General features: G+C 38.1%; 1 protein-coding gene and 1 pseudogene across 6 annotated transcripts; one reads left to right on the top strand and one right to left on the bottom strand.

The window, feature by feature from the left end:
* Positions 1 to 6,150: 6,150 nt before the first annotated feature.
* CFAP20DC (CFAP20 domain containing) lies at positions 6,151 to 213,741 on the bottom strand. Of its 5 annotated transcripts, XM_084903143.1 has the most exons (17): positions 213,425 to 213,741; positions 210,778 to 210,867; positions 209,134 to 209,227; positions 199,376 to 199,448; positions 136,621 to 136,735; positions 122,951 to 123,107; positions 112,438 to 112,602; positions 96,781 to 96,917; positions 95,953 to 96,115; positions 94,243 to 94,359; positions 92,940 to 93,059; positions 90,233 to 90,552; positions 76,226 to 76,603; positions 59,140 to 59,343; positions 49,658 to 49,719; positions 18,637 to 18,731; positions 6,572 to 7,173 (listed from the first exon to the last, which is right to left on the bottom strand). In XM_084903143.1, exons 1-17 carry the CDS (start codon positions 213,443 to 213,445, stop codon positions 7,061 to 7,063), a joined length of 2,424 nt encoding a protein of 807 aa, XP_084759269.1. In that variant the 5' UTR covers positions 213,446 to 213,741; the 3' UTR covers positions 6,572 to 7,060. The 5 variants fall into 5 exon arrangements, with proteins under 5 accessions (XP_084759272.1, XP_084759273.1, XP_084759271.1 ...); XM_084903147.1 differs by lacking the exon at positions 76,226 to 76,603 and having other exon boundaries at positions 6,547 to 7,173; XM_084903145.1 differs by lacking the exon at positions 59,140 to 59,343 and having other exon boundaries at positions 6,549 to 7,173.
* A 1,388-nt stretch (positions 213,742 to 215,129) lies between these two features.
* Positions 215,130 to 222,060, top strand: LOC311632135 (FUN14 domain-containing protein 2-like; annotated as a pseudogene). The gene is made up of 2 exons: positions 215,130 to 215,195; positions 221,584 to 222,060. The product of its transcript is annotated as an FUN14 domain-containing protein 2-like (transcript).
* Positions 222,061 to 243,793: the final 21,733 nt, after the last annotated feature.

The raw sequence follows: 243,793 nt of genomic DNA, 5'->3' as shown, positions 1-243,793 counted from the left end.
AGGACCCTGCCACCCTGTGCACTCGGGAATCTGGCCCCACAGGAGGGAAGAGCAGTGGTGACACAGAAAGTGAGAATGGCTGGGGGCCGAGGTCTCAGCCTTGGCTGCTCTTAAACGTTGTGAAGCCCTGAGGAGGTAGAAATCCTCAGGGCAGGACCCCGTCAGCAGCATTATCGAGTCCCCAGATGATGCAATCTGCTGGCAAGATTGAGTTCTCAGATTAGACTGAAAGTAACAATTGGCGAAACATAGGAAGGGTCTCAAAAATTCTGAGAGAGAGATGCAAACAGTGATATCCCTTACGAGTGAAGGTTACAGACATGACCAGGCTGGGGCTAATGCATGTTCTGATTATAGAGAATTAGGACAGAAATCTCTGGAATTAATTTCTTTTCTGTTTGTCTGGACTCCGAAGCACCTCATAGATTCGTATGTTTAGCTAAATGGAGCCATCACTTTTTGATAACGGCAGGTATTCTTGTGAAGTACCTGACCTAAGAGGATCACAACCTTCTGAAATAAGTGAACTTGGAGATATAAGTATATTGTCCAGATCTAGACACCTAGATGAATTTTAGATACATTTAACTATCAAAAGTAAAAGAAAACACAAGTATTAGGGGGAAAAAAGGGACTCTGATATTAGAATTAGTCCACAATAGGAGGATATCAATTTCTTAAAAGGTTTTATTTTTATTTATTTATTTATTTATTTATTTATTTATTTATTTATTATTTGTTTCAGAAAGGAAGAAAGAGGGAAAAAGATAGAAACATCAATGATGAGAGAGAATCATTGATCGGCTGCTTCCAGCATGCCCCCTACTGGGAATCGAGTCTGTAACACCCGCATGTGGCCTTGACTGGAATCATACCTGGGACCCTTCAGTCCACAGGCCGATGTTCTATCCACTGAGTCAAACAAGCCAGGCTCAGGCAAAAGGTTTTAAAAGAATTGAGGTGGCTAAAAGGTTTGTATGTTTTGAGGGTTTGAAATGTCTAAATCACGTTTGCATATAAAAGGAAAAATGAAGGGTGAAATCTAGATTTTCTTTAATTAGGATAATTTTGAGTTTAGGAAGCCATAAAGCAAAAGCGGGGCTTGTTTTAATCTCATCTCATGATTTAATTACAGATTATTGCAAATTCTTCATTAGTAGAAATTATATTCAAAATGGCCTATTATCAGAAATTAAGAGTAATTTCCCCTCCTGGACTTCTGGAGCCAAACACGCTTAGGTGGTTGCACTTATCCCAGTTATTTAGCTCCAGGCACACCTGCCTGCTCCCTGCCTGTGGTAGTACCCTTTGCAGAAAATCAGAGGTACAACAACCCACCTTACCTGCAGTTTCACTTCCTTTCACACTTCTGGTTACCTGTGGCCAACGAAGTCCAACAATATTAAGTGGAAAATTCCAGAAGAAAACAATCCAATAAACAATTCATAAGTTTTAAATTGTGGACTGTTCTTAGTATTGCAGTGAAATCTGGCACCGTCCTGCCCGGAATTCGAACCATCCCTGCGTCCAGCGTCTCTGCACTGTGGATGCTCATTGTGGGTTAGTCACTTTGTGTCATCTCGGGTATCAAAGCAGCCACCATGGAATCACAGTGCTTGTGTTCAAAGAATCCCCATTTTACTTAACATTCTCCTTTTATTTATTTATTTATTAATATATTTTATTGATTTTTTTTTTTTTTTACAGAGAAGAAGAGAGAGGGACAGAGAGCAGCTGATCGATGCTTCTCTCTCATTGATGTTTCTAACTCTATCTCTCTCCCTTCCTCTTTGTAAGAAATAAAAAAAAATCGATGAGAGAGAAACATCGATCAGCTGCCTCCTGCACACCCCCCACTGGGGATGTGCCTGCAACCAAGGTACATGGCCTTGACCGGTATCGAACCCGGAACCTTTCAGTCTGCAAGCTGATGCTCTATACACTGAGCCAAACCAGTTTTGGCCACATTCTCCTTTTATTACAGTATATTGTTATAGCTGTTCTATTTTACTGTTATTGTCGTTAATCCCTCACTGTGCCTACTGTACAAATTAAACTTTATCATAGGTACGTATGTTGAAAGAAACATAGGACAAACAGGGTTCGGTATTATCTTTGGTTCTAGGTATCTACTGGGGGTCTGGGCACATGTCTCCCTTGGACAAGGGGAACGGTAATAATTCCTCCTGGTCCACAGGTTAAAAGATTGGCAGTACTCATTACTATTAGCAGCAAGTTTATGTGCTTAAATCTTGCCAGGTTCAGCATAAACACTGACAATGATAAGTTGAACTGATGAAAACCAATCAATACCATTTCCCACACTTCACTTCGGTAATGTTTCGCAGGATTACAGGAGATTAACTGCAGAAGAATATGTCAGCAGTGAAAATTAGTGTTATATGTGGGCCATGTTTATTGGTTATTTAATTCTTATAAGTCAAATTAGTTTGACTTAATGTGATTTTAAATTATATTAAAACCACCCAACCCAAAGCAAAATATTCATTAAGATGTAAAGCTCCAATATTCATGAGAAATGAACTTGAACTTAGATTTATCCTTTGTCGTAAGTTAACTGTATTGCCTACAGTTATAAGTTTGTATAATTTAAAACAGGAGAAAGGACATTCTTCATCTTAGGTTACCAAGGCCTCTGACTTAAGAAGTGTTCAGCTCCAGCATACCTTGTTTTAGAGAAAAGAGGCTGAAGGGGCCTGTGAAATAACTGAGCAAAACCAAAACCAAAAAGCCATCCACCACCATCAAACAGCAAAGGCATACACAGACACACTGGTACTTACACACACACACACACACCACAGCACACACACGACCAGCCTGGGAGACACGTTTTGGGAGTTCTTGTGGAGTCAGGGTTCACTGGACCCACTGCAGCATTTCTGAGAGAGAGAGTTCTGTGGGTGGATAAGCCCCTGAGACCTCTCCCTAGAAAGGGCTCTGAGGACGAAGGGATTGGACAAGTGCTGCATCCGCCACCTCTCTTCGGAGCTCCCCTGCATATTGGTCTATTAAAGCCACGAGAACTTCTCCAGGAAAGACAAAGACAGTATTTTCCAACATGTTTGATTATGGGCTTCTTGCCCGCTCCCATTAAATGGGTTGACCTCGAATGGAATTTCTGTTTCTTGGAACACACTTTGGGAAATGCTGATCCTTGATGTGAAAAGCTGACAACGAAGGGAAGAAAGGATCTGCGCAGAGCAAAAGAGAGGGAATGCTGGGAAATTCCGGCACGGTGTTTGGTGCCCACAATGCCTGTGATGTCGCCGTGAGTTGACATGAGGAATCATAGATTCCACTCTCGCCTTTGCAACCGAGTGCTGGTAGACAATTCATGTCTCCATCTAAATCCCACTTCTCTTAATTGTAAAATCAGAGTTAAAGAAATGATCTTGATTGGCCTTTCTAGGCCCAATTAGATGATTCTATCTCTGCTATCATAATGGAAGAAAATAGAATTTGCTTGTCAAGAATTCTCTTTATAACTAACTTTCTTAGAATGCAAAATAAATGGTGTTTGAAGCAGAAATCCTATGATACAACCACATGTGGATAGGTGATTCTTAATGCTCATTATTTTGGTCATTTTGATTGAAAACTCGGTCACAGGGTGCAGCCTGGAATACTCCTTAGTGTTGGCGCTTGCTCTCATTAAACACTTAAAACAACAGCCCAGAAATGTTCAGCAGCTAGCTCTTTGATTAAAATCAAGGGCCAACTTTAAAATTAGTTCTTTTAATTACTTGTCCTTCAGATTGTACAATCTGTGACTACACTATTCTTGGTTATTAATCACAGTTTGCACTTCAAAAAAATCAAGATGTGGTTGAAATAACTGACTTAATGAAGTTAATATAAAATATGGAGAAATACAAGAGTGCAAATTATTTTGCAAAAGTGTCTATACTTTGCAAATGTCATTGTTTTCCTTTAACAGACAATTAGAGAGAGGAGGTATAATTGCTAGGGAAGTCATTCATTGATCTGATGTCACCTATGAGCTGACAGTTTCTCCCATACCTTTCATTACCTGGGCTCTGTAATTAAATACGTTAGAGATTGAAGACTTCAAGTCACATGCAAGTTGCATCCCAGATTATTTGAAACAGGAAACTAGATCAGTCCCCAAATGAACTTAAGATGTATTTCCATATTGAACCAAACTACTTTTTCAGGATCCATTCGTAATAGTCACTTTCAGCCACACAGTTGATTAGGAAAGTAGAAGTTGAAGTCTTGACAATGGAAACGGAGGGCATTACAGACTCCTCCCCACGGATACCTGTACCATCATGCACCTCTCCTGCCCTCATCATGTTGGATCTGATCCAACCCGTGTTCTCAACTGGGGCTGCACAGTAGATTCACCAGGAGAGGTTTTTATTTATTTGATTATTGTTATTATTTTAAAATATATTTTTATTGATTTCAGAGAGGAAGGGAGAGGGAGAGAGAAATGATGAGAATCATTGATTGGCTGCTTCCTGCATGCCCTCTACTGCGGATCGAGACCACAACCTGGGCATGTGCCCTGACCGGGAATCAAACCGTGACCTCGTGGTTCATACGTTGATGCTTAACCACTGACCCACATGGGCGGGGACAGGGGAGGTTTTTAAATTTTCCATTACTCAGGTTGCAACTGAGATTTATCAAATCACTCTCTAGGGTGGAACCTAGGCATCAGTATACTTATAAATTTTCCAGAAGATTCTAATATGCAGCAAAATGTGATAATCAGTGAAGCAGAATAGGCCCAGTCAATAAATTTTCAAGTAAGCTTGATGTATCATTTGGTTTGAAATCGGCAGTGTGAAGCACACCTGCTTCTTTTCAACCCTTCTGTAGAAATCTCAACAGCGATGAACAGTCGAAGGTTCTCGTGGACATCGAACCAGATTGGGCCACTTGGAATCTGTCTGGATTTTTGAATAGAAAATGAGAGCTAATGTTTCTGTATGATGGGAGGTGTGGGCTATGGAATGGCTGAGTGTTCTGGCAAGTGGAATGAGGAGCTGAGAAAGTTTCAGGGGGGAGGGGAGAGAGACAAAGAGAGCGAGAAATGGTTAAGAAAGAGAAGAGAGAAGAGGTGGGCAAGATGAATCAGAGTTAATGTGTCTAGATCCCCAGGCAGACAGCCGTCATTTCTACCTGCTTGGCACCCCTCTCCACTTTGTTAACAGTGCCTTTTTTTCAGTCAGGGACCATACCACTCCCATTCCAAACAGGTTGACAATACCAGACAAATGAAGGAAGCCCTCGAGCCACTTGCTCCCTGAGCTGAGGCTCCAGGCAGAAAGAGGTGGTACTGTCATTTTGGTGACTATCATCAGGAGAAAATATGGTTCCCACTGCAGGATCCCCGGACCTGCCCTGATTCCTGTACCTCCTGCATCTGATCATTCAACAGATCCTTGAATGCTGGGATCAAGGGTGTATGTTGCTTATAATTCAGTTTCCTATAGTTTTCTTGTTCTAGCTCTAGTCCCTTTGGAGGCTTTGTAGCATTCTGTTTTGGGGTTCATGAGAGAGACTTGTACCCTTAAGATTTTTTTTTTTAGCCTAGATGTTTTTTTATATTTGTAACTGCACATCTTAACTAGTACAGAGTTGACTTCCCCATGTATGTGGATGTTTTGAGACTGACTAAAGCAGGAACAAGGCCTTCTAAGCCCCACTCCAGCCTTCAAGGTAATAACCAGGATAACCCAACTAGATCATAATTCTGCATGCTTTCTGAAGTCCCAGTGATGGATTTGCATTTTGTAAGTATAAAAACCTTGGAGAGAAATTCATAACAAAGCTATACTTTGTGAACAATAAGATTAAAAGCTTATCATACACAAACATGGTCCTACATAATGTATGATCCTTTGCATAGGAGCCCAAATCTACTCCTGACAAAGGAGCTCTTATTTCCTCTATCAAACAACATTAAATAAAATTACAGCACTGCCATCAAACCCAACTGTACACCCGTACTTCTTCATCCCCAATGGTACTCTTCTCTATTAAAAAAATCTTTATTAAATAACAACATGTGCCAGTTAATAGAAGTACTTCCTTGAGCTCAACATCAATATGCTTGGCACGCACTTCAAGGCCATCCACTCAAGATCAGGAAGCACACAAGTTCCCTCTGCTGCATCGCAAGGTTACAGTGACATGACCTTGAAGACCAAAGAAAGCCTCCCCGATTTCTCTGGGCTCAATCATAGACGCGGTGAGGCGTATGGCATGTACGCCTGACTTCTTGTAAAATCTGGATCCATGGAGCTAGGTTTGGGTCATATTGTTAAAATTCAGAGGTAATTGGTAAAACAACAACAAAAAAAGCAGCAAAGCAAAGCACAGTGCTAAGCAGCTTAAGTGATTAACAATGTTGTGATCTCCGCAAACTCTGGATGAACTATAATGAAATGGAAATAGTGGGGCCAGTGCCAATAAAATGTGATCATTAAGTCTGACCAGCGCACGTTTCCTTTCTTAAGCGTCTAAGAAAAGGTAAACAGTACTTAGGAATATCCTGGTTAAGAAAGTGGGATACATAAAAAGGAGCAGTTTAAAAGGTCATCTTCTAATCATCATATTTTATTTTTAATACAAATAGGTAATAAAATAAAAGGTACCCAGGTATCGTTTAAAGAAGAATACATTTTCTATACATCCAGCCATCATTTACAGATTAACACTGCAAAGTATTTGAATTAATAACTCTTAATTTTTACATAAAATTATATGAAAAAAAACACACACAAAATTATATGTAAGATGAGAACCAAAAAATAAGAACCAATTCAAAACCCTAAAATCTTGCCTGTGTATTAATTCCTTCACAGTTCCAAAAAGGCACACACGTCTACAAAAAGGATGTAGTTATTCTTAACATCGAACATTATTTACAAAAGAAATTCACTTCTCTCAGTTACTTCTGATTCTGCGGGCCTGCCTGACACGCACACTGTGGTGCTCACAGAGTCAGAACTGCTGTCCTGCATGGCCTGGGGGTGGCCATTCTTTGCCCTGGAAGGAGGGCTTACACCAACTCATAGTATTTCCCAGTCTGGGGATCAAAGTAACAGTTCAGACATGGGTCATACAGAAGAGTCAGCACTTCCTCGTCCTCTTCCGCACTCAGGTCTTCTTCACCTGCGGGAAGGGGAACCACAGACATGTTAGCTACTGGCCTCGCCCCAAATTCCTAAACGGCAACATCGAAAGAGCGAGGAAACGGGAACCGCCATCTCTCCCTGGGGACTTTCTTTCCGTGGGTAGATGTTGGTTCTGATGGAGGAGCGCTGCAGACGTGATGAGACAATGCAGTGCAAGGCAGGGAAGAGTCAGCAATCACAGGCCCGCTTTGGTGGGAAGGAGAAGGAAAACCGAGTATGGAGAACTGGCGGGGAGGGGGAAGGACTGAGGGTTATGTGAATCAGGGTTAGGGAAACCAGTAGGATTCAAAGCAGCCTTCACGGTTTTATGCTTCTTCAGGGGCCAGAGCAGTGCAAATGCAAAAGTGTGAATTGAATGACATGATAAAAAACTCAATCCCCATTCATACAACCTAAAAAGACTACCAAATAAGCACGAATTAGGATAAAATGTTTAGAACACACAATATATAAGATGAAGTATTGTAGAATTGTTAATCTGAAACACAGATAATTTTATTAACTAATAGATTAAATTAAAACAATTAAAAATATTTAGAAAGATAAATAGGATATATAAAGCACAGAAGCCATACGGAAAAGACAATGCCAGGTGACCTGTCATTTTATTAGTTGTGGGAAGAATGTGAACTTTGCTGGGAATAGTGAACATGGCTGGAGGTGTTTTGTTGTTGCTGTTGTGACAGCCATTTGGATGGTTTGCAGGAAAAGAATTGCTGCTGCCCAAGTTATTAGCAAAGTTTGCTTGATTTCCTAAAAATGACATGGAATGAGAAAGCTGTTTTACTAGATGAATCCCTGCACCTTTTCTGTGCCCAATGTGTGCTATGTACTTGGGTACCTGACACCATCACCAGCGAGTGCCTTCTGGGTACTTCGGAAAATCCACGTAACAGAAATTTAGAGGCTGGGAGGCAAGATCTCCCTGAGCTGGAGAAAACCAGAGCAGGCTCAGGTGGGAAGGGAGACTAAGACAACACTCCTCTGTCTTCCTTGCATAGGCTACCAAGAACCGAACTTTTGGGCTTACAAGGGGCAGTTTGGGAAGGCGGTGGGCATAGGCAGGGCTGGCATGCAATACGGGCTCAGTAAATACTGAATGTTCTTTGAAAGGGTAAATAAATGATTGTGAAACAAAGCCCGTGAGCTTAAGTGTCATTGCCCAGAGTAAGGGAAGGTGGTGGTATTGGTGGGGCTTCATTTTACCCCCAACCCCCAAAATCAGATCCAGCTGGTGCGCGGACCCTGTTGGGACAGTGACGGGATGGACTTAAGTCCCAGGAAGTGGAGCCAAGATGGTGAAGAGCAGGCCTGGAATGACACCACAGCCATTCCTCTGCTCATCCTCCTGCTAACCACCCCAAACACTCAAGGTCATTTCCCCCTGCACCAGGCTCCGAGGCAGGTGTTGGGGACACCGTGATAGGAGAACCAGGCAATCAGGAGTGTGAAGTGACCTGGAACACAATCAGCAGACCCAGTAGGCCCTAGAGTAGGGGTGTCGAACTCAATCAGAGAAGGGGCCAAAATCTAAAATCCAGCCTAAATTGCGGGCCGAATGGTTTACTGAACAGTCATAAACTGACAATGTCACAAACTGACAGCGGAGTGCAGTGATGACAGCGCGGTGCGGGCCACATTGCAAGGCCTGGCGGGCTGGATTTGGCCCGCGGGCCTTGTGTTTGACACATGTGCCCTAGAGTCTAGGGCATGTAGTCTGGCAGTCCTTAGAGTGAAGTCTACCAGAGGAATGATTGTGTCTGCCCTGCTCACTAACCTCTGGCAGAACCCTCACTGGCATGAAAAGCAACTTCTCATGCAGGAGCTCATTTGGCCCTCACTCTTCTGTGAAATAGACAGGAATTTTTGTACCCAATTTACAGATGAGGAACCAGGGTCCGAAAAGGTAAATAGCTCATCTGTGGTTACGTGGTTGCTTAGAGGCAGATTCAGGGATGAACCTGGGTTTCCAGACTCTCAGGTATTCTTTCGACCATACTAGCTTACTGTTTTATTAAGAAGGTGGTGTAACTCAACTCAGTTGGGAGCTATCGTATTTTATTACAGGAATTTAAACAAGAAAAAGAGTAAAACTGTGAAGGTGTCCTACATTTTAAAAAATCAGGTTTGGAAACAAAGGAAATTTGATTTGCCATATTTCAAACACCACTGACAAAGGTGAGTGCGTCCACGTGGGAGAGCGGAGGTGAACAGCTCAGTGAGCCTGAGGGAACGTGACTCACTACATCCAGAAAAGACACAGCTCAACGGAGGCGACAGCGGCCTCTGACTTCAAGTATACAAAGATGGCCAATGAGCAAAAAAGGAAGATTCTGTGTGGTTCCAGGAGAAAGCAATAGGGCGGCCAGGTGAAAGTTACAAAGGGACAGATTTTGGCTCAACAGGAGGAAGAATTTTGGGGCAGGTGAAGCAGGGGCTGGGCAACCGTTTGGGCGCAATTTCATAGCTGAACCTTCCCTATGCCAGGGGACAGGCTCCAATGATCCCCAAGGTGCCTCTGATGAGTGTCTGTGACTCTCGGCTGCAGTGGCTTATGTCCGAGCACTGTGACCGGCTTTAGTGAACAGCCACCTCACAGTGGCAGCCGACCTGAGCGCCCTGCAGTTTCTTACTGAGAACAGGAGCGCAGAGAAGCAGGCTACCTGTCCTTCACTTTCTGTTGTCACCTTAAGAGTGGAGCCCAGGGCCTCCACCCGCTTCCTCTACGTGTCAGAGGTTGGGAATGCTTCCCAAGAGGCTGTTTTATATGGAAAAGGACCCCGTGAGGTCACTTCTGTACATCAGAGGGGTGTGTGCACTTCGTTTACTTTCACATATTCAACCCATCACTTCTTCCATATTGGGGCGAATGCAGAGAACAGAACCAAGCCAGTTTATCAATAGGACCTACTGTGTGCCTGCCATGTGGCTGAGCAGTCCAGTAGTGGATGTGACACACACACACACACACACACACACACACACACACACACAAAACAAAAGCAGCCACTCCAGGTAGACAAGGAGATGGACAGGGAGGCACAATGGCAGAGAGGTGAAGAGCACCACGGGGCTGCAGGAGCCACCAAACCTGGGAGGGATGGGAGCCCACTGCTTCGGGCCCACATCACCTTAGGCTGCTTCGGTCATTTCACCTCACAAGCCCTTTGCTTGCTCATTTATGAAGCGGGAATAACGGTGCCTCTCTCACAGGGCGTGGTGGCAGACACTGGACACTGGGTGCCAGGCATCGCACAGTGCACTCTGTTTAGCTGTTCAATGACGGTCATTACCACCACTATTAAGGATAATAACAATAAAATAAGTCATGAACTATAGGCTGTGACTTTTTAGTAATTCAAAACAGGGGCACTGACAAAGCTTCAAGGGTGAGAAAAGGGCTCATGGACACAGGCAGTGTGACATTGAGCCATGGGAGTGGGACAGACCTGGTACAAATCCCATTTCTACCACTTCCCGGCTGTGGGACTTTGGGAAGGTCACTGCTCTGAGCCTCACATGTATGGTAAGGATAGTAACAGTGCCTGTGACAGTACATGTGAGAACTACATAAGGTAACACTCATCACACTCAGTAAGCATTCAATAAGTACTGTTATAGTAGTCACCATGGGAAACTTAAGATATTGGAGTTAGACACGAGTGGAATATGTTCATTAATACCTTATTCCCCACCCCAACTTTATCTTTTGGATTTTTCAAAAGAAAAGAAAAGAAAACAAAACAAAACAAAAAACCCAGTTGATTTGAATGAACAATGAAGACCACAGCTAGAAAATAAAAATGGTTCTTACACTATCACATATTTTTCCAAAAGTAAAATAACTTTTCCATCGGGTGTAATGTTAAAACCACATATCTTGGACTATGAGTAAAACCAGCTCACAGAGCTACACTGGACGTCTTTTCTTGTGTCACCAACACATCGGGGAGATTCTGACATCGGGCACAAAGGAGTTACAGGCTACTTAGTGATTTAGTGCGTTTGTGCCTGCACTTTCCCAAAAGATAAAGTTTTAAGCTGATGCTATTTTACTTAGAAAACAAGTCTTTTTATAACCAGCCAGGAGTTTTTCAAGATGTCAGTAAGGGTTGTAATGAGCCCTGGGCCCATTGCCAAGGGGTGGAGTGGGCCCAGCCCTCAGGAGGGGCCCTCCTCCGTCACGCAGACAGACGGGAGCAGTAACTGCTGCAGACACGTGCTCGTCCCATACTCATCTCTACAGAACTGGGACCTCATGAGTGATAATCATGAGCTTAAGGCAGGTTTTGTTCGGTTTAGTACTAAAGCCTTAATGGATGAATTTTAAATTCTACCAACACTGGCATTCATACAAAAATTGGGTGACTTTATGTATAATTTTACATGGAAATAAGTGCTTTAAACTACATAAAGGGTTTTGTTTTCATTACAACTTAATTTTCAAAGCCTCCAACTTACAACCTTTTGCCACTGTAATCCCTACGTAATGAAATTATAATATCATTAAGCAATTGCCTCTATGATATCCAGCAATGGGAAGCGTTTTGAAAGGTAATTATTGTGCTTGGGCATGGGGTAATTTTCAATTATATTCTTGGGTAGTGCAGAGTTTGTTTTTCCCCCAAATGTGAAATTGCTCTATTTAAAGACTGGCTGCAGAAGCTCTAAAAGGACAAATTAACAAATAAAGCCATTCTCTCCTACCAGACTAAGAGCATCTGGTCAGGGATCCAAATTACGTTTTTTACACTTCTGCACACAATAAAGCCATTTCTAGTGAAATAAAATTGCCTTTCAGATAATAATCTATTTATAAACTTTCAGCTTCATCCACGTTGAAATTGGTTAACAGCAATAACTGGAGAAAGACCAATGGAGCCGGACTAACGCAGCATCCTTACCCGCCCTCCCCTCACAGGCCCTCCACTCAGAGCTGAACGGGCGAGCGATCCCTCCAGGCGACCCTTTGAAAGTCAATTAATACAAGTGCTTAATTACCTATATTTAATGCATTGTAACTGAAATAATAGAAAACCTATACGCACAAGCTAAGTCTTCAAGCTTAAAAACAAATGATGTGGCACCACTTTATCAGATTTAAAATCTCTGAATCAAGACACTGTACTTGATTTTCAATTTTCTGATGCTGCCATCTAGAATTAAAAAAAAAAGTTAATGCATTTTCTCTCCTATAGATCTTGAGAACAGATTGACTGTATTTCCATGTGCATACTAATACACTATTATTTAAACAATTCAACAGGGAGGGATCACCGCAGGGAGCAGTCAGCCTGAGGAGCAATAAAGATGACATTTTAGATAAGATTTTCCGGAGAAGCAGGTGCTTGCAAACTCTACCACCAGCGTATCTCACAGGAGGGCAAAATTCACTTGCTCTAGAGCCTGAGGAAGTCCACTGAGAACTGCTGAAGTTTGGTTTTCAGCAGATACGTACTCTCAACGGGGAAGATTAATGATCAACAATGGAATGAGAAGAGTGAAAAGATACTTCTTCTTTTAGAAAGCTATATTGTTCTTTGGAAGGCAAATAACATGCTATGATTACAGTTCGGGTTCCATTTGGGAAATGAGTGCTTCGCCCCTTTTGTAAACACCGTGGCAGTATTTTACTTGTAAAGTGCCATTTAAAGTGACACGTTGAGGATTTAGATGATTAATTAGGAGTTAACTGCAATTTCATTCTTTCTGGGTAGTTCCCACTTGTAAATGCGCACAGTATATCAAATCATCATGTTGCGCACCTTAAACTTACACAATGTCATGTGTCCATTATGTCTCCACAAAGCTGGAAAAGCCCCACAAAACAATCGTGCGGCTTTCGACTCTGAATGCCTTTTGGTCTCACCGGAAGGAAGGTCCCTGCCTGACTACTGGGCTGGGAAGCCTCAGAGCCCATCCCCTCTCAGGGCTCTGGTTTCAGGAAGGTGCTGCACTACAGCTGGTGGAAAGGCACCCAGTCCCAGCAAGGGGCGCGGGACCACTTCCTGGGCCTCACCCTCTGGGTGCAGGTGAGGGGTAAGTGGTGGGGTGTGGTTCTGGAGTAAGGGAGAGCACCCCAGACACCAGCAATGTGTTCACCCCTCTGCTGGAGGGTCCCCGCCCGTGCTGGGGCTGGGGGAAGGCATCTCTTTACCTTAATGATAATGTTGATCCCCCACCTCCCAATCCCTTCTGTGCAGAGGACACCCTGGGGCCCTGCGTAGCCGCACAAGAGAAAACATCTTCGAGCTCCAACGTCAGTCAGGGAACAAAGGGCGACACTGACCTCACAGGGGAGGGAAGGGATTCTGGATTCAAGAATGTCATAAATACTAATGAACAGTCACAAGCTGAGTTCAGGCAGGGGCTCTATGGATAAGGAGAATACTAAAGAAAATATATATTTTTTAAACCCAGAAAGCTTCAAGAAAAAGAACTTCCTAAATTAAAAGACATTGCAGGAGACATTTCCGCTGTCCAGTTCTCAATAACCCGTAAGTGGGAACTCTGTGGTCCTGTCACAGCACAGGGGCTCAGGGTGTGGAGCGGCCTGGTCAGCGTCTTCTCCACATTCAGTGGGTCGGTTGACCCAGGCTGTGACCTTAACCTCACCTGTAAGGTGGGGACACGACAGAGCCCCATCACTGGGAGTGCTGGGACTAGTGGTTGTGAGGAAATATATGGGAAAACTCCACCCAGTGCCAGCACATGGTGGGTACTTTATTAAGACTGACTTCTATTATTATTTTTTAAAAATAAATATACTTTTATTGATTTCAGAGAGGGAGAGGGAAAGAGAGAAGCATCAATGATGAGAGAGAATCATTGATTGATTGCCTCCTGTATGCCCCTACTGGGGATCCAGCCTGCAACCCGGACATGTGCTCTTACCAGGAATCGAACTGTGACCTCCTGGTTCAAAAGTCAATGCTCAACCACTGTGCCATGCTGGTTGAGCTGTTATTACTATTAATCATCAGTACTGATTTTTCTGGGAGAAGGGCTCCTTTACATCTTAAACAAATCTTCAAGATATAGGATGATCCAGAGTAGACCAAATCCTCCTCCTGTTTCTAGAGAAGAAGACTCACTGGTCCACTCATTAAGTATCTGTGGGGTGTTTACTGTATCCTAGGTGCCACTGAGGGTGCACAGTTGTTTGATGAAACAGAATGTCTGGTGTGGTAACGAACACAGCGATTTTAGGAGACTGCTGTAGAGCCAGTGCTAGGTAAGTGTGAGGTAATCGTGTGGCACAATATGGGCCTCAGTACCAGGAAAGTGTGAAGGTAGTGAGTGGGGCCAGATTCCCCTCTCGGCTGGCTGCGAGGAGCCATGGGATATCCCTAAGTTCCTTACTAGGAACTTAGATACCACATCTGTAAAATAAGCATCTGTTGCCTGTTTATGTCTCATGTGAAATTAATAAACATTCATAAAGGAATATCCTATGTGGTTTTGCTAAGCAAAGGGTACAAAGGTGTTATTTTAATGAGACTGGTAACTCCAAGAGTCCTTCTGAATGCCTTTCTTGGTCCAGATCTGTGTCAACTGCAAGAGGCTGCAAGCCTGAAGACAAAGGTCATTTTTGTTCTACTTTGGAGCTGGTAAGTGTGAATAATTTAAGGGTCACATCTGTAAAGAAACAAATGTCAAATACAAAAGGACAACTATATTTCACTTTCAAAAGATCAGTTTGGTAGTTTTCTTGAGAGAGTTCTGAAATCTTACCTTCCCATTGCTACATTTCAGAGGAGCTTCAGGAAAAGACTTTTTTAGTAAGTGTCAGGGCTCTGTGTCTATGGCAACTGGTTCACAAGCACACTGTGGCCCAGGGGGTTCTGGGAAGAGCCGTCCATGCCTCCATCCAAATGGCCCGAGCGCAGGCTGCTGGCTCGGCTGGAAGCTGGGCTTTGATACATTGAGACATTCTGGTCCAGAGCGACTGTGTCTTGACAAAAATGCAGTAGAGACTCAAAGGCCAGGTAAGGGGTGCCCTCACTGTTGTGGAGCCTGGGGCAAGTTTTCCAGAGTTCTGTCTTGATCATGCCAATGTCCCCTGCTGTTAAATGCAGTTATGCCTCCTGCTGCACAGTGCATCTCAGCCTCTTCATCTGACGCCCTCCTTGCTCTAAGTCCCAGTATCCGCGTGAATGGGCCAATAATAGTATGTACCTACACCTCGTAGGCTATCCTGCGGATTAAGGTGCACACGTGTCCTGAGTCACAGGCAGATGAAATAAACCTTAGTTATTAGTGTTGTTACCCTAGAAGTCAGAAGAGGGGAGACCCCTGTTCCCTGTGAACCAGTCTTGGCAACGACTTCACTTCCCAGTGCTATGGTTCTGCTGAAAGGCACTGATGTGGAGGAAGCCTGGGTCCTAATCCTCCTTGTGTTCTAACATTTGACCTTAGGCAGGGTCAAATTAAGGGAATGGGCTACATCAGTGTTTTGTTTTTTAAAAATATATATATATATATATATATATATATATATATATATATATATATATATATAAAATTGATTTAAGAGAGGAAGGAAGAGGGAGAGACAGAAACATTAATGATGAGAGAGAATCATTGACTGGCTGCCTTCTGCATGTCCCCTACTGGGGATTGAGCCCGCAACCCGGGCACGTGCCCTTGACTGGAATCAAACCTGGGACCCTACAGTCCACTGGCTGACGCTCTATCCACTGAGCCAAAAGGGGCTAGAGCTACATCAGTGTTTTTAACTGGTTCATCAGAGCCCTAGGGCAGGTTTCTGAGACCCTAACTTCCCCTTTAGCCAAAGCAGTTCTGCTTTTATCTCTTATATATTGGGATTGAAAGAACGGGTTTTCACTGCTTATAAATAAAGTTTAAGAGCCATTACATAATATAGCCTATAACTGCTTTAATGGCTCTAAATTTAATGCTCTCATTAGTGAATTTTAGAAATATACCTAATATACTGAAAAATTAGAATTAGGGAGAAAATGGAAAGTCACATTTCAATGAATTAGCCTACTTGGTTTTTCAAGCCTATGATAAGAAATGACCAGTTGAACATTTCTTTCCCTCTTTTCCTCCCCTTTTCCCTTCCTGTATTCCTTCCAGTGAAAATTCAGAATATCTGATATACACCAGAAAGAGCATACGGTACTCGGATCCAGGAGCGAGCAAAACTGACAAAGTCTCTGTTCTTGGAAATTCAGAGGCTACTTAGGGAAAAAAGACAACAGTTAACAAGTTACAAGTTGTAAGAAGGCTGTGAAGAAAGTGTACACAGCAAAGTGAGAGCGAAGGATTGCCTCAGATAAGATGGTCCAGAAAGGCCCGTAGGAAGGTGGGCTGCCAGCAAACACCAGGCCTGGCGGTCCAAGTCCAGTGTCTTGTCCTCCATTCACCCCCTCAGTCCCTTGTCCTTGCCCTAGAAATGGTCAGCAGTCACCTCACCCCTCAGCCACTCCTATGGAGGCATTTCTGACAAGCCTGGGAGGGGAGGGGAGGCAGGTCCAGGGCTGAAACAGGTGACCAGAAGTCTGTTGTTTTTTTCCTTAAAGGACTAAGCTACTGAGCCCTTGAGATATTTTAATTTGCTTTTCTATTGATTAGGAATTCTCAATAGAAGAACAATCTTTCACTTCCGGGTTTTGTGCATATTTTACAGTAAGTAATCTATTTACTTGATTCAAAACTAAAAAAAAAAAAAAAAAAGAGAAAAAAAAAAAAGAAAGAAAGAAAAAGAAAAGAATAAAAACAATGATTGGGCTCTGGGACCAAGCTGCTTGGATTCACATCCCAACTCCGCTAACGACTGTGACCTGGGGCAGGTTAATCAGAAACTGCTCGGTGTCCTTAGCTATGAAAAACAACTACACACACACACACACACACACACACACACACACACAGCCTTCCTCATGGTGTTGCTGTGAGGGCTAAATGTAACAACTTAGCATGTGTCTGGCACATAGTAAGTGCTAAAGTAATGGTATCATGGAACCGAAACGCAGAACGAGTCCCAGGCTGCCCACAGCCGTTCCTCCCTTCTCCTTCTGATGATGTAAACTGAATAACTGACCCCATTATTTTTCCTTGAGAAGCACATTCTTTATAAGATCAGATAAAAATACTATTTCGATATATTGGTAAATATGAATTGTTCTATGTTTTTAAAAATAAGCCAATAGCATGTAAAGATAAACCAAATAGGAGACACTGGTTTTTGATGGTTTTAATTAAGACAAACCACCCGAACATATCAGAAAAGGAGAAAGGGACCGCTGACAAAAATCTAGGCTGATACGCAGAAGGGGTGTCAGATCTGGTTAACTTTAACCAGAACATTTTTATAATCCTCTGAGTTTAATTTGTTGGTTTGTCCTGAATGAAAGTTTTGTTTACCTTCAACGTAATTGAGCTCCTGCTGTCAAAACCCCCCTTTGCAACGGGGACTGGCAACATCCTTTCACCTCATAACACTCCTCGTGGGTGCCTTTGCTCAAGGACCGTGGTCTCCATTCCTGCGTCTTATTTAGGACACTTAACAGAACACGTTATTTGTTTCCTCACAGCAAGGTCTCCTCTGACAGCCAAGATTCTAGTTCTCTGTCATAAGTAATTATAAATGTACGCCTCTAAAAAGATTCCCAATTTGAGGGGCATAATCTATTTCAGATAGTAAATCACAGAGACATCTCTATCCCTGGGGCGACCCAAATGTACAACTCAGATGTATGAGCTTTCACTCCAAATTATCCATATCTGAAGAAAAATGGATGTTCCACTTTCTCCCTGGGGCAACTAAGAATCCCGCTCCCCCTCCTCCCAAACTGGTGTCTTCGTTGGAGCAATTTATATTGGTTAAAAATTGTTTTAACCTCAGATACAGAGCTTCAGTCGTCAAAACCCAACTCAGAAAACCGTCTCAGGGAGTCCTGCTCTGAGGTTGTCACTCCAGTTACGAACTTGAGATCTCCCCCAGCCCCCCACCTCAAGCCCTCTGTTTCCACCAAACGTGCTTTTGTGTTTCTTCTCTCTACTCACCTGACAACCATGTTCCCTACTCACAACCAGAAACTAATGGTTTGTCTTATTAGGCTGAATTTACAAAGGCAGTAACCAAAATCATGAAGGTCACAGCAGAAATTGGTAGAGCTGGAATTCAAATGAGGGTCAGTTTGACACCAAAGTCATGTTCTTCCTCCTTAAATCATATTTTGTCCTGGAGTAACCTTTAGAAGAAGGAGGAAAATTTCTCTCTTTGTTCTTTTTAGTTGTAAAGAACCATCGTTGTATGAAACGAGGCACAGGTAACTGATTTTGGGTGTGGGAGTCTAGGCATTCAGGATTTAATAAAAAAAAAAAAAGTGGCATCTCAAAGTGACCAGTTTTCTCTATTTATAGTTAATTATTTTTATTTTTTTATGCATAGCACTTTTCATATTCCCACCTTGAGCAGTCAAACTTCCAGAAGAATCCTGATGCTGCTCTGCTGGCTGCCGACTGGGGGGAACGATGGGTGGGCTCAGCATGTTTAGCCAGTCCCTAAAGAGAAACGAAGAGCCAATGAACACACACGCCTGTGATTCCATAGGCAGCTTTTACCTTTCCCTGGATCTTCCGCATTTATATTTCAGAAAGATAAGATGTTCAAAAGTTAATATTTATTTTATAAACTGGTTAATGTAGAGTCAACCACTTAACTAACTACAGAGCTCCTTGACTTACCATGGAGTTACCTCCTGATAAACCATCATGAGGTAAAAATACTGTAAGTTGAAAATGCATTTGATACACCTAACCTACCGCATATCATAGCTTAGCCCAGCCTACCTTAAACATGCTCAGAACACTTACATTAACCTTCACTAGGGCAAAATTACAGTTTTACAGTAAAGTGTTGAGTAAATTATTATGCTATTGCTTTCATATCACTGTAAAGCTGGAAAATTAAATCGAACCATCATGAATTAGGTATTGTCTGCAGTTGTTCAATAAATACATCAACTACATAAAGGGGGCATTCTTCTCAAAAGTTTGTTATTAAACTGTAGCACAGTTTCTCTCACATAAGAACATTATTTTAGTAACTCAGAAAAAATGCAGCAGAAACAAAGCTCCTATAACCTCAGGGTAAGAAAGCCTGACAAAGACACATGTCACATGCCGTGAATGACAGCACTCTCCATGGTGACTAAAAGCAGAAGTTACTGTTGGAGTGATCGTGCACCAGCCATGGTGGTGGGAGTCAGTCTGCATTAATATGGGCTCTACAGCAGCAGGGGGTGAAGGAAGGCAGAGTGAGGGAGCCGGGCCCTTGAGTGACTCACTACGTCAGCTCTCCCATTAGGCCTGGGGACAAAACCACTCCAGAGCACCTCCTACATCCCCTCTCCCTCTGCCTCCAGCCTCCTTTCCCCAATGGCTTGACTTTCCTTCCCCTGTCATTCTTTTCCAGTCCCTGCTCCCCCTAGTAGACACCTGGGAGGGTGTGATGTGAGGAGTGACATGCAGAAGATGCGAGTCCCTGTGTACTCTACTTCACCCCTTCTTAGCTCGAAACTTGCTCCTGTGCTTCTTTAGAGAAGGGAGCAAGCAGGAGAATGTGAAGGATTTTACAACATGAATTCTATTTCTTGCGTTGATATAGTACCCTGTGGTTTACCTTATTCTTCTCAACAGGAGCATGTCATCCTGACTAAACAATTTTTTCCCTGTACTTCCTTTAGCCTTTATCTATAATGGGAGATAGTCCCAACCATAACTAAGAGTAGTGGTTTTCCAGGCCAATCCTGGCTCCACCTTTCCTAATGTGAGAACTTGGCCAGATCACTTAACATCGTAAGCCTCATCTATAAAAAGGAGATAACAATACCTCAGCGTTTTGTTGTTAGAATAAAAATATGGATGAGAAACATGTGGCATGGCTCTGGGTACAGAGTTGCACTTTATAAATTTTAGCTATTATCACCACCATCTTCATTATCAAGGAAGATCATAGTGTGACTATCTACAATGATAAACCAAGGTAAGAACTGGATTCTGTTGACATTAAACCAATAAAGGACGGTAGAATGATTACAAGTCTATACAGTAGAGATTTCCCTTGCAAGCCATTTACTCTTTTTGTATAAAAAGTACCTTAATGTAAAAATTATCCATTTCCTATTTGGAATATTTTAAGCTACTTTAAGTAACTGCACACCTCCGCTATTACTAGATTATGGCTAGTGAAATAAGCAGGGTGAGCACGCTGTGTAACTGAATTTCATAGTAACACATTAAGGACATCAAAAAGGATTTGTCACAGACTTCCAAGCTTATGGGGCACTTTCTGATAAGCACTTTTTATTTACTAGTAGTCCATTTAATTATAGTAGACCAAAAATTCCTACATTATAGAAAATTACAAGGTCACACACAAATTATCAGCTCACTGACCTCATTACTCAGTAAGAATGATGGAGAGCAAGGATGGGTGAACAGGAGAAAAATAATGTTGTCCTATGATGATACCCCCAGAGACAAATTAGAAACTCCACCGAATGGCAGCAGAAGCACCTCAGCATGGTCCATGGACATGGGAAAAAATGTCGGTGTGGTTGTTGTGTGACTGTTATGAAAAGCAAGGCATTCACTCCTTAGGCGAATGATTTGATTAATGTTTTCCCTTCTTAGCAGTAGCCATGAAAAGTATAGGGATCTTTAAAAAAATATTTTCAAAATTATCAAAAAGTTGTAAGAGTAGAATTCCTTAGTCCTTCACGCAGGTTCCCCACTAAACATCACACTTGCTTGTGATCTACCTGTCTATCTACCTAATTATCACCTACCTGTCTATCTACATAATCATCACCTACCTACTTGTCTATCTACCTAATTTTCGATATCACCTACCACTACTTCTTCGTCTAGATGGGCTGGTACAGGATGGCCTTTGGGCAAAGCCTGTCTAGTTGACTTCCTGGTCTGTCCAATCTGAAAACCAAGAATGGCTTCTACAGTTTTACATTTTATTTTATATTAATTCTTCATTGTTGAAAGGTTATATATGTCTCCTTCCCCCCCCACTGACCTCTCCCAGTCTGCTCCTGCCTCCCAGCACAGGCCCTCACCCCCGTTGTGTCCACGGGTTATGCTTATATGTATGCATACAAGTTTTTTTGGTTGATCTCTAACCCTACTTCCCTCCCCTCCTTTCCCTCTGTGGTCTGATGGTCTGTTCTGTGCTACTGTGTCTCTGGATCTATTTTTGTTCATCAGTTTATGTTGTTCAGACTTTTTTACATTTTTAAATGGTTGAAAAATTTTAAAATAATAATGCTTCATGACACATGATAATTACATAAAATTAAAATGTCAGTGCCCATAAATAACTTTTATTGGAATGCAAAAATGTTCACTTGCTTATGTACCATCTACAGCTGCTTCTGTGCTACAGGGACAGAGGGAAGTATTCACCAAGGTCCCTGACCTGCCACATGGCTCATGCTGATTTCTCCAATTCTAATGCAACCACAGGTCTGTCTCCTCTTTCCTCCTTCCTTATTTGTAACTCCCCTCTGCTGTGGAGACCTGGCTCCCATTATCTGCACCATTTTTACTATTTTCTGAACTACAGAACATGCCAAAAGTCACTGCAGAATTGCTAAGCAAACAAAACAAATTAAACAACCAATAGAAAACCTCTAACCTACTCCCTAGGGTTCTGTTTATGGTTCTTCTTATTCTTTAGTCAAAATACTAGGTCCGAATTTACTTGGGCTAGTTATTCTCTCTGCCCCCTTCAGTGTGGTTACACAGACGGTCCCTGATTTACAACGGTGTGATTTACAATTTTGACCTTACAATGGTGTGAAAGCAAGGAGCATTCAGGAGAAATTGCACTCTGAATTTTGGTTTTTTCTCGGGCCAGCAATATGCAGTATTATTTTCTGTTGTGATGCTGGGCAGTGGCAGTGAGCCACAGCTCCCAGTCAGCCATGCGATCACTACTGATACTCTACAGTGTGTTCATGTGTGAGATGATTTTGCCCAACTGTAGGCTAGCATAAGTGTTTTGGGCACGTTTAAGGTAGGCTGGGCTAAGCTATGATGTTGGGTAGATTAGGTGTATGAAATGCATTTTTGATTTAGGATCTTTTCAACTTCAGATATAACCCCATCGTAAGTTGAGGAGCATTTGCATTATTCATTTGAAATATAGAGTCATCAGCTTTTGTTTGTATCACATTTTAGGTTTTTTTCTCCATACTGAATGATTTTTATTACCTGTGTTATTGTTGAGAATGTTACACATTAACAGTTCAAAAGTCAAAACTACACAGGAAGACATATTCAGGTAAGACTTACATTTCACCCATCCTCCCAGTCTGTTCCCACCCCTCATCGCTTCTATGTCATCACACCCATCGCTCCATAGGTAATTTCATTAGTTAAAAATTTCCTTTCTATTTTTCTTTTTGCAAAAAATAGCAGATACATGTCTGTTTTTTATTCATTATCCTTCCTAAATAAAAGGTGGCATACTATAATTAATTTCTTGCATTTTTATAACTTAAAACATATCCTGGAAATTACACTAGTTCATAGCTTCCTCATTCTTATGGCTGCATAGTACTACACTCTGTGGGTGTGCTATCACTTATGTCACCACTCTCTTATGTTTGGGCATGTTTTCAATATTTTACATTATTACAAATTAACTGAAAGAATTTTGCAATTAGTGCTGCAACGAATAACCATGGGCATATCTATTTTTGTATATATACCCTGAGTGGCCAGATTATTATGATCTCTGAACACATAATAATCTGGCCATTCAGTGTATATCTTATATAATAAAAGGCTAATATGCAAATTGTTCCCTCAACCAGGAGTTCGACCAGCAGGTAGGCCTGCCAACTGCCCATGCACGAATTCATGCACTGGGCCTCTAACACACACACACACACACACACACACATACATCAGAGATCATAATAATCTGGACACTCAGTGTATATCTGGAGATATATCTTTAAGGTAAATTTCTAGAAGTGGGATTCCTGGAAAAAAGGTAAACATTTACTTGGTTTTGTTAGACAAATTCACTCCACCAGGATTGTTCAAATCTGTGTTCCCACCAGTCATGCATGGAAGTGCTGGTTTCTTGACAGCCATGTCACAAGAACATGTCACAAGTTTTTAATGCTTTCTATTGAATAATATGAGAGATGAGAGTTGATATCTTAAAGCAGTTTTAATTTGCACTTGTTTTTATTATGAGCATCATGAGTGGAGGTGACTGTACTTTATATTACTATTTATATATATGCATGTGGAATATTTTATATCTCTGTCTATATAAATATTGTCAGTTCATATCTTTTCCCCCTTTTATCATTTTTATCTCTTTCTTTTACCTTGTAATTTGTGTTCATTTTCTTTGTTTTTGTCATGCAAAAGTTAATCTCTCCCCACTACCGTGCCACCCCCCCCCCCTCCGCCCTCCCCGTGATCCCCCTAGTCAGATGTATAAATCTTGTGTTTTATTGCCTCAGTATTTTGAGTCATACTCTATGGTATGTGCTTCTTCTGGTGTAAGGTGCCTCTGATTTTATCTTGTAAAAATGATTGCATAATGCTCTTGATAAGTGATATTTTAACTTAATATTTAGAAGATTTTATACCACTCAAAAATTTTGATCAAAGCAACTCATTTGTTTGGCTTTTTAACTAAGAAAGCACTTACAAAGTATATTTTGAAGAAAAAAAGGTTTCCATGTTAGTTATAAAATATGAAACCTATCAGCTAAACAAAGTCAACCAGAACTTTTTCTTCAGGACTTTGAGTCTTTAAGACACTGACTCTACGTGTGTGCATCTGGAACTGTTACATCTCTTGGTATCAGGAGTCCACAGACCACACTTTGAAAGATGCTGCATCAGGTTAGAGTCTAAAATATAAAAACAATGTCACCAGGAGAAAATGGTCTAACATTAGACCATTTTCTCCTGGTGACATTGTTTTTATTTTATTTTATGTATGTTTAATAATTTTTCTTTTTCAAGAGCATCCCTTTTTGGTGACTTATTAAAAAGCAGAATTGTATAGCCTAGTACCTGTATCTTACATGTTTATATTTTAATGTGATAGTTAATGCTGATCCATTGCCTTGACTCCCAATTGGCTCCTTCAAACCTCCATGCCTTCCCCACAGCAAGCAGCGGACATCTAATGTGGGGGGAACATCTAGTAACACTGGCCTTCTCTCAATTCCCCATTTTGGGCTCCCTCAGGCATGCTGGTCTTGACTGTAGTTCTGAGCCATTTCCTGGACCTGTTTCTTACCCTGACTACCCATGTCCAGAATCTGTTCTAGATCTTTGTCCCACCATTTCCATACTTGCCTTGTCTTTGTACTTGATACTAGCACTCTATTTAGTTTGCTTTCCTCAATCCCAACTAAAATCTCTTACTCTGAAAGAAGTTTGGGTTTTAAACATCTGTGGCCAGGAAACAGACAGGGGAGAATTCACAGATACTATTAAAAAGCTGGTAAAACCTTTTCCCAGAAACATGTACATAGACCCAAATTTTACTTCCAACTCAGGAGGTCAGAGTTCATCTGAAGCCCATTCATGGTCTTCTGGATGCCTGAATTAGGACTTCTGCACCTTGGAATAGCATGGAGGCAGTGTTTCTAGCAGAGTAAAATCCCTGCTTGGCAAAGTACTTCCGTAAAGAGCCAGGCAGTAAACACATATGTTAGCCTTTCCAAGCCATAAGGTCTCTGTTGCAGTCATTCAACTCTGCTGTTGTAGTGTGAAAGCAACATAAAAAATGAGTAAGTAAATGAGCATGGCGGTGTTACAATACAATCTTACTTACAAACCATGTCCTGCAAAGGGTAGGATTTGGCCCCCGGCTGCAGCTGAGTGACCTCTGCCTCAGAGGAAGGAGCTGAAGTGGAAACTTCTTGGCTGCTAGGAAACTTCCTGTCCATGTTCCTCTCAGTGCCTTTTGAATCCACCCTTTTCACCATCTCCACTTCCACTTCCAAAGTCCAAGCAACTATCTTGCCTCATGTTATCTGTAGAAAAAGCTCTTAATTGATCCCTTTATAATCATTCACTCTGGCTTCACTTCTGTTCTCCATACTGTAGCCAAAATTCTAATCTAATTCAAGTCAATCCTATGTTTACAACCCTCCCATGTCATTGGGAAGCAATTGCACTCAGGAGAAAGACCAGAATCTGCCTTGGAGGCTTTGCATAGAATAATCTCTATGTATTTTTCCAGCCACATCTTGCATTATTCTCCCTCTGACTCACTAGGCTCTAGTAACATTGGCCTTCTCTCATTGCCGGGATATGGCCTACTCCCTACCATCATAGGGCTGTTTGTCCAGGCTGTGCTCCCCTGTGAGACCTTGGTCTCCTCCCCTCTCCTCCCCTCCCATGGCCTGGTGAAACCATACCCAACCTTCAGATTTTGGCTCAAGCATCTCTCTTGGGAAGTCCTCCCTGAGGCTCCCTTGCCATTCTAGCCAAGTTCCTTTATTACTCCTTTTAATAGAGCAACTGTGATCTTCTCATTAGAGCTCTTGTCTCAGCTCACAGTTAATCCTCATTTGTTTGATCATCTGATGAATGCAGTCTTCCCCACTTGACTCGAACCTGCACCTAGCAGAGTGTCTGACACAAAGAAGACACTCCCTCATATTTACCAAATGCTTCTCTGTCGGCCCTGAATACTGAGTGCCACTCAGTGTTCCAAGTTTCCATAACAGTCACCACACAGCTGCTGTGACCTCCTCTGTATTTGCCCTCCACCTCGCTCTTCCTCCACCTGCAGGAGCATGGGATTGTCTCCTCTCGTGTGTGGTACATTCACACTTTGGGGAGAACCTGGGATACACACCTTGTTTCCTTATAGCAAGACTGAAAAACTTAAGTTTCTGTCTCAGAAAATGAAATGCTTGTTTAAAAATATATTTACTAGTATTACAAAGCTAAGACAATTCATGTTTCTTTTTTTTTTTTTTAAAAAAAAACTTATACATACAAAAAAGAGCTCTTAGTAGTTTTCTTTATAGGACTCATCCTCCATTTGAAGTAGGAAGCGCAAACCATAAGTTAGAAACACAAGCTATCAGCTGGGAACTCTTTTGCATATTTCTGAAGGACTAGAATGGGTATTAAGATACTGTTCTTTAATTGTAGTTTGTTTTCCACCGGTTGTCTCTCAGTGATGGAAGAATGATCCCCCATCAAAGTGTTCGGGGCTGCTTTCTCCATATTCTCACCACATGGTTATCTAATCTATAGTTAATTACCATTAGTAACTGTACTTACTACCTCAAAAGACCACATTTCATCTTCAAACAGCTCTTACTGTTAAAAGGCTTTTTCCTCATGTTGAGGCAAAATCTGTTTTCTTTTCATCTCCACCTGTTTGTCCTACTTTTACGTAACCTTGGCCCTCTCAAGAAATAATTCTAATCTCTCTTCAAGCCACAGTAGGAGAGCGAAAGGACTGTCTCTCCACAACTCCTTTCTCCCCTTGTTCTTGGAACAGCTTCCTCAAACCACATGACTTCCTGGGAGTTACCATGTTCCTACATAAGCCCACAGTGTCAGTTGATGGGTCCAGAGGTGGTCATATGACCTAACCCAGCCTATCACTGTGCTTCCCTAAAACTTCTGAAACTGGATCTGAAAATCAGACAGTCCCCAATAAAGATGGAAGCCAACAGAAGTGAAACTAGATGCCACTGGTTACCGTATTTCCTATCACATTGAGGAAGCTAATCTGGAGAAAGAACGAGAAAGTTTAACATCTAGATTCTGGGAATGAAACATTGTTGGTACCTCTGAATGAACTGGGAAATCAGGGAGAAGAAACCAGTTTGGGGTGATATAGGAATTTAGTTTAGTACATAAGGAATATGCGGTCTTGGTAGTTTCTCTAAGGAAAGGTATGCTGGAAACATTTAGGGATCTATTACTGGGTCCCAGCCTTAGTTTTTGAATATGCTGTCATAGCTCCATACCCATCGCCACCATCCTAGCCTGTACTTCCAGAATCTCTCCCTTGTTTATCCTGCAGCCAAATGCCTTCCTCTAATCCAATCCAGAGTGAGCTTTTAGGGCAAAATCCAAAAATCACTGCATTGGTTTAAAGCTTTGCAGACTCTGGTCCTTACTATCTCTACAGAATATTTTTGTGCCTTTCCTTCACTATTTCTACCATACCACCCCCAGCTACAGAGGCAGAACAGCCACATCTTTAATCCTGTTTTAAAAAAATCTCCATGTTAATACTTTATTATTATTGCACAATAGATTTGAAGACATATGTATATACATACATATATGCCCACGAATAAAAACAATTTAACTGTTTAATTATGAAAAATTTCAAACATATGTCAAACTCTGAAATTTACACTACTCAGATTTAACAATGTTAACATTTTCCTCAAGATTCTTTTCTTGGTGCTAACTTTTTTATTCTTTCTTTCTTTTTATTTTTAAAAATTTGTTTTACAGCCACAGTTTAGATTTAACACTACAAGTCCTCTGCTTTAACAGCTGAGCTATAAAATTCGTTCTTTTTGTCATAACGGCCTAGTACTATAGATTTAATGTTAGTATCCTCCTCAGATTCGTATGTTGAAACCTACTCCCCGCTGTGGTAGTGTTGGGAGGTGGGGCCTTTGGGAGGTGCTAAGGACATAAGGGTGAAGCCCTCATATATGGATTAGTGCCCTTATAAAAGAGTCCCTAAAGAGCGCTCTTGCCCCTTCTGCCATGTGAGGTTATGGTGAGAATGCAGCTATCTAACTATGAACAAGAAAGAGGAGCTCTGGCCAGACTATAAGCTTCATAAGACAAGACAATCATGCCTGTCTTCTTCACCTTGGGCTGGACGCATATTAGATGCTCAATAAATGCTTGTTGAATGATGAGTGAATTCCTGTATGAAGCCAAGGCTAGAAAAGAAGGACCTAGAGGTAAGAGTGAAAAGATTGGGAAGTGGAGTTCTCTGAGAAAGACCTGGCAGAGAGGACGGTAGGAGAAAATACTCTGAGTGCAGTGGGAGGGATAGTAGGAGCCAAAAAGGCATCTAGTGGAGAACTATATAAGAATTATTCTTCCCAGGCATTTCTTTTCTCCTCCTAAAAATGCTCCCAGAGGATGTTTGCTTTCTGGTAACATCTGGAATAGGATCACATCTCTTCCACACAAATGTTGGGAAATCTATTGCATCAACAAGTGCAATATTTTCATCTCTCATCAATCCCTGTGTATTTGAAGACACAAAAAAATACTCATACAAAAAGGAAATTATGCTCTTTCTCCTTCTGGCCTCTACAAAATCACCTCTCCTGCCCATGTCTTTGTCAGAAAATCTTTAAAAGAGAGGACCCAAGTCTCCCCAAGTGCTCAATGCTCCAAGAAATCACAGAAATGATTAACTTCCCTTACTCTAGTAAACATATTTTATATGTTCTCTGCAGAACTGAATATCTTTCCTGCTTGGCAGTATTTTCCCTCAGGTTAAGAAAATATTAATGACATAGCATCCTGGGACCATTTTACACACACCGACTCATTAGACATGGTAGATAATTCAACTCTGGAGGCACAAATCCAGGTATCAGCCATCAAATTCAACTACAACATGTGAACAGTAATATCCTATCTACTTGAGACAATCTGGAAAAAGTCCAGTCCCTTCTGTGCCTTCTCAGTGGTGATATCAGCATTGCTGCTCTACAATTTCATGTTGAATCAATGTTTCTCGAGCCCATGCTGTATCACAGACTTTGTGCTGGATACTGAGGAGTAAGATGTGGCTCTGCTCTGAGGAATTTAGTCTTCTGGAGGCAGACTACTAGACCAGCACTTAGAAGATACTGAAGTGTGTTAGATAGAGGTAAGCCCAGAGAACCCTCACAGTTAGGAAAAGGGTTCACAGAAGGCTTTCTAGCAAAAGTTGAAAAGGTTGTTCCTGAAAGGTGAGGATGAGGCAGCCAAATAGAGAATAAAATGGGAGGATATCCTAGAAGGAAGAGCATGTATCACAGTAGAAAGGGGTGGAGGTTTGGGGGTACCCATTGTGAATTGATGGGCACTGTGAGTACTGTGTGTTGGATGATGCAACTATGGTCAATTGCTGAAGAAGGCAGGGCTCTATCATCGCAAACAAAGGAGTTCCTCCTTTATTCTGAAGGCCCTAAGGGGTCTATTAATGGATTTTGAGCTAGAGGAATCTTTGATTTGCATGTTAGAAAGATCACAGAGGCAGCTGTGGGGGGAATAGATTGGTGGGGAGCAGGGCTAGAATGATCAATTAGGAAGTTGTATAATCTAGGCAAGGAATAATGTTATTTTGGAAAGTTAATACACATGCATATGAAAATACAGATAAGGAACACAGAGCTTTCCCTTTGACAAACTTCATTCCCCATTGTATCAAAATAAGGTTGTGATGTACAGAAATCCCCAGAGGTCACATCTTGTTTTTACCATGCTGTGACAGTGAAGGTCTTTAGCGATGGCAGTTTGCCTTTAGAGCCTTTCAGTGTGGTCCATATACTATCTCAGTCAAATTCAAACAGTTATTGAGGGTACAAGTGCCCAACACTGAGTTGGATATATAAGAATACTGAATAAATACAAGATATGGTCCCAATCCCAAATAAGTGGGCAAAGATATGAGCAGGCAGGTGAGAAAAAAAAGACATGTAAATGCCTCCCCATTCCCTTCATGGAAAGATGTTAGACTATATATATATATATATATATATATATATATATATATATATATATATATGTATATGTATATGTATATGTATATGTATATATATATATAAAGGCAAATCAAAATAATGAGTTACACTGACATACAATAGCTCGGCAAAAGTTCTAAAGTGTCATGAAGCTCAGCGTGAGCTGCTAAGAATGTAAAGTGGTGAACAATTAGGTAATATCCAACAAAATTACCAAGTAATTTCACTGCTAGACATTTACTCTAAACACATACTTGCCAAGGTCACAGAGATGCCCATGAGGATGCTTATCAGAGCACTGTTTACAATAATGAAAAGCTGGAAACCACCTAAATGTCCATCAGCAGATCACTGGCTGAGTAAATTACAGTAACATCCAGCAATTAATGAAGAATGTGTTCAATTATATATGCAAATTCAGAAAGATGTCCAAAATTTATTCTGTAAAAATCTAAAAAGCAAGTTGTATAACAGTATAGAGACTCATCTTATTGAGTTGAAAAAAAATATATATCAATACAACACTTTCTTGTATATTCACATAAAGTTTCTGAAGGATGCCCACGAAACTTAACTGTCATCATACCTGGGAGTAAAAATGTGGAGTGGGGGTGGGGTGGGGTTGGAAGAGTAAGGCCTATTTTTCACTTTCTATTTTTCTACTCTAGTCGAATTTTATTTTAGTACTTTCTTTTTAAATGTGGATTTTCTCTCTTCAGGAGCTTACAATTTTTAAAAATATATATATTTTATTGATTTTCCACAGAGAGGAAGAGAGAGGGATAGAGAGCTAGAAACATCGATCAGCTGCCTCCCGCACACCCCCCACTGGGGATGCGCCCACAACCAAGGTACATGCTCTTGGCTGGAATCGAACCCAGGACCTTTCAGTCTGCAGGCTGACGCTCTATTCACTGAGCCAAACAGGTTTCGGCAGGAGCTTACAATTTGATGGCATCTATAAGAGGACTCTTCTGAAACACAGCTTCAAAACATCTTTTAAAAAGTGTTTTAGGTGACAGCACTTACTGGAAACAGCAGTCCCACTGGTCCCTCAACCAATGGAGGAGAGAGGAAAAAGGGGAGCCTTCCTCAGGCCAACCCATCTGACTGATCCTGGCAGCCTTCCCCATTGGAAATATGAACTTCAATGATAAAAGCAGGACGTTTTGGGTCTTTATAAATAAATGTTGGTAATGTTCCTGAAATTGTCAAGTTTCTTTGCATAAACAGCCACTTTATCTAATGCGATAGATATGACTTAAAAAACAGATGGTGGCTTATTATTTGTTTTTTACACATCATTCATGAGCCTAATTATTAAAGCAAACAGTTCCTGGGCTGACCTCTGCAACGTCAGGTCTGACAAGTCAATGACACAACCTGACAAAGAGGATTACAACGGGAGAGCTGGAAGATGCCCCAAGAAAGCAAACATACTGACTTTTTTCATTCTAGGAGATGCATTCATGAGAGCATGTGAAAAGAAGCTTAATATGTTGTGATCTGCTGTTCAAAGGGTTTCTTTTTTTAGTTGCTGGGAGATAAAAGGTCTGAGTGTCATGGAAAACTAAGCAGTGACTCACTTATCCTTTACCTTTTACTGGAGGGGACTCATTTCGGGGTGAAAATTCTCAAGGAAGTCAGTTTATCTCCTCAAAACAGAAAAAACTAATCAAGCATTGTCTGATTAATTAGAGACACTTGAAAAAACTGCTATCAAGGCCCTACAGCTGTAATCAATTTAATCAACATGCACAGAGCGAATCTGGTTTTCTTGATTAACAAAGCTGAATGTTAAACAGAGGAGTTTGACATTGTAGTGCCATTAGCTAAAGCTGCAAATTGAACACTTTCCCTAAATATTCAAAGTCAGGTCAGGACAAGTGAAAACTCTTTTATGAGGACCACGGGCATGAACATTCTAGTTCTTCCCTTGATATTTCCAAGCAGAAGAATAGTTTAATCCAAGTAGCAGAAACTTCAGGATGTTTCAATGAAGACAAAAAAGTGATGTGAGATTTCTCTCAGCTTATTGTCATCCAAGCTGGTTACGGAATTCATGAGGAATAGACATGCCAGACACAAAGAGATGGCATTTTCTTATTACATTTTTTAAGATGAGAATGTGAAATGCCCCTATATAGTTTCTGATGAGTAAATTGAAAAGTTCAGTTTGGCTTATTTTATTTGCCTGAAGTTAATTTAAATGTCAAGATGTTTAATGTAATACTGGTTTAGTAACAGTTTGTTTCTGGCTCTTAAAAAGCACATTTACAATTATAAAGTTGTAATACCATTCCCATGTATTCTTGAAATGAAGGGGAAAGAGTGAACATGGCATATTGTAGTCATTCAATAAATACTCATGGAGTGAACCATTGCAGAGTTAAAACTTACCCACTGGTAATATATTATGGTAGCTATGATTTTGGCCAGCCAATTCCTTTTTTCTGAGAAACGAACTCTTCTCTTCTATGGGTAACCCACTTCACATTGTTTTGGATGCTAAGCTTTTCCTCACTCCCAATATGGGGGCAGGCATTAGACCCAAAGCTAGGCCAGAGGACTTTTGCTGGGTATATAAGAAAGCTTCTGATTCATGTCCACCACAGAGTGCACATGTAAATGATATCTATTGAGTATATTCTCCCAACAGAAAGAAAAGGATGAGAAAAGCTATATGAAGCTGTGATATTTTTCCAAGAGGTCCTTTAGAATCTCTACATTCTTATGGGAGACTTAAATATTATTCCTTTATCCAGTGGAAGGATGCACATAGGATGAAAATTTACATTCCAAATAAATACAGCATTACTGAAGATGCAGGGGAAACAACTACCCCTACAAATATCTGGGGTAACAACACAGCACATAATTTAAGTTGCACAGTTTTTGATATGAGCTTGCAACCTTTGGGTTAAACTCTATGCTTCTGTTTCTTCACCTGGAATAGAGGGCAGACAGAATTTACCACACTGGGTTGTAGCAGGGCTTAAATGAAATAATATTGCATATGGAAACTCTCCCTATCAATGCTTGCTACAGAGATGGAACCAATAAATAATAGATGCAGTAAAAGTTAGTAGTTATTATTATTTGAAATTACAGAACAAGATTCACTCTTAAGCAACCTTTATAATACAATACCCTTTACAGAGTTATAGGACAGGTATGTGTTAAGTGATTTGTAACTAAGTTATTATCAAATCAAGAGCAGAAAACTTTGCAGCCCTTTCTAACTTTAACTAGAGAATAATTGCCTTAAAATTAGAATACAAAATAAAATCTTCTTAACTGTTCTGCAGAATGATGGGATTTAATAGTGCAGAAAGAGTAGGTGGCCTAACTTAATGCTCTAATTCAGTTCTCTGTCTTTTGTAAAGAATAACTGTGGGCATCATTTTCATCATTAAGTCAGATTACCAGATGCCGCACTTATGTACTGATTTCCATTTTCCTTTCAAAGTTTGGTTATTCCTTTATTATGTTCAGTAGTCAAGTGAAACAATGATATGCTAAAAAGGCTGCTCTGTGAGGTGAATGACAATTTAATTTTCCCCCAGCGTTGGCTGGCTGCACAAGAAAATAAAGAACTGGAGAAAGTTGACAGGATCCTTAGCTGTCTAGATTTATTTCATATCAGTTGCAGGGTGTGTTAATTGTAACATTTCAGTTAATGAAAAATATTGTGATAGAACACTGATGTGGGTGATAAACGGACTTCTGAACAGATATGAGGGTGAAATGCTATTTTTAAAACATTGGGAGGAAGTAATCAGAATTCTTTTGTTGTGTGCACCATTCTAGTGAGTAAATTGGGCCTGCCAGGGAGGGCGATAATTCTTTCCCTTGCCAAACCACCATCATCATCATAATTATTTATGGTGTTACTGCAGCTGCTATTCAAACTAAATATGGACCTTGTTCTATAGAAAGCTGACATACTAAATTGTAAACAAGGCAAAAAGATAGAGACATAAAATACTAGAAAGAGCAAACTGACTATAATAGACTAAGAATTACACTATTGATGGATTCTTTTATTCAAGTGTAGCATACATAGAAATGCACACTAATAAATGTATCAGTTCAATTAAAAATCTCAAAGTGACCATAACCACCACCTGGGCCAAGAACAGAACCTCACTAACTCCTCCTACTAGTATCACATTCTGGGTTAACAACATCATATAAGTTTCAGGTGTACCACAGCAGATGGTGACTTCTAACACTACCAATCAGTTGGCCTGCTTCTGAACTTGGTATGAGCGGAATGATACAATATGTATTCCTTAGTTGTTTACCTTCTTTCCACAAATACTACATTTGTAAAATTCCTCCATGTTTTTGAGTGCATATTGCATAAATATATCACAATTTACTTTTGCTTTCTACTATTGAAGGAGGGCAGGTTATTTCCAATTTGGGGCTGTCATGGCTGTGTTTATATTGGAAAGCAAAATTTTTTCTTTTTTCTTTTGGGTCTGGTGGTTAGACGCCTAAAAATTAACTGACAATAGCCAGATTAGTAGGAGAAAAGACAATTTATTTACATGTGTACCTGGGAGTTGTAATCAATAAATAGCCAGAAATAAAAGGTTTATATGACAACTTAACAAAGGGGGTGAGTTTAGGTCTTCAGAGAAAAAGTATGGAAGGTTCTATTGATTTTTTTTATGCTAATGGGAATGGACAGTCTATTTTCAAGAGGTCTTGCTTCAGTCAGATAATGGAAGTACAGATAATATTTCTTTCTGCATCTTTTACAGCTCAAATATTTTCACTGTAAAATTATATTTATATCAATTCTTGGGTCTGAGTGAGTCCTCACAATTTATATATGCTTTTGGGTGAACATACATACATTCTAATGATCCTATATCTAGGAGGGTTACTGTTGGGTAAAAAGATATGGTATGTTCAGCTTATGTAGATGCTACCCGAACAGTTTTGCAAAGTAGTTGTGTTAATTTATACTCTCATCAGCAATGTGTGAGAGTTCTAGTTTTTCCATATTCTCAACAAACTTATTGATATTTTATGTATCAGCTATTGTAACAGGGCATAGTGGAATCACAGTGTGCTTCATCTTCCATCCTGGGGCATGCTTTTTTACCTTCTTAAGTAATGTTCTTTAGTAAATTTCTAATTTTAATACAATCCAATTTATCAATATGTTCCTTTATGAATTTTGAGACTTGTTTAGGAAATCTTTTTCTACTTCAAGTCCATAAAGCTGTTCTTTAAAGTTTCTTTCTAGAATTGTGTTGTTCAACATGGTAGCCACCAACCATCAGTAGCTACTTAGCACATAAAATGGAATTAGTCTGAGTCAAGTTATGAATATCAACACACTGCATTTCAAGGACTTAATACCAAAAACTGTAAAAACTGTAAAGTATTTCATTCATACAATATTTTTATTTATTTATTGATTTTATATATACAGAGGAAGATATAGAGATATAAAGAGAGATATTATATTAGATATAATATCTAATATCTTAACTTATTAAGAGTGAGTGAGTATGTAAGAGAAACTTAGATTATGCATTCATTGGTTGATTCTTGTAAGTGCCCTGACTGGGGATTGAACCCGCAATCTCATATTTTCTCTGGCTTTTCTGATTGCCCTCAGAGGGAAGTTCAGAGTGAAACAAGTATGCCATTGCCAGAGGCAGAATTTAAATTAATTTAAAAATACAAAATATATTATGCTTATCATCTAATGCTGTAGGATTTTAATTATGGTTTATGCGGGGAACTGAGTCAGGGCTATGGAGAAGGAGCAGTCCCAATCTCACTTTAGTCATGAAAGGTTTTACAGAAGAGGGGGTAACTTTTAGAGTAGACAGTATTAGCAAGGTGATAATTCCCAGGTTCAGGGAATGTTATGTAGGTCAGGAATAGAGTCCTTTCGCTAACCTAGCTGATTAAATAAATAGAAATTCTAGCTCAAAGAAATTATAAATCACAAGCTAATTCCAATTGGTAGCATTGCCTGGAGAGCCTTCTTGAGAAAGATTTTAAGTTTACAGTGATGCTCAAAGGGCAAGAAGACTGTGAACCACCAGCAACATCTGCATTGGACAAAGGATGGGGCATATCTGTACGTGTGTGTGAGTCATAACATTCCAGAAATCATATGCAATGATTGAATTATCATGCATCAAGAGTGTGTTAGAATTGGACTGTTTGTAAATTAAAATAATTTAGAAACACCATGTAAGAGTACCAAACATGCCATCACCAATTTATGCTGCTTTGACCTATTATTTTTGACTGAAGATACTTCAGAAACAGTAGACACAGGGAGGGTTCTCTGACCTCCCCCTTTCTACCTAAAAGCAAGACATGAAATTTCCCATGAGGAAGGTGCCCTTTATGGTACTGGGCACAACTCAATCACCAAACGTTCTAATTAGCCCAGAGACAGCACCGAGAGGAATCTAATAAAAAAAGTTTTACTGAAACAACCCTTATCTTACATTAGTTTCCTCCATATATGTATCCTCCCACAGTCTGCCACCTCTAAAAGCCTAAACCCAATTTGTTGTCACTTCTCTATAAATTTATTGTTATGTGTTAAGATGCTATATAAGCTCCAAATTCTAACTGAGTTACTCATCACTGATTTTCTCCCATATATATGAGCACTGCACACATAAATAACTTCTGTATGCATTTCTTTTGATAATGTGTCTTTTGTCAGTTAAACTTTCAGCTGCAGAACCTAGGAGGATAGAGAAAAAAAAAGTTTTTCTTTTCTCCCCTACAACCACATCACTTCAATTTGGCTATTGATCAATATTAACATGGTGGGAGACCTTTAATGGAGGCCCAAAGGACTTTCTACTCAGCTATGGTCCATAAAGGTTGTAATAAATGTCCAGCAGAGACAGTGACTGTGCTTTTCCAATTTATGGAAGCACTGGGCTGAGAGAGAGAACAGGTTGGATGACAGAACTGAGATTCAGAATGTACTTGATAGTCAAAAGAATTGGTTCAGACACCAATATTTATTCCACTAGCATTTACCAAGTTCAACTTTGTGTCAGATCCTGGCACAAAATCCAATGACGAGCAAAAATAGATTTCCTGCCCTCTTTGAACTTACAGTGTGGAGGGTGAGACCAACATTAATCAGATAATCACACACAAATGTGTGAGTGCTGTAGAGTTAAATAATATTATGAAAACACATGGTCAGGAGCTTGAGGGTTCTCTACAGGGAGTGATGCTTGAGAAGAAATCTAATAAAGCCTATAAGTATTAACCAGGCAAGATGGAAGATAAGGAAAAGGGAAAACATTCTAGGAAGAGTGAATAATGGGCAAAGCCCTGAGGGAAGTCATTTTGACAAGGCTCTGAGGGAGGAAGTTTTGAAAGTGTAGCTAAAGCAAAAATCTGGAGAGGAAAAATGGCACAAAATAAAGCTGATTCAGTGGGCATGCGCCAAACCACTCAAGTCTTGCAGGCCATTGAACGATTTTGTCCTTATCCTATAAGCAATGGGAAGCCATTGGTCTTGGTATGGGGTATCACAGTCAGATCTGTGTTTAGAAAAGGTTACTCTGGCTGCTCTGTGGGGATTGGTTGTGGTGAAAAGGCACACGTGGATGCAGGAGACCACAGGAGGCTATTGCAATGGTCTTGGAGAAAGACGGTGACAGTTTCAGGTGACCAAAAGCCCAAGATAAGCCATTAGTAGGATATGGATACTAAAAAAAAAAAAAAAAAATGTGATTTAACCCACAGGCAATAAACAAGGAGACACCTGATTGGTGGTGTTGCTCTTATATCAATCAGGGAGGGGCAAAGCAGATGTTCAGTCCTTAGTTCATCTTAGCTTGATGCCTGTGTTGGTGGCCAGAGCTGTTTCATGCCTGAGGCACATAAAAAAAATAAAATGAAAAACAAAACAAATGTGATTTAAGCTACACTAACAGACATAGTGTCCTGGTCAATGGTTTAATTGTAGTCTGAACTCTGAGATCATCTTATTCAATTTAGATAACATCAATTTGATAAACTCAAAAGTGTCCAAAGGAAGGCAAGTAGGACTATATCGGAACCTGGAATGGTAAAGTGGACTTAATGCCGGAGAAATGAGACTGAAGGAGAAAATGGAACAACCTAAAAGCTATATTCAAAAGTTTCAAGGGGGATTGTGCGAAAGAGTGATGACTCAAATTACTGTTCTGGAAAGACAGCTAGGAACAAAGGGAGGGGGCATAAGGAAACCTACGAAGACTCAGTATAAGTAAGGAATGCTTAGTAAATGGACTGCCTGTCTCGTGCCACACTCAGCTTACCTCCCTGGCCAAGGTGTGTACAGGAGACTTTTGAACAGATGCTGGGTTAAATAATTTCTATGATCTCTTTAAACTCTCTAAGATTTTCTGATTTGCTCAAAGTGTGATCTTTTTTGGGAGGAATTTTATTTCTCACATTTCTATTAATATCCTACCATACTACCATCACTTTCTCCCATTTAATAAAAATATATACATCAGGCCCTGTGAAAACTCTTTACATTCATTTCCTCATGTGATCCTTATAATAGCACTGTAAAGTAGATAACTGAATATAACCCCTATTTTTTAGATAACTTAATTAGGCTTAGAGAACTAATTTCACAAGGATCTGAATGTGGCATTTTGATTCCAGAGACTGTGCTTTTAATCAATGCATTATGTAACTTCTTACACCCACTTATTCTACTACATGTCAATGAATGGCATTCTAAGCTTAACAATTTTAACCGATTTCTAAACCTTATATATTAAAGTATATAAAATGTCTTATTTTCAGTGACAAAATATAGTCAGTCTCATAGCTGCTAACTATGTAAGTCAGAATAAGGCTAGCTTATGCTGGGTAACAAACAGCCCTCAAGTCAGTGTCTTAAAAACAACAAAAGTTTATTTCTTGCTCATGATAAATGCATATATCAGACGAGCAGGGAACTCTGTTTATCATAGTCATTTAGAGACCAGGCTTATGAAACCACCACCACTTTGAATGCTCATGGTTGGTGGCAGAGGAAAAGAGAACTCTGATAGAGTTTACACCTGCAATTTAATGCTCCAGCCAAGTAACAATGTAGGTGATTTTGCTCATAGTTCATTGATTAGAACTAGTTGGACTAGTTGGCTCCACCCAAACCAGGTGGACTTAGAAAAGCAGTCCAACAATGTGCTTGAAATTGAGAGAGTTTAGAATATTTGGCAAATCATGTTAATAACTACTGCAGACAATAAATATGCAAGGAAGCCAGAAAACACAACATTTACTATACACATTTCAGAATTTCTACCAAAAGAATATGACTACTTCTTTACATTAGCTTGTTTACTTACCCCAAGTTGAGAGTGTTAATACATTAGGAGAGGGAAAAATGTACAAAATGTGCTGAAGTCTGAAGTCCTCACTGTATACATAAAACACAATTTGAACCATAATCATGTCTGTGATTCAAGCCCTGGGCATGCCATATTAGTGTACTTATTTGCACTTGGGTTACATGCAAGTGTTTAGACAGAAAATGTACTATTTTACTCCAAGTTTCATTGTACCTAATTATGTAAAGCCATCATTGGTGAGCTAAAGAGAAGATAATGTAAAACAGCTCAAGGCATATATCAGGTTTTGAATATTAACATATAGAAAAAAAACCATTTACATACATTATGTAAATTTTATTCTGAAAATTTTTGGCAATGCCACTCCATCATTGTGAAATTAACTAAAACTATGTTATTCAAATCCCAATTTTATTTATATAAAAATGTAAACCTCTTAACACTTTTGCCTTCTAATAATGTTGGTAACAACAAAATAAAACAAATAATTCACCTTATTTCTTGCTATGAGTCAGAGTACTCAATTCAGATTTGAACTATGTTTATCCACTATCTGTGGGAAAATATAGCTGTTATTCATTAAGTACTCCATGATCTCAACTACAAAACTAAAAACCTACAATGAAAATATGAAGACAAATCAATACTATCTATGAAGCATTTCCCTGGAAATGGTTGTTAAAAGATAATGACTTCTTCTTGTAAGTGATTTAAATGCCCAAAGAACAAGTAAATGTGGTATTAGTGTGCTTAAAACACAGTTAACGTTTGTATTACATATGCTATTTTAGGAAAAAAAACTGATTTTAAAAGCCAATGATATTTCCTATAAGATCATTGCTGTGATATCTTAGATGGTACAATACTTCTCTCCCCCCCCACCCCCCCAATTTTAAAGCCACATATTTTAATAGAGAATGGTCCAAAATGTTTTTAAGGTCAAACTGAAAATATGTTGATGATTTAAAAATGCAAGCAAAGTGCTTTATTATATTATACTACCAGAATGTTATTGTGGTTTAAAAATATCATTAAATCAGCACAAACCCACACTTATCATTTCCTGCACATTTTTCACACCAAGCTGCCTCCTGACTATGAGTAATCTGTTAATCTGCTCTTCGTCTCACAATTCGTCAAAATGACAGATTCATTCCTTCTCTAATACATAATATCTTCATTTACTGTACGCCTTGCTGCATCTTTCTTTTTTGCTGGCACTGAAATTTAGAAAATCACAAGTAAATTTAGAGAATGCCACGTGGGTGGCTGTTCCTGCATGTTTCCCATTTCTTCCAGTATCCCAGCAGGAGAAACTAAAAGTTCTCTGGACTCAATGTGAGTTAATAGTATTTCTGACATGAAGGCAATTTCGGGCTTCAGTAAAAGTGCTGTTAAAGAGGTTGGGAGAGGGAAAATGGTAAAATATAAAGTAATTGTACCCTTAACCAAGTCAAAGCACTGACTATAACAGACTTTTTCTTCTAATGCAGTAAATAGATTGTCACCCGCCACCTCTAACCACTAGGTGGAAAGAAAAAGATATCATTTTAAAAGAGGAAGAAAGAAAGAAGAAAGAAGGAAAAAGACAGCATCCAGTAGTTTAGGGATGATTTTACCCATGCAAAAGACAGGGCTGCATTAGCATAAACCACCGCTTAAGGGAAGTCACATTGTGGTTTTATTTAAGCTGAGACCTTCGTTTTTATCATGATGCTGACTGTCCTCAGGTCAGGCCAGACCTCAGCCTTCTTATTCTTCGCTATTTTGATAATACAAATGATTTTGCTGTTTAAAAATAGTTTGCCATCAATTTAACAGATGGTAATTTACTCTCCCCTCATTTCTTGCTTTGATCCTGTTGCTTGTTAGTCTATAAACTCCACAAATAAAGAGAATAAAGAACTGAAAAATATGAGAATATGTATAATTCTAGATAGCATTCTTTTATTTTAAGTAAGAGATAAAGCACATCATCTACAAATCACCATGTGGCTTCACTTGTTACTGATCCAGAAGTTCACACATCATAAAACCAAAGTCACAATTGTTAAGCTCAAAGGTCAAAAGCAAAGACATTGTTTACAGCAAAATGAGAAGCTGCTTTCTAACCAGTCTTGTTTCAGCACACACACACATGTATTTCCCATGCACACACCCAACACCCAACAGCAATTTCTTGTCCCAAGCACCAAATTTCATCTGATTTGTCTTAATCAAAAGCAAGGGAGTGGAAAGCTTTTAAGAATCAATGGACAAGAAAGAGTCAATAGAACAATAATGTTGGTGTTAATTCAATCAAATCAGCTAGAGGTTGTTTGCCTTTTCTCCTTCAAGTCATTTGAAACAGGCTGGATGTTTGACTTGTACGGTATTTATTATACTGAGTGGGTTTTTATGCGGTAATGAACAACGAAATGCGGAGTTGTAAACATAATATATTGCTTGAGTGAAAAATTATGTTTTAACTTAATACATTTCAAAAGTACTGTTTTTCATTAATAAGAGAAACAAAAGAATTATGTATGAGGAAGAAGTAAAACTAGCTGCTAACAAAAGCAGAGGGTGTGAGGGGCAGAGGTCTGGAAAGGCTGCCCTGGGACCCCCAGCACCTTTCCTGAGACATTCACACTCTCACTGCCTTGATGACACACAGGGAGGACTGGTCTGCAACAGGAGGCTGAGAGCTCCCTGAAGGCACACTAAAGCCATCTCTCCACGATGCTCTGCACATAGTAGGTGCTTAAAAAACACTGAATGTTGCTGAAGATGTGAACCGAAACACTTTGAATCACTTTGTGCTGTAGAGGTTCCTTGTTTAAACAGGGAAGCTATTCTGCATTTACCAAATGAGGGATGAGGTGGCGAGTCCACGGATATGACTGGCTGTGGCCATGTAACCCTCAAGATGGTCCTCTTCTCCTCAGGCTCATGTCATGCCTGCAGTCCTCCATTGCATCCCCCTCAGGTAGAATGGAGGTGAATGTTATAAACTGAACCTAGTACTTCAACTTTGTAAAGGTGGTTGTTACTCCAGAAGGGGAAGCTGAATCTTTTAATTAAAAGCTGAAACTGTAAAATGTTGGAATGGTCAATAATGGCTTTGGTAATTACTCTTTCACCAGACCCCATGCCAGAGGTAATCTGAGTTCATTATCTGGATGGACAGCAGGGACTGGGGAGGCGGGAAAATGCGGGAGTGGAGCACTCGTCAGAAATGCTAGGACTCTTCAGGAGCCATCATTTCAGACATAGAAGCCGTGGGGGGTGGGGGAGGATGCACTCTGTTGTTCTGGATCTCTCCTAGGAATGAGTTCCATGAGTTTGTAATTCTGGAATACGTGATAATAACTACAATATTGATGAGTATTTCCTCAGTCCTAATGGCTTAAGTCTCTCATGGAGCACATCTGAAGGGGGCTCAGAGTGAGGTCCGAGAGACCTGGTCTGAAAGCAGGCAGACATCTCACCGAGACACTGAGAGCTGATGCCCAGGCAGCAGGGCCAGAATGAACAAGCCGAGAGAGAGCAAAGAAAAAGGATACTGGTCAGGTTGACAGGGGTGGCACATAGCCCTCCAGGGTGATGGCTCCTTGGGGTTTGGGTCAGGGTGATTGGGATAGGTATGCGATCTGAGCTAACTGGCTCTGTAGAATAAATGTCCAGATTCAGGACAGAATCAGGCAGGCCAAGTGCCAAGAGCAGAGGCAGAGGAAGGGATGGGGCAGAGCACCACCAGCTACTCAACTCAACTCTGTTGGTGAACCATTGGGTCCCAGGGAACCGCTGGGTCCTGGGGAACCCAATGGGAATGGCACCCTTAAGTAGTGCAGGGCATGGTCCTAGGTTCAGAGTGTTCAAGGTGAGAAACAGGGAAATTCTTGGTGGATTTGGTTTGATGCCAGGGTACCTTTAGCTTGGGTTTTCTCTGGGACAGGGCTAGAGAAGCCGTCTGAGCCTGGCATTGGCTGTAAACTGGGGAAGAAAGGGGCCCAGCTGGGTCTCTTTGTAACTGGTGTTTATAGAGCCTGTTGAAAAGGCTGGACCAATGGACTGCAGACCTCTGGGAGCAGGAGGGGCATAGAAACACTTGAGTTTAAGAGGCACCAGCTCCACTGGCTCAGATTATCTAAAAATCTATCTATCTATCTATCTATCTATCTATCTATCTATCTATCTATCTATCTGCTATCTATTATATATCTATCCACATCTACCTACCTATCCTGTTTCCCCAAAAATAAGACAGTGTCTTATATTAATTTTTGCTCCCAAAGATGCACTAGGTCTTATTTTCAGGGGATGTCTTATTTTTCCATGAAGAAGAATACGGTACACATCTATTGTTAAATGAAAATAAAGGAAATTTATTACCTGTATACCGTATGGTAGTACGGTAGTTGTCAACACAAACCAGACAAACTGTGAATCCTACAGTATCAAGAATTTACTCATTTATTCAATGACAATCATGTCATCATCTTCTGGAACATCATGATAACAATCCAATTCCTGAATTTCCTGGTGAATTTCTTGTGACTCCATTTCTTTCAGAATCAGTGGACCAAATCTCTCATGTTTAGCCTGGGGGGGCCTTATTTTCGGAGGATGCCTTATATTTCACTCAGAAGGAAACCTGTCTTATTTTCGGAGGATGTCTTATTTTCGGGGAAACACAGTACAGTGGTGCCTCACACAATGAACTTAATTCGTTCCAGGAGCAAGTTTGTTATGCGAAAAGTTCGTTATGTGAAACGCGTTTTCCCAGAACAATACATGTTAAAAAAAATAATTCGTTCTGTAGCATAAAATATGCTAAGATGACATAAAAAAGATAAATTTTTTGTTATTATTTTTATTTAGATACATCTAAAAACATAATTTTTTTTTAAAAAAAACACACATTTTTTTAATTTTAAGACAGACTAAGTAGAGTCTACAAAATCTTGCACATCTTCATCCATTTTCTGCTTTTTGGCCGATGGTTTCATGAAAAACCTGTCCAAAGTCGTTTGTTTTTCTCTTTTCTCCAACATCTGCCGGAAATAACAGACAAGAGTATCGGAGTAAAGATCGTTGATCCTGTTTGCTTCAGCTGAATCCGGATAGTGGGCATTGGTAAACTCCTGGACTGCTTTCCATTTGACCAGGATGTTCTTGATGTCAGCAGTTGGGATTGGTTGATTGTTTGATTGTTGCTCCTCGTTATCAGATGACGCTTCCCTTTGAGCATTGTCCTGTTGCTGGACCAGAAGTGCTTGGAGCTCTTCAGTTGTCAGCTCTTCTTCGTGTTCCTCAATAAGCTCCTCTACATCCTCTTCCTCTACCTCTAATTCCAACCTTTGGGCCACTGTGATGATGTCCTTCACCACTTCTGTGTCATCAACTACTGCTTCTTCCTGGGTCCACGAAGGCACAAGCATCTTCCAAGCGGTCGTGGAAGCTGGGGGGACTTCGTTGTGTGAAACGAAGTTCGTTGTATGAATCATGAAATGAAGTTCGTTGTGTGCAGCGTTCGCTGTGCGAGGCGTTCTTTATGCGAGGCACCACTGTACCTATCTATATCCATCTATCTACATTCTACATCTATCTATATCTATCTACTTACATCTATCTATCTATCTATCTATCTATCTATCTATCTATCTATCTATCTATCTATCTATCTATCACAATTAACCAGGAAATTATAGCTTGTGCTTTCATCCGAAGGAGAAATATTTGTTAAAATTTTAAAAATATGATCGAAATGTAATCATTTGAAGAGAAGCAGGACATGCAATTTCTGTATTTCATTTCATTTATTTACACCTCTCTCTCATTTGTACTGGCGGGACAGAAACGTAAGCTGTAGAGGAGAAGCCCATCAGGCTGCGTCCCGACAACTGGTGAGAAAAGAAAGATGAAATCACTGTGATCAGCCCAGAGCAGGCTGGTAGGTTACCACAACAGGCCAGCTCGCCTCCATCGGGCTGGCTGAGCCAGTGGGAATTGAGGTCAGTGGCTATTAATCATTTGTCAAAGTCTGCAGGGCTTTATCAGATAATTATAGTTATAAGCATGTTTATATCACAAAACATTCAAGCCCTAACACAATCTGCACTGATATTTAAAAATACAGAAGATGATAAATCATAAAGCAAGCACTTGAGAAAACATGCCCTTCATTACTGGGCATTCCAGAATTATCTTCTATATTGTTTATTTCCATAAACATTTAGAGCTTTACGAAGCCTTAGACTACCTTCCCCCTTCCCCTTAATTTTCCACTGAGTTGTAAAAATAGCAAGTATAATCATCATTTGAAAGATTAGTTATCAACTCCATCCATATAAACAGACTACTAGAAAGTAATCACAGCTTATTTTATAAAACCCATCTCTGAGTAAAAATATCTTGAGCCATTCTGAAGAATCTACAGAAACACATTCATAGATGTGCGTAAGGGACAGCTCTAAACCCCACAAACCAAGAGAAGGCATTTGAAAATAAAAGACTTAAGGCTGCAAACAGCATCCATTTTCTTCCATTTGGCAGCAAGTTTACATGCTAGAAAACACTTCTCAACACGAGTGAACTGTGAAATTGTTTCCTTCTACCCAACACTCCCCTAAATTGTATTAGATTGTTAGCCACTTCTGCACCTTGTCATTGAGGCTGTCAGTGCCCCAAGAGGCAATGCAAGTGGACTGGAGGCCAGGGCCCCAGCATTTGAGGTGCTGCCTAATGTTAGTCAGTCTGTTAGGAAAATACAGCCGGAAATATCATGCCCATTCCTAACACTGCAAGGGGCTTTGTTGGAAATCTAGACAAGCAAGATATTATGGTCAGGTGAACCATGAGTATTTTAATTCCTAGATCGAAAACATTCAGGAAACGATTACCTTTATGTCTTGCCCAATGAGTGCAAGTGAATTCTTTTACTCAGAGGAAAACAATATATGAATATATGCAGTGTTTTAGCTATTTTCATCCTAGTCAACACTTCAAAACCAAAATTTACCTACTTTGTGGATTGTATACTACCTTTAACTTTTTAATAACTTTATTAATAAACTTTAATAATAATAAACACAAAAAACTACAAAGGTAATTATGGTGCAGAAGTAAAAACCTTTTCAGAATAAAATGTAAAGGAAAGACTTTGGCGTATTGCTTGTTCTGTTACATTAATGAAACTAATTGAGAGTTGACTCTGTATGTATGTGGGAGAGAGTGATATAAACTCTCAGGTCTCTGGTAGTGCAGATATTTCACTGAAGCTGGTGTGGCATTTCACCTCCGAAGGGCTCCGCCTGCTCTCCTCGCCGTGGACCTGCCTGTGCACACGCCCCAGCACCGTCACCTTTGCATTCTGTGATCACAGCCACATGGAGCCCAGGAGCTCAGGCAGCCCTTGCTTTTCATCCTTATTCAAAGCCTCTGGAGGCTCACCTTTCAGATTAGGTGAGGTCAGGTGCTTGCTTATCCTAGAGGGTAGACTTACAGACTTCTCTTTTCATTTTAAAATAGTTTTTTCTTATTTATTATCAGCATCTTTTAACTTTAACATTTTGCATTTTAGAGTCTAAGACATGAGATACTATTTGTAAGAAATATAATAAATACAAATCTTAAGAACCATAACTTTTAATTTTGTTAAATTATGTGTATTACATGATTCAATTGATTCCATTTTATATGATGATCTATGCTATCCCTCATAATTTTATCATCTTTCTTATTTATGGCCCAATAATGCCTTTCTGCCAGTTCTCCAAGCTGCTGAATGTATGAGCCAAGAGCCACACCATATAATCTTCAGGTTTCCTGCTGCAGAAAACTGGTGGATAACTTGTTGGCAAATGGGATTAATGACATTTTATTTTTTTCCTTTAGAATTTGGTTTTTAATTTTATTATGTTAAAATCTAAATTAATTTTTCCTAGACGAATGGACATTTAATTGGTTAAATAAACATACTATCTGTTTAATTAGTGAATTTTCTTATATTCTATCTTCGAGAAATGAATTTTAAATGTGGTATTTAAAGTCACATACTACCACATCTCAACATTAATTAATTCATCTGATATTATGAAGAATATTTTCTATATAGGGTTCTCTTCAACAGTAGGTCTGGTTTTCCTATGTAAGATCTATGAGTCTCATCAAAGTCCCAGAATCTCAAGCTGGAAAAGACTCTCGAGAGCATGTAACTCAAATCCTTTCTAGGACACATTAGGGTGCTCATGTAATTAGGTGAGGTTTGCATAGATTGAGAGGCTTGTCTAAGATTATTTATTGCGTTAGTGGCAGAATGAGGATGAGAATTAGGGTCTGTTTCCCCTTTTATTGAAACAAAAGTTTCCACTTAAAATATATATATATATATATATATATATATATATATATATATATATATATATATATATATATAATTTTTACAGAGAGGAAGGGAGAGGGATAAAGAGTTAGAGACATCAATGAGAGAGGAACATCGATAATCTGCCTCCTGCACACCTGCTACTGGGGATGTGCCGGCAACCAATGTACATGTGCTTGACCAGAATCAAACCTGGGACCCTTCAGCCTGCAGTCCTATGCTCTATCCACTGAGCCAAACCAGTTAGGGCAAGTTTCCACTTTTAACATGTCTTATTAACACTATCATTTGTTCAGACTACAAATTCTGACTTTGTCACAATTTGGACCAAACCTTCAAAGTTTACTCATATATAGAAAAAGAGTTTGTTAGTCAAATCTAGATGAACTACATGATTACAAGGAACATATTCACATATCAAGAGATAACCGATTCTAACGATGTTAAAACACCTTTTATATATACTAAAACTACAATATCACTTTTGAAACTACTATTATATTTATTTATGATAGTGACAGGTCAATTTAGAAGATGTCACCAATAAAGAACATTTACTCTGCCCATGTCATGGATATTCTGGTCCCCATTAAAAGTGCTGTGAACTGCATAGGTGGTCTCCTGGCTTTTACATGGCTTTGATTTGCTGTTCATTGCTGATTAGACCAGAAGTGGTTACTTGGCCCAAGCATAGTCAATCATGTTCTCCTCCCTGAAGTAGGAATTGGATTCAGGCATAGCTTGCCAGACTCAGCATGTATGTGTAATATGTAAACTCCAGAGCCATCAGCCAGCCATGTGGCTGGAAGCAGAGAGAGCTGGTGCGCAGAGAGAATGAAGCGGACCCTGGGAGCGAGTTTCAGGCTCTCCTAAGGCCTGGTTGCCCTTGCTCCCAGGATATAGTCTATATTCTTATTTAACAAATCCATTCTATCTATCTGTCTGTCTCTCTCTTTTAATATTAGCTAAGTTGTTTTTGATACATGTAACCGATGAGTCTAGTTCAGACACTCTGTAACACAGGTCACACTCCGGAGCCAGAGCAATGATGCTGTCACTGGTGTGTGGCTCCTTCAAAGGGAAGAACCACAGTACAGGTGAAAGAGCTTGATAATGAGGTGCATGAGGATAATGAGATGCATTATAATAACTAAGACCTTGTGTGTGCAGCTCGAGATAGACTGATTTTTAATAAATTCCTAGTATACAATAAATAGTAATAAAGCAATACTGGTTTATACAGATAAACTACCTTATTTACTAGTAGCTATTTATTAGAAAGCCGTATGATACTACATATATTTCAAAACTGAAATTCAGATTTCCTTGTCCCTAATGAGCCTGAAATAATGAGATTTCTTTATATTGACAAATGACTCATATGCCAATGCCATTTTTAAAAAATGAAGTAATTTTGAGATTATGAAACTTTGAAATAAGAGAGAATAACTATTTATTCTTGTATAAGCTATTTTGATAAATTTAAAGGTACCAAAACCATAAAAAAGATTTATGCTTAAAATGTACTAAATATCAAATACCTATTAAATAGAAGTATCTAAGCAAGTAGAATAATAATGACTAAATTAATACTTAAAAGAGTTTGCCAGGAACTGTGCTAGTAACTTTTCACGTATTAATTCATTTGATCCTCCCCCAAAACACTATGAGATTATGATGCCTGAATTTGAGTTTAATGACCTGCTCAGTGTCCCACAGCTAGGGACACTGTGCTACAATATTTAAATAGCCAGAGTGCTATTGAAAACTAGGTAGGTTGTTAGCCAATACACCATAGTCTAGATAACAAAAGTAGACTGAATGAAGACTTAAAAAACAAACAAAAAACCTTGGAAAGTTCTTTGGCAGTTTTGAAAAACAATTTCATGAAACCAATAAAAATGCAGAATATAACTAATCTTTAAACAAGGAATTTATATTAGTGATGATTCTTACCGGGGGTTAGAAGGAGAAGGTGGATTCATTTCTTTCTGATAGTGCCGACCCTGGTTGACAGGCTGTAAGAGACAAACCATTTGTGAGTAAAAACTAATCAGTATCATACTCCTGACATGTACTTTCACGGACACTCTCATTACTGTAATTTTCCTCCCAGAAACAATCTGCAAGAAGGGGCTGGCTTATTTTAAAGAAGAGTTGCAGGCTGTTTTGGAGATCAAGGTGATGCATACGAGGAAACCGGTCATTTTAATGGCCAGTGTGCTAGATAGCATCTATGGTGCAATCAAAGGTCATCGTGGATCCTCCTCCTTTCAGAATTTTGTGCTATTAACACTGGTTGAAATTTCCAGATACAGCGAAACCAAACAAGGTATCTTGTTGTATTAATGCTGCATCCCAAGTACAGGCAAGAGCCTGGGGCATATAGATTATATATATTTCTATCTCATTATTAGTAAGTTTGCAAGGAGAACATCCGTTTTCATTAATGGAATTACACATGTAGATCTTGGGTTAAGGATCTCATTTCCCCCAAGTGTATAATAAAACCTCAGGCATTAATCAGAGAGCTGAAAAATGTGGTGCCAATACCCAACAAAAATGTGAACTCTCAAGTTTTCCCTCCACAAGAGACCTTTAAGTTACTATTTCAAAACACAGATAAACCACCATATCCCATGAAAGCCTTAACTTGCCTCCATTAGAACTTGTTCTATAAAAGGAGAAAATTCTATTAGACCTGACACAAATTCCGTTTTTCAACATTAGCTCCAAATATTTTCCTATGTGACCATCATGTAATTATAATATGAAAATCATTTTTAATGTTTTCATTTCATGATGAGTTGAAATTTGGTATACATTCTTGAATTGCTCTCAGAGGGCTTCAGTTAGTTCCTTACCCAATGGGGCTGTTTAAGGTTTTCTCCCCCATAATGTGACCCCACAGTGCTGACACCAACCAAGAAAAAGTGTGGCCAGGGTGCCTGAACATGGAGAGTACATATTGCTTATTTTAATAGACAATAAAATATTAATGACATGCATGATGGGAATCCTTTGGAGTAAACTGTCTTCCTCTATAAATAATGTCTTGGAAGTGTTCCTTTAATTTAAATCGAACACCCTGTATGATGATCACACTCACTTAGCCTGCCTCTCCGTGATGTGCCATGAATGTAAATGTACTCAGATACTTTGGTAATTGAACCAATATCAATGCATCACCGTTTCAGTGATAAGAAACAACAGCTGGGAGACCAGTGGAAGGAAAAACATAAGACGTATTTGATCTCACTAGAGAAATAAGACTTTTAGCAATTTGCAAGTGAAATTTAGTTCTAATGATTTAGGCTTTATTATTTCACAGCAGAAAAGGATTAGCACACCAAGTGCCAAACAGGTTCTCTACACCAACTCACACTGGTGCCAAAATACTCGAAATAAAGTCTTCATTGGTATTCTAGTACTTCAGCGGTATTAGGCCTCCTGTGAATGGAACTCTGCTATGACTTTAAGAAGAATTTCTATAACTCTCTAGGCATCACAGACCTGATTCAGCCAAATTTCTATTTACTTAATTTCATACTATTGATTCTCATTGATTCTATTTACACTTGTCCCTATCCCTGTATTTCAATTCCTTCTCCCACCTCTGGGGAATAGAAATGGCTGCAGAATCTACTTTGTGACTCAGCTACATCTTAGCCCACATAGACTTGCCTGCCCATGTTTGCTCATGTTTATATCAAACAGATCCAATGATACAAGGAATAAAAGGGAAAACAATTAATAAAAGGTTCACATTTACAATGATTTTTAAGTGTCAGAAAATAAAACAAAATAATAACCACTGGAAACTTTTCAAAGTAATAAGGATTATAGATATGAATAGATAGAAAGGTAAATAAAAATGTTCACTTAAAATAATTGTAGGCATTGTAATTTGTCTGAATACTGGATTCTTTAACTTAATTTGTACTTTTGAAACCTAATGACCAAGTTGTTACTCAAAAAATTTTATCCAAAAAGGAACTTAAATTTAATAATAGCATTTAGACTTACGCATGTAGCTGCTATAAAGGGACTTAAAAACCTCCCTGCTAATGACTCAGTGGGGGAAGGATGCAAGTGCCCTACAAAATGGGTGGCCCACTTCCCTTTCTCTGCACATCTTCTAATTTTGTAATCCAACTCAGGGACAGAAAGGGATTATGGGAATGATGCAGATAAGGAGCTCCTTCAAGGTATTGCTGTTCCCATGACTTTTGCTTTGGTACTTTGAAAGGGCAGAGCTTTCACTTGGGTGAAGTCTTTTGTCTTCTAGGCCCAAATCAGAATGCATGAGCATGTGCCAGTGGTTTCTAAAGCTCTCTGACCATGGGTGGGGGGAGTGGGAGAATATAGTGGGTTGTATGAGCCAGATATTCCTATCCACAGGTGGAAATAGACATGTTTCTATACATATGCAGCAGTAAACCTATTTCTACTATTTCTAGGTAGGTAACGTCATTTGAAAGCACCAGTTAGAAAACTAAAATTGATTTTTTGATTTTGGAATTCAGCCATATTTAGAGAATACTATAAGAAGAAGCCAAGGAATACCAACCCATACCTACCAATAACTGTGACAATAATGCTAATGGTGGTAACTGATATTTATTGTTCACTTACTGTGTTCAATCCTTGACAGATATTATCTCATTGGATTCGCACAGTGATTCTATGAAATGGATAGGACAAACAATTCTATCTAACAGAAGAGGAAATCCAGGCTCTGGATGTTAACCAAGGTCATGCCGGCTAGGACATAGTGGAACCATAACTGGAAACCAGGCCATCTACAATAGTTTCAGTTTACCCTCTAACCGCTAGAGTATGTACTTAATCCAGCTGGGATCACCTGGTGTGGTGAATACCTATGTTTTTAAATAACAAATGTGACAAACTCAGTTCAGTTTACGTCAGGAAAAAAAGGGGTACATTTATTTGAAATGTATAAGACTACCTCTTTACCATAAATTCATTTGATTTTATTACTCTATATTTAACATTAAAAAACTAAGTGTTGCTACATTGCTAAATTTGGGACAAATGCAAGATGTAATAGACAATACTTTGAGAATGAGGAAGGCTAATTTCATGCAGCTCAGTACTGTACTGACTCTAACACCAGTTATATCACCCTATAGTGCCATGATGTCCGCTCCTCTGAGTTATCTACAGCTTAGCTCAATCAACTATTTACCTTTTTAGTTCAGGATTAAAAGAAAACTCATTACACTTAAAGACGGCGGAGAAATTAATGAATCTGCAGGTCAGAACAAATTAAGACCTATTAGAGCTGAAATGCCAATATATTAAGTATTATATATTGGACACAGAGCAGCCAGCAATCATCAGGTAAAAACTGATATGCTGATGAGCAAAGAAATGGAACAGATTCTAGAAACTCAGGACCTCGTCCTTTTGGTGGCGCTGTTGCTATGCACTAGTGTCAGAAAACCACTGTCACAGAAAACTAACTACCACTAAGCACAAAAGAAGCTCTGCTTTTCCATGATCAAGCTGCTAGAAATTTGGGGGTGAGGGAGAAAAGTAAAGGCTAATTAAAAGAACAGGAGATAAGATAATTGTCATGTTAAAAGGTAAAGACAATATTTTCATGTTGTATGTAAAGTCTTATGAAAATGGCAATCAAGTTGCAAGGTTAATCAAGACCATAAATAACTTGCCACCATATGCTTGTAATTTTATTAAGTGCGTTTTGCCTCGTGTTCCTCCAAATATGCTCTGCAATATGCCATTTGATGGACGCACGTGTTGAGTTTCCCTCTCTCTCTCTCTCTCTCTCTCTCTCTCTCTCTCTCTCTCTCTCTCTCTCTCTCTCTCTCTCTCTTTTTAAATGAGCTGAGGGCTAATGTACTTGGTTACAGGAATTCCTCTTAACTTGAAGGAATGGTGGCTTTGAGAGCCTTGCTTGCTTACAGGCTTGCATGCCTATGAGGCATGCTTTTCCAGAATATAGGTTATAGATGGGAGAGAGAAATAATGAAATAATGAAAGAATTGATTTGTAAAGTTCTGAGGGGGTCGGTCTGGATTCTAATGATCAAGGTCATATTACAAGAACAACAGAACCTCTGCCCACCCTTACAGCCCTCAGTGGTCATAAAAAAGGGAAACGTCCTAGAAATCTTTTATGATCGCCCAAGTGGCCCTTGGTGAAGCGCAGCTCTGGGGAGCAGCAGTTATAGTTAGCCTGAGTGTCCTCTGTTAGGCACAGGACACATGCACCCCATGCTCTCATTCAATTTTCATCATGCCGAAACGAGGAAGGCTCTTTATTATTCCCATTTTATAGGCAACTGTACCAGTAAATGAGCCAAGGTTGTCTGATGCAATCTATATTTTGGTCATCACATGAACCTGTCTCCATTAATAACTCATTTTTTAAAAAAAGAAACACACACAGACACACAGACACACACACACACACACACACACACTCGATATGGTTTTATGCATTGTCAATCAAAATCCCTCACCAAAATAAAAAGCACTTAGAACTCCATTGTAACCAACTCCTAGTGCCCCTCCCAAGCTTGCCCAGGCCCAGCTTATGGCTAAATCTCATGAGGGCTACTCCTGACAGAAACCCTCCAAAATTGATGAGCTGTAGCTTGGTTTCCACAGAAGTTGTAGAGTATTGTTTTAATTGAATTTAGTTCTAAGTTAGAAACTTTGAAAAATTTGTCTGTCAAAGGCCAGGGGATTCTCAGCAGGCTTGATTTATTTAGCACGAGAAGCCAACAAAAGCCAATCTGCTATGAGAAATATGGTTACATTAAAGTACTCTTTAAAATGACTAATTTATAACATCTAAACACCATTTAAACAGCACATATTACTCTGAACTGTACAGATGCTGGGGGAAGCTGAGGAATCAAAGCTTGTAGTAAACACAATAGACTTTGCTAAAGACCTCATTCTGGTTCCAGACTGCAATGTGTGTGAAGTCCTGAGATAAAAATGCTAAACTGAATGTGACCTGCCTAAATCTCCTTTTAAAATTATTGGTCATTAAGCCCTGTCCAGAGGGAGATTTCTCCTTTATGTGTATATATATAATACCCATTCATCAAATCTGGGATGTAAACTATTACCTGCCTCTTTAAGAATTTATTTAAGCAAAGAAAAGCTAATTTATTTTAAGATTTGGATAAAAACTACTATTTTAGAGTAAAGAATATTTTAATATTATTGATTGATTGATTATTCAGCCAATGAGTAACAACCAGCCCAGACTGAGTGTGACCTCATGCCAGGCTCTCTGCTCAGCATAGTCCTGCCTTCAGGGAGCTTACAACCAGGTGTGGGGGATGCTGGCCACAAGCGTACCTGATGTGGTCAGTGCTATCGTTGAGCCTGAAGGCAATGGGAACCCAGAGAAGAGATAGTTCTGTGCATGGTGGCTGAGGGTCAGAAGAGTTCCATGCGGCAGTGACACTTGAATTGGGCCACAAAGAGTGTTTAGGAGAAGAGGGATGGATGGTCCCCAGGCAGAAGGAAGAGGCATGAGCAATGGCATGATTGACATGACCTGGATGAAAGGCATAGCAGGCTGCACAGTGTAGCTAGAGCGTGGAGTAGTTAGTTCCGTGTATGTGGGGTGGGAAGTGGGTGGTGATGTTGAGACAAGGTAATGAAGAAACAAAGGTACAGCCATGAAGTTATCTTGTTAAAGGAGAGACTCCACCCTCAGTTCCACAGATTTTACTGCTGATCCTTTTCGAACTTGGAATTCCTTTCTCTTTCTTTCTACATGGTGAGTTTGCATGCATTCCTTTTAAAAACATTTAATTAATTAATTAATTAATTAAATTTTGTTAATTCTCACCTGAGGATATTTTTTTCACTGATTTTTAGAGTAGAAAGGAGGGAGAGAGAGAGAGAGAGAGCAACATCGATGTGTGAGAGACAAATTGATTGGCTGTCTCCCGCCTGTGCCCTAAATGGGGCCAGGGATCGAACCTACAATCCAGGTACATGCCCTGGATTGGGAATTGAACCCAAGAACCTTCAGTACATGGGTCCACACACTAACCAGTGAACACACCAACCAGAGCTGCACTGGTTCTTGAACTCTGGTTAAACGACACTTTTTTAAATGTGAAGCATCCCTGAAACCAACACATAGAATGAATGTTCCCAGAACTTTATTCTGTCATCACTTGTTCCCAAAACTCTATTCTATCATCACTCACTACCCTGACTGACAGGACTCTGCTTCCCTGCAGTTTGGTGAACATCTCAAGGCAGGTAAAGCTTTATTTGTATCCCCAGCATAGTTCACAGCATGTGGTACCACTCAAACAAAATGTGAAATGAATTGATGTGACACAGACAAGCTAGGCTGAAATGAGAGTCACCATGGAGATATTCCTGGCTGAATATGGAGAAAGGAAGTTATGTCTCTCATGAGGCCTATAGAAGGGCTGCAGAAGACTCTGGAGCTAAGTCTTGTGGGATAAACAGGTATAAGGTACAAGGATATGTGCAGAGTGCATTTCCGGACTCACAACTGGGACTAAAGCTGGGAGTGAAAGGTGGGGAGCAGTGAGAGATGAGACGAGAGGGGGGAAGGTGTTAGATCATCGGGGACCCTGCAGGCCAAACTAGAGGCAATGGGGGGTTATGAAAAGGCTTGATGCAGGGAAGAGATAAAACAGATCTGGGCTTTAGAAAGATCACCAATGTGAATAATAATAATAAAAATTACCACTAACGTTAATTTATTAAGTGCTTATTATGCCTCAGATACAGTGCCAAGTGCTTTTCCAAGGTCATAGCTTGGATGTGAACCTTGGCAATACGTTTTCAGAGCAGATGCTCCTATCCATCAGGCTATGCTGCTTGGACTGGAGATACAGAGATATTGGGAGACTGTTGAAGGAATTTGCATAAAAAATAAAGTGCCAAGGTTATGGTATAAGTAGGGAGGATCAGGAGGTAACGGGAAGAGGTGAGACTCAGGATTTGGAGACCAAGTGGATGTGGACCCCAAAGTAGGGGGAGGGGTCCTCCAAGTTTCTGGTCTGAGTGCCAGCCTGGATGGCAGCCATCACTGAGCTACAATAGAAGCAGGATATTACTGAGATAAATAAAGTTATGAGTTCTTTTGTTCTTTTTCACGGTCCCTGTACAACTTCTAAAGGGAAAGGTATGAGCTCTCAGAAAGACCACAATAGTTCTTGTAAATTGCTATTTAAACTCTCTATGAGCAACAAGATGCAGTTCATTAAGAAATGTAATTTTCCATTTGGTGATAGTTCTGATATTGAACTTGATGCAGTAATAAACACATCTTATGAATACCAAAGGTAGGCTTTTCAATTATTTTCTCTATCTAAAATATTTCTATTTTTCATTTGGTCAAATAGAGGGGTTATTAAGTTCATTATCAATGATGTTGTTTTTGGCCAAATACTTTTAGAGAGGAGTAGTTGTCATGCATGAGGATTTCAGTCCTTGCCAGACAGGACAGTGATGATGAGAACAGTGTATCCAGGGCAACCGAGAGCTCAGCCTTTTCAGTCCATAAATAAGCATTCCTCAGCTTGCCCTTTGTAATGCTGGCCTCCAAGCTGCTTCATGACGGAAGGAGCTTGTTCAGGAGGCCACTGTTCCCTTTCTTTCTTTTGATTTAAATAAAGCTGATGAATGTTTTATAAGAAAGTCAATGTTTCAATGCCATTGTAAATAGCATTAGCAAAAATCTACAACTTAAACTGATGCTTTTAGCGCTGGCTGCAAGGGTACTGTGAGTACCAACCAGCACACAGGGTATTTTTGCTGCATGGGTACTCTTTGGTACTAAGGCTGCTCCAGCCATTATGCATGCTTGGACATTCAATTAATGAAAGCACAATTAAGGCAAGAGAAACCTGGAGGGTGGGCAAGGTGAGGAAAAAGAACACTAATGAAAATTGAGCACCATCTCAGGCTACACCATCCCCGCCCCTCACCCCCACACCTCCTTAGAGTCAATTTGAATTCCTCCTCCATGAAGACTTTTAAGTCCCTCCAGAGCAAGAATTTCACCTTCTGCTGGATATTGGTAGCACTCATTAGACAAGTGAGCCACATGGAGAAGTCACTGGCTCACGGCGGTCAGGAGCTCAGACTCAGGAGTCATGCCACACTAGTTCTGAGTCTCTTTACTCAGGACCTCCATTTTCCCACCTGGAAATGGCCTTCCCAGCGCTCACCACAGGAGACAGCAGTGAGGAGGAAGTTAGGTAACACCTGTCAGGCCTAGTGCCAGGGCCTCTGAGATTTCTAAGATCTACAAAGATGTTGGAAACTTGGAAAAAAGTTGGCTTTAAAATTCAAAAAGAAAATTGTAAAATTAATAAATATTTAATGAAATACTTAATACAGACGTTATCAATTGCCAACTACACTAGAACTCAATCTTTATATATTTTAATACATTATATAAATATGAATCCAAGTTACACAATTTTATATTTCCTTTCAAAAGTTGTTGTTGGATAAAACGTTTACTGTTGGATTAAAGTGTATTTTAATACGTTTGATCCGATGTTGAATGTGGCCTTATATGTAAATGTCCCTTGGACCTAGCTAGGTCTTAAAATGTCTCTAGGTGCTTAATAATTATGACTTTTATAGAAAATGATTTATTATTCTGCTTCACAATAGTTCTTGTGCTGTGCACACTGTTGAAGCTTCAGCTTTGTAATTCCGATTAAGCCAGAAGGTCCCGTAGGACAGTATTGTGGGGAATGGACCTAGTCAGAACACTGGGCTCTGCTCTGGGGTCCAATGCTGACCGGGGTGGAAGGTGGGCCTATTGTAGTTCTTTCACCTGAAAACCAGGAAGACTTTGAGCTGCTCCGAGACCTCTGCCGTCCTAGTGTGGATGCTGGGCCGTATTAAAGTGCTCCACCTGTGTGAGCAGATGGGCAACCAGGAGCCCCTGAAGCAATCCGCAGGCCGATCGTGCCCTCCAGCGCAGGGAAGAGTCAGTAAACATCTGTGGTTTCTACAGAAGGTTCTTTTCTGACCTTGCAACCAAGCAGTCCTTAGAATATTTATAGTCTCTTTCTATTTGTTCATTCATTGAACAAATATCAACCCTCCTGTGTGCCAGGGCTTGTACAAGGAGCTGGGAATGCAATGGGATATCTAGAATCTACAGCTAAATCATTCTTGTTTCTTTCAGTGTGTGGTTTTATATATTAACACACAATGAGAATGCATTATTTGAGGCTAACTAAGACAATTTAGAAAAGTCATTGCCCCCACACCTGCCAGACACTTTCTGAATGGGCTCTGAGTGTTGCTCATAGAGAGGGTACTTGTTGGGCCCTGGTTTTCCCAGGCAAGGCGGCTTTGTAAGGAAGGAGCTTGCTCCTTGTTAGGGCAATCAACAGACCAAAGCCCGGGACTTACAGGCGGCAGGCAGGAGTTCCAGGTGGTGGTGTCGTCACTGCTGGTACTGATGCTGACATTACAGTTGTCCACCTGGGAGGCACTCAGGCCATGCGCAGCCCCCGGGTCCTCCAGATCATCATTCTGCTGCTGCCGTAGGCTTGCCAGCATTTGCAACTCAGATTCACTCATCTGGCTGGGCTGGTAGTTTCTCCAGTCGTATTCCTGACCAAGAAGGGAAAAAGGTGACAGAGCAAAGGGTCATTTGGCCTTTCTTAATTTTATAGGCTATCATCAAGCCTTACCGCTGCTATGGCTCCCCAGTGACAGAGGTCATGCCTTTATTGATGCCTACCTGCCTGACCTTGTCTTTTTGCTCCTGACATGTCAGCCACACTGTGCTTCACTAAGATTCTCTAAAACACCAATGTCTGCATTACTGCCTGTTCCCATGCCAGTCGCTGGGCCCCATCTGCTGTCTAACTCCAAGGTGTTTTTTAGTCCCAAATTATGTTACTACCTTGAGGAGGCCTTTTCTGACAACCACAAACTGGGTCAGCTCCTCCACGTTGTGGGCTCACACAGAAGCTTAAAGTGCTCATTTTTAGCATCTATCATAATTGCAGTTAGTAATTGGTCTTGGCATTCACAGGTGGTCTATGAGCTCCACAAAGACTGTCTTACTCCCACTATACTGCCCATGTCTGATGCTCAACCACTCTTTGAGGACTGACTAAATAAACAAAAATTCAAAGCAGTTAAAAAAAGAAAAAGAAAAATCACTTCCCATAAAAATGCCCACTTTATAAGACATTGATGAATTTCATCCTTGTTATCATGACCAAATACATTCAATTTACAGTAAGACTGAGCATGACTAATGCTGTCAAAAGTCATCAAATAAAATATGAACTTAAGATGGGAACATGTAAGTCTGAAAGCCAGAAAGACCTCACAGCTATAATAAACACTTTTACTGATATGGACTTTACTATATTAGTGCATGAAATCTGTCAGGCACAATGCCCCCCACCCCCTCTAGAATAGTGCTACAAATATTTAGAGGCTAATGTAAATATTCTTTTACTGTACAGGGAAGAAACTGGCATATGGAATTTTTAAAACCTTTCCTTTCTCTCTGGCCTAAACCAGATTTGATAAAAAATGTTAATTTCAACATTGCTGCCGAAGCCGGTTTGGCTCAGTGGTAGAGCGTGGGTCTGTGGACTGTAAGGTCCCAGGTTCGATTCCAGGCAAGGGCATGTACATTGTTGCGGGCACATCCCCGGTAGGGGGTGTGCAAGAGGCAGCTGGTCAAGGTTTCTCTCTCATCGACGTTTCTAGCTCTCTATCTCTCTCCCTTCCTCTCTGTAAAAAATCAATAAAAACCAACCAACCAACCAAACAAACAAACATTGCTAAGTGTTAGCATCATATATGAATGAGCATTGTGATGTACACCCAGGCCATGAAATCTCTAACAGGAGAGTTCATGAGCACTTGATAGCTTTGAGATTTTTGGGACAAAATAGACATAATGAAAAGATGAACAAAATTTATATTCCAATGAAAAGCACTAAAAAGAAAAAATAGGGAACTATAAATAGTTTAAATAAAAAAAATTGGGGAGAAATAAATACAAGAAGAGATGCTCAACATCACTGTCATTATTGAAATACAAATCAGCACCACAATGGATACCATTCAGATCCACTAGGATTGTTATAATACAAAAGACAGTGTTGGCGAGGACACAAAAAAACTGGGATCCTCATACACTGCCGGTGGCAATGTAAGATCGTGCAGCCACATTGGAAAACAGTTTGGTGGTTCCTCAAAATATTAAACCTGGGCCCATGGCCCAGCAATTCACTCCTAGCTATATATCCAAGAGAACTGAAAACATGTATTCATATAAAAACTTGTAAATGAATGTTCATAGCAGCATTATTCATGGTAGCCACAAAGTGAAAACCCCACCATGTCATCAACTGATGAAGGGATGTTTGTTTAGCCATACAATGGAATATAATTTAGATATAAAAAATAATGACGTACTGATAAACCTTGAAAACATTATACTAAGTTAAAAGGTCCTAGAGTATATAAGTCCATTTACATGAAATGTCCAGACTGAGGAAATCCATAGAGACAGAAAGCAGATTTGTGGCTTGGGGGAGGAGAGGGAATGGAGGGTGACAGCTAATGGGTATGGGGTTTCTTTTTGGGGTGATGCTAATGTTCTGAAATTATGTTGTGGTGATGGTTCCAGAATTTTATGAATATACTAAAAATTCCTGAATTGTATGCTTTAAAAGGGTGAAATTTATGGCATATAAGTTATATTTCAGTAAAAGAGCAGTCTGTAATCACATGTGAATACAAGACCAGTCACTTGACTTTGGGCTCAACAGTGATCAAGTGAGTTGCTGTTCTTCTTCTGAAAGAAATGGAACTAAATGTTCTCATCTGTCAAACAGGTATTAATATGTGGTATAATTAACCCATCATTTAATTTATTTATTGACTCCACAACCTATACTGTGCCCGAGGTATACCCCACATGCTAGACTGGAAAAACAAGAGAGAATGGGGCAGTGGATAAGCCAGCCAGCTCCATTCTGGGCCCTAGTTTCACCATTTACCAGTTGTACATGATGGGGCAAATTACCTAACTTGTGCCTAGTTTCTTCACCTGCAAAATGGAACCATAGTATATACCTCATGGAGTTTTTGGTTCACAAAATGAAATACTGTATATCAAATGCTTAGCACAGTATCTGACAAACTAAGGGTCTTCAAACTTATGATTTGTACTTTTATCAGAAAGTGTTTGAATATGTACTTTCCAATATGTAGGTATATATAAATTAAATACATGTACAACTATATTAAAATAGCATGTATAGTATAAAACATACATAAAATTGAAATGAAAATGGTTAGGCTTAAAAAAAGAAATGGAAATAGTTAAAACATTTTCTTCCTGAAGCCCAATGGATTGTTTCTGGCACATCTTCTAGCGTGAGCACAGTTCTCTTAGGAGACCACTGAGTTGGCAATCAATACATATGCTCCTATTATTATTAATCTTTCCTCCCATTTTCTCTGTCCCCCTTCGTCCAGTCATTCATCCATCCTGTGCTATGCTGGGACCTGGAGTATAAAAAAAAGTAAGACACACACCTGTCCTCATGAAGCTCAAGTCTAGAAAGGAAATGTACTCTGATCAACACTACAACAGCGACATGTCTAAGAAGCAGCACAGCCGGACTAAGTGCTCAGGAGATTCAGAGTCTCCCAGAAGTCAACAGTAGCATTTGAGAGTAATTCAATTTATTGACAAACGGAATGGGCAGCCTTCATAGGGAGTGAACTCTCTGTACCACCCACAGAGATGAAGCAGGGGCTGGGGAAATAATAGCTGGCTGCAATACTGCAGTAATCTGGCATGGTGAAAATGGCTTGACATGTTAATCCATTAATTTATTCCATAAATGCTTACTGAGACCCTGTTATGTGCCGGGAACTGTTGGTGCTAAGTTTGCTTAGAACTCTGTATTTCTATGACTTTATGTCATACAGTAATAATGTATTCTGACAACACCTTGGAAGGGGCAGCCAAAATTGAGCTGAGCCAAAGAAGTGACTTTCTCCAGGTTCATGAGTAGAGCAACTGGTGGCAGAGACAGGTAATTAACTTAGTCCCCTGATACATTCTTGATTTGCAATCTCTTAAACCATATCTAAATCACCAGAAAGGCTAAATTATTCACTTTTTAAAGAAAGAAGCGCAATAAAGTCTTCGCATTAAAGTGTACTTCAGCCACAAGATGTCATCTAACTAAATTATGCAACTGCTGAGAGGCAAAGTGCTTTATGAAATTCTATCTCTGAAAGTCTCAAAATGCTATGTATAATACAATTTCATCTCAAAATATCCTTGTAAGAAAGAGGGGAGACTTTATCAATCAGATGTTTTAGGAACAAGGTAATAGGCACGGGGCTATATAAATCAGCTGTGTTCAGATCCCACGCAAGCCCTTCCATCATGAAGCCATTCAAGTCTTTTGTTTCTAAAGACATTAGTAGGAGCCTAAGACAGTGAAGATGCAAACACAAGGAAGATGTGGCCCCTGTTCTCACAGGCCTTCCAATCTACTAGGACAAAGCTATCAAGAAATGTGCATAAAATAAGGACATATATCTGAAGTATAGTATTAATAATCAAACAGAACCCCGATAATGGTTAAAAGGAAAATAACTCCAGCAAAATCATAAAATACAACAAACAAAAATAACCTTTCAACTAGAGGCCCTTCAATCTCTCGACTAGCTTAATCAATCAAACATCTACCCACAGAGTTTTGTGAGCCTCAGATAGGAACTGTGGGAGACAGAAGGCTAAGTTTCCAATGGTGGCATAGAGCCGAAATGAGACATAGCCATGGTTAATACAATAGATCAGATGAAGAACCTCATTCTATCCCACAAGGATGGGAGTGTAATAGAATTGGGAGAAAACTGGGTCGCTATTCTCATTCTGGAACCTGTAAAATCTCATTCTCTCCTTCTAAATCAGGTTTGCACCGTGACAGTGCCTGACACTCACGCATAGGGAACATCATGTAACAACTCTTAGTAAAAGGTCTATAAGCAATCGCTGACTATGTGAATTCTTTTAAGTTACAGCAAGACTCTAAGGGATGGTGGGTGTTAGCGTAGAATACAAAAGGCAATGTGAGAAAAGGGAAATAGTCAGAGTCTGCCATTCAGAAAAGAGAGTTCACTTATAAAATCAGTGAAGGCTTCATGAAAGAGACTTAATCAAAATCTTATCAGACCAAATGGCTTCCACTTTGTGCCCAAGTCTTATGAAGAATCTAAGATACCAGTTTCCAAATGGAAATTGCAAATGTTACAAATAGTAGAATGGATGGTGTGAGAATCCGCACAGTAAAACACTATAAGCAATAAAATGAGTGATATACTGAGTCTCACAAACAAGATGCCAAGTGAGAGAAACCAGACACAAGAGAGTATACATTGTGAAACTAGTCTTGGGAGTCAGGGGCAGGCTGTGAGGGGACAGTGACAGAAGGGGGTGAAGACAGGGAGGGAGCTCAATTAGGCTTCTGGGGTGCTGGTATTGTTCTCTTTCCTGATCTGGGGGATGGTCACTAGGACTTGTTCAATTTGTGAAACTTCTTCAAAGTATGTGTTTTCTTCTTCAGGACCAACGAGAGCAGGAAAGTCTAAGACTTTCCTGAAAAGTGATTAGTTGTTTATCATTGGCACTTACTCGGGGCTGTCTCAGTGAGAAAACATGTGGCTGGGGTGTCAGTACCATTGGTAGTTCAAATTTGCATTTATTATTAATAAATATGATGCTGTAATTAGAAAATTTTGGAAGTTTTTTGAACTCCCAAATGACAGCAAGAAAAGTAGAAGTCCATTTTCCAAAGCGAATTTTAAACTTTAATTTGCCTTTAATTTGAAGATTAATGTCCTCTCTATTGCTATTTACTGACAGTGTTTAATTGCTATGCTGATATTTTAAGTAATGGCTGATAGTAAATTAGTGATCCAGGGCATCTCTTTGCCAGCTAGCGCTCCATGAAGACTTGTCCTAATTCCTGAGGTATACACCCCACACAGCGTTTGATATGATTCATTGGGGACGCAGCCCACTGACAACAGAAGCCACAACATGAGCTGTAAGTGACACATACTTGAGGACATTGCTCATGCACAATGTATGGCAGCTTGCAGCATGTGTTTTAACAGGCAGAGCGATAAATCAAAACTCAAAGACCAAGCCAAGGCACAACTTGGAAAACTTTGCTAAACTTAAGGGATGGAATTTACACAGACTAAATCAGGAGTCAGACTGTTAGAAAGAACCAACTTTATGTCAATGGCATACACAGGGCAGGCTTACCCAACTTCACTGCTACCTCTGAAATGTGTTTCACAAACGTTTCAGCTTGAGACCTGGAGACACTTCACAATCCCTGACTCAGCCTGTACTTCACTATCACACACTACTCTCTTAAGAATGTCTCAGGTAGAGAATTCTTGGGTAATTAAACCCAACAGTGGCAAAATTCCTTGCAAAGAGAGTCCTTTTTATCTCATATATGTGGATCTCTCTTCTTTTTTGGGGAGCGGGGAGAGAAGAATTTTTTTAAAAAGATCTTTATATTGATTTATTATACTTATACAGACTATCCTTTTAATCTGTGACCTAAAAATGAATAAATATACTTCCATACAGTTTGCCTTGGTAGTCAGAAAGCTAATTTCAGGAGGGATTCTCTGACAAATAAAGCTGGACTCTTATTAACCTAAAAGAGTTGATAAACAATTAGTAATTTCTCAGCACCTATTTTCTGAGTTCAAGGTACCCCATGATTTTCACAATAAGCTAGAGTGGAAGGAAGCTAGTAAAATAAAAGGGAACCGGTTTTATATTACATCCAAGGATATCCCTTCTACAAGGCGACTGTAGCCTTGTGCATAGACAAGCATAGTAGCCATTCAATAAATGATAGATTAAACTATTATTTAAAGAACCTGGAGGAAAACAATTTCTGAGACTTCTCAGAGAAATGAAAATAGCAGAGGTAAGCCAACTGACACTCTTAAGTGGAAAGGTGATAACATTGGGTTTGAACTATTTGTGAATGTAAAAGCCTGCTTGCGATACAGTGATGACAGACCAACACCTGTGCATGGCTTCTGCACACTGAAATACTGCAGAGCTGCACATGGCAAGAGAGGTGATGTTGTCACAGGAACACAGAATTTAATTCGGGGTTGGATGACACTCTTCAGTCACTTTCTAGATGTGAACAAGCTAAGGCCTCTCTGCTTCCCTATCTGTTAGAAAGGAATAAGTAAGGCTCACGTGCGGAGGGAGATAGAGACTGCAGACAAAGTGAGGGGCACTTTGTAGAGGGCCTAGCATATGGCAAGTACCCCAGATCCTTAACCACCACCAAGATTCTTAACCAAAGACTTTGATCTCAATGTGTTTAGGAAATAGTCTAGTGTCTGTTACTTAAAATGGGAAAACTATAAGTCTGACTTGCTGCTATTTAAAATTAGGAAAAGCAAGACACCAAAGACAATGGATTTCTTCAATAAACACTTGATTAGTAGGATGCATCAGAACACTGGAGAACAGACGGTGAAATGTTAACAGTGTGTTGGCTAAATAACCAATGCATTTTCATTGATCCGTACTTCTGATAGTCACTTAAATTTTGTCAATTCTCTCTATCTATAATTCCTGAAACTTTTGAGAACTTGAAATTGCTTGCATACCTAGCTGCTCAGAAATGAAGACATCAAAATGTTCGGATGACATCTGTAATTCTCTATCAGTGCCCAAATTTTGGACCATAATTCCACCTTAAATTATTTTTACATACTTCTACTCTAGATCATTTTGCCTTGGTCAACAACTAAATTAGACATTAGGTACAAAGAAAGTGAAAGGAAAAAACAAACACTAGCATCAGTAGGAGTTCGGATTGAAAATATTTAAAAAGAAGGCAGAAAGCTAGGAACAAGTTCCACCTGAGAAATTTCTATGCTTTATGCCAATTCTTAATTAGTAGCACAATTGTTATTTGATTACCAAATTCTATAGCTTCAGCAATATGCCCAGCAGTACACTGACAGATGAAACTGAGATAATTACCTTGTTTTTCAGAGAAAAGGAGTGCAGTCTTGAGAAAATTTCAAATATAAGACTCTTTTCCAAAGGCTATTAATTGGTAGGAGTGTCCAACTTAATAAACAAAACATTCCTACCATGGTTAATATGGTTTATGAAATGCTACTAGTCCTGCCCTAATTCAATTCACTCTATCAATCCCAAAGCTACCCATCTACAGTTGAGCTCTGGGAACATGGTTGGCACACTGAGGGTGGTCTCTGTGGAATGACAGAAGAGACATCATATCCAGCTTCTGAATACTTTTCTCTCTTCAGGGTACCTCTGAGAAAATACCAATGTGTAATCGGCAGAAGTGACCCATTAATTCACTCTGATGTTAGCATTCAATTAATTTATAAATAGAGGAAGCACATATAGTTATCACTTACTGAACAGTGCCCAAAACTAGTTCATGGAATTTTACTAAATTTGAAAAGGTTTCTTCTATGTCAGCACACCAGGTAAATTGACTATACTTCTAACTACTCAAATAGAAGAAAATATCCTTTTGGATTATGGGCTAAGTGTTCTACATGTACTATGCCATTTAATACAACAATCCTACAGAATAAGTATCATTTTCTTCAAGTCTATAGATAAGGTAACTGAGGCTCAAAGAGGTTAAGAAATATGTGCAAGGTCACGTAAGTACAAAAAAGCAAACCACGACTCTAATCCAGGTCTGTCTGATATGAGCTGCTTCTCTAAACGAGGAAGTCCACTGCTCTTGACTGCTTGGTTTTAAAGAATGAAAATGTAGATACGCTTGATATAGAATCCTATTTGGGGAAGGCCCTGAGGGGAAAGCTGCACACCAGGTGGCCCAGAGCAGCATGAGGCCAGTGAGCACTTGGGGTGGAAGCTGCTGAAGGAGGGACAGTCACCCCTAAGTAAACATGCACCGTTGGGCCAGGGCAATGAGCAGGTGAGTAATACACAGGGCAACTGGACCCAAAGCAGGTATTTTTGCAACAATGCAGTATTGTAGCTAAAGCAAGCCAGGGGTCAGAAAGACATTTATGAATTCTTCAAACAATGGAGTATTGTTGGAATGACAGCTGCAAAGGCATACTTGAGTGGCAAATTCAAAGGAAGACAGATGGCTTTCCTTTGAACAGAGTATTATATGCCCTAGAAAACACAGAACTTTATATACTAAATGGAACAATGCTTTAAAAATTCTGAAATAACTTACAAATTCACTTTTCTCAAACTTTGTAGAACACCAATTGCATAGAGGAGTAAACTTTAATTACTTTTTAAAAATATGATGATAAATATGTCCTGCTCCACTACTGGGCTCAAGTTCCTCAAGACGGCAATGAAACTCTTCCTTCTTCATTATCCAAAGTAAATTGCTAGACCTGGAGAGTATTATGCTAAGCGAAATAAGCCAGTCAGAGAAAGATAAGTATCACATGATCTCACTCCTATGTGGAATCTGATGAACAAAATACATCCAGAGACAGAGAAGCATGGGACAGACTGTCCAATCTCAGATGGAAGGCAGGTGTGGGTGGGGAGAGAGGAACCAGGGAACTTGGATGCATATAGTGTGTTGGAAGCCTGGGTGCGGGGTGGAGGGGGCCAATGGGCAAAAACACCAACAACACTGGGAACATCTGTAATACTTTAAACAACCAAGATAAATTAACAAACAAACCACAAAGTGAAGTGCTTGATGATTAAGGGGAAAACATTATTCCATGGCCTAAGGTATCTTTAAAAGTGTCCTCCTATAGTTCAGTTTTGATTTTCAAACATGGAAATGTGAACATTAAACTCAAAAGTTATATATGAATCATTTTATAATTTTTTACCTATAAAAAGTCAGATTTTTATTTTTTCCCCTACAGAGAATAGCTGGATTTGTAATTGGTAGCTTATTTTTTCAATATGAAAATAACCATTTTTCTATAAGCTCAAACTTTTCTGGAGCCATAAAGCCTGTATATACATCTGTTTGTTTGTTTGTTTAAAGATGCACATAATGACATTTGTAGGTTTAAAATTATTCACTCAACGCCAAAACCGGTTTGGCTCAGTGGATAGAATGTCAGTCTGCGGACTGAAAGGTCCCAGGTTAGATTCCGGTCAAGGGCATGTACATTGGTTGTGGGCACATTCCCGGTAGGGGGTGTGCAGGAGGCAGCTGGTCGATGTATCTCTCTCATCGATGTTTCTAGCTCTCTATCTCTCTCCCTTCCTCTCTGTGAAAAATCAATAAAATATATTTTAAAAAATTATTCACTCAAAATTGTTTGAATGCAATTATTTATGTGGAAAATTTGAATTACCAGCTATCTACATTGTTGCAATATTACCAAGATAGCTGCACTTCTTTCTTATTAAAAATATATGAACTTGCCCTAACCGATTTGGCTTAGTGGATAGAGCTTCGGCCTTCGTACTGAAGGGTCCCAGGTTCAATTCTGGTCAAGGGCATGTACCTTGGTTGAGGGCACATCCCCAGTAGGGGGTGTGCAGGAGGCATCTGATCGATAATTCTCTCTCATTGATGTTTCTAACTCTCTATCCCTCTCCCTTCCTTCTGTAAAAAAAAAAAATCAATAAAATATATTAAAAATATATCTGAACTCTATTAAACTATGAAAGAAACATTTTAAGGAAGAATTTACCAAGTAGTTAGCAAATCAATGTCAGTAAGCATTCTTTAAGAATTATTAGTACCCTCCATATCAGGGGATTAGAAAGAAAGTTGTCCTGTACCTTCTACTTCTCCTTTCTTTCTTTCTTTCTTTCTTTCTTTCTTTCTTTCTTTCTTTCTTTCTTTCTTTCTTTCTTTCCTTCCTTCCTTCCTTCCTTCCTTCCTTCCTTCCTTCCTTCCTTCCTTCCTTCCTTCCTTCTTTCTTTTTTTCTTTTTTTTTTCTTTTTTTTTTTTTTTTTTTTGTATTTTCCTTTATCATAAAGTTGCTTCATGCTGGCACTTTGCGAGCTCAGGGATGTCCACTTATAGTTACTAATTGCAGCACTTTAATGGCTAAGTGGATGCTCAGATCTGCCTGCAGTGATCCTTGCTCAAGTTCCAAACCTAATGTCATCTTTGATTCTTCTGTTTCCTCTTCCTTAAATCCTGTCAGTCCTACCTCTCAAATATGCCAGTAATCTGCCACTTCTCTTCATCTCTACTCTGAACTATCAGAGTGATGCCTCAACTGCTCTCCTTGCTTTTGTTCCTGCTCTGCGGAGACTTTTTGAGTTGAAATGCCATTGCCTGCTTAAAACCTCCCAAAGACTCGGAATAAAGGCCACCCTCCTCACTTTATGTGCTCTGGGCTCTGTTTACCTCTGACCTCATCCTCTTGTTCTTTCTCCATGCCCATATATCCCAGTTACCATGGACCTTCTTTATTACTCAAAAATGCCATTTCAGGAGTTTTCTACCTACTGTTCCTGATGTCTAAAGCACTGTTCCCAGGTTCTTTACAGAATTGGCTTCTTAAATTACAACTCAAACCCAAATGTTACCTGAGACCTAAAGTACCACTATTCTGCCCAACTCTGCCACTCTATTACATCATCCTGGTTTTCCCCCCACACCTTTACCTATTGATAGTTTACAATCATTTTATGTATTTGGTTGTTACTGTCTGTAACTCCCAACAGGGATAAGTCCCCTGAGGAGATGGGCCTTATTGTCTTGGTCAGAATATCTATAGCACCTGGGAGAATGTCTGCCTGATAGGTGTGAATGGAAGAGGAGATGTTCTTACTTATACCAGGAGTGGAACCAGAATAGCTGTAACCCACCACCTGGAGATCCTTTATTTTGCAGGCCCAGCTTAGGTGGCAGAAACTGCCATGAACCAGTCAGCGCTCTACATAAAGGGACTACCGCTAGTCAGCCAAGATAACTTCACACCTGCATTAATATTAATATTAGATGGACTTCTAGTCCCAGGATAACTCTCAAAATTTTCATTCTGCATTAGTACATTACCTATGAGTCATACCAGTAGAATTCTTGTAGCCTGTCTGAGCTGATCATGTCTGTGCTAGAATTCAATTCTGGAGCCACACTAGTCAAAAAGTATTAAGTCTTAAATATCTTGAAAGAAAGAAAAGTTTTCCATTCAAATTAAATCCATTTGTGGAGGCAATTAGGTAAAAGAAAAAAGATCCAGATGGGAAAGAAAGTAGAACTATATTTGCAACAACATCATTTTATATATAGAAACTCTTAAGGAATTCGCAAAAACATGGAGAGAACTAATGTTCAGCAAGGAAGCAAGATAGAAAATCAATAGAAAAAACAATTGTATTACAACACGCTAGCAATGAACAAGTCAAAAATAAAATTAAGAAAACAATCCCATTTACAACAGCATCAAAAAGAATAAAATACTTAAGAATAAATTTAACAAAAGAAGTGTAAGACTTGTATACTGAAAACTACTAAAAATTGCTGAAAGAAATTTAAGACCCCAGTAAATAAAAAAAATAGCATACTATTAAGATGGCAATATTCCTCAAATTCCAGCTGCCTTTTTTAAAAACAGAAATTGACAAGTTGATCCTCAAGTTCATATGGAATCTGTGGAAGCAAGGGACTCAGCCAAACAAAATCAGGAAGAATAAGGTTGGAGGAGTTATACTTCCTGATTTCAAAGCCTGCTGCAAAAAACTGTAGTAATTAAGGCAGTGTGGTACTGCCTGAGGATAGTCATATCTATACATACCATATTTTTCGGACCATAAGACGCACCGGACCATAAGACGCACCAGTTTTTAGAGAAGGGAAATGAAGAAAAAAAGATTCTGAAACAAATAGTGTCCTAAAATATTTTATGTGCATTAAAACCCAACATCACAGTCATAAACACATGTAATCAACCCTGTAAAGTAAACAGCAGCATTTAGAACCATTATTAACAAATACAGTCAGCAAAAGACAAAATGTACTGTAAAACACAATAACGAGAGACTTCAGTAATAAATTAGAATACAGTTGAAGATTTATGGTAAAGGTTCTGCTGAGATCTACAGTACGCCTACCCAGTAGTCAAGCACGGCAACAGAGGGCGGAGAGGAATGATTGGGGGAATAGACGCGGCATTCTTCCGGGCACGGAGTACGGGCCAGCAAGGGGTACAGGCGATGATTCCAGTTTGGATTACGCAGTTACCGTACACCGCACCTGGGCTGACATGGAGATATGGCTGCAGTGAGGGCATGGAGGCTGACTACCATACATGGGAACTCCTCTACCACTCGGGGTTTACAGAGCGGGACAGACACTCTGGGCACGGAGGAATGGACAGTGGCTGCAGCAAGCACACAGAGCCGGGCAAGCACACAGAGACCACACAGAGCCGGGCAAGTAAGAAAACTTTTTTTTTTTAAAGTATATGTGTAGGCTATATTTGGACCATAAGACGCAGGGACCTTTCCCCCCCCACTTCTGGGGGAAAAAAAGTGCGTCTTATGGTCCGAAAAATACGGTATATAGAAGCCTAAGTGACTGTTTGACCAGTAGCTGTGATGTGCACTGACCACCAGGGGACAGATGCTCAATGCACAGGCAGGGAAACATGGTACAGACCGATGAATCTCAGAGGGAAGGGAAGAGTGGGGAAAGCAGGAAGAGATTAACCAAAGATCTTATATGCATACTAGAGGCTCAGTGCATGGATTCATGCACTGGTGGGGTCCCTCAGTCTGGCCTGTGGGGATGGGGCTGAAACCAGCAGTCCAATATCTCTCAAAGGGTACCAGATTGTGAAAGGTGCTGGCCAGGCCAAGGGGCCCCAATGGGGCACGATTCCGTGCACCAGATCTCTAGAAGAACAAAAAAAGAGAACTGAGAGGTCAGAAGTAACTTTGGCATGTATAGTAAACTGATTTTCAAAAAGGGTGACAATTCAATAGAAAAAAAAAAAAGTCTTTCAACCAATGATGCTGGCACAAATGAATACTTACATGCAAAACAATGAGGTTGAAGTTTCAAAATAATTAACTAATAAAAATTAACTCAAAATGGATCATAGGACTAAATTTAAGATGTAAAATTATAAAACTCTTAGACAATAACAGGAGAAAATGTTCATGACCTTGGATTAGGCAAGGATTTTTTTACATATAACACTAAAAGCACAAACAACTGAAGGGGAAAAAATAGATAAACTGAACTTCAACAAAATTAAAAACTGTTGTGTTTCAAAGGACACCATCAAGAAATGAAAAGACAACTTACACAATAGAAAATTTATCATATATCTGACAAGGAACTTGTATCCAAACTCTTACAACTGAACAATAAAAAGACAATAATCCAGTTTAAAAATAGGCAAAGGATCTGAATAGGCATTTCTCCAAAGGAGATATATAAATGGCTAATAGGCACATGAAAGATGTTCAACATCTTTAGCCATCAGGGAAATGCAAGCCCCAAACACAGTGATACCACACCACAGGAAGGCTTAAATAAAAAGACAGACAGTAAGAAGTATTGTCCAGGATATGGAGAAATTGGATCCCTCCCTGTTCCATTGTTGATGGGAATATAACATGGCACAACCATTTTGGAAAACAGTTTGGCAGTTTCTCAAAAGTTAAAAGTAAAGTGCCTATAGACCAGCAATTTTACCCTTTGGTATATACCAAGAGCACTAAACCATATGCCTACACAAGAAGTTGCACATGAATGTTCACAGCAGCAGAATTCATAATATAGTTCCAAAATGGAAATAATCAATATATTCCAACTAATAAATGAATAAGCTAATATGGCATATCCATATAGTGAATTATTATTCAGGCATAAAAAAGAAAACCTGACACCACATGGATGAACTTGAAAAACTTAAGCTAAGTGAAAGAAGTCAGACACAAAGGCCATGCTTCCACTTACATGAAATGTCCAGAATAGGCAAATTCACAGATACAAAAAGTAGACTGGCAGTTTCCAGGAGTTTAGGGGACTATTAATAAGTATGAAGTTTCTTTTGGGGTGATGACATGATTTAAATTTAGATAGTGGTGATGGTGGCACAACTGTGTAAATATACTAAGAAAAGACTAAATTCTATATTGTGAGAATTAAATCTTAGTAAAGCAGTCCATAAAAACATGGGTTTCTGGGACCTGGGGGAAATCCCTCTGTGGAGCTAGTACACACATGACGCTCTTTACAGGACTCTTGTTTCCACAGATTCTCACCTGCAAACATCAAGTGGAGAGAATGTCACTCATTAGAACCCCTTCACTATGACCTCGAATTTCCTTTTAATGGTATCTCTGGAAGAGCACTCCACTTTCATTGTAAACTCCCTCTGAAATGGGGCAGACCGCCTAGGCCTTCAATACTTCTATATCCTATTAAACTGAAATGATCACATTCACAAATTGAGCCATAGATTGTAGTGATTTTGTGGGTTGTCAGAGATCAAATTTTATTAGTCTGAGTGTTGACACTGAGGTCAAAGCTCTCTGCACAAACGGGAAGCAATGCCTTTGTGCCTCTGTCCCCTCATTAGGGACAAAGCTCCTCTCCCTCTCCTTCTCTAAAGCCACTGCCCTCAGGGTTTGTGGCTGGAAAATGGACTAGTACCAACCCTGAGGGCTCCTGAGCAGAGCAGACACGGGTCAGGCTTGTGCTGTGAAGTCTGCAGTGCGTGGCTGTAAGAAGGCTCTCCTCAAATAATGCAAATGACTTCTGGAAACTGTCTTATCCCAAAAGCTTCTCAAACGAAGAGAATGGGAGGGCAAGTTCCTGCTCTCCAAACGTTAGCCCCTTTGCCCCCTCCCTCATTCCCTGGTATTATCAGAAAGCACTATTTTTCAGGCAGTGGACTTGCTGAGTGTCCAGGTACTTAAAGTCCATTTGTGCCGAAGTCCCCAAGCTGATTGTGGTGCTCTGATTTTTATCTCTACAGGAAGATTTAAAAAATGGAAACAAGCAACCTTTGGGATATATAGGATGACAGATTCTACCTAATGGAAGGTGGAGGCAAAGAAATTAAGGAGAAAACGGAGTGGAATGCTTCTCCAGGACTTGCTCTGGTTCTGTTTCTGGCAGCCCAGCACTGTAGAATAAATCTCTAAGGTTAGTTTATTGGCTGCATTCCAATCATTAGCACAGCCAAAGAAAGAATGACAGAGAGAACAAGAACATTTGTTTTAGAACTATTTTCAAAAATAAAACATGCAAAAATAATGTATTATAGACTACTTTCATCTGAAATCACCATAAAACAAATCCATTTTTATTAGGCTAAAGTGATTTATTATTTTTTTTTTACACGCACACATGCAACCATGCACACAAGCATGAGAAATAAAAAGGGGAAAGTTCATTTGTTTATTTTTGGATGTTTCTTAAAGAGAGATCATTGTTTTTATGACTTAGCACATGTTTTTGCAGAATAGGATGGTGGCCACAGCCGGTAGTCCTAGACACAGAAAATTTAGCTTCAAGTTGTGACTCTCAAACCAACTGTTGTCCTTGAAAAAGCTGTGTAACTATTTCAAACTGCAGCTTCCTCATCTGAAAAAAGGGGATGATAACAGTCTCTCCCTCTCAGGATCATCCTGAGGATTAAATGGAATGCTTCATGGAAAAGGCTTGTTTAAGAAATAGCAGCTATTTCCATTTTGTTGTTGATGATGAATATGTGTTTTACCTGTGCTAGGTAATAATTGATCCACTCTAAATTGCTTAAAATATAATTGAACCCAAGCTTTACATTTTAACACATTTGGAATACTTAGGACGTTACAAATAGAAACAGTCTCTAATGTTTAGAAAATGGAATATAAGTGTCTGCTGTCCTGCAGAGTCTCTGGTGTCTAAGTGCAGCTACGGGGGAACTGAAGGAAGGAAAGGACAACACGGGAAGACAAAAATCAATGTGATGGACATGAAGATAGCCACCAAACCAGCCTAGGGATTTATTCAATGACATTGCTTTACTGTTAACCTTCACTCATGCCATTTATTATTTGGGGAACTGCTGCAAAGTGAATAGAATAATGATGTTTTTATGGCTCCTAATGTAGATTGTTATTGAAAATCTGTCAACTTTACTGGCAAGCCTTTGGCTCAAAAATAAGATCTTCATTTGTAATTTGCAAGCAGTGATGACTAAAATAATGAGAAGTAACTGGGAAATAAAAAAATAACTATTATGATAATTATCTTTCTCATTAAAAACATGAGGCATTCTATTATCATTGGGATGTGCAATACTCTTTAACAGCTGCTGTTACTGAGCTAAAACACATCTGAATAGGAAAGCAACTACATTACTGATCACCCAAATGATGAAAAATAGATACTGCTGAGAATGTGTGCAGAGTGGAACGGAACAGAACACAGCAGGGTGGGCGCCCGCATATGCAAACCAGGGTGGAACCACTTACTGCTACTCCAGGAATCGGTCTCAGCTTCTCCTCTGAGATTTCCTTCAGAGAGGCTTTGTTTACTGAAGCTGGCACTTGATGGGCCACTGGGTCCTTTGCTTTGATAATAGGATCTGGAGCATTCTGAGAGGGTTCACTGCTTCTTCCAGGGGGAGAAAGCGATGGCACAGGCACCAAACTCGGTTGAAGGTTGTTTCTATCTATCTGCTGCACCAAGAAATTCTGGCTTTCTGATGCTTCTGCTTCTGTGTAGGCACTTTTTAGATATTCTTTACTTGTCCACCTTGCAGTCTTTCCCAGCATGCTCTCTAATGTTAATTGAGTTAACCCTGAAGGACTAGTTGTTGAACTAGGAGAATCCTGGACACTGTAGTTACCCTATACAGGGGGAACAAAATGAAAATCATTGTGAGCTGAAACATGTGGTGAATAAATTATTGAGTACAATTTCTTAAGAAGTTAATATATTCTATGAATAAACCAAATATATACATACTAGAGGCCTGGTGCATGAAATTAGTGCACGGGGTGTGTTTGTGTGGTTGTGTGTGTGTATCCCTTAGCCCAGCCTGCAACCTCTCCATTCTGGGACATCCCTCTCACAATCCAGGACTGCTGGCTCCCAACTGCTCACCTGCCTGCCTTCCTGATTGCTCCTAACCACTACTGCCTGCCAGCCTGATCACCCTCTAACCACTCCCCTGCTAGCCTGATTGATGCCTAACTGCTCCCCTGCCAGCCTGATTGCCCCTAACTGCCCTCCCCTGCAGGCCTGGTCACCCCAACTGCTCTCCCCTGCAGGCCTGGGTCCCTCCCAACTGTCCTTCCCTGCAGGCCTGGTTGCCCCCAATTTCCCTCCTCTGCCAGCCTGGTTATCCCTAAGTGCCCTCCCCTGCAGGCTTGATCACCACCAACTGCCTTCCCTTGCAGACCTGGTCCCTCCCAACTGCCCTCCCCTGCTAGCCATCTTGTGGCAGCCATCTTGTGGCAGCCATCTTGTGTCCACATGGGGGCAGGATCTTTGACCACATAGGGGCAGCCATCTTGTGTGTTGGAGTGATGAGCTACATATTACTCTTTTATTAGATAGGATAGAGGCCTGGTGCGTGGGTGGGGGCTGGCTGGTTTGCCATAAAGGGTATTCCAGATCAGGGTGGGGGGTTCCCTTGGGACATGGGGTGGCCTGGGCAAGGGGCCTGTAGTGGTTTTCAGGCTGGCCAACCCCCCCCCCCCCCACCCCGGTGACCCAAGAGGAGGCCCTGGGATCTGGGATTTATTTATCTTCTATAATTGAAACTTTGTAGCCTTCAGCAGAGCACAGAGCCAGCCAGGGCAGGCCAGGAAGTTTGACTTCCTCCAAGCCTCCTGCTCGCTCTGTGGCCAGCCACCATCTTGGTTGGGTTAATTTGCATACTTACACCTGATTGGCTGGTGGGTGTGGCTAGTGGAGTGATTGTTAATTTGCATGTTTCTCTTTTATTAGTGTAGATATTTTATTTATTTATTTATTTTTTTAAAGATTTTTAAATTTTTCTTAATTTTTTTATTGATTTTTCACAGAGAGGAAGAGAGAGGGATAGAGAGTTAGAAACATTAATGAGAATCATCGATCAGCTGCCTCTTGCACACCCCCTACTGGGGATGCGCCCGCAACCAAGGTACATGCCCTTGACCAGAATCGAACCCGGGACCTTTCAGTCCGCAGGCCGATGCTCTATCCACTGAGCCAAACCAGTCCCGGCTAGATATTTTATTTTATTCTACAATAAAAAAAATATGATTTCCCAGACCAGAAAAAGCTAAAGGAGTTCATCACTACCAAACCACTACTGCAGAAAATACCAAAGATTCCTCTTTGAGAAGAAGAAAAAAGATGAATAGAATGTCAATAACTACATATCAACAGTTATTTTAGATGTAAGTTGATTAAATGATCCAGTCAGAAGACATAGGGTGGCTGAACAACAAAACAAGACCCTTGCATATGCTGCTTATAAGAGACTCACTTCAAATCAAAAGACACACAGAGACTGGAATTAAAAAGGATGGAAAAAGACATTTCATAAAAATGGGAAAGGAGCAGGAGGGAAGAAAGCTGGGGTAGCAATACTTATACCAGACAAAATAGACTTTAAAACAAAGGCTATAACAAGAGACAAAGAAGGATCCAGCAACTCTACTTCTGTGTATTTATTTGAATAAACCCAAAACACTAATTCAAGAAGACACATGCATTCATATGTTCACTGCAACATTATTTACAATAGCCAAGATGTGGAAGCAAAGTAAGTGTCCATCAATAGATGAAAGGAAAAGGAAGAAGTGGTGCATACATACAATGGAATATTACTCAGCCACAAGGAAGAATGAAATCTTGCTATCTGCCTTGACATGAATGGTCCTAGGAGATAATATGCTAAGGGAATTAAGTCAGACAGAGAAAGACAAATACCACATGATTTCACTCACATGTAAATCTAAAAAGTAACAAAAACAAACAAACAAAATGGAAACGAACTCATATACACAGAGAACATTTTGATGGTTTCCAGATGGGAGAGGGGTTGGAGCAATGGTAAAAAAGGGAAGAGATTAAGAAGTACAAATTGATAGTTGTAAAATAGTCATAGGGATGTAAAGTACGGCATAGGAATATAATCAATAATATTGTAATTACTATGTACAATGTCAGATCGGTACTAGATTTATCAGAGTGATCACTTTGTAAAGTTATAGAAATGTCTAATCACTGGGTCATACACCTGAAAATAACATAATATTGTATGTCAAATATAATTGAAAAAAAATAAAAGTAAATAAAAATAGGTCTTTCTGGGGGGAAAAAAAAAGAGTAATTAAAAACAGCAATGTAAAAAGATACAAATCATTTGCTAAGATGCCCTGCTATATCTATGATACCTCAGATCTGAGTAAGGCACATTTTTTTTAAACGACCGAGTAACAAGAGAACATTTAAAAAATAGTTATTAAGTATATTAATTCATTCCAAAGAATGTCTAAATAGAAAATTCATAGGAAGTTATCTAAAATATCTAAGAATTTTATATTTGATTTCCTAACAAACTAACACCATGGGAAGAGAAAGAACTAGGACTTATGGCAATTAGCATATTTAAGCAGGAAAATGCTACTCTAAAAACAAGTGGGCCTACTGAAGTATTTTTGCCTTGTATTATTGTAGGACAGTTTTATTGTTCAAAAGCAGCAGATAATAGAACATGTTTGGTGAAACAGTTTTCTTACATGAAAATTTCAATTACAAAAAGTGTTTTCCCTCTACAAAATATAAACCTCAATAAAATAATTCTTGGGAAAAATGAAAGTGAAAGCTAGGATTTTACAAATATATAGTTCTGGGATTACCCATAGAAAAGCAAAATTTTTAATTTTTAAAATTTTAGAAAGGAGGGATTAAACATAAAATCAATATCCATAAGGTAAATATTGGAAACAAGAAAATAGTACTATTTTTTAAAAATATATATTTTATAGATTTTTTTACAGAGAGGAAGGGAGAGAGATAGTTAGAAACATCGATGAGAGAGAGTCATTGATCAGCTGCCTCTTGCATGCCCCCCACTGGGGATGTGCCTGCAACCAAGGTACATGCTCTTGACCGGAATCGAACCCGGACCCGCTCTATCCATTGAGCCAAACCGGTTTCGGCAATAATACTATTTTTGTTGGTAGAATTTTTTTTTTTTTTTTGCTATAAAGTAAATTTAAAGAAGAAACTAAAGTAATCATTGTTGATACTTGTCATGGTAGATTTTTTCAATTTGTATTATCTACTTAAATATATAATACATAAATGGATGTTAAAATGATAAACTTAGAACAAAAAGTATCAGTAAAAACAGAGTACCGTATTTTCCGGCGTATAAGACGACCCCCTAATTTTACAGTTAAAACATAGGTTTAGGCCTATATTCACTGTATAAGACTACCCCCCACTTCCGAGGCAACACCAGTTCTTTTTTTAATAGACCGCCTCTCTGACTCTGGCCAATCTGAGCAGGCTTTTTACTAGAACACAGTGTAGCTTCGGGTACAGAACATGTATAATTTGCATGCATAAAAAGCCTGCGGTCCGAGCAGCCTTGCAGTAATTGGTGCGGGATCGAGTTGGAAAATTTGTTTAGCAGCATATCGAGACGTTTTTCGGGATACACTCGGCGTATAAGACGACCCCCTATTTTCGGTTGACTTTTTTTCATTTCAAAAGTCGTCTTATATGCCGAAAAATATGGTACATTTTAAAGATATTACTTGCTATTTGAGAATGTGTATCTTCTTCAGTAACAGTCACAAAGAATCAAACACCCAGTAATTTCCAATGTTTGGCATTTGTAAACAAAATATTTGAGTGACTAATTAAATTGTTCAGTTTCTTCCTGAATGTTTCGCCACCATACATGCTCAACACACAGGTCACTATCTAAGGTGACATTTCCCTTTTGGTAGAAGTGAAGTATGTATGTGTAAAGAAAGATGAGAGCCTGCTAAAGGTTGGGCACAGGACAGGAGAGAAATTTATCAAACCTTTCCATTGGAAGTGATCTACCTATCTGTGTATCTATTTATCATTGTTCTGCCTCTCTTCCTTTCTTCCTCATCATGGGCTAAGATGTTGCTCCAGGCACTGCAGACACTGAGAATATAATGGTAGACCACAACTTAATCACAGCCATCCAAGGACTTTTTCCTGAAGAAAACCAAGAGTCACAGAATGATTTGAGGCAGAGGAACACCACAGTGGCACAAAATAGAAGGCAAGGGTATGAGTTTGTGTGAATATTTTTTGTGGGATGTCTAAAATATCCTATGGAGATAGTAGAAAGAGAGAACAATTAGGAGATGATTCAATTGTTATAACCAGAATCAATGAGGTGGCTGTTAAGGAATGGTGGTGACAATGGGGAGGTTGGCCGACTTGAGGGTTCCATAGAAGATAGAATGTTATTCTTTGTGACTCTGGAAAGCTTACACAGAGTCTGAGATCCCTAATCATGCCATGTTATAATTCTTTCTTATAGGAAGTAGGTGAGATTAGCAGACAACAGGGCTTTTAAGAAAGGTACACTCAGCTCTTAGAACCTTCCATAAGAAATAGCTTGCCTCTCTATAGTAAGGAATGAAAATTGTGGCATGTCTAAGGATCTTTTATGAATATTTATTTTTCTTTTAAAATATGTTTTATTGATTTTTTTACAGAGAGGAAGAGAGAGGGATAAAGAGTTAGAACCATCAATAAGAGAAACATCCATCAGCTGCCTCCTGCGGACACCCTAGTGGGTATGTGCTCGCAAGTAAGGTACATGCTCTTGACGGGAATCGAACCTGGGACCCTTGAGTCCACAGGCCAATGCTTTATCCACTTTGCCAAACTGGTTAGGGCGTGGATATTTCTTCTTGGTATTCATTCTGGGCCTACATTTTCCTTCTCTATGCTGGCTTAATCTTCTGATACATATATGTATTTCTTCATAAATGATAGAGAAACAAATTTTCCAGAATCCCAGAGAGAGAGTAAAGAAAAGATGGTGGGTGGGTGTCCCTCCATGGGCTTTTTCACTTACGAAGGGAAGACTATTTCTGCACTTACAACAGTCCTGCAGGCGGTGGTCAACCCTCTCTGCTGTCACTGGGTGAGCTATCCTTTACCATCAATCACTCTGCTAACTGAGGATATTCACAGGGTGGAAGAACCCTGCCTTCAGGCAAAATCAAACAAAAAACCAAACCAAACAAACACAGAGAGTGCCAGAAACCTAAACAATGCCTGTTGCCCCAAATTACTAGGGAATCCAGTGGTGACTCTTACAATTTTTGTTTCATATGGATAAAAAAGAATAAAATTGTTATAATCAGAAACAATAATTCACAAATAATTACTCTTATTTGGAGAAGGTAAACAAAGAATATCAATATCCCTGAGTCTTTGTTCTGAGAAAGTATGGGTGGAACTCAGATTTGTTTTTGTTTTGTTTTGTTAAATTCAGTCTGCCTACTAAATAGTGCTCTGTCTCCTCCAACTTTTTAAAATTCTAATTTCCTGTAATTATTACAAACAATTGGCAGTGAAATTTCTGTGACCAAAAGACCTTCTACATATTCATTTTCATCATATTAAAAAAATTAAAAGCATATACTGTGGATTTAAAACATACTGGATCTAAAAAATAGGCTGGTAAGTGAAGAAGGTATAATGATGACTCTTTGGGCTCAAACCTTTGGGTCATCCTGGGATTCCATTGTGTATATGACCTAGGCAGAAATTAAGAGCTTTTGCAATAAACATCAGTTCAATAAATATTTATTTAGACTCCTGCTCTGTGTAAGGCATTTTCTAAGTACTATGTAAGAGACACAGGTTGAAGAACATGGACTCTGTCCTCAAGAGAAATAAAGCCTATAGAGAGATAGATACCTACAAAGGTATTGATTTCATAAGGAAGAAGTAGAAAATATAATTTTAAAAGCTTCAGATGTACTATGATGAGAATTTAGCGGGATGCATGAAAAACCAGATGTTTGCCACATCATTTAAAAAACACTTAAAAAGTCAATCCATTTGACAGGAAGCCTGGTTCTTCCATCTGTGGTAGGTCAGAGTACAGCCTCTCTTCCTTTCAGTAGTTTACTCAGTTGTAAAATACTTCTTTTTGCTTGGCGTGAGCACTGATTATATACAGACATATTCATGAGCATGTACATGGACATTCATCTCACATTTTGCCTAATGTGATGGGCCAAGAAGTGGAGATGTGCCAGGAAATGGACAGATTTAGCTGTGTTCCCTGGTGATCAGTATCTTGGTTGTATTGCATTTCCACAGTAATATGTTTCCATGCTGTTTTAAATATATGGACAAGACAAATAACTGGAGAATCTGGACATGATACAAAAGGCTAGCTTATATTGGCTGCCTCAGAACCACTAAATCTGGTTTATCCCAGATTCTGAAAGGAGAATTAAGATAAATGAGAAAGGCAAGATGATATATGAGACTGATATTTTGATTTAAGTTGGGTCAGTTTCTTCTTTAGAGAGGAAATAAATGGAGAATAAAAAATAGTGCAGTATGTACTAAAAGCAGTGCACTGGTAAATCCTATTTCTTTCTTTAGTAACTAGAGGCCTGATGCAAGAAATTCGTGCAGGGAAAGGTAGTCCTACAGCCTGGCCTGCTGTACCCTCTCTAATCTGGGACCCCTCAGGGGATGTCCAGGTTAGGCCTGATCCCAGGACAGACATCTCTCTGGCAATCCAGAACCTCTGGCTCCTAACTGCTTGCCTGCCTGCCTGCCTGCCTGCCTGCCTGCCTAATTACCCCTAACTCCTCTGCCTGCCTGATAGCCCCTAATTGCCTCTGCCTGCCTGCCAGCATGATTGCCTCTAACTGGCCCCCTGCTGGCCTGATCACCCCTACCTTGCCCCCCTGCCAGCCTGATAACCCTTACCTTGCCCTCCTTGACAGTCTGATGGCCCCTGCCTTGCCCCCATCCTGGCCTGATCACCCCAAACCGCCCCAGCCTTGGCCCCTAGCCAAAGCCACAGTCTGGCCTCCCTCTGCCAGAGACAACCTAGCTGATAAGAGGAAGGTGCTGTCCCAACACATTACTGCTGCTGCCACTACTGAGCCTCGGGCCGGCCCTGGGTGGCTTGCCTGAGCCTCAGGCAGCTGCTGTGGCTTTGTCTGGAAGGATGCCCGGATGGTTGTTGGGAAGACATTTGTCCTAATTAGCATATTACCCTTTTATTAGTATAGATGCTTTTGCTGCCTTACTAAAACAGATGATATAGGTATAGCTGATGTTTATTGATCTCACATATGTAACTCATTTGGGCTCAACCATGCTTTTGGATTAATTTTTTTATATAACATACATTTGTTATATGCAAAAGAAGTCAGCTTACTATGATCTGATTGAAAAACAACCACTTTTTTTCCCTTTGGTTTATGATTTAGCTACTGAAACCTGTACAGCAATTGCATATAATTTGTCAGAGTAGTAAAGAAATTGTCAAGCCATTTTCACATTCCAATCATCTGTTCATTTGTTTTTCAGAAGAACAAATACAAAATGCTTTTGATTTAACTTGATATATTTTTTTAAGTCCCAAATCTCTTGAACTGTTTGTCTTCTGGGCTAAGAAGCATTTGCTTGTTAAATATTCAATCCCGCCCCAGTGCCAGGGACATCAATGGAGTTTGCCTGATTAACTGTAGCACAGCATATGCAGGCTGAGGAGAGAATGATTTCCCCAAGGAGCCAGCACTTCCTCTGTTGAACTACTTTCTTAAAAGGACATGCAGATGGGCATTTGGATAAGTTCTGGATGCACAAAACCGATTGCTCTTGCTGAGCTGCAATTTCAAAAAGATAATTTTAATGACTCTTGAGGGTCATCTACTTGGAGCAGATGGGACCCAGCCTCTTTGTATCACAACTCTAATGTTGAGTGAGTCAGGGTGGAACTCTGTTTTAGGCTTTGTAAAAATGAATGACTGTATTTATTTATATTTCAATTGATGTTTTAATTCAGTCCACCATGAATAATGTCTCATATAATGTTCTTGAAAGTTCTGTAAAAAATACATCTGCAATATTCCAAACACACTTTGATGGCAGCTTTGAATGTGTAATTGAGATCGAGACTGCAGGGGTTTTCACTTTTGTCCAATATTTTTGACTAAATGTGTGAACTGACAGCACCTTTTAATTGGACTAGCAGACAATAGAGATGATATAGGTATATATTTCCACTGTCAATCAAAGAACACAGTTATTTGCATAAATATAGCTGAAGTATTAGTTATAACAGAACAAAAAAATAATATCTTCTTTGATAATAGCAAGATTAACTATTCAAATGTATCTTAAATGTCCTTAACTAAAAATCATCCCTAAGAAGTATTTCTACTTCAACCTCTTGATTTTATAGCAACTATTAAAAAAAAAATCTTTAAAGCAACAATACCAGTAAAGCTGAGAGAAAGGACTAAAAGAGTTTCCTCAAAAAATTAAAAATGAAATTGCTGTGACATAGCAATCTCACTTCTGGGAATATATCCTAAGAAGTCAGAAACACCAGTCAGAAAGAATGTATGCACCCCTATGTTCATAGCAGCATTATTTACAAACCTAAGATCTGGAAACAGCCTAAGTATATCAATACATGAGTAAATAAAACAAAACTGTGGTACATTTCCAAAATGGAATCCTATGCAGCTATAAAAAAGAAGGATTTCTTACTCTTTGCAATATCATGGAGAGACCTGGAAATTATTATGCTAAATGAAATAAGCCAGACAGAGAAAAACATCACATGATATCACTTATTTGTGGAATATAATGAACAACATAAACCCATGAACAAAATAGGTCCATGGAGGCATGGAACAGATTGACAGACCTCAGAGGGAAAGGAGTGGAAGAGAAGAGATAATATTAACCAAAGAACATATATGCACATATGCATAATTCATGGACACAGACTATGGTGTGGTAAAGACCTGGGGAAGGGAAGGGACTGGATGAAAGGGAGAAAAGGGAGAGAAAATGGAGGGCATCTGTAATACTGTCAACAGTAAAAAGAAAATGATCCTTTTACTTTGATGTTTGTAGTTTTGTCCTTTAGGCCTCCAAAAGTCAGATCAAGAGAAGATCTAAAAGCTAATCTGAACACTTCCTAGCTAATCTGAACACTATAAGTAGTCAGGACACATAATTCATGTCCAAATATGGGTAATTTTTGGCTCAAATGTTCCAATTTGGACTGTTATACAAGACAAATTACTTGTCCTTGCAAATATCTGCTTCAGTATGTGATACACAACCAGAGTTTGGAAAATGACAGCATTTCTAAGTCAAAAATTAAATTAGGGGAGCAATAAAATACTACTATAAAGCTAACTATTTCAAGTTGCAAACCAGATGCATATACTTAGAAGCCATATTGAGAATAATGGTAAGATACAAAACAGAGACAATAGCAGAAACACGCTTCTTTCTTTTGGAAGCTGCAATAGTGTGCAAGGCACTCTGTTTTGCTAGCTATCCTGAGATAATTCATTTTACATGGCAGTCTTGATTTTACAGCTCTCCACAAACTATATTTCCATACTTTGCTTTTTCAGTAAGATGTACAACTTCAAAATTAATTGAGTACCAGAGATATCTGTATATATGACTGTGTAAAGAATAAGAGCACATACAAAAAAAAATCATACTTTTGTGGCTCACACAGTAATGAAGATCCAAAATGTGAATTAATTATTTTAGAAACTTAAATTACAAAGACAATGTATCACTTAAAGCTTATTTTAATTAGCCTTTACTATCAAATATGCTTTTCCTCTATCATAATAACATGATTTAATTTTGCCTAATTTATATGCTACCGAATCCATCTACTTTCCCTTTAAAAATACTCAATTGTCTAACAGAAAATAAATTCTTTTAACTACAAGTTATAAACAAGTTATAATAAGTGATATAATTATTACTTATTCATCTATTATTGTAACATTAGAGGCCTGGTATACAAAATTAATGCACGGTGGCGGGGGAGGGGGGTGTCCCTCAGCCAGCCTGCACCCTCTCCAATCCAGGACTGCTGGCTCCCAACTGCTCACCTGCCTGCCTTCCTGATTGCCCCTAATTGCTTCTGCCTAACCACTCCCCTGCCAGCCTGATTGATGCCTAACTGTTCCTTGCCAGCCTGTTTGCCCCTAACTGTCCCTGCCCCTGCAGGCCTGAGTTTCTTCCCCCGCAACTGCCCTTCCCTGCAGGCCTGGTTGCCCCCAACTTCCCTCCTCTGCTGGCTTGGTCACCCCTAACTGCCTTTCCTTGCTAGTCTGATCCCCCACAACTGCCCTCTCTTACAGACCTGGTAGCTCCCAACTGCCCTTTCCTGCTGGCCTGATGGCCCACAACTGCCCTCCCTTGCAGACCTGGTCCCTCCCATCTTGTGGTGGCCATCTTGTGTCCACCTGGGGGCAGGATCTTTGACCACATGGGGGCAGCCATCTTATGTGTTGGAGTGATGGTCAATCTGCATATTATTCTTTTATTAGATAGGATAGAGGCCTGGTGCATGGGTAGGGGCCAGCTGGTTTGCCCTGAAGGGTGTCCCAGATCAGGGTGGGGTTCCCTTTGGGCATGGAGGGGCGGTCTGGGCAAGGGGCCTGTGGTGGTTTGCAAGCCAGCCATGCCCCCCAGCAACCCAAGTGGAGGTTCTGGTACCTGGGATTTATTTATCTTCTACAATTGAAACTTTGTAGCCTTAAATGGAGGCCTGAACCGGCCAGGGTGTGCGGAAAGCTTGGTTTCCTCCATTGCCAGGGGCAAACCCTAGGCTCCTACTCTCTCCAGCTCCATGGCTAACACCATTTTTGTTGGAATTTATTTATCTTCTATCACTGAAACTTTGTGGCATTGAGTGGAGGCCTAGGCCAGCAAGGTCAGGTGGATTGCTTGGCTTCTTTCATTGCTGGGGAAACCAAAGCCTCCCTCCTGCTCTCTCTGGCTGCAGCCATTTTGGTTGGGTTTATTTACATATTTGCTTCTGATTGGCTTGTGGGCATGGCTTGTATGTGTAGAGGAGGTACGGTCAATTTGCATATCACTCTTTTATTAGATAGGATATGCTTTTCTTAAGTATAATTATGTTACTCTAAGGATACAACATTCTAAAATAATGCAACTAATGGTAAGAGAGCCTAAAGCAACTAAACTGATTTTTCTTCAAAGACTGTATGTAAATAAACATTTTAAATTTGAAATATAATTTCTCATTGACTTTATAATTAATAAATGGGAAAAGTAATCTTACAGAAAAAGAATTTACAAAAAGAAAAACCTCAAGTGAACCAATCTGACAAAGAAGAGATCATTGCACATTCTAGAACGTGTTTAAGTATCTCCTGGCATTTTTGTTATTCATATTTTTTCGTATTTTAGTTTTTACTTTGTTATTTCCTCTAACAGCAAACTTCAAAGCTTGCATAATATGGTGAGGATTCTGTCTCTCTTTCTGGCTGTCCTACTTAACAGGCTCCAACTAAAAGTAGGCCAGGGCAGGTGTTAGCAATGACATGGCCCTACCACAGACTTGAGCCATCTGCTCCTTGTCAGGGCACAGGGGTACCACATAGCTATGCCAGTCAGAGCTTAGGTAATGCATGATCAATTTCTCTTCAATTTCATGTAGTTGGTAATAAGTACATGCGTGCATAATAGATGTTGAAGGATGCCAAGAGTACAGTAGCTTATAGCAAAAAAAAAGTCATAAAGTAGTAACATTAAAATATCCAGAATATTTATTTTCCCATGAAGTTCTATTGCTTCTTCCCAAGGCTTATCCTTATGTGGTGTTATTTAAAGGTCAGTTTCCCCATAAAAATATCTCAGAGTTTGCCAGAGAGCTACCCTTTCCTATCTGCCATCATAGTGACTCTTTTGGGTTAGGTAAGAAAGATGGTGCTGTGGATATAGGAAGAAAATGGGTCTATCCGATAATTAATGAAATGGTATGAATTAATTTATCAGATTAGCCAATTAATACTGTAGAAGAATTGACTGCTGCAATGAGGGCAATACTAGATGCTGAAGACAAATGTTCATTTTACAAAGTTTTATAAGCACACACAAGTTTTCTAATTATTTCTATAATTTCTGCATAGAAATGATTTGTATGATTTTACTAAACTATAATTTTACTATAATCTGCTTTTTAAATACTATTTTTTCTAGAAAATATTGTCTATTATTTAAGCTTAAAGTTATTCATGGTGAAAGGAACAATGATGTTCATAGCAACATTTAAAGTGTTGGCATCAAATTCACTATTTTATGCATAAAAGAGTTTGTAGTAGGTTAATGTTTGATATGACTGATAGTTTCATCACACTCAGAAGCAAGGGTATTATTAAAAAATGATCTCCCCATGCACTTTGCTACAGAAACTCATTAAAAGTTGCAAAAAACCATAATTACTGATTGAACAATCTCACCATATTCTCAACTGGCTCTGAAGATAGGAGCTATGGATTTAATCTACATCCCACTGTCCAAAGGGGGATTTGTGATCAGTTATAATTATTACAACGAAGTTTTATAAGCATACACAAGTTTTCTAATTATTTCTATAATTTCTGCATAAAAATGATTTGTATGATTTTACTAAACCATAATTTGACTATAATCTGCTTTTTAAATACTATTTTTTTCTAGAAAATGTTTTCTATTATTTAAGGATAAAAATAAAGAAATTTCACAAATAAATTCATTTTATATAGGGAAGAAGGAGTTATAATGTTTACTTATAAATGTTTCAGAACTATATTCAGTTTGTTTTTTTAATACATTTAAGAAACATTTTTATGAATTTTCTAATTTATAAGATATATTTATATTCTAAGTGATTGCAAACAAAAACCTCCTGTAAGGCAAGTTCCAGAACTAATCCATGATTCATTATCTAAATTTTAATTGGCACAACTTCTGAAATTCTAGGACCATATGGAAAATAATGAGTCCTAATAGGTCTAAGGTGATAGGATGGCAGGGGAGCAAGGCAGCCAGAAAACCATCAATTCAGAATGCCTAACAACTGCAACACCATTTCCCCAGAGATCCAGAACAATGTGTTCTCAATGTTTTACTGGTTTTGCTATCATAAAACTAACCTGCATATTACTTCTCATTCTGTGTGAGACAACGATGAAAATGAAAAGACAAAAACAAACCAAAAACTGGTTTCTATAATTAAAAATGAAATTGGCTGACTGTTAATAAAAAAGGCAGCAATTTAGAGTTACCATAACAACTTGAGGCAACTGTTGACTGACATTGCAATCTGCTGCATTTTTATAAATAGCAGTTGATTTCCCCTCTTTTATTTTAACTAGTTTGAGTGCTTATTGGAGGTGATGGGACAACTGTGCTTTAACATGATTTCACTCATCAAGCAAGTGTACCTCTTCGCTGCTGTCTTCATTATAAAATTCATCCTCCATTTGGGTCACACCGGTATCCTCTGTTAGATCCAGAATAAATGGGCACCCCTCTGGGGACATGTTCTGAGTCTTTCCGTGAGGTGCGGATCGCGGTCTTGATGAAAAGGTAAACACGTCCTTGGGGACAATCCAGGTCTCCTCTGCCTGCTGGTCCTGCTCACTCTCCTTGCTGGTTTCCAGCCACAAGTGTGAGGTGTGGCAGGAGTCATCACCCAGAAGAGACTGTCTGCTGGATTCCAAATGGGGAATGTGATCATCACTGTTGGGAAATATCCATTCATCTGACGTTTGGAAGAGATGACAAAAATTAGTGTTCCATGAATGTTATTTTAGGCAACTAGGTTAAAATTTCCTGTTATTGAAACAGATTTATTAAATAAAACAAAAGCCAAGGATGGCAATTTATCCACCATCATGTAATCTGCCAAACATTTAACCCATAGATCAGTGCCTACAGCTCTGGGCAACTCACATATACTTCCTTACCATCTGAGTTGAAACACTGGCCAAGACATTTATAAGTTTGAAATAATTATCACCTGTCTTGAAGCAAGTTCTTTACAGCACAGCTTCATTAATTTGACATTCCAGAAGGGGGAAATCTTCCAGAATTAAAGGGGCTGACTTACTAATGTCTTCTTTTAACTGTAGGGCAAGGTGCTAACAAGCCTCTTTAAACAAGTGTGTGGGCACTGTCTGGATTATATAATATAAATCATGGAGGAGAGGAAACCATGAAAAAGATAACAGCCTTTCCTCTCCATTCTACCGAATGAAACAGGAAACTTCACAGACTAAGCTGAGTAGACTTTTCAAGTGATAGTAAATCCACAGAAATATTTGCTAATGTGACTGGTAGATTCTGCTGGTGAAAAGACCTTTATATTTAATTTTAGGAGAGAATGTTTTGATATAAATTTTTTTTTTTGCACAGCATTATTTGTTTTCTTTAAAAATACAATATACTACCACTGAGATACATTTTTAAAAAATCAAAACTTTAAAAAATTATAATCTTTTCTCAACACTGAGGTAGATTTTATAATTACGATCCAGGCAAGCTGGAAATGACAACTCTATATAAAGACATAATTAAAAGCATGCCTTTGTTTAGAAAGACAGCAGAAGAGTTGAGCATTTTTTCTAACTTAGTTTATTTTTCATGAAACTTACTTTTTGCTGCATTACGTCAATGGTGACAATCTTACTAAAATCTTTATTCTGCAGAACCACAATGTGGACATGTTTATTTTACCCCCGATTCTTGAATCCAATTATATTTACCATCACAATAAAAATATTGTAGAGATAGCTAAGATTTGCTAACTTAGTTTCAGTGCTTGAAATGTTGAAGCTTTTACTACAAAAGCACGAGCAACAAACAAAAAGACTTTTAAAAAATAACATTAGGGACACAAATTAAATTGTATTTATCACAATTGTATTAATTGGTTTCTTAATCTAAGACTATCATTGTATAACAGAACTTGCCTATAAAAAGGGTGGTAAATGCACATTTCTTAGAGAAACTCTATTAGGGACAGGCTTTCACATTTTCAGGGATGAAGTCCAGGGAAATGGCTAAAGGCAGGCTGTATGTAGTTCACCGGAGCACCTCCATGGGGAGTCAGTGTAGCTGTGGGCAGGTGGAATGAATAGATTCACTGGGCTGTCCTCTTTTGGACAGCAAACCCCTTTGCATGGTGCTAAGCACATAGCAGGTGCTTTGTAAACAAAGTTGGTGCTTTACTAAAGGTTGAGAGAAAAACACACACACACCAATGTGTTGCATTATGTTCATGGATATGTAAAAAATAATGGAGGAAAAGATACAGGGATCTTCATTATGCAATTAAACAACTTGTATGACCTATTGCCAAACATATTACTAACTGTCAAAAAGTCAAGGTAAAAGGAGTGTTTACACCAAACGAACTCTAATTATCTCACTACCACATGCTTTTTTGGAATTTGTAGTTTTACCTCAAATATTTCCATATCAATGTAATGAATAATTTGGTGTGTTTTCTTAGGAAAGTATGTAAATGACTGTGTAATCACAATATTGCAGCAAACAAGATAAATGCAAGAATGATCACCTAAACATCTAATTAGTTTTTCTACACAGTCAGATTTATGCCGAAGACACTAATTACGCCTAACATTTTAATGACGGTTTCAACATTGCATAAATAAGACTGACAAACTACAAACCATTATAATTTATTTTCCCTTCTCCCTTGCTCAACAACAATTTGAAAAAAAAGAAAAAAAAAGAAAGAAAGAACCCATGAAACAATTTGCCTTTGTTAAAAGCACTACACACCTGCTAGGCAAGATAGGTGGATGGGCTTAATGCTCTACAACCAGCCATCTCCATCACGGAGAGGACTGAAGAAATGCAACAATTACCTTTGGGCAAGGTGACAATGTCATGTGAAAACTTCAAAGTCTTAGACTTTCATTCTGAACAGGACAATCAGTGCATTAAAACTTGAAAATAAAAATACTCTTTCATCCACTAAAGTTTGACATAAAATTGGGGTTAAAACGATAGATTTTAGCAAATGACTGCATCATGGCTTTTTAAAAATGACTGGGTTTGAAATATTCAATACATTCATATCTTATTAATTATTGACAATTATAGCATAAAAAAGATGCAAACCTGATTCATCAGGAGACTGGGGAGCTGGAGTGCTGGGGCTCACCGTCCCAGCTCCTTGCTGGGACTCAGTGATGAGGACAGCTGCTTTATCTCCATTCCTGCTATTTCCTGAAGAACTGCCTTTATCAAATAAATAGTTTCCATCATATTACTTTTGTGATATTTATAAAAATTATATTTTGAATAATGGTATTAATTTAGTGTACTTTACTATATGATTATTATAAAGCAGCTAGAGGTGACACTGCAGGTTATATGCAATTTCTTTACAGTAGAATGTATTAAGATGAACTCAGCAGCATTTTTGTAGAGGCTCATAATATAATCCCTGAATATTTGCATGGGGACATTTTAGATTTAAGTTTCACAATATGTGATAAAAGTAATTCTAAAACCCATGTAATTTTTAAAGGGTCTTATATTTTTTCCCATTGGTTCTACATAAATTGGAATGTTTTCTTTAAATTACAATTGTTACTGAACTCCCTCTACTCTTTTAAACCAAGCTCTTTCCTTCAGGACCTTTAAGAAAATGGGTAAGGCATTAATTACTGATGAATTAATGTTTCTATCCACTATTTTGTAAAAATAACCAAAACCTAGCATGCTGAATTACGGCCTACCCAAGAACCCTACACTTTTGAGAAATTATGCTAACAGGCGTGCACATGATACATTCTGGGCTTGATGTAGGATAAACTAATGCAGGTGTAAAGAAATCTACATATACATGCTTCAAATCCAGCATTAAAAAAAGTAACTACAGTAGCCACCTATATTTGTCTAATGCTTTACTAGCAAAGAGTTGGAATTTTAACCTACATTGTAGTATCAGATGGCAAGGAGTTCAAAGGGAGAGGCAGAAAAAACAACCACCAAAAAAAAAAAAAAAAAAAAAAAAAAAAAAAAAAAAAAAGGGAAAAGATCTCAATGTAAAAAGAAGAGCCATAAATAAAACATGAAAAATTATGGGTTAAGCCCAATTTTAGTAAAGTCTATAGGCAGGAACTTCCTCTATCAAATGTGGGCTTTAAAAATAATAACTTAAACTTATTCAGCCTTTGAGAGTAGAATCAGAAAGTCCTTTATTTCTGTAGTACTGTCTATTTAATCCAGCAAATTTCTGTTAGGACTCTAGAGCAATTCTTTTGCAAAAAATTTGATTTCCACAATCCCTATAGAACAGACATTTAGATTTTAAATGAATTGGTTCATATTTCTTTGAAACTTACAACCTGCAGAGAGAGATTGCATTGCTCTGAATAATATACTGATATAAGATAGCATTGAATTAGTGCCATACCGCTGGGTGTCTCTGTCCTTTCTCTGTTGGTGCTTTTTAACCGTAATCTTCTCCTGTTATTATTCTTATCTGCTGATGGTTCTTGAGGGGGATGTGGATGCATAATATGCAGATTGGCTGGTACATTTTCGTATCAAAGAACAAAAAGCCAGAACAGAAAGTACTATATGGTTTGAAATAACTCAGTAAATATAATTATAGCTATAATGAGAATGTTCATGTATCATTTTGACATTATGTAAAGCTGTATAAAAACTTATTCCTTCACAGAAAATAGGTGTTTATTCTTATTCTAACATTAGGATTGTATCAGGTTTTCAAAATTACCAATACATTTTATTCATGTGACATAACCTTATAGAGAGAGCTACAAGTAATCTGATTAATGTTAATCATGCAATATGCTACATTAAAAATATAAAAAATGAAATTGACAGCCAATACCAAAAAATTTATTGCTTCCTTTAAAAGAGAAAGCATAGTTGCCTGGTTGTAGGCTGTGGGCTTGATCTCCAGTAGGGGGAGTTCAGGAGGCAGCTGATCAATGTTCTGCCCTCACATGGATGTTTCTTTTTTTCTCTCTCTCTCCCCTTCCCTCCCTCTCTAGAACTCAATAAAAATATTAAAAAATAAAAGGAAGCATAGTTAAGTATGATGCAATGAGAACTTAGAGGATAGTTTCCAGAAGAATGCTAGAAGACTGATATCAAACCTAAAGAATTCTTAAATATAATTTAATTCTGTAATAATATATTCATAGCAAGCGGCATTTAATATTTACTGAATGCTTAATTTATTGGCACAATATGACTGAGTTTTTCTCCTCACAATGACCCTTTGAAGCAGCTGTTATTGACCACTATTACTATGGCCGGTAGTAACTGTATCCCCATTTTATAGATGAGGAAACTGAGGCTTACAGAGTTTAAAAAACTTGATCAAGCTCTCACAGATAGTGGTAGGTCTCACAAACAGGTGGGGCTGGAACTAAATATCTATGTTATTCATTTCCCTGCTCAGTTTAATACTCCATGGAAGATGTAATTTATAATAGTGTTCATTAATTTCTAAATCAAATAAAATAAACTCAAATGTCTCCGTTTCAACTCTCACAAAGTCAGACCAGTAAGAGTAGAAAAACTGACAAGAAGTGAATTCGTCTCAATTCCTTCCAATGATTACAGACTTAAAATTGCTATACCTCTCGGTTAACTTTGAACTCTCAATCTGTAAAATGAGATGAAGTCTTTTCTTCATCAACAGGGTTGTTTTAGTATTAATAAGAGAAGACAAAGAACACTTTACAAATGGAAAAGATTAATTAAAAGATAAAACTAAATTAAAAAAACTTAAAATGCACATGAAATTCCTAAAATGTAGTGATAAAAGGATGTTATATTATTTCCTTAGCAGTCATCATAAAGTAAAAACACTGGGTACTACAGGAATTTGAAATAATGGAATAAATAGAATGATAGTTTTCAGAGGATTCATATATATATATATATATATATATATATATATATATTCACATATATATATTCACACACACATACATACACACACATATATGAATTCTAAACATATTTCAATATCTATGTGGTAATTGTCTGGACTTAAGATCTAGTCATAAATATAATTTCAATTTTAACAAGGTCATTTCTCACTATTTTCAGTAGCTACCAATCTTTATGCATGATTCATTCTTACCACGAACAGGTACAGTCAGCTTTATTTGGCGAATATTTTCTTTATCTCCTTGCTCCTCAGACTCAGAAATCAGCAAAGCTGACATTTCTGCACTGTTAACACTCCTCTCTACTGTGGACGGCTGGCATGATCGGTTATTTTTGGACCCAATGGATCTTATTGTCTATAAGGAAAAGAAATTAACTTGCACATTTTAAAATATAGGAACTACACTTATTTCTAATACCTACGTGGAAGAAATAATATTTAGAGAAATTAAGAATGAGAAAAAAAAAGTAGAAGAAATGAGAAATTTAAAAGTTGTTCGAGAGGGAAGTTAGGAAAGGAAATTAGAAACAAGGGGAGAAATAATGAGACAAAAAGACAAGTCTCCCAGACATGTAAATTAAAATGTGCTTATTTGCTACACTCCATCTTTCGGAGGTAGGAATTGAGATGAAAATTACTGTGATTGTCAGAAATTCAGAGGAAATTAAAAATAAAAATATAACATTTGAGAATCTGTTCAGCGTAAGGTTTCTGGTGAGGATCCAACTCCCTCCTGAGGGAGACCACAAACTGTGCTCACATATATTTTTACCTTTAAGTTTTGTGAACATATTTAATGAAAAGAATACTCAAAATTGTTAAGTGTGTTGACACGACAAAAAGGAAACAGTTTTAAGGTCTTTTAAAGTCCAGAGTTTCTGTTCAAAACTTACTCAAGCCTTCTGCTTTGGCATGGAGTCTCTCAAACCCCCTCATGCTGCCGCATCCAACCCCGCACTGGAAACGACCCTTCCCTCCCTGCCACTCACTGGAGATAGGGTCCTCAACCCGTGCTCCTACCTCACCGGACATCCTCAGGTTATTTCTTCTGCCAGAGAGTGGAGGTGGGCCAAGAACCTTGGATCCAAAGGCGATATGACAAACATCTTGATTTTTACTGTTCCGCACACTACCTGTCCCTCTGTTAAGGAACAGATCTGTTTTGTTAAAGGAAGGTAATAACAGTAAATTAATCAATGAAATGGCACTTATTAAAAATACAGATATAGGGGCCTGTTTGGAGGGTGGGCAGAAATCTATCATTTTAACAAGCTCACTATCATTTGAGAACTACTACTACAAATATTTTTCCTCAAAGAAAGAGAGAAAGAAAAGTGGAAAACTACTAAAAAATACATCTTATTTTTCTCTTTATGGGAATAATTTAAATAAGACTATGCAGCTCACCTGAACAAATATTTGCTTGAGTACTCTCTCAGGCATTTCCTAGAGGTTGTCAGTGACACAAAATAGATAAGACATATTGCTCGCCCTCAGGGAGTCTGAAGGGAGGTGATAGTAAAAGTAAACATAACTATAACATAAGGTGGACCAGTGGGAATGGTGACCTCCTGAATAGACCTTGAATGACTGAAGAGTTAAAAAATAAGAGATGTGCCGAAACCGGTTTGGCTAAGTGGTTAGAGCGTCAGCTTGCGGACTGAAAGGTCCCAGGTTCGATTCCGGTCAAGGGCATGTACCTTGGTTGCGGGCACATCCCCAGTGGGGAGTGTGCAAGAGGCAGCTGATCAAGGTTTCTCTCTCATCAATGTTTTCTAACTCTCTATTCCTCTCCCTCTCTGTAAAAAAATCAATAAAATACATATATAAAAAATAAGAGATGTAAGGTGCCCTAGGCCAGAGAAAGGGTCTGAATAAAGGCATTGGAAGAGCAAAAGGGTAGGGTATGCTTGGGGAATAATGAATGTACCAGTTTAGCTGGAAGGGTGGACTAGGGCCACATTGCAAAGAGCCTTTACATGCTAAGAGCTTACTCCAAAGTTGGTAGGCAATCACTGAAGGTTTGGGAGAGAAAGAGACAACTGGTATCACCTCCAGAATTAGGCAGGTATGCTCACCACAGCCTGCTGCCTTTTCCTTCCGGGCACACAGATAAATTATATTTCTGAGCCTTCCCTGTAGTTCCATGAACCATGTGATGGGTTCTGATTAAGGGAACGTGGGAAGTGTAAACCACTTCCTAAAACCCCCTGCATAATCCTCGGTGCTCTCTCTTCCCTCATCACTTGACAAGATGCAAAAGATTCAGTGAAAGGCTTTTCCCAGGGAAGCCACTAGATGAAAGGAGCCTGGGTCTCTGAGTGACCTATGGAAGGCTGCCGAAGGAACGCTTGATTAGACCAGAACTGTGGTTCCTTGTGACTATAGTTAGCCTCCACTCACCAATACAGCAGGTGAGGGTGATGGGCCTTGCCTCAAAATACTGCCCACAACCTGAAAAACCTTCTGCTGTGCCCACATGCAAGACAGGACCAACTGGAATAAGATGTTGGCCCTGAATGAGTCCACATTCGTTCTATAATCCTGGACATTTAAGAGCTACTGACCAAAAAAAAAAAAAAAAAACAAACCAAAAAACAAACAAACAAAAAAAACACACAAACCCCCCCCCCAAAAAAACCCACAAAAAATCCAAACCTAACAAAATAAAAAGGGCTTCCTCACATGTCCATAAAAATAGAACATTACAACTGCACAAACAATATTTCCAAACAAGCAACCATGATTAAATTTCCCTCATCAGTCCATTCAGTTCTCTGTAATTGTCCCTCTGGATCTGGGGTCAGTGAACTGCTTTCAAGAAGCCATCTGCTTTCAGACTAAAGAGTCCTAGAAATCCTGACTCAGTCCACTGGTGTGGCATGAAGTTTGTCTAAGCTTTGCCAGCATGAAAGTCTGGACCCAAGAGGCTTTGCTGAAGTATCTATCAGTAGTTCAAAAAAATCACCATTGTAATTAGCTAGGTATTAATAACAGGAACAGAACTAAGGGGAGGCCGGACATTAGAAGCATGGCCATCTGGGAAGCTTCAATAGAAGCTGCAACTTGTCTCTCCCCTGGGAACCAGTGATCCATTCCCTCTGCAGACCAATCACTGAGGGAAGGGACTGGACAAAGGGGAGCTGGGCACATGCGCAATAAGGTCTGGATGACATAGGAAATGTACCTGTCAGTCTAAACTGGGACAGAAATCATTGGCCAGAGGGGGTGGAGGCCACTACAAGCCAGTGAACATGTGGAAATACATGATTCCCATATAAAGCAGTTCATACCCTTGGGACTCTTGGCTCTTGTTATCCTCTTGCAGTTGCCTGTGTTCCTAGAAGCTGAATGGCCCATGGCCATGTAGACCCCATGTCCAATGAAAGATGGACTGTGTTGGGGACCACAAGCTAAACTAGCTGATGCTGGATTAGACTGTTGGATGAAACTCTGAACAATGGCTCTAATCCCAGCTCTGCTGAAGGCAAAATGGACTTCTTCCTTGGAGGGCCAGAGGGGAAATGGGACCTGGGAAATTCAGGAGTTTAATTCCACAGAAATAAAATTTTCTACAATATCTTCTCCTCCTGTACAAGCCTCAGAAAATTCCTTTTCTTCTGACATCTCAAGAAGCATACTTCCCCCGGCAACCGGGGGCAAGGTTAGCTCCCCAAGGATAACAAAACACCTGATCCTTTCTGGAAGTGTCCCTGCACACAAACCGAGCGTGTAGCTTAGAGCACAGCCTTCTTGCTAGCATCAGAGTAAAACAGAAACTGTCTGTAGATGATCACCTTAGATCAGGTTGTTTTTAACAATACCATAGAATGAATGGCAAGAGAACAGAAAAAAAAATGAGCACTGGCTTTCTGTCTAACCTATTCCCCTGAAACGTTCCTGCAGACAGCCAGCTGGTCTCATTGGCCTCTGCCATAGAGCTGTAATTTTATGGTGGGGGAATTAAAAGCCACCTTTCCAGGCAATAGCATGAGAAAAGGAATAAAAGTTGTGAAAACATGACGTACTTAGAAAGCTCCAAATATTTTTATCTGAGTGGGAGCAAAATGTGTGTGTTTAGGGTATTTTGGGTCTGTTTTAGTGTTTGTAATAAATAAAGGAAGCTGAAGAGATGGGCAAAGGCTAGATTACGGAATCCATTTGAGAGACTTTTGCTGGACAAAAGTTCTGAGGTGGATGGCTAGGTGAGAAGATAAATGATTCCAGTTTTCTTCAAATTCCCGAAGCCCTAGTAGGTAGAAGACTTATTCTATTTTTCCAAATGGCAGAATCAGAAGAAAGGAGTACAATTTAGGCAGTGATTTTTCTGTCACTTGGAAGGTATTCAAGCAGATGCCTGGAAAGCTATTCTGAATATTGTAAGGCACGTTCAGATATCAGGTAATCTCCCTAATTTCTATCTCTAGTCTGTGCTCTCTTTTGAATTTCACTCCTGATGGTACTAAATCCATCCAGGTTGAAAAGTCAGAATCTGGGTGTCATTCTTGGCAGTTCTTTCTAACCTCTCCATATCCAATCTATGTCTACTTCTCTCCATCTTCTCCACCAGCAATGCAATTCAAGCAACCATCATTCCTTTCCTGGATGATTTCAAAACCTCTCAAGTGATCTACTGTATCTACTCTGGCTCCCCGTCCCATGCCTTCTCCAAAATATAGCCAGAATGGTTTTACTCAAACATAAATCTGACTGGGTCATTCACTTTTTTCACTTAAAATGTTTCAATGGCTTCCCTGCTACTCATAAAATTAAGAAAAAAAAAACACACAAAAAAACGCTTAAAATCACCTGCAAAAATCTGCATGTTCCATCCTCATATCTTACATCCCTCATTTTCTGCTCTCTCCGCAGACGGGCATCCTCAGTTCTTCCTGCCTAGCAGAGCATTTGTACATGCTGGTCTCCGTGGCTAGAAGACTACTTTTCCTCTTGGCTGTTAGGTTTCTGCTCATGTATCACTTCCTCAGAATAATCTTCCCTGACGTCTCTGACCAGGGTAAAGTCCCCCAGTACAGGTACTTCCATAAACTTTCCTTTGCATAACTTGTCAGAATTGCACTTTTACATGCATTTATGGGTTCCTCTGATAATGTGCGCTTCCATAGATATAAGCTCAGTGGCCTGTTTTGTCACCCCTAAATTTCTAGCACCTAGACCTTTGCCTGACACAAAGTACATAATAAAACCTTGTTGAGTAAAATGAATGAATCATTAAATGTAATGGGTCAGAATAGAAGTTGGATTGAATGACTAAATATTTCTAACTATGATTAGAATTTCATTTTAAGAAAAATCCAATGGAAGGTTTTTTGTATAAAACTAGGAGGAAGACTGAACAGAACTGGACAACTGCCAGGAAGTGGGGGATGAGAGAGAAGGGTCAACAGTGAGCAAGACATCGGTATTTACATAAATGGTGTGTGGCTCTCAGCAGCAGCAGTGCTATTGTACCAGAGTCAGATGCCTATTCAGTTATAGGAGAAAGTTTGTAGTGTTATCAAATAGACATGGCTATGTGTGAATCCGTATTTCCCGCCCCCCCCCCGGCCCTCAGGTATTTACAAATATCCATTTAGTCAACAAAACACTGTTAGCCTCTCAGGATCAGCAATAGAAATAAACAACACACAAATTATAGGTCTTTTGTGACCGGTAGAACAAATTCTAACCTACTGATTTTGTTCTCAAATGTATATTTCCCAGAAAAAAAATAGCCACTCAGAGTACTGAAGGGCTGTATGGAATACGACATAGGCCGAGATGGGAATTTTTGGTACCATAATAAGAATCGCCCCTCCTTTCCCCCCCAGTGATGGAAACCATGAGGGTATGGGTGTATCTTTCTGTTCAAACATCTTACGGTGGCTATTTCCTTGATGTTTTTTCATATTATTTATCTCTGTGCAGGTTCCCTCATGAAGTAGTTAAGTTCTAATAGAAAGACCATTGATTTGGTACTGTATGTACTCCCATCTACTGAACCAGCATAGCTCGTGGTAGACAATGGATAAATCTCATCAAAACTGAGGCTAGTATCTATGACTAAAAAGAGGATTTTGAGGAAGGAGTATTAAAAAAATCACATTGAAAAAGGAACAACTGTCTTAGGATGCAATGTATATAGTTAATACTTTATGACATGTTTGAAAGTTGCTAAGAGAGTAGATCTTAAAAGTCCTTATGACAAGAAAAAACTTTTTGTTACTATGTTAAGTAGACTTATTGTGGTGATCATTTCATTATATATATAAATATTATATCATTATGCTGCACCCTGAAACTAATACGTATTATAATATTTAATATATAATTATACCTTAATAATTAAAAAAACATTATACTGATGCAGTTCCAATTATAATTACAACAAAATAAACATATCAACTAGTTAACAGTTATTTAAAATATTAAAATTCCTAAGTACCTTGAATTTCTTGCTTAGTGGTAGTTACCCATTGGATATTAAAGACATATTTAAACCTGATATGATATAATCCCCTAAATCACAGTAAATTACATTATTTTGTATTTTTATAAGAGCATCTACTATTGCCGAAACCGGTTTGGCTCAGTGGTAGAGTGTCGGTCTGCGGACTGAAAGGTCCCGGGTTTGATTCCGGTCAAGGGCATGTACCTTGGTTGCGGGCACATCCCCGGTAGGGGATGTGCAGGAGGCAGGCTGGTCGATGTTTCTCTCTCATCGACGTTTCTGGCTCTCTATCTCTCACCCTTCCTCTCTGTAAAAAATCAATAAAATAAAAAAAAGATTAAAAAAAAAAGAGCATCTACTATTGAATTTCTCTAAAGAATAATATAACATCATGTATTTAAATTTACATTTATTTTCTAACTTTTACAAATTTTAATACATTTTCACCCCACAAAGCAAAGTATACCAATACTCCACTACTTAGTTTCTCTTTTGTTGTTGTTTCACTTATTTATGCATTTATTGGTTGACTCTTGTTATGTGCCCTGACAAGAGATCGAACCCGCAGCCTTGGCATATCATGATGACACTAACTAACAGGATATAAACATGTATCATACTATGTATTTACTATAATAGGGTCCTAATTAAAACCTACAAGGAAAAGTAAGTGAGACCTTTGGTTTGTAAAGTAAAAAGTAGAAGGGACAAAGTTTCTATAATGATAAAAATCTTAAAAGAAAACTAAAAGCCGAAATGTATGCCTTTTGAATTCTAAAAGGTGTTCTTTTAAGAGCTGACATCAATATGCATAACATAAGGTTAAAATCAAGATTAGATTAAAGCCATGCTCTAAGCAGTTCATTTTTTTGAGTTTGTGGAAAATGAATTTGGTGTAGGTCAGAGACGTTACCATTAATTATTTTGCTATTTTACTGAAGGGTACATGCCTTTGTAGTTAGATTATAAAACCCGAGGGTTTACTCTCTAATTGTCTTTTAGAAAAGTAAACATTCATTTTTGTCTCAAGATACAATGTTGTAATAATTATAGTCATTTCTGTTTGCAGGGATTTCAAAGCTTAACCAGAAAATCCGGCTGAATTTTCAACTCTAATCATTGAGGGGTCATGTTCAAGACTTACATCTATTATCTAATAATCAAATCAAAATTAAACTTATACTATAATCCAGACTTTGAATTAGATTAATTTTATTTTACTAGATGAGCATTGGTATAAAGAATGTGAAAAAGAAAGGCTTATCTAGTAGAGCAATATTATTTTTGACAAGGTACCCTTTCTAAACCTCACCTTCTTCAGTTATAAGATTGGGAAAATAATACAATAGCACTTAAGTAATGTATTTTTTTGTTATATTACATAAAACATGCTAAATACTATACATAATTTACAAATATAAATGATGTAATATTTGCATTTATAAATATGTAATAAATATCTTCCCTCTTGAATAGCATTTAATAATTTGCAAAGTCCATTCATAATCCTTTATTGTCCCAGTAGTGACTGAGGCTCACAGAGATAAAGTGCCGTATTTTTCGGACCATAAGACGCACCGGACCATAAGACACACCAGTTTTTAGAGAAGGGAAATGAAGAAAAAAAGATTCTGAAACAAATAGTGTCCTAAAATATTTTATGTGCATTAAAACCCAACATCACAGTCATAAACACATGTAATCAACCCTGTAAAGTAAACAGCAGCATTTAGAACCATTTTAGAGCCGGGCAAGCACACAGAGACCACACAGAGCCGGGCAAGTAAAAAAACTTTTTTCTTACAGTATATGTGTAGGCTATATTTGGACCATAAGACACAGGGACTTTTTCCCCCCACTTCTGGTGGGGAAAAAGTGCGTCTTATGGTCCGAAAAATACGGTAATTAGTGAGTGGTAGAGCTGGGATAACCCGGCAGTGTGGTTTCACCAATGCATTCTTAACTACTGCCCTCCATTATGATGCAATTTCTCACTATTACTTTTAAGAATTAGTTTCAGGAAAGCCTTCTTCTGTTATAGGAAACTTCTATTTCTAAGCCAAATGATGAAAGTTATATGTATATGAATATGAATATGTATATTTACACTAGAGGCCCAATGCACAAAATTCAAGCATAGGTAGGGTTCCTAGGCTTGGCCAGCGATCAGGGCTGATCTGTGGAGTGACCAGCAGGGCAATTGGATGCCCCTGCTGGCACCTGCCTTGGCTGGCCTGGGGCCTATGGGCTGGGGCAGCTCCTGCATTGAGCATCTGTTCCTTGGTGGTCAGTGTGAGTAATAGACTGGTTATTCCACTGGTAGTTCTGTTGTTAGGTTGATTTGCATATTAGCCTTTTATTATATAGGATGTATAGGATGTATACATCTGGAAAATGTTGACTATTATACTATGTAAAGGGTTTAGTGCATGGAACATAGTAAAAAATAAAATAAATTTAGCTTTAATGATGAAGGCAATGATGATGATGATTTGTTGCTTAATATACTTACTTGCTCAAATTATTTGGTTAGCATTTGATTCAATAATTTGATCACTAAATCAACCAACTTACTGAGCTCCTGACATTAATCAACCAACTTACTGAGCTCCTGACATATAAAGCATTGAGTTAGGAGCTAGAGATACTACAATAAAGAAGACTGAAATTTTTAAGCTCAAATTCCAGAATGGGAGACAAAAATAAGCAAACAAGTAAACAAGAAAATATCAGGTAATAAGAGCTGTGATGAAAATAAAAATAGGGTAATATTATAGTGTCTTGGGAGTTATTGGAAGTCATTGATGATTCTAGTCCTATGTTCACTATTAGTAAAAAGATATGTCAGCATAATTCATATTGATATAGTATGAATTATGATATAGTATATTTCATTATTAATTAATAAACAAATTTAATATTTATTTATATACTTAAAAGAGTTTATTTTGACAATAATTCTGGATCCCCTTCCCATTACGTATTTTATTTAATTAATTAATTTTTTTTTTGCCAGGTTAGTGTTAATTTAAAAATACACAAAATAGAAAAATTTTACATCCAAGTGTGATAACCTTACTTATACACTGTTCCATACTCACCTGATTTTGTTTGCATCCTTATGCAAACATTCAGAATAGATAAATTTGATTCTGTTTTTTTGCTACAGTTCATGTAAACAGTTGAGACTGCTACATAAAGTAGGTTGTCTCAGTTGACTCAAGAGTGTGGAGAAGATCTGAGTAAACAGGAGGTGGATAAAGTGCTAAAGGACTGCTGTGTGTAAAGGGACAGTACAATCTTGACAGTTGTCACAAACAACTGCCCCATTGAATGTCAGCTTTAGGAAGGACAGCAGAGCCAGCAGAGGTGGAAGTAGAGGCTCAGTTGCTTCAGAAGACAACAGAGCAAGAGGGACTGACCATCTTGAGGCCTATGGCATTGCACTGCTCAGGGGACAGAAGGGATTGCATTAAGCCAGGCTGGGGTCACCTTCAGTTGCATCGCTCCAAGAAGAGACCATCAGAACCCTCTTTGCAGTACAATTTGAAAATCCTGGTTATTTGGTTTCATTCTCATAATACAGTGTATTCTGACATGGGCAGGATGATGAAAATCATGGTTTAATATTCTACTTTTCCAACTTAATACCAACAAGGTCTAAGTTATGTTTACAAGATAAAAAAAAAACCCTCAAAGTTTTTAATATTTAAAATGCCTAGAAGCCAATTTTTCATCTTTGATGATCTATCTATCTGCTAAGACTTCTGTTAATTTCATTAAACAAACCAAATTGAATTGTTGTTTTTTAAAAAAATATATTTTATTGATTTTTTACAGAGAGGAAGGGAGAGCGATAGAGAGCTAGAAATGTCGATGAGAGAGAAACACCGACCAGCTGCCTCCTGCACACCCCCTACCGGGGATGTGCCCGCAACCAAGGTACATGCCTTGACCAGAATCGAACCCGGGACCTTTCAGTCGCAGACCGATGCTCTACCACTGAGCCAAATCGGTTTCGGCCCAAATTGAATTGTTTTACTATTAGGTTTCTATGGCCACTTTACCTTGTAAAACAACCCATTATGTATTTTAAATGCAAATATTGATATAAATAAATATATGTTAATTTAATAATAATTCTTTGGATATTAAAAAGACAGAAAACTGTACAGAAGTTAAAAATGCCTCATAATTGTAGTAATATACAGCTGCTGACATAATCATGAATATATGAATATATTTAGAAAATTAAAATTCTCTAGTAAAGAGATAATATGAGAAATAAAAGTCTTATCTTCCCTCCACTGCCTCTACTAGTCTCTGTTTTAAAGGTAATTAAGTTTCTTGTGTTTCCTCAAAAATGTATACATATACTAGCATCCATAAGCACTACTACTGGGATCATATAGAAACAGCATTCTTTGTCTCAATTTTTTGCTGATTGGCATAGCTTAGAGACCTTACTAGACCATCACAAGAAGATTGGTTCATCTATACATCTGCATACATAATATCTTATTGTGTGCATATTTAATCAATTCTCTATTATGCACAAATAGTTTGTCTCTAGGCTTTTGTTATAAGCAATGCTGTAATAGACATCTATGGGAAAAATATAAAGGTTGGAATAAGTCAATCCTGCAAAATTAGCACAATTATCAAACTGATTAAGTATATTTTCATATTTAATATTATGTTTTATATATAAAAGTTTTTTTTACATTTGGCAGAAATACCACAAAAAAATTAAAATTGACTCTATAAGTGATTTGTGCTATTACAGACACTGGATCACCATCTATACTAACTTCCTTTCACATCTAAAAATTTTTAATGAAGAAGTGTGGTTAATTATGCCTCATTTTTACTAAAGAAAGAGAAAGAAGATATACATTTCAAATATAAGAGGTGGCTGAGTTTACTCTGAATTAGGATCAAACATTGCAACTAGAAATTGTGGTATCTCTATAACCAATAATCCTAAAACAAGGTTTATCAAAGGTCTGAGTTTAGAAAAGAAATAAAAATAAAAAGTGTCTTGGTTTTTCCTGAAGTCAGAATCTTACTCTTTTGTTTTTAGATTCTACTTTACAGTAGATTTTGTTACTTGACTCAAATTTTACTTTCATAATGTGGAATCCAAGAAGAAATTTTAATAAGAACCTTAATAATGCCAACTACAGCTAGATGATTATTTCCTGGTTTTGCTAGATGCATTAATTCACCTATTCACGGTTGTGCTAGGAGATAGGGATGCTTCTTATTTAAAAGGAGCAAAAGTCCAATGAGACTGCTGCTGTGGAAAGAAGGGCACTTGAGAGAACTGCCTCCTAATTTTTAAGTAAATTATGAGTTTTGATTTGTGCTTAGTGGACTATCACGTCTTGTCATTAGTAGCTGAATGATCAACTTCAATAATCAGACCTGATTCTCTGGTTTAATGAAACTGGGGTCCCATTAATGAAAATAAGATAATCAGGTCTCATAGTCTTCTGCAGACTAACACTCACTAGCTAATGTGTACCAGGAATGGAATTGACAAAGGGAACAAGTGCACGGTACAAATGTGTGGTAACACTGGCTTTATGGAAATACAATTATTTTATTAATTTTGTTAAATTCTTTTGATCAAGTTATAAAATATTGAATAAAAAGTACTCTAAAGCAGAAGTTTCAATGTTTCTTTAAAAAAATTATATTGATTTCAGAGAGAGAGAGAGAGAGAGAGAGAGAGAGAGAGAGAGAGCAAGCAACATCAATAATGAAAATCATTGATTGGCTGCTTCCTGCATACCCCCTCCTGAGGGTAGAGCCCTGACCAGGAATCAAACTGTGAAATCCTGGCTCTGAGGTTGATGCTCAACCACTGAGGCACAGTGGCAAGGCTGGGCTCAATGTTTCCTTTTTTGTTTGGGTAAACATGCTGGAGAGCATCTATAGGAAACCCCTACTTCTTCCTGTAGCAGCTTCATAAGGGATCTCTCAATATGTGCATTTATAATAAAATATAATTTACACAAGTACTGCATAGTCAATTACAAAAACATAGTCAATTCTTATGCAATTCAAATCTCAGCAGGGGAAGTCCATTTTTTTTTTGTCTAGGTATTTTTTAGACACAAAAATACCTAGTTCATATAAAGAAATATCTCCTGGTTTTTATGTGATTAAAAAGTCTGTCCTTAGGCACTATTCATAAGCTACATCTCTCAGATAAAATATATTACACAGAGAACAAAATTATTATTATATTCATCTAATTTCAAAGCCCACCCATGTCAAAATTAGCAATTGAAAATTATTTATAGGTTCATGGCCTCTATTTCCCTTTGTATGCTATTGTAATTTGCAGTAAGTTCCTTAAGCATCTTTATAACCATTAAAAAAATTATATGTAGAAAGAGAGCCACAAAGTTCAATATATGTTCATGTAATCTTAGCTGCCATACAAGTGTAATGAGATTTACTTAAGAGAAATAGTAATGATCTCTATGATTATAAATAAATATTAAGTATAATTGGGATGCACAGGACAGAAGAAATATGCTATTATTTTGTATATATAACTCAAATTATGCATTGAGAGCCCATTTATGGAAATTTTAAAATATGAACTAACATCTTCTACAAGTTGGGATCAAATATGGCCTATGAAAAAGTTTCTGTTTAATTTTTATTTAATGATGCAATTAATATTTATTCAAATTCCTTTTTAATCTCAGGCATCATGTATCCTTGAACTGTAAATAAAAAAGACACTTAAAATATTTGGTTATAGATTTACATTCTCTTTTAAAGACATAATTAATTCTTGAAACATTGAGATACAGAGAAGACAAATAGCATTTACAATCGCATAGAATTATCTGATAGGCTTTACAGCTTAATCATTTCTATTACTGAAAACTATCACAGCCTATTAGATACACATAGTGTGTTTGCTTATAGAAAATAGTCCTAGTCATTTCATTCTGTGGCAAATCTTCCATTAAGATTGAATTTTAACTCAATGTGTTTAAAGTGGTTGTCTGGATAGTGGGATCTTTTTCATCCTTTTATATCTTTTCTAAATGTCATGTAATGAAAATGGATTGTATATATCTTTCTCTCCAACCCATCTAAAGATAGTGCATATAATAAATGTACAAATTCTCACTACTTATGCCTTCATTGTTATAAAAAATTCGGCCCAAAGTTGGTAATTGTGGAAGCAGGTGATGGAGATATGGGGGTCCATTATATATTCTCTCTACTGTTCTGTACGTCAGTAATAGTAAAGGGTTTAACAATGTAGTGCCTATTTACACATGGTCTTCTGCCAGGGTTTACACTGAAAAAAATTATAACATCAATCCCAATTCTTTAGGAATATATCATTTAGGACATGTAGTGCTGATGATATATTAGAAATTCACCAGATTAAATGAACATAGGATAAATACAGAGTAAAACTGAGTCCATTTTTGCAGCTCATTCACGTCATCCTGGATATCTCCTTTTCCTATTTCTATGTCGACCTCTCAAACTTTGGCCACTCTCCCTTCCCCCGCTGCTTTCTGAGACTCACAAAGCCCTGCCAGTTTTTCCCTGCAGTTCCTCTCAGGGTTATTATGTCCCACTTTCACAGACACTTGCTGCAATTTTAGTTGTAATCCTTAATCTCTGGTCTCACTTGACTTACAAATTCATATTGAATCCTGACATCAACTTCAACTTCCTAAAAATAAGTTATCATTTCTCTTCTTTAGGAACACGAGGCACACTCTTCTTGTTCCCAACACAGCCGTTCTGCCCACTCAAGCTATTCCTCCTAGCAATCCCTCAGGAAACTCCTCCATGAAGTGTGCTGTACCATCTCTCACTTCCATAAATCTTATATTTATTTATTCATTATAAACACCTATACAATAATTTACTGAATACTTCCAAAATCTACTTCCTCCACAAGTGCCTATTGGGACCATTTCACCCCCTCTGAATCACTACAGTGTTTATGAGTGTCATTTAAACCATAGGACCTTTGTGGGGATAAGTGACCCAATGGTTCTCAACCCTGAGCATTAGAATTGGTGGGGGAGTTTAAAAAAATTCATCCCAGGCCAATTAAATCAGAATCTCTTGGAATGAAGCATAGACATTATAATATTTTTTTTGTATCAGTTATTTTTAAAATATCTCAGGTGATTCTAAAATACAGGAGGTTGAGAACAACTCATCTAAATAATATTAGGCTACTTAATTTGTAGAACATTATTCATTCATTTGATCAATAGCTATGGTGACTACTGCAGGGGCAGAGAACTGGCATGCACTGGCATGTTTTGTTAGGCTTACAAAAAATTTAGACTGTTGATAATATTTTAGACTGTTGATAATATTTTAGAATTGGGAGATTTCTCATAAACATCAGGATACCATTCTTGGGGGGAAAAAGGAAGAACTGTGAGACTGGGCCTGCATTCCAGCAAGGCAGCACTTGACCAGAACTGAACTGCAGTTTCCCCTTCTCCAGCAACAATATTTCACTGACATCTTCTCTAATTCCCTCCACTCCCAATAAGGCTCACTATTGAAGTAGAAAATGTTTTTATGTGTCAAATATCCAGGCATCCAGGTCACTATTTGTTTATGTTTTCTGACTGGCCTCTTTTGTAATTTGAGTCTGCAGCGCCTGGCTGGGGGTAATCTGCAAGCCCTGTGTTAGAAGCCAGGAAAATCGAAGAATGAGGAAGTCATATTTTATTGGGGAATGCAGACATATGAAAAAGTACTGCAAAAAAAAAAAAAAAAAAAAAAAAAAGAAAGGAAAAGGCCGAAACGGTTTGGCTCAATGGATAGAGTGTCGGCCTATGGACTGATAGGTCTCAGGTTCGATTCCCATTAAGGGAATCCTTGGTTGCAGGCACATCCCCAGTGTGGGGTGTGCAAGAGGCAGCTGGTCGATGTTTCTCTCTCATCGATGTTTCTAACTCTCTATCCCTCTCAATTCCTCTCTGTGTAAAATCAATAAAAATATATTAAAGAAAAAAAAAAGAAAGGAAAAGAAAAGGGGGAAAGTCATGGAAAGAGAACAATGCTTGTTAGAGTTAGGAAAGGCTGCGTAGAAGAGGTGGCCTTTGAGCTGGGTCTAGTACAGTGGTTCCCAACGTGGGGCACATACCCCACAGAGGGGCAGTTTGATTTTTAAGGGGTCAATTCAAGAATGAGTTATTAACAGTGAATGTTTTGCATTTCTTATAGTCCTAGGGGCCTCATATATAGTATATAAATATATAAATACATATTGTGACATATTTATGCATTTCAGTTCTTTGTTATATGTTTTGAAACTTTATTTGTTATTTTTTTCATATCATTTCATATTATTATTTTTTAACAATGTCTTAGTGAGTTCCTCCTCAGTACTTCAACTATCTTTTCGTTCTTTTATTTTTCTCTTTCATGGATGCCATGTTCTCTGGAAGCTTGTTAAGACCAAGTTAATGGCCTTGTAGACTTCTTCCATGCGAGTAGGAGTTAACTTTTTGAAATATAAGAATTATATGTCACAGGGGGCATAAGGATTTTAGAGATGCTTAGGTGGGGCATGGCCAAAAAAGGTTGGGAGCTACTGGTCTAGAAAGAAAAATGGCGAATTTTTCCAAGCAGAAAGGCAAGCTTTGAAGCCATTTTAGACCAACAAAACAGCAATATCCAAATATGAACACGTGAAAGCCCACAGAGCGAGCAGGAGTGAGAGAAAGGTGTCCGGAAAGAAAACTGCTGCAGGTTTGGGATAGGGGAGGCTGGCTTTGTGTGCATTCCCAAGGGTCTTTTCACATAGGCATTTAATTTAAAAAGTCTTTAATTAGAGTGACAGGATCATATTTCTATTATCAGAAAGAGAGTTCTTACAGCAATGTGGAGATTATCTGGGAGGCTAAGATGAATGAATGAAAAACAAGACAGAATAGACAGATTTAAGAGACGTTTGGGAGGTATAAATGGCAGCATGTAGGGAAAGGAGAAGAATAATTGAGGATGTTTTGATTTATTATGTAAAAAAATCCAGGAAAATTTTAGTTGCTAAAAAGAAATTTAAAATAATATTTCACTGTCACGAGTCAATGCTGAAGTGTAGTATTTAACTTAAAGCTACAAAGATTAATTGCAAGGTTTCCCCCCCCCTTTTTTTTTGGTCTTACAAATAATTATGCTTGTAATTTAGGTGCCTAAGTGCATACCTGATTCTGCTGAGCTTAGAGGATGACCTCCGAGTTTTATTATAGTTTGGCGGAGTTTGGTCATGTTTAGCAGCTGTGTGACTTGTGGAACATCTGTTGTGAGTTGGCAGCTCCGTGGAATAATGTCTGTAGGCTCATCTGTTGGAAAAGGTACACCATATCCAGCTGGAAATAAAGACAAACATTCAATCCCCAAATGTAAGCCATTTCTGCCAAATGGACAGATCTTATAAATGAAACCAATTAAAGGAAATCATTTCAGAGTATGATTTTGGATGCACTGCTCAACCTTATATCCTTGGCTTTCTCATCTGTAAAATGAGCCTGATAATTTTACTGCTTATTTTGTAGGACTGTACAAGGATTAAATGAGAGAGTATATAACATATGGAATAGGTTCAGAGACTTGTGCAATAAGAAAGAGCATTCACTGGAAATAGCTTACATTTATTTTTAATACTAGAATGTACCTTGAGAGAAGAGCTACTTAGGTATACTTCATTGAAAGTTTCTGGGATTTTCACTGGCTCATTTCTACGAGATCAGTAAGTTCAATGATGTTACTGAATAAGCACTATAGCTATTTATGAACAAATTAAAATTTTTACGTTTTATATTAAAATAATTTTAGATCTATAGAAAAGTTATCAAAACAGTACAGAGTTCCTCTATGCCCATTACTCAGCTTCCCCTAATGTTAACATCTTATCTTTGAATATCTTCAAAGGAAAAGATATTATAATTAATACTAGAGGCCCGGTGCATGACATTTAATGGTTAGTTTAAGTATAATTTTTATTTTCTTCTTTATATAAATCTTAGAATATAGTGCAAAAAATTGTTTGTAAATATGTGAATGTGGGTAGTAAGAAAAATTCAACCAATTATCCCTCAAAAACCATCACATATAAGTGTAAACACTAACATTAATACAGGCAATCTGAATCTTACAGGAACGTGGTTGACATGCAAATCACATTTCACATTAAAAGGCTCAAATCCCCTCTGTGTCACATTCTCTTTCTATATATCTATTCTCTCTTTGTACCCAGAACTGTTTCACTACCTATTGGATTATTATTTGAGAAAAACTCTTGGCAGTATAAAACCTTCAATAAAAGGAGAGATAAAAAACTATTGGCTTATTAATTTAATATAAAGCCTAATCATTAAGACCATTCAATTTAGCAACTACTAACTCTCAAACTTTCTTTGAGACTTTGTAGACAATACATGGAAAGGGATTTTAGTTTCATTTTTGTGAAACCACACTATGCCCTGGTGTTTGGATGTTCTGATAAATCTAAGTGGATGTTAACTCATCTCCCCACCACCCACCTCACTACTAACCACCCCCACCAAGTTCAATTCCTAGGTCATTTTATTTATTTTTTAGCATTTATAGCTTAATTTAAAAATAAGAATTCTAAAAAAGAGTACAGATAATGCAATAGAAATGAAACAGTGCTATATTGTGAATAAATAGAGGGCATGGTCTGTTTGCATCCATTAATTTACTCATTCAACAAACACTTATTGAGCCTCTATTCTGTGTCAAACACTCATGTAGTGGCTGGGAATCTAATGGTGACTCAGAGTGATTCTGTCTTGGCTTTCTTGAAGTTTACACCTAGCAGAGAATAGGAAACTAATTATAGGTAAATAACTATTTAATTATAGTTCTGTTAAGTGCTCTGAAGGAAAAGTTCAAGGTGTTATGAAAGATGTAATGGGAAATCTACCAATATAGCATGTCACTGAACATCTCTGATAAAGAGACATTTAACCCGAGTCAAAGGATAAATAGAAAATGGCCTGGTGAAATGGGGTGGCATTCAGATAAAAGGAACAGAGCCTTTGAAGACTGAAGGCAAAAGGACTCTTATGCATTCTAGGAAATAAAAGAAAGACAATTCTGTCAAAGTGCTGCCAGCATGGAAGAGAATGGAGGGATAATCCCACTGTATATTTAGTGCTGCATCTGGTTCAAAGAGGATGCTCAATAAGTGGTCATGGACAAAACACCTTAATAACAGCTGACCCAGATGAAACACAGCTGCCAAGCCCTCTTTGGCTGTTCTTTGTCCAGCTACATCCTGAGAAGCAGTACTCCATACACATTTTATTGGGCTATCACAACTTTCTCCCTACATAGCAAATAACAAATCAGGCTGGCAATCAGAAACTATGGGGCCAGGGCCTGCCTGCATTGTTCCTCCAGACAAGTTCTATCTTCTGGAATAGATTTTGTTTCCAGACTGCTTGATGAATGTCTGAAAAATGACATAGTTGAGTTTAAACTGTTTTGTCAAAATACTTTAGATTTTAACAAATCTGAAAGAACATAATGTTGGCTGGAATGGTCAGCTCAGAATGACAAAATGGTACATGAAAGGGAAGGCTATGAGAAAGCTGCCAGATCTGCTCATGCAGGATCCAAACACAACCAGATGGTGTCTTTATTTTTATTTATTTTCTGTCTTTGCTCCCAGGATAAGTCAATGTATCATTAGGACGTTTGAGTGAACTTGTAACCTTGTTTGCCATAAAGTCACTAGAAAATGAACCATTCTGTAAGTGTTTAATAACTTTGACAAGTATCTTAACTAGCTTTAAAAATTAAGTCATCAATATTAATACATACATAAACTACTTTATACATTAAAAATCATCTCCCTTGTAAAATAGGGAGATTTATAAATCTGTTTTGGTCATGGTTTCTCTTAATTCATATAGTTTAAGTAAGGACTAATTTTATAGTAGTTTACTGGTCCCATAGTCAATTATATTACTCTTATTAATATGGGGATAACCTGCAGTGGCTAGCACAGTGCCTTATTTATATAAAATCTCACCTCTCTAAAACACCAGGGAGAGACAAGCAGAAAACACAAAAGTCTCTGCCAAAATATTTGTGTTAGTTTCTTGGGCCTGTTATATCAGAATATGGTAGGCTGAGTGGCTTACAAGCAACAGAAATTAATGCCTCACAGAAGTTAATTTCTTAGCCTCCATAGACTGAGAAGTCCAAGATCAAGGCACCAGCAGATTGGTGTCTGGGGAGTGTCCTATTCCTGATTCAGAGATGACCATCTTCTTGCTATACCTTCACATGGCAGATGGCGTGAGGGAGCTCTGGGGCCTCATTGATAAGGGTATTTATTACTCTACCCCCATGAGCTAATCACTGACAAAAGTCCCTCCTCCAAATACCATCCCTTTGGGGATTAAGTGTCAATATATGGATTTTAGGGGTTATAAACACTTAATCTATGAAAATATTGATACAAAGTCAGTTTACTTTTTGTTTGTTCATTCATTCACTTGCCAAATAACTGTTAGATTTTTCTCTAGGCCTGGCATGGATTCAAATCCCAGCCTTTATGAAGTTTACTGTATACTGAGAAAGATATTATTATGCAGTATACTATAGGGGTTAACAGTAACAGGAGCAAGGGGCCCTGGGTTCACATTCTAACTCCACCACTTATTAGCTGTGTGGCTTTGGCAGAGTAGTTTATCTTGTTGTGTCCTACTCTCCTTATCTCTAAAACATGGATATACAAATACCTTATATGGTTATTGTGATGATTAAATGTGTTAATGAATAAAAGGGGCTAAGAATAGTCCCTGTTACCTAAAAAGTGTCACATAAGTGTTATTAACTACAGGCCTGATGCAAAAATTTGTGCAAGGGGCTCAGCCCTCACAGCCCCTCGTAGTCTCAGCCAGCTCTCACAGCCTCAGCTTTGTCTGGAAGGTTGTCTGGATAGACATTCTGCTGTTTGGCCTAATTAGTATATTACTCTTTATTATATAGGATAACAGAAAAATAGTTATGTAAAATTTTTCATTACAATGTTGACAAAAATCACCACAAGAATGTGCTTTTTATAAAAACTAGTGGTCTGGTGCATGAAATTCATGCATGAAGGGGGAGGTTCCCTCAGCCCAGCCTGCACCCTCTCCAATCGAACATCCCCCTCACAATCTGGGACCACTGGCTCCTAACCGCTCACCTGCCTGCCTGCCATATCACCCCTAAATGCCTCTGCCTGCCTGCCTAATTGCCCCTAACTGCTCTCCCCTGCTGCTCTAATCTTGCCCCCAAAGACCCCTCCCCTGCCAGCCTGATCTTGCCCCCAACTGTCCTCCTCTGCTGGCCAATTTGGTTCTGATTGGTCAGTTTCTATGCCAGTCAGCGTCAAAAGCTCCGCCTCCTAGACAGCCATTGGTTCCTCACCCTTCACCCAGATTTGATTCTGATTGGTCGGTTTCTATGCCAATCAGCATCTCTGGGCCTATCAATGAGGCCTGATCAGAAAGGCAGGGCTGATCTGCACCCCTGGTGGAGGCCTGGAGAGAAATGGAGGTATGGTTGCTGGCCAGACTGGGAGAGAAAGAGAGAGGCAAGTGCTGATCAAAAGCTGCCACAGAGGCAACAGATCAGTCCCTGCTTCTCTCTTCAAGCCTCTCTCTTGCCCTGATTCTCAGCCCCCTCAGCAGTCAGTGCTGTGGCACTGGGCCTGCAGCAGAAGCAATCCAGCACTGACTGCAGGACTCGCTTCCAGTTGGTTGAGCCTCGGTCATTACCAGTCATTATGACCCATGGCTTTTATATATATTAGGAAGGTCTTGATATTTATAGAGATAAATAAACCTGGAATATAACCAAAACTTAGCTATCCTGAATGATAGCTGGTAAATGATAAATGATAAGTGATAAATAAACCTGGAATATAACCAAAACTTAGCTATCCTGAATGAATCCCTTTGAATTTTTAAAGAACTAATTTATTGAGGAGAAATTCACATTCACATAAAAGTAAGCATTTTAAAGTGAATGATTCAGTGGCATTTAGAAAACTCACAATGGTGAGCAACCACTACCTCTATATACCTCCAAAATATTTCCACAATTCCAAAGTAAAATCCCACACCCATTAATCAGCTACTGCCATGCCCTCCAGCCCTCAGTCCCTGACAAATATCGATACAAATATGAATTCTATCTCTACAGATTTATCTACTCTGGACATTTGATGTCTGCATGTATACCACGTACCACATTTTGTTTATCCAATCATTGCTTAATAAACATTTGGGCTGTTTCAACATTCTGGCTACTATGAATAATGCTGCTATTAACATATATGTACATGTATCTGTCTACCCTCCTTTTTAGTAGTGGAATTGCAGGGTCATATAGTAATCTATGCTTATGTTTTTTAGAAACTACAGCAACTGTTTTCACAGCAAGTGAACCATTATGTATTCCCTTTAGCGATGTGCAAGGGTTCCAGTTTCTCCACACCGTTGCCAACACTTACTTTCCATTAAAAATCATTATAATCATCTCAGTTAGTAAAAATCATTATAATCATCTCAGTGAGTATAAAGAGGTGTCTCATTGTAGTTTTAATTTAATTTTCTTAATGACTATGATGTTAAGCATCTTTTCATGTTTGTCATCCATTTGGAAAAATGTTTATTCAAGTCCTTTGACCATTTTTTAATTGGGTTGTGTGTCTTTTTGTTGAATTATGAGTCAGTTACATATTCCAGATACCAGATTACATCAGAATATACATTCCCTATATGTAGAATCAGAATATATATCCTATCTTACAAATATTTTTCTCCCACTTTGTAGGCTTTTCAATTTGATAGTCTCCTTTATATACTAAAGTTTAACTTTTAAAGTCCAACTTATTTATTTAAAAATATTTGTTGCTGTGCTTTTGGTGTCAGTCATATTTAGAAATCCTAGGCCAAATTGAAGATACTTAAGATTTAGCTCTATTTTCCCCCCTATTAGTTCTTATAGAGGGGGAGGGGAGGCAAAAGTAGATTTACAGTTGTGAGTACATGAAACAGAGTTTATTCTTGTATTATTCTTGATTACTATTGTATTATTTGAATTACACCTGTAGACCTACTTTTGCCCACTCTTGTATTTAGGTCACTGATGCATTTTGAGTTAATTTTTACATATGGTGTAATTAGGGGTCCAGCCTCATTCTTTGCATATGGTTGTCTAATTGTCCCAGAACCACTGTTGAAGAGACTGTTTTCTCCCCATTGGATGTTCTTGGCATCCTTACCAAAATCAGATGTATGGGTTCATTTCTGGGCTCAATTCTATCCCACTGGTCTATATGTCTATCCTAATTGTGTTATACTGTTTTGATTACTGTAACTCTCAGGTAAATTTTGAAATTTGAAAGTATAAATGCTACAACTTTGCTATTCTTTTTCAAGACTATTTTTGGCAATTTGAGTCCCTTCGAAATTCCTTATGAATTTGAAGATCAGCTTTTCCATTTCTGCAAAAAAGGCCACTGAAATTTTGAGGGAGATTGTATTGAATCTTTAGATCTCTTTGTGTAATACTGACATCTTCACAAAATTGTCTTGCAATCCATGGACATATGTCTTTCCATTTATATGGATTATCTTTATTTTATTTTAGCAATGTTTTATAGTTTTCAGTGAAGTTTTTCACCCTCTGGGTTAAATTTATTCCTCGGTATTTAGTTATTTTGGATGCTGCTATAAATAGAACTGTTATCCTTAGAGTTTTTGAGATGTGAAGTTCTATCATAAATATTATATAATATTTAATTATAAAATTGATATTTTAATTGAATAATTGTGTCTGGATATACAGATATTCATGACCCATATTTGTGGGACCTATTACTGGCTGCTGGGCCCCTCTGAAATGCTAATATTTTATCCCCTTTCTTGTCCTACAGTAGTTTGTTAGGCAACGACATTTTGAGTTCAGTTCCCAAATAGGAAGGAGTGGGAATGAAGCTTTAAGCTGATGAGATTGGGTCTGATGTGCAATCACCTGACCTGGAGATAATAGAGAGGTAGGAAAATACTCAACCATTTTAATTATTAAAAACACTAAACCATTCTAGTTATTAAGAAAAGTAAACTGTGCACTGTGGGGAAGGAAAAGTTAGTCAGACACTTGGCCTCAAGTTCCACCTTTGTGACCTCAACAACACAAGATGCCTCATAACTAATGGGCCTGGTTTTCCTCCCATGTATAATTAAGACATTGGGTTAGATGACCTCTAAGGCTCTTCTCTGCTCATTGAGTCTGTTAATGCAAGACATCAGTGATTCTAGTTTTTTTCTGTGGCCTTTGAGAAGATAATTTTCTTCACATTGCTTGACACTCAATAAAAATTTATTGAATGTAGACAGTAAATGAATAATTGAATGAATAAACAATTAGCTAACCCTACTTCATTAATTAATCAAACATTTATGACAGGTTACTGATGTCAGTTTATGTAGGAGAGATAAAAATATTCACTTTTTTTAAAAAATTTTTTTAATAAATTTTTATTGTTCATATTATTACAAATGTTCCTTCCCCCCCCCCCCACCATTGCTCTCCTCCACCAGGTTTCCACCCCACCCTCTGCCCTTTCCCCACTCCCCATTGTCCTCATCCATAGGTGCACAGTTTATGTTCAGTCTCTTCCCACGCCCCCCTCTCCCCTTTTCCCCAAGAATCATCAGTTCACTCCCCTTCCATACCTCTGATTCTATTATATTCAACAGTTACTATTGTTCATCAGATTTTTTTTTTTAAATTTTCTTGGTTTTTAGATTCACTTGTTGATAGTTAAGTATTTGTTGTTCATAATTTTTATCTTTGTTTACTTTCTCTTCTGAAAGAACTCCCTTCAGCAATTCATATAATTCTGGTTTGGTGGTGATGAACTCCGTTAGCTTTTTTTTTATTAGTGAAGCTCTTTATCTGACCTTCGATTCTGAGTGATAGCTTTGCTGGATAGATTATCTTTGGCTGTAGGTTCTTACTATTCATCACCTTGAATATTTCTTGCCATTCCCTTCTGGCCTGCATGGTTTCTGTTGAGAAGTCAGCTGACAATCGTATAGGTGCTCCTTTATATGTAACTACCTTCTTTGCTCTTGCTTCTTTTAATATTCTCTCTTTGTCTTTTGCTCTTGGAATTTTAATTTGAGGTGTCTTGGTGTGGTCCTCTTTGGATTCCTTTTGTTTGGAGTTCTGTGCGCTTCCTGGACTTGTAAGTCTAATTCTTTCACCAGGTGGGGGAAGTTTTCTGTCACTATTTCTTTCAGTATGTTTTCGATATCTTGCTCTCTCTCATCTTCTGGGACCCCCATAATTCTGATGTTGGTTCGCTTGAAGTTGTCCCAGAGGTTTCTTACATTATTTTCAATTTTCTGGATTCTCTTGCCTTCTAGCTTCTGTGGAGGAGTCTCTTCTGGCTCTTTATGTTCCAAATCTTTGACTTGATTCTTGCGATCTTCCCTTTTGTTTTTAGGACTCTGTAAAATATGTTTTATTTCAGACAATGTATTCTTTATTTCTTGTTGTTCCCTTATCATTTCTTGATGATCTCTTTTCATATCCTCATAGGTCTTATCCATCTTTTCTAGGAAATTCTTGAAAAACCTTATAAGCGTAGATTTGAACTCTATATCCAGACACTTTTTGTCCTCCATTTCTTTTGTTTGTGATTTATTTTGTTGTCGCATTTCGCAGTTACAGATGGGGCGAGGTTTCAGGGTGGAGCCTGCAGCTTTGGCTTCCGTCAGCCCTGCCCTATGCGGGTCCTTCAGTGCTCGCTGCTGGCACCTCTGAGAGAAAGGTGCCCTTTTTCGCCTGCTGCCAAACAGTCTATGTGCTCTCCCCCAATGAACCCGGTATTGGGGTTCAGTTCAGTTTGAAGTGGAGTTGGAGGTGGCGTTCAGAGCAGTCTGGAGCCCCAGTCTCCTTCCGGCCAGGGCAATCCCGCGGCACAGCGGACCGTCCCTTCTCTGCGCGCACCCGGGACCTCCTTTCACCGCGGCTTCCCCGGGGTCCCGCCTTACAGCCCGGCTCCCTATGGATGAGCCTTGGTCTCCGGGGTCTGGGGAACTAGGGTTCAGAGCAGTCAGGGGCCTAGCACAGTTGGAGTTTTATCTCCTTTCCGCTAGGGAATGCCCGCCAGGCACTCCGTCTCCCCCTCCTCTCTGCCTCCGTCCTCTCCGCGCACCGTGTCTCTGTACCATGGGCTTTTCCAGCTCCTCCGCGCCTCCTTCTGGTTTTGTCCTTGCTTCTCGCTGTAGAATTTCCAATCAGTCAACCTTCCTGTAGTTCTGGGCAATGTCCGTTTTATATTTTAGTTATATTTTATTGAAATTGTTGTGTGCGGCTGCGGCTAGGTCTTCACCTGGGCGCAGCCATCTTGCATCCTCCAAAAATATTCACTTTTTGCATCTCTAAACACAGAACGCACATTTCCCAGTATTGATACTTTAGAAAAAATACTAAATTGGGGAGTCAGAAGACCTGTAAAGTCATCATTGCATAGTATACATCTATTTTTAATGGACAATCACTTGCTCTTTCCAGTCTTCTCTTTTCTCTCCTCTTTCTCTTACCTATCTACACATATTCTATTTTTTTTAAAATGCAGAACAATACAAGTTAGTTATTAATTCAGCAAGTACCTAAAAATGCCACTCCATGCCCCCTCAGGAGCCATAAAAGTAATAAACTAAGTTAAATCAGCTGCTTTACTAGTTGCCTAGCATAAGTCATTCTTCTAGGAAAGTGAAAAATTAGTTAATTGCTATTTTAAGGCTTCAGTAATTCACTTTCTATTATATCCACTATATAAACAGAACAACCAAGGATTAGGCAGCACTTTCTAGCTTGAGTGAGTTTAAAATGGTACAAGTTTATAAAAATAAACATGTGATCCAAAGTAAAGAATGCCATATGCTACAACATGGATGAACCATGAAAACTTATGCTAAGTGAACTAAACCAATTGCAGAGAAACAGTTACTATATAATTCAACTTATATGAGATATCTAAAATACCCTAAGTCATGGAATCAAAGAGTTGCCAGGGTTGGAGGAGGGGGAAGTTGGAGTTATTAATCAATTAGAGGCCCAGTGCATGAAAATTTGTGCACTTGGGAGAGTCCCTCAGGCTGGCCTGGGCCCTCAGGCAGTCTGGGAGCCCTTGGGGGATGTCTGCCTGCTGTGGGGGCAGGAGAGGCTCCTGCCACCACCACTATGCTTGCCAGACTTGAGCCCTGCTCAGGGCTTCTGGCTGAGTAGCATTTCCCCTGTGGAAGCACACTGACCACCAGGGGGCAGCTCCTGCGTTGAACATCTGTCCTCTGGTGGTCAGTGTGCAACAGAGCAACCAGTCATTCTGCCATTTGGTTGATTTGCATATTAGCCTTTTATTATATAAGATGAGCATAGAGTTTCAGGGGAGATGAATAAGCTTTACAGGTCTGCTGTACAACATTGTACCCATAGTCAACAATTATATACTGTATACTTAAACTTTATTAAAATGATAGGTCTCATGTTAAGTATTCTTTCCACAATAAAATAAAATTTAAAAACCGCTACCAGGGGCTCATAGTCTTCAAAAACATGTCTAATGTTAGAAGCATATTGGAGAATTTAAAAATCTAGATAGCAATTTGAACATACCATCTTTATCAGCAGTGTCTTCAGGTTTGGATTTTAAGGTGAAGATCTTCCGCAGCTTACAGTTAGCTGAGACAATAATTCCATCCAATGACTGGAAAACTGCTCCCTTGAATATTTCACTGGTAAATGCCACCAAGTCAATGCATAGGTTGCACCACTAAAGTAGAGGGGGAAAATAAGTAATTTTTATAATCACATAAATGAACAGGCCATTTTGGAAAAGTCTAGACTCTAGAGAATTGAAGCAATTATCTGGGTCAACCAATTTTACCATACCAATTTTCCCCCTTAGGTAAATATATCTCTGTTTTGGCTTCAATTTTCTTAAGAACTGCCATGATTTCTCCAAAGAAATGAACATAATCTAAAGTATCCACTGGCCATCTGAATACAGGTTGCCCATCGTGAGACAAGGCTTTGACAACTCTGGGAAAGAACTTTGGATCTGCAGGCAGGATGCCAGTGGGAAGCTAATTGCCAGGGCATAAGACCACTTAAATCTTGAAAATCAGGGATAAGTAGCCAATTGCTCCTTGAAAGGGACTAATTTGAGCCCAATTAATCACTTACATTTGCTTGGAAAAAAAAATAAAAAGCTTGGGTGAAATTAAAAGCTGGGTTTAAATTGTGGCCAGTGCTGTCTACTAATAACTAATTAAGCTATTGTATAGAAATAGATTCTTCTAAAGAATTTGTAATTATGCCTGGTATATGCCAGTTTTTAAAGTGCTCTTGGCAGGGGCTAATTTCTGCCTATTAAACAATTAGACCCCTCAATACTTCATCAAATTAATTCTTGAAGTGATCTGACTGAGTTAAAGAAAAGGAGAAAACAATCATTTAGTAAGAAATTAAAACTGCAGAAGAAAAGCAGGAAGAATAATTTTTGAAATGAAAACAAAAGCAGTATTTATAATTGTGCTGCTTTTAAAATAGCAGCCTCTTCCATTACTTGTTCAGAAGCACAGTTTACATATGTTCATTTTATTAATCCATAAAATCAAAAACTATATTCATTGAAAAGTAAAATAAAATATTATTTCTTAAGGCAAGTTCTATTTAGGAACAATTTTAATATGGAGAGGTTGTTTCTACAGTAGAAAAGTAGAAGAGATTGCAACAAATTATTGATTAAATAAATGAAAATGATTTTCTTTGTAGATATCTCAAAAGAAACATTATATTCTTAGGCCATAATATGCTCTGGTCTTTTTGGGGAAAGGGAGTCTGGAGTAATAAAAGACAGGAGGTAGGGCTGAGTGTGATGCAATTATGAGGATGGTGAGGTCTGGGGAGGTATAATAAGTGGGATGGTGAGTCTGGGGAGCTGTGGGTAATGTGGGAAGGGCCAGTGAGGCCAGGTTCTGGAGGAGCTGGAAGATCAGGAAGAGAATCTTGGGCTCCAGAGGGAAAGTGTGACGACAGAAGCAGAATATGACAGAGCAGAATATTGGAAAGTTTTCATTAATGATGATACAGAACTATTTTGGGGTGATACAGGGGTTTTTGGGGAAGGCTGAGGTAGAGTTAAGACAGACAGAGGCACAAAAGATTTGTTTCTGTCAGTAACTTAAGCATAAAGAGGAGGGTCTGCTTAGAAGATTAGCATAGTAAGTGGAATGTAAGGGACAAATCTGTAGGCATGCCACAGGTAAAAAAAGACCATGCCTTGGTAACATCCAGGTTATAGGAATGAAGGTCCTCAGGTTTCCAGATATGCAGTAATTATTATTAGCATTATTATTATTACATTAGCAATATTATCATTGTTGGTCCTTATTCCTAGAATTATACCCCAATTCCAATTATTCATAAGGTCTGTCCCAGTAATTGCATTCATCCGCCCTTTCCCACAGTCCTTGCAGTCTGGGAAGGGGGGCAGATATTTGGAATCTATTACATACAGTTAGAATATAGGGGGCTCAAGGTTGGAGAATGGAGAGGTTCAGAAAAGGCTTCTTTTAAAGAACATCTTAAAAATTAGATCATGATAATATGTGCATATATAAGCATGTATATATACTAGAGGCCTGGTGCATGAAATTCATGCATGGGTAGGGTCCCTAGGCCTGGACAGCGAACATGACTGATAGGGGCCTTCCTTCATTCCACGCTGCCCCCTGGTGGTCAGCACACATCATAGCGAAATTGAGCTCCCAGTTGAACTTCCAAGGGGACAGTTTGCATATTAGCTTTTTATATATATCTATAATAATAAAAGCATAATATGCTAATTAGACTGGACAACCAAACAAATATCAGGATGTCCTTCTGGATGACCTGAACTAAGCCAGGGCTGCGAGGGCCAAGGCAGAGGCAGCTATGTGGCTGCGAGGGCCGAGCCCCTTGCACGAATTTCGTGCATGGGACCTCTAGTAGATATATAATTTTATACAAAATGAAGTACTGGTCATTTCTCCATTTCTCTATTCATACGGTCAACTCTTAACTTCTTTCTATTTTTATATAACACATCTTGCTTTATTGATTTTAAGTATTATCTACTGACTTCCTACTTTGGTAGATAAGACTTAGCTCACTTACACATACTACTTCCCCCACTTTATTCTCCCTAATTAAGTACCTCATGCTTTCCCCCCCCCCTCAAAATCCATTTCATGTGTTTGCCTTGTGACTATGTAAATATTGTGTACAAATGAGCCAAGTGATACTCTATGATTACCTTTTCTTACTTATACACATCTTTATATTTCTAGAGTTACAGTTGTTGTTTTAATTATTTACTTTATTTTCTTTGAAGCTAAGTCGTCCCAAATTTGGGAAACGCTTGTAGATGACTTCTCAGTTTGGTGTGAACAGCGAGTTTCCAGACCCAGGGAGGTATGCAAACATGGTGGGCATTTCCTCTCAGGACCCTGCCTGTCTTTCTTGCTAAGATGAGCTCTCCAATTGGCTGCACCTGAACACTCCATCAGACCCCACCAGCTCTGGTTGGAAATTGGCATGCCCCTCTTCCTGAGTAAAACCAGGCCCTTTACCAATACATACTTTTCTTATCCATCACAGTCAAGTTGGTTTTCCCTCTGTCTGGACTCATGGTTTGTGGAAAATACTCAACTAATAATGGTATGCATGTGTGTGAGTTCGTGTGCGTGTTTGTGTTATTTAATATATGAAGACATGCATGATTATATACATGTCTATCACACTTTCAAACTTTCATTTTACAATCATTCAACAAACTCCATAACGAGTGGGAACTCATAATGTATTTAGTGAATCCACCTATTAGAAGTACAGATTGAGGAAGTTCCTGAAAAACATAGAAATTATATTTTTGGTTTAGTTGATATTTATAAAAGTTCTAATTTTCATAAGTTTCAACAAATGACTCATTTCTCATACAAATGCTGTGGTATATTTTCTGAAGTTTTGTAAAGAGCATAAACTTTCAACTAGCAACAGATGGATTATATGAATTACAGTTGATCTTTATAAAATATTATTTTCATTATTCTTGGTGATATTAGACATTCTTAAAACACCCGCTTTTGACTTTTTCTTGATCTGTTATCACTTTATTTTTATGTGCAACTCTAGTCCAACAGGGAAGAGCTCTTGATCTAAATATCTATAATCATGGGTCCTTAGGAAGACTGCACCAGAAAGATAGCAATGTGACAGATAAAAGGCAGTGCTGTTTTTTATTTTTTATTAATAAGAGAAGTTATGTTACTTACTTCCAGAATGTAATTTTGCATGAAATAATTGACTGGAAAAAAGGGTAAAAGAAATTATTCAAAGCATGAATTTCTGTTTTTCATTGACTCATATTTTGACAATGTGGCTTTATTATACCAATGAAAGGGTGGCACACTTTTGAACACATACAAACACACACACATGCATGCATGCATGTGTGCATTCATACACACACACACACACACACACACACTCAAATGCATGCTCTTGGTTGTCCCACCACTGCTTTGATTTCTCAAGCCATTACTATATAAAAGCTCTGAAAATAACTGAATTCATTCTGTTAGGGTAGAAAGAGCCTGAGTCATAACAGGGCACAGCTCTAGCCATCATTGCCTTTTAGGAATCACAATTTCATAACCTAGCAATCTATTTTCATGCTCCTAAAATGATAACAAAGAACAAAGTTTTAAGATGTTTATTATGCCTTTCAAAATTAATTTTTACGTTTTAATTTCTCAAAAGAAAATATGCTTATAATGACTTAATTAATCTCTATCACCATCATATTGTGTTTATCAAATACTGCAAGCAGAGACTGAAATAGTAATTCTATATCCACATGGAGAAGGAATTACCTATTACTATTAAAAACAATTTCCCCAGGAGGAGCAAGTCATGACAAGTTCTATATGAAGAGAGGAGAGCTGAGGAGGGAGGTTGGGATTGCCAGAGGCAGTTCTTGGCTGAACCAAGGAGAGGCAAATTCATGGTGGAAATATTGTCATTATACCTGTTCAGCAATTAGTAATTCCTACCTCCTAATTCCCATCCGCATCAAATAAGCTATCTCTTCCTGAAATAGAAGCCCCATCTTTCTCTTGCTAATCCTCAACTCACCCTTTCACTGTGCCCTCTGAAGTCCTTACCTCTGAAAAGTACTTACACCTCTGCATTGTTCTAAGGGTCCTACATATCTTACCGTAACTGACACCTGGCTTTCCTCTGGGACCTTACTTCCTCTTCAACACTAGAGCTAGTTTACTTAGGAAGTCACACGTGCTTCTCCAGGCCCCTGTTTTGAGGCTGTGGGGCTGAGTGGCATTGGGAGAAGGTATGTTCTATTGTTCTTTGGAGTTTTCAGCACACATTGGCAGGTTCTTCTATCCTTTTAGCTTCATTAATCTTCCAACGACTCTCCAGTTACTCCTACTCCTTCAGACACACCCTAACCAGCCTCTATACTCATTCCTGAAAAATGCTGTGGTGGTGTTGAATCACAAGGTTTTTGTTTGTTTGTTTGTTTGTTTGTTTTTAGGCTCTCTTGCACTTCTCCAGCTTTTCAGATCTCTGCAGGGAGGTGGAAAATGATTGTGTTCCCTGGGAAGGTGGGCATCTCCTGTGTGATCCATTCGCTCTGGGCCTAGGAGAACACCCCGCAGGGGAATGCAGTGGGCAATGGGGCTCCAAATTGTGAAATCCCAGTGATGTCCCCCACAGCCATATGCCACTAATGCAGCCTCAATGTGCTGGGGTGGGGTGAACTGGGGAACCCAGCCACCTCCTTTGTAGCTTTGCCCTCCCAACATTGGTGACCTCGGGCCTCCATGGAGTCCCCGTCATGGTAGTGTGCCTCCACCTAACCTGGGATTAGTTGCAGAGTGCTCCCTTCGTTTCCACAGTACCAGTTCTTGGATTTGCAGATAATGTGCTTTGCAACAGGACAGAAGGGTGAGGGAAGGTGACCAGGCTCTGTGGCTTTGTTTATCTGCCTGGAATGCTGATTGTCAGACAACCATGGCTGCACCTCTGTCACTGGGCTTAGCTGCAGCTGATATTGTCCACTCCTGCAGGAATGCTCACTGCATCTCTCTGCTCCTCCCTGCTGAAGGGAGCACTAGCCACAACCTAATTCCTCCCCTCTCCAGGCTGAGCCTTGCAGTGAGCTCCAGGCGGCAGGGCTGCATCCACGGCTCATTTCAGCTTTTCCTCCTTCTTGCCTCCCTGGCCCACCTTTAGATGTTTCAATGTGCAGATCTCTGACATGTTTGTGCATTGAGCCAGGGAATGCTTTGTTGCATTATAGCTGTTCATACTGTTGAAACTTCCAAGGGAGATACCAAGGGGATCTATTATGATAATATTCCTAATGTTAGTCAGGATTTTAAAAAAATATTTTATTTACTGATTTTATAGAGGGAGGGAGGGAAGGAGAGAGAGAGAGAGAGAGAGAGAGAGAGAGAGAGAGAGAGAGAGAGAGAGAGAGAGAGAGAGAGAGGAATATTGATTTTTGTTGTTCCATTCATTTATGCATTCATGGACTGAGCCTAGACTGAGGACTGAACCTGAAACCTTGGTGTATGGGAAGGGCACTTTAACCAACTGAGCTACCCAGCCAGGCAGGGTTTTTTAAATGTATACCTAAATGACATTGTATCTAAATTAACCTGGCTCCTCCATTACCTTTTCATTTAATTACACTGAAGAAATTAAATATGGTTTTAAAAAATGTCTAAATCACTGGTTCTATGGAAAAAAATGATGTTTGAGGGGAATTTTTAAAAACATTATATTACACTTTCAGCTTATAATAAAAGAATAAGATATTCCATCAGAATTATAATTCAAGAAAGTGGAACTCCTAAAGAGCAATTTTATCTATTTAAATGACAAACACTGGGTATGTGAGTGGTAAAAGTTACTAAAAGATTCTGGCATTATAATCTATCATACCATTGTTATATCTCCTATGAATGATTCATTCCCAAAGATATGTCATACCTGAATTTTCTATTCAAATGGAATTAAATTTACTGTACATGAATACTTAACTTTGGTGGCAAGACATTGATGTTCATCAGATACTATCACTAACAAATTGAAATTATTTTAAAGAGGTAGTAAGATTGATTTCAGTGAGTCTTGACTAAGTGGCTACATCCATTGTTTAATCTGATGATCATTAATTTTTATAACTATTCTTCACATTGAAAATCAAAGCTAAAAGTATAAATTGTTGTAATTTAAATGGTAGAGTGAATCCTTCATAATTAAGAATAACACAAAGAAGAAAAATTTTTATTAGCAAGGTTGAACATTTAACAGTAACTTGAATAGTAAGTGGACTATAAGTATTTATATTGGTGTGGCTATAAGAATATTAACTTTATTTGCTGCCTCTGGCTCTGTAAAGATTTTAGCTAAAGAGCCAAATCAAAGTGGACCATTTGGCAATTATCCTCTAAATCAGGGTTGCAAACTATATGCCTAGAGGGCCAGGTATATAAGTTAAATGAGTAAAGCAGGAAGGAGCTGATATACCTGCATTTCTTAAAGCTCTGTTAAAAGTGTACTGTTGCCCTTCAGCTCCAGCTGACTGCTTGCTCTGCAGACTTAACATAGATAACTTATGACTTAGAAATGTTAGCTGAATTTTTTTAGAAATTCTGCATTACAACGTTTATCACTAAAATATCTATAGTTCCAAAAAAGTAGGAAAAAGTGAAGAATGTTTTGGCAAAAAGCAGAGAACTGAGGCCAACACTACATCAATACCCAGGAGGACCTTAGGGATGGTATTTTGAATGGGTGAGTGCTCTCCGTCACCTTGCTGCTCTCTATAGAAATTTATCTTAAAACATGGCTTAGCTTTAATTCAGTAAAAGCTATTGGGAACAGACTGTATTAGCAGTGGAAAGGAGAAGACCCTCTGTTGTTACAGCATCTCTTGGATTGAAAGGAAACTGAGGGGAAATGAGAATAAGTCTTAAAACTGAATTTCATAATACTTATCTGAGTACTCTAGGTACTTCTGGATTTACCAAATATTTAAAGAGTTTATGTAATTTCTCCAAGATGAACTCATTATTTTATCTCCTATGTCAAGAGGCACATTAAGACTTATTAATTTGCACAACAAGCATTTATTGAGCACTTTCTATGTGTCACATACTTAAAGGGACTAGAGATAAAAAGCAAGTAAGACATGCCTGTAAGTCTAAAGGGGGATATAGACAAGATGAAGTATGGTTAAAATATAGGGTGAAGAAGTGCTGTGAAAATTATGATTTGTGAGTGGCAATAATAAGCAATACTCAAAATACCCAATCCACAGAGGGGAAATAACAAAGTGCTTCCTGGAAGAAGTAGCACCTGAAGAGCAAATAGAAGCTATAATCCATACCTAGGGCTTGGTCCATGTCTGGCATTGTTCCAACTTTAGGACCTCATCACTCACATATATCATCCATCCATCTGCCCATCCATCCATCCATCCATTATCCATCCACCCACTTACATTATTTATTGAGTGCCTGGAGGAACCAGCTACTGGTACAGGCACTGGTGATACAAAAATGACAAAATGGAACTAAAACCGCTGCTCTCAGGGAGCTTACCTTCTTGTGACAGCTGCAGTGGTTTTAACTGGTCCTGCAGGTCTCCAGTTCTATCCTTCCCACCCACCCTCCAAAGTGATGTTCTATCTAAAATGCAAATCTGACCATGTGAAGCCCTGCTGCAAGCCTTTCCATGGTCCCCTATCCCCTGTAAGATAACAGTCCAGGCTTCCTGCTAGAAATACAAGGCCAGAGGGTTACCCCTGCTTACCTCCACAACCTTACAACTTATGTATGATTCTGACCTGTCTACAGCAACACCAAGTTATTGGGTTTGCCTACACATCTCATGCATCTACTCTTTTTTTTAAATTTAATTTTCATTATAGTTGACATACAATATTATATTAGTTTCAGGTGTACGACATAGTATATGTGTGTACACACACACATACACACACACACACACACACACACACATATCTTATACCTGATAAACAAAACAGAAACAAATTTAGATTCCAAGAACAAATTGATGGTTACCAGATGGGAAGGGAGTTGGGGGGTGGGTAGGTGAAAAAGGTTGAAAGGTTAAGAAGTACAAATTACCAGTTATAAAAATATTCATAGGGATGTAAAGTAAAGTAGAGGGAATATAGTCAATAATAATGTAGAATCATGCAGTTACTCTTAATGCTGCCTTCTTTTCTAGGAACCCTCCCTCACTTAAACTGGTTAACTCTGATTCCTCCAAGGCCCAGCTCAGGCATCCTTCTACAAGGCTCTTCCCCGACCACTCCCCTGTGATTCACAGCTCACTGGTTCCTGCTTTCACAGCATGTGCCACATGACAAGGAAGAGGTCTCCTTACAGACGCTTTAGCTCATTTGCTTATATGCTTCTGATGTTGCTTCACATCCATTCCTCGCTGCTACAGCCCTAGTCCTCATTAACCCCGATTTGGATTATTGCAAATGTTCTTCTCATTTCTACTTTCTACCCTTTTCAAATCACTCCAAATATCACTATCAGATTAGTTTTCTCAAAATAAAGACCTGTGTTTTCCTCTCCAAACCAAAGGTTTAAATGGCTTCCTTTTCTCTACTACAGTGGCTCTCAAAGAGTGGAATATGCACCATTTGTGAAGTGATCTTAAGTGGTACACAGGAGTGGCATTAAATGACTCCGAGGACAGGAAGTGGAGAGCAGAAGAGTTCCCATCACCAATAGAGCTGTCACTTCACACTGGTGTGGCACCTTAGAAACCAAGTGGGCTGAAGAGTGAGGCTGTGTGGACAGAGATGGCAGGCACTTGGGCCTACCACCAGTGCAACCAAACCTGGGCGTCTATTCTGAGCTTCAGAGGATTCCCATCACAGGGATATCAGGCGAGAGGAAGGGAGGAAGGGAAAGAGGAGGTTGTAAGGCAGAGAAGGAATTACAGCTGGAATTTGATCTTGCTTTCTTACTCACTAGCTCAGAACCTTAAGCAAGTTGCCTAAATCAATTTGAGCTTCAGTTTTTTCAAGAAAAATGGCAGTCATAACCATCTGCAACTGATCTAAGGATTAAATGAGTTACTATAGGTAAAAAAACAAATTATAGTTTTGTTTTCAGTATGTTTATTTTGATGCTTACATTTTATTTTTGTAAATTTACATTGGTTTTCCATTTGTAAGACATATAAAGTTTTCCTTTTTACTTTCTTCCAGTTTTACTGAGATATAACTGACATATATCAGTATAAGTTTAAGGTGTGTGGCATAATGGTTTGACTTAACATATATTTTGAAATGACTAGTGCAATAAGTTTAGTTAGCATCCATCATTTCATGTAGATAAATTAAAAGAGAAGAAAAATATTTTCTTTGTGAAGAGAGCTCTTAGGGGTTATTCTTTTAACAACTTTCCTATATATCACACAGCAGTGTTTACTATAGTCATCATGCTATAGATTACATCCACAATACTTTTTAATCTTATAATTGGCAAGGTTGTACCTTTGGCCCACCTTTCTCCAATTGCTCCTTCCCTTCCCTTAACTTTGGTAAACACAAATTTGCTCTATTTTTTTCTATGAATCTTGTTGTTATTGTTATTTTAGATTCCACATATAAGTCAGATCATATGGTACTGGTCTTTCTCTGTCTCACATATTTCACTTAGCATAATGCCTTCAAGGTCCATCCATATTGTTACAAATAGCAGGATTGCCTTGCTTTTAAAATATATATATATTTTTATCAATTTCAGAGAGGAAAGGAGGAGAGCGAGATAGAAACATCAATGATGAGAGAGAATAATTGACTGGTTGCCTTCTGCACACCTCACACTGAGGATGGAGCCCACAACACAGGCATGTGCCCTGACCAGGAATCAACCTGTGACCTCCTGGTTCATAGGTTGACGTTCAACCATTGAGCCAGCTGGCTGGGCAGGATTCCCTCATTTTTAATAGCCAAAAAATATTCCGTGTATATATTATATACAACATCTTTATCCATTCATCTGTTGATTAACACTTAGTTTGTTTCCATGTCTTGGCTATTGTACATAATGCTGCTATGAACATGGGAATGCAAGTATCTTTTAAGTTAATATTTTCATTTCCTTTGTGTATATTCCCAGAAGTGACACTGCTGGACCATATGGTAGTTCTTTCTTTAATTTCCTTGAGGATTCTCCATAGTGGCTGTCTCAGTTTACAATCCCACCAACAGTGTAACAGAGTTCCTTTTTTTTTTTTTTCCTACATCCTCACTAGCATTTGCTTTTTCTTTTTTCTTTCTTTTTTTTTTTTCTTTTTTCTTTTTGATGATGGCCATCTTAACAGGTATGAGGTAATATCTCATTATGGTTTTGCGTTACATTTCCCCAGTGACTAGTGATGTTGAGCACCTTTTCATATATCTGTTGGCTTTTCATATGTCTTCTTTGAAAAATATCTGTAAAGGCATTTTGGCCATTTTTACATTAGGTTATTTGTTTTACTACAGGGTTTTCTTTTGCAGATACCATGAGGCTTACATAAAACATCTTAAAATTATAGCACCCTTTTTAAAACTAATAACTTCAGTAGAATCCCTAAGCTTTACACTTTTACTTATCACCCTTACATTTAGGTTATTTTATACTGTGTAACTAATAACAGATTATTGTAGTGATAGTTGTTCTTACTACATTTGTTTTTGAACTTTAAACTAGAGTATTAAAAGAATTACATACCACCATTACCCTATACAGAATCCAACTCTGATTATGTATTTACCCTTACCAGTGAGTTTTATACTGCCTTCTTATTCTATATAATAAAAGCCTAATATGCTACGTGTCCAGTTGTCCATTCAACCAATTAAAGTGTAATATGCTAATGATATGCTAAGGCCACTCAACTGCTCACTATGATGTGCACTGACCACCAAGGGGCAGACAGTAGACTGCTCTATCAGTTGCTATGATGTGTGCTGATCACCAGGGGGCAGACAGCTGATCAGTCGACCAGTTGCTATGATGTACACTGACCACCAGGGGGCAGATGCTCTTATCAGTAGGTTAGCTTGCTGCTGAGGTCCAGCCGATCAGGACTGAAGAAGACGGGCTGGACATACCTTGGAGCCTTCCCGCAGTTCCTCCCCCATGTCCTTCCCCGGGCCCAATCTTGCACCAGTGAGGTCCCTTGTACTCACTCACAATCTGGAACCCCTGGGCAGGGGGTGTTGGAGAGCTAGTTTTAACTTGATCCCGTAGGCCAGGCTGAGGGACCCCACTGGTGCACCAATTTGTGCACTGGGCCTCTAGTGCTTTTAAAATATTAATTGGTATCTTTTATTTCCACTCAAAGAACTCCCTTTAGCATTTCTTGTAAGATGGTAACGAATTCCCTCAGCTTTTGTTTGTTTAGAAAAGTATCCCTCTCTCATTTTTTGAAGGGCAACTTTTCTGGGTAAAGTATTCTTGGTTGACAGTTTTCTTTTTCAATATTTTGAATATGTCATCACATTCTTTTATGGCATGAAAAACTTCTGTTGAGAAAACTGTTGAGTTTATCAGGGGGGTCTCTGGCATGTAAGTTCTCTTGCTGTTTCAAAATTCTTTCGTTGACTTCTGACAATTTAATTATAATGTGTTTCTGTGAGGCTCTATTCAGGTTCAACCTATTTGGGATCCTTTGAGCCTCTTGGAACTGAATGTTTATTTCTCACCCTAAATTTAGAAAGTTTATTGCTTTAAATACACTGTCTCTGTCCTTTTATCTTTCTCTTCTCCTTCTGGAATTCCCATAATGCAAATATTCTTTCATTGTGCTCCTTAATTCCTATATGCTTTCTTGACTCTTTTTCATTCTTTTCTTTTTACTCCTCAGACTGAATAATTTCAATTATCCTATCTCCCAGGTCACTGATTTTTTTCTTCTAAATGGTTCAATCTGCTTTTGAAGCTCTCTATTGAATTCTTCAGTTCAGTTACTGTAATTTTCAGCTGCATGATTTCTGTTTGATGTTCTTTGAGGTTTCTATTTCTTTGTTGAACTTCTCATTTTGTTCATACATTATTTTCTTAATTTCATTTAGTTTTCTGTCTATGTATTCTTGAAGTTCATTCACTAAATATCTTTAAGATGAATATTCTGAATTCTTTATATGAGAGTTCATAGATTGCTTTTACTTAGGATTAGTTATTAAAGCTTTATTAGTTTCCTTTGTTGATGTCATAGTTACCCAATTATTCATGAGCCTCGATTCCTTACATTTGTATCTATGCATTTAGGGTAGGTGCTTAAAGTTGTCTTTTAAAATAAATTTATTTAAGCCTACCCCTCCTCCCCAAAGTGAGTAGATTTTTAAAGGAAAATATTAAATACATATTAGAACAAGTAGTACACAAACATGGAAGTCATGATAGAGGTATTAAAATGACTGAAGTTTGAGAGACTAGTCAGTCATAACAGGCCCAAGTTTCTTAATCTATAGCCTATTGCTTATCTATGCATATATTACCGGTATATGCTGCTTCAGCTCTCAGAGGTTATACAACAGACATAAAATTTGCAACCTATTCCAGGCCGTTATAAGACTGATTTTTCCTAAAAGCTATTTTTAAAAGATATAGTTTTTAAAAATGATCAATTGTTCTCTGTTCTCCAAAATATGTACTACTTTCCAGCCCCCAATTGTTCCTTCTGCTTGGAATGACTGGCTTTCCATCTTTACCTATTAAAATTCTACAATCCTTCAAAGTCCATTAAGTGCAAGCATGCAATCTCTTTCATGCAACCTTTCCTCATCCTGAAAGCAGTTGGATTTCTCTGCCTTTCACAGTACCAATAGCACCTTGCCTTTCGACTATGCTTCCCATTACAGTTTTGGTGTTATTTCTCCCATCCAAGTACTAACCAGGCCCGACCCTGCTTAGCTTCCGAGATCAGACAAGATCGGGCACATTCAGGGTGGTATGGCCATAGACTTTGGTGTTATTTCTGATATTTAAATAATTATACTCTTCTAACTAGTAGATTTTAAGCATTTTCATGTGAGAAAAACAGAGTATGAATTTTATTCACCTTTATACAATCATAGCACTTAACAAAGTGCCTTATACACGGACTAGGCACATAATTAATATTTGCTGAATTGAATTTAATATTTTAAGCAAAGTTCATGTGACACTTACAATTTTACGCTTGATCATGAAGAGTGGAATTTTTGCATGGAGAGGGGTTGAGGACAGTTCTTTATGGACCGTTGATAAGTACAATCTTCTTTTGATATTTCCTAAATCAGTAATTCTGAAAAAAAGAAAGAGAAAAAAAGAGAGAAAGATTTCCATCAGTATAATAACCATGTCTTTGGATAATCATCAAAATGATATAATTTATCGTATAGGCTCTTTCCAACTGGGAGATCAAACACAGAATTTAAGAATTGCCCTTTTTTCTTTCAAGAAGTAATAAAATTTCTTCCTTAAATTCAAAGTGCTCACAAGCTTGAATATATAAATTCACTCAATATGCTAATTTATTTCAGTACTTTATACTAGATTTCCAGTCTGCCAGCCTATGAAAAGAATTCAATTTGTATGAACTGAGAAACTGCTAGCCTTTAATAACCATGCTTGTTCCAGACCCTTAAGTTTGTATTATCTTGGGACATACTGTCACATACTAAATAAGAAAACATTATGGGTTTCTTTCCCTAAAAATGCACCTGTCATTTTATATAGGCTGTTAGTCTGCTTAGAGACAGACACAAAACACTGACTGTCGGTTTCACTTCCTAAGCACATATCTTCAAACCAGAATTATAATACACAAGTTTATTGCTCACTATTCAGGTCAACCTGCAGTGATACCAAGGACACTGAATTTGAACATCTTCAATAGATTTAGAGAATAGCCATGATCAGAAAGATTAGGTTTTCTTCAAATTGATAGGAGCTCATTTTTATGTTCTGCTTCCTCTAGGTCTCAGAGATAACACGGCAGGCTTAAAACCTCCAAACCTGTCTCAGGCTGTTATATTGTAGAATTGATGCTTCCTGAAAGGCTATCTTTTTATTGGAGTATAGTTAATTTCCCCCCTATTTTTAGCAATCTTGTCTACATGCACCAACTGCTAATTTTCTGCAATTAGCAATTCCCAAAGGAGAAAATATTTAATTCGAATATTTGTAGTGTAATTATTTTTTAGTCAACATAGCTTTCTTTTCTACTTTTAAGTGAGTTTATTGGTGTGACACTGGTTAACAAAATTACACAGGTTTCAGGTGCACAATTCCACAACACATCATCTACACACTGTATTAGGTTCACCACACCAAGTCAAATCTCCTTCAATCATCACTTAACCCCCATATACTGGCCAACACCTTTCCCAACTCCTTTCCCTCCTCCAATTAACAAACTCTTATCTGTGTCTATGAGTATTTTATTTTTTGCTCAATCCCTCCACCTCCCCATCTCCCCCTGTCCTGCAAGACCCCAGCCTTTGGACAGCTGTTAGCCTGCCTCTATCTATGAGCCTGTCTCTATTTTGCTTGTTAGTTTTCATTTTGTTCATTGGATTCCACATATAAGTGAAATCACATGATACTTGTCTTTTTCTGACTAGCTAATTTCACTTAGCATAATGCCCTCCAGTTCCATCCATGCTGTCACAAAGGATAAGATTATTTAATTTTATTTATTTATTTATTTTTTACTGCCAAGTAGTATTCCATTGTGTAAATGTGCCATAGCTTTTTTATCCACTTGGCTGTGTCCAAATTTTGGCTATTGTAAATAACACTGCAATGAATATAGGGGTGCATATATTCTTTCGAATTAGTGTTTTGGGTTTCTTCAGCTAAATTCTCAGAAGTGGAACAAGTATATCATAAGGCATTTTCATTCTTAAAATTTTGAGGTAACTCCACTTCTTCCCACAGTGGCTGTACCAATTTGCATTACCACCAACAGTGCACAAATGTTTCCTTTACTCCACATCTTCATTAACACTTGTTTGTTGATTGATGATAGTCATTATGACAGGTGTGTGATGACACCTCATTGTGGTCTTATTTTGCAGTTATCTGATGACTAGTGATGTTGAGAACCTTTTCATATGTCTATTGGCTATCTATATATCTTCTTTGGAGAAGTGTCTATTTAAGCCCTTTATCCATATTTAAAATTTTTAGTGTTGAGTTTGATAAGTTCTTTACAAATTTTAGATATTAACCCTTATTAGATATATCGGTAAATATGTTCTCGCAGTCAGTGGGTTATCTTTTCATTTTGTTAATAGTTTTCTTTGCTGTACAAAAACATTTTAGTTTGATGTAGTACTATTTATTAATTTTTATTTTGTTTCCCTTACCCAAGGAGATATAGCAGAAAAAATATTGCTATGAGAAATCTCTGAGATTTTACTGCCCGTTTTCTTCTTGGATTTTTATGGTTTTAAGTCTAACATTAAATCTTTAATAAATTTTGAATTTATTCTTGTATATGGTGTGAGTTGGTCTAGTTTCTTTTTTTCTTTTTCTTTTTTTTTTTTTTTGTGGCAAAAATAGGTACAATTTTCCCAACCACATTTATTGTATGTTTTGATTCCTTGTCAAATAGTAACTAACTATAAAGGTACAGGTTTATTTCTGGGCACTCAATTCTGTTCCATTGATCTATATATCAGTTTTTATGATGGCAGCAAGCTGTTTTGAATATTATGGCCTTGTACTATAGCTTGATATCAGGTAGTGTGATTCCTTCAACTTTGTTCTTCCTCAAGATGTCTTTGGCTATTTGAGGTCTTTTGTGGTTCCATATAAAATTTTGAAATATTTGTTCTAGTTCTGTGAAAAACACCATTTGCAGATTGATTGGAATTGCACTGAATCTATAAATGCTTTGGGTAGTATGAACATTTTAATGATGTTAATTTTTCCTATCCATGAATAGGGTAAATGCTTCTACTTATTTGTATCTTCAATTTCTTTCTTTAGTGTCTTCTACTTTTTTAAATACAGATCGCTCACATCCTTAGCTAAATTTATTCCTAAAGTATTTTATTCTTTTTGAAGCAATTGTGAATGGGATTGTTTTCTTAGTTTCCCTTTCTAATAGTTCATTATTGATGTGTAAAAATGCAACTGATTTCTGTATATTTATTTTGTATCCTTCTATTTTACTGAATTGTTTTATAACTTCTAGTAGTTTTCTGGTGGATTCTTTAGAAATCTCTATATACAATATCATGTTCATCCACAAATAATAACAGTTTTACTTCTTCCTTTCCAATTTGGATGCCTTTTATTTTTCCTTCTTGTCTAATTGCTGTGGCTAGGACTTCCAGTACTATCTTATCTAATAAAAAAGTAATATGCAAATTGACCATACATCTGCTACACCCACAAGCCACGCCCACCCACCAATCAGAGAGAGTATGCAAATTAACCCAACCAAGATGGCTGCAGCCACAGAGAGCAGGAGGGAGGTATGGGTTTCTCTGGCAACAGAGGAAGCCAAGCTTTCCACACACCCTGGCGCCCAGGCCTCCACTCTAGGCTACAAAGTTTCTATTAGAGAAGGTAAATAAATTTCAACAGAAATGGCGGCATCCATGGAGCAAATAGAAGGCTTGGTCTGCTCCAGGCTACAAAGTCTCAATTGTATAAGATAAATAAGTTCCAGATACCAGGGTCTCCACTTGGGTTGCTGGGGTGTGTGGCTGGCCTGAAAACCACCATAGGCCCCTGACCTAGGCCACCCCATGTCCCAAGGTAACCCCCACCCTCATCTGGGACACCCTTCAGGGCAAACCAGCCGGCCCCCACCCATGCACCAGGTCTCTATCCTATCTAATAAAAGAGTAATATGTAGATTGACCATCACTCAAACACACAAGATGGCTGCCCCATGTGGTCAAAGATCTGCCCCCATGTGGACACAAGATGGCCACCACAAGATGGCCAGCAGGGGAGGGCAGTTGGGAGGGACCAGGCCTGCAAGGGAGGGCAGTAAGAGTAATCAACCCTGCAGGGGTGACCAGGTCAGCAAAGGGAAATTGGGGGAAAATAGGCTGGCATGGGAATGGTTAGGGGGTGATAAGGCGGGCAGGCAGAAGTGGTTGGGGGTAATCAGGAAGGCAGGCAGGCAAGCAGTTGGGAGCCAGCAGTCCTGGATTGTGAGAGGGATGGCTGACTGTCCTGATGGGATGGGGCCTAAATGGGCAGTCAGAATCCCTCGAGGGGTCCCAGATTAGAGAGGGTGCAGGCTGGGCTGAGGGACACCATCCCCCCTCCCCCGTGCACGAATTTCGTGCACTGGGCCTCTATTTATTTATATAGTTGTGCCTCCTATGTCCAAATTCTTGCCTATCCAAAAGTTGCAAAAATACTTTCCTATTTCTTTCCAGATCTTTAGTTTTTATAGTTAGTCTATGATCCATCTTTAATTAATTTGTGTACTATGTGAGGTAGTTTTGGGTGTGGGTTTATTTCTTTCTGTTTGTTTGACCAGTCATCACAGCACGATATTCCTCATTGAAATGCCTTGGTACTTTGTTGAAAATCAATTGACTATACATACATACTAGTATGTGTGAATCTATTTCTGGACTGTACTTACCCATTTGTTTTACTTATCCATTTGTTCATTCTTATAACAATGTCACATTGCGTTGATTACTATAGATTTATAGTAAGTCTTAAACTAAAACTAGTTCAAAAAAACTCTTCAAGTTCCCCCTCCCCGCCCAAGGTTTGTTTGGCCCTCACTTTTCCATATAGATTTTTGGACACTATTATTTTCTATTAAAAAAAAAAAATAGGTGTTGAGAGTTTAACTCAGATTGTGCTGAACTTAGACATCAATTTGGTAGAAACAATATTGAGTTTCCCAATCAATTTACATGATATATCTCTCCATTTATTTAGTCCTTGTTTAATTTCTTTCACAATGTTTTACAGTCTTCAATTTAGAAGTTTTGCACATCTTTTGTTAAATTTATTCCATGTTTTCTGACATGATGAAAAAGCATTTGAAAATACCAATTACCAGCCAAATGTCACTAATATATAGAAATACCATTGATTTTTATATATAGACCTCGTTTCATGTGACCTTACTTAATTCACTCCTAAATACTAACAGCTGTTTTGCAGGTTCCTAAAGATTTTCTACATAAATAATCATTTCTTCAGTGAATAAAGACTTTTATGTCTGTTTTTCCCAATCTTTATACCTTTTCTTTCTTTTCTCACACTACTGCATTGGCTAGGACCTCCAACATATACTAAATAGAAGTGGTGAGAATACAAAACCTTGCATTGTTCCTGGTAATAGGGGGAAAGTGTTCAGTATATTTCGATTAAAAATGTTAGATGAAAGTTCCCTTTATCAAATTGAAGATGTTCTCTTCTATTTCTAATTTTGTTTTTGTTTTGTTTTTCTAAATCAGGAAAGGGTGTGATATTTTGTCAAATGATTTTTTTCTGCCCTAATTGAGATGATCCTATTGTTTTTCTCCTTTATTCTGTCCATATGATTTATTTTCATATGTGAAACCAGCCTTGTACTAGTGTTCTTGACAGAATTTTCAATTGTGCTAGCATTTTTTTTGGAGGATGTTTATAGCAATGTTCATGGGGGATATTGGTATGTAATTTTCTTGTACTGCCTATGTCAGCCAACATCTGAGGGTGGCTGAAGGCCAGACCAGGGTGAGGGGATGCCTGGGTGGGAGTCTGCAGTCCCTGCTCTCCAGTCACTTGTTACCTCAGAGAAGTGCCATCCCATAGTTTCACCCAGTGGGTGTGCACCAGTTCCAGGAATCCAAACCTGAACACAGGAGGTAGAAGGGGGGACCTGGACATTTTGTGTAATGGGTTCCCGGGACTTGGGCTTCTCTATGGAGTTTTCAGGGTCAGAGCAGGGTCTGCAGGGGGTCCGAGTTGGGTGCAGTCACCTTATCTGGGCCGGGGCTTCCTGGATGGGGATTGGCCACAGCCACTTGCCCTCAGAACCTACCTGTGCCCAGAGGAAGGCCCAGGGGAGAGGGACATGCACCACTGATCATGGACTTTAGTGTTTTCTACCACCTGGAGTTGAGAAAAATAATTTTTTTCACACATCCCCAAAATATAGTTCCATAAAGTGATTTGGAAAGTGTTTACTCCTTTATTATTGGAAAATGTGTTTACAATGGTGCTAGTTATTCTTTAAATGTTAACAGAATTCATTCAAGTCTGAAATTTTCTTTGGTGGAAGATTTTGGTTACACATTAAATTCTTTAATAGATTATAGGGCTATTCAAATGTCTAATTTTTATTTCAGTTTTGATAAATTGTGCTTTTCATTAAAACTGTTGAGCTTATTGCCATAAAGTTATATTTTCCTCTTCTTTATCTTTTTAACATCAATAGGATCTGTAGGGGTATTCTCTCTCTTTCATTCCTGACATTGATAATTTGTATATATTTTTTAATTAATCATTCCTGCTATGGTTTATAAAGTTGATCTTTTTAAAGAAACAACTGGCTTTGTAAAACTTCTCTATTCTTTTTTTTTTTTTTTTTAAGATTTAAAAATTTGATTTTGGAGAGAGGGAGGCAGAAAGGGTGAGAGAAAGAGAGAAACATCAATGTGAGAGAAAAACATTGATCTGTTGCCCCCGCACATGCCCTGACTGAGAATCGAGCTCATAACCCCCTTTTTTCTTCTTCTTTCTTTTGGTGTATGATACCCCAACCAACTGAGCCACCTGGGGCTAGAGCAAAATTTCTCGTCTTTGTTTTCAACTTTATTGATTCTGATTTTATTTTTATTATTTCTTTCCTTCTACTATTTTGATTTAATTTGTTCCCCACCCTCTCCACCAGCTTCTTAGGATAAAAAATTAGATAATTAATTTTAAACATTTCTCTTAAAAGTATAAGGTCTTCTCTTAGCATTATGTTACCTGCATCCCACAAATTCTAATATGTTGTATTTTTTTTTCAGCTTGTAATATTTTCTAATTTCCCATGTGATTTCTTCTTTGGATCTTGGAATACTTAGAAGTGTGCTGTTTAATTTCCAAAGAGTATAGTCTTTTCTATATATTGCATTGCTATTGACTTTTAATTTAATTCCATTGTGGTCAGAGAACATACTTTGTAAAGTTTCTTCTTTAAAAAACAATGTAACATGACACTGTATGATTCAGTATATGACTAGTAAGTTGCTTATGTGCACTTGAATTTCTTTGATGCTAATATTTTAAAACATTTAAATCTATTTTCCCTTAAATCTACTCAATACTGATTTTTCATCTATTGACCTTTAGCACAATCTATCATGTTTCTGGGCAATTTAGCACCTGTATCACAATTTCCTTTTATGACATCAGTCTGGATAATTTTATATATCCACACGGAGAATAAAATTTAATCTAAATCTAACCTCTTCTATATATGAACAGTCTCACTTTGTAGCCCATCATTACTAAGAATTGCTCGACTTTATGGTCTCCTATTTAACTTTTCCTCCTGATCCATTAATTCATTCAACTAACATTCAGTCAATGCCTTAGTAGTGCAATACAGAGATATGGAAGTAGCTAAGGCATGAAAATCATTACCTAGTATGATTTCCAGTAGAGGGAAAAATAACCATTCTTTAGCTGCTTTTAGCATATTTTATAGACATTATCTTAAGTCTCAGAACAATCCTTCTTTGCAGGTAGTATGCTTATTCTCTATTTTGCACATGGGGAAACTGCACTTTTGGGGCACGGGTCCCTTTGAAAATGTCACACAAACTATAAATGTAACAGCTCCCTTTGGGTGAGTGATATACTCTCTTAGGTACTGCTCTCTTAGGCACAGTCATACCTCAGAGATACTGCAGGTTCAGCTCTAGACCACCGTAGTAAAGTAAATACTTTGATAAAGCGAGTCACACAATTTTTTTTGGGGGGGGGGGTTTCCTAGTGCATATATAAGGTATGGTTACATAATACTGCAGTCTAGTGAGCACAACAGCATTATGTCTAAAAAAATGTTTATATATTACTTAAAAAGCACTTTTTTGCTGAAAAACACTATTATCTAAGCCTTCAGAGAGTTGTAATCATTTTGCTGGTGGTGGGTCTTGCCTTCAAATTGTAAAAAAAAAAAAAAAAAAAAAAAAAAAAAAGCAGTATCTGTGAATGTGAAGCCCAATGAACTGAAGTGCAATAAAAGGAGGAATGCCTGCATTGCTCAGAGAAGTCATCTGTTAAATCTGGGCCAAAGTGTAGTTAGAAAGTGCTGGAGAGCTGGAGTGGTAGCCCTGGATCTCTTTCTGCTCACGTGTGCTTCATTACTGGCTGAGATCTCTGATTCTTGTGAATCTGTGGGACAATCTAACCCTTTGAGCTATTTCCTGTTCCTGATTATGTGTGCAGCCTCTTTAGGAAGCAAATCCTCAAAAGCAGAGTGTGTTAAAAGGACATGGGTATGAGGAGCTTGCTGGAGGAGAGGATTCTATGAAGCAGGAATGAGGTAGAAGGGACAAGGAGACAACAAAAGAAGAAAAGCTAAGATTAAGGACACACTGTCGATGACACTACTGTAGGCCTCCATTCCACCGGGACGTCTGGAGACATCTCTCAGAATTGTCCACCTGAGGAGAGGGAGCGGGGAGTATATTCCTACTGACTCCCAAAGCCCAGTGGTTAAGGGCTGCCTCTGGTGGCCTTAACATCCCAGTATTCCTGGTGGCACTATAGGACGCTATCCAAGCAAGCTTACACCAAACTGTCCAATGAATCTATAACAGAAATCAGAGGACGACTCAGAGGATCTGACATGGAACAGTGGAATGAGCTACCACAATAACAATACCATCATGCTCACTGCTATTTAAACATATTCCATCCTTTTGTATTTTTTGTGCCTTTGCTTCTCCATTTCTCTTAGAGACCCCCTTCTGTCACTATGCCTACTGAAATTATATTCATCCATCACAGTTTGGGTTAAAATGCTATCTCCTCCTTGAAAACTACTCAGATTCACAAATTGAAAATAATCACATTCTGTTCTGACTTATCACAGCATGCTTTTGACCTCTAATATTGATTTTTTTCATTTCCCCTTGGTGTTCTAGGTCAGTAACTGCAATACACTTTATGGGTCATAACCTGATACAAATATGCAAATATTTTCCTTTGTTCTCATGGGTGAATAATATGCAGTTCCATAAAGTTCAGTTTTACCACTTCCTAGTAACATTCTGATTGACTTTAAAAGGGTTACTAGAATTTGGTATTTTAAAGTCCATTTTAGAGTTTAAAAGTTTCTCAAAAGCCAGAATTTGAATCCAGAAAATCTGGCTTCAAAATTATTGCTCTTAATCATCATAGCATATTTCCACACTTGTCTGCAATCTGTCTCATCTAGCTTGTAAGCTTCCTGGAAGCTGAGACCACATTCTGGTTATCACAAGACTCTCACACAGGTAGAGCTTTGTAGTTAATTGGGAAATATCTGCTGACCTGCCCTTATGGAAGCCCTACTGGAGTGATACATTTGATCATCTAGTTATTGAACACTTACTTGGTGCCAAACATGAAAGGAGATACTGGGATATCACAACGAATAAAGCAAATCCCTGCTCTCATGAAACATGTAATGTGGGAAAATAGCAACAAGCAAGTAAGTACACATGTGATTTGTCAGCCCTCAATAAAGCCTATGGAAAAACAACAATACAAAGTACAGAAAGTGATAGAGAGAGGTGGGGTGGGAAGTTTTATTTTTAAAGAAAATGTATTTAGAAAAGGCCTCCAGAGAAGGTGACATTTGAGCAAAGAGTTGAATGAAGTGAAGGCTGGAACCATGCAGATATCTGGAGGAAGAGGATTCCAGGCAGAATACTCCTGAGGACTGTGTGAAAATTCAAAAGAAAGATCTGTTCCTCTTTATAATGGATCTTTTTAATATAAGAGAGGTGGGCCCCCTGAGCTGTAAGGCTCACAATGAGTGTGTGGCATGTCTCTGCCCTCACGGAGGCTAGATTTTGGTTGCACAAAAGAGTTCTCAGTTAAATCTAATGATCACTGGATGAATTTCTAAATTTATCCAACTTAGGTCAGAGGTATCAGGATTAAGCCACTCATATGGTGATGAGGATTTATTCTACTGTTTTTTGCAAAAATAAATATGCAAACCTTCCCTTCCTCATAATTAGGAAGAGTTGGTTTTGGAGGGAAAATAAAATCGTATGCTAAGCTTAAATGGTTCTAAAAGCAAGCTGAATTGCTACTTTAAAAAAATTAAAATTAGTCATTCATGAGAGAGAATATATAAATATATGTGTGACTACTTAAAAGCTTCATTATGCATATGTCTTTTTTGGGGACAATTTAGTTGCTGGAAGGAAGGCTGCTTGTAAAACAGCTCTTTACTTGTATTATAGGCTTGGTTTTCACCATCTAGAATCAGCCGTGACCTAACAAAGCAGAAAAGACAAGAACACTGGAATCGTTTCTCCTGCACTTAAAGATACTTAAAAAAAAAAAAAAAAAGCAACATATGAGCTCATACATTTTTATATCTCTACGTGGGCGTTTATAACTAGGGGTCAGCAATGTGATAGAAAAAGTAATAAGACCATATTGAGAAAAAATGGGGTAGTCAACAGGAAAATCAACCTCATTTATTATAATATTCTAGAGATCAGCAGGTGTATAATTCTCACAGCTATGGTCATTAACGACATTCATTCCAAACTTAATATCTACATTTGCAAACCATTTGAAAGTAAAATTACTTTTCAATTCAATTTTCAATTCACTTTTATATCTTCATCTTTGATTGACAATTTTTCACAATGGCAACCTCAGTGAGTATTTGAGTAAATGACGACAACTACCCAAGAGTACAGATAACCTCATCTATTCAGATTACCCATTTACTTTTCTTCTGTATGAACAATCAGTTACAAACATTTGTGAATGTTCATTTAAGATCAGAATGAACTTGCAAAACTGATCAGACTTCTAATGATTTGATTCATTAACTAGAATCATTTTTTCCTAAAGCCAAAATGGTATTTTTAAATTATAACCTAAAAAAAACCCCCACAAATTTGAATGCACATTTTCAGCGATGCTACCAAATAACTGTCGGTATAATTAGAAGGAAGAATGAATTTACAAAGTAGTATATTTAAATATATGCAATGATGTTTAGGTGTATAGCTACTATGGCTGTGTACTGGAATTTAAAATCACATATATAAAAGAGGTTCCATGCATAAGATCTCCTTCCACATTTGTTCCTATGCTTCACAATTACCAAAGAAAATTTTATTCCTTTAGTTTTTTCCTGGATCTCTTTGGTTGAAGTTTAAATTCATTTAATATTCTTTTATTCTTAATAAAGAATATTAGTAATTATGAACCTAAGATGCTTTCAGATACTTATTAAAACACAATGTAGCCCTTTAAAAAATATTTAACATTCATTACAATGTATATTTCGCAAATGCTTTTAAATTAATACCTGGTGCTTTGGAATCTTCCCTGAATACCGTCTGATTCCCTTTCTAAAAACAGCTTTAATGAGGTATAATTTACATTCCATAAATACCATTTTAGTGTACACTTGAATATTTAAGGAGTTATGCGAAAATCACCAAAATTCAGTTAATGAACATTCCATTCCCATTCCCCCCCCAATCCCCCCTGCAAAAATCCCTCGTGGCTGTTTGCAATCAATCATACTCTTACCCCAACCCCAACCTATCACTAATCTCATTTTGGTCTCTAAATATTTTCTTTTTCTGGATATAAATGGAATAAAAATACAAAGTCTTTTGCATCTGACTTCTTTCCATATGTAGCACATATTATTTTTTACTAAGAAATAGTATTCCAATACATGGATATGCGGCATTTTGTTCATCCATTTTACCATCTGAGATGTAAACTGTCTCCAGGTTTGGCCTATCTAAATAATGGTACTAAGAGCTGGGTGTGTGTACATACTGTTTGCATGTTTCTTAGGTACATACCTAGAAAGACAGACATTGTGGTGAGTATGAGGTAGTATCTTGTGGCTTCAATTTGCATCTTGCAAATGACAAATTATGTTGAGATTATCATTAAGCCATTCGTCCATCTTCTTTTATGATATGCTTATTAAAATTTTTTACCAAGTTTTTAATTATGTGATACATTTTCTTATTAATGAACAGGAATTCATTTTATCATACTAGTATATATTATTTGTAAATATATTCACCAGCCTATGACTTGCCTTCATTTAATTAATGGTGTGTTTTGACATGAAAAACCTTTTAATTTTTATGAAGTCCAATTTATCCTTTTTGTTGTCTTATTTATAAGTGTGTTGCCTAGTCCATCAGGGTCATAAAAATTTCCTTCTAGTTTCTTCTAGAAGTTTTATACTTTTAACTTATTTTTAGATCTACATTCAACTTTGAGCTAATTTTTGTATATGGTGTGAGGTAAGGTGTAAATTATTATCTTTGCATTTGTATATTCAAATGTCCCACCAGAATTGTTTAGCCAATATGGAAATGCAAATCAAAACCATAAAATACCACATCATACCCACTAACTCTAAAATGGGTATAATAAAAAAGACTAATAACACGAGTTACTGAGGATGATATTGCTGCTGGGAATATAAAGTGGTACAGCCATTTTGAAACAATTTTGTAGTCCATATGACCTAGGAATTTCACTCTTAGGTATACACTCAAGAGGACTGAAAACACGTTCACACAAAAATTTTCATATGAATGCTTAAAGCAGCACTATTAATAATAGTAAAAACAGTGAAAAAAATCCAAATGCCTATCAACTTATAAGTGAATAAACAAAATATGACTGAATAAAAATCCATACTATTAATTACTCATACAAAAACAATTAATCACAGATACATGCTACAACATGAATAAACATTGAAAACGTGATGTTAAGTGAATGACTGGTATCCTCATAAAAAAGAGGAAAATTAAGACAAGATAGGGAGAGGATGCCATGTGGCAACAGACACAGAAATTGGAGTGATGTATCAATAAGGTAAGAAATGCCACAGATTGCTGGTGACTGCCAGAAGCTAGGAGAGGCATGATACAGATTCTTGTTTGGTGCTTTAAAAAAAACAAACCTGCTGACATCCGGGTTTGGGATTTTTAGCTTCCAGACTGTGAGACAATAAATTTCTGTTGTGCAAGCCATCTAGTTTGTGGTAATTTGTCATGGCAGCCATAAGAAACAAATGCAGTAATATTTACATCTTTATTACTAAAGGGTTACAGGAACTAGAGTCAACCTGTTGGAGTCTCAATTTCTTCACCTACAAATTGGGGACAATAACATCTATTCGTTCATTGTGTTGAGAAAATGATCATGAAAATACTTTAGAAACTGTGAAGTGCTTTATAAATATAGGGTATTACTTTTCCAGATGTATGCTTTTAGTGGATTTGTTATCTCTAATTAATTGGGTTTTCTCTTTCTTCAAGATCATCCGTTTTCAAGCAACACTTGTCTCTCTCAGTTTGGGTATAAACTGCTTACTTTAAAAGATAACAATCTCTAACATATAATGGAGAATTCAAATTAAGGAACTCTCATACCTAAGACACTCTCCTAACCCTCCCAAAATACACTTTCCCATAAATTGCCAATGAATTCACCTGCCTTTTAGAAAACACTATAGCAGGCACTGTACTCTTTTGTTTATACACAGGGTTAGAGTATTGATTTTTCCAGTTAATTGACTATTCTGTTCAACTGAGTAATACCATCATAAATGATCACTTCCTGAAGACCATAATAAATAAGATTTACCACAAAAAGTATATTTTAAAAAAATCAGTTAAAATGCTCAAGTTTCAATACAAAATACTACTGATTATTGGAGATTCCCAATTACTTAATGTCTGAAAACTTTTTTAAAAATTTGCTGTAAGTTGTGTCCGTGAAAATTTGACAGTATCCAACTCTGGGGAAATCCGTCAGATGTCCTTAAACATCTCCAACATGTATGTACTCTTTAGATTTTCTCTCCCCCTCACCTCTGCTCACCTAAATGTATCACTATAGCTGTAGACAATTCTGACTCCTTAAGTATTATTTTCTATTCTATTTCTACATGAAAATCTTAAATATCTTTAAATGCAGGAGATTTCATAAGTACATAAAGATACATTTGCATGGATATTCATTATAACATCAATAGAAAAACCAAGAAACAGGAAAACTGTGAGGGCCATCAGAAGGGTCGATCTAGAGATAAGTATCCTATGCTATAAACCTGAAATGATACACATGGCAGCTATTCAAAAGAAGGAGGCAGATTAATACGTAGTTATATGGAAAGATTTCCAAGATGGATAAAGTAGAAAGCCCAACTTTCACCACACCAAACAAATTTCCAAGCAGTATGAATAGTATAATTCTATTTGTGGGAAAAAGGATTGTAATATCACTTACACATACACACTCCTACACACATAATCTCTGTAGGGATTCACACTGTTAAAAGCAGTTACCTTTGGAGAATGACTCCAAATTTTCTTATTATGTGCATGGATTGCTTTTATTATGTAATATAATTTACAAATAGAAGTATTTAAGCCTATAAGTACAAAGGAGTGACTAGTGGTTAACTATTTGAAATAAAATATTCTACACAAACAACAATACACAGAAAAGAATGTTTAAAAAATCATTTACTTCAGGGAACCTCAAAAAAGACATTATGCAACATTTTTCCAGTACCTCAAGGGAACTATAGCTAGGGTCATTCTGCTAGGCCGATAGTCATGTGGAGAATCAATAGACTATCCTTCGAGGTTAAGAGCACCACAATTTACTTATAGTGGCTTATTGAGTGCTAAGTTCAATGGAAGTGGACATTTTATCAATAACATTCTAATGGATGCTACAGACGACAGTTCAATGCTGTAACACACAATCTGGAGGTCCATATGATAAAATCTTTAAGTCTTCGGAGTCAGAGGGTGATCCTTTGTAGAGGACCGAAAGAACACCAAGAAATATATCATTGCAGGTCCTGATGATTGCTCTGAAGTAAATGGCAAATGGATTCGGTTATTATGGATTGCATTATTGGTAACAGATTGGTGCCATTTTCATACACTCTTTAATTTTTTTAATTCTGGTAAATGAAGGTGAAAGTAGAAAGCTTTCCTTCAATTGAATTAGGCTGGGAGCTTATCAATGTAAACACATTTCCCAATTAAGTTGGACAATATGCAGAATTCACCACCTGAGCATAATCCTGTTGGTTAGAAATAAGAGCTTGAGATGAGGAGGCAAATTAACTCATTTAGTTATATAGTCAATTCACAAGTTTCCAGCACAAGGGTAAAGTGGCCACATGAGCTGTATTTGTGTCAATTTTCAAAGCAGAAATAAGGCAGTGTTCCTAGAAGGCACAGAACTATTGCTCTTTAAAAATATATCAAGCTTATATTATGGGGAGAAGTATACTAATACTTAGCATTTTCACATTTGATTTATGAAGCACTCATTATTTTCATTTTGCTCTTTTCTAAAGCTGGATTTATATATTATTAAAGCAATATTTTGAGAAGAATTAAAATGTGCCTTCAAATAGCTCCAAAGACTTCTTTCTACTGTTTTTAAACTGTTTTCCTGCCTTCTCTTTTCTACTGTTTTTCAACATTCTTTTCCTTGGGAATATTTGCACTCCCAACTCTGATTTTAAATGTTATCTTTATGTTGACAGTTTAATCTACTTACTTGAATCTTTTCCTGGATATAGCAGATGTTTTCTATGAAACCCATAAAGGCAAGAGCCCTAAGTCCCAAATCGTCACCATTTCCCAGTGGCTCAAACCAGAAATCTAAGAGTCACTCTTAATTCAATATGTCCTCTTTGCACTTTACGTTGAATTCACTCATTTATCCATCTCTATACTACCATGCTGGCCCAAGCATCACCTTTTCTTACCTGCACAGCCTTCCAGCTGGACTCACTGCTCCCATTCTTTACTCCTCCCTTCCCCCAGTCAATATTCTCAAGAGCAGCCTGAGTGAACATCTTAAATGGGGATCATATTTCAGTGACTTCAAGCTACTTCAATAAGATAATCTAAATTCCTAGCTTACCAGGTCTCTAAATTACCCTGCCTCAAATTACCAGGCTTTATAGTCAGGGATGTAAAAGGAGACAGAATTCAATCCACATGATACAAATGTAAAGACTGTCATGAAATAACTCCTTATGGAGGTGTGGGAGCTTGAGGAAACGAACAAAGGAAATAATAACAAAAATTAAAACAGTGGGCAGCCAGTACCATTCCTAGGTTTACAGGGCAACTAGAAATTCACAGGAGGGATTATTGGCAGAAAGAAAGGGAAGACACTGACTTCTCTCTTCCTGCCCTCTGATATGCTGGCACCTTCCCACTGGCTGGAAAGCTTTTAGGTCAAAGGAGTCTGAGAAGGCAGTGCATGGATCAGGAGTGGGGGAAGAGGGATTAATCAGCACACACAGAACTCTCATTCATGTCACTGTACCTCTTCCTTACTGCTCTGTTTCACACTTGGTGTGTTCTTGTACAGGAATTTGCACAGGCCTTTTCTTTCTGTGGGTGTCCTCTTCCTTTTACTCTTCAAATGGCTAATTATTCATCCTCTTTAATTTAAATATCCTTATCACCCTATTTAGGAGTAGGTATCTCCTTGGTTAATCCTTTGCCTGTTTCCTTCAGAATACTCACCAAAGTTTAAGTATTTTATTTACTTTTTTTTTCTTCTGCCCTCTCCTCCAGAATATGAGGACAGTGGCAATATATCTAGCAGAATGCTGGCACACAGGAAGTGCTCAGTAAATACTAATTGAATGAAGATTGGACAAATATATAGCAAAATCATGAATGCTGTGCCTAGACACAATATATTCACAGAAACATCTGCATAAATTCTGAACAGAATTAGCATTTAAGACCCACTTAACCTTTATTTTTCTATATGGCATATTTTAGGTTAAAATAAAGTCTTTATGTAAAGTAAAAATCCACATTGACAGATGTTCCATTTCTTGTTTACTTAAAAGGAGAATGTCTATTACTGCACCAATGGTCTAAAATAGAATAATTGAATCATTTAAAAGCAAGGTTTATGCTCATTTCTCTTACTGCTGTTTCTATAGCAATAGCATAAATTCACCATTTTTTTTCTGTGATGTTCTTAGTACTAAAGTATTAATCATTTCAACATATTTTTTCTTTTAACTGAAGAAAGGGAACAAAGGAACATGGAGTAGCTTTAAATATAGGGACATTTGACTGTAGGTAACATTTTTTATATGTGGTAAGATGACAACTGCGAAGCATAATCTAGAGTGGTGACGACACTTCCACACCATTGCAGATTTAAAAATCCAGGCACTTCTCTAGCCTTCTCTGAGAGGAGCATCAGCTGATCCTAGATTTCAGAGTACGGCAAGGACCCACACTTCTTTTGTGCAGAAACAGTCTGCTAAAAGGAACCATTGGCTTCACATATATATCATGCTATTTGTTAGAGAAACTGCATTTATCATGGGAAATCTCTACCTAAGATTCATTCAACAAGGTGCACCTCATCATCTAAGCGGTGAACAGAGATTAAAAGTAATTTTGAGTGTTGGCAGGAGAGAAGAAGCCAGGAAATACCCTAATTCTAGAAGGAGGTAAAAGTAGGAAAGGAAACAGAGCTCATCAAGGAAGAGCTAAGGGCTAAAAAGTGGATGAGAAAGAATGTGGCTATGAGCAGACCCAATGGCAGCATGGCCCTGTGAGGGAGCAAGAGCAGCAGTAGCAGCAGAGAGCTGTCATGTGATTAGGATCATTACTTTAATCACCAGAGCAATTGGAGTGACCACAGGCCATGGTGTGGCCGTCTTGGCTTGAAATCCTGGTTCTAACACTTCTTGTCTGTGAAACCTGAGCAAGTAATTTGTCAGGACATTAATTTCTTCATTGATAAAATGTGGCTAATGCCTAACCTGCAAGGCTCTTGTGAAAACAGAAGGCTAGCCTCTTTAATATTCCTATTCCCAACCAAACTCTTGCTGTCCTTTGACACTTAAATTGGACCAAAATACCTAAACAATTCATCTTAGTTAGAAACTCCCATGTGGGTGTATGAAGGCTGAGGATCAGAATTAAATGAGGTACAACAAAGCCAATCAACGAAAGAGAAACACCACATGACCTCACACATCGGTGGATGATAAAGATCTTTATAAACTGATGAACCAAGAGACAGATATAGAGAAAGTAAAGCAACAGGCAGACTGTCAAATTACAGTGGGGAGGGTAGGGATATCAGGGGGAGATAATAGATCAACCGAAGGACTTGTATAAATGCATATAAGTACAACCAATGGACATAAAACTATGGGGAGGGAGGGGATGTGTGGGAGGGAGGGAGGGGGGCAATAAAAAAAAAATCAAGAAAATATGTAAAAAATAAATAAATAAATAAATAAATAAAAAGAATTAAATGAGGTACAACAATGGAAGCAAATCCCACTTAATAAAAGAGTAATATGTAAATTAACCATCACTCCCCTACACCCACAAGCCACGCCCACCAGCCAATCAGAGCGAGTATGCAAATAAACCCAACCAAGATGGCTACAGCCCAGAGAACAGGAGGGAGGCTTGGGTTTTCCAGGCAACAGAGGAAGCCAATATTTCCACCTGCCCTTGCCAGCCTAAGCCTCCACTCAAGGCTACAAAGTTTCAATTATAGAAGGTAAACAAATCCAAACAGAAATGGCAGCACCATAGAGCTGGAAAGACTGGAAGGCTAGTTTGCCCCTGGCAATGGAAGAAGCAAAGCTTTCTGCATGCCCTGGCCAGCCCAGGCCTCCACTCCAGGCTACAAAGTTTCAATTATAGAAGATACTGCTGGCCACTGAGTGAGCAGAAGACCTGGCTCCACTCCAGGCTATAAAGTTTCAATTGTATAAGGTAAATAAATTCCAGATACCAGGGCCTCCTCTTTGGTTGCCAGGGGGCATTGCTTGCCTGCAAACCACCACAGACCCCTCGCTTAGGCTGCCCCACTCCCCAAGGGAACCCCCACTCTGATCAGGGACACCCTTCAGGGCAAACCAGCTGGCCCCCACCCGTACATCAGGCCTCTATTCTATCTAATCAAAGAGTAATATGCAGATTGACCATCACTCCAACACACATACCCCATGTGGTCAATGATCCTGCCCCTATGTGAACACAAGATGGCCACCACAAGATGGCTAGCAGGGGAGGACAGTTGGGAGGCACCATGCCTGCTAAGGAGGGCAGTTGAGAGGGACCAGGCCTGAAAGGGAGGGCAGTTGGAGGCAATCAAGGCTTCAGGGGAGGGCAGTTAGGGGTGACTAAGCCGGCAGAGGAGGGGAGCAGTTAGACATCAATCAGGCTGGCAGGCAGGCGAGCAGTTGGGAGCCAGCAGTCCTGGATTGTGAGAGGGATGTCCGTTTAAACGGGCAGTCGGACATCCCTCAAGGGGTCCCAGATTGGAAAGGGTGCAGGCTGGGCTGAAGGACACCCCTTCCCCGCCCCTGTGCACAAATTTCGTGCACCAGGCCTCTAGTGTTTTCCATAAGAAACAGCAATCATTAAACCCAGAGTAACTTCTGAAAGAAAATACCAGCCATCCTAGCGAACACTGGGGTAAGCCCTGACAGCAGTCAAGAAACCAGTATGCTCACAGTTTGTATATTGGCCTTGTGGGTATCCTGTGGCACCAATGGCACTTTCTGAAAACAAACATCCAGGGCTTACAGGGTGAGGTGGCAGGGCTTAGATATAAAAATTGTGGTCATAGGTTAGTCCTCAGAGCTTCTTTTCTGATATCAGGTGGTAAAGACAAAAAAGGGATGTGGGGTGAAAAGTGACAGCAGATCTGAACACCAGCTAGGACAGGGTGAAACCAGCTCCCCTTGGCAAGGAGGAGCTGCCCCGGGCTGTGCTTCACCTTATTGTTTCTCTCCACTCCACCATGGAGCTAAGGCTAGAAATCCGCATAAGAGCCTGAAAGAAGTGTGAGAAGGTAGATGCAAGGAGAGGAGAGTGACCTGTCACCAAAAGCAGTTGGGTGCTCCTTTCCTAGAGTGAGTGGAATCCAAGAGGAAAGAGTCTGAAGATGTCTGCACAGCTAGCTCTTTGTTCTGGGGTACATCAGGGAGATACCACATCCACCCACATAAAACCCACGCAGCAGCTTCATCAGCATCCTCACATTCACTACTCCCCTGCATTCCAATATCGTCTTGCCTCTGCCCTTCATACTTCCCATCTTCATTCTAAGCTTCAGAAGCCATGGCTTTACCATGTTTCTATTTTCTCAGGCTGCAAATCTCAATTAAAGCAATCTATTGTAATTGTCTCACAGTTGATAACTTTACAAATATACAAGTGTTAAGAAGAGTCTTACTTTGTTAAAGCAATATGGGGGACTTGCTAGCACTTCTAATGCAGGTGGTCCAAAGACCACATTTTGAAAAAACACGGCTAACTTCACTGGGAAATCATGCCCCTGGCTTTTAGACGAGATCGGGCATGTTCAGGGTGGTATGGCCATAGACTTGCCCCTGGCTTTTAGTTCTCTTTAATTCCTTCCTCTTCTCGGCTACATTCAGAAATAGCCACTCTATTCCCCGGCTCTGGAGTATTCTTGGTTTATTCTTCAAGCCCAATTTTAATGAGGGTTCTCTGTTATCTCAGTGGTTGTAGTTGAGGCTATGATTCACCAGAAACTTTAACTTCAGGGCTATGGTTCTAGAAGTTACCTTCCACAAGGTAGAGCATGACCAAAGGCCTTACCTCTTTGGAGCCAGAGATAGGACCAGATGATATGATCAGTCAAATAAGAAGAATTACAAAACCTGCAATTAGAGTGAAGGGGGAGCATTGTGGGAGTTAAGACAGCAGGCTTTTCAGTCAAACTGCCAGGACACGTCATGGTTCTCCTACTTAATTAGCTGTAAGTAGTCCCTTGGGCAACTCTCTCTTCTTAACCTAGGAATACAAGTAGGCTCTCTACATTGTAGAATTGCTATGAGGACTAAAGTTCATAACGTATGTAAAGTGTATGGCATAGTCTAAATAGACCATCTATATGCTTTATGTTAGTCACTAGAGTTTGTTCATATTCCAGGATTTTGAGGTTATAACAAAGGATCCAAATGCTAGAGCAAATCAAAACTGAGAAATAAGCCACCCTATTAATACCCTTTGCAGGAAAGACAAGAATGAAATTCATATTCTGAACTTCCATAACAGAATGTCAACTCTACTTCCAATCTGGTGTCTACAGTATATTGATCCCACCTTAAGCAGCAGAACTGAATTTCAGCACTTTAGGCACTTGTCAGAAAATTCAACTACGAACTGACTGAATCTAGCACTTTGCCAAAGGCTTGTTGAGGTGTCTGGTATTCTGAACCATATTATATTTTCTCCCTAGAGAAATCATGAAGCCGAGATTTAATATTTTGCCCTCAGTTTCCCCCCCCCTTTCTTTATGGAGAATCAATTTGAGAAAAATCCATTTGAAAAAAAACTTTGTCTTTCACAAAAGTCATATCCTGGATGGCAAATAGGTTTCATCTTAAGTTTTGACAGCAAATGACTAGGAGTGATTGTCTAAGAGTGTTCTATTAAGAAATAGGATCCATTACCTTTGTCTGCAAGGACTATAGGGCAATATAATGCTTAAGGGCCATTTGTAAGCTCCTCCCACACAGGAGGACAAAGACCAGGAAAAAGTTGCTGGACACCAGGAATCAGGCCATATAAGGAATTGAAACTATCCCAAAGACACCTGGTTGTGCACATCTACATTCCATCCACATTCCAAGCCCACCAACTCAGCCCCCAGACCCACTGAGGACAAGAGCTTCCCACTAGTGACTGCATAGAAGGATGAAACTCCATCACTGACCCAATGTCCCCTTGGCTTAGTGCTGTGCAGCCCTTCCCTTGAACTATACCATCTCCCATCCCCTCTACTTAAATAAATTCTAGTTTTATCCACTGTCTGAGATGGTTATTTATCCTGCCCAAGTACCACATGTTAATCTTTCAGACATGTGGTACTTTTGTGATATACTTACCTATGCTACCATTACTATAGCTGAAAGCATGGGACATTATACAACAGGCTGTGCCTTACTTAAGGACCTGCTACATGTATCATCTCTTCTTAAATTCAGTGCCACACTCACCCATGAGCCTTTGTATTTAAGGTTAATCCCTTGGTTAAGTTGCCCTCCTTCCACATCAAGTCACCTTCAGAACTTGAAGATAAGGTTACCCTAAAAGCTACTAAAATCAATTCACAAAAAGTAAGATTAGAAGACAGGATGTTTCTCAAAACAAGGCAAGGTAATCTAGTGGAAGCTAAATAATATGAATGAAACTTAAGCCCGATTAGTGGTATTAAGAATATGTAGATTAAAGAAGTTTCAAGCAGAAAAAGGAAAGCCAGAGGGAGGAAAAACATTTGAAGAAAACTGTCTGACCCTGGGCCATTAGGCTAATGATGGTATTTCAGACAGCTCACAATGACAAGACATTGCAGTTTGTTTAAATAATTCTTTGCTAGAACCATTTTAGTGACATTAAATTGTTTAAGTAGCCATCTGTGGAACGGTGCAGCAACTGGGTGGGTTTATGGACCAGTCTGGTACTTCCATTAAAATAGCTACACCTGCCACATGGAAACTGTTCGCAACTTTCCTTCGCCAATCATAAATCTGGTCAATCCCACCTTGCTTGTCATTTTAATTTTCTACAGATTACTTGAACCAGAAGGAATGTGGGTGCACTAAACTGTTTCCAATTTAACAACAAAAAAATTTTTTTTAAAGTAAAACAGCGATATTCAATTTAGACAACAGTTTTAGAACTTATGGCTCAGTTTTAAATCTTTTCTATTTGAAAGATTTATACGACAAACCCAGAGCAAAACATCACAATGGGCAAGCAATACAGGAGATTGTCTATTATTATTCTTCTCAAAAATTTGTTTACTGGAAATAAACTTAATAACAATCACCATAACACACCAAAAGAGAAGTTATTGCTTATAAATAACAGGAATGACAGTAACAAAAAATAAACACTTATATAGGGCTGACTCTGTTCCAGGCACTGTTCTAAGTTCTTTACATATATTGTTTCATATTCAAACATTCCCATGAGATGTGTCTTATTATTCCCACTTTAAAGATGAAGAAACTGAGGCATGGAGACAGTAACTTGCCTAGGATTACATAGCTGGTGATTGTCAGAACCAGGATTCAAATCCAGCCAGTCTGGTGCTAGCAACCACTGCTCTAAACCACTAGACCATATTCTCTCTTCACCTTTGACCCAGAAATTCTAATTTAGCCTATGAGTAAGGCATGCTTTTAGGGGTAGGCTTGAGCTACTTCTGAACCTCACAATTGCCTCAGTGTTCCTATGGTTACTATCATTGGTGTTTAAGGAAAAAATGGAAAGAATGCTTGTGAATTTGGTTGGGAAGAAAATGAAGGATCCAGGTGGCAGGAGAAGTTAGTGATAGTATTCCGTCCTACTTATTCAAATCGGCTCTTCTTTACTTAAACAAAACCTTTCTTTTGGAAATCCCAGAAGAACTTCTGCAATAACCAAGCAATATCTGTTACTGGCTTCCCATTTCTTCAATTTATGGTGACTCTATATTTGCCACACATCCCTGAGTGATCACTGTGAATTAGCTTAGTGATTAGAGTACAGCTTCCGAATGAGTTCTGATAAACTTCACCAGAGAGTGTGGAAAAAACTATTACTCTTGTCACCCAGCCCCACAAACCACATGTTGATGAACAGAAAGTGCAGGGGGGCAGAATCATCTCACTAAAAAGATAGAAGTAGACACAGAGATGCCAAATCCTTTTCAACTTTAGAGTGGCTGGCCTTGCAAGATTTAATTAGTTTACAGTTGAGAAGTAATCTGAAGCTTCAGATGATAGTTATTTAGAGGCTCTTGGATTGCTCATCATTTCACTTTTTACAACATGCGGCAAAAAATAATTAAAATAAAAAACATTCCCTACGGAGTGTAGTAAATGGGCTTTGGAGCCAGATAACTCTGAGTTACAGCTCCATAGGTGTGACTCTGGGCCATTCATAAACTTCTGAGCCTGTTTTCTCATCTATGAATCATCATTTAGCTTATGGAGTTGTAAGAATTAATGACACCAGTATAGTGTCATTTGCTCAGTAAATCTTGGTATCTTTATCGTCCTTCCTGTTCTAGGTTTATACTAACCCTGAGATTTTCTCTTAAGAGTCCCCACTGCTGAAACCCACTTTGTCCTCTTCACTTCTGTCCATCATCACTGGCATGCCTGGCTGCAATAGCCTCCTCTCTTAACTCCTACTTTTCCACTCAGCAACTTAAAACATCTTTAAAGAGAGTCAACAATGCTATCTTCCTAATTTACAGAAATGATGAATCCCTTGTCTATAGAATAAAGACCAAAAATCGTTACCTATGTCTCCAGATTCATCTGCCACCACTTCTTCACTCACTCCGAATTCTCTAGCCCAGTGGTCGGCAAACTCATTCGTCAACAGAGCCAAATATCAACAGTACAACAATTAAAATTTCTTTTGCGAGCCAAATTTATTAAACTTAAACTTCTTCTAAGGCAACTTTTTCAAAATAGACTCACCCAGGTCGTGGTATTTTGTGGAAGAGCCACACTCAAGGGGCCAAAGAGCTGCATGTGGCTTGCAAGCCAGTTTGCCGAGCATGGCTCTAACCTAACCAATAAATAATAGTCTTAGTATATTAATAGTATGCTTTTCAAATGTTTTGCTTTTGAATTAAAATGCCTTCCTAATTTATTGTGAGTTTTCACTTGTTCTTTAAGACTTTATAGAAACATCAGATACTCTACCAACACATCTCAAACACTAAAAATAAGAACTGCATTTTACTTAAAGGCTCCATAGCAACTGCATATACTTCTACCAGCATTTCTTGAATTGCATTCATTTGTTCCATATCAGTTTCCTCAATAGACTATAACTCCTTGAAAAAAGAAATTACATCTTATTCATATTTGTATCTCTAAATCTCTAGAACTGTTTCTGGAATCTTACATAGTGAATATTGAACAGATAATAAAGAAGAGAATGTTTCAGCAGTTTTTCCCAACCAGTTTACTCTCATCCCTGATTCAGCCCATCAGCTATAAGCCATTATTATTTCTACCTTTTAGTTAACCACTATTTTTCCTTTATTAGAAGGTAAGGAGTTGTAGCAAAGTGGTGGATTGAGTTAATGAGTATGCTCTGCCTGCCACAAACTACAGAGACAGTCTGGAAAATTTAAGAAAAATGAACTTTAAATGCTAAAACTGTATGTTAATCAGTTGTTAGAATAAAGAGGGAATAAAAGCCTCTACTGCTGAGCTATGTGTTGATGCCAAACTATGTATGTGTATGGGGGGAACAATTTGGCCTAAATATATACTTAAGGATCAGAGCCTAATATGTGTATGTGTATGTGTGTGTGTGTGTGTGTGTGTGTGTGTGTGTGTGAATGCATGAATGAACAGAATAAATAGATGTTTTTTATTTCTCAAAAAATCAATAAAAATTTTTAAAAAGAAAAAGAAAGGAACCAAATAGAATTCTTGAAATTAAAGACTTTTTTTTTTTAATTTAAAAAAACACACAACACCACCAGAGATAGGCAAAACACCATATAAGATATAGCTAAGGAATTAGTGGTCTGAGGAAATTACCAAAAATGGAGAGATAAAGGAAGAAATAAGAAGATGAATGAGTACCACTGGAGTTACAGTTTCTAAGATGCTTGTTGTCTAAGGGAACACACTCTTTATTTTCAACTTTGTTCAGGTAAATATGAATGTTATAAATTTAAAGGTAACTACTAAAAGAATAGGAATGGAACATATAACATCCAAACAAGCCAAGGTGATATCAAGTGCTATGTATAAAAATTTTTTATGCATCTAAATGTATAGCCTTAAATTGTCTGTTTAAAAAGTAACGTTAATCTTCTTGAGTCAAATATTTAACTCAAAACATTAAAAAATAACATACTCACAAAATTAGAAAGAAGGTAAAAATTATGAGAATAATCAAAATAGAAACTTTAGAGTATCAACTAAAGCAAAAATATAATTCTTTGAAGTGACCAATGACATACAAAATTTCATGAAAGATTAATAAAGTATATATTAGAAGTAAAAATATTAAATATTAAACAGATACAGTAGAGAACACAAAACTATACTTATATATATAATATCTACATAAGTTCATATAAATAACTACGGTATAAATATGAAATAGCCCAAACCGATTTGGCTCAGTGGATAGTGTCGACCTGCAGACTGAAGGGTCCCAGGTTCGATTCCGGTCAAGGGCATGTACCTTGGTTGCTTGCGGGCACATCCCCAAGTGGGGGGTGTGCAAGAGGCAGCTGATAAATGATTCTCTCTCATCGATGTTTCTAACTCTCTATCCCTCTCTCTTCCTCTTTGTAAAAAAAATAATAAAAATATTTTTTTAAAAAGAAAAGAAATAATATATTAAAAATAAAATATGAAATAAAGTTCCACTTCTCTAGAATAATATAATTATTAAAAATGACTCCAGAAAAAAATGAAACCTAAAAATACCTATAGCCATTAAACAATTGGTACCAATCGTCAAAGTCTGGACCAAAAAGCACTAGGTCCAGATGTCTTAAAGTCAAATTCTATCAAACCTTTAAGGTACTCAGTATAGACTGAGATGACACAAATAGTAAAAGCTTCCCAACTTAATTTATCAAATATAACCTTGTTAATAAAACCATACAAGGCTGAAAATAAAAGTATATGTAAATCTAATTAACAAGCATATATCTAAAAGTCTTAAATAAAGACTAGAAAAATGAATTTAGCAATATGTAAAAGTATCATATATGATGATCAACAGTGGTTATCTCAAGAACTTAGGGACCCAGAATGATACATTCTCCCATAATCACCAGGGCACTGAGATGGGAATATGGTGACTGGTACACTAATTTCTAAAGCTTTCTCCTAAAGTGGCAATGTCACTTTCTGCTCATTTTTACTGGCTAAAACAAGTCATATAGCCAACCTAAGGGATGGGAAAGTGAAATTGTACTATATGTCTGGAGGAAAACTGTAATATTTGGAAAGAATCCCAAGGACTATCCTTGGTATACTATAAAATATCTATTTAGTCTTTGTCCTTGGTTCCTGACACAGAACTCCTAAACCCTTGGAATTTCATCAGTAATAGAAGTGATAGGAGCATTTTTGCTGTTATTTATAACACACATCTTTCAATCTTACCTGAGTTTATTCTAGTGAGGTAACTCTTGGTGGACCTCTAGATACTTCAAGATGGAAACTGGTTGCCAGAGGAATCAACCAGGGGATGAAAAGGTTGGGATTTTCAACCACCAATTTTCAATCAATGGCCAATGATTCAATCAAATGTGCCTATTTAATGTAACTTTTGTAATAGCTCCTAAACAACCAGGTTCAGAGAGCTTCTGAGTTGGTGAACACATCAAGGTGTGCCCTCAGAGGGCTTGGAAGTTCTGCATCCCATCACTCCATACCTTGCTCTATATATCTATTCCATTGGGTTATTCCTGAGTTGCATCCTTTATAATAAACCAGTAAGAGCATAGCACTTTCTTTCCTGAGTTCTGTGATCCATTTCAGCAAATACTGCATCTCAAGAGCAGTCATGGAAACCTCAAATTTATAGCCTGGGCACACTAATGCAGTTAGTGTCAGAGCTGGGACACTCTTATAGGACTGAGCCTTTACCCTAACTCAGTGAGTTAGTAATAGAGCTAAATTCAGTTGTTGAGCAACCTGCTAATGTTGAGGTTTCTGAGACTCACATATTTCACACACACAAACACAAATAAAAAGCTTGACAGATTATTATTATATTCTAGAGTTGAGAACCATTATATTCCATTATTTACTATTATATTCTGTATGTTCAGTTGGAATCTTTATTCTAAAAGAAAAATATCCTACCTAATGAAAGAATAATATGCAAATTAACCACCACTCTGTTCCACAAAACAAAAGCCACACCCACCAGCCAATCAGAGCGCATATTCAAATTAGCCCCAACAAAGATGGCTGTGGCCACAGAGGTGTGGGTTTCTCTGGCAATGGAAGAAAGCCAAGCTTTCTCTCTGCCCTAACGGGCCTAGGCCTCTACTCTAGGCTACAAAGTTTCAATTATAGAAAGTAAATAAATTCCAGATACCAGGGCCTCTGCTTGGGTCACTGGGGGGCATGGCCGGACTGCAAACCACCACAGGCCCCCTTGCCCAGGCCACCCCACACCCCAAGGGAACTCCCACCCTGATCCAGGACACCCTTCTGGACAAACCAGCTGGCCCTCACCTGTGTACCAGGCCTCTATCCTATCTAATAAAAGAGTAATATGCATATTGACCATTACTCCAACACACAAGATCAAGATAGCTGCCCTTATGTGTTCAAAGATCCTGCCCCCATGTGGACACGAGATGGCCACCACAAGATGGCCAGCAGGGGAGGGCAACTGGGAGGGACTAGGCCTCCAAGGGAGGGCAGTTGAAGGTGATCAAATCTGCAGGGGAGGGCAGTTAGGGGTGACCAGGCTGGCAGAGGAGGGAAGTTGGGGCAAACAGGCTGGCAGGGGAGCAGTTAGATATCAATCAGGCTGGCATGGGAATGGTTAGGGGGTGATCAGGGTGGCAGGCAGAAGCGGTTAGGGGCGATCAGGAAGGCAGGCAGGTGAGCAGTTGGGAGCCAGCAGTCCTGGATTGTGAAAGGGATGTCCAACTGCCCGGGATCTGGCCTAAACGGGCAGTCAGACATCCCTCGAGGAGTCCCAGATTGGAGAGGGTGCAGGCTGGGCTGAGGGATACCCCCTACATCCCTCGTGCATGAATTTCATGCACCAGGCCTCTAGTAAATATATAATATTGTGTCTTCGTTATTTCTAAACTTTTTTTTTTTTTACCTCTAGTCTTTTCCTAATTCATTATTTGTTATTTTAAAAGTACTTCCCATTTTAGAAAGATATTATTTTATAAATAGAAACCTAAAGAAAAAAGTCATTACTTGCCATAAATACCTATAGTTCTAAATTTTTATGACATCTTCTTCCCTGAATTGTACTATACTTTTCAGGCTATAATCATTCATAAAATATTTTGATTCTTGCTTTTTATAAAAACAACTGTTTCTAACTTAAATAACAGAAGATGAAATTAGTGTATTACATTTTAACAAGACTCAATATAAGATTAATGAATGATAAACTACACAAATAAAGAAAAATCATGGATAAAAAATCAGTGACCATTTTAGAGTTTTTCATCACTCAAATCAATAAAAAATTAAACTTCATAATTTTATTTTTTGCTTTTATAGATTTACCACTAATAAAGTTGACATTAGTTTTAACAAATCTAACTGATAATGTATAAGACACACAGAATCCAGTTCATTCTATCAAAATTGGCACTAGATCTGCAATACTAATAGTAGCACATCTTATGTAAAGAAATAAAATATATAGAATTCAGATAGCAAAAAAGCCAAAGTACTGAGTAAGAACATGCTGTTTTCAGAATTTTTGCTAATGATGATTACACTTTTAATTCTTCCTAGAATTTCACTAGATAAAGCATTACTTACATCCTAGTATGCAAAGAGAACAACTGCAAGTAGCTCATGACCAAGTTTTCAAGATTCATTAATAAACTTTCCTAGATAGTTCTCACTGTAGTCAAAGAAGATAAAATTTAATAAGATAAATCTTTTCTATAACAAATCTATAAAAATTAACATAAAGAAATGTTTGATTTTCATATACTACTTTAATAAAATAAATAAAAATTTAGTGTACACCTCATAAGATTACCACTTTTCAATACTGTAAGTAAATTCATATTCATAGCATATATGAAGTTTTCAAATAACAGTAGGATTTTTAAACAAAATGTGTTTGTTTTTTTTTTACATAAATACCATAGATAGCTTCATTAGGGGGCAAGAATAAAAAAATGAGCTATTTTATTGATTCACTATTAGCAAAGCACAAGGCAAGGTGTGTGGGATATAGCAGATGGAAATAATTATGACCTTTGAGAAAGAAGATACTAGTCAAGAATTTCAAAATGATCTAATCCTGTGGGTAATGTATTAAAAATTATAGTAAATGAAAGTCATTTATATCAAGAAAAACTCTCAATGGAATTAAATGCCTGAGTTGTGCCTGCAATGTACTGATGGATGGTAAGTAATAAAGTCAGGAGCTCATGGAATACACTTGTGCTCTGAAAATGCCCTGGAAACTCAAAATGCAGCCCTGATCAGCTCTTGGAGAGGTCCTGGGAAAATGTGGTAGTTGATGAAGAAATTAACAATCTCAAGGAGGTAGAAATGGCATAGTAAATGAAAATAGAAATGGCTTTATTTAGGTATTTATTTTTTGGAGGGCAGTCATTTCTGTATTCTTCCATTGCAGATTATAAACAGCTAGAGAAAAGACATAGTATCTACCACTACTGATGAGTTCTTTGCTATGCCTGGTAAGAGATACAGCACAGAGTAAACAACAGCCTCGCCACCTGCTGAAATGTTCCTTCCCAGCTCTTCTTGTCTTCTGGGTCGGAGTTCAAATGCTACTTCCATAGAGTTGCCTATCCCGACCACTTTTCCTTAAGTACAATAGATTTTACAGTGAACCTTCTTATTACTCTATTTACTCCATAACACAACTTAATTTTTTATTCTTCCTTTAAACGTGTTTGTCTTTCCTGCCTCCCTATAAACTTCTGCCTTGATCATTAAAAATATTCTCAGCACTTAGAACTGTACTTGGTACATAATGGGCACTAATAACTATCAAATGAAAAATGAACAAAAACACTAAATATATGTTTTCTATGTACACAATCACAAACAAAAGATTGAATAAGTATCTTTTCACACGAAGGCATTTATAATGTTTTCTATACCTTTTGTTCTACACTGTAAAAAGTCCAATTGTTCCCCACACATCTTCAACAATTTATAGTTATTTCCGTAAGAAATGAATACTCATCAGTTCTGCCAGAAGAAATATTAGTACTTATTAACGAAGAGAACTCCCATTGATGATAGCATATCACTAATGCAGAACTATTAGCGATATTTCATTATGGATAACTCAAAGGACTCACATTTGTTTCAGTCTCTACAGCATCAAGCATGCAGACAAATGTTTTGCAGGCTAAGTAAAATAGTCCAAGCTAAGGAATCGACAATAACATCTTTGAAATCAAGAAAACAGATTTATACATCTCCAGCCAGATTTCTTCAGCTGTGACTTCCAACAGAAGCTCAGTGACAAACTGCTTACCACTTAGGAACTGGATGATGCCCTCTAAAGGTTAAATATGAAAAGGCTTGTTCAATAAACATTCAATATTCTTTAATGTTTGAGTCCTTTCATATTGAATGCATGAATCACACTCCCCCAGAATACCCTTGACTTAGGCTATATTTGCTTAAAATATAAGCTTTATAAGTAAATTAGCTTTCAAAACAAGTATTCTAGGTAAGTTGGCAAAATATTGAAGTTTCATGTAGGTTCAAAAGTCAACTTAACTGATTTAGTAACAATATGACTGCTACTAAACATGAAATATTAAGTTTTAAGGGACTAAGTATTTTTCACACAATGCTTATGTCAATGCTATGAGATGGGTTAGTATTGTTATCCCAAGAAGTTAAAAGATGTTCCTGGGGTAGGCTAAGCCAGGTTTCAAACCCAGGCAGTCTGGTTCCTGGGCATGTGTGGCACTAATGTATCCAGTGCTACTTCAAGGTGCTAGCCTGAAAGCAGATTGTTATTGGTTCATGATCAAAATTACAAGTATTCAGAAGCTTATATAGCAACTTGACATTGATATGACATTCAAGTAAGTAAGTGATCACTGGACTCATCTCATTGGGCGTAGGCCAGTTTAGGGGTTGTCAAAGACTCATAAATAGCCCTAAGTATTCAGCAGGACTATGTACAGTTAGTTGAACAACATATTGGTCTAAGACAAACAGGAGATTAAAATAAAAGAAACCAAAAACAACATCTGATACTTCAGAAAATTTAAGGAATTCTGATCTATACCAACATCACTAAATTCTAAAAGGATTTTCCCATCTCAGATGGGAAAAGAACACTGGGGGTATTGTCACTTTTTGCCTGACTCCATCAGACAATAAATATAAAAATAATTTTGGATTTGTTCAAGTTTACTATTATAAATTTAGTACATATTTTAATGAAAATCCTATGTAATAAAAGCCTAACATGCTAAGTGTCTGACATTCGTTTGATCATTCTACCAGTCGCTACGATGCACAATGACCCACCAAGGGGAGGGCCAGTCAGTAGGTTAGTTTTCTGTGGGGTCCAGCTGATTGGGACTGGGTGAGATGGGCCAGACATACCCTGGAGCCCTCCCGTGGTCCCTCCTTGGCCCCGATTATGAGCCGATGGGGTTTCTTGGCCTAGCCTGTGCCCTCTCGCAATCTGGGACCCCTCAGGGTATTTCAGAGAGCTGATTTCAGTCCAATCCCTGCAGGGCAGGCCAAATTTGTGCCTCTAATGTTATATAAAGCATTTCAATATGAAATATGTAAAAATTTGTTACCCTTACTGCATGAAAATATAGTGGTTAGTCATTTAAAGTATGTAAAAAATATCTATATAAATATCCACCTAGAACTTTTATGTTTTTGGTTCTACCCCCAAAAAGAAAGCCTTTTAAATAAGAGGCTAAATACAATTAAAAAAACACACACACACAAAACACACATTTAATTTACATTTTTATTTTGTAAGACAAACACCTCCTGCCCCTCAAAATCAATTTTCCAGAATCTAACTCCTTATATTTTGTCTTTAAAGTGATTTAAATCAGATTAGAAATTATAAGGAAGAAATTTGGGGGTAGCAATTTTCCATTTGATTAAAGAAATCAAAATATATCTAAGTGGTATTGCATGTGTCTGCCAATATGAAAAAAAAATGAGACAGTCCATATATATTGATTTTCAACATAAATGATGCACATCCCTTTAAAGACATTTTTTAATGGAACTCTTCCTAAAATGCAGCATAAACTTATTTGTAAAAGAGCATTCCAGACATGATTCAGAAAACTTCTGCTAAGACCTATAAACCCTGAATCACAGTGTGATTTACTCCTAATTCTGGCTCGAGAATGCTGCTGGACTTCTGGGATCTCTTCTTCAGTTAGCTTCATGGTGAATTTCTATCTTTCCATGAAAAAAAAATCTGTTTTCCTAAATTACTACAGAGTGGGAAAACTTCAGAGAAGAAACACACATACACACATGTGTGTACATACATGCACTCATGTACCTGCTGACTTTGCACACTGAGTTTACTTTTCACATAATTTTAAGTCAAAAGGGTTTGCCTTTTCTCAAAGCATCTAGTGCTATCCTGGCTCAGCCCTTTTCCCTGCCTGTTTCTAAGATTCATTACAGATGGCTAAGGCTAGAAGTATGAAGGCTGGATAAGTGGGGCATTACTTGATCTTCTATCATTCTGATAAGAATTCTATGAGGCAGAGAAAAGGCATATGCCATTATCCTCCTTTTTAAAATGGAGAAACTGCAGCGCACAAAGAAAGTTAAGCAACTTGCCCAAGGCACTGAGCAAATTAGTGTCGGAGAATTCAAGTTTTTAAACTCCCACTCCCTCTTCTGATCAGATACTGCCTTCCTTCCCTCTTCTCCAATCTTTTTCATGCATATTTTAATCAAGTAAACTATCTAAATTGTGCTGTAAGTGTATGTATTTCCAGACACCTCAACCAAATATCTATACTAATAATAGACACATATGTAAATTGACCAACCCTCGGCAACGCCCACAGACAATCAGGAGTGAGTATGCAAATTAATCCAACAAAGATGGCTGGCCTGAGGGCAGTGAGCACGTGCCAAGTGGCTGGGGGTGGGGCGCCTGTAGCATCACTAGGGCGATGTAGTGGGCATCCCCAGGACCCTGCCCATGCTGAGCCTGTGGCCAGCATGCCTGCTCGCTGGTGCTGAGCAGCCAGAGATCTGAGGATGCCACTGGAGTGTCCAGTCCTGTCGGCCTGGCCTGGGGGTGGCTGGAGTCCTCAATCCTTTTGGTTTATACAGCCCCTGTACTGGAAGCGGAAACCAAGAACATGGGGAGCACCAGGAATTCTGGGAATTTTTCTAGTGGCAGCCTGATTGGAAGCAGAAGCCCAGAGCGCAGGGAGCACCAGGAATGCAAGCAAATCATAGTTCTGGTGGCAGATGCATTGCAGGATCTCCTAGACCAGTGGTTCTCAACCTTTCTATTGCCGCAACCCTTTAATACAGTTCCTCATGTGGTGGTGACCCCCAACCATAGAATTATTTTTGTTGCTACTTCATAACTGTAATTTTGCTACTATTATGAATCATAATGCAAATATCTGTGTTTTCTAATGGTCTTAGGTGACCCTGCTAGCAGTTCTCAGGTTGAGAACTGCTGCTGCAGAGCCTAAGACCATCAGAAAACACATTATGATACAAAATTACAGTTATGAAGTAGCAACAAAAATAATTTTATGGTTGGGGGTCACCACAACATGAGGAACTGTATTAAAGAGTCAAGGCAGTAGAAAGGTTGAGAACCACTGTCCTAGACACTTGAACAAAGTGAGCCTGGAGCAAGTTACTATTGGGGGTGGAGGATGGAGGGAAAGCAAAGGTTACACATAAGTAAAGTCACAGTGTTGAGGAAAAATTAAAAGGAAGACATCCTGCAACTTCTAGGAAATTTCCACCAATGGAGCAAAGAAAAAAGAAAAAAAAAGAGACCTCTATTATTCTGAGAGCACCAATTGGGGTTGGGGTCTCAGACAATTCGCTCATATGATTACAAAGACAGACACAAACTCCCGGATTGGAAAGGACTCACCTGAGGGCTCCCAGATTGGAGATGGTGCAGGTCAGGCTGAGGGACCCACCCCCCGTGCATGAATTTCATACCCTGGGCCCCTAATCCTATATAATAAAGAGCTAATATGCTAATTAGACCAAACAGTAGAATGACTATCTGGATGACCTTCCAGGCAAAGCCACGGCTGTGAGGGCCAGCTGGGGCTGCGAGGGCCGAGCCCTTTGCATGAATTTTGTGCATTGAGCCGCTAGTCAAATTATAATTTCATATTATGTTTTCTTTGAAATGGCAGATTTTACAATGATATCCATAAATCTTTCAAACATGAAATTGGTAAGAAAAGAAAAAAAAGAATGATTGAAAGCAAGAAATAAGAATAGTTTAAATGACTTTGCTGGGTGAAGAACCAAAAGATAAAAAAAAAAAAAATTAAAACAAAAAAATGCTGGGGTGGGGGAAGCCCGGTTCTTTTTAACCTACGGTGTTTTGCTTCTTTACTTCTTCATGCAGTAGGTGGAGCTATGGTACTGTTTCTTAGGATTACAGGACCACTATCAGTGAAAAAATAATCTAATTCATTCCTAGGATATCCATTTTCTTTTGCATTTTCAAATGGTCCTTTTCTGTTTTTGAAACATTTCCCTCCATGCCCTGAGAACCTTCAGGCTGCACTACCTGCATCCCTTTTGCTGGGATGATAGAGGGTTACCACCTTCATTGCACATCCTCAGGATGCCATTTAGAGAAGATACCAGGAGATATAGCTGCACAAAGCATCCTGTCTTCTTCTGACTCATCCCTCAAAGGTTTTCTCTGCAATCTATAAAATCTACTTGTTAGCTAGAGAACAGGATTCTCCTGCAATTGAAGAGATCTTCAAGCTGGGACACCAGTCTTCAGCCTATGGACTTAGACTCGGATTGCAACTCTGACTGGAGCTTATACCATGCCCTGGTTCTCAAGATTTGGGGTTCAGACTAGAGCCACACCATGGGCTCTCCTGGCCTCCAGCTTGCTGACTGCATCTGGTGGGACTTCTCAGCTTCCCTAATGTATGAGCCAAGTCCTTATAATAAATCTCTTTTTATATATAACTAGCGGCCTGGTACATGAAATTCATGCATGGGTAGGGTCCCTAAGCCTGGCCAGCAATCAGGGCCAATCTGTTGGGTGACCAGCAGGGCATTCAGGGGGCCTCTGCTGGCACCTGGTGCCACCTGCTTGCTGGCCCCAACCCAGCCACCACTGCTGGTTGCCTTCCTCTGCAGGGCAACTAGTGGGGTGATCTGGGGGCTCCTGCAGGCACTTGCCTTGGCTAGTCTGGGGCCTGCAGACTAGGGGAAACTCTGACACATTGAGTGTCTACCCCCTGGTGGTCAATGCATGTCATAGCGACCAGTCATTCCGCCGTTTGTTCTATTTGTATATTAGGCTTTTATTATATAGGATATAATATATAATATATAAAATATTGTAAGTCTTTATAATATGTATTATCAGTTCCATTTTTTTTCTGGAGAAACCAGACTAACAGAACGATGAATTTCCTGTTAAATTGCTTTGGTATAAATGAAACTAAAAAAAAAAAAAAAATTATTTTGTGAGTGTGAATGTGTTGTTTTCCTTTTTATTGAATTTATTGGGGTGAAACTGGTTAACAAATTTATACAGGTTTCAGGTGCACAATTCCACCACACATCATCTGCACACTATATTCTGTGTTCATCACCCGAAGCCAAGTCTCCTTCCAGCACCATTTATCCTTTATCTTCTACCTTCTGCCCCTTCCACTTCCCGCACCCTAAATTCCTGATGGCAATCACCGTGCTGTTATCTGTGCCCATGAGATTTTTCTTGGAAAAGAATAAATAAATAAAGTACTAACATAATATTAATTCCTTTCTAGGTAACAACACCATACTTGACTTTTTTGGTAAACAACAGGCATGGTTTCCAAACATATTTACATTAAAAAAATCTCTCCTGTATTAACTGTGCTTAGTTTTATATTTTATAAATAAATGCTAACATAATGAGAGAAAAAATGAGGCTATCACTCTGTCTTCCTGCTACCTGGGAAAACTCATTTTAGACTTCACACAATGGCCCACACGGCTGCCTTTATCTACACACTATTGAAAAAAGTCACAGTTTTACCCGCCAAATGGCTGTGATTTACCCTATCCATAACTCTGAAGATACAGAAAGACTATAAATAAGTATAACATATATATAAGGTGTGATAAACAAGGGACTTCAAATCTATAAAATTCATTAAGTAAGAAATTTATTTATTTACCTTAATAAGACACCTTTAGAAGAAAGATTTTTCAGGCAAAAACATGTAACAAATTTACTGATTATATATATTACCTAGGCTAGGGAAACAAAAGGTGTGGTCTGTGAGCTGTTTGTTACTGTCTATAAAGAAGAGAAGCAGCCAGAGCCTGGATGTAAATCAGCTTTATCACCAAGCATACCTTTCCCCCCCCCCCCCCCAACAAGAGCTTTTCAAAGAAGTGAGTGTTGATTTACATCATGACATAAGTTCCTCATCTCACTGAAGATAGCCACTTTGAGTAGCATGGTTCTACCAGTGGTCAGCAAACTGCGGCTCGCGAGCCGTGGTTTGCCGCTCTGTTGACTAATGAGTCTGCTGACCACTGTTCTAGGCAATTCTACGTGCTTTCATATGTGTTACTTGTTATTTATAATACCTAATATTTATGAAAATATTATGTGCCCACTTACACTAACATTTAATCCTCACAATAACCTGTGAAATAAGTACTATTATTATCTCCACCCTACAGATGAGAAAGCTGAAGTTCAAAGTTTTCACAAACAGTAAGTAGAGAGGCAGGACATAAACCAGGCAATCTGGCTCTATCTAGAGCACACACTTACCACTTCACACACTGCTCTCTCCTTAAATTGGAATCCTTGATTCAGTGATGCAGCCATAACATCCCTGTTTTAGAACAGAGGCAGTCTGCACTCCTAGACAGGTGCTGCCCAAAGACAGGGACTGTTCCTAATTCATCTCTGCATGTTCTCTCTGGCAGCCTTAAGGATGTCCCCAAGCTCACAGGCATTGTAGGGAAATGCAGAAGGGTCATGAAACATGGTGTTCACCTTCGTGAAGCTCATCTTACCATGGAAGAAATATGACCAATAAGTGAACCAAGTATGAGGTGGAAGGGCTGCCCAGCCCTGAGTTTGGAAGACTAAACCTGAGGGCCAATAAGTTCTCTTAAGGATACACTCCAAACCCCTAGCCTTGAAGGTGAACAGGTCTGATCTCATAGGATTGCAAATGCCCACATGCTTTATTTCACCTTTTGCCCTTCCTGACACAGCAAGGACCAACAGGTAACTTTCTCAATAACAATTCCTGGTGGCCTATCTGTGGGGAGAGGGCATGGTGGCCTCAGCAAGGAATTAGACAAGTAGGATTCCACAGAAAGCAAGGCCAGGGGTGGTATATAAACTCAGCTCTCCTCACATGATGACCCATACTGCTGGGGCAGAGTCCAGGAAGCACCAACTGAGTTGGACCTTCGATGAAATGTAATACATGAAAAATACCATTATTTTGAAATAAAATTGAGGGCACTGACTATAAACTCAGCTATAAAAGGACATCACCCATTAAGAAAGTTGTAAAGTTGATGATGAAAAAACAGAGAAATCTGGATTTAAATTAAAGAGTGAAAAGAACTCACCTAGTTTCTTAATTCCAAGAGGCTTAAAAATTAAATCTTAAAAAAATAAGAATCAGAAAAAAATAGTAAATTCAAAGGGCTGAAGCCTGCTGAGTAGAAACAGAAGAAAGGAAAGGAGAACCAGAAAATTTAAATCACTGTTAAAATAATTAACACAGCACGATAAATTATAATTGATGTACTGAATCTGGACACTTCCTACTCCAAGATTCTTTAAATTACTGTAAAAACACAGGCCCAGAATATTGCCTCTACATGACCATCAGATGGACAGAAAGGCACACCACAAGAGAAAAAGGGTGTAACCTGGTGCTTCAGGGGTTTGGTCATTGAAGGAGAAAATCTTTTCTAATCTCTCAAGTGCAGAGAAGCAGCCAGGCAATATTGGAGACGAGGGGCCTCGGGAGGAAGAGGAAGCACCTGACCTCACTATCTCACAGTAGTCAGAGGTTCCCCAGGCTTCTGCCAATCAGTGTGGCTGGAGGGAAAGAAAGGATTCCAAAGCAGAGAACTGTCTAAATACAAAGTTAACTACTAAATAAAACTAACTTGGCATTAAAAAACACCCGCAGTGTACTAAAATGCCATGCGATTGGCCACCATCTTTACCATTTGTCTAGGAGGGAGAATAATGAAGTTAAGAGTGCATGGATTGTCAGAACTTGACAGAATTGAGCTGGAGTCCCAGTTCTGTTAATCTGCTGAGAAGTCTTGAGAAGATATTCTTAGGACCTCAGTCCCTTCATCTACAAAAAGTATAAATACCTCCTTATTCCTGAGTGGCTGAGAATATGCTAACATCTCTCTCTCTCTCTCTCTCTCTCTCTCTCTCTCTCTCTCTCTCTCTCTCTCACACACACACACACACACACACACACACACACACACACGTGCTGAATAAACATCAGCTTCCCACCCAGAGGTCACATCTCCAATTTCCATACAAAAGTTATTGAGAAAAATTAACGTTTCCTAACAATGTACTTTACATATAACTAAAATGGTTTTAAGCAAGAAAAGCTGGTGGAAGAACTTTTGTCAAATGTGAAATCATTCACTCATTCAATAAATTTTATTGAGAAACTATCATGGGATAGGCATTGTTGACTGTTAATTAAACTCTCATTAAAAATGCCAAGAGCATAATTAGTAATTTATGCATTAAGGTCATTGATCATCCTACAATTTTGATTATAAGAAATACTGATGTGTATCCTGGACGTCACAATAAGGAAAAAAAGATGATACAGTTACTTACAAATTAATACCACAGAAAGAACTTTTATTCTTACATTCTATTATTCCTACTCTCAGCCACAAATCTGATAAGCTTGGTGTGATCAGGTGTAGTGAAGGATGCCAAATCAATAATCTTGGGATTGTTATTAATTGGGATTGGTTCTATTTTTCTTTACCTTTCTCCCTTACCCAAGAGGCTGGGCTGTTCCTTAAAGTTTACATAAAAAAGAGTGCTTATGACCTCCTTACAATAAGAACTAATATTTGTACAGTTTAAAAAGCATTTTCTTATCAAAATGAATACATTAAGTAGGCATTTTCTCCTTTTACACAAAAATAAACTGGGGCTCTTAGAAAATAAAATCACTTGCACAAGGACTTGGTTACTGACAAAGCTATAAGACCACTGAAGGAAAATCCTGTGTTTTTTCTTGTGGTTATATGATGAATTAAAAGACCTATTTTATAAGCATTTCAAAAGGTACCAGGGCTCAGAGGGGGCAAAAAATGCACTGATCAATCACACTAAAAATGTAGTACAAAGAGAGGTTTAAGAATAACAAAATCTATAATAATAAAAGCATAATATGCAAATTGAACGAACTACCGGACAGCAGAACAACTGTCTGGATGACCACTCTATGACAGGCACTGGCACCAGGCCAGTCAAGGCGATTGGTGGGGGGGACCCCACTTCACCCCACTATCGCCCCAGGATCGCCCTGCAGAGGGAGGCTCAGGCCACCCTCTGTGGGGCAATCAGTGTGGAGGGGGCTCCATGATTAATTGCCCCAAAGAGGGAGGTCCAAGTTACAGAGCTGGGGGTGCTACGGTGGGTGGGCGGGGCCTCCTTCTAGGAAGCCATTGATCTCGGAGTCCCACCATCGATTGCCCCACGGAGGGAGGCCCAGGCCACCTGGCTGCTGTGCTGTGGCAGGTGGATGGGGCCTCCCTCTGAGGGGCGGTCAATCTGGAAGCCCTGGCCAGCCAAGCGATTACACTCTATGCCTCTCACCCACAGAGGGAGGTGACCGTGGCAGGAAGGGGGGGGGGTGTTGCTGTGCCACATAGATGGCAAAGCAGTGGTAGCAGTGGGGGTAGGGCCAGTTGCCAGCAACTGGGGTAAGGAAAGCCCCATAGGCTCTGATCACCAGCCAGGCCTAGGGGTCCTACCTGACGGGTCCCAGCTTGCAAGAGGGCACAGGCTGGGCTGAGGGACACCCCCTCCTGTGCATAAATTTCATGGACCAGGCCTCTAGTACTATAGATAAGATTCTAATCACCTGAAAGTAAATATTCATTTTATGAATTATAATAACCAACTTTGCCATTTCCCTCTCTCTCTCTCTCTCTCTCTCTCTCTCTCCAGTAGAGAGAATGTGTAGACATGGGAAACCAGGTATCACCATTCTACAGAAGTTCTGAATAGGAGAGAGAGAAGTGAAGATTTGCTACATAGATCTATTAGTCAGAAACTTGTTGATATTTACAGATATTATGTAATATAATCTATTTAAGAGATTAAGACACAAAATTAATACTTAGAAAGTTAGATATCTTTTAGAACACCAGCTATTGACTGCTTTTATAGTTGGGTTATATTTGCCTTCTTAACCAATAGTCATATACATGCCAAAACAATCCACAGGTATCCCCATAAAAGATCCAAGTTAAGAATATCAGAGACACAGTGTTTGTGATGGTAATGAGTCTAGGCACAGACAGATGAAACTCATTTTACTGGGGCAAAGTCTGAAAACATCTGCTTCTATTTTGCAGACATGATATGAAAATGGAGCAATCAATGTATGTAAGTAAAAGGCTATGCCTGATGATGGTAAAATTGGTCAATCCTAATTTCACCACTGCACAGCACTTCAGGAAAGTTGTGAAACTAACCTCAGGATGAAAGCACAGGAGCCTATAATTAAAACAAAATATAGTTCAATGAGGGTTTTCTAATTTCCTTTTCATTGCCCCCAATGACTAAGGGCTCTTTTCAAACTTGCTTATATTTAAGCTAAAAGAGAAGGGGCTCTCTTAACAGACCCACTATGTTCTCTTAGTGCAGTGTTTCCCAACCTTCTCTCATGATGAGAATCACCTGGTGGAGTTGTTAAAACACAGATTCCTGAATCCCAACTAAGAAGTGCTAAACTAGAATTTTTGGGAACATATAGGTAAAATTGTATACTTAACTAGTGCTCTAAGACAGATTTTATATACAGAGCACTAAGTTAGGTATGCAATTTTACCTATATGTTCCCAAAAATTCTAGTTTAGCACTTCTTAGTTGGGATTCAGGAATCTGTGTTTTAACAACTCCACCAGGTGATTCTCATCATGAGAGAAGGTTGGGAAACACTGTCTTAGTGAAATGTATCTACTAGGGAAGGCAGATTCACGGTGTACAGTCTTTCAACCCTCTCTCAGCTGCATAGGAATTGGCCTTGGGCCTGGAACACTTCCTTACCAAGAAATAATGAGAGTCTTCACAGCCTGTGCTGAACTTGACACATTGTACAGGAAGATCTTCCTGTTTTAGACTCAGTGTGTGCTCTCCACTGGGCTTAAGTGTGTGTGTCATGTGGTACTTGGCCAACCCACCACTAATCTATCTCCTGCTGGGAGAGGATAGGGTCCTTCTGCTATAGTACAAAAGGGATAGTCCAGGCCAACTGCCTGGAATGGTTTCAAGTACAGCTGCAGAGGCAAGCCCAGCCAAGATCAGCCAACTTCAACCCACCTCACAGATGCTCAAAAAACAATACATAATACTTTTAAGCCATAGAATCTTGGAGCAGTTTCTTTTGAAAAAAGAAAAGAAAAAAAGCTCATCAATACAAAGGCATTTTAAACAACACTATGTTCTGTGATAAATACCACTCTCTTGAGAGACTAATACAAACTAAAATGTATGAATTTTGCTCTCGTAACTTTCAAATTTTGCTTTCATGTAATTTGTAAACCAATTAAACTTCAGGATGGTATTCAATCACTTCACATCACTTTAACCACTGCAGATACACTCAACGGATATGAAATAATACTGATAAGACCATGTTTAACATACTACCACTCTTTTCTGTCATAGAACTATCAATCATTAGCTTTTATTTCAATGTACTAATGTAATTAAATGCTTTCATCATCTGATACTTAATCTTCTTTGTGGTCATTAGAAACTACATTATTTGTGAACAAATAAAATTTAAACATTGATTAGTCTCATTTCTAGATTTGATGAAGCCTAAAAGACAATATGAATTAGTAAATCCTCATTTGCAAAATAACATGGACACACTGAAATAGGTAAAACAAATATGGTTCTCAATAAAAAGAATCTCTTATTTCATTAGGAAAGCTGAAACGTGTGACAGGCATAGGAAAATGCTTTTCGGTAATTTGGGGATGTACAGAAAGGGAAATGATACACAAGACACCATATTTTAAAAATATCCTTACATCACATACACACACACACACACACACACACACACACACACACACACACACCAGGAATGGATGGATGGATGGATGGAGGTTAGGATACAGAAAGTGGCAAAGTACTTTTACTTTAATCCCAACAACCAAAACAAACCTGATAAACTTCAAAATCATTATTTTTAAAAACCTATTAGAGAGCTGAGGATGCAAAAAGACCTAAATGAGCTAAATTCCAGAGTGAATGAATGAGCCCTTCATAGCAAAGGGGAGACCCATGGCTGTTCTTATTTCTGCAGGAGAGAAGGAAGATAAAGAGTGGGCTATGGAGGGGGGTTAGAGAAAACAGTCTGACTTTTCACAGCTGCATGCTGGCTGAACAAGGGCTCAGAATTCTGAGAGGCCTCACCCAAAGCAAGCCTGTCCTAGCCAACTTTTCCCAGGAGTCTTCATGGAGCCCTAGGGGTGGTATATGGAATGCAGAGGATGGGACTGTGAAGTAGAGAGAAATTCACCTAAGCACTCTGGGATTTCAAGTACCTCAGGCTAGGGGCAACCAGGAGATGGGAGAGACCTTTCCAAAAAATTCAAGCCTTTACGGAGTGTCAGGCAGCAGGGGGAAAAAGATCTCCCAAAGCACAAAAGGCCACAGGCAAGACTGAGAACAGAGACCTCTCCAGTGGCCTAAAGATCTGGCATCTAGGCTACAGCCAAGCCAGACCTCTCAGTCTCAAAAGGTGTGTGTCCCTCCATGCATCATATTAATAGTTTAGGCAAAAAAACAAGAACAAAGTGACAGATGACATAGGGATAAAGAAAAAGTGAGCTCTACGAGTCTGTTCCTCCTAAAAAGCTGTGCTAAGTGGTACTATCAAGCAAATACCACTTGCATTTCATTGGCCAGAACTAGGACATGTGACCATCTCCAGCTACAAGGGAGTCTAGGAAGGTGTGTCTCTTTAGCTGGGCTCACTGCTACTCTCACTAAAATTCTGCTAAAGCAAGAAGAGAAAAAATGGATAAGCAATGAGCAGTGTTTGGCACAAAAAGAAACATAAAACATTGCCCAACTTTTCTGTTAGGTTGCACTCCAACTGCTAAGAGACACATGCTGCTGAATACTTTGCATACCTATAAGGTAGACAATTTTCTCTTTGGTAAACAGTTCATACGTGTTAGTAAAAATATAGGCTTCAATACATCTTCTACTTGAAAGGAGGTTCCTGGCATAATATAATTTGGGGAGTCAACTTAAAACACAGAGAGTAATTTTGGAACTTTACCTAAATTGATTACATACCAAATGGCTCCTAGGAGTCACTACAAATGGTTGGCATTTTATCTATTGGGTATATCAACACCAGTGAAAACAGGCACTCTTGTTACAAATCCAAGTAGCAGAAGAACAAACACCTGCACACGTTCAATAGTCTAGACCAGGAATGACAGGATAAACCAGTTGCTACTTTCCTTCCTGCCCAAATATTTTCTAAATATTAAGCTATTTGTTATTGCAAAGAGGTAACAAAATTCACAGAACTAAGCATTTACAATTGGCTACTATATTTATGACAGATGGCTACATTTATAATTATTAACAGTCTTGCTACCACTGAATATAAAACCCCAAAAAAGCTACATAAATTACATGCTCAGTTGCCTTACTTCTAATTTCACTTAAGGGATCAAGAATTAATTTGATCTAACTATTTTAAATATTTGCCAACAGTATGAATTCAATGACGTATGAAAGGATAATACTAAATTCACTTTCTCCTACTTCTTGCCACTAAACGATATATCAGCTTGCTTTTCTACTGAAATAGCATAAAACAGATAGGACAGCTAATTTAAACAGTTGTTTGCACATTCAATATTTATAACCCGAATCTTGCATGACTGACTGGAAGCAGTGAGTTAGAAGGTTTAGCTCAGCTGCTGCCTGGAGTGATGGATGGCCTCGAAGAATTTCTTGTTCACTGACCAGATCAATCACATAACAGAATAATAAAAAAAAATAAGATCAGCCTTAAACTAAATTCCCAACATTTCCATCTGTATGCAAAACTGTTGCAGGAAATGTATCATAAAATATAATGTGAAGCTACTTAAAAATAATAAAAATCCACCAGAGAGGCTGTAGAATGCAAATAAAAAAGATAGGGTGACTGGATGATATTCTACATTTTAACTGAATATTAACTGAAGCTTTATTATATCTATGATCCCAAAGTGTTGTCAATTTATAGTGATATTTTGATTGAGCTCAGACTCACATGTAAAAGGGTTTACAAATCATTGAAAGGGCTGCAATTTTTTTGGCAGTATTTGAAGCTGAATTTTATTGAATCAAACCAAAAGGTAGTGTTGTAGCAATTATAAACTGCTGTTTTTAATGATCCCAATGTCTGTCCTAAGAAATGAGTCTGTTAAGAAGTGAACAAACATCTTGTGTTTCAAATTATAGTAATTCACTCATTAGTGGTTAACCCCCAAACATATGCACTAATGAGGGAAGGCAGTAGTACTGCATATGGACCACAGCTGGTGAGGCCCTGCTTAATGTGTGATGAACAGGTTCCATTGGTTTGTGAGAGTCCACTGTGAGCATCAGTTCCCAGTTCCTCATTCAGTGAGGTCGGGCCGGTAGCTTGAAAGTGGCCATTACACCATAGAAATTAGCAAATGCTAAAAATCAGGGCTCCTCAATATCTACCCTCCACCCCACAGCTAACTACACTCACTAGCACAGGACAATGGGAGATCATGCCTGGGGTCAGGGAGGGGGTGAGCTGGGAGGCTGAGGGGACTGAGAGCTGAAGAGCATAAGTCAAGGTCTTCCTCAGACCCTGGATAAAGTTAACATCCTTGGGTGTCTAAGGATGTGTGTGGGTAGCAACCAGGACTATAGAAATGACATTTACCACTTCCTCAGGCCTTCACCTTCTCATCTTGAGTAAGTTTATCCTTACCAGGAAAAGTGGGAGGAAAAAAGAGGAGCAGCTGGTGGAGAATTACAAGAAATTAGAAGGAGAAGGAAGAAGGAAAAAGAAGAAGAAAGGAAGAAGTAGAAGACAAAGGGCAAGAGTAAAGAAAGGGGAAGAGGAAAGAGAAGGCGAAGAGAAGCTAGGGAAAGAGGAGGTTGGAGAAGGTAGGTAGAGAAGAAACCAGGTGGAGGGAAAGGGAAGGAAAAAAGGACCAGAAAGAGAAGAAAGCGGATGGGGGTGGGGAAGGAAGAGGAGACTTCTGCACATAGACAGAAAAATGTCCAAGAAATGCTGGGTATAGATGGTCTCTTGGGGCTAAACTGGAGGATCTGGAGCTGGGGACAGTAACCTTTGGTTGTTGAAGTCTCTTCTACTCTTTAGAGGCCAGAGATTAGGGGTCTTTTTTGAAGCACTTTTGGGTGGGGTGACGACCATGTCTCCACATTCGAGCAGTACCAACGTGTGCAGCTGAAACAAACACCAGAAGCGCCTGGTTCTGGCCACCTATGCATCTTCAGGAATCCCGAAAGCAGTGGCTTTCAAACTCCAGTGCCAGTATCACACAGAGGGCTAGTTAAAATAGGAGCTGCTGGGCCCTGCCACCACTTTCTCTTCCTGCACTCAGGCCCTGGAATTTCCAGTTCTAATCAATTCCCAGATTGTTGATGCTGCTGGTGTAAAACACTGCCTTAGTAAATTAAAAAAAACTTCCCGGAAATTATTACAACCTAAACCTTGGGATTGTATTAGTGAGCATCTTAGCAAGAATCCAATGAGAGAAACAGGCTAACAATGAGGGGCAGGAGTCCTGGGACAGAAGAAAGGCATCACAGGCCATTGTTTCCTGATTGTGCCTAGAGCTGGCTGTGGCAAAACTGTTTCTCTAGTAACCAATGCTGGAGTCTGAATCAAGCTCTGAAGTCCCTGAACCTTCAGGGCTGGCCCTTCTGAAACTACTTATCTATGAATGAGCACAACTGAAATGAACAGGAATGTATGCCTGACCCTAACTCAATCATATTATCTCGCTAGGTACTTTGAAATTGCCCGGTAGAGCTGGAAATAAAGCAGAAACAGAAAAAGCTGAGATGAAAGACTGGGCACTTAAGGTTTTCTAGTGCTGGCTTCCACACCCAGCTGGCCTACTGTCCTTGGGCTTCCCATGACACCCAACATCCGTGCATCTGATGGCCACACTGTGTTTTCATTCACTTGGGTTGATTTGGTTAACTAAAATCAGTCCAAATCAGTAGCCTGTCGTGACAACCTTAACAACTTTATTACTGAAAACGAGCTGGTGTGCATTTGGGCATATGCGATATGTACTGCCAATTCTTTAACCTTCCTTAGTAGCCTCTGCTTAGATGGTAAGAAAACCAAGAACCCTTATACTCATTTCTTCTTGTTGGGTGTTGAAAATGTTTTACACATACATCATTCTTACCATTTAAAAAATATCGGATAAAAATGGTAATAGCTATTACTATTTATCTGTTACCAGGAATTTTAGTTTCTCAATGTCAAAAGTTAACAGGAAGCCCAACCCAGGCTAGCTCACTTAATACATGGAAACTATGGAAGTAGCATAGACTTCAGGGTCGAATGACTTAGCTCAAAACAGTTATCAATGACCCAATTCCTTTCTTCTATTTCTCCCCTTCTGCCACCTGGGTCAGCTTTATCCTCAGGGTCACAGGATGGGAGCCATATGGATACAGAGCTTTAGTGCAGCATCCCAAACACTCTGATTGGGCCAGAGTAGCTCAGATTCCCACTCCTAAAAGAATAAATGCGGCTAAATGGCTTGTGCTGGTTGACCTATCAATCAAACCACACCAGAAACTATGTTGTGATCAGTTTTACTAGAAGAACACAGGCACCATTAGGCAGGAGGAGGTAATTTTAGGAAGAGAAAAAATGCCGGCAAAATATGCTAGACAGAGAATTATCAAATGTCTACTACACTTGTTTCTTACATGTGTAATTAGTAAATAACCTCACAAACCACTCTCTTTTGCAACCATTATAGTAAAAATTGGTTTAGGCCAGAATTATCATGCTAAACTAGTAAATAAAAACTTGATGAAACCAAGATATTGACACTATCAAGGTATGTTCCCCAGAAATAACTTATTAATTTTAAAGAGAAAAATACAGTAGTAACTTAACCTGGCAGGAATCATGTCAACCAAGTGATCCTATAAGAGAACATACTGACATCATGTGCCTCCTGATAAAATGCAATGAGGACACAACATCTCTTTCATACTATTTCTGCCAGAAACATAGAACCTAAATCTAGTAAGGAAAGTATCAGACAAACTCAATCAAGGGGCATTCTATAAAATAATGCATAATGAGAAAGGCATAGTAAGGCTGAGAAACTATTCCAAATTAATAAGAGACTAAAGACACATAAAAACTAAGTGAAAAATGTAATCCTAGACCCAAAACTTAATTGCTACAAAGGACAGTAGATCTATACTATAGATAATAGTGTTGTTTCAATGTTGAATGTCCTGATTTTAAAAATTGTACCATGGCTATGTAATGGAGTGTTTTTGTTCTTAGTAGATACATACTAAAGTATTTAGTAAAGGGGTATGAAGTTTGCAACTTATTCTCATAGTTTTTTTGGGAAATGTATATGTACATATCCACATATGTATACATAGAGAGAAAAAAGTAAAAGCAAATGTGCCAGAATGTTAACTACTGAATTTGGGTAAAAGGTTTATGACAGTTCTTTGTGCTATTTTTGCAACTTTTAAGTTTGAAATTATTTCAAAATAAAAAATTAAAAATATTTAAAAATTGATTTTAGATTGCATGTCCCAAAACATTTATCAAAGCACGAGGCTTCACTTGTTTGCACTGTGTGCTACGTTTCACCAGGGCAAAAAAAGCAAATAATAAATCATAAAGTTTTCTTTTAACTTGTTTATTAGAAACTTAGTTGATTTTTCTTGTAGAAGATCATTTGTCTCAGCCAAACTCTGCTGTTTCCTTTTGAACATAGAGCCAAATTACATTTCGCAGGCTCCAATGCTGTAATGGGCAGTATATGAGTTCTGGCCAGAGGAATTTGATCTCAAATATCCTCCCATGTGATTCTCAGGCCTCTTTCTTGTCTTGTTTTGCTGAACAGATGCACAGAATCCAGCACAGGCCTCCAAGGCTTAGATGGAAGATGGAAGGAGCATGGTTCTCTACCATTGATTTACAATAGATTGTGCTATGTTTAAGAAATGAACATTTACTGTGTTAAGCCCCTGAGATTTGGAGATTGTCTATTATAGCACATTAGCCTGACTAAATAAAGTTACCTAACTTATAAAGTAGAATAACAGAAAGTGACACTCTGGGAAAATGCACTCAGTGAGGATGCCATGTATTTGCTTCAGATATACTTTAGAATAGCAGTTCTCAAAGTGTGGTAAGGACCCTTGGTATTCAAAGGGTGGTTTGGGACTCTTAAGGGTTTTCAAGACCCTTTAAAGGGTTCTCAGGTCAAAACAATTTTCAGAACAAAAGTTAAGATATTATTTATCATTTTCACCCCATTTTCTCACAAGTATACACTGGAATTTTCCAGAGGTGACATGATATATTATATCACAAGAGATTGGATATGAAGGCAGATATGAGAAAGCACCTGTCTTCTATTTAGCCAGATACTACAGAGATTTGCAACACTGTAAAAACAATGGCACTCTTTGCCATTTTTTTCTTTTGTTTTGGAAAATAAAGATATTTTATGTTATAGTTATTTAAAGTTATTATGCTACCATGTAATGTGGTTACTATTTCAAAATAATAACTATATTTTAAATAAGTTTTAATTTCTATATGGTAATTGGGGTACATCTATTGACAGATCCACCCCAATACACAAAAGAACTTTGGGGCCTTCTATACATTTTAAGAGTATAAAAGGGTTCTGAGACCAAAAAAATTGAGAACTGCTTTTGTATAAGAAAGAAAGCATGAGCACACCCAGGAATCACAACCTTTATATAAAATAAGCCCATATTGTCAAAATACATGATAGGATAGTGATGGTATTAATTTAATAGTGTAGTGTCTAGGACATAGTAGGTGTTGAATACATAATTATTAAATTAATAAATTATACAATGGTGATGATTTACACATTTAAGAGTGCTATGATAACTGAGATAATGTGTATGTGGTGGTGTATGTTACCAGTGTTCACAATCATTTACTACCCTCTTTTGTGCAGGAGGTTTATACATCCCTGTCCCATTGACTATAGACTTAGTCATATGACTTGCATTGGCCAATGGATGTAAGTAGAGTGACATATACCATACATATCTGAGGAGAAACTTTAAATTCAATTGTGTGGTTCTGCTCACACTCTTGTTCTGCCCTTGCCTGAAGAATAGCATGTCCCTGATAGGGCATGTATATTCGAGCCAAGTTCTGAAATGCGATGACACAGAACTGACACAGAATCTAACTATAGCTAAAGCAGAGCTATGGTTCACCTGCAGCTCTCAAGTAATATGAGGCAAAAATATATGACATTGGTGTAAACCACTTTAGCAACCCTGGCAAAGACAGTACAGAACGAGCCTAACATGTTGTAGATGTTCAATAAACACAACTAGTTATTATTTAGCCAGAAAAGTACTGGAGAACTGTGGCTTAGTCCTTGAGTGACTGCACAAAGCAGAGCCTACCCTGATTAAAGACAGTTTATATAGTACCATTGAGAAAACATTAGGATTTCAGATAAATTAAGTGTAAAAACTAGGACAAGAGTTAATGTGTCTTTAACTGGTTTTGAAGTGTGTGATGGTGCATCATCATGAAGCAAAATTATTTTGCTGTGTCTTCTGGCCCATTCTGGTCATTTCACCATCAAAGCATGGTTCAAATTGATTATTTGTTGTAAGTAGTGATCAGTATTAACAGTTTCACTTGATTTTAGAAGCTCTTAATACATCACACCATCCTGATCCCACCAAACGCAGAGCATTGTCTTCTTTCAGAAGCGATTTGGCCTTGCAGTATATGTTGATGGTTGACCTGGATCAACCCATGATTTTATGCATTTGGAATTCTCAAAATAAATCCACTTTTTGCCAGTCACAATTCGATGCAAAAAAGACTTTCTTTCATGCAGTTGAAGCAACATTTTACTGATGACTTTCGGTTTTCCATTTGTTTTTCATTTAGTTGATGTGGCACCCATTTTCCTTCCTTTAAAATCATCTTCCCCATTGCTTGTAAATGATCAGAAATTATTTGATGAGCAATGTTTAATCTTTCTGCAAGTTGTTTTTGAGTTGGACATGCATCTTTATCCAATAATGCTTGTAATTGTTGGTCTTCAAACTTTTCCGGTTGACCTGGATGTTCTTTGTCTTTCACAATGAATCATCACTTTTAAAGTGTTTAAACCAGGGTTCACAAGTATCTTGAGATGAAGCATGTTCACCATAAGCTTCCTGAAGTATTCAGCAGAAGTTTTGAAGCTTGTTGTTAGTACAACAAAATAGCAAACATATTAAATCGTATATCTATCAACATATATGTAACTCCATCTATTGAAAAAAATCCAATTAACCGGTACACCTAGTAACAGCTGTTCCTATTTACTACCAACAAATGCAACCAATACCAACTAGAGTGAGAATTTCAGATCACTGATATAGTTTCAAACAGTTTATTGTAATAGCTGTTAAGTATGAAATAGAGATAAAATGTAAGATCACTAATAAGCTCCAATAAAAAAGGGCAGAATACTTGGTTTTAATTAAAGTTCTTTGGGAGTTCTAGTATGGGGTTATAATCAGTTTTCATCTAAGAGCTAAGGGTGGTGTTTCTTAGCTTTAGTCCAGTCTTGAAAACATTTCCTTGCATATACCTTCACATCACCATTGTGAGAAATTAATGAGACTTTATTTCTCCTCACCTAAGTTTTGCCTTTTCTTGTTCTCTGAAACAGATACCATCTGCCAAGAGGTGTGGCTAAGAGAAATGCAATTTATACTCAGCAGGGAAAATAAAAGGTTAACTTATGGCTCAGACACTAGTTTTCCAGGAACTGTGGATTGATGAAAGAAAAGCTGGATGCTTTCCTAATCCTGTTCACCTGTTCTTTGCTCATCTTGTTTCTTGTTTTTTCTTTTTCTAAACAAAGGACCACTCTGACAATATATCAACAGATTTCAGTACAATACAAGTATTCTTGAGGACTCTCTACATACACAGAATTCTTCTAAGTGCTGTGAGAATTACAATGATGAATAAGACATCCTTACCCTCAAAGTAATCATGTAAACAAGTATGGAAACACCGAAGAGAATCTTACAGCAACTATAGGACATGGGGAGGATTTGTAAGCATATGCATTTGAGTTTGACCTTAGGGAATGATTAGAATTTCAAAAGGTAGAAAGATGAAATTGGTTTGGATGAAAACTATAGCCAAAGGCGTAAGAGCCAGGGTATTTATGGCAAGGGGTTGGAGTGGAATAAGAATTGGAGGGAGAGGTATCAGATCACATCCAGAAAGCCTACGGTGCCCCGTAAACAACAACTTTGTGGGACATTAGGATGAAGAAGCTTGGGTTGCAGCGAATCTGATGTGTGTGTGTGTTTTTCCCCATGGACCTAGGCTGCCTAAGACTAAAATCTAAAACTGATACTGATGATTTCAAAAGTGAAAAACAGGTGTTAATAGTTCCTTGCAACAGAGAACTTAAATGCAGTTGAAGTCCGCAATGCCTGCTTTATTTCATTATGTATTATTACCCAGTTTTTAAAAGAAGGTTGAACCGTATTAGAGAATTTCAACCTTTTGAGGGAGCAATAATATCCTCTGTTTATATAGAACACATAAAGGTGTTCATCCTCAAATGCATTTAAGATGGAAAAAAGGGAGAAGGGCCTGTTCTGTTCAAAGTAACAGAAGTGACTCAGGATTATATAAAAACCAATAGATTAGATAATCTTAAATGTTCTTTCTAGCCAGCTTCAAAACTTCATTACTATGAATAGAAATTCTAAATGTAAATATCAACAAGTTACCAATTTTAAATCACCCATATCTTGACTTCTTCCTGCAAATACCAAAAACTGAAACTGACTTCAAGGAGTCTTAACAATGCAAGGAATTAGAAACTGCTGAAAGAAGGAAATGAACATTTATAGATCGTGTGGTCGGTGTCAGTGGCTAGGTTATGTCTCCGTAAACAACCTGAAGTCCAATGAACTCTGCTGCTGCCTACTATAACATCTGAGTAATGTCTTTTAGCAAATGGAGTTTAGAAATTCAAGTCAATGACAGCCTCATCAGGGTTCAAATGCATGGGCCTCTGAAGATCTCGTGGTCTAGTTAGGATAAAGGGATGGTTGTGAAGATGCATAAATAACAGACTACCCTATACAATAAAAGCCTAATATGCAAATCGACCTAACGGTGGGATGAATGGCAGAACAACTGGCCGCTGTGACGTGCACTGACCAGCAGGGGACAACGCTCAAAGCAGAGCTGCCCCTACCCCACAGGCCAGCCAATGTAGGTGCCAGCAGGGGACCTCCATCTCCCTGTGGGTCGCCCCACAGATCGGCCCTGATCACTGGCCAGGCTTACATACCCTATCCATGCATGAATTTCATGGCCAAGGCCTCTAGCCTATGGATAAATGTCATAACAGACTTAGGTATATATAAATGCTACTATAAGATATACTTGTGATTTACTACATATATTTCATTCCACCAGTCATTTCTGTGTGTTCAAATAAAGGTCCTATAATATTTATACATCCAAGTATGAAATTCCACAATTTATGAAAAAAATTACAAAAATCAGGAATGTTAGAGATACCAGCCCTCCCTATAGGAGCTTCTCTTTATATTTATTACTGGCCAACATAATCAAAGCTAAATGGCTGCACAAAGCTCCATGGTAAATTGTCATAGCTAACTAGCAATTCTTCATCAATATTAAATAGATCTATAATGTTCTATTAATGAAAATGTCCTAAATGATTATAAATTTTATGAGGATTATATAGGTCCCATAACATTCATATTTTAACCTATTTTGTAGATGTTAAAAATTATTCTTATTTTGTCTACTTAAAATAATTAACTGCCAGAATAAAAGTAATGTACAGTGAGAGGGAAGAAGAACCAAACCAGAGGAAACATTTCTCCTGATAATAAAAAGTGAGCGAGATATCAATGGCATTAAAGAAACATATCCTCCCAATTCTGCCATAGCAAAGAAGGGAGAGCATTTGGAAGATCGGATTGGCTGTGAGATATCTTCAATCCCTGTTAGTGAAGAACATGGGCAATGGGAAACACACAGGCCTGTTTTTTATGGTCTACTACACTAGAGGCCTGATGGACAAAATTCCTGCAAGAGTAGGCCTTCCTTTCTCTGGCTTCCCTCTGGCTCCTGGGACCCAGGCTTCCCTCACAGCCCCAGCTTTGTCCAGAAGGTCATCCAGACTAATTAGCATATTGTTTTTATTATTATAGATCATTGGAAGTCCATCTGCTTTATCTATTTTGCTAGGTCCTGTTTCTTCACAAATGAACATTCCTCTCTATTTGAGATTCCACCCTTGGCCTGGTCACCTGTAACTCCCTTCATACCAGGATTAAGAGGCCAGTAATTCCTATAGTTGTCTTTTAAATAAGTTGTTAGCATTCATACCCAAACAATGCACCTCCTTCCAGACAGAGATCCTGCAGGCTCTCAAGGATAAGCTGTTTTACCATCTCTCTTCAGGGATGAGTACCATGAATATTTCACAGGGAAAGAGACATGTTCAAATTGTCTCAAAATGTTTCAGAAGCACAAATAAATATCTCTGCATTCCTATCTATATTTAGGAATGTAAAAAAATAATATTTGCGTACAGTAACTACTTGGCAGTATCCAATTTAATCCCCGTAATTATTCAATAATAAATAGGTGTAAATACCATCCCTGTTACACAGAGGAACCTGTGACACACGGAGGGTTCATCAACTTGCCCAGGATCTTCAAGCTAACACATGGCAGAGCCAATTACTCCCAGGCTTACCATCCAACCCGTCATAGGACCCTGACTTGATAATGTTTAAGGCAATTATTGAACTGTACAGTGATTAACAAATGCATGGCCTTTTATTATAATTTTACAGAGTGAGAACACTTTCAAATATTTCTGTATGTGCAATTTTTCTTTTGCTAGTATTTTATTTAGTTCTCAACATGTATTAAGGTTATCTAAAGAATTTTTAAAAAACAATTTACAAAAGTAAAATAAACAAAATAAAAACAAGGAAGAAAGGATTTCTCAAAGAACATTTATTTAATAAAGAATATTGCATTTGGTTTATATACGACCACATGTGTTATCTAAAACTTCCACATAAAACCTATTTTAAGGCATGCAAATTTAATATATTATTAAAGTCAGTATGCAAAGCATATAAAGTGCTTTTTGCTAATGCATGTAACAAAATATACTGATTATGCAAGAGCATTAATTAGATATAATTAAAATACTGAGATTTAAATACTGATGATTTTAAAAAGAAAAAATAGAAGTTGGAATTAGCCATGAAATGCATTCAAAATGCTAATGAAACTTGCAATGTCATTATCACTTTAGTATATAATATTTCTAGCTTAAAAAAGAGCAACCACTGGCCACTTTCACTTAGTTCTATACACATTGTTTAGAAATATATTCACTCAGTGGCAAATGATTTCACTGGATAATATAATACATTTCACTTAGATAACACTTTCTAAAAAAATAAGTAATTTAAGAGCTACATAACAACCATTATTTTCTTCAAAGGAAGGCATCAAAATGATAAAGAAAGATAAAGTAAATTTTCCACAGGAAGAGCTGTGCTTGGTTAAATGTAAACAACCTCAAAAGCTCTCACCAATGTCATTCTGACCTAAAGATATCAAATTGAGGTGTTTTCTCAACTCTGGTAGCTAGCTTAAAAGTGGCTGAAGGAGACTAGTGACAGGTGAAAAGAATGGGGTGGCAGCTGTGAGGCCATATTCATTTTACTTGGTTTAAAGTTTCAAAGGAGTCTACTGTCTCCAACATCACCGAGGAAGGAACAGTAGGAGCAGAATTCAACAGGATAGAAGAACCTGAAACTTCTATTAAGTTTCTCTCCTGACTTCTTTGTCTAACTCACTAGTATAAATACAAAAAAATGAAGTAAGAGTAACTTCCATTAAATTACCTTAATGCTAAAACTTACTTTTGTAGGATAGCTATGTTTCAATTTTCTATTTTATGGAAATGGGGGAAAAAGCTCTGAGAAATCCACAAAAATCTAAACCTCCTAAAATTTCTTAGGAAAAACCTAATATCACCAATTAATTCTGGCAATTAAAACTTGGAAAACAAAAAAGATCACTTTACCATTTACTGAAGAGGCAATTGAGACAGAATTTAAGTGTCTAGCCCAAAGGCATATTACTAGGGGACAGAGCAAAAAGATGAAACAGAAACTGGAATAAGCCTATTAAACCCTAGGTTGAATTTTAGGTTAAAATCATTACACTCCACTCAGATGTACTTCAAATTCAAAATATTGCAATATATAAAGAGATCACAAAGCATCAGTTAAAATTTGTAAGGACTAGTGACCCTTTTAGGGGGTCTATTTTTTTTTTTTTTTTTTAAGAATTTCCTTTATCAGATTTCAAATGCAAGTAGTACTCCAAACAGCTAAGGTTCAACATATGAACGCTTTTGGTAAAAATATCCCCTAAGATCCACAGGTGAGGGCTCCCAACCTCTCCAAATAATTCATGATGCCCACCATTGGCTTTGATAGTGTGTTCATCCCAGATGTCAAAAAAAGCACTGGTTGAGCTGAGTAAAACTGAGAAAAATAATGTCAATTCTCTTAGAGGTATTAAACTTACAAATCTCACAATTCACCAAGATCAGGACAAAATAAGGATAGAAAAAAGGAATTAATGCAGATCAACGATATTCCGTAAAGTGAATACAATTCCTGTCAAAAACTGTAACAGACCAAAGCCCCTTAGTATGATTGGCACTATCAAATTTAGCAAAATGGATTTCTATTTTAAGATGCAGTTGGTTCCTTTCCAAGAGCTCTGGTTCATGGAGCTCCTCCCGTGCACCAGATGTCTGCCTCCAGGCTCTGTAACACCTATCAGCCCACACAGGGGAGCTGCTGGCTCCCACTGCCACGATGCTGCAGTGTGGAAGGGACCACAAAATGGAAGAATTCTTAATAAGTTGTTGTTTATTGAATCATTTAACTTCAGGTCAAACAGTGAGGCACCGGTATACTAAAATACTTTGGAAATGAAAATTGCAACTAATACTAAGAAATAAGCAAATCAAAACATAAGGTTTATTTGTATAAAGCAGGGAGGGGATTTTCTTTTGTATGTTGACGCCAAAAGAGAGAAATACAAGGGAATTCTGTTACTGTACTGCTGCGGATATTAAGTGTTAGAACAGTGTTCCCTTGGCTCTACATGCAAAACGTTAATGGGTATTAAGCTCTGAAAGCACCTTACCCACAGGTGCAAGATTCTGAATGCTATTATTTTTTAGATGTTAAAAAATAATAATGATCTCGGTATGAACAAAAATAAAGAATCAACAGAGAAGAAGTAAAGTTGATTTTTAGCTTTCTTTTAAAAAGGAAAGTATAATATGAGTATTGCCACATCTGAGATGCAAAGTACTAAAACAAAAAAGATTTGGGTAAAATTCTTCCTTTAATTCTCAGGCACTTTTCTGAAAAGGGTAAAGACAGAAACAGGAGCAGAATGAAGACCTTTCCTTCCTGGAACTCCAGAGATAATACTGTATTATGAGGAGCCCCTAGAGAAGATGCAGAAGGCTTAGCAATTTCATCTCATATCAAAACTCAAATAAACTATATTTACTAGATATGTACCTACGTATAGCAGTATAGAGCACAGGTTCTAGATTTAGACTGCATTATCACTTTGAAGTCTTTTGGCTAAGTTAAAATATACTATAGATGTAGACTACAAGTTTGAATTCTGGCTCTAAGAGCTTAGTGAGTAGGTCTATAATCTGTAGCAGATTCCTTAACCTTTCTGGATTGCAGTTTCCTCAATGGTAAAATAGAGGCAATAATTAACATTACCATGCAGGCTTGTTTTAAAGATTAATTGAAATAAGCAATTAAAGTACTTAGAGCAAAGGCCAGTATCTAGTAAGTGCTTAACAAATGTTAGCCATTGTATTTTATGTAAATTTTCTCATTGAATTCTTATGACATTTCTGTGAGGTAGGCATTATTACTCTCATCTCATGGTTAAGGTGAGTTAAATAATTTTCCCCAAGTCCTACAGAGATAAAGAATTTGACATTGGATCTGTCTAGTTCCCAGCCCATGCGCTTACTTCTACCTAATACTGTACATGTTCCCCATAGGTCTTGCTTTTATGTCATCATAACACTTATCAAGATTTATTTAAATAGGCTTTCAATCGATCTTTCAATCTAAGAGCAAACTATACTGGGTCCTGTTTATCTATTTCTATCAGTCCCCTCCAGCTCACTCATCCAGATTTGAGAGCTTCTAGGAGAGGCATTGTTAGGTGCTGAACTAGTATGATGGGTAGACATACAGGGTCCCAGTCCTCACGGAACTCAAAGTCTACTAAAAAAGACAGATAATCAAGTAAACATATAATTACAAACTGGTATTGTGGTAATAAAGGAAAAGAGTCAGGTGTTAGAAAAGAGCATTAAGAGATGGAACTCATTTAGTTAAAGGAAATCAAGTAAGATATCTCTCTCTCTCTCTCTCTCTCTCTCTCTCTCTCTCTCTCTCTCTCTCTCTCTCTCTGAGGAAGGGACACAAAGCTGTGATGAGAAGGCTGAGTAAGAGTAGGCAAGGCAAAGAAATGGGGATTTAAAAAAGTCATCATTGGAGAACATGCTTAGAGAAAGGAAGGGGGAGAGAGAGTGTGTGAGAAACATTGATCACAAGTGCCCTGAACGGAGATGCCCTGACAATGCTCCAACCAACTGAGCCACTCCAGCTGGGCAAAGAAAGGGGGATTTAAATCACTTGTGGATAGGACCTAAGAAGAGACCTCACCGGAAGGGTGTGAGAAAGGGAAAGCCAGTGTGGCTGGAAAGGAGCCAGCATGGCTGCAAATGATGACTGCAGAGCAGAGTGGTATGAGATGAGAAGGGAGAGGTGAGCTATCAGAGCACATAGGAGTATCAAGGATTTGGGAGTTTATATTCAGTACAATGGGATTTTTGTGATTAAGGAAGATCACTCTAGCTGCAATATGGAGACTAGATTGGAAAAGCACGAGAGAAGAATCTGGGAAACTCACTGGGATTTTCTTACAGTAGGTCAAGGGAGATGTGATGGCGGTTTAGGACAGGGAGGGTGGCAGTAAGGGAGGCGGAATATACAGATTCAAAGTATATTGACTCCCCCATGTCTAACACATTGCCTGACAATAAAGGAACTCAATCACTGGTTGCCTGACTGATTCCTCAAGCAGAGCTGTTGCTGGTTCTGAGGCATCTGCTAACCCACAGATGCATGACCTCACCCTGAGCAGTTTAGTTATCCAGTGCACAGGAGACCCACAGGAAGATGTCGAAGAAATTATTATTGAGTTAATAAGCCAGCTGGCAAGACTCCACTTATGAAAACCTCTTGATGTGTGAATTTTTCTTTGTAAAACAAAGTGCTTCCCCCACTCTGACAATGGAAAATTTTAGAAGCCAGCTAATTTTTTGCTGTGTGATTTTTTTAAACTTGTGGGAGAAATGTATTATTTAAAATAGCCTGGGGTATGCTGTCAGAAATACAGTAAAATACTAAAGGTGCTGAAAGTAAGTCCTTTCTTTTAAGAGGAAAAAATGCTATAGTTAGACAAACTATACTCATTCTATATCCTTCCTTGTAAAAAACATGGTCTCTGTCATTACTTCCTAAAACAGCAAAATATTTTTATTACCTATTAGCAACAAATGCAAATGCAAAGTTAATACATTTTCTTGTAATCTGATAAATTCATAATGTCAGAACAGAGAATGTTTTCCCTATGTTATTTAATAATTTTGACCTTGTATCTATAAGATATTTTTCCTTATTCCTTAATCCCAATACCTCTGAAAATGTTTGGCCATCCTTACACAGGCCAACAGCATTAATAACAGGGTAACAGGAGTAGTCAGGCTTACAGCTGCTCTCTTGCTAGGACTACGATAAACCTAAGATACTTAACCAATTTCTTCGAAATTAAAGTTTTGTTATTATTAAATTAAAAGCGCAATGCACAATTTGTGCTAGAATGGGCCTTCCTTTCCTTGGCTGCTGGCACTGCCTTTCCACTCTGGCCCTGCCTTACTATGCTGCCAAGAGGCCCCGAGAGACCAGGGTGGGGTGGAATGCCTGCATCATCACCATGGTGGCGAGACAGGCATCCACACTGGTCACTCAGTGTCTGTGTATGCAAATTAACAGCCATCTTTGGCAGGTTAATTTGCCTACTCACTTTGATTGGCTGGTGGCATAGAAGAGGTATGGTCAATTTACATGTTTGTCTATTATTAGGTAAGATGAGTTAAAACAATATATTACTTAGGCTAGAGTTGTACATTCAAATGCTTGGCGACATAATTAAAGCTTAGTTTATTATTTAAAAAAGTGTTCTCATCAGCAAAAACTTCAGCCAAGTGTCTTGCATGCCTTTTATCAAAAGATCACCTTCCCACCAGTACCCCTCCACTGCTTCTGAAAAATCTCAAAGTATAAATGGTAGAGATCAGGAGAACAAGAAGGGCTGAACGGGACTGCCATGCAAGGTACTTAATAAGCTTAAAAATAGTCAGTGTAGGGTGTGGCTCAGTGGTTGAGCATTGACCTATGAACCAGGAAGTCTCAGTTCGATCCCCAGTCAGGGCACGTGTCCAGGCTGCAAGCTTGATCCCCAGTGTAGGGTGTGCAGGAGACAGCTTATCAATGATTCTCATCATTGATGTTTCTATCTCTCCTCCGTTCTTCTCTGAAATCAACAAAAATACATTAAAATATATCTATTTATAATTCGCCTTCTTCCATTTGGTAGGAAGCCATTTCCCCTACACTAAAAAAAAAGCTTTATATGATACTCTCTTGTACAAGTAGTATGTGTTTTTAAGTCTTAAAAATGTTCTTTCTACAGAACCAGAAAAGGATCCTTAAGAGCATCATAATATTGTATTTTGTTCCTATCACTGTAAGAACTATTTTTAAAAATTTTAGTAACCAAGACAAATAATAATAGAAACCTTAGAAATTCACTGTTGAACAAAACAGTGAAATTAAAGTTGAACAAAACAAAGGTACAAATTGTTCCATCTATCCTTTACCACTCAAGAAAACAAGATTGTATATTATTAGCTAAAATTCATATTTTATCTACATCTGTAAAAATTGTTAATATTCTAATTCACATAAAGAGAAAAGAATTACCTCAAATTTATCTGATTTCCATTTTATTAAAGAATCTCCCTCCTTTGTTTTTTAGTACAAAATTACCTTCATTATTAGGAAAAGCCACTTATTCCAGTTGGCAAAATAAAAGTGTAAGCTCAGACCTTGGACAATTATTAATTACAAAAGAAAAAATTTAGAAAATAGCATACTTTAAATGCAATGCTATAATTAAAATATACAAATTTATAGGGAGTAGCAAAAGTAGATTTATAGCAGTGAGTACATGAAACAGAGCTTATTCTTTTAGTATTATTTATTATTGTATTATTTTCCATATGAACTATAATCCTATTTGCCCCACCCTGTATTAATTAAATCTTACATAATATTCGACTCTATATGAGTGTACAAATCAAATACCTTCATTCTCGAATTATCTCAGACAACAGATAGCACAACTGAATAACAGCTGTATATTCTCATTTTTGCTAAAAAATCTGTTTATAGAAAGGTCATTTTAAAATGAACACATCCCAAGCCATCTATAAACTGGTATAAACAGAAGGGACCAACATTTCTAAACTGAGCAACATTAAAGCAAGGTATTTCTATCAAATTTAAATTAAACATAGTTTTAAATAGCAGACAGCATAGAACATAACATCGCCGTTCCCCATTTGAACCAAAAATCTCAAAACTTTGGATTATTTATTTCTTCAAGTTATAGTCTGCTTATTACCAAATTCATAATCCTTTGATATTTTCTTAAAACAGATTAAATTTGCTTCCTTCCCCAAGGAAAATGCCAGACTACAGTGATATCCAAGAAATATGATTAGATTAATTTAATTACTTCATGTCAACTTGATAAGTCACTGCTCTTTAATGCAAAAACTGCCACTTGTAATTAATGACTGTTCGTATTGCTTTAATTGATCAAATGTCTCATACATATAAAACATTGAAAGAAGTTCTGTATATCTTACAGCAATTCAGTGGAGAAGTCTTGTCCCAGGGGTATGTAAATCTGAAGTACAAGAAACCTCTGGATCAGTCCAACTAGAATGAGAGGGGGAAAAGACACATTCACATTTATGTGTGCATATAGACAAACAATCGAAGGCCACCAACAAGCTCAAACTTTTAGTATTTCAATAATATAAAGAACTGCAATAGCACTGTTCATGTGTTACAACCTCATTATTCAAGCAAAACATTGATGAAAATTAAATCAAAATCTAACAACAAATGTCTTTTAATGTCCCATCTATAGGCATGGTAAAATATTTATGAAAGTTTAAAAATAATTTTTATTTACTATTTTTAATAGCTTAGGAAAGAATGTACACATAGAACTGCATTCAATAGAGACATATAAAACTGAACTATAGATTCCCATCAAGCATTCATAAAAACTTGCTGCAATTATTTTTATTCACTGACAGTTTTAAGTGTACTAAACAACTTAATAAAAAAAAAATAGACCAAGAAAAGCAATTCACACTGAAGATTTGATGAGCCATATCTAGTTTATATGGTTTTAAACATGGTCCACATTGAGATGGAGAAACATATTTTCATTTATAATGCCTTTTGTAAATTTAACACAGTTTTAATTAATCTAATACTCATAAATTAAGTACTGATAACTTTTATTCCTCACCACTGGCTTCATCTTTATTAACAGATATTTGGAGAAATACCAATCACTTTTGATAGGTGAAGTCTATAACTGCTTCAAAATTGATTAATTTCATATTACCTCTTCAGATTCATTCACTTAATTCCTTTTCTCTTAGGTTTTGAACTTCTGCTTAATCTTGCAATTATGATGCGCTTAATAGATGTTTTAGTATCACTACTTCTCAAAACATAACTTTTAGAAACTTTTTTCCTAAAATATGGAAATGTTTTGATTTATCTGACCTTTCTTACAAATCTCACAGTACAGGCTTATGCATGAATAAAAGAAGGCAACTGGTCTAAAATGCATGTTATTTTCTATTTATTCTAACTTAGTAGGTTTAACAAATTTAATTATTTTAAAGTAATAATATATGTTTTTATAGTCTATATAAAGACCTTCTAGGTTATAATTCCAGATAAGCTATTTAACAACATTTCAGAACAATCTGAAATTTAGAACCTAAAAATTAAATGTGCCCACTGTTTTTAAATCAAACAGGATAATTTTTGCTTAAAACACTAAGTGGCCAGGTGGCTCAGTTGGTTAGAGCATAGACCTGCACACCAAAAGGTTGTGGGTTCGATTCCTAGTCAGGGCCCATTCGGGAGGCAACTGATGAATGCTTCTCTCTCACATTGATCTTTCTCTTTCTCTCTCTCCCCCTTCCTCTCTCTAAAAATCAATAAAAACATATCCTCAGGTGAGGATTAAAACAAACAAACAACAAAAACACTAAATATATAAACTGCACCAGAGACCTATTTGTAGAGTAAGCAATATAATAAAAAAATTACAGGCTCTGACCTTAGAAAATTTGTCAGGAACCAGATTTTACCATATTTATGGGAAAAGCCAGCAAGGCAACCAGGGCCCTGGACTACAAAACCAAAATAAGAAGCCAAAATGAAGCCAACTTAAATAAATCATTGTTAATCAATCTCTCTCTTACATCTTTCCCTGATTGGCCCATTGGGTATTTTTCCACTGGACAAGGTCTCTGTAAATAGAGCTCAGGGAGCACCAGGATAAATGAAATGCAGTCTTTACAAAAGGTCCCTAATATATGTCACAAATCTCACTGAATCAGCACTGTTCTCTTCAAGCACAAAGAGCTACACATATAGGGCATTTTTGTATGAACATTTTTAGATATGAAAGACACCTGCCCTCAAAATAGAAACCTTTATAATGCAACTTTCTCACATATAGAGAAGCCCTAGTTTCCAAAAGTCTCCACTTCTAAGATTAAAAGAAGTATGACAATACTATATGGTGATGATCTAACAAAGAAAAAAGTACTTTAATAACATTTGACATCCACTGATCCTGTGTGTTAGAAAAGCTATATAAATTCTATAGTAATATTTTTTCTAGTGGCCTAGTAAATTCAAATGGACTCTTCATGTGTACATTATATTTAAAATCACTGTAAGTAATGCTGAATATGAAACTGCTTAGTAAAAAAATACCCGTTATGCACATAAAATTCATAAAAAATGTAGTCCTTTTATTGAAATATGCAGTTTTCTAATCCACTAGAAGTCTGGTGTACAAAATTTGTGTACTTGGGGGGTAGTGGGGTCCCTCAGCCTGGCCTGTGCCCTCTTGCAGTCCAGGAGCCCTCAGGGGAAGTCTCACTGACGGTTTAGGCCTGCTCCTCCCTCCCCCGTCCCCCCTTGGAGAACGAGCCTAAGCTGTCAGTTGGACATCCTAAGGTGGCCATGGAGGCGGAAGAGGCTCCCACCACCGCTGCTGTGCTCCTCAGCCATGAGCCCAGCTTCAGGGGGCAGCTCCTGCTTTGAGCATCTGCCTTCTGGTAGTCAGTGCACATCAGAGAGACTGGTCATTCTGCTGTTTGGTCGATTTGCATATTAGCCTTTTATTATATAGAACTTGTGGCCTGGTGCACAAAATTTGTGCAGGGGGGGGGGCTCCCTCAGCCCAGCCTGCACCCTCTCTAATTGGGGACCCCTCAGGGGATGTCTAACTGCTGGTTTAGGGCCGATCCCACTGGCAGTTGGGCATCCCTCTTGCAATCTGGGACTGCTGGCTCCTAGCTGTTCACCTGCCTGCCTGCCTGATTGCCCCTACAGTAACTGCCTCTGCCTGCCTGCCTGATTGCCCCTAACTGCTCTCCCCTGCCAGACTGATCTCACCCCAAACTGCCCTCCCCTGCTGGCCTGATTGCCTCTAACTATCTCTGCCTGCCTGATCACCCTTAACTGCCTTCCCCTGCCAGCCTGATCTCACCCCCAACTGCCCTTCCCTGCTGGCCTGATCTCACCCTCAACTTCCCTCTTTGCCTCAACCCCCATCACCATGGCTTTGTCCAGAAAGAAGTCAGACGTCTGAAAGATGACTGGTTGACCCGGACTAATTAGCACATCACCCTTTTATTAGTACTAGTATAGGATAGGATTGCTTAAATGGGGAGGGGAGACCCTTTTTTCATCAGGAGAACATGCTCTTGGTGGACATAATCCCTTTATCTGGATTGATAGACAGCCATATGCACTATAATGCCAAGCTGGTCATTAAAAAATTGAACCACTTTCTTACACCTTACATTAAACAGCTATTGCCCTTAAAATTCCTCCTCAGACCCTACCTTAGGTTCTGTCTTCGTAGTTCACCCAGATGAGGTTATGATTGGTCAGTTTCTATGCCAGTGTCAAAAACTCTGCCTCCTAGGCAGCCATTAGCTCCTCACAGTTCACCCAGATTTGGCTCTGATTGGTTGGTTTCTATGCCAGTCAGTATCTCTGCGCCTATCTCCATGCCTGATCAGAGAGGCGGGGCTGATCAGCAGCCCCCGCAGAGGCCTGAAGAGAAACAGAGGCGCAGCTGCTGGTGAAGCCCAGAGAGAAAGAGAGAGGCAATAGCTGATCAACAGCTGCTATGGAGGCTGCGGTTCAGACCCTGCCTCTCCCCAGACCTCTCGCCAGGCCTGATCCTCAGTCCCCTTAGCAGTCAGTGCTGGGTCACCATACTCTCAGCAACAGCACTGACGACAGGACGACCCAGACAGCCATGGCAACCCAGCAACGACTGTAGGACTGACTTCCAGTGAGTCGAGCCTTTGGTCATTTTGGACGTTTCGGACCCTGGGTTTTTATATATTAGGGTTCCTGCCTGAGACAAACTACCTCTATTTTTTAGGGGTCAGGTCCTTTTTTGTTTTGAATATTTTAGAAACAAATTTAATGAGTAAAATATCATTAGATGTTTAAACACTGGTGTTACAGTTATTTCCTTATAGAAAACCAGAGGCCCGATGCATGAAATTCATGCGAGCGTAGGCCTTTATTCCCCCGGCGGCTGCCACTGGCCTCCCTCTGGCACCTGGGACCCAGCCATCCTCCTGGCCACTGGCAGGCACCTGGGACCCAGGTTTCCATCATAGCCCTGGCTTTGTCTGGAAGGTCGTCCGGAATTAGCATATTACGTTTTTATCATTGTAGATGACAGCTGTACACCTCATATACAGGGACTTGGGACTAGTCATCCTTTAGGAGTGACCTGATAAATCATGCTGAAACTACTTACTGGTTCCAATCACAGCCCTGGCATAAACAGCACTGACCTGTACCTCTCCACTTCAATACAGATGACAGGAAACACTTATGCCTTCATTGTGAGTTATTCTGCAACTCTTGGGCAAATGAAAAAAACCTGTCTGGGCCCTTTTACTTTTCATGTGTAAAACTGAGTCAATAATTTAGAATTATGGATTATAGACTTATTTATATGGATTAAGTTAGATCTATTCAATAAAGATTTATTGAACATCTACTATGTGTGAGACAGTGCTAAAGTTTTTTTAGTGGGTAAGATAGACAAGGTCTCTGACCCCTTAGAATTTATTGTCTAGTTCTATGAAGGAGGAGGTCAGGGTGCTGTGAAAGCATATAATCATGGGTCCTTAGAGGGAAAGCGACAATGAACGAACATTTTCTTGAAGAAATGACATTGGAATTCAGGTAGGAACACATTTTACAGGGAGAGGGGATATTCTATCATATGATGAAAAAGGTGAATTTAAAGGCCTAACAGGCAGATAGGAAAGTCAGCAGGTGAAAAGCAGCAAGAGATAGCCTGGAAAATAGCTTCCCATTGATTTTAGGATGACCTATGGGAACTCAATCATTCAGGGCCTTGAAGACCATGTGAAGGGTATAGGTCATTCTAAATCAATGGGAAGCCACTCATATATTCACTAATTTATTCAACAAAGTTACTGGATGTCTACTGTGGTGCCAGGCACTGTTTCAGGTGAACAAAAAAGACTAAATTTCTGTGCTGGTGGCAGTTACTTTCTGGTAATGGTGAGAAAAATAAACAAACAAATAGATAGATAGATAGATAGATAGATAGATAGATAGAGAGATAGATAGATAGCATGTTAAATGGTAGTAAGAGCTATTGGAAGAAGCAGAGAATGGTAAAAATGATCAAAAGTGCAGGAAGGATCTAAAGCACAGGTCAGGGTTAAGGCCTGAAGAAGGGGAGTTTGGGAAAATGAAGCTCCAGGCAGAGAGTACAGTACAGCTTGAGCACAGGTGCTAAGGTGATAGGCACCAGGCTATGTTTGAAAACAGCAAGGAGACCTGTATAATTGCAGCAGAGTGAACAAGGGAGAGAATTATACAATAGAAGACAAGGTCAGGGAGTTAAGAGGGTACCGATCCTGCAGGGTCCTATAGATCTTTGGTTTTTACTCTGAGAGAGATGGGACATTTTCAGCAGGGGAGTGCCTTACATTGATTGACAAGTATCGCTCTAGACTAGGGGTGTCGAACTCAATCAGAGAAGGGGCCAAAATCTAAAATCCAGCCTAAATCGCAGGCCGAATGGTTTACTGAACAGTCATAAACTGACAATGTCATAAACTGACAGCGGAGTGCAGTGATGACAGCGCGGTGCGGGCCACATTGCAAGGCCTGGCGGGCTGGATTTGGCCCGCAGGCCTTGTGTTTGACACATGTGCTCTAGACACTAAATTGACAACAGAGGACAAGTCAGAAACAGGGAGGCCAATTAGAAGTCTACTGCAGTATTCCAAGCATGAGATAATGGTGGCCTGGACCAGGGTGGTAGCATTAGAGGGTGGCAAGAAGTAGCAGTCAGAGAAAGAATATAACTTAAACACAGAACCAACAAGATCTTCCTAATGGACTGAATGAAGAGAAAAAAGATCAGGCTAATTTAAGACAAGTTACTAACGACTGAGATGGGGCTGTGTGATAGAGGAGTAGGAGGAGCAGGAGGAGGAGGAGGAGGAGGAACTTTTAGCGCAAAATTTGTCCAAGTGGAAATATCAAATAAGCAATTAAAAATTCAAGTTGGGAGTTTGAGAGAGAAGTATGAGCTGGAAATACAAGCTGGAATAAGACAGAGATGGTATAAACAAGGGAGTAAATGTAAATAAAGAGTCAGGGACTAGGTCCAGGCACACTGCAACATTAAGGAAGAAGAGGAAGAACCATGAAAGAAAACTAAGAGGGAAGACCAAAGAATCAAGAAAACTAGCAGTGGGAATCCTGGAAGATGAATTGAGAAAATATATCAAGGAAGTGGGTGTCAACCTGGTCAAATGCTGCTAAAATGATAAGCAAATGAGGGCTGAGAAATGACCAATGATTCAGGAATACAGATCACTAGTGGCTCTGACAAGAGCACTATCAGTAGAGTGATAAGGTCAGTGCCATTGAAAAGTTTTAAACAGAGAAATTCATAATGAGATTTATTTTATAAAGAATATCAAATGGGGGCAGGGGAAGGTTTGGGGAGCACCTCATAAAGATGACTTCACTCTCCAGAGCAGCTGAAACTTGGATTAACACAGGGCTTCAGGGATGCTGGTCCCCAGACATGCCACTGGGCTCAGACACCACAGGCAGAGAAAAAATGGTTTCAAAGCTGAGCCTCACACAGGAAGTTCCAGTCCCATAGGGGCATCCCATATAATAAAATCCTAATATGCAAATCAACTTAACTATAGAATGACTAGGTGAAACGACTGGTCACTATGATGCGCACTGACCACCAGTGGGCAGATGCTCAACACAGGAGCTGCCCCCAACCCACAGGCCTCAGGCTAGCCAAGGTGGGTGCTGGGGGGGCGGGGGAGGGGGGCAATTGCCCCACCGGTTGCCCCGCAGAGGGAGGTGACCAGAAAAAGGTAACTGGTGGTAGTGGTGGGGGGCAGGGTCTGTAAGCGGGCAGTGTCAGGCTGGCCAAGGCAGGTGCCAATGGGAGGGGGTCCCAGATAGTTGCCCCACAAATTGGCCTGATCACCATGAACCTGATCATCATTTGTGCATGGATAGGGCCTAAGGACCCTATCCATGCATAGGCCTAAGGACCCTATCCATGTATAGGCCCAAGGACCCTATCAATGCACAAATTTCATGCATCCGGCCCCTAGTCTATATAACAAGTACCAGGGTGAAGATCAGGGTGGACTTATTTATCTGGCTAATAATTTACTCAAGTCTCCTTATTAAGGGAAGCTGGTTACATTTAGAAATCATAACCTAAATTGTTATAATTTCTTTATGTGACAAATTTAAGATACTTATTAAACACCAATTTTATACAATACACTAAATAAGGGTATAAAATAGATGATGCAAGATTCCTACACTGAAGAAATGCACAATCTAATAATTAATATCACTTTATTTGATAAGTAAAAATAAACAAAACCAAAGAAACTTTGACATATTAAGAGATACTCAAGTGTAATTTAAAAATAGTACTACTTAAAATGAAAACTTTAGCATACTTAATTTAATTATTAAACTTTCTTCAGAAGCACCTAATATAGTAGGAAACATATAATGGGATATCTAATTTCAAATCTGTATAAATAAAGTGAATGTTTACTTTTAAAATAGAAATGCATAATGATAACTGAACTAAATTTAGAAATAGTAATTGAAAGCCTATTCTCTATTCTAGGCATGCCATTTAATTGAAATTTAACCACAACAACTTCACACAGAAGGTCATTTAATATAAGCAAAAATAAGTATAAAGCTCTTATCAAAAATTACAAATAATATTAAAAGCATTAGTACAAAAATTAAAAATAGTTTTACAGACTGTATAAATTGTTTCATTTGTTACAGTGTTGCACATCCTATAGAAGAGCCAGATTAATTTTTAATTACAGGGCATTGTACAAAAAAACACATTAAAAGATTCTTTCATTTCTTCCAATTAGAACTATCATCTTTCCATTTAAAAAGCAATTATAACAAGTTAAAAATTCATAAAATTTTTTTTAGATAAAAGTAGGAAAAGAAAGAGGGTAGAGGGAGTAAGAAAAAACTAAAAAAGAAAAAAAAGTAGGAAAGGGAACTTGTCTTTAGACACTGAATCTTTGGTAGAGGAGAAATTTTTCAGAGCCAACTGAGAAAGGTTACAAGGAGTGGTTTGATTTTGTCAATAATATGATTATGTACATTGATGCTGAGGGCATTGCATGGAAGTATAGGCCAACAATAAGAAAAAAAAACAACCAAAGAGCACTGGATTACATAGTCATGTTTCTGCAAGTCAAATGTATCTCTCTCACAAAGACAATATCTAAAAAAGATGGAACTTGTCTAATGTAAGAATAACTTACAGTTTCAGAGACATTTCCCTGGCTCATCTTAGTTTATCTCATTTATATGTATACATTTTTGTAAAAATGAAAAAAAAAACCCTCTATTACAAAAAGGAACCATGAGGAAATCATAATTTGTAAAATTTATATAATTTGTAAATTAATAAAATTTATTTTAACAATGATTATTCCTTTTCTTCAAGGTTCTGCTTTTTATTTTATTTTAGGAAGAAGCACTGGCAAACCATTTTAAAGTTAATCATCTTCCATCTATAACTTCTATGGCCTGGTTTATGTCTCAGAAATCTAAAATATGCATGTAGTAGCTTGAAATGGTAGATAAAGCACAGAGTTTATAAAAATAAATGATGAATGTAAAAAATAACTGGCTACTTATATTTACTAAATTACCTAAAATCTATGGTTAAAACATAGGAGAAAGTTGATGAAAATCTGATTAATCATTTTGAAAAATTCTATTTCTTAAATCCCATCAGTTTACTCAAAGCCTACTTTGGTGGCAGAGCCTCAGAATTTAACCCATTTTGCCATTAACTGGGCTTCTGATCCTAAATATAGGTGATCTCTCAGGGTTTCTTCTGCTTTAGAATGCTGACTCTAATTTCCAAAGTAAGAATGAATTGAAATCTACTCCTTGGGCTTTTGTTAAAGCACATGTTAATATCCACTACATTTATTAGATATTAATATTTTTAAAGGTATATAAGTTGATATCTCACTAAATAGTGCCTTTTATTACATCTTACATAACTGTTTTCTAACAAATTAATTTCTTATAATTTAGGAACTCCTGAGTTTCTTTCAAAACTTAGTCTTAACTACCTGATTTCTTGATAAGGAACCAACCTCAGTGTTCTTATCTATAGAAGAGCTACAGTGAGGATTAAAAGAGTTAAATGAGCCGAAACCGGTTTGGCTCAGTGGTGGAGCATCGGTCTGCGGACTGAAGGGTCCCAGGTTCGATTCCGGTCAAGGGCATGTACATTGGTTGCGGGCACATCCCCATTGGGGGTGTGCAAGAGGCAGCTGGTTGATGTTTCTCTCTCATCGACGTTTCTAGCTCTCTATCTCTCTCCCTTCCTCTCTGTAAAAAATCAATAAAATATATTTAAAAAAAAAAAGAGTTAAATGAGAAATGCTTACGAAGTCATAGGCACATAGTAAATGCTCAATAAATTCCATTACTATTACAACTAATGGTTATTAAATAATTCTTTAAATCTTAAAAATCTGGTAGATTTCTAGTAAACAGTGAAGCAGAATATTATAAAAACAACAACAAAAAAACAGGCATAAGGTTACTTTCTAAATTAAAAAAAATCCTATTACTTAATGTCAACAAATGCCAGTAAGAGTCAAACTAATGTATGGCATAATTTCAAGCATCAAATGTTAAGTTTCAAGATTAAAAACTTACTTACGGATTTGCTTATTCTCCTTTGGTAACTGAATTTTGTTTGTCTGGCTGCTGCCTTCCAGGACAAACACAAAACTTTTCACTTCTTTATCAAACTCCTATAGAACAAAAATGAAAACAATGGTAATTTGAAAAGTATTTTGTTTGGCTTCTATTACAAAACTAGAGGCCCGGTGCACGAAATTGATGCTCGGAGGGGGGGAGCCTGCACCCTCTCCAATCTGGGACCCCTCAAGGAATGTCTGACTGCCCGTTTAGACCCAATCCCTCTCACTATAAAAGGGGCATAAATGTAACTATCTCACAAGGCTAGTGAACAGATTACATATATAATGTACTTGATGCTATGCTTAGTGAACAGTAAGTACTCAATTAACAGTAGTAGTTTTAAAAAGTTACCTATAGAACTGAGTCCTTAGAACTCAGGACTCTCCAGTATACAGGAGAGAAGAGAAAAAAAAAGATAGTGATGGATATAGGTTTTTACATCTAGTGGCAGCAAGCTGAGGTAGTTTCTACCTGATAGCACTGGTTTTTCCAGTGAAATGGGGTGTGGTCTGGTGAGTGAGTGAGGGGAACCTACCTGGGTGTGGACTGGGGATAGGGGTAGGGAGTTGGTGGTTAGAAACCTGAAGAAAATTGAGAAAATTATTTTTTAAAGACTAAGAGAACTTTCTGGGATATTCAGGATAAATTTATAGCATCATCAATCTAAGAGGCTGTAGACATTTTCTCCAAAGGTAACGAGAAGCTGGATGCAGACAGATAACTGGGAATTCAGAAAGGATCAGCGTTTGCTAGGCAGGCATGATGAAAGGACAAGAAGCAAGGGCATTCAAGGTCTTGACCAGGCTGTGATTGAAATCATGAACTATGGATTCTGGGCTAGAGAGAAAAGGAAGTGAAGACAGAGAAAATACACAAATAAAACTAAACACTGGGGAAAGTAGAATGTCCTAAAAGTCTCAATTAGGTTGAAGAACAAATGTAGTGGGAATAACTGGAAAAGCAGCCTTAAGAACTGAAATTGGGGCCAGAAGGCATGTCGTGATATCCCACTTAGTAACTTTCAGAGTCCCTGCAGTTTATGGTGATGAGGTACAGGGCATGGCAGAGGGCATGCACACCAAAGTACAGTGGGATAGGTCATTAGAAATGAAGAATTCAAGAAAATGAAGCCCTTGCCAGGAAGCTCAATTGGTTAGTGTGTAATCCCCATATATGAAGGGTACAGGTTTGATCACCAGTCAGAGCACATATTAGAATCAATTAATTGGATGCATAAATAAGTGGTTCAACCAACTGATGTTTCTTTTCCCCTCTCTCTCTAAAAAGCAATCAATAAGTAAAAAATTAAAATTAAAAGAAACTGAGAAGCTAAGGGTTTGGACAGATCTTCCTCACAGATACTGAAGTCACTTAAAACGGCAGGACTTGGTGTTCAGAGAAGGGCTGTGAGCTGCATGCCTAAACCTTAAACAAGTGAGGAGTGCTGTCTGGGAGAACTGCAGCCCATAATGTCATGAAAAGATTTTGGAGTGACCGAACAGGAAAAACAGTTCTAAAGTCTGATTGAGCCCTTTTTGTAAAAAACAGTCACTCTCAATTTCTTTCCAAGTTTTAGGTGGCTCTCATTTCTCACACTTACTTTCCAAATCACAGATGGACTTCCAAGGATCTTCCACTTTGCTCCAGGATTTTTTCCCTGGGCACTAAAGATTTCAACAAATGCACCTCCCTGGAAAACAAAAATGAAGTATTTACATTAAAGTGAAAGACAATGCTAAGGAGAAGACACTACCCTTTACAGAGCCTACAACCACTGTTCAGGCTTCTGTCAGGTAAGTAGATATGGGGAAAACATGATCCTACTCTATACCTATTATAGATTGTATCTAGCAACAGCAGTTCTGATTTGAGTCACCTTTGATTAATAGAAATTTTAAGAAATTTTTAAAAGCAGGATAAACACTAAATGAATTGTGTCATACAATCTTATGATAGCTTAGTGTAAGGTTCATTTATTTGACATGTATAGATCATGCTTACAAAACATGCTATTCAACCCAGACTAATAAATTTTGATAATTATTATTTTAGTCATACTGGCCTGAGCTTCAATATCAGCTTTGCCATTTATTAACTACCTGACTTTGGAGTTACTTAACTTCTTGATTCTTCACTTGTAAAATGGATTGTCGGATTACACAGGATAGTAAATATAAACCATCAAGCACAATACCTTGGACATAGCAAAGCTCAATAGTGCCAGCAATAACTGTTCAATAAAGGGCATGTTAATAATTTAGTCTGGTCGATAAAACAAGTTTGGGAGGGAGTGAGGAAAAGAATGATTCTTATTTTGATCATTCCTGTAACTCTTTCCATACAGGGTGGGCAAAAGTAGGTTTATAGTTGTTCATATGGAAAATAATACAAATTTAATATTAATACAAAAATAAATGATTTTGCATACTCACAACTATAAATCTACTTTTGCCCTACTATGTATATTTAATACAAATTAATTTAGAGATTTATAAAATCTGCAAAAGCCCCTGGCCAGGAGCTCAGTTGGTTAGAGTGTTATCCAGATATGCCAAGATTGTGGGTTTGATTCTTCATCAGGGCACACACAAGAATCAACCAATGAATGCATGAATGGGTTGAGCAAAGTCAATGTTTCTCTCTCTCACTCTCTCCCCTTCTCTCTATAAAAACAAATCAACAAATATTTTTTCTTAATCTGTACAAGGAAAATAGAGAACCTTATCTGTAGATATGCTGTGTTCCCTATAGTACACCTGAGAACATGGAAGAACATGCTTATGTAAAAACACCACACACATTACTGAATTTCCATGTCCTTTAATTATGAAGGAGAGGAATTAAACAAGATGATTATCTTTGAAGAAGAGTTTATTATAAGAAATTGAGAATCTGAAACAAAGACTAAATATGGTTTTATTTTATGGACAATGAATAATAAGCAGCATATGAGCAAATCTGTCTGATTTTTGTAAAGAATTTCCAACTTTAAATTTTTCTCAATACTATATTTTTGTTTTTGAATTTTAACACATAATCACTTAAGACATTTAATTTCTTCTTCCTTAGGCATTTTATGTGCAAACTGTGTGTGGATAGAATTACTATAGCTTCTGGAGACAGGTCATATTTCACTATGAATTTTAAATGAGGCAGCTTTTACTTATTTAAGAAAAATCTTTATACCTTGGTGAGATAGGAAAAACTGCCACTCCCCGTTTCTTTTTCTCCTATTTTCCAAGTTTCTAACAAGAGTATGCTTTTTTTTTAAACAATATATTTATCCTATATTAAATGAAACTCTCTAAAATCGTTCTAATAATTGGAATAGAAGATAACTACAAAATACTCTCGCGGCACTCATAAGAAGGCATTAGTGTTTGCTGAAAAGATAGAAGCAACAAAGAGTTGGAGGACTGTTCTGGCACGGGGAGCACAGAGTAGGACTAGAATGGAAAACAGATTGTAAATAGAGAGTGCAACCTCAGAAAGAGGTCGGGAGGGGAGGGCTGGAGACCAGAGAGAAGGAAATGCAGGGAGAGAGAGAAGCCAGTAAAGTGAGGAAAGCAGGTCAGGCGTTGAGATACTCAAGGATCCTCAAGGTGACTGAGGAAGACCCAGAACCAGTTTCTCCCTGTTATCTTTGGACCACTTGCATTGGTGTGAACTGGGGGTGGGGGATGGGGGGCAGGGGGGGCAGTTGTTACAAAGGTAGATTAACTGGCTCCATCTACAGAGATTCTGATTCATGAGATCTGGGGTGAGGGTCAGGAACCCTGCAGTGTTTCCATGTTCTCCCTAAGTTATCCCTTTATGCCCCAGTAAATGTTTAAGAGAAACTAAACCCGTTTTGGAGAGAATAGCCTATGGCCAAAGCTTATTTTCTTTCTTGATGTAACCCATTCATTCATTCCCTCTCTTCTACAGAGCTCGCTACACAGTGTGCATCAGTAGCGTGTGTGGGCACGGATTCAGGAGTCTGGTTGGGGTGTAAGATCTGTATTTTCATTAGAATCTCTGGGGTTCCATACACCTTGAGAAGCACTGTGCTGGAGACTGGAACAAAGTCGGATCCTGCGTCCAGACTTTAGTTGCTTTGTTTTTGCATCAAGGCCACTCATGCATTAAATATCTTCTAACCTCGGAAAAAGACTGCAAAATGGGAAGCTTTGCCCTCATCCCAACCGGCCACACCTCCCCCAAAAGGAGAAAGCTGTATGGACAGGCTGGAGGCAGTTTGGGGTTACCTGATACTCATTTTTGAACATTCCCGCAGGGGGGCCAGGACTTGGGGAACACGTTGTTCAGGGCTTCCAGCGAGCAGCGCGCCCCAGACGGCTGGAAGTCGGCGGCAGGGAAGGGCTTCGTGCTTGGCCCCTGGTTCGACCAGGGTCTTCCCGGCCGCGGGTCAGCTCCGCCTCGGGCCCCCGACCCGCACCATCGCGACCCCGCCTCCGGGGAGCCCGAGGTGGGCGGGCACAGCGGCGTGGGCGGACCCCGGGAGTGATTGTGTGCGTAACCAACGTGACGGGGCGCTGCCAGCTACAGACAACCGCCCACTGGCCGGGGGCAGGGAGGCGCGCTGCGCGGGGGCTCAGCGGGGTCCGACCGGAAAAGGGCGCTGAGCGGCGCCAACATCCCGGCCGCGCCCATTGGCTCTCAGCAGGCGCCTGCGCGTTGCGTTGCGTAGGCTTCTAGCCAACGGGCACGTGAGGCTACGTAGTGACGTAAGCGTTACCCAGGCAACTGAGGGAGTCTCTCTGAGACTTCGCAGGCCGCCCTGTCTGTGATGTGCGCCCTTCTTAGGTCAAGTCCAGTGTCTGCGAAAAAGCTTAAACTCAGCCGGCTCCTCTGGAGGCCTGTCACTTCGGCTCTGGCTGTCTTCGTTGTAAACACTGATAACTGGTAGGTTGCTGAAGGAAAAAGTCATGGAATCATGGAACCCTCCCCACGTGGCCTTTGGTTCGAAGGTTCCCAAACTTGGGATTCCGTGAGGCAATAATAGGATTTGGTAGCCCCTTCCATTGTTTTAGAAGAGGCCCACGGAAGTGGGAGTATTTATTCAAGATGAGCACATGTTAAAAAGACAAGGGTTTTTTTTTGTGGGTGTGTTCCCCCCCCCCAAAAAAAATAAAAAATAAAAATAATTACATTAGTAAGCTAGGCTTTCTAAGTTTAACTTTTTGGTTACTTCATTTAGTTTCTGTGTCAAGAACTGCTTTTACAAGGTAGACATTCTTGTCAGGTTTTTGCCAAGGAACTGTGCCTCAGAAAGGTAAGAGAGCTTGTCCAAGGTCACATGGCCAGGAGGTAATGGAGTTAGTGTGGAACTCATGTCTGATGCTGCACTCAAGGTTGAGTTAGGTCAGTGGCGAAGGGTTCATAATAATCAGCTACCACTCATGGAACCCCTACAGGCCAGGTAGTTCACAGGTTCACAACCCTCTGAGGTAAGGGTTAGTTGAGAAGACTGAGGTTCTCAACCTTTCAGTTGAGAATATTGAGGTTCAGAGTTGATTAGGAATTTACTCGAGGATGCAATGTTGACTTTACGTTATGGCTTAGTCTGATGTTCTAATTCACCCAAAAGTCTCAAATACGTGTTGTCCCTACAATGTGCCAAGCACTGTGGATCACGAACAGAGTGCAAAAATGCCATCTGGACTTGCTTCTTAGCAGCACTAAGAGAGCAGCCAAGGAACAAGCTTACTTGAACACTTCCTCAAATACTAGATGTGGACAAGATAGAGGTACAATATCTAGAATCCAGACTTCCTGATTGCTAGAGCTCAAATCTAGTTCAACAACAGTTTTTGGGTAGGCTCTATGCTGGGGTTTTTAGGAATGATGGTGAATACACATAGTCTCTATCTTATAAAATGTATTATCTAATGGTGGGAAATCTGTTCATTTAACAGCTAATTATTAGGAATGCAATATATTCTAGACACTATGCTAAGAGCTAGGGGCATAGAAAAGGCCCCCATCTTCTTGGAGCTCACATATTATGATAATAGGGTAAGACACAATAACAAGTGAATAAACAAGTAATTACAACTTGTGATAAATGCCATGAATCCAGTGATAGGAAATAACATTGGAAGGGTATGTTAGTTTCTTGTGATTGTTGTAATGAATTTCCACAAAGTGGGTGGCTTAAAATAACAGAAATTCACGGGTCAGAAGTCCAAAATGAAGGTGTTAGCAGGGCGGCACTCCTTTTGGTGGATTTAGAGGAGAATTTGCTCTTTGCCTCTTCCAGCAGCTGGTAGCTGTTGGCCTTGCTCGATTTGTGGCCGCATCTCTCCAATTTCTGCCTCAGTGGTCGCACTGCCTGTTTGTTTTCTGTGTATGTCTTCTCCTCTGTGTGTCTTTTATCAGGACAGTTGTGATGGCATTTAGGGCCCACAGATAATTTAAGGCAACTTCCTTACTGCAGCATCTTTAACTTAGTCACATCTGCAAATACACTCCCCCGCCCCTCCAAAAGGGAAACATTCACATGTTCCAGGGGATAGATGTAGATATCAATGGGAGGCTTGTGGGAGGAGGGTGTGCCATTTTTTTGGCTTGACCCAAACATTGAGTTGCATTATAATAGAAATCAGCTTTTGATAAATGCTATAAGAAAGGCAAACAATACAGTGAGAGTACAGGAGACTCTAGGAAGCAACTTAAAGCTTTTAACAATCTACTTGGGTCCCTGACATGGTATTTTGACACCATAGCTGAAGAGAAACCTACAAGACACCATAGCTGAAGAGATTGCCTTAAATTATCCTATGTTATTTTCTCTCTAACCCTTACTATGATCCGAATCTTATTATCTGTCTTCAGCTATTAGAAGATAAATTCCATGAGGCTAAGGACTTTTTCTGTTTTCATCATTATATCTCATCTCCTACAGTAATGTAGTAGAAATGTTATAACAAATTGGTTGATTGAATTAAAGGCACCTTGTCCTTTCAAACTCAGCATCCAAAACAAAACTCCCAACCTGGGCCTTTTCCATTCTTCCCATTCTTATTAATACAATCGTGTCTCCTCTTCCTCACTCTGTATAGTGGGCAGTTTCTAAAACGGCCTCCAATGAGCTCCATCGTCTGGTATGCATACCTCTGTGTAATCTCCCCTGTCTGTGGACTGGACCTTGTAATACTTCTAATGAAAACAAAATGGCAAGAGTCCCGAGATGTCACTTCTAAAACTGCTTTTCTTGCTTGCCTTCTTTCACCCACTTTATTGACTTCCCTCCCCTTCTCTGTCCTCCCTCAGAAGGAAGCAGGTTGATGTGCTGTGAGTAGCCCCCTGGAGAGGTTCATGTAACAAGGAAGTAATGCTCCTTGAGGACTTGAGGCCTGTCAACAGCCACATTAGAAGGCTTGAAAGTGTATCCTTTCCTAACCGAGCCTTGAAGTGACTGCATCCCAGGTCAACACCTTGACTACAGTCTTATGATAATCAGTGTCTTAGATAGAGGCACTCAACTAAATTGTACCCTGATTCCTGACCCACAGAAATTATATTCATTGTAAGCTGGTAAGGTGTTTGTTTTTCCCCCCCTGGATATTAAACACATTTTATTTATTTATATATTCATTCACTTATGTTTAATCACATAAGCAATACAAACTCATTAAAATGCAAATATTATGGATAATAAGCTGGTAAGTTTTAAGGTAATTTTTAAACACAACAATAGGTAACTAATACACTTCCCATACACAATTCATCACCCAAACCTATTCATTTTATTTAAATACTTTAAAAATCGATCTACCTTTCCTCCACTGTAGTTTATGCAGGCATCCCTTGGAGGTATTGTGGTTTTGGCTCCAGATCACCACAATAAAGTGATACTTGCTTATGGAGAGTATTGCCTTCAATTTGTAAAAAAATGCAATATTTGTGAAGTGTAATGAAAGCTATGCCCGTACTCTGATTTTCCTATGGTTTCTCTTCCCTGAACTAATTTAATAGCCTCCTAGTTCACACACCACTTTGGCCCTCTTCAAATCTATTGCAGTCATAGTCATCTTTATAGAACACAAATTTAATCATATTAGTCTCTTCCTTCTAACCTTTTCATGATTATAGAGCCTGTCTTTCTCTCTAGTTTCTTTGTACATTATTCAATCCCCTTCATTTCAGTCACATTGAATTTTCTTTTAGTTCCTTGTGTCTAACTTGTTCGCTTTCACTGTAGGGCATTTGTGCTGTTCTGCATGGATTTCTTGCTTCCTTCTTTTTTTGGTTAAGATCTTTTTGTCCTATAGAGTTTAGATAAAGGGACCTTTTCTCAAGGATGCCTTCAGAACCCCCCCCCCCGACCCCATTTATAGGTTTTCATAGCATCTTAATACTTAACATTGTTGAAATAATAATGGAAATTTTATATGTTTTGTAATGTTGGCCATCTCTATTGTGCTTGGTATATTAGTTCAACCTTGTACCTGCTATAACAAAATAGTAATTGAGTGAATGATTGAGGGAGAAGATGAAGGATGAATATAGTCTTAAAAGACAGCCATAGACTTTGGTGTTGAGAAAACAAGAAGAAAGCAATTGAAAATACATTAAGGTAAAATGTGAATTAATCACTTTATCGATAGAAAAACTAGTTATAGAGTTGCAATGATTAATCACAGTATAGCAGTAAGTTTCATTACTCAGGTGCTTTTACTTTTAATCACCTGTTTATTCAATTAAAGACTGGAAGGATCCATTAACATTTACTTTAAACTACTTATTTCTTTGAGAGAAAAATAATTGTCTCAGGCCCAGTTGTCCAAGGGTTAGGTCATTCACTACCTTCATAACTCCTTACAAGTTTAGGACACTTATAGTTGGATTTTTATTCAATAGTATGGGATAAGGGCCTATTTAGGCAATGGACAATTCTAAAGGCTGCCCAGTTCAGATCAAAATTATTTTGTCTATGGTGAAAACTACCATTAACACTAACAGTGGTGGCTATACAGCAAAATAAGAATGTGCACTATTTTAACAATATGAATTCTAAGCCAGAGATAGAAAGAGATCCAATGTTATTATATCAAACTAGAGGCCTGGTGCATGGATTCATGCACAGGTGGGTTCCCTTGGCATGGCCTGAGGAGACTGAGCCAAAACCAGCAGTCCAATGCCACCTGCCGCTCCTGCCTGCAGCTCCTGCTCATCCTGGCTCTGCTGCGCCTGTGCCCAGTCAGTCCTGATGGAGAGAGGTTTGGGTTGCTGCAGCAGCACTCGCCAGCCATAAACCCTCCTTCTGGCCCCTGTATACAGGGGTGAGGGGAGCCAGGATGTGATTGGGCCTCCAGTCAAGTGGGACGCCCTTGACTGCCTTGTATCCAGTTCTGTCCTGCTAATGTTCACACCGGTTGTTGGAGCCATCTGGCAGCCACTTTTATATCGTTTCTTCCTTGCGGAGTATCTAGGGAGGGGAAGTGGCCACGGTGCCCGAGGCTGACTTCCAGGAGACTGGCAGTGCTGTCAGGTTTGTGCCAGCGATGCCAGTCCCTTGGTGCCTGGTCTGTTCTCTGGAGATTGGACCTGTAGAACTACTGAGGGAGTGAGTGGCTGCTAATAGGCTGATGAGCCACCAGGACTGGTCCGTCAGCTGAGCAGCACTCCTGCTGTGGGAGCACACTGACCACCAGGGGGCAGCTCCTACATTGAGGGTCTGCCTCCTGGTGGTCAGTGCACATCAGAGCTACCCGTCCTTTGGTAGTTCGGTCACTTAGACTTTTATACTTATAGATGCTTTTGTTGATTTGGATGAATGAAAGTTATGACTTCAAGAATGGCTAATAGAATTTAGTACCCTCTGTCCTTCTCCCAAAAAGAGTCAACCAGCCCAAGCAACTTTGCTGAAGCCAAGTTATTTATGTGCATTATAAATGGCAGTAAAACAGTTTCTCTAATTACTACAATATTTTAAAAAGTCAGTACATTTAGTAATTACATTAAATTGCTTAATTAATTTGACAACATTAAGAATAAGTCACTTTACAAGCTTTAAAGTGCTTGTCTTTGTTCTACAAAGGAAGTAAATTGGTGATGTATTAATATTACAAAAGGATACTGGATGGTACTTAAAGTGGAAGAGACTATAAACAATTTTTAAAAGATGGAGCCTTTGTATGTCAAGGTAGTCAATCAAGTAGGTGATATTATAACTTGACAAAATATTTTATTTTTGAATAAGCAATGTACAGTGTTCACCACAATATAATTATAATTTATGTTTTGGCTGCAGATTATAATCTAATCATTTAGCATAATGGGAAGAAAAAATGTTGGTTTGAACAAAATTTGTTTTGCTATACAATAATCAAAATGTTCAATACTTGGAGGATCATTTATTCTTTTTTTCACATCATGGAATAACTTTATAAATGGCAATAATGTCACCTTGATAGAATAATTGTAAAACTGTGCCTATTTAATAGTTTTAAGCAATTAAAGTTATTAATTATTTTAAATTGAGAAAAATTAGTTATATCCGAGTCATCCATTTGACTTCTGATTTGAGAATAGTGATGTCTTTTTTTAAAGAAGATATGTTATAGGGAAAGTTTTTGATATTGTTTGTATATTTTCTTCTTGAATGCTTCGTTTATTTTTTTTTCTCTTGTTTATGAGATTCTACAGAGACTTATTCCTGCTGTAATTTTAGATAACCAAATACTTCAAAATTTATTTATAAACTTGAAATTTCCAAAGTCAGCTATTACTCAAGGGTTTTCTCAACAGAAACATGTTATTCCAGTACTTAAATACTTAGGTATGAATACTTTCGCAAATAAAAGTTTTGTACTGCATCCACTTAGTTTTAGAAAAACGAACATCCTTAAAGATATTTAATGAAGTGAGTTGACATTTAATACCAATTTGTTTTTAAATGCTTTTCTTTTGTCAAAAAGTTAAATATGATCCAAGCAAGATTTCTTAACATAACTTTCTCTAACCTAAAGATTGTGCTGATTTGTGATAAGAAAGCTATAGAAAACTGGGTATCCACATGCAAAAGAATAAAGTTGGACCCTTAACTTACACTACATAAAAAGTTAACTCAAAATGGATCTAAGACCAAAACATAAACTTAAAACTGTAAAACTTTATGATAAAAACATAGCGGAAAATCTTATGACATTGGATTTGACAATGATTTTTTGGATATGACACAGAAAGTATAGGCAACAAAAGTAAAAGAAGAGAGAAATTAGACTAGACCAAAATTTATTAAAACTTCTATGCATCATAGGACTCAATCAACAGAGTAAAAAGGCAACATATGGAATGGAAAAATATAGGGTGGGGCAAAAGTAGGTTTACAGTTGTTCGTATGGAAAAAAATACAATAATTAGTAGGTAATTATTTAAATAACGAAAGAATAAACTCTTGTTTTATTTACTCACACTCTATAAACCTATTTTTGTCTTACCATGTATTTGCCAATCACATATCTGATAACATATATATTCAGAATATACAGAGAACTTCTACAACTCAACAACAGCAACAAAAACAATTACCCTTATTTTAAAAATGGGCAAAGGACTTGAATAGACATTTCTCCAAAGAAAATTACAAATGGCCAATAAATACACAGAAAGTTGGACATCAGGGATTTGCAAATCAAAATCTCAATGAAGTATTATCTCACACACATTAAGATGGCTATTATCAATAAGAGAAAATAACACTATTGGTGAAGATGTGGATAAATTCAAACTTTGTGCACTGTTGGTGGCAATGTAAAATGGTTTAGCAGTAATGAAAAACAGTACAGCAGTTGCACACAAAAAAATATATATATACAATGACTACTTTGAGATATACTAATATATCCAAAGAGTTGAAAGGAGGGTCTCAAAGAGATATTTGTACTTCTGTCTTCTTAGAGCATTATTTACAATAGCCAAAAGGCGGAAGTAACCTAAGTGTTCATGGATTGATGAATGAGAAAACAAAGTGTGGCATATACAAACAATGAAATAGTATTCATTTTTTTAAAGGAAGGAAATTCTGACACATTCTACAAAGTGGATGAAATGAGGGTGACCACAGACCACAGTGAGCCCAGCCCACCCTTACCCTAGGGCAGTGGTTGGCAGATTCATTAGTCAACAGAGCCAAATATCAACAGTACAGCAATTGAAATTTCTTTTGAGAGCCAATTTTTTTTAAACTTCTTCTAATTCTACTTCTTCAAAATAGACTCGCCCAGGCCATGGTATTTTGTAGGAGAGCCACACTCAAGGGGCCAAAGAGCTGCATGTGGCTTGCGAGCCACAGTTTACCGACCAAGGCCCTAGGGCCTTGGGAATGGAAATATCGGACCCACCAGCAGAAGCCACATTGCTAGAGACAGCTTGCCACTCCCTGTTCTACAGTGCCTAGCCTCTGTGTGTGTCATCAAGAGACAAGCTTGCTGAAATGTCCGCATCCACAGCAGGACATTCCGAGTCTCTGAACCTTATAGAATTTGTTAAAAAGCAGCCATGGTGGCACAAGCTGTTTAGGCAGGAATCTGGACCCTCAACTGAAAAGTAGAGCATGGCAACCCAGCTGTTATTGGAGGTGTCACTGGATGGTGCACAGGTTTCATATTCCAGAAGGTTGGAAAGTTGGTTGCAACAGCTGTCGGAGGAAGACTTGTTTCTCCTTCAGCTTGCAGACCATACTGGGTACATCAGAGTTGACCGGCAACAAGTAGAGAAGGACATGAAGGAAGCCAAGGAACAGCTGAAGATCCGTAAGAGCAACCATCTATCTGCTCAGGTAAAACACACAGCTGAGGAAATGCTGTCATTTGTGAAGAAGAGTCTAGTGATAGATGGGTTTTTCAGAGGCTTTCTGCTTGGCCTGGCATTCTAAAAATAGAAAAGGATTAACTATGAGGACATTGTGTTAAATAAGCCAACCACACACACACACACACACACACACACACACACACACAAACAAAACAAACAACAAAAAAAAGCCCAACAACAACAAACACTGTATGATTCCACATAGATGAGGTATTCAGAGCAGTCAAAACCATAGATTAAAAAAAATAGAAAGGCAGTTGACCGGGAATAGGTAGGAGAGGAAGAAATGAGAAGTAGTTGTTTAATGGATATAGAGTTTCCATTTCATAAGATGAAAAGGTTCTTCTGGAGATTGTGCAACAATGTAAATATTTTAACAATACTTAACATACACTTAAAAATGTTTAAGATGGCAAATTTTATGTTATGTGTTTTTTACTACAATTTTAAAAAGTTTTATGGGAGGTAGGGTTCTAATTAGTGTGGGGGGGCGGGATCTAAAAAAGGCTTCTTAGAAATAGTTTGAGAAACACTGGTATGCAGTAATTCTGTGTGTGTGTTAGTTGAACTATTTAAAGATAAGATGCAGGCATCATGACACTTTATTGCTAAGTACATGGTATAATAGGATATATCTCCTAAGAACAAGGATAATTTCCTATATACCATAACACTACATGTATACCATACCTTCCTATCATTACCACACTCAAGAAATTTAATATTGAACAAAAATATATTCTGACACAGTCTATATTGAGTTATTTATAATTAGAATATTTTTATTTTTCTATACAGGATCAATCAAGGTTCATATTTCAAATTTAGTTGTAACATCTTTTAATCTCCTATAGTCTAAAACAGTGTTTCCCAAACTTCTCTCATGATGAGAATCACCTGGTGGAGTTGTTAAAATACAGATTCTTGAATCCCAACTAAGAAGTGCTAAACTAGAATTTTTGGGAGATTTTAGTTTAGCGCTTCTTAGTTGGGATTCAGGAATCTGTATTTTAACTACTCCACCAGGTGATTCTCATCATGAGAGAAGTTTGGGAAACATTGGTCTAAAACAATCGGTTGCTTATTTTTAACCTCATTCAAGGATATGTATTGATTTTTAGAAGGAAAGGAGAGAGAGAGAGAAACATTGATTGGTTTGTTGCCCATACATGCCCTGACCACAACCTATGTATGTGCCCCAACTGGGAATTAAACCCACAGCCTTCTGGTGTACAAGATGACGCTCCAAGTAATTGAGCCACCTGCCAGGGCTTTTTATTTTTAAAGACATTGACATTTTGAAGAATTCAGGCCAGTTGTTTTATAGAATACTCCCCAATATGGATTTGTCTGATTGTTTCCTCATGATCCAATTAAACATTTAGGGCAAAAAAATCACATAAGTGATGTAATGCATCCATTTTGGAGATACATAATATGAGTTTGTCCTATTATTTTGATGTTGAGATTAATTACTTGGTTAAAGTTGTGAGTAAAGTTTTCTATTAACATTTGAAATTTGTTTTTAAGGCATACATTTGTTTTTAATTTGCTTTTAATGCTTAGTTTTGAAAACTTGAAAAATGCAAAAGAAAATAAAATCACTATAATTTCACCACATATTAGTAGAAATAAAACCATTGTTAATGTTTTTTGTATATATCCTTAAGCAATTTTCAATTATGGACCATCAAGTTAATGCAATTTGCTTTCTAAAATTTTTGCTATTGTAAATAATCTAATAGTGAATGAACATTATTTCCCCCTCCAAATTTTTGCTCTATTTTTAAAATTATTTTTGTAGGATTTCTAAAAGTCAATTGTTTGAATAAAAGACTAAGTTTTCAATAATTGTTTCATATATCCTGATATTATTTGGGTATATAGTATTAAAAAATTCCTTTTCAAATGTAAACACTGTTGTTTCAACAGAATAAGCAAATTACTTTAAGGACCCAGTAGAGACTGATTGGCTATCCCCTTTCCATGCAGGTAGTAGAAAAGGCTTTAATGGCTTGACCAAGACTATGGTAAGGTTTTTTTGAAGTCAGGTATCCACAACTGAGGGTAGGGCAAAGAGGGGATATAATCCAATCAGCTGAAGGTAGAGCAAAGAGGGGATAGTACAGAATTATGGGACCTAAACACAGCTGTCAGGGAATACATTTTCTATAGGTATAGTATAGCGAGAAGAAATACTTTGTCATTTCTAGTATATTTAACACTGCATTAAAAAAAAAAAAATCCTGCTCTTTCTCAATGTGTTTGTTTGTATATTTGATATGTAACATTCATTAAAGTGTCATTTCCCCTATGGTTTCTCCCTCAGTTCAGGTGAAAATAATTTCCTATCTGTGTTACCTCCACTCTATCCTCCATTATGAAGTTAGAGTAATCTTTCTGACATATTCTTGTTCTTGTCCCTTCACTGCCTAATGGCCTTCAGTGTGTCTTATTGCTGCTAAGACAAAGCCTTGACTCACAAGCCCTATTTGGTGATTGGTTGGATGTGAGAGATAAGGGTAAGATCAAGTCACAGTTTATGGTTCAGGTAACTGGGTGAATGGTGGGGCTATTCATGAGGAAGAGCAGATTATGAGTTAAATTTAGATGGATTAAATTTGAGTTGCTTGTAGGACATGCAATTGGAATTATTGAATAGGCAGCTGGGTATATGGTTCTATAGCCCTATCACTAAAAGCACATCCACAAAGTAAAAAAGTACATAATTAGACTCAAACCAAAAGAAAAAAAGTGCTTCAAAGGACATAATCAAGAAAATGAAAAGACAAAAGAGTGGGGAAAATATTTGCAAATTATTTATATGATAAGGTGCTTATGTCAAGAATATATATAATACAGTTATGAATCAATAATAAAAGACAACCCAATTTGAAAGGGAGCAAAAGATCAGAATAGACATGTCTTCAAATAAGATATTCAAATGGCCAATATGCATATGAAAAGAAGTTCAACTTCATTAGCCATCAGAGAAAAATCAAACATGTAGTGATATACTACTTCACACCCACTGCAATGGCTATAATAAAAAAGATAAATGTTAGTGAGGACGTGGATAGATTGGAACATTCATACATAGCTGGTGGAAATGTAAAATAAATGAAGCAACTTTGAAAAATAGTTTGGAGTTCCTCTAGATTAAATATGTCCACTCCTAGATATACTCCCAAGAGAAATGAAAGAGTATGTCCACACAAAAACTTGTACTTGAATGTTCAAAGCAGCATCATTCTTATCACCAAAAAGTGTAAATAAATCAAATGTCCAATAATTGGTTAAAGGATAAATATGATACATCTACATAATAGATTATTCAGTCATAAAAAGCAAAGAAGTATTGACACATGCTACAACATGGATGAACCTCAAAAATATTATGCTATGTGAAAGAAGCCATACACAAAAGACCACATATTATGTGATTTCTAAGGTATATAAGTCTTTAGAGACAAAATTTAGGTTATTGATGAGGGCCTGGGGATAAAGGGAAATGAGGAATGACTGCTATGGGCACCTGGTTTCCTTTGGAAGATGATGAAAATATTCTGGAATTAGATAGGGGGTATGGTTGCACAATTCTGTGAATATACTGAAAACCACTGGATTATTTATTTAAAAAGGTAGATTTTGGCCGAAACCGGTTTGGCTCAGTGGTAGAGCGTCGGTCTGCGGACTGAAGGGTCCTGGGTTCGATTCCGGTCAGGGGCATGTACCTTGGTTGCAGGCACATCCCCGGTGGGGGGGTGTGCAGGAGGCGGCTGGTCGATGTTTCTCTCTCATCGACGTTTCTAGGTCTCTGTCTCTCTCCCTTCCTCTCTGTAAAAAAAAATCAATAAAATATATTTTAAAAAGGTAGATTTTGTGATATATGAATTACACACCTATTAAGCAAAATAGTATACAAGCTGAAAAAATTTAGTAGTATTTCTATGCATTAACAAATCAGAAAAGAAAATATTTTTCTATTCAAAAAGCATCAAAATGGTGTAAAATACTTTTGGAATAAGTTTAACAAAAGAAGTATAAAACACTAAATATTTAGAAACTTTGTTGATAACAATTTAAGAGGATCTAAGTAAATTGGCATTCCATGTTTGTAGATTGGAAGATTCAATATTATTATGATGGAAATTCTCCACTAATTGAGCTATAGAGATTCAATGCAATTCCTATCAAAATTCAGTGTGGTATTTTTTGAAAGGCTAACCTAAATTTATATGGAAATGTAAAACACCTACAATAGCCAAAACAATTTTGAAAAATGTTAGTTGGAGGATTTGAACTTTTCCATATCAGAACTTACTATAAATATATAGTTATCAAGACTGTGTTATGGCATAAAAATAGACATGGATAAATGAAACACAATTGAGAGTCTAGAAATAAACCTTTACATTTATAGTTGATTGGTATTTTACAAATTTGCCAAGGAAATTCATTGTGAAAAGTATAATGTTTTCAACAAGTGGTATTGAATTACATACCCACATGCAAAAATATGAACTTTCTTATTTCATGCCATACATAAAAATCATAGTCTTAAATGTAAGCTAAGAAAATAAAACTGATCCTATAATAGAGGTAATATGCAAATTAACCCTCACAAGATGACTGCCTACAACCAGGTAGGCAAGGGGAGTTAGTGAGGGATGACCAAATGACTGGACAAACAGGCTGCATGGAGCGAACAGGTTGGCAGGGTGGGGCTGTGGGGGTGACCAGGCCAGCAAGAGGGGCATTGGGAGCGACCAGGCCAGCAGGGGGTGCAGTTGGAAGTGATTAGGTTGATGGGGGTGGCAGTGAGGGGTGACTAGGCCTGCGGGGGGATAGTTGGGGGCGACCAGGCTGGCAGGGGGGGCAGTAAGAGATGACCAGGCGGGGGGGGGAGTTGGGGGCAATTAGGATGGCAGGGGGAGGGGGAGCGGGGGCAGTTAGGGGCAACCAGGCTAGCAGAGGGGGCAGTTAGGGGCGATCAAGCTGGCCTGCAGAGGCAGTGAGGGGCAATAAGGCCAGCAGGCAGGTGAGCTATTAGGAGCCAGTGGTCCAGGATTAAGAGAGGGATGTCCAACTGGGTTAGATAAAGGTTTCTTAGCCATTTCTTAGCAACACCAAAAGCACAACATATAAAAGAAAAACAATTGATAAATTGAACTTCGGCAAAAATTAAAACTTTTGCATTTCAAAGTCACTATTAAGAAAATGAAAATATAAGCAGTGGTCTAAGAGTAAATATATCTGATGAGGATCTTTCATCTATTGATAGAATTTACTAAGAATCCTTAAAACTCAACAGAAATAGAAATAATCAAAATAAGCTATACATATAAATAGACATTTCTCTAAAGAATATATAGGAATGACTGTTGAGGAAATGCAATAGCCATTAAGGAAATGTAAATTAAAACTGCATGAGATACCATATTTTTGTATCCGGTAGAATGGATATAATAAGTAAAATAATAACAAATATTTGTGAGGATATAGAGAAATGGGGATGCTCACTTTATGTTGCTTGGGGGAACACAACATGCTGTAGCCCTTTAAAAAAAGTTTGTTTTTTTTAAAAGTTAAACATGAAATTATCATATAAACCAGCAGATCCACTCCTCATTATCTACTTAAGATAAATAAAAAAATAAATCCACACAAAAACTTGTATGTGAAGAATGTTCATGGCAGCATTATTTATAATAGCCAAGAATTGGAAACAACTCAAACATTTTATTTAATAAATAGGCAAAACATCGCCAGTAGGGGGGCGGTGCAGGAGGCAGCTGGTCGATGTTTCTAGCTCTCTGTCCCTCTCCCTTCCTCTCTGTAAAAAAAAAATCAATAAAATATATATTTTTTAAAATGAAAAAAATAATAAATAGGCAAAATGTGATATATCCATATAATTGAATATTATTCAGCTAAAAATAATATACTATGTATTTGCATATTCTATATCATGGAAACCTCAAAAACATAATGCAAAGTTTAAAAAGCACATGTTGTATGTTTGTGAATACATATTGTATGATTTTCTTTTTATAATATGTCCAGAGGTAGAAAATAGATTAGTGATTGTCTGTGTCTGGGAGGGGGAATCTGGATTAACTGTAAATAGGTATGAGAGATCTTATTAGGGAGCTCAAAATGTTCTTAAACTGATTTATGCTGGTTTGCACCACCTGTTAAATTTGATAAAAATCATTTAAATTCTACACCTAAAATGGGTGAATTTTATGATGTAGTTTACATGTATCAATAAGGCTGATTTTTAAAAAATATACATGATGTGTCAAAACATAGCAACAAGATGAAGACAATAATGAAAAGTAGTATCTTGGATTTTGCTGCCCATTTAGAAGAATCACTACAATCACAACAATAAGATGAAACCAAACTGATTGAAAAGAATTTCTCGTTTGTTGTTTTGTCTTTTTTTTTTTTTTTTTTTTTTGCCAATCCTCATAGGATATTTTTTCCATTAATTTTTAGAGAGAGTGGAAGGGAGGAGGCGGGGATAGAAACGTCAATGTGAGAAATACACATAGATATGGTTGCCTCCTGCACACCCAGAACCTGTGATCCTTTGGTGTGCAGGCTGATGCTCTATATACTGAGCACACCATCCAGGGCTATTTCTGTCTTTTGTAGCTAGATTTCATGGTGTCGAGAGCCTTTGTCATTTAGGAACCTAAATATGCACAGAGACTGATGTCGAAATTTATTAAAAAATGAAAGTCACAGAAAAAAGTGTACAGGGGAATCTTTTTATCTTCCAAATTTCATGAGCTGCTACTATATATTTTTTCTCTTTAGGTCTTCCTTTTGTGGATTCATTTATAATGCACATAGTTTCATGTGTGGTTGTTGACTCTAAATTGTCTCTAAGATCATTTTCCAAAATTCAAATACTGCCTCACAAGCTAGGATTTGTGTGTTCTCTGTAATGAAATATTTTTCTCTGAAGTCAACTTATGCAGATAAATATTTTTTTAAACAAAGCATTGTAGTGTTAAGATTAATAGTACTTTGTATATGAAAGTTGCTAAGAGTAGGTCTTAAAAGTTCTCATCACAAAAGAAGACAGATTTTTTTTTGTAACTATAAGCTGACAGATGTTAACTAAACTTTTTGTGGTGAAAAAAAAAACCACACAAAACTGATTTTAGAGAGAGGATGGGAGACGGAAAGAGAGAGAGAAATATCAATGAGAGAGAAACATCAATCAGCTGCCTCCTGCACAACCTCTACTGCGGATCCATCTGGGAACCCGTTTATGTACCTTGACTGGGGTTCTATCTGGTGACCACCTAGTGCATAAGATGAGTTCAACCAACCAAGCCACACTGATGGGACTGTGATTATTTCTTAAAGTACACACACATTCAATTATTATGTTGTATACTTTAAACTAATATGCTTTCTGTCAATTATACCTTAATTTTTAAAAATTCAAAATATGTGATAAATGATAAGAGAATAAAAACAGGGTTACAGGCAAATAAACTCAGGCATTCACAGAAATCAAACTCAAATAAACTCAAAGACATTCACAGAAATTAAAACAAACAAACAAACAAATAAAAACAAGAATTGTGTTTCCCAAGAGAAAGTTAATTTGGATGGCTCATCAGATAGTTTATAATAGCTAATACTCCCGTTAAGGTCTGCTTGGTCTCATTTACTTATTCATGGACGTAGTCATGCATTCAGCAAATATTTGTTGAGCACATGTTCTTACCTAGCACTAAGCTAGATACTAAAAATGTATCAGTGAACTCCACACAAGGAAAGAATACAAAAACAGGGAGACAAACAGGGTAATTTCACAAGATTGGGGTGATAATGAGTAAAAGTGGCCAAAGGATCTACTATAGACAGGTGGGTCAGAAAAGCCTCTCTGAAGAAGTGATAGGTGAGCTAAGATCTGAAAGACGAGAAGACAACAGCCAGGTAAGACCTGTGGAAAGAGCATTTCAGGCCCAGAGAATATAAAAGATTTGTAGGAGGGATTGTGCCTGCAGTATTTCTGAGAATATAGGAGCCAGTGTGTTTGGAATGTGATGATGCATGTTATATATTTTATGTCATACTAAGAAGTATGCATTTTAGTCTAATTGTAGCAGAAAGACCCTAAGGTTTTTAAGTATGGTGGTAATATAATGTGATTTATATTCTATACAGATAAGTTTGGCTATTAAGTGGAAAATGCAATAGAGCTAGAGATAGATGTATAGTTAAAGCAGAAAGACCAACTGAAAAGCTTTTGCAACAGTCAAGAAGAACAATGGTGTGATACCGTGGATTGTGATAGTAGCAATAGAAATGGAAAAAGTGAGTAGATTTGAGTGCGTGTGATTTTAAGAGTTAATAGTGCTTTTTAATGAGTTACAGGAATGGGAGAGAAATAAGATAAATCAAAGCAGACTCTAAATGTTTGATCTCAAGAACTAGAAGGATGGCTGTATCATTTATGTAAGATTTGAGGTGCAGGAAACTGACCACCAAGACATGTTAAAGTAAAGTTTATTCCCAGGTAATAAGCGGGACTCATTACGGAGGTAGAGAAATCAGAATTGAAGGAGTGGGGAGGGGAGAAAGGACCCAGCCGGGCTGCCTCCATAGATGGCAATGGAGAGAAGCAACACGTGGCCGGTCTGGAGGTCTTTTTAAGGGGAGGAACAGGAGAGGGTTGGACCCAGGGTGGAACAGGAAGGGGTGGGCTCCAGGGCACTTCGGCACGTGCTGATTGGTGGTTCAATGTCCTGGGGATGTCTCTGTGACAGATGCCAGTAATGTCATAACTCTGCCCACCAATTGAGGGGAGAGAGGATCTCACAATTTACTGAGGCGGGTAAGACTGGAGGAGAAACAAGTTTGTGGGGGGAAATCAAAAGTTTTTCTGTTTTGAATGTGTCGAATTTATACTATTCATCATCCTAATAAGCAGTTGTATATTTAAATCTGGAGCTCAGAGGAAAGTTCACATGACTGGACACATACACTGAGGGTTACTGGCATATAGATGCCATTTAAATCTATAATTTTAATCCCTGGGTGAGATTAACTAGGGAAGAGAAAAGAGCTCAGCTTTGAATTCTGGGGCTTGCCAACCTTTAATAGAAAGTAGAGGAAAGAAGAAGGCCTAGTGAAGAGGGTTGAATGGAGGCTATCTCTGACCAAAGACTATTGTTACTGGGCACCACCTGTTTGTTGCAGGCAACACCATGCAAAGCCATGTTGGAGCCTGAGGCAAAAGGAAAAGAGTGTATCTCCATGTATAACAAAATAGCTTCCTATATTTTGAGCTAGGTGGAAAATTTATTAAAAGACCTGCAGTATAAAACTTGACTATATATAAAGCCCCGTGCTGCTTAGTTAGTTTGCATATACTGTACTAGTGATTGTCAACTCATAAATCTGCCTAGTGGGGAGATTTGAAGGGCACGTGACCCAGAACAGAGCAATGCTTGGATATGCCTGTTCCCATTGCACAATAACAGAGGGCTATAAAATAAACAAAAAACAGCCTGTCTTCATTTCACATTTGATTACTTCATTCATCATGGATCTTTTAGCATTAATTTTGATTCTTTTTAAAGATTCCATTACAATATTTATCTTGATTACTGAGGTTTTGGGCACCCCTTGATACGTTGTGACTGCAGAGTACCTCCTTTGCCTCACCCCAACCCTCTTTTTATAAAGAGAAGCTGGGAATTGAGATTTTTATGTAAATCTCACATTTTAAATATGTTGTCTAATTCAAAAAATTAAAGAATATAATATTGGCCAAACAAAATATTAGGAATTGTACCATAAAAGCATTCTAGTATCATAGAGAGCTTGTGAAACTGGCCATCAGAAGACTTTGGTTCTAGTTTTAGTTTTAACCTAACCACATGACACTTTCTGTAATTTTCCTGGGCTCATTTTTCACATTATTGAAAGTAAAGGTGGATGACCCAGTGTCAGATACAAAAATGAAAATTTTATGGAATACTAGTGTTGATTAAATCAAATGGATCTGAAGTATGAATGTTAGATTGAATCATATGAAATTATTGATAATTGATCCTTTAGGATCTACAAAAAAATTAATTTCATGTGGTTCAACTTATAGTTTTGTTGCACATTGAGCTTGAGAGTATGACGAACAGATAGTGTTGTGCCAAGCCTTATTAGACCTGAGGCAGAAGGGAAAAAGTGTCTCCCTACGTTGTACTTCAAGATCAGGAATTGTTGATCAGAAACCTGTAGCCAGAGGACAAGGGCACCAATGAGGCAGGATAATGACTTGGTTTTTTTCTGCCTTAGCAGCAGCAAATTTTGTCTGATCTCCTGTGTTCAGGGGTTCTCACCTAAGTACTCATTCTCTGTACAGATTTCTAAGTGGCTCATATTTGAATCCATTTAATTTTCTAACTTGCATCTGAGTGATTTATATGTATGAAGACCGTAAACCTTCGTTGTTTGCAAAATAATACAACTTTGAAATTAACAGCTCAAGTTCAAGGTGAAAAGAAATGAATGAGTCTATCAACACTTGTACATTCATTTTTACCCAGAACAGTTTTGCATTAATCAGCAAGCATAAAATGTAGCAATGCACCAACCTTTTCCCATTTGAGTGCAACTACTCATGCATACCAGGTGTAGGGTACTTACAACGATTATGCCATTAGTTTAAATTAGGCTTTGTGGTAATCCATATTGTAGTTTTTCCCACTCCCTTAGGCAATTAATTTTGAGCTACAGCTAATGCATGCAGTTCAGATATACATTGATTTCAGGCTGGATTACTTGTTGTCAAATTCAATTCAGTTCTTTAGTTCATAAGGAATGTGAGAATCCTATAACATTTGTATTAGTACAATATTTTGTGCTTAAACTGTAGCATATATTTATAAAAAAGTAGAATCTCTTCATATACATAGGATGCTAGAGGGTTTTTTTTAATTCTAGAAGCATAATAAATGTTCAATATATATTTATTGAATTAATAAAATATACTGAATATTTACTATATGTTTGATATGGTGATATCAAAATACAAAAGATCCTGCTCTGGCAGGAAGGTATGGGGATATTGGAGTATCTGAGTGGGTTTGTAGTGCAGTAAGCATCAGTAGTAATTTTTCATCTTAGCAGTTTTACAAAGTGGTTTAAGTCCTTTATCCTGGAATTACTCTTAAACCTAGTCCTCCCATTCCTAATCATTAGTCCTCCTAGCAATTCTATGAGCCTCCCAATATTCCTTTAATGAACTGTTTCTTTTGATTAAGTGACTAAAGTTAGTTACTGTTGTTTGCAAGTAAAAGCCCTGACTGATAGACTCAAAGGAGAACCCCTAGTACAAGGAAGGTGCCATTTTTGTAGATAGGATAGTTTTGCAGTGAACCTGAAGAGTGTATACCTAAGGGGTAATCAGGACAAAGAGTTTTGAAATAATTGGGGCACAAAAGGTTTTCCAGTGAAATCTTCTAAAAGAAAATGAGTCCACTTCCATAGGCCTCCTATTGTGGCATTCAAGTCCATCAACCCTGTTGTCTGTGGAAATATTTGTTGGGAGCCATCAGAGTTGAGACAAGCAACTCAGTCTTAAGAAAATAGAATTAAGTTCCTTCTAGCAGAAGTTATTCGGTGCCCTGAGGGTTTGGCCAGAAGATAAGATTAACCTGCCGCTTAGCATCTTCCTGCCGCTTAGCAACTTCCCCTTCCTGATCCTCCCCCCTAGATAGCCCAGCCTTGGAATGTTGCACCTTGGAATGTTACACCTCCCTGGCAGTTAGCCAATCCTGTGTTGCCAGATCCCAAAGACCCCTCTGCATAGGCAACCCTGCCCCCCTTTGTTTCTGCTGTATAAATACAGCCATTTCAGAGAATAAAGTTGAGGCTTGATCAGAACCTTGTCTTGCCTCCATTCTTTCGCGTTCCTTGTTTGCTTCATTCTCTTAGGTGGTTCCTGCGTGCCCCCGTTGTTGCCCCGCGGGTCGGGACAAATATTTAATGGGTTGGCAAACTAACTTTTATTTACTTCACTAACATCATTATATGGAATTTTAAAAATGATGTTCCTGATTCATCAACAGCTCTTAAATTATGTTTATCTATTGGCTATGCCAGTGAAGTCTGTAACACCTTAGATAGATTTAGAGAGATTTTAGTGAGAAATGTTCCAAGATATATCTCTATGAATTGATTATAACAGCATGTTATTTGTAAAATTTATTTACATGGTAAAATTCATTCCTCAATCTTGCCAGATAAATCTGCTGTTGCTGTAGTTGCCAGATACCTGATTCATTCATTTTGGTCTAAATTCAGTAGTAAATTTTTGCTACCTTAGTAGCCATATATAAACTTTTCATGGATGGTCAGTTCATCTAATAGAGAAGAAATGGATTCCTGACTTCATTGAGATAATTTACTTTCTTTACATGTAAAGATAAAAATGTATTAAGAAACATTTGACAAAATTATTTGTAAAAATAACTATAATTTATTTAAATATTAATTTCTTTATAGTATTTTTATATAGTATAGCTTCAAAATGCTTATATTTTAAGAATCCACTAAAACTGTTACTATCCAAACTAAATCTTTGGAGATGTCAAAATTCTAATATCTTCTGATTAATAAATATTAAACATTGATAGAATAACAGATCTGGCCAACTGCTGGTCAAGAATGTTATAGAAAAAAGTCTCATCATTGGATAGCAGGTTCATTGGACTAAATGAGTGACTTTTAAGTTCCTTCAAATCTTGAAATTCTGTGAGCATCTATGATGTACAGTTAGAGTTACCAAATTAGAAGTCATAATTTAACAAAAATGTTTTATATTTTTTGACTTTAATTCATATCAAGTTTTTAAAACTTGATAAAATTTTAATAATATAATTATTCCTTATAGAAATTGCCTTTATTAAAAGAATAGGGTCAAATGAATTGTAAGTTCTACCAAATTGTCTAGTCCATTACAGATTCCTAGTTAAATATTAAACCCTGTATTTTTAAACAAAAGCAACTTTTTCATAAAATACTTACAATTTTTAATTTTATTTAAATTACATATATTTAAAAAATGTTTGATGCTATGATATCAGAATGCTTGCGCATATATATATATATATATATATATATATATATATATAGTGTCCCCCCAGAAAGTATACACACTTTAACAGCAGATAACACAATTTTGAAAATGAAGTGTAGTTTAATAAACACTGCCTTTATAATTATTCAAAGTGTATGTATAGCTTTTGGGGGACACCCTATATTTATGAATGTTCTAGCTCTAAAATATCTCCCAAATCCATCTGTTTTCTGCATCTTTCTTTCAATATCTTCTAATTCAAATACCTGTCCTGTTTCACCTGGGCTTCTGCTGTAATGTCTACTGCTCTCCCTGCTTCCACTTTTGCCCCTTCAAGCCATTCTCTAGACAGCAACCAGAAGGAGCTTTTAAAACTGTCAATCATATATCTTATGATTAAACTCTTTCTGTGGCTTATTTCTGCCCTTAGTACAAAATCCTAGTTATATAATTTGGCCAACAAAGCCCTCCAAGTTTTCACATGTTCCTACATCTCCAGCTTCATCTCTATCCCTCACTCTTTTTTTCCTCTCTGCATTTTTTTCTGGTTACAATATTGAGTTATAATTTACATCTCATACAATTCAGCCCTCTAAAGTATACAATTCAATGGGCTTTATTATATTCAGAGAATTATGCAACCTTCACTACAATCAATTTTAGAAACTTTTCATCACTCCTAAAGGAAACTCTGTACCCTTTAGCGATCACCTTCAATTTTCCCCAACACTCTCAGCCCTAAGAAATCACTAATCAACTTTCTATCTCCACAGATTTGCCTCTTCTGGATCTTTTATATAAGTGGAATTGAATGACACAATATATAATTTTTGTGACTGACTTCTCTCACTTAGCATAATGTTTCCAAGATTCATCCATATTATAGCATATTTCAGTACTTCTTTCCTCTTTATTGCTGAATAAAATTCCATTGTGTAGATGTGTCACATGCTATGAATCCATTCACCAGTTGTTAGATATTTGAGTTGTCTCTACTTTTTTACTATTATGGATAATGCTGCGGAGAGTATTCATGTACAACTATTTGTGTGGACATATATAGTATTTTCATTTCTCTTCTATGCATATCTAGGATTAGAATTACTGGGTTCTATGACAATTCTATAGTTAATCTTTCAAGGAATTGCCAAATTATTTTCCAAAGCAGCTGCACCATTTTATATTTCAACCATCTGTGTATGAGTTCCAATTTCTCCAATCCTTGCCAACATTGTCACTACCTGTCTTTTTTATTATAGCCATTCTAGTGGGAAATGCTTTCTTATTGTGGGTTTAATTTGTATTTCTCTGATGGCTAACGCTATTGAACATATTTTTATGTGCTTATTGGCCATTTATATGTTCTTTATATGTTCTAGATAAAATTCCTTACCAGATAAAATTTGCAAATATTTTCTCCCATTCTGTGGATTGTCTTTTTCCTTTCTTGAGGAAAGAATATTCATAATTTTGATAAAGATCATCTATCTATCTATTTATCTATCTATCTATCTGTTTTATTCTTTAGCTCTTACATTTAAGTGTATAACTATTAATGGCAGACTTATGGCAAGTCTGCCATTAAGAGTTAATATTTGCATAGGTTATGAGGAAAGTTTCAAATTCATTCTTTTTGCATTCAGTTATCCCAGCACCATTTCTTGAAAAGACTACTATTTTCCCATTCAGTTGTCTTGGTACCTTGTTAAAAGCAGTTGATCGTAGAAACATAGATTTATTTCTGGATTCTCAAATCTATTCCATTAATCTGTAAATATATTCTTATGTTATTACTACATTATCTTGATTACTAGTCATTGTAGAAACTTTTTAAATTGGGAAGTGTTAATCCTCCTAGTTTTTTTCTTCTTTTTCAAGATTATGTGTTCTGGTTCTCTTGCATTTCCATAAGAATTGTGAGATCAATTTGTCAATTTCTGCAAAAAATGGCAGCTAACATTTTAATAGAAATTGCCTTGGATCTATCCATAAATTCTTAACAATATTAAGTCTTTCAATAAATCTTGTAACGTGATATTTTCCCTTTTATTTATATGTTCTTTAATTTTTTCAATAAATTTTTTTAGGCTTTAGTATATAGGTTTTTTACTTTTTTGTTAAATTTATTTCTAAAGATTCTTTGATGCTTTAGAAATGAATATTTTATTTTATTTTCAGATTGCTTATTGAAAGTTTGTAGAAATATAATTGATTTTTGTATGTTGATTTTATATTCTGCAGCTTTCCTGTACTCATTTATTAGATCTAATGGTGTTTTTGTATGATTTCTTTTGTGAACACCTTACATTTTTCTATGTATAAGATTATGTCATCTTCATGTAGAGATCACTTTACTTCTTCTTTTTCAATCTGGATGCCATTTAGTGTTTTTCTTGCCTAAAAATCTTTGTTGTATGAAAGCGATAAGAACCAATACCCTTGTCTTGCTCCAGGTTTTAAGGGGAAAGCTTTCTGTTTTTTTACTTTATTTATGTATGTATGTATGTATGTATGTTTGGTGGAAGTTACCCTCAGTTTTATTACAGCACTTAACATACAGCACTGCATAGGTATATATAATAATAATGTGACCTCATATAGGTACAAAAATAGTACTTCAACATTAAGTGTGATGTTAGCTATGGATTTCAACCCACAAATTTCTTATGCACCACCCACCCACAGTTTCCAGAACTTCCCAAACTTTTCTACCTCATGGCCTTTGTAAGCCTGGTTCTTCTTATGTTTGGCTTCTTCTCATTCTTTAAATTTCAAAAAAAGCCTTTCCTAACTACTCCAGCTAAAATGGACTGTCTGTTCCATCAAGTTTTCCCTAGAAGAACAATCTATTTTTGTTGCAGTAATCCGAATCTGTGGTTATTTTGTATATTTATTTGCTTGTTTATTTTATGTCTCTTCATGTTTCTTGAAGACCATCTTGGTTGCATCTCTAGTTAGTATCCAGAACAATAAGTACTCAATATATTATGTGGAATGAACGGTATATAAATAAGTACTTACCATGTATCCATGTGTCTTTGAGTCATGTGATAAATTTGAAAGACCTTTTATAGTCAGAGCAGCTATTTTAGAAACTACCCATTTGTTTCATGATGGAACTAGTTTTTAAAATGTTTCTAGAATTCTTCTTTTGGAATAGGCTTTATAGCCTGTGGCATTTTCTTTGCATCATATCAATTCTTAAAAAAAATGAGTTGTATAAAATGAAATCTGAATCTATACTATGAAACATAAATACCTGATGATATGAAACAGCAGTGAATTGGCAGTTAAATTTTAAATCTCCAAAGTCTACAGAGAGCCACCTGTAGCATGCTCACTGAGAGAGCAGTCATGTTATTTTTTCACTAGCATTTTGGAAAACTCAGTGTATGCTTCTGGAGTTAAAACATTTAGGAATGTGAAAAAAAAAAAAAAGAAAACCTGCAGATAGCTCTTATCTGACATCCACTTTGTAGTATTGTATCATAAATCAGCAAATGAGATATAAGATGCCTTAATGAGCCAATTAATTAGGAGTCATTTATTGTGCGGCCCAGAGGGAGGTGTCTTTTCCAAATCTCTGAGCACCACATACAGGAAGTTTCCCGTATTTATACTTTTCAAGCCTCTTTGTTTGCAGCTACTACAAAGAGCTCTGTGTGAGTTATTGTTACAGACAGTTGTAACCTGGGATACATAATGAGTTAGTATTTGGGATAAGAATATGGGAATTATTATCAGTATTGGTCTATTACATTGAATGGCAAGCTTGCAAGGTCAGACAGTTAAGTTTATCTTTTTCTATTATTTGAAATAAAAACAAAGTCATTTTATAGAATAAGAGACTGTCTTAAACTGACAGAGTTTACAATGACAGTTTATAGTGACAGAGTTTACAGGACTAGGGACTATCTAACAATAGCAGAGAATTCAAACAGCAGTTTTATACAAGATGGAGGTTACTATGCTTCAGTAGATTGTTTTTCGTTAGCTTGTAAATATGCAAGATGCAATCACAGATGGCCTTTTAATTGAGACCCCTAGTTCTCTCCTGGCCCCAACAGCTACAGCTCTAGGACTTGTAGGTTATTTGATCCATCCAAGCTTCAGCTTCTCTCTGATAAAATCATTCACTTTTAGGGACTTTTAAGAATTATATGAGATAATGCAACTGCAATGCAATTGCTAGGTACATTGTACATAGTAGTTGGTCAATAAATGTTGGTTGCTGTTATCAGTATACTGATAATCACCTCTTTAGCCCAACCTCCATCTTACAGCTCCATCTTTCTCTTCGATGAAACGAAGAGATTCAGTGATATGCCAAGAATAAGGACTGTTATTAAAAAGTTGAAATTCAAAACTGGATCTGTACATTTCTTTTTTTTAAAAAAAATATTTTATTGATTTTTGTACAGAGAGGAAGGGAGAGAGATAGAGAGTTAGAAACATCGATGAGAGAGAGTCATCCATCAGCTGCCTCTTGCACACCCCCTACTGGGGATATGCCTGCAACCAAGGTACATGCCCTTGACCAGAATCGAACCTGGGTCCCTTCAGTCCCCAAGCTGACGCTCTATCCATTGAGCCAAACCAGTTTCGGCAAGATCTGTACATTTCTATTTCATCATGCAGAACAACTCTCAGTTTGCAAAGCCTAACACCTGGGAGGGACAGGCTCATTTCATGGCTATAAATAGACAGAAAAGAATGTGCCATATATACTTTCCCAATGAAGAATGAATAGAAGGACCTTTTTAGTCCTTTGGTTGCGAATCAGAATCTTTTTGTGCAAATTGAATTTATTTTGTTATTGCTTCAGGATAAAATAGATTCCATTACCATTCTTCATCACTGTTTTTTCCATTTTCCCTGCTCTGAGTATATTCCATCTCTTAGAATTAAACTGGGGGAAATTGAGTTGATCACAATAGCCATTGGGAAGTCATAGAAAGAAATAAAAATAACATCCACTGATGCAAAAGAAGAAGTAAAAGAACAACCTTGGCGTAGCATTAACATTTTAATTTGAAACATTTTCATAAGATTAGACTAGAAAGTCTTTGTGACCATGTATAATATAGTACATGTATGACCCTTTTAATAATTTGATTTCATTGGCCTTCAGGAAAAATCTTATTGATAAGAAAAATAGGTTGAAAATACTTTGAGAGAAATTTGAAATTTTAACATTTAAATATATTCTAGTAAGTGGTTTTTAAAGTTATTGATTATATAATTTATTAGAATCTGTCCTTTGGGAAATGACTCCACAAAACAAAATAGCAAGAAGTTCTGATTTTTGCTTTTTTTCTCTATAATTATTCTGCATTTTCATAGACTGAGCCAGGGTTGTACCACTTATGCTTTTAACAGAGATGAGGACATGGGGGTGGAAACTTAACCCAACCCCTTGCCACCTCCCCAAGTATTCCAGAGAATGGGGCACCTTTTATCTTTATACCATAGTTCCACCTTTTCACCAAGTCCTATGGCTAAGGAGCTACATTCATCCTTGAAGGACACTTCTAACTTGTCCAAAAACCCTGTGTGGGCTAGGATGGCTCTGACATTGGCATTATAATCACACTAAAAAATGGCATGGCAACGCAATCAGAAATTAGCTTACATAGCAAAATCTTTTTTGCAAGAATAAGCAAACACTCCAACTCTTGATAATAAAAGTTCATAACAGAAAATTAACTCTATGTGAAAACTTCCAAAGTTCAATTACTAGTTAACTCACTTCATGCATGCATGCCTGCATCTATTCATTCAATACATATAATAAAAGAATAATGCCATTGTTGATCTAATAGATGAGGAATTTCAGAGAGAGTTCCATAAACAGTGAAAGAAATTTAACCCATTGCTATTATAAGCTATCACTGTTTGATTACATGCATATTACTGTGATCACTCATTAATTTATAACACTACACATTTAGCATGATTGTTAAAAAACATTCCTGTTTTCTAAACTAGCATTTTATCATTAGCCTCTGGCCCCATTGTTTTCTGTTTACCCTTTTAAGAAAGTCCCTGCTGATGTTTGCCATTCTTGCCATTGTTAAGTTCTCAGAATGTGTTCTTTTGGTTGGCTGCCTGAACTCATTAGGCTTCCATACCTAGCTCAGGAAGCATTAGCCAGTAGGTTTATTTTAATATAAACAATGTTACTGAATGTGTTCTGTTGTATTACTTTTCTGGAGTCTTTATCTCTGTATGAGTTCTCTTTTTATTTCCCCTATGCCCTCAATGGAAGCCTTTCAGAGCTTTTTAATGAGCAGCCAAATCTTTTCAAGATCACAGCTCTGACTTCCATGGGTGCCCTCTTTGAAATCATAGGAGTTAGTACTTTATATATTTAATCATGTCAGTACAGTTCTTCACAGATTAATTTATCCAGTGAAAACATTCCAAATAATCAAGCTTCCTTTTTCTTCCTTTTACTTACAAGTGATTTTTGGGCACTGCTGAGAAAGATTCCGTACCTTTGTGATAATAGGGTGATACTGATCTGGGGCTGGTCACCTTTTGTGGAAGCCTTTAAATATTAACCAGGTTTTCCAACTCTCAATGCTTGACAGGGTTACTAATATAATAGGTTGTTGAAATATTTTGGATTCATAGTAATTATTTCCCCTTCTCCTGATAACTGTATCCCCATTTTTCTTTACACTTATGAGGTAGTATTGTTTTGACACCCATCTAGGTTTGAGCAGTACTTATGTCAGAGCCAATTAGTGTATCACATTTTCTGGTTGTAATGACTTGTTCAGAGAAGGTCATATGATCATTGGATCATTGGAGACAGCAGGGCACACGAATCCTTGTTTGGGTGGGAATGCTGGGACAAAAACTCTCACTCTTTTCTGCTGGATATGAATGAGGAAAGTTATAGCCCTGTGACCTCCAGGGAGCTGTCTTAAGACTACTATGAGAGAATCTATCTGAGATTGGTGACTGTGCTGTATTGAACACTACCAAGATTTTATTTGGCCCAGTTAGTTTTGCTTTTTAACAGATTAGTTTACTTATTCATGATGCTGACTCAAACTTAATTCTCTGGGAATGGAACTGACATTAGATATAAAGCACTTTAAGCTTTTCAAACGTCAAGCACTAAAAAAAAATTATGATGCTGTTTTATTGTAGTTCTTCTTTAGTTGTTTATTTAAGCACTCAAATATTGCCAGTTTTAGAAGAAGGTTTTTTTTAAAAATTAATTTTTAACATAATATTATCTACTCAAGTTTCAGATTTGGTACCTAGAACACATTTATCATCATTTTATTATCTATCTATCTGTTTTTCACTTATCTATCATCAAACATTTTAATTTTAATTTTATTTGTCAGACTGATGAATCCAGTGAGAAACTTGTAAAGTTAAAATTTATTTTTTCAAAAACTTAGCGATGAATATTACTAGTAATGCAGAGTTGAGTTGTTTTCCTGGTTGTGACGAATGATATCTACTCGGTGTGCCTTTGCCATTCTCCTTTGTTGCATGGCTCTCTGTTTGCAGTTGTGATTCATTCTGCCATGGTTGTGAGCTGGCATTTAACCACAATAAATAAAGTATGGATTGAGTTAGATGATATTTAAAGCTATTATATAAGAGTACACTTGTCAGTACTTCAAAAAAATTTCTCATCCCATTTTTGATCCTCATTTTTCCTAAATCTTAAATTTATAGTGGTATACATTATTATTTTTTCAAATGATCATAGTGACTATTTTCTAAATTATCTGATTGAGATAATTTATGTAAAAACATATATTGCTAGTTTGAATACTTTACACTCACTAAACAAACTTTAGGGTGTTTTTTTTTTTTTTTAAATCTCCTTTTCCTTGTTAACTGCCCACCCCTATCGTTTTGACCTAATGTTTAGAGTACTTTGTAGAAAAACGTCCCTGTGGGTGGGAAAAATTGGAAAGATAAGCAGAGAGCTTGATCATTCACTAGGTTCCAAACATGTCAGTCATTTCTATTGTGCAAAGCAGCTTAGCACTTGTAGCTTTCCTAAGACCATTTATAAGCCTGTTTGTGGGAGCTGCACACTCTGCAGTGGGAAATAGCCTAGATCTGACATGGATAATGGAATGGAGCAGACGATACTGCTGACAGATTTCAAGGAAGATGGCTTTCCAAATCAGGACCAGTGGTCCACAGAATAGTTGGATCAGATAATTAGCAAATGCAGTGAACAATTTTTAATTCTTATTTGACCTTCAAATAGGCTTAAGTCAAACAAATGTTAGGTTCTAAGGCAGAGATGATAACCTGGTACCAACCCTTACTCTACAATGTTGTGCCAAAGGACTTCACCTTTCTATAAAACTTCCTTCTCTGTTGATCATCATGCTGTCCAGCTCTGACTCTCATTACACCTGCTATTTTTAAATAACATACTAGTCTCATAGCTACTCATTGTTACTCATTCAAGCTTTTCTCTTAAATTTTTTATTTTGAAAGAATTCATAATTATAAACTATTGTAATAAAGTATATAGAGTTCCCATATACTCTTCAGCCAGCTCCCCTGATGTTTACCTTTTACCTAACCGTGGCACATTGGTCCAAACTGGAAAATTAGCATTGGTACAACACAATTAACTAAGCAGCAGATTTTATTTGGACTTTACCAGTTTTTCCACTAATTTTTCCTC

This window comes from Pipistrellus hanaki (genome assembly GCF_964339955.1).
Source record: "Pipistrellus hanaki genome assembly, chromosome: 13".
NCBI classification, from domain to species: Eukaryota; Metazoa; Chordata; class Mammalia; order Chiroptera; family Vespertilionidae; genus Pipistrellus; species Pipistrellus hanaki.
The sequence above is the reverse complement of the archived record's forward strand: the minus strand, read 5'-3'. Positions and strand labels throughout refer to the sequence as shown.

What these genes read in the sequence shown, in the direction of transcription:
- CFAP20DC (XM_084903143.1), bottom strand. Translation starts at nt 213,445, where the DNA reads ATGTTCAAAAATGAGTATCAG. An exon ending in AAAGGAGAATAAGCAAATCC is followed by an intron (nt 199,449 to 209,133) that starts GTAAGTAAGTTT and finishes CTCTCATTCTAG; the next exon opens with TTGGACTGATCCAGAGGTTT. An exon ending in AGACACTGCTGATAAAGATG is followed by an intron (nt 112,603 to 122,950) that starts GTATGTTCAAAT and finishes CTTTATTTCCAG; the next exon opens with CTGGATATGGTGTACCTTTT.